We start from the raw sequence: 243,793 nt of genomic DNA on the forward strand, positions 1-243,793 counted from the left end.
CCTGAGGGAAGAAATGTCAGAACTGCACACCTGTCCCAGATTGCTCCAGGCCTTGAAACCCATGCTGAAAGGCTGGGCTTAATGCTTGGGTGTCACCAAGGCCTTTCTTGGGTTCATGTTCTAATACAAGCCCAGGGTTAAGTACAGAGCCTGAACTGAATCAAAGCCTGCTCAGGCCCAGGTGGTCTCAGCAAGAGCCTGTGCTAAGAGGTGACAAAGGTCTGACAAATAGTAGGGAAAAAAAAAAAAAAAGAAGAGGAAATGTGACAAAAGACATACCAAACATTTTGCTAGTAAAACTGACCACTGTGGACACAGAGGTATGATTGTTTTGAGGAATGGGATGCTCGGGACACTTCTAGGAATGTGTCATTTTAACAGGGACAAATGACCACTAGCTGACTGCTGCATACAGCACACAGACTCGTACAGAAGGTGACATCATGGCTTAAAGTGAGAAAATCCCAGACTCCTCTAGTTCTAAGGAAACCGAAAACAGCAAGGAACCACAGAAAGCTCAAGCCCTCCTGGAATCGGCTGCATGGCCAAATGGAATGGAGACACTGTCTCTCTCGTTATTGGGCTGAGCATGTTTTCATGTCAACATAATAGACCATGTACCAAAATCTAGACCTCAAAAGTCCTCTTCTAATAGAACTAGACAGTTTGTGCCTGTGCCAGCTGCTCTTGCACCTAGCAAGACTATTAAATTGAAGTCAGTTAAACTGCACTGGTAAAACATGCCAAGATAAGCTTTAATTCTTCCAATTACAGAAAAACATCCTCTGAAATGTTTCCTGAAGAATGCAAGCTTTAAGCTCTTTTCTATGACTCAGAATATTCAACAGTATTTACCCACACACAAATCTAAACAGGTTTGCCTACAGGCTACCCCTTTCCTGTCTGTGTTAGTTGATAGCAAGGCTGCCCACGATCTCAAAACCATGATCTTGTCTGTGTGGTGCTTAGACCACAGTGAGCAAAAATATATAAATAATATATATATTATTATATATAAATAATTGTGTATCCTAGTTTCATATCTGTGTTTGTGATAATTTATCCTGGGGAGGGGAAAGAGCAACTTACAGAAGAAAGGAAATTATTTCAATTTACAATTCCAGGTTGTGGGAAAGTCAAAGCTAGAACTTCAAATAACTAAATGACGGTATACTTGCTTGCTTGTATGTGCTCAGCTTGTTTGATTGCTTTTTCCACTTTTATGCGGGTCAGAACCCACTGCCTAGGCAATGGTGCTACCCATAGTGGGCTTAATTTTCATACATCAATTAATCTAATTAAGACAATTCCTCCCAGACATGCCCACAGGCCAACTCTATGTAGACTGTCTCTCCTCGAGACTTTCTTTACAGGCGATTTAAGGTTGTGTCAAGTTAAAAATGAAAACTAATGTCAGCAGTAAAAACAAACATCATGTAACAGAAAGAGGTTAAAACAATTTCTCGTTAATTAAGAGAAGCTAAAATTTAACAGCTGATGCTTCTGAAAATATTCCCCGTGCTTCAATGTTCTCTGTGTCCCTTTTCTTCATTTTTTTTTTTTTTTTTTTTTTGTCTGCTTCTACTCCCTGGATCTTCTCAACGTTTATTTCCTTTGTGTCTTGCCTGAGACCCTTCAGTTCAGTCCTCCCAGCCTGAGGTTGGCTGTCCCTGAGGTCTCCGACCTATGACTAAGCTAAATCTGGTTAGGCCTACTCAGGAGGACAAAGCCAATCTGCATAAAGCCTAGCTTAGATTTTATCAGAACTGACCTCTCTGCTCCCGGGTATTGACTTCCTGGAAGTGGCTAGAAGGAACATTCTATGGGAAAACCCAGGAGCAGATAGAATAGCAGCTACACCCCGTCCTTTTTAAGCACCCAGGCTCCATCTTGCAGGAAAGTGTTGATTTATTTGCTCTGGAGGCAATTTGATCTGGTATCCTCTCAACTAGGACGTAATGGTCCTTCCTGAAAGTTCCCACTGGAAAACCCTCAGTTCACATCTCATGAGAGGATCCAAGAACTAACGTATGAGCAGTTCAATTAAGTTCTAGATCAGAACAAAAAATCTTTTAAATTTTGGCTTCATCTCTGTGTTCTAGGTTAGTTTAGATATGTTTTTCATCTGAGATCAGGCCCTCAGATCTTCTGACTCTGTGTTCTACATTTCCTGGAGAAAAAAATTAACAGTAAATGTATTATTTATTTTATTCAATGTTGCAGGAAAATACCTAATAAAAATGCTTTAAGAAGGGAAAGATTTCACAGAGGAGGACATTGCAGCCAGTCTTGAAAAGATCTGATAAGCTAGAGTCAGATGGAAGGGGAGGAGGACTGCCCCTATTAGTGGACTGAGAGAGCTACAAGGAGGAGAGAAGGAAAGGAGGGTGGGCTTGGGAGGGAGGGAGGGAGGGAGGGAGGGGGCTACAGATGGGTTACAAAGTAAATAAACTGTAATTAATATAAAAAATAAAATTTTAATTAAAAAAAGGAAAGATTTATCATTGTTCATAGCTTGAGGGTGCAATCCATTATGGTAGGAACAGCATAGGGGCTGGAATGCCAGGCAGCTTGTCCCAGGTGACCATAGTCAGGAAACAGATGAATACTTAGCTCTCTTTCTCCTTTTTAGTCAGCCTGGGACCTCGCCCCATCTGTGATTCGGCCACATTCAGTATAAATCTCCTCTTTTTTGTTAAACTTTTCCAGAAACAATCGCATAGACACACCTAAAGGTGTTGCCATGGAGATTCTGGGTCCAGTCAAGGTGACAGTGCAGATTGACCAGCACAATCAGTTAAGAAGATAATTTGTACTAACATCTGTGCAGACAGCACCTTACTTAATCTTTACTACAGCCCAATGAGGGGGCTAGTCATAACCTCATGTTAGAGATAGAAAATTTAAAACTGAGAGAAGTGAACTCACTTGGTAAAAGTCACACCACTAGAAAAATGATGTATCTGGAACCAGAACTCAGCTCAGTATGATATAAAAGTCTTTGCCCATCTATCTGGCAGCTCAGTTCTCAGTATTGGCAAGTGCAGCTGTATGACTAACGTTATAGTTACTTTTCTGTTAATGAAATGGCCAAAAGCAGTTTTGGGAAGAGAGGGTTCATTTGGCTTTCTTACACTTTGTACTGGGTGTTTTCATTTCAACTTGACACAAGCTAAAGCCATCTGAGAGAAGAGAGCCTTGACTGAGAAAATGCCTCCATAAGATTGGGTTGTAGGCAAGCCTGGAGGGCACTTTCTTAATTAGTGATTGATCAGGGGGTGTCTGGCCCATTAGAGGTGAGGCCACCCTTGGACCAGTGGTCCTGGGTTCTATAAGACGGAAGGCTGAGCAAGCCATGTGGATTGAGCCAGAAATCAGCATCCTCCATGGCCTCTGCATCAGCTCCTACGTCCAGGGTCCTGCTCTTACTTCCTTTGGTCAAAAATGGTGATGTGGAATTGTAAGCAAAATAAACCCTTTCCTCCCCAATTTGCTTTTGGTCTTGGTGTTTATCACAGCAATGGTAAGACTAAGACAAACTTCCAAGTCACAATACATCATTGAAGTAAGTTTCAGCAGGACCTCAAGCCTGAAGTGAAGCAGAAAGCACAGAGAAATGCTGATTTCTGCCTTGCTATCTCTGTTAGCTTTATGACATAACTCATGCATGATACCACCCACAGTGTTGCAGGGTATATTTTATCCCATTGTGAACCTTGAATTTGTGAACCTCAAAAACCTGTTTCTAGTTGAGGAGTGGCTCAGCCCTAGCACACACCTTTAATTCAAGAATTTTCTGTTTATTGTAAACAGGTGATTATGGTGTGGCTCAGCCCTGGCATACCCTTTTAATCCAAAAGCTTCCTGTTAAAAGGATTAAATAAAATCAACCCTAGGTCAAGAGGCAGAGCAAGTTGACAGATATTAAACAGAAAGAAGGGACACCGAGAGAAGAGAATTTAAGACACCGTGGAGAAGAAAGGGCTTTTGGCTTTTTCCTTCTTGGACGTCAGCTGAGTAGGAAGGTCAGCTGGGTGCTTTTTCTACCTCTGTGAGATGACAGGTTTTCACTCCAGCATCTGGCTCCTGAGTCTTTATTGGTAACACTGAACCTTTGGGATTTTCTGGCATTATAACAACAGAGCTAGTCCCTCCTACATCAATTAACAATCCAGAAAATGACCCCTACTGAGACTCACCCACCAGCCAGTCTGACAGAGGAACTCTTACTCGAGGTTCCCTCTGTAGATGGGTCAGGTTGATGATAAAAAATTAAAACGAACAAGTAGAACTCCTCTCCATCCTTTAGATGCAAGACTTTTCCTACCTTCCACTTGTCCTCCCAACCCCAACTACATGGCTTAGTCTTAACAACCAATATTCAGGAACATTTATGTCACACGTTCATATGTATGTATGCATGTGGGAGGCAGACATCAGGAGCAGGTGTCTTTCTCAATCAGAATTCACCTTATTTTTTGAGACCAGGTCTCTCATTGAACCTGAAGATCACCAATTTGGCCCACTGACCAATAAATCCTAGGGCTCCGGTGTCTCAGCCTCCCTGGCCCTGAAATTACAGATATGCTTGGCTTTCTTATGTGGATGCTGGGGATTGAGCTCAGATCCTCACACTGGCATGACAAGCACTTTGCTGACTGAGACATCTTCCCAGTCCCATATCCAAGTTTAATCATCACATTTATTCAGTGTTGCTATCATCCCTCAGGGGTAAGAATGAAAATGGTACAGAGGGGAAAGAAGAAGAGGAGAGATGGGACAGAATGGGAGGAAAAACATCTGCATAAACCCTTTTCAATGTGTAAGCATTCATATTTTCACACCTGGGGTCTGTTTCCCCCAAATCCACCCGACACAGACCCTTAAAGGACCAGCCTGGGCTTTACCTGCTCTTAACCCTGTTTTCCGGGAAAACAAGGTGAGTAACCAACCACATTTTACTATGTTGTCAATAGATCTCATCAGTATAATAGAATTGATGTCTCATGAATCTGTAGATCTCTTATACTCAGAACACCATATAGAATGAATTAATAAATGATTGAATGAATAAACCATGCATTTATAGTGCTCACAGCTACTATGAAGCAGTTTTGTTTGTTTGTTTGTTTGTTTGTTTAGCTCTATCTTTTGTTTGTTTCATTAGTTCTTTCATAAACAGGGTCTCAAGTACGCTAATCTGGTCTCAAACTCACTGTATAGCTCAGGATGATCTAGAATTCCTGATTCTCCTGCCTCAGTTTCTCTGGGGCTGAGATTACAGGCATGCTGCACCACACCTGGCATCTTAGCTCTATTTGGCTAATAAGGACACCAAGACTTGAGAGATAAGTGACTTTCCCAGGGTCACACTGGCTGTCTCCATGGTCTGAATGTTCTGACTGTGCCTCCCCGAATTCACTGTGCCTTTACAGAGTCCCTCAAGGGAGATTTTCTGGATTTTACTTTTTATTCCACACATGAAGAAGTGTTGCCCCCTGAAGATGATGACTTGGTCAGTCAGAGAAGTATCACAGTTCATGTTAGTTCTCAAAACTGACCTCCTGGAAGACATGAGATTAAAGACAGGGATTTTTTTTTTTTTAAGTTAGACTGTGTTTTACATTATAAGGTTAACAAGAGATATAAGGGACAAGGCATAGAAACCAGTGATTTAAAAGTGGTGTGTGTGTGTGTGTAGTTGATACAGTTGGGGATATGGCACTGGTTAGTTGGTTTTTTTTCTTGTCAGTTTTATATAACCTAGAGTCATCTGGGGCAGGGGAAAGATGCCCAGTGAGGAATTCTCTAGCTTGGGCTGGGCTGTGGGAATGTCTGAGGGGTTTTGTCTTGATGGAGAAATAGCTAGCCCACTGTGTTAACTGATGTAGAACTCCTGGCCCAATGTGGTTAGCGCCATTTCCTGGCAGCAGTCCCTGACCTGTGTAACAGTGAAAGAGGCTAGCTGAGAAGCAAGTGACAAGGATGTGTTTGTTTCTCTTTGCTCTTGAATGTGATGTGACTCCCTGCTTTGGCGTCCCCACAGTGATGAACTCTGTTCCAAGGACTCTTTCTTCCCTAAGATCTTTTTGTTTGGGGTACTTTATCACAGAAACAGAAATTAAACTGTAACACCAGCCCAAGTCCCCATACCTCATAAGCGTTCACTTCATATGGTAGGGACCAGTTTATACGTAGGGCTCAAGGCCATGGGCAATTACAGTGCTCATGACCATCAGAATCAACTGTCAAATTAAGCCTCAGATCTTCCAGCAGTGTCTTTTCTTAGCTTTCAAGTGGTTTGAATTTACCAGAGAGAAAGGGGAAAAAAAATAAAAGAAAAACAGTTAAAATTATGTGTCATGAGCATTTTCCCCTTCCTTTGGAATTTTTAAATTTTCCATCTATTTAAGGGTAATTCAATACATGCATCCACACAGATTAAACACGTCAAAAATGAAGGCAGTAGAAACTGGTTATTTCCAAGACTTTTTGCTAAAATCTTCCTTTCTCCTCTCCAGAGAGGCAGAACTGAGATGTCTATTCCTGTTCAGTGTTTAGGTGACACTTGATAAATTTGGCATCTTATTTTCATTGAATTATTGTGCCTGAGAGCTGCCCAAAAAAATCTCAGGAGCACAGTTCTATCCTAAAACTTAAGGACACAAAATAAAGAAACAAAATACATATACATCTGCATGATGAGAGTTTTACAAATTGCTATGTTTCAAACCTACTGAAGTCATTTTTCTTTGAAATGTTCAAATAGTCCCATCTTTGGTGGTGGAATCCCCTGAGCTATTTTGCTGTTCCCCAGTTGTCCTTGAGAGTTTCCTTGCTAGGTAAACTGTACGACCTTGGTTCTCCTTGTAAGTTCTTAACCCCAATCTGCTCCTGCTTTTTCTCCACAGACACTTCATTTCTTATGCATGCTTCATTATCTATGGTTTCAATTTCCCTATCCTCCATCACACTTCAACCAGGCCTGGGGAGACAGCTGGATAGGTAAGAGCATTTAGTATACATGCATGAAGGCTTGAGTTCAAAACCCCGGCATCCCCATTAAAAACAAAAACAAGCAAACAAACAAACCACCATTGTTTTGCATGAAATAGTCTAAAAAGCCAAGGATAAAAGGTTTCTTTCTTTTCTTTTTCTTTTTTCATCTACAAAGTGGCTGTTTATTTTACTTTATTTCATTTATGTTATTTTATTTAACTTTACTTTTGCCTGTTTGATGCATGTGTGAAACAATGTCCAACAATGAATCAAAATTTTATTAACAAAGGCATAAACTAAAAATAAACTGCCAGTCATGACCACGCATGCCCATGTGTGACCCCAGAACTGTGGGAAAGAGAGGGTCATCAGGGTTTGTAATCACTGGCCTAACTTCAGACTCACTAAGAGATTCTCATGAGAATAAGATAGAGAACGACAGGACGGGCCACTGATGTCCTGTGTAGTAGCCCACATGCCTGTGTGTATCATATATGCAAAACATATACACACAGAGACAACATACATATACACACAAAGAAAGGAAAGAAAAAGAAATACAGACAGACCCCAGACTGCTCTGGTTTCTCCCTTTACAGCAGACCTGTATATTTAACAGTTACTGGGCACCATCATCTGTATACCCAGAGGACACATCCTAAGTTCTTCTCCCCAAATCCTGGTCTTTACTCCGCCCTCTGTGGGTATTAGGACTTGGAATAAGTCACAGCCAGACTGTTAGAAACACCTGGAATTTAACCATCCCATCATGAAAAGGTCTTCTGTGTGTTTGGTCTGGCTGGACAATCCTTCCATCGTGACAGCGTCCTGTTGGGCTTTAAAACATCGTTAAAATGTTGAAGACTCTGAAATAGATGCCCCGCTGCAACCCTCCATTTGAATGAGCCTGTGAGAAAGCTCTGCCTGGCGGAGTAAAACCAATGGAGAAAACTGTTTTCTGAAGTATGAGGCTGAGCCTGCTCATATATTTTGATACCAAGCCTGGACGAAGAAGCTAGATTGCACTGAACAGTATGGGCGATAACCTTTCATCATCCAGACAACTCAGAGATGCCCGGCTGAGAGTAGACCTCTCACTGAGAAGTCACGGGAGCCCTCATAGCACAGGCTCACTGTGGTGAACTTGGACTCTCTTGGGGCAGGATCCTGAGGCACACCAGATACCAAAGCAACCCTTCCTCTTGTTGTTCAAGCCCCTGCTCTCAGCACCTGCTTCCCCTGCTGCACCTCAGCAACGGCAGCATGTCGATCATCCTAACTGCCCAGTGCCTCACAGGCCCTGCTCCATCCTCAGCTAAGAACCATTTTCCAGGATAAAGGCACTGCTCCCACCTGACTTTGCTTCCTGCCCCTTCCAGCTCTCTTCTGTTACAAACTACAAATATTGAGGGGGAAAATAAAACCAGATTCTTTGGATCTGGAGTTGTGGGTACTTGCGAGCTTCCTAAATGTGGATGCTGAGAACTGAACTCAGGTCCTCTGGAAGAGCGACAAGGGCTCTTAACCACCGAGCCGTCTATCCAGCCCCTGCAAACATTTTTATTTGCCCCCTAATACAAATGTCAAAAGTAAAAATCCAAATACATTTTAGAATATTTTAAAAATGTTCCCATGAACCAAAAACTACGTACATTTTAGAAAATACACACACACACACAAATGAAAAACTAAGCAGACAGATTCAGGAATCCTCTCTAATCAATTATCTTAGCAACCCCACCTGAAGCCTTTGAAGTTCCTGAAAGAGGCTTGACCTGGGTACACCACTGATGTTTTCTTTAGGCCAGGCTAGACCACTTAACTCTTAAAGGAAGTCTTAATTACCTAAAAACTATGCTTAGGAATGAAAGTAAGGGGTAAATAATAAATAAAAATAAACAACATTTTGATTGTCATCTTTGACCACAGCAAGTAGAGACAAACACGCTTATTTTCCTAGCTGAATCTGTTTTGTATATAACTAAGCTATATTTTTCCTTCTGGGTTTTTCATTTCCCATTCAGCATTGGGATAAAACACAGACCTGGATGATCATGTGATCAACAGGTGCTGCTTAGACAGTAACTCTTTAAATCAAATGTGGGCGTCAGAAGTACAGAATCAAATACCAGAGGGTTTTATCCTCGTGGCGAGGACCCTGGTGCAGGCTACCCCTGACTGTTGAACAGCAGCGATGGTGTTGACTGTTTCAAGTTCTTGCAGGTGAAAAGTGTGATGATTAATACTGTCAGTTTGCAGGACTGCCTCTGGGCATGTCCTGGGGCAGGGGCGAGGATAGTCTAGATGAAGCTATTTGAGCTGGGAAGACCCACTCTGAATGGAGGCAGCATTATTCTTCAAGTGAGACTACAAAGCAGAATAAGCCAGCTGAGAACACGCCTCACCGGCTGCCTCCTGACTACTGATGCACTTTGAGCAGTCACCTGGTGCCCCGGCCACCCTGCCTCTCTGCCGTGCACCGTGAGTCAGAACAAATTCTTCCTCTCTTCTCATGCTTTGGTCATAGCATTGAGAAAAATAATGAATACAAAAACAGCTTTTAAAAAGTCAACTTTCATCAGGACCCCTTGGCATAGGTCATTAATCCCAGGTATTGGATGTCATGTTCAAAGTGTACATGAGCTACAGAGTGAGTTCAAGGCCAGTCCGGGCAACTCGATGAGACCCTGCCTCTGTTTTCTAAAAAGAGTTGGGACTACACCTCAATGGTAGATGTGCTGCCTAACATCCCTTATACCAACACAACCTTCACCCTGTATGATCCCTGCAGTCAGGAAGGAAAGGCAGGAAGGTTACAAATTCAACAGCTTCTTGGAGCTAACTAGTGAGACCCTCTCACTAAAATAATATATATATTATTATTATTATATTACATATATATTAAAAGAAATAAAATAAAAAGGTTATCCTCAGGGCTAGTTCTGAAATAAATCCACCAAGTTGGTCTGAGACTCCTGCCTGTTTTTTGCTTTTTTTTTTTTCCTGGTTTCCCATCAAAGCAAATTAGCCTTAGAAATAGCATTCCACATGACCAAAGGTTAGAAAAATTGTCCTGCAAATGCTTTGAATTCTTTGTCACCCCTAAGTACAGTGCATTGGGGAAGTGAGTGGGGAAGGAGCTCGTAGCTTAAAGGGTAAAACAAAATGGATCCCTCAACACAATCCCCACCGACACACGCGCACACACAGACACACACACACACACACTGCCCCGATCCCTTGAAATTAACTGGTCGTGGGGTATTTTTTTGTAGTTGGTGGCGACTGTGGTTTGTGTTTTTGTTTCATTTCTGTTTGCTTTGTGAGTCTCTGAGAGGCAGGCTCTGAAGCCGCTGATTTGCATGCAGCTCCGGGAGGCAGAGGTGAGCTGAGGACACGGGCTCTGTCTGGCGTGGCAGAAGCCGGAAGTCAGCCACAAGAAGCCACTGCCTCTCTACCCGAAGTGGCTTTTCTTTCCCTCTCTCCTTTTTTTTTTTTTCTCTTGTCATTCATTTTTCGAGAAAACCTGTTTGCTTTTCAAACACAAAAACTTAGACGTGGGTAAAAGACAAGCCAAAGACCCTGTTCCCTTTTCTCTCATTTAGAAATTCTTGAAACATCCATTGGAAAGGTGTTAGAGGCCAGTTGCAAAGGAAGGGTGGGGAGAGGCTGCTTGGGAGGACTAACAGGCAGGCGGTGCTCCCAGCACACTTTTCCATGCAGGTGAACTCATGAAAGTCCCGTAGAGGAGTCTCTGTAGCCACGTCACAAAACCAAAGCCCAGTCACTTTGTCCCTTTGTGGCCGGCCACGCGCATTCCATGGTCATTCCTGCGCTAGGTGCAGTCTGAGCCTCTACTGACAGGAATGCCTCCTCAGGTCAAAGCAAGGAGCTCCTCTCTCGGTGGCATCCAGAGGGGATTCCAGTCGCTCCAACTACCTCGACTGGATTGCAATCTCTTCCTCAGACAGCCTTTGTACAGCTAGGTGGACTGCAGCAGCTGTCTGGTACCCAAGATCCCGCGTCAAACGTGTCCAGACATAAAGGATTAGTGACTGCTCTACAACAGGTAGCAGGGAGGCAGCAAAGTAAACTATTGTTTGGCTTCTGGCCAAGATTTTCATGTCACCTGTGAAAGAGGAAGCCAAAAAAAAAAAAAAAGAAGAAGAAGCACGTGTATCTAACAAGGAGTATTTATATGCTGCCTTATTCTGAGAAATAAGACCTGCTGGGAAATTACAGTAGCAATAAAGAATGTGATGACATCCATATGCATATCTCTAGTTCACATATCAACTTCACTTTTATGAGGTTCTTTCATCACTTTTATAACCACCTGAATATTTCCCCCCGATCCAGGTGCAATGGACCTTGAGCACTGGGAAAGTCCTAAACATGAAGAGAACTCCAAAGGATTGGATAAGGATTTGAAATTCTCAGGTCTTCCCGCAGTCATGTGACCACAGACTCATGGCTCCTATAAATATCCGCACCTGGCGATGTAATTGTGTTTTCTAATTTCACTATTATTTTCTCCTATACCAAACAGCTTACCTGTTTTAAAAAGAAACATTAATCGCCCAATGGGCTCTAGAACTTTTTTTATAGCTCTAATCCCCTCACCGTCTCCCCATCAGCTAAACATCTCATCCCAAATGTCAGTTGCAAGAGCAAACACAGTGTGGCCTGGTGTGGAATTTGAAGCTGCTCCTGTGCAAAAGGAAATGGCTATCCATTATGAAATGTTGGCGTTGGTTTGAAGGTCAGTTTCAAGATACTTGCTTCCATCGAGGAGCCAAGAGTACCTGCCCAGTTAGATAGTTGCAATGGTTCATTTTGTGTGTGTGCACGCATGTGCATGTATGCGTGTGTGAGTGCATGTGTATATGTGATAGCTTGTCTTCATGGTCAACTTAACCACATTTAGAATCGCCTAGGAAATACACGTTGAGCTGTGTTGATGAGACATTTTCAGAGAGATTTAACTGGGGAAGAAGGATCATCTGAATGTGAGTAGCACTGTCCCATGGACTAAAGTCCCAGACAAGTCAGAAAACATCAGCCAAGAACCAACATTCACCTCTCTCTGCTTCCTGACTGCCAATGCAGGAAACCCCATTGCCTCAGGCTCCTGTCTCTGTGCCTGCCCTGCCAGGAGGGACTGAATTCTCAGCCAGCCTAGGTGAACCAAGCCTTCCTCAGGTTGCTCTGTCAGACATTTTGTCACAGCAATGAGCCAAATAACTAACACAGCAGAAGAACATGCTTACAATTCAGCTGTCTGGAAGACTATTCTGAAACACATTGCCCACCTGGCCTTTGGCTGTGTAGCAGGAAGATCTAGGAAAGATGTGATCAGTGAGGAATATGTACTTGAGCAATTAGAATAAGCCTATATAGCAAGGTTTCTCAGAGCCATGAACATTTAAAGCGTAGTGTTCTTTTTGTTCCTCTGGGCTTTTAAAGCAAATTTTAGAGGCCAGGGTAAATCACAACAGGTTGTACCCAAAGTCCCTTACATTAAAGATCATGAAATGAAATTTTTCATAAAATATGCCTTGTGTCTGGGCAATTGAAATTCATTGGCTGGGGTGGATTCTGAATTTGTTTGTCACCGGACATAAAAGCCATTACAAAACCAGCCTAGTGAAGCAGTTTGGTACATAGGTTGCTTTGGAATCACATAGAAACATTCAAATCTTGTTCTTCATTTATCTCTGGGACTTTATGCAAATTTTCTAATTTTAGTCTTGTGTCTTTATTCCTTCTCTTCTTCTTTCTCCTCCTTCTCCCCCTCCCCTCCTCCTCCATCTTTTTTAACTAGTGGATGTTATGCCCTGAACATAGTCTGTAGCACTTTTGTACCTTATGTTTATGGAGGCCAGGAAAGAGCATCTGGAGTTAGAAACTGGAGTTAGAAACAATTGTAAGCTGCCATGTGGGTGCTGATAATTGGACCCAGCCCCTCTAAAAGATCAGCCAGTGTTCTCAACTGCTGAGCCATCACTCCAGCCCCTTAATTTCATTTCTTAATTCATGGAATTGCAAAAACAATATTTGTAGGGCTGTTATGAAGATTACCTATTTAAATCAGAGTGTCTAAAAAATGAATAAAGAGAAATCAGAAGCAAACTATGTGTAGATTTCCAGTTCTGCCCACAGTCATGTGTCCATAAACTAATGGTTCCTATGAACTGTCCCCATCCAATGATGACATTATCTTTTCTAATTTCATTAATATTTTCTTCCATATCAAACTACTTACTTATTTTTAAAAGATAAATATTTTATCTTTTTTTAATTGAAGGATGATAGTTAAGGAGTGAAATAAGAGAAGGGACTGGAGAAGCAAAAGAAAACAATTGACACATCAGATGGATGGATATTTCTCTTACATCTTGGAGCATTTCATTACTATGTAAACGTCATAGAATATACTTACATAAATCTAGATTGTACATGACAATCACTCAGTGTAACCCTTTAAATGAAATTAAAGACATAATAAACATGAAGTGCATAAGGCTGCTGCCATGTTACATGGCTCACTGTTTACATAAAACTTATGTAAGTATAATAAGTACACTCTAAAATAATGATTAAAGAACAGAGAAAGCTTGAGTATAATCCAGCTCTTAGATGGTGAAGACAGAAAGCCAGCCTGGACTATGCAGTGATCTGGAGCAACTTAGGGAAACCATATCAGAGAAGGAAGAGGAAGAGGAGGAGGAGAGGAAGAAAGAGGAGGAGGAGAGAGAAAAGGGAACAGGAACAATAGGAAGAAGAGATGGAGAAGGAAGAAGAGGAGGAGGAAGGGGGGAAGGAGAAGAAGGAGGATGAAGAGGAAAAAGAGGATAAATATATAAACCATTATGGATTACTGATCTTTATTTTCAACCTAGATGTAGACTCAAGTAAGCTACAGTTTTCTAGGTGGGCCTGTGAGGTGAGCCTTTTAGAAGGAGTTAATTGAGGGGAGAAAACCCTCCCAAAGAGTAGGCTGCAGCATCCTACAATAGCCAAACTATAAAGAGGTCTGAGAACTAAGAAGTCTCACCCACTTTCATGCCTTCTCTTCCTGCTTGTGAGCACATCTAACCTGATGATAATGCTGGAGCCCCTTGCTGAGAGTCTTGCTTTTCCAGCCTTCCAATGTGGCCTAAAGACCAGAGACATTCCAGGAATCTTCCAGGCCTTCATCACCAGTATGACCCTACTGAGGCATCTGGCTTCGGACACTCAGATTCTCTGGCATGAAGTTTAGCATTGTTTGATTTTCTAGCATTAACAGTTTTAAATCAACCTAGAAAACCTCATTTATTATATATATGCATAAGTATGTATATTATGTACATATATATTATACAACATGTCTACTGGTTCTGCTGCTCTAGAGAATTCTTCCCAATACAATCAACAATATTATCATTTTTTTTCAAATACTGGTGCAATAAATTGCACTAATTATAATTGCACATGTTGTGACACACAGCAAGCTTGTCACACTGACATCACCAGGAGTAACTGATGCTGCGTTTTGCTTTAATGTCACAGTGTCACTACATGACAGGAATTTCACAGTTCCATGTTATGGAAGTACCATTCTGTCTTTGCAGTCTATCACTGACCAAACTATCATGACATAATTCATGTCTGCAGGTAAATAGAGGGATAGAGGAATAAATATATAAATAAACGCACAAATGAATGGATGGATAAATAAGATAGAAAGCTAAGAAGGATGGATGGTTGATTGATAGATGATGTATATACACATAGGTAAATAAATACACAGAAACTCAGATATTCTAGGAGCAAATACGGGTTTACTTCCTTAGAAAGTCTTCTAAGGGGAAATTACCCAATGATCCAAATGATCAAATAACTAGGTCTTCTGGCTGGAGAGCTGGCTCAGTGATTAAGAGTACTTGCCACTTTTTCAGAGAACCCAAGTTCCACTCCCACCACTCCACACTGAGCAGCTAACAACCACCTATAATTCCAGATCTAAGGATCCAGTGTCTTCTTCTGGCCCCTATGAATACACACCCATGTGGGACATTCTCTCATACAGACTATGAACACACATATACACACAATTTTTTAAATTTGTTTTTATTAACCAGGGCTCAGTGTTTTACACTATAAATCATTATGGACCACCATACCCAATGTGATCATCTGTAAGTAAGAGACCCATTCATCAGTTTTTTCCCCCTTTATTGTTCTTCACCATACCTTGACCTGTCCACAATCCAGTATCCTTTTAGGAAGTTATATCTGGAGGAGACAATAAATTTTATTCCCCATCTGCTGCTTAGCTTCGCTGTGTCACTCAGCACACTGGCCCACACTTAGGGTGTAATGATGGGAAGTATCTGTCTAACTTGTTGGGGCAACGGTAAAGATTAATTAGGTAACTTTTGGACAAGGCTGTGGCCTCCTTCAAATGAAAGATGTTTCTTTTACGGCATGACTGTTATCATTTAACCCTCAGGGCATGGCATGGCATGTTTGAGTCTATACTCCCCTACTCCCTTCCTGTAGCCCAGTGTTTATCATGAAACCAGACTGTACCTGTTTTTGCCCTGATCAATGAAGAAAGGGTCATTACATATGGGGTGTGGCACTGAATAATTTGGGGCAAATCTCCTGATCCCTTATCAATTTCACAGAGTTTCATGGTGAAGGTTATGAAAAAAAAATGGACAGTGGACTAAACAAATTAGATAACATTTTAAAGTGATCTACAACCTCTCAGGTGACTGGATTTGAGCTGGATCCTCCAAACCCACATAAAAATGCCAAGCATGATGTTGCATGCCTGTCATCCTAGTGCTGGAGAGAGACAGGAGTTCCCTCGCCAGCCAGCCAGTCTAGTCTAATAAGTGAACTTCACGCCTTTGATAAACCCTGTCTCAAAGGAAGTGTGTGGCCTTCTTAAGAGTAACACCAACATTCAACCAAGGACCATGTATGGATATAACCTAGAACCTCCACTCAGATGTAGCCTGTGGTAGCTCAGTAACCAATTGGTTTCCCAAAGTGAGGGGAACAGGGACTATTTCTAACAGGAACTCGATGACTGGCTCTTTGGTCTCCCCACCCCCGAAGGGAGGAGCAGTCCTGTTAGGCCACAGAGGAGGGCTTTGCAGCCAGTCCTGAAGATACCTGATAAAACAGGATCAGATGAATGGGGAGGAGGTCCCCCCCATCAGTGGACTTGGAAAGGGGCACGGTGGAGATGAGGGAGGGAGGGAGGGAGGGACTGGGAGGGAATGAGGGATCGGGACACGGCTGGGATACAGAGTTAATAAAATGTAACTGATAAAAAAAAATAAAAAAAAATAAAAAAAAAAAAGTAACACCAGATGTTGTCCTTTGGTCACCACACATATACACATATATCCATGTGCCCCTATACACACACACAGGAACACACACATTAAATAAGTGCCTATGTGCTAGAGAGATAGTTCAGTCAGAAAACTGCACACATCTCAACAGACACCAGATCCTCAACTTAATGCCAACAGAGATCATAGTAACCCGTCCTAGTCCAAGAACGTGGGTGGTAGATTCTTTCCTACCCAAATGCCAAGTTTTAGAAGTATTTGCTAAGCATGTAGGAAGTTCTCACATGTTCAGAAAAACGTTGACTATTCTCAAACCAGTTCCTTAATTTTTTCCATGTCTGGATCAACTGGAGCATATCCAGGAAATGAAAGTTAACAATAACCTCCAAAGTGTACTGAAAGAAAGATGGAGAGGGAGAGAGGGGAGAAGACTGAAGAGAGGCAGAATTAAACAGGGACGAGGAGGGGGAGGAAGAAGGGAGGGAGGGAGAAGGAAAAGAGTGAATCCAATCTGGGGTGTGTGTGTGTGTGTGTGTGTGTTGTGCGTGGTAGTTGACACTTTTTTACCTTATACTGGTAGCTCATCTTTTTTTTCTTATTGTTTGAAATGTTTGTATATGCCTACTAAGTGTTTTGATCAAGGGCACCTCCCATTCCCTCTGCCCCAATTCCTCCCCCATCCCCACCACTAGTCTCCCCCAAATTACAGACCAATTCCTCTAATGACCACATACACAAAGAATCTCAACAAAATACTTGTAAACAGAAATCAGGAACAAATAAGAAAGATTATCTACCATGATCAAGTTGCTTCATCCAGAGGTACAGGGATGGTCAACATACACAAATCAATAAATGAAATCCACCACTTTGACTCTTGCAGAGACACTACATGAGTCTCTCATTAGATGCAAAATCCGTTATCCATTCATGATAAAACACCTGGAGAATCCAGGAAAACAGGGGACATATCTCAAAACAATAAAGGCAATACACAACAAGGCCACAGCCAACATAATTCTAAAAGGAGAAAACCTCAAAACATTTCCACTAAAATCATGAACAAGACAAAAATGTCTACTCTCTCCTCCGCCCCTGTTCAATATAATGCTGGAAATCTTAACTAAAGTAATAAAACAGGTGAGGGTGATAAATGGAATACAAATAGGAAATGAAGAAGTCAATGTATTTTTATTTGTAGGTGGTATGACTTTATACATAAATGGTATGATTTTATACATAATGAATCCACCAGAAAAACTCTACAGCCAATAAACACTCTCAGCAAACCAGTAGAATAGAATACAAAATTAACACACAAAACTCAGCAGCCTTCCTGTATACCAACAACAAACATAAAGAGAAAGAAATCAAGAAAACAATTCCATTTATATTAACCTTTAAAAAAAATAGCTCTGAATGAATCTAACCAAGGAAGTGAAAGACTTGTACAATGAAAATGTGAACATACCAGAAAAAGAAATTTAAGATACAAAAGATGGGAAAGCCTGCTGCACTCATCTCTCTTAGGTGGATTTTAGTTCATTCTTTTAGTTGCTGGCATAAAATCCAAAATCAGATGGCTAACAAAAAAAAATCTAGATTACTATATAAACACAAGTAGGCAGAAATACGAAAAACCTTCTTTCAAGGTGTACTATAGTCCTAGCTGCTGTCTCCACTCAGAGACATCACAATTGGTTGGTTTGGTTTGGTTTTTCTCTCTTTCTCCTGTTCAGCACTCTCATGCAAGGAAGATTAGGGAAGGTGAATTTAGTAAGGCTCCAGATGGACCCAAGCCATCTTTGGATGTACCCCAAATCACAGATCATCTGCAGGGGTCCACATGTCGGAACTTCTGGTTGTCAATGCCTGCCTTGTGCTCCTTGGTCTCCAGAAGACATTTATATTTAGGCATCAGAAGATTTTTATATTTAGATACCAACATCATTTAAGTGCCCACAACTTTGGTTAAGAAGGAAAAACAAGCTAATTTGCTGAAATTGAAGGCTGACCTGCCAGATCTGGTGTGGGCTTGTCTCATTTCTTGGGTTATATTTTTGTTTTGTTTTGTTTTGTTTTGTTTTGTTTACTGGTTTACACCCTTCACTTGAGCAATCTCATGTGTTCCTGTGGCTTCCATAACATCATTCTGTCCTCTCACATTCCCCTGGAATGTTGCCCCTGGGAACGTCCTTTTAAACTCCAGACTTGTGTCTGCAACCTCCCATTTGACATCAAATCTATCACAACCATCTCAAAGGTGCTGTGTCTCAGCTTGAACATTTGAACTCTACTGCTTGTTTGTCCCCTACTCCCAGCACTTGCCACTGCAATTAGTGGCAATTTTATTTTTAAGTATGTATGTATGTATAGATGTGTGTGTATATATATATATATATATATATATATATATATATATATGCATTTATTTCTTTATATAGGGTCTAATAGAGCTCAGGCTGGCCTCAAACCCACAATGACTTTAAACTCCTGAACCTCCTGCCATGGCCTCCATAGCACTGAAATTATAGGTGGGCACTACCACCCAGTATATGTGGTGCTAGGGAATCAAACCCCAGACCTCTTTCATGCTAGGCAAGTAGTCTACCTTCTAGGCTACAACCCAGTCCAACCAATGACAGCCTCCTTCTCTCCTTGCTCATGGAGCCCAATGCTCAACTCTTTATCTTTCTTGTCTCCTCTTCTAGCTTATCATCAAACCACCACAACAAGAACGGAGGACCTTTTTGCTTCTACTCATGACTGTGTTCCGTTCTAAGCCAGCCTGGTCTCTTCCTGAGGCTATGAGAAAAACCAGAGAGCTGGCCTCTCCCTCACTCGGCTTCCAATTCTTCCCTTTTCTCTTCCCCAATATACTTTTTGTTTTATTGTGGTAAAATATACATTGTGTAATATTCCCTTCTGTGTGAGAGAGTGACTTCTGGATACATATGCACAGCAAAGATCAACCTCAGATAACATCCCTCAGGCACAGTACACCTTGTATTTTGAAACAGACAATCTCTGTCTCTGGCCTGGACACACCTGGTAGGCTAGGCTGGATGGCCAGTGAGCCTCAGGGATCAGCCATCCCTATCTGTCCAGCCTGGCATTTCAAGCATGGGTTTACACAAGGTTTTACAATTGGCATTTTTAAGTTTATAGCTGAGTAGTCCTGAGTACATTCATTTTGTGTAGCCCACATCGCTATCCATCTTCAGAACCTCCTCGTCTTACAAAACTGGATTTCTGTACCTGTTAAACAATAACTGCTCATGCTCTTCTCCCGCAGCTCCCAGAAATTAACTCGTATCAGTGAAGTTACAAAACACCTGTCCTTTCCTGTGGGGCTTATTTCACTTAGCATGATGTCCTCAAGGCTTATTCATGTTGTAACCTGGATCAACATCTCTCTTTTGCTCAAGCTGATTATACTTATGCACCACATTTTCCTTGGTCTGTTAATCTTCCAATGAACTCTTGGGTTGATTCCACGTTTGTTTGTTTTGTTGTTGTTGTTGTTGTTGTTTTTTCAATGCAGTTTATTCAGGAACCTTGAACAATCATCTGACCCTGGGGAAAGCCAACCCCAGCGTGCCACGTGGGCAATGCAGATAGGTCCACATACATGGAAGCAAGCCAGATCCTCAACCTTAGCCAAATGTGGAATTGTTCGTGACAGAGAGCACTCACCATCGGGAAGGTGGAAGGCGGAAACCAGCTCCATCTTTAAGGCATAGCATTCCGCAGCTCTCTACAGTTCCCCCTTTTTGTTTTAGACGCATCAGGCAAGAGTAGAGGTCTGATCTCTGATATTAGAAATAAATTGGGACTTTGTACCGATGTTCATTTAGGTGTCATCCACCCAAAGAGCATCAGACCCGTCCGATACCTTTTTCTCAGAGGCGGGACCTGGGGCATCAGCCCGCATGCAATCAGACATGCTCTTCTCTGGGTCCAAAGCGGCTGACCCTGAGTGCAGTGCTTAGCCTCGCATCCTGAGCGTATCATTTTAGCTTTTTATGGTAGCCAACCATGCTTGGGGAGACTGTCCTGCTTCAATGGCTGTAAAGGCCTGAATGATCATGGCTGCATTACGCTGTTGTGAGACTCTAATCTTGCATATATACCACAGGCAAACCAAGGAGACCAACACCAGAAGGCCTGCTAACGCTCCCATGCCCGCCCATTCCTTCAGATGATTCATGGCTGCAGCAATCCATGATGATAATCCTGTGGCTAGTCCTGCGTCCACTCTGGTAGAATTTACTGTGACAATGGCCACTCTCAGCTGCTCCATCGTAGTATCGAATTCTCCAGTCCAATTACCTAAAATATAGCTCGACAATTGTTTAGACAGATTTGCAGCACAGGAAAAATTCTCATGTTATATGCTAGTGACTCAAAGTCCAGCATATTTTCATTGACAGCCAAGTTGAGCGATTAAAAAAAAAGGGAAAAAAATAATTTAAGAACCTTAAATGACTTTCAAAAGTCGAGGAAAACATGGAGTTAGTCAATTGGCATGGAGCACGTCTCGCCCCTGGGGGCAATGGTCTCCTGAACCTACTCAGACCTCGGACACCACCACTGCTAGTTCTAGAACTGATGCAGGATGTTCCAACGAGGGGGTTAAGGCTTCTCATAATATTTCCTATAAGCCCACACCTGTTTGTTTATATCCTCCATTTTTATTCATTATTAGCCAGATAGAGCCAAGTAATTGTGGTAATGATACTTGCTTTTTTGTCCAATGCTGGAATGCTAGTAAATTTAGGTATGCCCTGGTTACTCGCATGCCTCGCTGGGTGCCTGTGCCCGTTGATGCCCCTCACGCTATGACTCTCTTCAGACAGAAAAGGGATCTTGGAACTACAGCCACCATTGTTACTGCCATTTCATTGGCAGCTGTTGGAGCTACCACTGGGCATTAGCCATGAGTCATACTGGGCAGACTGCTCAGACCCTGAATAATCATTTAGCCAATGTAGCTCATGCCTTAGTTGTACAAAAAGGAATTAATGCTCAACTAAAAGGAAGCTTGATGGTGTTCAATCAGAGGATTGACCTTGTGCAGGAGCAAATTGATACCCTATGGCAAATCGCTCAACTTGATTCCACGTTTTGTCTATTGCTGCGATGAACTGTAGATACCTGTTTGAGCCCATACTTTTCATTCTTTGAGGTATACTCCCACTGGTGTGTTCCCTAGATCATATGGATATTGCATGTTTAAGTTTTGGAGAGACCATAACAAACTTTTCTTTCAAACCCTTTGGTGACCTACGAGCAGGTAAGTAGGTGGGGAGATTCTCTCTGATCCTCCATCATTTTTATGCATTTCCCTAATTCACTCAGCTCCTTCCAGCCTTGCCAAGCCTTTTCCCAGCATCAAAAATCAATGTTCTTTCCTGTTGCTTCAACACCTTCCCACAGGCATTGCCTATAGCTTAGAACTTCCTTTCTTCTACACTGTATTCTCTTCCAGGTCTGTTTAAAAGACCTGGAATCTCTTTCTGGGATTGCCCAGGAAAGACTGACCTAATTCTATCCCCTTCTAAATCTGATGTCCTGGAATAGCCTTGTGTTCCCGTGGACTGGGACCCTTCTGGATGGACCCTCTCACTGTCACGCACAGCATGGAAGAAGGACCACAGAGGTCTGCTCAGTGATAAATGGTAGCTGATGTTCTTGTGTCTGAGGTGGTTCAGACACATTGTGGTTTGTTTGTTGTTTTCCGTTTTTTGTTTTTTTTCCCCTGTGGCTGTTCTCTTTCACCTGGTTTCAGTAATCCATCATTCTCTGGCTACAGTGATCCTAACAAGAACTCAAGATGGAGGGCCACCGTCATGGAAAGAATGCAATAAAATCTCTTCCCTACAACACTGGATAGACCTATCGCTCCGAGTGTTGCCATCTGGACAGTTGTACTCTGTTCACAGTGTGCAAGCTGGCTATGGCATACTCCACCAAGCCTACTGTTTTCCATTCCCTACTACATTTCTACGCCATTTGGCCTTTTCTCAAGAGCCAAAGGGCACACTCGGTTCCAGATCAAATACAGCATCCAAGCCTGGAGATGTTCTGGAAACTTGCATAAAGGTCAGGCAATGACGAGAGAAAAGGAAAAGTGAGGTGCACATATGAGGGTGGTAGGTAGGAGTCTCAAGTCAGAATAGGATGTGGGGCAAAATCAGGTTGGCGAGATGGCTCAGTGGTAATATACCCTTCGTGTTCTTATAGAGGATCAAGGTTCAGTTCCCATCATCCACACCAGGCAGGAATCCAAAGCTCTCTAGCCTCCGTGTGTGTGTGTGTGTGTGTGTGTGTGTGTGTGTGTGTGTATACATATGTTTCTATATAGTATATACATACATAGTATATGCTATATGTAGATACACACATATATAATCACCTATTCAAAGGGCTTTGTTGTTATTTTGAGACAGGGTGCTGTGTATTCCAGGCTGGCCCTGAACTACGAATCCATCTGTCTCTTCTCCCAAGAGCTGGGGCTACAAATATGCACCACCACCACACCTAACTTACACAGCACAGGGACATTGAACCCAGGGCTTCATACATGTTAAGCAAGCATTCTACCAACAAAGCAATAACTCCAACCCAACAAGTTTGTAATAAGTGTTAACAGCTACCTCCGTGTCACTGTAATAAACCTCAAGGACATCATCATATGAGCAAATGGTAATGGAGGGTTTGAGGTAACATTTCAGATCCTTGAAGCCTCCTCACCTATGGTGAGCATTCTACCAACTGTCTCCTCTTCCTGGGCACCCAATTATGATGAACTTGCTAGAGATCAGAGAGGAAGAGAGAAAATGAAATAGAGGAAGCAAACGCAAAAAGAAAACAAGGGTTTCATTTGTTCAATGGCTTTGCTGCTGCTGTGATGAACCGGCACAGGGGCTTCTCTCCTGGCTGAAACTTAAGAAGCCCATCCTGCAGAGAGCTAGCCTTTGGGAAGTTCAACATGAGCAAGAGCAGTCACCTGGATATTTAGATGCCCTTGTGAGTGCTACTTTTCATGGTGACTTTTTGTAACATTAGGGAAAACAGAAAAAGACATATGTCTGCTATAATGCCTTTACAGAAAAGTTAGAAGTAAAATGAAATTTTCCTAGTTTCTTATATTTTACTGGAATAAGAAAAACTATCCTATCATATCTGCAAGGGTTCTGAGCACATACAAGCTATTAGCTGAACTTTCTAAACTTTGAGGCATTTAATAGCATTTAACAGTATGAATGCATGCATTCATTTATATTTTCCAGATATATAATTGCAAAGCCTGCTTTGCTTGAATATGAATTAGTGTACACCCCAAAGATTCAAAATAAAATAAATTTATCAAATTTTGCCTCAGTTACCTCCCTATTGTTTTGGAAGGATTTTTCCTAGGAAAGTTTTCTCTTCTTTTTCTATTTTCCATTCATCTGTGTTTGGTTTTAACCAAATGTAACCAAGAACAGGCATGTGGGAATGTCTGTAAAACTTCTGCCCAGCACGGAGGTCTTTGTCTGGCCCTCCCTGAGGGAGCACAGGCAGCACATTCTTGGTGAAAAGCCCTTTTCACAGAGAGAGTGCATTCAAGGAGAAAATCGTGCTTGAATTGCTGTGTCTAAGGGCAAGTTTGAAAGACAAATGGAAGGACTGGATTCCATGGGAAAGGACAGGAAGGAAGAAAGGAGCTGGGTGACTTGCCAGAGGAGAGCTGGCTGCAAAGGAGAGTCCTTTCAATGCTGCCAGGAACCTTGGGAGTAATACACTTTTCTCCACTGGAAGAGACCCGGGCAAAAATGACAGTGCAATGACCGGAAATGCTTTTCTCAAACGCGGACCCACCAAGAAAGCATTCAAAAGCTTGGCGAAAGCCCCTTTCTCCTTATGGAAGCAACTGTAAGGCCTAGAAAAAGATGCATAAGCACAGAGATGCTCTTGACATGGAATCTCTGAACCTCCACGAGGCCCCTGAAGGAGTTCTGGGGGTCAGACTAACACTGATGCTGAGTTCCAGTCACATTCAGGAGGGCTGCAATAAAACACTGGTTTGATCATAGTTAGAAGGCATCTAATTTAATAATCATTGTTCTGTGTGTACATTGTATTCTACGCTAATGCAAGTACAGGTGAAAAGTACCCAGTACATTTTTTAGATACTTATTCTTTCTTGATATTTAGGGTAACTAATCTTTCTTGCTATTTGGAAATGTCTGGTCTATGTTAAAAAGGGTGTAGTGCCCATTCTTGTATCACACCCCTTTAATCCCAGAGCTCTGGAAGAAGAAAGCAGGGAGATCTCTGTGAGTTTGAGGCCAGCCTGATCTACATAGCACATTCTGAGCCAGAAAAGGCTTCATAGTGAAAACTTATCTAAAAGAAGAAGGAGAAGGAGGGAAGGAGGGAGAGAGGAAAGAAAGGAAGGAAGGAAAGAAGAGAAGGAAGGAGAGAAATGGAAGGAAGAAAGGAAGGAGGGAGGGAGGAAAGGAAGAAAGGAAAGAAAGATAATAGTTAGTCAACGTATTTTTTTAAGTACCGTTTTATTCAAATCCAGATGGAACCTTGCCTTTGGACAAGAGGCCTTGCTGCCTCTTCAGGCAAGTCATGGTACATTTGTGCTCTGCTTTGAGGCAAAGTCTTTGTGTGCAACGTAATTATAGTGAGCTGAGATTAATTGACACAGCATAGGTCTGCTCTTGTCCTTTTTTTCTCTGCACAGAGTGGGTAGGCAAGACTTTATTTTATAGTGTCAAGTTCTCCCAAATACTAGAAAGGCGATTCTGCTGGGTGTAGAGTGGCTGAGCTTCAGGTCCTAGCTGAGAAATCCAGTTCTCCCAGATAACTATATGTGCACAACCTGGGTTAAAAATCAAAGCACATATAATCCCAGCACTTGAGAAGCTAAAACAGGAGGACTGAAAGTTTGAGGGCAGCCTGAGCTGCATATTGGGGACCTACCTCAAAAGACAAATACCAAAAAGAGCAGAGAATACAAAATAATGCATCCTCTTGAGATTTTATTTTGATTGTTGTTGTTGATGATGCATTCAAATGGTTATCTCTAGACAATGGGATTGTGAAACTTGACATCTTATGGTACGGAGATTGAATGAAAAAGGTTGTATTCTCATAAGTTATTAGACAAATGCAAAGTTCCTAATCATTTTTCTGTATTGGCATTTTATCTAATACTAGTGTCTCTGTAGAGAATAGATAATTCTTTTTTTTTTTTTTTCAATGCAGTTTATTCAGGAACATTGAACAATCCTCGGACCCCGGGGAAAGCCAGCCCACAGCTTAAATAGCCTCTGGGTAGCCAACCCAGGCGTGCCACGGGGGCAATGCAGATAGGTCCACATACATGGAAGCAAGCCAGATCCTCGGCCTTAGCCAAATGTGGAATTGTTCGTGACAGAGAGCACTCACCATCGGGAAGGTGGAAGGCGGAAACCAGCTCCATCTTTAAGGCATAGCATTCCGCAGCTCTCTACAGTTCCCCCTTTTTGTTTTAGACGCATCAGGCAAGAGTAGAGGTCTGATCTCTGATATTAGAAATAAATTGGGACTTTGTACCGATGTTCATTTAGGTGTCATCCACCCAAAGAGCATCAGACCCATCCGATACCTTTTTCTCAGAGGCGGGACCTGGGGCATCAGCCCGCATGCAATCAGACATGCTCTTCTCTGGGTCCAAAGCGGCTGACCCTGAGTGCAGTGCTTAGCCTCGCATCCTGAGCGTACCTTTTTCTCAGAGGCGGGACCGAATAGATAATTCTTAAATGTCCAAGCGTAATAAAAGGAGAGGTCAGGGCTGGGAAGATGACTCAGTTGGTAAAATGTACACCTTGCAAACATAATAACCTGAGTTTCATCACCAAAATGCGTTAAACAAACAAACAAACAAAACAGGTGAAATGGTGAGCTCTTACAGCCTCAGCACTAGGAGGCAGATATAGGAAGTTCTCTGGAGCTCACTGGCTGATCAGCCTGGCTTATATGCAAGTGCCAGGTGAGAGGGAAAGATCCTACTTCAGCAAGTGAGAATGACTGAGGAGGACACCTGAGACTGAACTTTAGGGACACCCACCCACATACTGTAAAACAACATTTACAAATGTTTTCTCATTGGTTTATAGGGTCGCTGCCTTCTGAAACTGACTGTTACGGTCTTACCTCTCAGGTGGGCCTCCTTTTTGGGTGAAAGGATGGAGGAATGAGAAGAGGTAGGGGAATGGAGTTCCCCTTTAAGCATCTTCCAGGCTGGCCCTCAAACTTACTATCTAGCCAAGAGTGACCTTGAACTACCAATCCTCCTGCCTCTACCTCTTGGGTGCTAGGATTACAGGTGTGTGCCACCCTACCCAATTTATGCAGTGCAGGGGCGGGGGGGGGTGGAAACCAAGAGATTCATGAATGCTGAGTAAGTGTTCTGCCCACTGAGCTTTATCCTCAGCCTACATGTCTCTACTATGAATCAGACTAACAACCTCTGCATTTTTCTCTCCTGTTACCTATTATAGTTTAGGAATGCTTAAACTTGAGGCAGGGCAGGATTAATCTTGATGGATGTCTGCTTGTGTTGAGCTGTCACGGGTGGCTCAGGAACCAACTTCTCTTTATTCAGGGGGGGCATGATGATAGCAACAGTGTTGCCACAACCTCAGAGGGCTGCAAACCATCAATTCCCACTTGGGTCAGAAGCTTCAGGGGTACCTTCCTTAGATCTCAGGAATAATAGATGAAAGCGGGTAAGGGCTCATCGTGGAGAATCTTTCTACTGTACTGAAAAACCGAGTTTTGTTAGGAAGGAAGTGGTGGCAAGCCACTGAAGCTTTTGAAGCAGAGAAGTGTCCAGGTCAGACCTACTGTTTAGAAAGATTATGCTACCAACAATGATAGGCTAAGATGGAGGCAAAGAAAATCAGTGGAGATTATAGTGGGAGAGAAAAAAAAAATGATGAGCAAAGGAGCTGAAGTCAGTAAGAACTGGAATGAAGAAAACATTATGGATCTGAGAGATGGCAATTTGATAACTAATAAGATGACAACAAGTAGGAGGAAGGGCAATGGACAGAGAGGAGTAAGATAGACTAGAAATTCTATAAAAGAGCCAGCAAATATCCCTGCTTAGAAAACTACCTCTGTTCCTGACAATTTACCTCCCCTCAAAGTAAAGGGACTCAGACCATTCTTTCTGCCTGCCTCCTGCTGACCCAAACCATACCCCATTCTACAAGCCATGAACTTCCCAGAAACCACAGCTTTGTCTCATTCACCATTAACCCAACATGTCTCTGGAAGACAGACTTATTTTAAAAAAAAATTAAGTTGTCACACAGAGTAATGGGATTTATAGAATATAGGCATTTAACACATTTATTGATCTGAATAGGGATGGGTGAAATGTTTTATCCTTATTTCTTGAAGATGAGAAAGCCAAACTGACTGATAAAAACAGAAACCGTGTAGAACGTGCCAAAGAGAAAGCAAATATACCAAGAAAGTTCATTTATAAGGAATCACCAGCACATTGGACTGCCTCTTACTTCATTTACTACTGAAATCAATTGCCCAGCATCTAGAGTACATGGGGCATGTGTCAGTTATTTTTCTTGTTGCTATAACAAAATGGCTGATGAGAGACAACTTAAGGAAGAGAGGGTTTATTTTGGCTTAGAGTTCAAGAGGAGACAGTCCTTCGAGGCAGGGACAACAGTGGTCACAGACAGGAAGCAAAGAGAAATGGATGCTGGTATCAGGCTTGCTTTCTCCTTTTTATTTACCCCAGGCTCTTAGCCCACGGAATGGCACCACCCACATCTGGAGGGCATCTTCTCACCTAAATTAACCTTATCTAGACACCCCCCCCATGGTCATGCCTACACGTCTGTTTCCAAGGCTATTCTGAATCTTAGCAAGCTAACGTCAAAATCAGCTCTCATGGGGTTTAAAAATATCTGATAAAAGATATTCCTTCCATGAATGTTGCTCAAGTATATACTAAGTGTCTAACATTATTCTAGACACTGTTTTAGGCTATGAGAAAACTGAGTCTTGGAGCTTGCAAGATTGCTTAGCAGGTAAAGACTTGCTGCCAAGCTTGGTAATCTGGTAAAGTTTGGTCTTATCGCTGTTGCCCATATGGAGGAAGGAGAGAGCTGACTCCCAAGTTGTCCTCTGAACCCCATGCATATGTCATGGCATATGCACACATGCACACACGAAAATACATTAAAACATAGTAAAAAGAAGACAAAGTGTGGTCTCAACCAGCAAAAGGACAGACTGCAGGCCAGAGCACCAGGATGAAAAGCAAGCACCAGGCAGTTTTGGAAAGTCTTACTTGTTCCTCAGGCTTCCCCAGTCCCAGCCGTGTTTTTAAGTAACACATTCCCATTGCTGTGAAGAAAGAGCTTGTGTGGTGGCCCAAGGTCACAGTCCTCTGGATGGACTGTCTGCCTGGAATAATATTCTTTCCATTTACACAGATTTCCAGAAACCTCCCAAACTTTTTTTTTTTTATGTTCTTCATCACTGATGCTCCTGGCACTTACCCACAGGATGAAATGACAAGTTCTGAGAAACCACAGCAGACAACAGTAAGTGGTTGGTCATAAGCATGAAAGGAGCATCACTGTGTCAAGACAAAACATAGTGGGAATTCTGGTGGGAATGTGACCGTCTGTGGGCCTGTAGAATGAACGCAGAGTCCAGCGCCAAGCATGGGCAGAGCCCTTCATGAGGGAGGAAAGCATGAGCCCTGTCATTATACCCGTCCATACCCTGGATTTCAAGAGATGAAATGAGAATGTCCTGGAAGCTCAAGGCCATGATGGCATAACTACCTACAAGGGACAGCCAGTGTTGGTTTGAACAGCTTCCCTTCTGTCTGTTGTGAACACTGCCCTGAGCATGCCGTCACAGTTCAGGAAGCCAACAAATGCAGCCTGAAGCACCTCAGCTCAGATGCTGCCCACTGTGTGCTACAAATTGTAGTGGTTTTACATACATGCAAGGTTTTCAGCTTTTATAGAAATATAATGGTTTAATTGTTTAATTAACATAAAGACTTTAAATCTTTTACTGTCATTCTTTGGCATTTACGTATCAAATTATATATGTGAAATGTATTGTATTAAAAAGTTTATTTTCTCTTTTTATCAAACATTTATTTTTAACTATGTGCATGTATGAACACAGTGCCTGCAGAGGCCTGAAGAGGGCACTGGCTCTCCTGGAACTGGAGTTACAGGAGGTTGTGAGCTCCCTGACTTTGGTGCTGAAAACTGAACTCAGGTCCTGTCCAAGTGCTCTCAACCACTGAGCCATTTCTTAAGCCTCCAAATATCCAATTTTCAAAATTATTATTTGAATTGCTGACTTGAGTGTTTGGATTTTTTTAAATCACTAAATAAATTTGACTTGGTATTGGGACAGACCTTTTGAACAATTTCTAAAATGGTACTAAATACACCACTGTCTTGAACCACATATCTGTGAACAGTGACGTTCTCAATCTTCGTGCTTATAAAATCCAGATACCTATTAAAAATAAGAAATAAAAAATCATCAGGTGTGGTGGCACAAGCCTGTAATCCCAGCACTGTTCAAGGCCAGCCTGGTCTACAAATCAAGTCCAGAACAGCCCGGGCTCTGTTACACAAAGAAACCCTGTCTTGACAAAACTAAACAAACAAATATATAAAATCAAAGGTCAGGCATGGTGGTACTTTAATCCTAGCACTTGGGAGACACAGACAGGTGGATCTCTGTGAGTCTGAGGCCAGCCTGGTCTACACAATGACCAAGACTGCCAGAGCTACATAATAGAAAGAGCTATCTCAAAAAAAAAAAAGACAGTCATTGACTCTGAAAATGTTGATGATGCTGTGTGCTGCAGTATGCAATATTCAGCAGAGATTTAGTGTTCCATGCAGAATGAGCAAACACATCCATCTTGTCAGTGTTCAGTCTCATTTACCCTTAATAAATAGTGAAATTACATATGCAGCAAAGAACTGTTTTAAAATAAATTTATGATTTATTATGGGTAAATGTTTGGTCAGCATATCATATGTATGAATATACAATATGTACTAGATGATATAGATACATATATGTAATATAGGTGCATGTTTGATGTGATATACATATTTACAGATGTATGGCACACACACATACACCAGGATTGTGTAAATTTTTCTTAGCAAATGGAAGGGGTCCTGGGTGAGTGAAAAAAAGAAGCCATGATCTAAGTGATTGTCATGAGCACCCGCTGCTTCTGTGGCAGTGATTTGCCTCAGAGCCTTAACACCCTCAGAGCCACTGAATGTCATCCTCTGCCACACATAGGCCACAGTACACAAGCCCCTGTGCCCATGTCTCTGAGTAAACACAGACACTTTTAATAAAAATTAAAATTTGATAAGAAATAACAATGTAAGATATCTTTTCAGACTGTCACATTATTTTTCAACTTTTTTAGTATACTTCATAAATATAAACCTTGTAAATCAAGCTTTAGGCATAACACAAAGCAAATGTGACTTACTGCCTCAGGCATGTTTAGAACCTCCTAGAAGCTATGCTCTTGAGCATTTCACAAAGGAGTGTTTTAATAAATACCTGTAGCATGGCTGGTGCTCTGTGAGACCCCAAGTATAGACAGTCAATAAAAAGTTGTGCCTCGCGTTGAGAAACTTTACAGTTTGGGGACTATCTGGGTTTCCTGCGCACCCTCTAACAAAACTTCCTGTTGGTGACTGACTGGCGATTCCCTCTGTTAAAAGAACTTATTCTGATTCAGGTGTTTGAGCCCCATTTCCGCTTCCGGAGATGAGTCATGGGGAAAGGAAGTCAGAGCAAATCCGTCCCAGCCACTGTTTAGTCTAAAAACATTCAAACAGTTGGGATTGCCCAAAGCTATTGAAGAGAGCAACTGTTGGGAAGTATTTGTAGCCTTCTCTTCATAATGACGGAGCAAAAAGGACTCTTGTCTCGGCCCTTTTCCTTCCTGCTTGCCTCTCTCATCTGAGCCCGTGATGCTTGGAGTTGCGGCACCTCTCATTACCTGTGACGGCAAAATGGCCTACACACTCAAGATGACGGAGAAGAGCGAAGGGAAGTCGCTGGGGCAGGACTCCTCCTGAAAGGACTCCTCCACAGCAGAGTGTTTATTACAGGGTGGTAACCAACACATAAAAACTTTCCTGTCAGCCTCCAACCGGCATGCTATCACTCTCCCCTTTGACCCAGCAGTCACATTTGTCATAAGGATATAGCTAAGTGTTTGCTCAGTGACTCAGTTGTACCATAGGTGTTCTCAATAGTAAAGATAAATTCTAAACCAACTCAAATATCCAATAATAGAATGTAGGTTAAATTACACAACTGCACAGAATACATGTCATGTATTTAACATAATGGTGTAGACAGCATATGATGCCATGGAATGAAGCCAAGCAGACATTGTTAGGTACACAAATCACAAAACAGGATACAAGTGTAGTCCCCAGCACATAAAGGAAGAGATAAAAAAAAAAAAATCTGAACAAAACAAAAAAACCAAACGCATGTACAACCTCATAATAGCAATTATCAGTGGACTTTTTACATTTTATTTCCATTTTTTTATAGATTCTAATTTTTCTGCATGTGCTTCCTTCCTTGTATTTTCCACAGACCTTAGAATAATGCTGGACTTGGGTCAATATTCAGTTAATCCAGAGTTAATAGGATGGGGCTGCAGGAGAGATCATATTGGTCTGGGTTGGGCTGGAAAGATGGCTAGCAGTTAAGTACACTGACTGCTTTTCCACAGGACCAAGGTTTGATTCCCTGCACCCACAATCCAGGGGATCTGATGTCTGTTTCTAGACTTTGTGGGTACTGCATGTATGTGGTCCACAGATATACATGCAGGCAAAACATCTACACACATTAGATAGATAGATAGATAGATAGATAGATAGATAGATAGATAGATAGATAGATAGATAAGATAGATAGATAGATGGATAGATAGATCCTTTTAAAATGAAAACTAGAAGTCTGGGTTGCAGAAGCCACCTTCTGCCCCTGCCTGCTTTGTCTGCTACCACCTTGGCATAGAGGTGCTTGTTGGTGTCTGGAAGCAGCAAGGAAAGGGCAGAGCCAAGCAGGGAATTTTGAGTTGCTGATGCAAGGGAACAGGAAGAAAAGTTTTCTAAGGGATAATCTTCAATCCAAGCCCAACTTAGTAGCTGCTAAATCCATATCAGTTTTCCTCCAGTCCAAGAGTGATTATTTAAGAGCTCAGGAAATGGTTCAGGGTTAAGAGCACTTTCTGCTCTTCTAGATAACCTGAATTCAGTCCCCAACATGTCTGGCAGCTCATAATCTTCTGTAACGCCAACTCTGGGGAACCAGGCACTTTCTCTGGACTCCACAGGCATCTGCACTCACCTGCACACAATTATTCCCTGTCTCTGTCTCTGTCTCTGTCTCTGTCTCTGTCTCTGTCTGTCTGTCTCTCTCTCTCTCTCTCTCTCACACACACACACACACACACGCACACACACCTTAATTTAAAAAAAGAAAAGAGGATTCAAAATTGGACAGCTGGGGTAGAGGAGGGCTGAATCTGGGAAGAGTTGGAAGAAGGGTGTGAATATTATAAGAGTACATTGTAGAACTTGGCGATTGAGAGGAAGGAGGATCAGAAGTTCAAGACTATCCTCTGCTGTGCAACAAGCTCCATGCCAGCTAGACCTAGATTCTTTTTCAAAAACTAGAAAGAGGAGCTGGCCAAGTGGCTTGGGGAGTGGAGAGGGAAGCACTTGCTGTACAAACTTGATGACCTGAGTTCAATCCCCAAATTCCACACACACAGAAAAAACAGATTTGGTGGCTCGAAACTAATCTCAGCAACCCTGGGAAATGGAAGACACTGACATTATGACAGCTTTAGGCTCCCAGGCCAGCTTGTGTAGCCTATATGGTGTGGCAGAAACAAGAGACACCCTGTCCCCACAAGGTGGAAGCAGCAAACCAGTTCCTGAAAACACGCTTTATTATTCCCATATGCATACCATGGTACATGTGTGCCTGTGTGTGTGTACATGTGCACACACATACACACACACAAATAGTAAATATAATTTTTTAAATATAAAGAGAAAACCCCCAAAAAGCAGAAGCTTGTATTAGCAAGCAAATAAAAATGTGCTCATTTCAAACCTACCTGTGTCATGACTCATCCCAAATCACAATTGTCTAAAATTTATGTCAATAAAGTAGATTTTATTTTTCCAGGACATGCACTCCTTTGTTGGCACTGTTTAAAATATCAGGATCCAACTTCAGCCTACGTTGTAGTTCTCTGTGCGCCATCTGTTATATTCACCCCAGCAGGCTCCGGCCACACGCCTGGCCTGCCAATCTCCTCATCTCCTCATATCAGATAAGATATGAGCTGAGATAGAAGGGCTGTGGTAGAAGATGAGGGCAGATGCACAGGGTCTGGGTGAAAACAACCTAGAAGGAATTTATATTTTATTTTATCGAACGGTAAGGATCCTTCATCTCCATCTGCTGTTCTTACGGAAAACTTCAACCTGCTTCTCCATGAAGGAAAGCTCTGGGCCTTTCCATTTCCCTCCCAGGCTGTGATAAAAAGCAATGAACGGCCACAGAGGCCAAGGTGGAGCAAAGCCCAAGTTGCTGCAGGCCAGCTCTGTTGTCTTTTTGCATTTGTTCTGTCTGTTTCTCATAAATGAGGTCTTCCTTAAGCCCTTGCTGACAGGAAGATGAGGTTCCTGCTGCTGATTCAGGTCTGCTTCAGGTCTCAAGTAGCTACTTTCAAACCTTATAAGGAGAGATGCAGAGAAGGGTCAAGGTTCCAGCCCAGAAGCACCTGATAGCAACAGTTCCAGGAGACATTAATGATACCGTTACCACCCACTGTCATGTGTCTGCCCTTTACCCAGAATTCCTACAATTATTATCTATAGCACTTCACTGGTGGGGATTCCTTAGGGAATCTGAGTACTTCTTGTACAGAGTAATCAAGAAGAGGGCCTTGCCTTAGGGACAAGTGAACAGAAAGAAGTACTTGGGCATGGTGGTGGGTGCCTCTAATACAGTCAGCCGGGAAGCAGAGGCTTCAGGCCAGCCTGGGTCACATAACAGGCCAGTGTATACATTCTTGCTCTACCGCCATGCCTTCCCATGATGGCAGACTGTAGCCTGTGGGCCAAAACAAGCCTTCTGTCCCTGGGGTTGCTGGCTGCCAGCCTGGCTCCAGATTCAGCCAAAGACCCTGTCAAAAAGGAATAAGGTTGAAAATGTTAGAGGAGGACAGCTGCCATCTTCCCTAGGCCTATACCTGGGTGCACCAGCAGACACACACACACACACACACACACACACACACATATAGATAAATATGTGAACACACTCTCACACCGACAAATAAATGAGAACACTTTATACCGGGACTTCAAGATACATTTGCTTATTTCTGTTAAAATTATGTGATAAAACCAGTCCATCTCCTACATATGTCACGAGACCGGCTCCATGGTCTTTAATGTCTTATCAAAAAAAAAAAAAAAGCCTTTAAATATTTAGCAAAACAAAATTACACCCTGAGCTCCTCTGTCTGCCCCCTCACCCCCATTTCAGGGACCGGTGCCTCCATGTACATTCTGGCCTCTTCCCCAGTCCTGGTTGTGTAGAAAAAAAATGGCTTAGGGATCTCCCATCTTTCATTCATAAATATTCATTAGAATACTTTCATCACACCTCCTTTAAAATGTCACACTCCTGGGGCCATCAAGATGGCTGCACAGGTTAAAACACCTGTCCTAAGAGCCTAGTCCTGGCCTGGTGGCCTGAGTTTGACCTCTGGGTCCCACATAAAAGTGGAAAGAGAAAATCGGCTCCACAAAGTTCTCCTTTGGGCATTCAGGAAGGCAGAGGCAGGTGGGTCTCTATAAGTTCAAGGCCAGCCTGGTCTACAAAGCAAATCCAGGACAGCCAAGGCTACGCAGAGAAACCCTGTCTTGAAAAACAACAAAAAGTTATCCTTTGGCTCCACACAATCTTTGGCACACATTCACATAATAATAGTGTTTTGATTTAAATGATTTTAATTTTAAAATTAAAAATGAATATTCTTATTACCAATCATTCGTAGCTAAAAGTAAAAATCTGGTTGTTTCTCAACTTGAAATTGTAGATAAATGTGTAGAGTTGAAGTTCTGTTTTCCTACCAACCTTTTCACATTATAGTTGGGAGTTTATCTTGGGTCTCTCTGTTGGTGGTCATACCCAAACCCATATTCACATTTTATTTTCGCTTTAGTACTTTCTTAAAGAAACTAGGTCTTTGGTCCTGTGTGTTTTCCTATAACCTGGGTTTTATTGTCATGTTTCCACATCTTATTTCTCTGGCCTACGTATTGTTCATAAATCGCTGGTTCCGTTTTGTCTCTTTTTGGCAGGACTAGTTCATAGGGCTGGCTGCTCTGCCTAGTCAGTGATGCTTACGACATGGTCTTCCTGGAGAGTCCAGAAACAAGAAACTTTTACACCCACCAAGACTACAAAGATGGCAGCCACAGCCAGATCTACATCTACACGCTGATGTGTGTGTGCAGGTGTGTGGACAGTCGTGACTAAATGTGGGCATAACAGAGTAACATGGGTTCCCAGTAAATGGGACGTTTAGAATCATGAGCAATTATAGATCATCTTTCTTTTTTCGAAGAAGATCTCAGGCTGGCCTCAAACCCATAGTGAGCACCACCACGCCTGGCTCTCCACCACACTGAGGTGCATTCACAGGGCTGATTTGTAGGCATTTTTTTCAACTTTCAGAGAGAGGTGAGAGGGTTATGTTTGAATTACAGCATTCCAACCAAACAATGAAGCTCTCTTTTCCATGTCTTTTTCTGTTTGTGAGTCTGCCAGACTGTGACACGGACAGGAGCACTTTCATATGCTCCTTTCATATAAAGACACATTTAAACTCCACACTGCAGCACCATATTATAGTAACCATCATGATAAAGATCTAAGTTCCCCAGTTACTGTTCCATACCAATAGCTTGGTTATTCTACACCCAACTCCAGGACCTCATGGAAGACATGTATGTCCTTGTCTTTGGACAGTCACTGGGACACACTGTCCTCCACAGGGCCCTGGCGAGAAAACTCCTTGGGAGAAGTCCTGAAAAATAATCATCACACTGAATAGAGGCTGTGTGGTGGGTGCAGGCACGATTTTTCCTTGATCCTCTTACTCAAAGCTGAAGTTATGAATGAGGGAGACATTTTAATGTTTTGTGTAGTACGGTTAGATTTTAGAAAAGCACATCGGTTCCTAAAGTCGGTCTGAGTTGATTGATGGGCATCGAGCGTATCGTTACTTCCATCCCCTGCCTGACCCATAAGCTCACCAAGAAGATGAAAATCTGCCCCTGGGCAGCTGCCTAAAAGTCTAAATACTCCCAAACACTCTCCCTGTGTAAATAACCAAATTCCAGGCCAACATTCAGCAAATATTTCCCAACACATCTCTTCGAGGCAAGGAAACATCAAAGCCAGATGATGTCTTGAATGTTTGCTTTGATTGATGGGCACAGGGACAGGACCTAAAGCCCTCCAGCTGGTCTGCCCAACCCATGCCTACAGACCACATTCACCTCGAATAACTATGGATGTAACCCAGCACAAAATCTTAAAGTTATTTAAAACATTATGAGATATTTTGTGATGTTTTATTTTTTAAATATGTATGGGTATTTTGCCAGAATGTTTATCTGTGTACCAACTGCATGACTTGTGCCCACAGAAGCCAGAAGATGATATCAAATCCCCTGGAAATGGAGGAACTGATGTTTGTGAGTGCTAGAAATTGAACGAGGTCCTTTGGAAGAGGAACCAGTGCTCTTCAATACTGATCCATCTCCCCATCCCTCAGCGATTTATTTTGCAATCCAACTGCACAGTTCTTAAGAGCAAACTCTGTAGATGACCAATGTCTCAAGGTCAAAAGATTAAACATACCTAGTAGTACATATTAAAAATAGACACAAAATCAAAAACCCTGGAACTCTCACCCACAACCGGCAGATCATCAGAATATGAGGTCATACAAAACAAAGGTAACAAAACTTTGTCTTATCCCTACCGAACCTGACTGAAACTGTAGCACTTGAGTGGCCCAGGCAGGAACATTCCAAGATTGATGTTAGCCTGTGCTACTTAGAGCCTTGTCTCCAAAAACAACTAAACAAAAAAAGGCATCGATGTTGACACCAGAGCTATATAAAAAAGAAATGCAACCTTGGACTATGTGAGCACATTTAAAGTCGCAGGCAGATTTGTCTAGAATTTGAATTACCCATGTGATAGGGAAAGACTCATTTGGATATTTAAATTTAAAGCTGTTGGGGTTGGTAGCCCTCCCAGGAAACAGAAACAAATGTTCTCTGGAGAAACACCCTTGAACCAGCCCTTGAACCGACTCTGCAAACAGTCACTATGGCAATGTGCACCTCCCAGAGACAGGGTCTCTAAGCAGAGTGGAAGGCAGAGCCCTGTGTGTTACAGTCCGTGCAAATAGCAGACAGCACAGTCTGTCTTACACAGGGGTCATTTAAAAATCTTTACTTTGCTAAAAGAAATTAGTGAGAAGCTTGAAAATATGAGCAAAGAACAGGAGACTGAAAGGAATGACCAATCATGTTTCAAAAGCAACAGATTCTGCAAATGTGAAAATAGCTTATGGTGGTGCACACCCACAATACCAGCGCTCAGGAGGCAGAGGCGAGACGACTGGGAGCTCAAGGTTACCGTTGCCCCAAGCATATGGAGAGCCTTTATGCAATACAAATGCTTTGTTTTTCAACAGCCATCCTCCCATTACCCTAATTTTAAAAAAAAAAATCTGGAGTAAATATGCTTAAAGTATATTATATTCTTGAAAAAATGGCTATGCAAACCCCTTTATAACATATAATATGATAGCAACCTCCCTTGTTCAGCATGGTGGCAAACGCCTATAACCTCAGCTCACGGGAGGCAGATTTGAAGGCAAAGTTGAAAGGCACGGTGGAACACATGTAAAACCCCAGCGCTGAGGAAGTGGAGACATGTGTGTCGCTGGGGGTCACTGGGGACCAGCCTAGCCAAATCAATTACTTCCAGACCAATGGGATACCCCGACTCAAAACTCAGCGTGGATGGCGCCTGATGGAAGACACTGCAGACGTTGGGTTTTATCAACACGCTGAAGCACTGACCCGGAGGCTTGGGTTCCAGGCTTGTTCACTCCTCTGCTATCATGGGTGTGTCACTGCGTCACAGCATCTATCTTGAGCAAAGATTGTTTATAAGGAAGACACTCAACAGGCATATAAACCAAATTATTTTCCAATAGCCTGATTTTTTTCTTCAGAATATCAAATTTGACTTTCTTGACTCAAAAGCCAAGAAAAGCACATTTAATACCCTTAAGGGGAGAGAAGGGGCTTTACAGATTTGGGAGGAAATCACATACATTAGCTTTGCATAAAGAAAATGCATGTGTTGAAATAGCATACTGAACTGAATTAATATGCACAATTAATACATGCGAATCAAAAATATATATGTGTAGATAATAACCTCTCTATCTCTGACCCCAGACGTAGATACAGTAGAGTGATAATCCATCCCTAAACTGTGTCATGAGACTTGGGGTCGGGAGTTAATCACACCACTGAGAATAATAAAGCAAGTGTTCATGGCTCAGTTCTCTGGAACAAGGTGAACTCAGGCTCCTGATATGTAATCACAACAAAGGGGGTGAACTGGAACCTTGGCTTCTCTTATCTAGATAGAGGGACTCAGATAAGGCTGAACACACTTCCCTCTTCTCTGGCCTCCAGTGTGTGTAGCAGTCCCAGAGCCAACCTTGGCCTGAGCTGCTCCCAGGGTGAGGGTGACAACTGGAGACTTACCACCCAACCGGGTCACGTACTCACCAACAATTACAACTCGTTCAAGCCTTCCAAAGAGAAGAAAAAGGAACGTTTCTTACTCCCTCTGCTCTCGTGCTGGATAAACAGCCTGAAAGCCCAGATTAGCACCATTCTATTCAAAGCAAGGGCTAGTCACTTGAAGAAATGGTATATTTCCTTAAAGCACTTAATGCAAATTAATGTCGGTATTTTTAGGAAGTGTTTAAGTTTCAACGTTTTCTAGGGACATGTCTCAAACGATGGAAGACTGCACTGACCTGTACCTACAATACAGGTAAGGAAAAGAGTCTTTGTTCAAAGGAGTTGTTTCTTTCTCTTTGAGTGTGTGTGCGCCTGCACATCTGTATGCAGGGGCCTGCACAGACCAGAAGAGGCATCAGATGCTCTGGACCTGGAATTGCTCACAGCTGTGAGTCATTCAGTAAGCGTGATGAAAACCGAATTTCAGACCTCTGCCAAGAGCAGCAAGCGCTCTTAACCATGAGCCATCTTTACAACCCCAGGAAATGAAACTCAATCAAGTCCCCTAAGCAGCTAGGGGCCAGTCTAGATGTCCTGTATATGTGCACGCGTAGTGGGTAGAAGGCTTCGCAATCTGGCGGTGCATTCACACGTCTTCAAGCTATTTCCCTGAATGAGAGTGATTGCCAGCTCATCATTCCACTGAGATAAGCAAAAGCCCTGTTCCTGGCTGCTTCCTTCCAGTCAATGCCTTTCTACAACTATAAAAAGAGGCTTAGAGCAAACATGTCCTTGTTGACACACCCACGTGATCCTCTTGAGTCCGGCAACTTGTGGTTCCCATGCCCAGTGCAATAATCCAAATCTTCAGCAAGATGGTAGGAAGCTTGGAAGGGCTAGGGCTCTATCTCAGAGGCTGGGCACTTGTCAAGTGTACATGAGGCCCTGTGTTCCGGCCCCAGCAGCTGAAGATAGTGGTTTTACTGTAAGACCAGCCTGCATGGTGCAACACCAAGTTGGTTTCCCCAGCAGTCTTGTCTTTCTGGGATGTTGCCAGAAAAGAGGAGAACAAAATCCTCTTGTGTCTGAGACCTAGAGATTACTTATTGTTAATATTTTATTAGCTGGAAATGCTGGTCCATGCCTTTTTATGCCAGCATTTGGGAAGCAGAGGCAGACAGAGCTCTGTGAGTTCAAGGTCAGCCTCACAGCAAGTTCCAGGCCAGCTAAAGCTCCACAAGACCCTGTTTCAAGAACCCAAATATATATGTATATTTTACTGGTATTTGCTAATTATACAAAATAACCAGTTGCATTGTGCTATTTTTTTGTATCTGACTATAGTATATTTTGCTCATATTAACCCCTGGTTACCCTCACTTGCCCCTTCTCTCTAGCTAATTCCCTCCCTCTTCCATTCTATTCTTCTTCTGTTTTGGTTTTGGTGGCCCAGTGAATGGGTTTTATCATGGATTAGGGTTGTTTAAGGCAGCATGCATCTGTACTCCACTGAAGAAAATGTCTCCCCTCCATAAACGCTTAACTTTGCATAACTCTCGGCCTCCATAAGCCCTCCCATCACGCACAAGCATGAGGGTACTGGGAGTCCAGTCTTGTGCATGCAGTCACAGGCACTGTGAGTCTGAGAGTGTGGTGGCCACGTCATGCCTGAAAACCAGAGCTGTACAGCCTCCCCAACCCCTTCTGCCACCCTTCTTCTTCAACGCTCCTTAGTGTTTGGAGGGTGATATAATGAGACATTCCCAGCTTTCTGTCCCTTTCTTAATCCTGAAAGATTATCTTTCTCCCAAGGGACAACATCTTCCCTCTTCTACCTACAGTACAATTCCCTCTCTGAGCCAAGACTTCCAGAGAGCACAGACAGGATAGAGTCCATAAGGAAGAAATCAACACCAGGAGGTGATCAGACTCAGTGGAGCTTAAACTTGATCCCCATTCTGTATCATGAGACTGGTTTTGCTTAAACTGAGACTGAGGGATTCTGCAAGGCTGTTAATAAGAAAGCAGCATGGGGGACAAGGGCCACAGCTCAGTGTAAAGCATTCACCTAACATGCCCAAGACCCTGGGTTCAGTCCCTGCTGTGAAGAAGCAGAAGGACCAGGAGGAGAAGAAAAGAGAAGTAGAAGGAGATGTGAGACTCAGCTTTCTGCTACTTTGGGGGCCTCTTTCAACCCTAGGTGAGTTGAGAGATGAGTTGCTTTATGGGTAACCAGGGTTGGCGCTGCAAGGTAATACTTGCTGATAAACGATTCACATAGGTGGAGAAAGAGCATTTGCTTGAGAACACTGAGGTGAGGTTTGCTGATAAATCTAAACGTGACCTTCCCAGGTCTCTAGAATCTACCATTTTGTCAATGAACATAAGTATTTATTGAATACCTATTATGTACCAGGCACTGTAGCAAATGATAGACGTAAGGACTGGAAGAGTTCTCAGTCTCGTGAACAAAAGCAGAAAGTTTCATTGTGTATCTTGAATGCATTCAGTGAGATGGGAAGGAAATGTAAGTATTAGACTGTGCCAAACAGATTGTATGTCACAGAGGGAGGTAAACAAGGAACAACCAAACCTTGAGAACCAGTTAAGTGCCAACCCACAGTGCTAAGTTCAACTACAGTAAGAATCCTGAAAGGCAGAAAATATTACACGTTATCTTCATATTCAGCCTTAGTGAGACTAAAGTCAGGTGTGTGTGTGTGGTGTGTGTGTGTGTGTGTGTGTGTGTGTGTGTGTTGCCTGCATATATGTCTGTACCATGTGCATGCCTGATGCCAGCGGTAGCCAGAAAAAGGTGTCACATTCCCTGGAGCAGTCTCTGGGGTTCTAGGACTATAAGCGTTCACCACTGTGCCCAGCATCCACTTCTCCAGGCTTGCTCTTTTGTAAATTTTGCTCTTAGTCTTAGTCAAGGACAGACTAAGCTTCTTTGGAGAGAAATGCCCCAATGACCTAAGGACCCCTCTCTGTGTAGGTTTCTCCTCCTAAAGGGCCTATCACTTCCCTGAAGCAGGACACTGGGGATCAAGTGTCTACCCATGAACCATTGAGACACACACACAAACAGTATCTGAACCACAGCAGCCACAAGCCAGGTACCTTAATCAACATACTCCCAGGACTCCTTGCCCTGGGCCTGGGAATGGTTTAGAAATGTGTCAATCTCTTTGCTGAGTAGTAAAGGAAGGAAAACAGGAAATGGTTAGGAATTCTAATCCAAGCAAGAATCAAGAATCTGGACAACTGGGGATAGAAAGATGGCTCAGTTGTTAGGAGTACTTTCTGCTCTTCCAAGAAGACCTGGTTTGGTTCCCAGCAACCACATCTAGTGGTTCAAGACTCCCTGTAACTCAAACTCCAGAAAGACCTAGCACCCTCTTCTGGCTGCTGTGGGTATTGCACACACATATACAGACACCACACACAAATATACATAATTACAAATAAAATATTTTTTTGAGACAGGATTTTTATCTGTGGCTCTGGCTGTCCCATCATGTACCCTGTAGACCAGGCTGGCCTCGAACTCACAGAGATCTACCTGCCTCTGCCTCCAGAGTACTGGGATTATAGGCCTGTGCCACTACCACTAGACATAAAATCTTTCTTAGTAGTAGTCTTATGGTCTGGGAGAGATGGTTCAGTGCATAAGAGAACTGGATGTTCTTCCAAAAGACCTGGGTTCAATTTCCAACACCCAAGTGGCAGCTCACAACCATCTGTAACTACAGTTTTAGGGGATCTGACAACCTCACATAGACTCAAATATGCACAGAAAAAAAATAAAAACTAATAAAAACAAAAAGATAGTCTTAGCTGGTTATGGTGGTACGTGCCATTGATCCCAACACTCAGGAACTGAGGCAGGTGGATTTCTATGAGTTTGAGGCCAGCCTTGTGTACATAGCAAGTTCTAGGCCAGACGAAGCTACATAGTGAGACCCTGTCACAAACAAACAAAAACAACGAAAAGGTAGTCTTATGCAGCTGGGTGAACTTTGAGAAGCCACAGTGGGAAGTGCCTGCTTCAGAAGCAGGATTGGAAAAAAAGGAAAAGTTTGAGGTCAGCAAATGATCTTTCTGTATTTCCCCAGACAGATACAAGCTAATAATAGACCTCTGTGAAATATAAAGTCCATAGAGAGATTCAAGTTCACTTCTAACAATCTATGACTCATTTTATATTGACTCAGCTACCACACCTCCACGGAGGTCCATGAGAAAACTCTGCACGTGCCAGTGAGTCACGGGTTATCTGTGGAAATGCCAGCCTCCTTGATCGCTTGAGTCACAACTGAAAGTCCTAGTCAATGCAGAAAGGGCAGGGGTATAGAAATATGAATTTAAATCTTACCTGCCTGTGAGTAGACGAGAGCAAGAGCTACCTCAAACACCAGAAGCACCGTAGTCATCGAGAAAAGAAAATAGTGTTGCTGAGGCTGTAAGGTGGCTCACTGGGTGAGGTGCTTGCCGGGCAGGCATGAGGTCTTGAGGTCAAGCCAGGCATGGTGGGTTTCACTTATAACCCCACAAACGGGGAGGAAGAGACTGGATCCCTGTGCTCCGATAGCCCGACAGCCTAGCCTCGCTGGAAAGTTCCAGTGTGAAGTAGCCACAATGAAACCTCTCTTTGATGTCACATCCCATTCTGATGCTCAGTGGCATCCTCCTGCAGTGGAACTGCTCCTTGTACTTGGGTCAAAGTGCCTCATGGATGCGCCCTTCACAGTTTTTGCTGCCCTGCTCCAAGTTTAGGGACAGGTAACGTGTTCCTGGTTCTCCCGGGACTTGCACAAAATCATGTCCCGCACAAAAGGTCCCTCCCTCCTGTCCAAAACAGATGCACAGTGACAAAGAGAAGGCACTGGCTCACAATCCCAACACACACAGAAACTGGGAATCTCAACTGAGACACAAGGAGACGCTTTTTCCCAAAGGACCTGGGTTCAATCCCCAACACCCACGTGTCATTTCACACTGTCAGTAATTCCAGTTGCAAGAGATCCAGTGCCCTTTGAAGGCACCAGGCACACACATGACATACAGACATATTTGCAGGCAAAACTCTCACATACACAAAAAATAAATAAATAAATTTTAAACGGTGTTTTAAAAAAAGAAAAATTTCACTGTACATAAATGAAGAATAATGGAGAAGAAATAAATGCAGGTAAAGAAAATCTTTTATTTTTCTTATCTATGATGCTGATGGACCAAGAAAGTAAGCAACAGTGGCATTATAAGGCATGGGAGACAGAAACTTGGAATTCTCTGAGGATAAAGTACTTGTACTACCTGCAAAACGGTATGATGCTATTTTAAGGTAAACTTAAACGTATAGCGTAATCTCAAAGGCAATCCCTTACTTTACGGTGTCTTTATTATTACATTGGGTGCATAATAACGGGTTTCATTATGACGCTTTCCTGCATATGTCGTCTACTCTGATCAAATTTACTCCGCGTTATCCAGTTGTGTCCCCTTGTCTTCCTCCTCTTCTCAGCCAGCCTCCCTTCCTCTCTTCACATCCTTGTGTGAGCTGCCCAACCAAGGTGGTCTGCTAGGGTCAGTTGTTTAGGATGTGTGGGTGCGGGTGGGTGGACGGGTAGGTGGTGTGATGTGTGTGCCTGCAGAAGCTAGAAGGATGCATTGGATCCCCAGAAGCTGGAATTACAGGTGGTTTGACTCACCTGACACGAACTGAACTGCAGACTGCCACAAGAACACAAGTTCTCGTGACCACTAAATTGCCTCTCTAGGCCCAGGGCCACTCACTTTTAAAGAAAAAAAATTTAAGTGTAATTGAGATTCTGAGAGGAGAAAGCGGTCTTACATAACATTGTCAATTGCAGAGAGAGAGTAGAAAAGGGGAGGGGACAAGATATTGAGTAGAAAACAATTGCCATGTGACAGAAGTTAATCAATAGTAAGGTCACTTTAAACGTGCATAGTCTAAATGTATCAATTATAAGACAAAGACTGTCAGAGTAGGTGAAAAACAAGACACAACAATATGCTGAATAATTGGAAGCCAAGATAAATGTTTTGAAAGAGCCAAATGTGGTGACAGGTGCCTTTTTAATCCCAGCACTTGGGAGGCAGTGGCAAGTAGATCTCTGTTAATTTTGGCCAGCCTGATCTACACACTGACTTCCAAGCCAGCAAAAGCTACCTAGTGACACTGTGTCTCCATAAATAAATAAGCAAGCAAACAAACAAATCAATCAATCAATCAAAAATGTTAAAGTTTAATAGTTTAAAAGCAAAGAAATAGAGGCTAGAGAGATGGCTTGGTGATTAAGTGCACTGGTTTCTTTTCCAGAGGACTCAGGTTCAAATCCCGGTACCCACATGGTAGCTCACAACCATCTGTAACTCCAGCCCCAGGGAATCTGACACCCTCTTCTGGCCTCTGTGATGCACAGACACACGTGCAGGCAAAACACCCATCCACACAAAAATAAATAGGTAAATAATTTTTAAAAGAACTCTTTTAAAAAGCAAGTGCAGAGATGGTCGGCCAGTGAATAGACATGGCATGGCATCTGCATACAGAACACAGACTTCCAGTTTCTCAAAAGAAAAGCACCATATTATCATAAGATCCAGTAATTTCACTTCTGGGTTTATTACCCGAAACTGAAAGTGAAGGCAGGAACTCAAACTAACACTTCTGTACTATAATTCAGAGCGTTGTTCACAATCGCCTTAAAGGAGAAACAGCCCAAATGCCTGGCAATGGCTGAGGAGATAAATAAAATGTGGCACATATGTACAATAAGACATTATTCAATTAAAATAAAATAAATTAAATGAGTGCTGCTAGCTAGGGTTTCTATTACTCTGATAAAACAGCATGTCTAAGGAAACTTTTTTTCCTGAGGCAGTGAATTTCTGTGCATCCCTGGCTGTCCTGGAGCTCTCTGTAGACTAGGCTGGCCTCAGACTCACAGAGATCCACCTGGCTCTGCCTCCTGAGTGCTGAGATTAAAAGCATGTGCTACTATCACCTGGCAGCCAGGGGAACTTAGAAAGAATTGGGCTTATGGTTTCAGAGTGGCAGAGTCCATAATTGTGGAGCAGAGGCATGACAGCAGGAGTATCTGAGAGCTCATGTTTCAAAACCACAAAAAGGAGGCAGGAAGCACACTGGGAACATCAAAGTCCATGCTCGGTTACACTTCCTCCAGAAAGGACACACCTCTACTACTTCCCAAACAGATCCAACAACTGAGGACCAATATTCGAACACATGTGCCTATAGGGAGCTATTATGAAGTGTATGGCAGAGATTCTGTTCTGGTTCTGGAAATGGGTAATGGTGATAGTGGTCAAAGGCCATGAATTATTTAACGCTTCTTAATTTTAGACATTAAAAGTTGTTATAATGGGATGGGCGCTAGAGCGATGTCTCAGTGGTAAGATCACTTGATGTCCTTGCAGAGGACCTGGGCTCAGTTCCCATCACTTAGGTGGTGGCACACAACCGTTCATACCTTCAGTTCTAGGGGAGCCAATACCAGTGATCTTCTAATTTGTATAGGTACCAGGCATGCACATGGTGCACATACATTCATGAGGCATGGCACTCAGACACATAAAATCAATAAGTAAATACTCAAAACAAGTGCCTGTACTGGGAAATGTTAAGTCACATGTCATTTATCATAATGAAAAATGAGGAGTAAGTGGATAAGAGAGATAATACATGCTAACACAAATCTGAAGAAAGTTATATTATAGACTGGAAGACATAGAATATTATCAGAGATAAAGAGAATTGCATCAACAAAGGGGTCAGTCCTTTAAAACCAAACATTTAGGGAATGAATGATGCCAATTTTTTATTATCTGTTCCTAAAAACAGAAGCAGACAGAACTTGTAATTCATCCTATGACGACAATGCTGCCCTAGTACCAAAACCAAAGACATTATAAGAAAGGAAAACAACAGAACAATATCCGTAATGAAACTCCTCAACAAAATGTCAGCTAATGACTAATCCAGCATGGTAGAGGGAAACCCAAGTATACGCCACGGTCTTGTAAGATTCACCTCATGACATATTCAAAATTTGGAAACCAATGAATACATTCCATTCTATCTAAAAACAAAAGACAAAAAGGCCTACTCTTTTAGATTCATATCTTCTGTTTCAGGTCACATACAGTTAGTGTAAGTAAACTCAGCCCTGGGGGACATCATATCTAGCATGTTCTATACTTTGAGGTTCATGTTCTGGGAAAGGATAATAAGACAAGCAGGTGGAAAGGAATACAGTATTCCATTTGGTCTCTGGTGTCAGTCACACTGGCCATTCACCAAATGTCTGATCCCTGCTAGCACTCTGCCTCTGGGGAATCCCACTAGTGGAGTCCCCTTCAGTAACTTCCCTGTGTCCAAGCCATTTCCAAGTACACAGGAGTCACTCTGCTACTTCTGAATAAATGGACCACAAGACTCTCCCAGAAGCTACTCGGTTTTCATCACCAGGAAGGATTACCCAAGACCAGAGTTTACAGAAGGACAGAGGGAGATTTGCTGTGGCTTACTATCTGATGGTTAATCTTCATTCCCAGTTTGGTCATATTTGGAGCCATTCAGGATTTACACTTCTTAGAATGTCTCTGATATCATTTCCAGAAAGGTTCAACTGAGGAAGGAAAACCCACCCTGAATGTAACTAGCACAAAACCAGGGGCTTAAGCCCCTGAAAGAATAAAAAAGACGGGATGATAAATCCAGAGAAGCACCACCTGTCCCCTTTCTCTGCTTCCTGATCCTCCAAGACCTGAGCAGTTCCAGTCAGATGCTTCTGCTGCTGTGAGTTCCACCGTGTCTTTCCCACCATGATGGATTCCAGCCTCTGAAACATGAGCCAAAATAAATCCTCCATCTCTTAAGCTGTGCCTCTCCTCATGTATTTTTCCACACCAATGAGAAAAGTATCTAACACACACTGTTTCAGAAGTTTCATTCCATAGCCATTTGGCTCCGACAGAGTGAAAGAGAAAGAAAGCATCATAGCAGACAAGCAGACAGAGGAAATCTGATCACCTCCTAGTGACTACCCAGAAAGCAGAGAGACAAGAGAGGGATCCCAAAGATAAGATCCACCTCTGACAGCACTCAGCCAGTAACCCAGTTCCTCCAACAAGCCCTGCCCCCTCACACACACACACTTGATGGTTCATTCAGCAATGGATGGCTAATGAGTTAACCTCTAACCATCCCACCACCTGATGGTCCATTCAGCTATAAATGTATAATGGATTAACCCACTGATAAAGAGATTCTCATGTCCCACTAGCTAAGTAAGTCCCTAACTCATGAGCTCCTGGGGGACTTTTAGTCAAACTGTAAGACCTCTCGGCAGCTTCTAACCAGCCCAATCACTGTACGCATACTTTCTCTCTTGAGAGTTAACTGTACCTCATTTATTTCCTGCGTATCCCTTTTTCCTTTTGTTTTGTTTTTTCCTCCAGCCAACAGATTGTTTTGCAATGAGTAGGCATTAAGTAGAGGCAGGCAGCGGCCTTCATCATGTCCTGCCTCCTTGGTGTTCCCACAAGGACATGGGCTTTGAAAAGTAAAGCTAAAGAAACTTTTATTCTGTTTTGCGTCGTGCTCTATCACCCCCCACACACATACACACAGCTCCTACATCGATAGGCACAGAATAGCATTCAAGAAGAATGAGTGCTGCAGGAGGAGAATGTGGAGCAGGGGGAAGTGAGGGCTAAACTTCCTAGTCATGCAAAAGCTGCCAATACCAAATAAAGACGCTTAAGTCTGGCGCTGATCAAATGGATCCAGGGCTGAGGAGGTAGCTCAGACCACAGAAGGCTCGTCTTGCAAGCATGGGGATCTAAGACTGATCCCCAGAATCTATTTAAAAAAAGACTGGTGCTCCATACTTGTAACCCCAGTGAGTGAAAACTAGAGATATATGAGCCCCTGGGGCCCACTGACAAACTTGCCTGCTTGATGGGTTCCAGGCCAGTAAAAGACACTCGCTGCCAAACCCCTGAAAAAATAAGGTTCCAGGGAGATGACTCAACAGCTAAGAGCACCTGATGCTTTTGCAAAGAACCTATGCTCCGTTCCCAGCACCCACATGGCAACTCACAACTATCTATAACTCCAGTTTCAGGAGATCAGAGTTCCTCCTCTGGCATTTGTGGATACTGCACATGTGATCACATGTATGAATCACACATACATTCACCTAGGCAAAATGTTAGCACACATACATATATATTTTTTAAAGTGGATAGCATCTGAAGAATGATACCCAAAGTTGGTGCACACACACACACACACACACACACACACACACACACAGAGTCAAGAGAGCATGCATTCTTGCACTATACATATACTAAAACATAAACAAAAGACCAAAAGGAAATATTTTCCAAGTACACAGGCAGCTAGCCCACAAGGGTAAGAGGCTACTTGCTCAAGGATACTTGCCTGACCCACGTCTGGTTCAGGGACTGACATCAGCTCCATTGATAAGCGTCTGTAATCAGTATTTTCTTTGTTGCAAAACTCATCTCTTCTATATGTAAACGCTACAGTTGCCCTGGCAGAGACACGCCTTCAATTCTGTATAGCCCCCATCTCCCTGACTGCAAGCTGTCTGCTGGTCCCTCATGAACTCTCTTACTTGGAGAGCTGGTGTCTACCATTTATTTTGATTGAAAGTTAAAAATCTCAGGTTTGAGGGGCTGGAGGGAAGATTCCACTGGTAAAGCACTTAAGAACCTGAGTTCTATCTCTAGAACCGAGATGAAAAACCAGGAATGATGGGCCACATGTAATCCCAGCACTGGGAGGCAGAGACAGGCGATTCCTGAATGCTAGGTGGGGCATTCAGGCAGTAAAGCTAACCTGGCATACTTAATAAAGTTCTGGACCAACGAGAGACCCTATCTTGAGCAAAACTGTGTAAAGCTCCTGAGAAAGACATCCTGTGGCATACACACACATACACGAACACACTCATATACATTCAGACATAGAAAATTGGAATATTTTATACTCACATAATTGAACCAAGCCTGTAAGTTTTTAACAACAGATAAGACATGATTTTGCCAAGTCATTTGCTTACTTTAGGATTTTTTTTTTAATTTCTCCCCCTTTGAGTGGATGCCTGAGTTGATCAGAGTTCACTTCACATTTTTATGTTCCTGAAAGAGATAGAAGTTATAAAATCCTGATAATGTTATGTGAGAGAAAAAAAAGACACATAGAGAACAACCTTGGGTCCTTGCTGGTGTTTCCTGGCATGCCTTCCCCACCACGGTGGACCACAGCCTTGAACCATGAGCTAAAATGACCCCATCCTTCCTTACTTTGCTTTTGTCAAGTATTATATCACAGTAACCAAAACAAAAGTGACCAATACACAATCCAACTGTCCACTCAACTTCTCCTAGAGGCTTGCCTTCCCTACCTGCAGGCAAGCGAAGGTGGCAAACACCTGTTGATCAGTCTTCCACCAACCAGGGACCACACACATTCTCTAGGGATGAAACATGAGCTATCAGTCCCACCAGGTGATGGGTATAAGCCTCTGACAGGAATCTATGATGGTTGGCAACTTGACAGAATCTAGACTAACACAAGAGACAGACCTTCATCTGAGCACAGCTGGTCTACTGTGCTTTCCGAGCAGTGATTCTGACCTCTTCTGTCTGTGACCGTCCCCTCCCTACAGTCTTTTCTGCTCTGGGAGCCAGTGGAGAAGGAGTTGAGACTTAATGCTTAGCAAGTTGTTCTAGAGTGACTAGGAGCGATACAGATACATTCGATCTGCCAGGAATCAATGCTATAGTCACAGTTCTTTGGGTTTTTTGTTTTGTTTCTTTTTTTTTTTTTTTTTTTTTTTTTTGGTTTTTCGAGACAGGTTTCTCTGTGTAGCCTTGGCTGTCCTGAACTCACTGTGTAAACCAGGCTGACCTCAGACTCACAGCAGCGATCTGCCTGCCTCTGCTTCCCTGAGCACTGGGATTAAAGCCCTGCACCACCACAACCAGTCGCCGTGGTTACAATTAACACAACGGATATGAGAACGTACTCTAAATTGTACAGCCAGAAAAGGAACGTTCCAGATTTACCACAGGTGTAGAAAATGGAATAATTCTGCTTGGCAGAATTTAGAAAGTTACTATGGAGGAGGAGACAGCAGAGGTGGGTCTCAGCCGCCGGCCGAGTGGGACGTCTTTGGAGTGGGGTGATTCAGACACCAGAGGCAGCAAAGAAACCACAGCTTGAAGTAAATTAGTCAGATGCAGCTACCATGTGAGCAACTGGGTGACGGTGGGCCATGCGGGAAGGCCCGGAACACTTTGTCTGCGATAGGTTGTTACAGCTGCTTTTGCACCCATCTGCAAAGCCAACATTCCTCCAAGAGGCAGTCCTTCTCAGCCTTCTCAGCATACACTCATCCTCTGCCTCAGGGTCAGGCAAGATGTCTAATCTTTAAAAAATAATCCAGCACAGCACCGTCCAGAGCCTCCCTTGAAGAGCTGCCCTGCGATGTCACAGCTGAGGGCTTCATTTAAGCAACTGCTAAATATCACAGGACCTGTCAAACAGCTGGAAACTTTGCTCACCCCCTGCCACCACGGAGTTGGTTAATGGTTAGTTTCTAATTGCTGCCTCATGCGGCCGGGTAGGAGGTTCTCTGTGACTCAGAGCTCTAATGACATTCCAGGAGGTCATTGAAGAGACATTCCCCACACCCCAACTCCAACATGACCCTAGGCATGCAGGCCAGCAAGCAAGGGGAAAGAGAGCCTCCCTCCTTGCCTCTCTTCCTCCCTCCCTCACCTCCTTTCCAATCAATCTTTTGGGGGAAATGAATCAGAGTCCTATTGCCAAAATAGAGTACTAGGAACAGGAAAAAATAAACTCTGCTAAGCCCATTGTTTAAAAACAGATGCCATTTTCTGAGACTGATGGAGACACCCGAATGGCTGTGCAGAAAGGGATATTTCAGTCCTTCTAAATTTTTAATAGTTTGAAATGCAAATATCACATGTATATGCATGCATTTGAGGCAGTTCAACATTAAACTAGAATTATCATTATTTTTAAAAGAAGGCATATCAGAATGTTAAATGTGGGCTGGGGATGCAGCATAGCTTAGAATACCTGCCTTCCATACACAAGCCCTGGATTTGATCCCCAGCATTACATGACCTTGGTAAAATGGAGTGGGGGAGGAGCAAGAAGATCAAAAGTTCAAGGTCACCCTTGTTACACAGTGAGGCTGGGGTCAGCCGAGATTATATAAGGCTGTCTCAAAAGAGAGGGAGAGAGAAAATGAAAAAGAAATGGTGGCTGTTCACATATACATGAATACAAAATTCAAATACACATAAACACGAATTTTATAGTGGTGCATACATCTTTAGTTGAAGGGAAAAGTACTTCAGAATAAAAGCAGTAGGAGCTGGGGTGGTGAGTCGGTGAGTAAAGTGCTTGCTGCACAGAATGAGGACCTGAGTTCAGATTCCCAACATCCACATCAAAACAAGGTGTGGCAGTGCGCCCCCAGCTTTGGGGATGGCGGAGGTGGATCCTTTGGGGCTTGCTGGAAAGCCAGTCTAGCTCCGGGTTCAAAGAGAGACCCTGCCCCAAAGACTCAGCTGGAGAACAACTGAGGAAGACACCTGATGTAACCTCAGGCACACAGAAGCACACATACATGTGCACCCATGTGCACATGGCACCACACAAGACAGAAATAAGTAAATTTAAAAATGTTTAAGAATACACAATTTATTGGCTACCCTCTTATTACCACACGAGGCACATTAGGGCTCTCTAATAGCAGTAGTGACAGAAGTGAATTACTGATTGCTAATGACAGGCTGCACTGAGAGCTGGGCACACTGGCTCCTTTAATGCAAACAGCCCTGGAAGAGGAGTTTTGCTATTCACTTCATTTGACCGATGAGGACTTTTTCAGAACAGGCCTGCCTTGGATCTCACAGATAGTCAGGCCTCGGGTTCCAGTCTATCTGAGTTAGGAAACTGATTTTAGCTGTAGCATCTCCTGGAATGGTGTCTGTGTGTCCACTCCTTCAAACCTGTCCTCAATCTCTTCGTAAAAACTCTATGCTAACTAAGCACTCACTAACTAAGGGACAACAATGCTCTCTGCCCTCAGTAAACCTTTGGTCTGCAGGTCAATAAGCAACATTATCTTTTGAATTGCCATGTAGATAACAATTTTATTCATAATTAGCCTCAAACTGGAGTTCACACAAATGTCCCTCAGAGTACAAGTGATTAAAACAAACTGGCACACACTTAGAGAACACTTCCTACTCACCAGCTTAAAAAACAAACTACAACTGTATGCAACAACTTGGATGGGTCTCAAAAAGAAGACTGCTCTTCCTTTCTTCTCTTAAGATGCCATACTGTGTGATGCCATTTAGGTCAACATTGTAGAGCTGGGGGAGCAAAATTTCGACTGCCAGGAGCTTGGGACAAGAGGAGCAGTGGCTGGGAGGAACCATGAGTGAGTCTTACAGGGATACAGAAGCTCGGGGCTTTGGTCTGGAAGTTGCCACAAACATCTATATGTAGGCATAGTTACATAGAATTAATTACACATGTATACACCATAAAACATATACATCATATACATATACATATATACATACATCATATACATATACTACATATGCATCACATACATAGACATATACAACAAGGTCAGTCTCCTAGTTGCAGGATATCTGTCACCTTCTTCTGGCCTCTATGGTTACTGCATGTATGCGGTACACATGTAGACAAGCAAGCGCACACACACATACAGATAATTGAAAGTAAACAAGCTAAAACTGTATTTTAAATTAATAATAATTGTACTCGTATTTTTACTAATGTGCAACCATTTAGCCGTGTCAGTGGCTACAACTTCTCAGCTAAGGCTGTTGCCCTGAAAAAGCCAAGATTTCATCAGCATTTGGCAGAAGTCAAGTGAGATGATCATAGCTGCTGTCTACAGTTAACTTGCTACTGTCCTACTAGACTGTCAAGTAGCAGTCCCTAAGGTGAAAATGAAATCTGGGTCCTGCACACATGCTAGGCAAGTGTTCTACCACACAGCTTCACTGCCATCCTTGGGGGGCTTAGAGATGTTTGGGGGTTTTGTTGGTGGTGATAGTTTTGTTTTTTGCTGTTTGTTTGAGATCGCATCTCACTGTGTAGTACTGCTTGGCTTTAACTCTTTGTAGACCGGGCTGGCCTTGAACTCACAGAGACCTTGCCCCTGACTGCATCTAGAAAGAGCCAGGATTAAAGGCATGCACCTTGCCAGCACTTGTGTTTTTAGGAACAAATATCATTTCATTACCTTATCTCAGGCTGGCCTTGAATTTGGCATTTAGCCCAGGCTGGCCTCAAATGCTCAATCCACTCATCGCTGCCTCAGGAATGCTGGATTAAAGGTATACACCATTATATCCAGGTAGAGTTTGTCTCTGTCCATTTGTTGCTTAAAGTATAGCATTTTCATTAAGCAAATCTTCTCTAAATTACACCTCAGTTATACTTCTGACCCATGCGTACAAATAAATTGCATCCCTTCCACTCCTGTGCTATTTCTTTTTGAAGAGTCATTCGTTTGTTTGTTTGTTTGTTTGTCTAACTACCCAGCCATGGCTAGCCTGGAACTTGCTAGGTGGTACAGGCTGGCTTTTAATTTACAGAGATCTGCCAACCTCTGCCTCCCAAGCACTGGGATTATAGATTTGCACCACCACGCTTGCCCATCCATTTGTTAGGTTATTTAAATGACATGCCATCCACAATCCTGATCCAAAGGCCAAAGCTGCAGAAAGCAAAGGTACCATTTGCCTGGTGGTGTTCTCTAAGTGACCAAAGACTTCTCTTGCTTTGGTCCCGTTCTTACTCGCTGGGCAGCTGTTTGGTAGCTCGCTGGGTTGAGAAACCACACTTCATTTGTTGTTGTTGTTTTGTTTTGTTTTGTTTTGTTTTTTGAGACAGGATTTCTCTGTGTAGCATTGGCTTGGGATCACAAGTGTGTACCGCTGTGCCCAACTGTAACTTCATTTCTTTAAAGGACAGGATCCTCCCATGTACCATAAAGAAAATATTTTCCTCTATGCTGATATAATCCCTCCATTCAAAACACAAGACCTAAAACAAAGGCTTCTCTCACCATCCAAGGGCACCGTAAGGGACTGCATGCGGAATGAGAAGACTGTGTGGCTGCTCTATTCAAAGATGAGCTCATGGGAAAATTCCCAGAGACCAGCACTTGGGTGACCCTGTACAAGCAGAGCCCAGCTGATCTGAGTCACTGATCATCCATCACAAGGCATAGGATGCGGTTCCTGCAAGCGATCATCAGCCACTTCCTGTCCCTGTCCGTAGCCAATCCAGGAAGGCTTGGCTGAGTCATGCGGCTGGCCGGATCAACTGCTTCTCGCCACCCCTCTCAATACTCCTTCGCTGAGTCACAGGCATGCTATGCAGAGAAATCAGGAGCAGCAAGACACGCTGGTCCACAGGGCACTGAAAGGTGGAACTTCCGGAATCCAGATCGGCTTGTTACTGAAACAGAGGATGCAGAGAAGAGGGTGGTGACAGTGTGTCCCAGCCCTAGCTTGAGGGACCCAGCTGAAAGGTTAGGAGGCCCTAGGCAAGAAAAACCAGGCACCAGCCTCGTGGAGGAAATCAACCCAGAAAGACTAATGACAGATCTCCAAAGGCTCTTAAACACATCGCAGTGCAGAATGGGGTAGAATTCTGTTTGCTTCTACCTATGGCTTGTACACTCTAATTACGAATGCAGGCACCATTCTTTGGCAGCATCTAAGACTGTCGCTAACAAGATCCTAACGTGATCTGCTCACATTATGTTTATGACCTTAAAATGCCACTCACTCTCTGCTTTGCCTTGAAGTTACAGTTATCATTAGAACTTGCTGCATCTTTGTATTTAATGACGTACTCACATAGCACCATTTTCCTACCTGCAAATGACTGTGCGTGTATTTGGGATCATTAATTTTTTTCAACAAATGTCCTTTCCCTCTTAATACAGCATGTAATCCATTACACTTTATACATTTTCCCTTTTCTTTTGTAGGTGCATGTGCATGCCTTTGTGGATGCATGTATGTGTACCCCCCAGCTTTGTAAAATATGGGTTCTAGGGATCAAGCTCGGGTCCTCATGCTTGCAGTGCAAGCACGCTCCTGGCTAAGCTCTCTCCCTGTTCCTATGTTATGTGTTTTCAGTCCAGATCAGTTGCACTCCTATCCCAGCACTTGAAAGGCAGAAGTGAGTGAATCTCTGTGAGTTTGAGGCCAGCCTGAGATATATGTGTGTGTGTGTGTGTGTGTGTGTGTGTGTGTGTGTGTATGTATGTATGTATGTATATGGTTAGGGTTAGGGTGTGTGTAGGGTGTGTGTGTATGTGTATGTATATTATGTTACCCATACAATGACTTTTCCAAGTTCTGACAGTTTGGTTTCCAATGCATATTTTGAAAGAGGAAGCAATTCATCCCATAATGTACTCTAATCTGTTCTCCATAATTTCTTTATGAGCAGCCTCATGCTCTAAGTGGCTGATAGAATTGAGAATTGCCTGTATCCTGTGTCCGGATTGGAAATGCTTTATAAATTGCAAAAGGCCTCATAGTGATGCTCCAACATTATAGAGAAATTTTGAGTGACTCTCCAGGTAGCTAGCTATCTGTCAGTTCTCTAGTTTGGAGAATCGAAGCTGCTTCCCTGCCCTTTCTGCATACTCTGATAATATTTGCTGCTTCTCAAGTCTCTAATGGGGTTGAAGACTAAATAGTTGTAGTCTCACATTCAGCTTAAGTTGTTTAGGATTTAAGAGGATGTTTTTAGATCTAGAAGAAATTTTAGGTTGTCAAATACAAGTTGTGCTAAAAAATGATTTAGGTTCAGTACTCTGAACTCACCAAGATAGGCTAGATAGTAGAATACTTTCTCCTAAGTTGCCAAATCCGAATGTACTGGACATTGTGAATGTAATTATTACATGATAGCTTTTATTTATTTCATATTTGTTCTTATTGTATATTAGTTTATTACTATAAGAGAAAGAGCCTTTTTTATTTAGACAAAAAAGGGAATAGTTGGGGGTTGGTCTGGTGCTATGTATTATAATGCTAATTACTGACCCTCAAGATCTGGTCGCAGTCAAGATGAGTATTCCTCGTGTACACCAGTCTTTGTTGTGTAAGCCTTGCTCTATCTAATTTAAAGTTGATTGATCAATCCAGTGGTAGGATTGATCCTCCAGCATCATGTCCTGCCGGTATGAGTCCATACTTCCTGCCATGATGATAATGGACTAAACCTCTGAACTGTAAGTAAGCCCTAATTAACTGCTTTCTTTTATAAGAGTTGCCTTGGTCATGGTGTCTCTTTACGGCAATAGAATGCTAAGACAGTGTCATTCCTCAGGAATTGTCCAACTTCTTTTTTTTTAATATTTACTTATTTATTTTATGTGAATGAGTGCTCTATCTGCATGTACATCTGCATGCCAGAAGAGGCATCAGTTCACATTGTAGATGGTTGTGAGCTACCATGTGGTTGCCAGGAATTGAACTCAGGACCTCTGGAATTGTAGACAGCGCTCTTACCTGATGAGCCATCTATCCAGGCCCCGACTTGTTTCTTGATGTAGGGTGTCTCACTGGCCTGGAGCTCGCTCAGTAGGCAAGGCTGGCTAGCCAGAGAGCCTCGGGGATCTTCCTGTCTCCACCTCCTAGCCCTGGGATTACAAGTAGGCGTCACCTTTGTAAATGGGCACTGGCGATAAATCTCAGGTTCTCCGGCATGTGCTGCAAGCACTTTATCAACCAAGGTACCTTTCTATCCCTTATTATTACAGCCATTATAGTTACCTATAACTTGCATATAGGGTGGCAGGTAGAGGGACACTGTAAATCCAATGGTGGTCACCAAAAAGAAGAAAAGAGTGCAATCTTTTCTTCCCTTACTACACTGAAGACATGAATACATTAAGAAGATGAAAACATTTTCTTGTTCCGTATTTTACCGTGACTCTGTCTGATCAAACTTGACCTCAGGCCTAGTCTCCAGATCTGAAATCTAGTCTTCTCCGTATGACCTGCTGCTCACTAAAGAGCTGATATGAAATCTTTCCACACAGCCGCCGGCACACACAGGATAAGAAACAAGTCGGGTGGAAACGAGCCCAAGCACGGAACTCTGGAGCCCAAGCAGGCCTATTTCCATGTACTGGCTGCAATCCATAAATGTGACGTGTTCTTCAGGGTTCAATTAACCTCGGTGTTCCAACAGAATAATGAGCCGATTAGAATGACAGCCTCCACCAGAGAGCCAGAGAGGAAGGGACGGGGGAGACTAATTTCTGCAGGTCTCGGAGTGACATGAAGAACATGTATCATCTCAGCACCTGCCTCTGCTGGCCGGCTGCCAAATCAGATCAGCTGTAGCTGCCCATTCCACACAGTGAGGGCTCTTTGTGCCTCTTCACAGTGCACTGACCTCTGGTACTCTTGGCTTCCTATCTGTCTCCTCTGCTGGGTCACAGCCTGTATGAGGGCACAGGCTCTTGTCTATGTTGCATTCTCTGTTCTACAGATTCCCACCTGTTGTAGAGACTAGTACATAAATCCTAAACAAACAAATGAATGAACTCCTCCCCCACCTCCACACCCACCTCTGTGATATTTCCCTTTTATGCTCCTTCCTCCCCCTTAAACTTGCCATAGTTCGCTTGAACTTAACTTTCAGTATATACATGGATGTGGGAGCAGAGAGCACACAACACCCATAGGTGACCCCAACAAGGGACAGCCCCTCCCCACCCACTAGAGAAGGCCCTGGGGCTATTTGGAGTAATAGTATTCCAGCAACCTTTACTGATCATTCTTTTTTTTTAATTAAAAAAATTAAATTAATTAAAGGTTTTATATTCACTGACTCATTTACTGTGAACAATAACCTTATTTAGAGACACTGGGCTTAGAACGTTGAACATCTTGTTCAAGTCACACAGTTAGAGGGGACTGAACCAGGAATGGAGCTCAAATACATCTGAATGAAATATTGTGTTCAAACAGCTCACTGTCCTATCTGCTTGGAAAAGGCTTTGAAAGAACTCTTGGCTTCCCAGTCCTCCTTCAAGCACTGTGACCATGCTGTCCACCCTGCTATTTAGCAGCCACATCTAAAGTCTGACTCTTGCCTCTTGGCTCCCAGGCTCTCAGAAAGCTGCCCTCAGAGTCTTTCAGTGGCTGAAGGGACAGAGTCCAAGCTCTCTGCCAACCACCGACCATGCAACACACAAGGAAATAAACTAACATTTAAATGCATTTTCAGCCTTCCACCTCGCCTTACCTAAGATGCAAGAGACAAAACTGACCCTTGGTTTGGATGGCTCCAAAGTTTCGTTGGCACTGATGTTTCTAGAAGAACCCAAACACATTTTCTCTTGGCACTTGAAACTAGGTTCCAGATGGTAGAAGTGGATGAATACTAATTACTCTTAGCCAAGGACGTTTGAAGATCATCTCCCAGCCTCTACCCCCACCCCCGCCAAACCCCACAATCTCAATCATCTGTTTCTGAATTCAACTCTCTCTGAGCCTAGAAAATAGCTAATAGATGGGCAAAATACACAGTGAGGGCAAAATTGATAAGATTTCTTTTCTACTTTTTGTTTATCTGACAATTATTTATTGGATGTTTACTATCCCAGGCTAGATGCTCTGGAGTGATGGATCACAGATGGCATAGCTTCTCCCTCGAGGTGTTCAAGCCTAGTGAGAGAGTGGGAAAGGATGGAATGCTTTTACCGATGATGGCACAACCACAACCCTGAGACTCTAGACATTCGAGCAAAAGGTTCTGTTGGGGATTGGCCTGATACTTGTCTTTTGATGCTAATTACTGGCCCTCGGGATCTAGTTACTGCCTTATCTTTGTTGTGGAAATCTGCTAAGACATTATTCCTGATTGCTTAATTAAGAGGCCTAAAAGCTGGATAAGGCAGAACAGGGTAGGTGTGTCTAAGGCTCCCGGGCTTTGGGAACAGGAGAATCACAGGAAACCAACAGAGAGATGGGAAGAGAGGAGGAAGGAGGTCTCCATGATGGGTTAGCATGGAAAAGGAACCACATGGCCTGGGAAGAAGAAATACAAGGATGGCGTGGATGGAGAAAACATCAAGATGAAAATTATAAGCAAGTATTTATAAGATAATGGATGGAAGGCAGCCCAGAGAGAAATGGTTAAGGTGGATGGCATGGGATTCGGGCTGGGAGGTTATTGAGGTAGCATAGGTGGAAATATCTGCCTGGCCTAAGGTAAATAAGGCAATTATAAAATCTGACAGATGTCTGTGTCGTATTAATTGTGGTAGAGGGTTAAACAACACCTTCATAATAACAGTTAGGGCTAAAAATAAACATTATTACCCCCACATCATTTTATTTTCAACAATGGATTCAATGAGCATGCTCATGGTGTCTAACGTGGGTGTGAGGTTGGAAAGACTCTCCTAGTGCCATGACAGTGGATGTATCAGGCCCACATGGGCAGAGAGGAAATGGGGATGCTTTTCAGACGTGAGAACACCAACTACAAAGATGCTACAAGTGATGACAAGAACGGGGGGTACAAGAAAATCCACACAGGCCAGAAATGGCAACATATGCTTATAACCCCAGCACTTGGGAAGCAGAGGGAGAAGCAGAGACATAAATTCAGAAGCCAGACTGGTCCACATAGTGAGAGCCCCTCTCAAGAAAAAAGAAAGAACAAGGAGGTGAGGAAGAAAGAAAAGAAGAAAAGAAAGAAATAAACAAATAAGCAAAGAAGATAGAAACAAAAATAGAAACAAAGAAAGAGAGGAAAGGAGAAGAAAAAAGGGAGGGAGGGAGGGAGGAAGGGAGGGAGGAAAGTAAGGAAGAGAAAGTCACTATGCCTGGAGGAGCTCATTGTGAGTTGAGGCTGGAGAGGCAGGTGAGGGCTGGACTCAGCTTAGGGGTTTTATCAAGAAACCCAAGCATAACAGGAACAAGGGCTTTAAACACCGAGATGACACTATCAGCTATCTCAAACCTCCAAGTTTCATACAAGTATTTAAGAGCTAACTGTACCTTTCATGTGAAATGGGAAGTAGGCAGTATTCCCTCCACCTATGAGAAGCAACTTGTCACACATGATAACGTCAGAGAGACAGGACAGGATTCTTGTTCTGTATTTTGAAATCTCTTAACCTCTATATAATTTTAAAAAAAAAAAATTTATTCCGAAGACCAAAAAGGAAAGCTGTGAAACAGAACTGTTGAAGATTTGAGGAGGACATCTATTTGCCCTTCAGGACCTCGGCCAGGTTTGCTTTTTATTTGAAACCATAACCCAGGCTTCCTGAAATAGACCTATCACTGCAATCTTCTGTAATCTCATTGGACCTTCCTGACGTCTCCCTTAGCCTGATGTGCCCTGAACATTCTCGAGATTCCAAGAATTCAGCAAACTGTGACAAAACAGAACTTCATAAAGCCCTCACCATATTCTCAGGACAAACATGGCAGTATCGTGTCAGTAAGTAGAACCACTCTGTTTTATTGGATATGTGATTCATAAGATGAAGATGGGACTAGAATGGAACCTATCTGCTATCACAAGATTTACCCCAACCGTAACTATCATAGCTACCAGAATAAAGACTTGTCTCAAACACAGCTTGTTATGTAAAAGCTCTTCTTCTCATTAAAATAATCCATAAACAAATACAATGCATTTAAAGTGTTCTTTAAGATGAGAACAATTGCCAGGTGGTGGTGGTAGTGCTCTGCGTTATTCCTAGCATTTGGGAGGCAGAGGAGGGTGGATCTCTAGGTTTGAGGCCAGCCTGAGCTATAGAGAGTTCCAGAACAGCCAGGGCTACACAGAGAAACTCTATCTAAAAAAAATAAATAAATAAAATAAAAGTTTAAAAAATAAAAATAAAAACAATTGTTAGGGTAGGGGCAGGGGAGATGTCCCAGTCAGTAAAAAGCTTGACTTGCCTTTTTCTCAGAGGCGGGACCTGGGGCATCAACCCGCATGCAATCAGACATGCTCTTCTCTGGGTCCAAAGCGGCTGACCCTGAGTGCAGTGCTTAGCCTCGCATCCTGAGCGTATCATTTTAGTTTTTTATGGTATCCAACCATGCTTGGGGAGAATGTCCTGCTTCAATGGCTGTAAAGGCCTGAATGATCATGGCTGCATCACACTGTTGTGAGACTCTAATCTTGCATATATACCACAGGCAAACCAAGGAGACCAACACCAGAAGGCCTGCTAACACTCCCATGCCCGCCCATTCCTTCAGATGATTCATGGCTGCAGCAATCCATGTTGATAATCCTGTGGTTAGTCCTGCGTCCACTCCGGTAGAATTTACTGTGACAATGGCCACTCTCAGCTGCTCCATCGTAGTATCGAATTCTCCAGTCCAATTACCTAAAATATAGCTCGACAATTGTTTAGACAGATTTGCAGCGCAGGAAAAATTCTCATGTTGTATGCTAGTGACACAAAGTCCAGCATACTTTCATTGACAGCCAGGAAAAAGGTATCAGACGGGTCTGATGCTCTTTGGGTGGATGACACCTAAATGAACATCTGTACAAAGTACCAATTTATTTCTAATATCAGAGATCAGACCTCTACTCTTGCCTGATGCATCTAAAACAAAAAGGGGGAACTGTAGAGAGCTGCGGAATGCTATGCCTTAAAGATGGAGCTGGTTTCCGCCTTCCACCTTCCCGATGGTGAGTGCTCTCTGTCACGAACAACTCCACATTTGGCTAAGGCCAAGGATCTGGCTTGCTTCCATGTATGTGGACCTATCTGCATTGCCCCCGTGGCACGCCTGGGTTGGCTACCCAGAGGCTATTTAAGCTGTGGGCTGGCTTTCCCCGGGGTCCGAGGATTGTTCAATGTTCCTGAATAAACTGCATTGAAAAAAAAAAAAAAAAAAGCTTGACTTGCAAGCATAAGGACTCAAACACCTAGAACACACTTTTAAGAAGACAGGTAAGATAGCAGCTACTATGAGTCTCAGCATCTGCTTTACTACCCTACTGGGTAGAGTCTTTAGAGGCCCTCTGTGGTAGATGCCTGTCCTGTTCCCTGTTTTCCTCCTCTTCAGATGTCCATCCAGTTTGCCTTTCTGAGTGAGGATTGACATCTTACTCAGGGTCCTCCTCCTTTCTTAGCTTCTGTAGGTGTACACGGTATAGTACGTTTATCCTATATTATATGTCTAATATCCACATATAAGTGAGTATATACCATGTGTGTCTTTCTGGTTCTGATATACCTCACTCAGGATGATCTTTTCTAGATCCCACCATTTGCCTGCAAATTTCATGATCTCCTCGTTTTTAATTGCTGAGTAATATTCCATTGTATAAATGTACCACAATTTCTGTATCTGTTCCTCAACTGAGGGACATCTGGGTTGTTTCCAGATTCTGGCTATTACAAATAAAGCTGCTACAAACATGGTTGAACAAATGTCCTTGTTGTATACTTGATCATATTTTGAATATATACGTAGGAGTGGTATAGCTGGATCTTGAGGTAGCACTATCACTAATTGTCTGAGAAAGCACCAGATTGATTTCCAAAGTGTTTGTAACTGGGCAGAGTGAAGGGAATCTTATGAAAGCAGGGGAGACAGAAAGACCTGGAGGGAACAGGAACTCCACAAGGAGAACAATGGAACCAAAAAGTCTGGGCACAGGGATCTTTTCTGAGACTAATACTCCAACCAAGGTCCATTCATGGAGATGACCTAGAACCCCTGCAGTGTAGCCCATGCCAGCTCAGTGTCCAAGTGGGTACCCTAGTAAGGCGAACAGGGACTGTCTCTAACATGAACTAAGTGGCTGGCTCTCTGATCACTTCCCCCTGATGGAGCAGCCTTACCAGGCCACAGAGGAAGACAATGCAGAGAGTCCTGATGAAACCTGATAAGCAAGGGTCAGATGAGGGAGGAGGATGTCCCCTATAAGTGGACTTGGAGAGGGGCATGGGAGGAGAAGAAGGAAGGAGGGAGGGACTGGGAGAGGGTGAAGGAAGTGGCTACAGCTGGGATACAAAGTGAATAAATAGTAATTTTAAAAAAAAAAAGATGGCACATACTTATAATCCCTGCACTGGAAAGCAGAAAGGGAAAATCCCTGGGGCCCATTGCCCAACCAACCTGTCTACTGCATAAGCTCCAAGCCAATGAGAGACCCTGTCTTAAAAAACAACGTTGTCCTCTGGCTTCCACATACATGTGAATACAAACCTGCATACATTCATACACACTCCAAAAAAAAAGTAAGAGTCACAGCAGAAGGGCCTTGACTCTTACGCATTCTGACATGCATATGTTGTGTGCTTGTGTGTCCAACTATGATACCTTAGCCAGTGGCCAGGCATACAGCTCACTTAACATCTGCCCCCAGGGATGGCTTAGTCTTACCACCTCCTCTCTCCACACATTAAAACTCTCCTTCCATTTCTCAACATTCAAGTCCTTCCCAACTTCTACAATGGCTTTGTATGGCTTTCCTATGGCAATAAGCATAGTTTAGGCACTGTACTGTCATCAGGACCTTATCATAACATAAACAATCAAACAGACCAGAGAGTCTAAAATGAAGAATCACAGCAGTTTTGACTGTTTTGTTGATGTTTTTATTAGAGAGGATTGTCTTTGTCTTTGTCTTCGTCTTAGTCTTCATCTTCATCTTTGTCTTTGTTTTCAGACAGAGCCTCCATATATAGGCCAAGTTGGCCTTGAAAACAAAATCTTCCTGCCTCTAGCTTTGCAGTGCTGGGATTACAGGCCTGTACCACCATGCCCAGCTATAGTTTAGTCAGATTTCTGTCACTTCTCCCTATAAAGAGTAAAGGTCTTTGCATTTTTGTTTTTATACATGCTTCAGAAAATATACATTAGAGACAATATATTGCTGTTGCAAATAAGCAAGGGAATTTTCACTGCAAAAAATGAGAGCTTTGGAGCCTGGGAGATGGCACAGTAGGCAAAGTACCTGCTGCACAAGCATGATGATCTGAGTTCAGGTCTCTAGTGCTCATGGAAAACCCTGGGTGTAGAGGCCCATACCTATAATCCCAAGGCTGGGAAGCAAAGACAGGAACACATTAGGGGCTCAGTAGCCAGCCAGTCTATCTAACCACTGAGCACAAGCTTCAATGAGAAACTCTGTATCAAAAAAAAACAAAAAAACAAAATAAGGTGGATGTGCCAGGTGGTACTGGCTCATATCTTTAATCCCAGCACTTGAGAGGCAGAGGCAGGTGGGTCTCTGTGAGTTTGAGGCCAGCCTAGTCTACACAGGGAGTTCTAGGACAGCCAAGGCTACACAGAGAAACCCTGTCTCTAAAAACAAAAAAAAAATGAATGAATGAATAAATAAAATGGTGGACAATGGTAAAGAAATAGACCTTGACCTTTAACCTCTACATGTGTCAGACCCTTACACACACAGCATACACCATATACATGCATGCATACATACATACATATACACACATAGATGATTAGATAGATGATAGAGTGATAGACCAATTAATAAAACATTTTCATATCTTTGTTTTTGTTTTTGTTTTTGTTTTCAAAGAGAACTGTCCTAATTTCCTTTTCCACTGCTGTGATAAAATACAATGACCAAGAGCAGCTTGAGGAGAAAGGGGTTTGTTTCATCTAACAATTCTCTGGTCTCACTTCATCACTGAGGGAGGTCAGGTTAGGAACTCAAGGCAGGAACTGAAGCAGAAGCCATGGAGGAATGCTGCTTCCTGGCTTGTTCCCCTTGGCTTGTTCAACCTGCTTTCTTATATAACCCAGGCCTTTTTATCCAGAAGCGGCACCACTCACAGGAGGCGGGGCCTTTTCACATCAATCACTAATCAAGAAAAAGCCCCATAGACGTGCCTACTTGCTAATGTAGTGGAAGCATTTCCTCAGTCGAGGTTCCATCTTGACCATGGCTCTAGCTCGTATCAAGTTGGCACAAAAACTAGCCACCACAGGACTAATTAGAGTGAAGACGGGAAAGAGTAAACACACACAATGGGAAAAATGAAACCTTGAGCAGGCTATCGCAGTTATCATCAGTGAGAGCCAGATAGGCACTGTGTACCTTCAGATGTGAGTCCCCAAGAGATATATTACTTATAAAACACTCAAACTAGGATGCTTAAACAAAATCTAATCATGAGATAGATAAGACAAAGCCCAAATGGACAAACATTTAGTGAGATAACTGGCCTGTACCTCTTCAAAATTTTCAGTATAATAAAAGCAAAGACATCTTAAGAAACTGTGCTATATAATGAATATTAACACAAAATAACAGCACAATATGTATCCTGAACTTGCACTGCCAGGGAATGAACTATAGAGGATAAGATTAAAACACTCAGGGCAGGGCTCATTCAGCAAGATGGTTCAGCAGATAAGGGCACTTACCAGCCTGAAACCCTAAGTCCAATCCTCGAGACCCACATGGTGAGAGTACAGAAGCAGCTCCTTGAATGTGTCCTCTGACCTCCACATGTGTGTCATGCCTACACACATACACTAAATGAATGAATGAATAAATAAATAAAACAATGATGAAACACTTGTGACATTCAATGTTAAATTGCATTACATAAAATCTTCTATTGAGATTACATTTCCTGCCTTCAATCATTGTGGTATGCCTGCATGAAAGAATCTCTTTGGTCTTGGAAATTTTACACTGAAATACCATGAAGTAAAGTGACCTTATCTATGCCATCTGTTCTCAATTGGTTGAGGAAAAATAGACACTTGAAAGTAATATATACACACACAGATATGGTGAAAACCATAGACGCTAACTAACAGAATGGGAAATTTTCTTTCTTTATATAAGTGCTCCATTTGGAGTCAAGGAAGAGAGGGCTTAAACATACTGTTATACTCTTCTTTAAGGCTGAAATTGTTTCATGTTAAAAATAAAATGCATGGGCCAGGCTTTGGTGGATCACGCCTTTAAGCCCATCCCTCAGAAGTGGCAATTGGCTCTCTTAGTTTGAGGCCAGCCTGGTCTACAAATCAAGTTCTAGGACAGCCAAGGCTATACAGAGAAACCCTTTCTCAAAAAAAATAATGATAAATAATAAATAAAACGGAATGCATGAGGCTAGAGAGATGGCTCAGCAGTAAAGAGTACTTGTTCTTTCAAAGAGAACTCACGTTTGACTCCCAGCACCTATATGATGCTCATAGCCATCTGTAACTCCAGTTACAGGGGATGTGATGACCTCTTCCGGCCTCTGCATGCTCTACACACACATGACAGACACATTCAGGCAAAACACCCATACATATAAGAAAAAAATAACAAATCTTGAAAAAAATGAAGAAAAGAAAACATGATAAAGTAGGTATCACGTTTTGTGATAGATTTGTGAACAGAAGATAAACAGTAAATGAAATTATAGAAAGCTAAAAAGAAACACATTCATGGATTGAAAAATACAATATTATGAGGATTTCATTTCTTCCCAGTTATCGGTAGAATCAATGCCACCTAAGTAAAAATGCTTGCAAGATTTTAATGGAAACTAGAGATTTGTTATAGACTAGAAGAAAACGCAATGAACCAAAAATGACTGATCCTATCTTTAATAAGAGTAAGAGAATGATTTACTCTACCAGATGATAAACTCATTTTAACACAACATCGATTGGGGTAGTGTGGCGTTGGAGCAAGCTTAAACACTTAAGTCAGTGGAACACAATAAGAAATGCAGAAACAGAACCTGTAGCTAATGACAAGGACAGTGCTGGCGATCAGGAAGGAAAGACAAGGTTGTACCTCCTACACCCTGTGATTCTAGAGCTGGGCCTCTTAATTCATCCCATGATAGTTGAGTCCCTGCTAAGTTCTTCAGTGTGAGTGTAAAGAGACTGGAAGATGAGAAGAGTGAAGAAGGCATTGGTTTCCCGTTTTGATTATTCTCTAAGAATCTCCCAAGCAACTGCCTGCACCTTGATGGCATTTTGCTTCGCGTGTGGAAACATTATCACCACAGTCCCACAGAACCGTGAGCACCAGTTAGACAATACCTCGCAGCATGTGAGAGAAAGAATTTGAGGGACTAGAGAGATGGCTCAGCAGTTGAGAGCACTGGCTGCTCTTGCAGAGGACCCAGGTTCAATTCCCAGCATGCACATGGCAGCTACTAGCCACCTATGATTTGAGTTCCAAGGCCTCTGATGCCCTCTTCTGACTTCCATGGATACCAGACACAAATGTGGTAAACATACACACAGGCAAAACATCCATACATAAAGAATAATTAAAAATAAAAAGAATATGACATAAAGGCTTATATATGATGGATGGATGGATGGATGTGGGATGGGTAGATGAATATGTGGATGAGTATAGGATAAATAGATGACTTAAAATGAATGGAAGGACAGATGATATAGGAGGAATGGGCAGATGATATTATAGGATGACTAGATGGAGTGAAATAAATGGAGTTTATGTGCTGCTGATCTTTCAGTTGTACTATTGTAGACATATCTGCCACTTGATTTCCTTTGCCCAGAACTTAACATGGCTTTATTTCCATCCTCAAATTAACAAGGAAGTTGGAGACCATTTTTGAAGACCTTTCAATATTCTTTTCTAGTTGACTATAGATGAAAAAATTGTCATCTCTGATTCCTAGCTCCAAGTAAAAGAAGAGAACTTCATTTCACCTAAAAATGTAATGTCCTGCCGTGTGTACCAATTCCGACGTCAGACAAAACATGAGAGTGCGTTCTCCACCCAGACAGCCCCCTACAGAGAACAGAGGAGGCACTAACAAACATCTAATGGTTTTTCTTTCAGCAGGAAGAGGAGGCACAGGCTAGCAGCGTGTTTTCCTAAAGTAGCCTGAAACGACAGCCAGCCATCCGGAATGGAGCTGGAGAAGCCGCAACTTCCAGTCCAGGATTACATCTAATTGCAGACTTCATCATTTTGTCCACTCAAGGGAAACATCATTAAGTTCACCCAGCAGTTGCCATGGTCCACTCAGTATGGCCTGTCTAGGTTTTAGGACCAGTGGCAAAGAAGTACGTCAGCTACCCAGGCACATTGTCATGTCACATGGCAGGGGCCACGTGCATTCCTTTTCACTCCAGTTATAAAAACCCTTTTCCCCAAACCTTCCTTAACCCCTCCTGTGATAACACAATTAGTATTGGGGTCCTTTTCCTTTCAGACCCTCTTTTCTTTTACAAGCACACAAGCACATATACACATTTCTCGTTTTTTTTTTAAAGAAAGAAAGAAAGAAAACAAGATCAAACTCAGCAAGACTCTTTATTTTTTGATCAGTGCTCAGAGAGAACTTTCCATGGGGCTAGGGAAGTGACTCCATGAGGAGGGTGCTGGCTGTGAGCGTGCATGAGGACCTCAGTTCAGAACCTTGGGAACAACATAAAATCTAGACGTGACAATGCCGGCCTGGGTGTGGCAGAGACAATTGCATTCATTAAGATCACTGGCCAGACAGCCTAAGTGAAATGACAAGCTCCAGGTTCACTGAGAGACACTGTCTCAAAATAATAATAATAATAATAATGCAGAAAAGTGATTAAAGAAGACATCTTGACATCAACTTTTGTCTTCCACACGCACCTGCGCATGCACACCCACACACACACACACACACACACTATGATCATTCTCAGAGCCTTAGTTCATACTTTTCCATGGTTATATGGTAAGAGCCTCTGCCCTGTCCCTCTACCCACCTATCATCTCAATATGTCCTTCTAAGACTCGCGTGTATCATTTCTGAGCTGTGTCTACCCACAGCTCTTTCAAGACCTGCCCTTGGGCCTCTGGCACCAGTATTCTGAAAGCACCGAGACCTAGGAATGCCTGGAAGATTAGGAAACCCAGATCCTGGTCTCTAGTTGACGCAGCTTCTACTCCTGAGGCCCCAAAGAGATCAGACAGATGTCAAGACTTTATCTCAACGACACACCCTGGCTTGCTTCTTCTGCCTCCATGTCCTGCATCCCTACACCTTCACTAGGTTGTCTTAGGAACTCTTCCATTATAAGCACATACACAGAAATTCTCACAGCAGGTGTGTCTGGGGAGATGACCTAAGATGTGTAACATTCCATGGTACAGAACATGCAGGACATTCCGAACTGGCATCCCATGAATGGTTAATTTGCTTGTTTCTGGCTCTTCCAACCCTGGAGCATGCTGGGCACACATCTGCACACGGTCCTATAAACGAGTCCTTAATTGCACCTCCCTCCCTCCCCCAGCCCGGCCCCTCTAATGAGTTGTATGGTCAAGTCATGCCTGGCTTTCTGCTGTCATAGTTTCAAAATAAAAATGTAAACATGGCTGCGAGGAGCCCACTACCTTTATTAGCCATGGGGAAGATAAATGACTCAGTGCGCTTTGTTTATTTTTCCTGGAGTTAAGATCAAAAAGCCCAACCCACACACTTCCCCAACCAGCCTGGTCTCAGATTCCTGGGTAATCAATGGTTATCACACACTCTAGACTCAACAGACTAGATCCTGCCGGGGTGGGTTGGGATATATGTGCCAGGACACACATGCACATGTATGTCATAATTGGCAGCCAGAAGACAGCTCCGGGTGTCTTTCCTAGGCACCGTCCATCGTGTACCTTTTTGTTACATCTGTGTCGGAATTTCTCAGTGACATTGGGTTTACCAACTAAGCTAGGCTGGCCAGCCAGTGAGCCCAAGAGGTTCTGCTGTCTCCTCCCCAATACTGGGATTACGAGAGAGGCAAACACTTGCCGATTTAGCCATCTTTAAAACCCTGAAAAGATTCAGTGTTTATTTTTTGAACGAAGAGTGGAGATGTGTAAAAACCAATTGAGAACCAAGAAGCCTCTGAAAACTATGGTTTCCCTTTGCCCCTTTGTCTGTTTCTGTCTTGCCACCAGACTTCCTGCTCATGGGTCTCTTTGCACGGAACCTAAAGCAGTAAATTGACTTTGTACTTCCCTTCATATGGGTAGACAAGTGTGAGAAGCCCTCTCTGGCTACAGACTCTTCACTCACCGAATAGTTTCTAAGTGAAGTTTCACGACTGCAGCAGCTCCACTGAATTAAATGTACCTGGGAGGAGCGCCGCCTCCTTGAGGCTTTCCTTTACAGGGCAGCGGATGCAGTCAGTCCAGGTACAACGCACAGCATCCCGTGATGGAAGAGGTGTGACGTATTGCCATCGCTGACTCACAAGGCAGCGTATCTGAGAGACAGACAATGAGAACAAGCGACAAACCCGATGGAAATGCTGCAACCCCGGGCCCAGCTGGAGACGGAGGAGACAGAATGCCCTCTGTGTGTTACAAACAACTTTTCTCTTCTCCAGTCGGGGATGGCAAAGATTAAAACGGGTTGACTGACCTGCATGTCTCATGGTCTCTTAAGGTTTCATTCCTTCCTAAAATAAAAAGAGCGAAGGTTTGATTAGTTCCCCAGGTTTCATGTCCTTTAGTTTAAGTGAAATTGGGTCACGCCATCCTGCAAAAGAATCAAATTCTGCCCGGAGGAGTATTACAGGGATATGTATGTGTGTTCGTGTGTGTGTGTGTGTCATCTGTACAGGAAGGCCTCCACCTCAACTGGGCTGGCCAGACTGCATGACAGTCATCTCCAGGGTCATCTCTGTCTCTCTAATCTGATTTATAAGCACCTACCCCCCTTGCCCAGCACGTTCATGTTGGTTCTAGAGATCACATTCAGGCCTTTGTGCTTACAAGAGAAGCACTTCGCAGGCTGAGCTCCATCCCCAGCCCCAGCCTCCAGCACAGCAGTCTTGGTACTGAGAATATGAGTTAAACTGAGTCCAAAGGTCATACATAGACACTGAACTCTGAAATTCAGAAGAGAGCCTGAGACTGAATCATGATGAAGGGTGGTGAAGGACCAGAAATTTTTCTAAGCTTACGTGGTTCATGCCAAACCAGCTCATTACTAGCAAACCTGCTTCTCTTACTTCTGGCCTGGGGCTCTTTCCACTGAAACACCACAGCCAATGTTATTAGAAACGCACGGAGAGCACAGGAGACAACAGTCTAAATGTCAAGCCCGCCCTGCCGTCCTTGACAGCACCTTTTTTAGTTATGCTGCTGCTGATGATGATTGACTGCTATGGTCCGATTTTCAAGCCTCGAGATCTTTAAGAACAAGCAGAGACATTGTCACGTTGTGTTAGCGTCACAGCAACTGAAACCATCACTCTGGGAGCATGACCGATGTAAAGAACAGAGAGTTCTCCACTCCCAAAGGTACATCCCTACTGGCTCAGGGCAAGGCCTGTCCCATCAATCACCTCTGTAACAGCGCTGGCAGGAGTTAGAGCATGAGACATGTGCCTCTCCCGTCAGGTATCAGGCTGCTGAAACAATGGACTCCAAGAACTTGGGGTTCATGGTACAGCAAAGAACATCCCAGGACCTGGGACCAGCCACAGAGGGAGATTGTCACCCAGAAAGAGATCTCACAGTCCTGACAACTTGTCAAAACACCTTGCAGGAGAGACCAGGAGCCACAATAATGATGGGTCCATAACAGGCAGAACCACACCTTGGCCAGAACTCCCTGGACAGTTATACATGCTTTTACCCACTGTTGGGACCCAAACTTCATGTCAGGACTCCAAGCCTGGACTCCAGGGATCATTATATTTGTTCTTCTTTCCAGTTAGGTCAACTGAATAAATCTATTTTCTCCGCTTTTTGGTCATGTTTAATTGGCCCACCAGGAATGGGTGGTTAAGCCCAGCCTGTTAGGGTTAACAATTGTTAGCCACTAACAATTCTGGTAGCTATCTTATGTTTGGCCTGTCCAAGTTCTGTATGTTTAACTGAGCAAAGAATTACTATTTGGGGGCTGGGGGCATGGTGACTCACTGTCAAGTACTCACTGTACATGCTGAATTCAATCCCACCACACACCTAAAAAGCTGGGAGGAGGCACCTGCCTGCACTGCCGGTGCTAGTAAGCAGAGAGAGGTGGATCTCTGGACAGCCTGGCTATTCCACAGACTGCCTTCCCTATCCCCCTCTCCCCTCACAGGCTGGCTGACACCAGCATGTGGCCTGGATCCAATCCAGCCCCCTAAGGGTACCATATCCTGCTGTCCATGCTGATGAGACTATTGACCTTAACAAAATGTGTACCTCACTAGATACCCAGTACCACCAAGAGCAACTGCCTAACTAGCAATGCTTTCTAAGACCACCTTGGTCTTCTCAAAAAGAGAGCAAATATAGATAGAAACCTGAAGTTGGAGTCTCATTCAAAAGATTAAATATTTTATGATTTTAAATTATGCAATAGATATAAATGTCCATACTGTAAAAGATCCTGAGAAATTTATAGAAAACATGAAGGGCATCTGGCTGAGGAGTTGTTGGTAGTTGGTGGCTGCTGGAGGTGTGGTAAAGAGACATTTTTCTTCAGGGGAATGTTGTCCATAAGTCAGTAAACTACCTCGCACCCTGCATGTGCAAACAATTCTAAGTAAACTCAGTGGATTATAAAAAGGAGAAAAAAAAAGACATGAAAGTAGGAAGAGGGGAAACTTTTTGGATAGAAAAAGATTCAAATCCCAAAGAGAGTAGGATGAAGCTAAGAGGGGGGGAATGGTCATAAATGTGATCAAAGTATATTAGGCCCATGTTGAAAATACATAAAATTATCTTAAAGCTCAAAGATCTGGTGTTAAAATGGCCAACTTCTGCAAAACTAAATGCCCTCTGTTAACACCTACACTATGTGCCTTTCTAGTCTTTTTTCTGTGCCTTGTAAAAGAGATAGAAAGATGGAACCCTACTACACAACAATGTGTACTTCAGATAATTTCAGATTTCCACACGTGTGTCTATTTCACTGTTTATAGCAACAATATAAATTTCCATACTATAATCACATTTTTTTCAAGTACTAGGAAAAAAATATTGAAAGCCTCCTGCCTCCTGTCACCCAAGGACTAGAATTACAAACATAAACCACCACAGCTAGCCATATTATTTTGTCTGTTTTTGAGACAGAGTCTCACTATGTAGCCCTAACTGTCCTGGAACTTATGCTGGGATTAATGGCTTGAGCCACCACACCTGGCCTTGAGTAACACATCAAGGCACCGTTGGAATTGTTTCAAATATATCGATACTGTATTTCTAAACCCAGCCCTCAGGAGGAGCTCTGAAAGTTTGAGGCCAGTCTTGACTGTACAGCATGATTCTGTCTCTATAAACAAGAACTCAAAACAAGGCTGGCTGGAGGGATGGGCTCAGCAGTGAAGAGCACTGGGTTCATTTCCAGCCACCTGCATGACAGCTCACAACTATTTGTAATTCCGGTTCTGAGGGACCCAACACTTCACAGGCACCAGATACTCCTATGGTGCATAGATATGCATGTAGGCAAGACACCTATACATGTGGAATAAATAAAATGTTTTTTACTTAAAAAAATTAAAGTAATTTAGGATTTGTGGATTCAGATAACTCCAGAGAGACAGTGAAGGGCATTCTTGGAGGTAATGCCCAGTGGGAAAAGTGGAAATGCCCAAGCTCAAAGAATGCTTTTCCCTCAGTTGCACTCTGTGCGATAAAAATCTCCTCACCCTCTGCCTGCCCTGAAGTCTCCTTACACTGACTCAACTTATATAATATTAGTACTGGAAGATAGTTTAGGTTACCTCGGGTCAATGGTTCTCAACCTTCGTTGCATATTAAAATCATCTAGGGAAGTCTAAAAATACCTGTGAAGCCTGAGCAAAGGATCATCAGGACCAGCTGGACAGACTATGAGTAAGGCTCAAACTCTGGAAAGATTGCAGTTGACTCTCGAGTGTGACCAAATTTAAGAACTCCTGTTGGCTCACTCATGCCATCCCTCAGGCCACTTGTAGATTCCCCCATCACCTCCACCGCGTGAAGCACAATGCTTTCCAGGTAGCTGGTATCCAGTAAATGGTGTTAATTCAGCCCCAGAGTCAGGGTTCAAGTACTCTGTAACAGACAGGAAATAATTTGTTGTTGTTGCTGCTGCTGGGTTTGTTGTTTTATTTTTGTTGTTTGCTTTGTTTCCTTTGTTGCTTGTTTTGTTTGTTTCTTTGTTTGTTGTTTTATTTTGTTGAGACAGAGTCTCTGCTGCTCTGGTTGTCCTTGAACTCTCTGTGTAGACCAAGCTGGCCTTGAACTCACAAAGATATATCTACTTCTGCCTCTCATTGCTGATAGTAAAGGCACACAACTACTATGTCCAGCTGAAATATACATACATATATATATATATTAAAAAGCTACAAGTTCTGTACATCAAGAAAAGAAGAGAAATCCAGTGTAACTGCACATGCTTGCAGTCCCAGCAAGGAGACAGGAAGATTGCCAGGAGTTCAAGGCTAGGCTACAGACTAAGACTGTCTCAAAAAAGTAATTAAAAATGGTAAATAAGTATACAACATAAAAGGAGAGAATAGTATTTCTGAGCCAGAAAAGTTATGTCACACTTTTACATTGCACCAGAATGTAAACTAGAAATTCCCAGAGAAATAGTGAGAGAAGGAAGATTCAGCCAGAGAGGGACAGCAGACACAGAAAAGATAGTGGAGGAGAGGGACAAGGAAGAATGCAGATGTACAAAAATGCCACAATGAAGCCCACTATTTTATTTGCTAACCTAATTTTTTTAAATCAATAAATAAGCTGAGGATATAGCTCATTTGCTGGAGTACTTGCCTAGTGTCGCAAAGCTCTGGATTCCAGCAGCAGCAGCAGCAGCTCTAAACCAGGGATGGAGATGCATGTCTCTAACCCCATCACTGGGGAGTGGAGGCAGAAGAATCAGATGTTCAAGGTCATCCTTGGCCACGTAATGAATGAAGGCAGCCTGGGGTACAGGTGACCCTGCCTCTACAACAATAATCAGTCGATAAGCCAAAAAAAGGACAGTCTCCCCATCTCACTAGACTCTACTCCCCAAGATTGCTTTTCTGAGAACTTAGACTAATGAAATCAGATCCAGCAAAACAAGGAAGGCCTTGGCTTCCCCTGGTAGCTATGGTTACACAATTTGTTTGCTGATGAGATTGAGATAACCTATGTGATCAGAAGCAACATTCTTTAAATCCCTAAGCCTAAGTTTTGTCATATCTTAGATACAACAGGCTTGGGCAAGGGAGATTGTTAGCTCGTAAGGTTTCAGGGAAGGTGGAACGCAGTGTTCTGAGACTAGAATATCTAGCTGGCAGCCAAATATGTATTATCATTCTTTTTCATTCTTTGGAACCTTTTCTTCCAACATTCACTGATAGGAAAGGCAAGGCAAGGTCACGTGAGGTGCCTCCAGTATAAAGGGAGTCTTGGGATTCAGTCTTGAGTGAAACATCGCAGTAGTGAGGTGGAGAGGACTGGAACACAAGAGGAAAACTACCACAAGCAAGTCTTTTCTCTTACTGCCGGAGAGCTGAACTCTTGAACCAACTGGATGTGTTTGCCTTTGTTTTGCCTTGGCCTGGGCTAGCCAAAAAGCTGTGGGCGGATGGATGTTCCAGCCTATTTCCTCCCTGTTGTTTTTATAGAGCAGCATTTTAGAGGGCTAATTGTTGGAGTCCTTGTCTCTCTTCCCCACAAGAAGAGGGCTTTGTTATGTAGTTAAAATCAGCCTGCCTGACAGATGGAGTCTTCTCATGTGGGGTCATGATCTGCCTCTGAAAGGAAAGGAGAGATTGCTTCTTTTTAAATTCGCTGACAGTGGTTCCTCACTCAGACCTGAACTAAAGTTTTCTATCGAACACAAATGTTGGCCATCACGATCTGTGCCAGCATCCAAACACCAGGAGGTAAGAACCTTTTTAGAAAAGCACAGAAGGGAGATTTGGTAGATCTTAGCATGGAGCAGGAAGGAAGAGAAAGGAGGGACAAAGAGAGGAGTAGAGGGGGTAAAAGATGGATTGTCCTTCAGGAGAGAGCTTCATTAAGATAATTGACACTACAGGTAGATAGACAGCGCTGTGCTCTAACACACACAGCTGTTTTGATGTTTCCTATGGTGTGTCTCTATATTTGTCTCACACACCCCCCCCCCCGTCTACTGTGGGCCTATGACATTTCCGTGTCTGTGCAACCAGATGGGCATCAGCCCTTGGATTTCATCTGCAAATTGTTGCCTTCCCAGCAGTTGGCACCCAACTCACAAAACTGACACATTTCTTTGATGAGCTGCTGTCGAAATTGATTGTGCTAGGATTAAAGGATTGTGTTCTGTGGTTTTCATTAGAACATAAACTGCTTTAGACTTTTCTTTGGGAAAAACAGCCAAGGTCCCTTCACTAACGTACCATGGCAAACTCACTCTGTATTTATTTATTTTTTAAGTCCCCTGAGGTGGAGCAATGTTCTGGGAAGTACTCCAATACAGGTCAATGTGTGGAATGGATACAACAAGCTCCTTGTCCCATTTTCCTGTCCAAAAGCATTTAGTGTGGTCTGAAGGATGGAGCTCAGCAAGTAGAGTCCTTGGTTATCATCCAGGAAGCCTTGTGTTCAACTCCCAGCACAACATGAGCCCAGTGTGATGGCTCATGTCTGTAATCCTTGCACTTAGAGGTACAAACAGAATGGTCAGAAGCTCAAAATCATCTTCAGACAGTGAGTTGGAGGTCAGCCTGTGCTACATGAGACACAATCTGAAAAAATATATATATGTATTATTCTTGGGTAATAGATGGTTCTGACTGATATTAAACCAATGAGAACAAGTATTGTCTTAGGGTTACTATTGGTGTAATGAAATATTATGACCAAAGCAGCTCAGGAGGAGGTTTATTTGGATTATACTTCTACATTACTGTTTATCACTGAAGGAAGTCGGGGCAGGAACTCAAAAGGTCAGGGACCTAGAGACAGGAGCTGAGCAGAAGCAGTAGAGGAGTGCCGGTTACCAGCTTGCTCATCATGGATTGCTCAGCCTGTTTTCTTAATAGAGCCCAGGAGTGGCAGCACCAAAAATGGGCTGGACCCTTCCCCATCAATCACTAATTACAAAATGTCCTATAGCCGGATCTTATGAAGGCAATTTTCTCGATTGAAGTTCCCTCCTTTCAGGTGACTCCAACTTGTGTCAAGTTGACATAAAACTAGACAGCACAGGTATTAGAGCTGATCTTAGCCAAAAGCCAGGAAGCAGTTGCATGTTTACTCCTTAAAAGAGAGACTCTGAGCTAGGCGTGGTGGTATATGCCTTTGATCCCAGCCCTTGGGGGGCAGAGGCAGGTGGATCTCTGTGACTTTGAGGCTTGTCAACAACGTGAGTCCAGGACAGCCAGGGCTATTACACAGAGAAGCCCTGTCTTTAAAAACCAAAAGAGAGAGAGGGAGAGAAAGAAGAGAGGGGAGAGAGAGAGAGATTGTGAGCAAGTCTGGGCCTTGACAGACACCATGGAAAAGCAACCCTCACTGGAGCCAAAGGAGAGAAAAAGGAGGCCGCTAGAATGTTCATGGAGAGTCTGTGAGAAGCAATCCCAGAAGTGGGAGTTGGCTCCTCAGCCAGCAGCAGTTGCTGCATGTGACAGTGTATAGCTTCAGACACGTGGTGGGATGCTGTTTCCAGGGAAGTCTCTCAAAGAAAAGGGAGAGATGCAGAGTTGTCATTCAGTGCCAGCTGCATACCTGACGTGTTTCTTTGTGAGCCCTGGCTTCTCATCAGCAAGCAGAGCTTTTTGATGGGCTCATTTCCAGCCATCTGAGCATCTAGGAGTAGGCGGCTCCTCTTGTGTGTGTTTCTTTTTGTTTAGATTTGATACTTTTCTTCAAACATCCTTTGGATGATAAGCCCAACAGTAAACCCCATGTGGATTGCTCTAATTCTACTCTTCAAAATCACATAGAAAAATTGTAGCCTTTTTGTATGTAGAATGAAGTAAGATGTTTCAAAAATAAAAATAACCCTAAGTAATTTAATCTCGTGTAATATTTTATTTAAATTCACCATCTTGTCTTTCTTGAATCACAAGCATCAGTTTTAAAGGCTTGCTTTAATTATAATATACAAACAAAATAAATGTATCAGGTATCACTGAAAAGAGAGTGAGTGAATACTTTGTTTCCTCTCACTCAGTTTTGGGAGGAGTCTCATGTAGCCCAGATGACCTTGAATTTCTGATTCTCCTGCTTCTACCTTCTAAGGGCTACCATTGTGGGCATATGACTCTATATCTGTTTTTATGTGGTTATGGAGATCAAACCCATGCTGGGCAAGCCCTCTACATCTCCAGCCCCTCTCTCTCGTCACTTGCCAAAGTCCTTATTACCTAGCACAGTCGTGGACAATAGCAGGATCTTCATAAATCCTGAATGAGTGGATAAGTGGACCGGAGGTAACCAGCCCTTCTGACGTCTTTTTGTTGTTGCTGTTTGGTTGGTTGGTTTTTGTGACAAGTCTTCTCTGTGTAACAGCCCTGGCTGTCCTGGAACTCACTCTGTAAAACAGGCTGGACTTGAATTTAAAAATCTGCCTGCCTCTGCCTCTCAAATCCTGGGATTAAAAGCATGTACCACCACCTCTTCTAGCTTCTTGACGGCACCACTTCTGAGTGGTGATGGCATCTTTCCTAGTCTCCATGCCTTTGCTTGGATTGTCCTCTGCATCTTCTTGTTTGATCCTAGTCGTTCAGGAGCTCCATTTAAAAGACCAAGAATTACTTGTCCAGATGTGATCTGTCTTAATTTATACCTGTGTGAGAAAAAAGTTCCTGACTGGACTGAAGTACGCTTTAGGGTCCAGCCTGACTCAGAACACCTGCTTTCGTTCATCCTTTCCTTGCTCTGTGCCTAGCTGCAGGCCTGGTCAGAATTGAAATAGGGCTAACGTCTCTCTGAAAATGAGTGAGACATTAAGAGCGCTGACTTCCCTTCCAGAGGACCCAGGTTAGTTCCTAGCATCCGCAGCTAGAAACTCTCTATAACTCTAGCTCTAAGGGATCCAGAGCCCTGTCTAGCAGCCTCATGGGCACTACATGCATACCTACATATACATGGTGCACAGACATACATGCAGGCAAAACATTCAGACACGTAAAATAAAAATAAAATGAGTACGTCGTGAAATCGGTTCAGAAAGACCGGCATGTCCGCTGACATTCCCATGCACATTGGCCAAACTCCTATTCCTGCAGCCTGTGGTAGACACCTTGATCCTCACTGAAGGTTCTAGTGTTTGCTGTGTAGAGTGGTCCCACAGTCCCCCCAGAAGAGCTACTATCTGCTCTTCATTCCACACCGGGAGCCTGGAATGGCACGAACAGTTGAAAGAGACCCCCCTTTCCCTTTCACAGCTGAGCATGAAAGAAATAAACAGGGGCTGGAGAGAAGGCTCAGAGGTTAAGAGCACCAGCTGCTCTTCCAGAGGTCCTGAGTTCAATTCCCAGCAACCACATGGTGGTTCACAACCATCTATTATAAGATCTGGTGCCCTCTTCTGGCATGCAGGTGTGCAGAACATTGTGTACATAATAAATAAATAAATCTTTAAAAAGAAAGAAACATTAAGCTTCCAAAGTTATAAAACAATAGAATAGTGATTTTTCTCACCACTTATTCCCTAGTCCATTTGAAACCTACAAAGCAAACCATAGAGAGGAGGAGGAGGAAGCAGGCCCCAGCAGAAGCCTCAGCCCCAAGGGGAAACATCAAAGACACACCTGCCTCCCGCTGATGCTGTTTCAGAGACAATGTGTCCCTGAAGCTGCTACCACCGGTTTTACGCTTACTGTTTCTCTCTATATACTTGTCCCGACTAATTTCATCCACTGATGCATTATGGAATTTAATAACAAAGTGAAGAAAGTCTTGGATTCTGTTACCCCAAATCTTGGAACTGTACCAAAGATGCTAAATTTGTTGTCTCAATAAATACAAGCTGCAAAGAACTAAGACAGCTCCATCTCTAATCAAGAAGTGTTTTGTACAAAGTATCAACTTGTGTCAGACAAAAAGCTTTTTGTGTTTGTTTGTTTGTTTTCTCTCTGCAGAGCTGGACTTTGAACCCAAGGCCTTCCACAGGCTAAACAAGCTCTGAGCTACATCTCCCACCCTTTATATTGTGCCTTTTAAAGAGACCTACTTTTTGTTTTCCCTTACTGAGACTGTGAAGTTCTTGCTTTCTTCACATAGCTGTCTTGGTTGTTGACTTGAACATTTGGAGTGAGTCAGCTAGATGCCTGCTTCTGACAAGGAATTGCCAAGTCCCCACACATTTTCTGCCTCTAATTCTTTGCACAATGACTTGCATGTCACAGGCATTCCAGAAATACTTCAGGTGGGGATAGCCTCCCAAGTCTCACTGGAATAACTAGAATTCACTCCTAGGCTGGCAGTAATTGAATCTGCTATGTAGTGGAGGCAGGAGTTGTTTTTGGTTGTTTGAGACAAGGGTCTCACTATGTGACCCTCTGACTATCCTGCCACAGCCTCTTCTGTAATGAGATTTCAGAGCTTGATGTTTTGTCACCATTGGTTTAAGATTTACTTACTTCATGTGAGTGTGTTGTCAGCATGTATGTATGTGCACAGGGTGTATGCAATGCTCGTGGACCATTTGGGAACTGGGAATTAAACTCCAGGGTCCTCTGGAAGAGTCCAAGTAAGTAGTCTTAACAGCTGAGCCATCTCTCCAGCTTATTGTCGCTCCAAACAACTGTTTTGCATTTTAGTGGGACTGTTTTACACCACCAGGACACCTCAATATCCAAGAGTGTCATGATAGTTAAGGATAGACGAAAGGTAAGATTGAGGGTATTGTTGGTCTGTATGGGTGGCGGGGGAGGGGACTAAGACAGCTACTTTCACTCTGAGAGGCGACCAGGTCCGCAGAGGGCTATCTTTTGTGAGACCAAAACAGGAAAAATATGACTTGCTGGTTAAGAGTTCGGTGTACAGTTAAGAATAAGTTCCTGTTTGTCCGATGTCTGAGACATCTGCATCAGGTGTGCTTGATCACAGGTGAGCAGGAAATACATCAGGATATACGATTGCTCCTGATTGGACCTGATGGGAATCAACGATGACCTTGTGCAGTTACCTTTCGTGGCCACTTCCTGGGACACAAAGGTGGACCTGGCCAGAGAGTGCATCAATTTGGCCACTATTTAATTAAAGCTTGCTTCAAATTTGGTTTTAAACTGTGGTAATGGTCTTATTCTCGACCAGTGGGATTACTATTTCCCACCAGCAAATAGAAAGATGAGAAGATTTCCCTAAGAAGAACTGCAAGCAATAAATGTAAAAGAGAAAAAGAAGACAGAAGCCACTCAGAATGCCACAGAAAGACGGTTCCTCCTTCCTGCTGCAGAAGCATTGCTTACCAACACTAAGTTGGAGGGTGAGATTTCAGGAAGGACAGGATAGCTGGACATTATCAAAGAACTCTTCTCTAAAATACTTATGTGTGACCTTGGTGGTTTTGAAATATATCCTCAGAGCCAGGCTGGTGGACATCTGTAATCCCAGCACTTGGGATGTGTGCGCAGCAGTTCCAGGAGTTTCGAGGCCAGCCTTGACTACATAGTGAGCTTGAGGCTAGTCTAAGCTGCCTAAAACCCAGTCTCAAAAAAAGAGTGAATAAAAGACACGCACACATTTCTTGCTACTGCTGTTTTCAGTCTTCGGAAGGTAGAGTCAGTTATTTTCTCCTTGATAAGAAACTGAACTACATACGATTCATTTCTAAAGAATTAAAGATTGGTGGGGGAAAAATGTTCTTTATAATAACAAAAGATGGATAAAAATAATGAAAGTTCTTATTGACAACGAGGAGTTTGTCCCCTCAATATACTGCCCTAAGATGACACATCTCTGTGGCATTCTCCTCGCCAAATCCATACAACACTGTTTTGTCTGGACTCGAGAAACTACGAGAAGAAAACTTGAATTGAGAAACAATACACAAAATGCCTCACTGTTCTTCGGAGCATCAGGGTCATGAAAGGTAAGAATGATTGAGAAATTGTCACATTTCTCAGAAGGTTTATGAAAAGACGGGACAGTTTGGTTCTGAAACAGAAAAAGAAGTTAAGAGAAAAAGCAATGAAATCCAAATAAAGGTACAGTTTTGGTAACAGGATTGCAGTAATGATAACTTGACAGTAATGATAACATGATAGTTTTGCTGGCCCCTTTCTATAATTTTTTTACATTAAGTGCAGCAGGGGGGCGGGAAAGGAGAACTCTTACTTGCTTTAGAACTCTTCTGCATGACTAAAGTGATTTTATTTTTTTTTCCTCTATTTTTTCTCTAATGTGATTTCAAAATAAGGTTTTTAAATACCTAACTAGTCTGCTGCTACCTTTTACATACAAAAAAAGCAACAATGAACTTGCCAGTCTGCAGCACATACTAAGTTGCTACTCTGTCTCAAAACAAAAGAAGCAAACAGCAATTGGTTCAGTCTGAGTATAAGGTCAAGAAGAAATATTTATAATTCTAAAAAAAAAAACAACAAAAAACAACTCAGCATAATTCTCCTCTTCCAACTATCTCCAGGAGACTGGATCTTCCTGTTACATTTCAGCCCCATCATTTATCACGGTGCATAGAATACAGAATCATGTGAGAATCCAACAGGGAAGGAATTATAACTGTGTCCATGCTACTTTTTCCCTACACATTTCTCTTTAGAGAAACATGGTTATTTGCACAAGAATGTTATTTGTAACAAATGAGCTTATTCTTATTTTCAAATAAAAATTAAGCAGATTTAAATTTTTTTGCCATTTTAATTTCATATGCACTAAATGTAGATAGAGACAACCCACTTTTATTTCTTTAATATCTTTAATAATCCTTAAGAGTGCAAGAGACAGGGTAAAAGCTCAGTGGGTAAGGTGCCTACTCTGTAAGCATTAGGACCTGCGATCTGAGCCCTAGCTCCAGATAAGAGATAGGTGAGAGACACATATTTGTAAACTCAGTGCTGAGGAGCAGAGACAGGAGGATTCCTGGAGCTCCTGTCTAGTGAGGCAGCCAGTCTAGCCAAACATCAGTGGACGATTCTGCCTTGAAGCATAAGACAGAAAGCTGGGTATAGTGGTGCATGTCTTTAATCCCAGTGCTCAGAGAGAGGCAGGCAGATCTCTGTGATTTCCAGGGCAGCTACACAGAGAGATCCTGTCTCAAAAATAAATAAATAAATAAACAAGCAGAGAGAGGGAGGAGAGAGAGAGCTACTGAGGAAGACATCTGACTCGACACATGTGCAACATTCGTTTGAACACATACACACAACACGCGGTGTAAAGAGTCTCGCACAGAAAGATCTAAGAATTGAGGTTTACTGTTTCCATTGCTCTAAATTAAACCATCCCCTCTGTCTTTAACAAAGAAGTGAAAACAAAAGTCCCTGGGTTTGTAATAATGTTGGAATAAATAATGAAAGCTGTGTCTCGGGGGGATTCCCTTGCTGGGAACCATTCACTGTAGTTGGTACCTCTGAGGTGAGCGTGAGGTTTGCATTTTTAAAAATCAAATTTCTATTACACTTCTATATTTGTGTGTGTGTGTCTGCATGTGTATGAGAGACAGACAGACAGAGAAGAAAGAGTCTTGTGTGGAGACCAGAGAACACCTGCACAATCCCTTCTCTCTCATGTGTCCTTGGGATCGAATTCAGATCATCAGGTTGGGTGGCACACCCCTTTACCTGCTGAGCCTTTTTCTATTTTTTATTTTTGAAAATAAAAGACTTCTCAAATGTGGTTAAAATTGCCAGCCTGATTTAAGAAGGGGTGACTAAAAAATATGAGGATATTCTTATACAGATGAACCCCTGAAAAACATCCTAGAAATCCCAAGCTTTGCTTGGGAGTTTCAGAGACGAGAAAAGACATGAAACAGAAGGCAAACCCTTTAGCTCTGCCTATTAGCTCCTTGCTTTATGACTGGGTTGAGCCGTCAAGTGGCTAAGCTCTCTGCTTATGTCGACAGTACAGCGATGAACCAGCCAGACCTCAATTGCTTCAGGTGTTTTCCTGGAACGTAGAGGTTATTTCTGTCTGTCTCAAACCGTTGAAACTATCTGTCCTTTGCTGAGGCCTGTACGAGTGTCCCGTGGGTGACCTTCTGCTGGTAGAAAACCAAAACTGCACCCTCATCACAGACTAGTGCTGACGATTTCTGGTCAGGCGTCCCATGAAGCTTGATTGCACAGGCCACCAACTGCCTGCCTTCTCTTCCTGTGCAAGCGCCTCTCTCGTACCTCAGAACCCTATTTCTTCACCACATCAGTGTTCCTCCGAGCAGACATGGTGACCGCTCTCATCACCACATTCTTTTCCACCTTAAGAACAGATTCCTTCTGTTTCGCAAAGCTCACCATGCCAATGGGTGGCATACTGCGAGGGGCAGAAGGGACTTGGTTCTGTAACATGCGCAAACACTGAGAACAGAAATCTGGTCTCTAAGGTTATATGAGTGTACTGAATTTATACCTTTTAAAATTATTCCTTTTAAAAAATGTGTTGTTCACTTAATGCTGATAGACATCTCCACAGCACCCACTACCACCGCAAAAGCCTGTTGCTAAACAATATGCAACACAGCTCCCATGCCTGTGGTCTGGTGACTCATTAAGTGCTGCCTCCCTGGCTGGATTTGCCTGGAAATACATCGACCAGTCAGACCTGGGATTTACTGCCAGATATGGCTAAGCCAAATAAACCATGATCACAAATTCCATGTAGCTTCAACTGATGTCTCTCAAGGGATAATTGCCTACCTTGGATAGAAGGCACTTGGTACATATGATCGGGTTCTAAATTACCATTTCATTGTCACCATCTGCAAGGAGATGGCCAAGAGACTTTCATTCATGAGACTCAAGTCCTCTCTCTAAGCCTGAAAAATGACTTTGACATTACTTCATTCTGTGTGTGTGTGTGTGTGTGTGTGTGTACATACACGCATATGAGTTTGTGCACTCGTATTTGGGAAGTTTTGGACCTGGACTTTGAAGGTGTCTCTAATTTAGTGATATTTAAGTGGAGATGAAAATGAAGTGTTGCAGGGAGTCCTTGGATATCTTGGGAGAACTTCAGGACAGAAAGAACTTTAATACAATGGCCCTGAGCTTTGTTCAAGCCAACGTTGGCAAGAGCAGAGCAGTAAAGGAGGGTGAGAGGATCTGGGATTGACACCGCATAGAAACAAAGCCACGTGGAGGGACTCAAGAAGGCCAGGGAAATTCTCCTGTAGCCTCTGTCCTGAGTAAGACACAGTGAGCAATGTCACATTCTAGATCATTTCTGGCTACTATGTTAATCACAGACATTTTTGTGGGCTACCCACCAGAGGAGACTACCCAGATGCAGGTATAAGCCACTAGAAAGTCTTTATTAACCAGCCAGTGACTACACTGAGTGTTCAGGATCCCAGTATAGTCCTAAGCCTTTCTCAGAGTGACCTTTTAATCACAAAAACTGTGTCCTGGGTTGACATTCTTCAGTTAACAAGAACAGAGAGCCAGAAGTGGAACTACAGAAGTAAAAATGCAAGGCTAGTACATTTAGAGACTTTTCCAGAACTATGGACTTTGATGGATTAGGTCTTTGTTTTCATTTTGGCAGGTGGTGCTGTCTATGTGCTGAGCCTTACAGCCTGAATGGTACTTCTATCATGGAGTCAGTTGTGCTAAGGTCTGGGGCCTGTTACACAGACTGCACATCAGGTGTGCCACCCTAGTTGCTGTAGTGGAGCCAGAGCAGGGGGCTGCTGAGATGTACTGTTCCTTCTAATTGGCACCTCTAACCCAGTGACCTTGAATATCTAATCCTCCTGCCTCTGCTTCCTATAGGCTGGCACTCCGTGCTGCACCACCATGCCTGGCTTGATTTAAGCAACTGTGAAGGTTAATTGCCGGCAAGACAGGATCTAGAATAACCTAAGAGTTGAGCCTCCAGGGCATGTCTGGAGGAGCTATGTTGATTACATTAATTGCCTCAAGGAGATCTTCATGGCTGTGGGTAGCACCACTCCTTGAACAGAAGACCCTGGGCTATTTAAAGAAGAAAAGGTGAACTGAGCTGTAAGCATGCACATTTCTTTATTCTGTTTTCTGGACATTGATGTGATATGACCAGTTTGCTTCAAGCCCCTGCTGCCCCTTAGTTTCCTATGAACCTTGAGCAAGGAGCTAGAGTAAATCTGTTTCCCCTTAAGTTGCTTTGTCAGGGCATTTTATCACAGCAACAAAAAAGTAACTAACACAACAGCCTTAATAAACATGGAGCAGAACTAAAAACTACGATATTGAAGAATATTCCCAAATTCCTGCCACTGACTGAAACAAAGCTGATGGAGTCTCAGTGGAGGTTGATTATTTATATAATCAACTCAATTTTCAGTGAAAAAATATACATATATTTCAGTCAAAAAGAATACATATATGCATATATATTTCTAGTATTATTTCCTCCGAGTTCACTGAATTCTGAGCCTTTTCAATAGTGATTAAGCCTCTGTATGAAACACGGGAGTTTCTGCCCAGGAAATTCAAAACTGCTCAAAAAAAAAAAAAAAGGCAAATTAAAGAAAAAGATGAGAAGTAGAAAAAGTAGAATAGTGACAAAGGCTTGTAGTTTCACATACTCAGAAGGCTGAGGCAGGGGCATTGCTAGAACTTAAAAGTCTGGGAAGAACCTAAGACACCTAGAGAGACTGGGTAGAGGAACTGGGGAGGGCTTTGTGCTTTGTGCTGCTTCAGCTTTCCATCTTCTGGAAAAACACCTCCGAGCACCTGACTTCAAGATGTGTGTGATAAGGACTCAGACACCGGAGGAAGGATGAGGTCAAGCTGTGTGGAAAGAAGAGTCACACTGGCCTCATAAAGAACAATGTCCGCACAGTGATGAGCTCCTCTTGTGGAAGGCTGTGTCCAGTCGGGGGAGGGCTGTCTTTCACCCTGGGCTCACTGCACAACATTCATTAGCAACAGAATCTGGTGGGTGTTTACCAAATAGTTGTATGTGTGTGTGTGTGTGTGTGTGTGTGTGTGTACGATGTAGGTGTTTGCACGCTTGTGCTGTGGGTGGCATCAGCTGTCTTCTCAGCCTCCACCTTGTTTTTTTTGACAGGGAATCTGTTATTGAACCTGGAGTTCACTGGTTCAGCTTACACTGACTGGCTGTTGGATTCTGGGGGTCTGGATCTGGGGAGCACTGGGGACATGAACCCAGGCTTCTTATATAGACACTGGGGGGTCCAAGCTCCTGCTGTCATGCTTGCACAATCAGCATGTTACCAAATGAGTTTCTCTCCAGCCCAGGGGCCCCCCATTTTGTGTATGTCTCAGTGGGTTCTTTAAAAGAAGTTTTATTGGATAATTTATCTATATATACCTGCACAAAAGTTATCTGGCTATGGTTGTGCATGCCTACAACCCCAACACGTAGGGGGCTGAAGCAGGAGGATCTCAAATTTGAGGCCAGTCCAGGTTATATAAGGAAATTCTATCCACCCACCAAAAAAGTACGCACACATTCATGTACCGTTACCCTAACTGAGGTCCTAAGGTCCGATGGCCTCCACAAACTTCCTCGTGTTTCTGTTGGGGGGATTTTGTAGGAGGTCCTGTTTGTTTAGATTTTTGTACCTCTGTTAAGACATTCACTTGAAATCTATCTTCTTAACGAATTCTGAAGTACACAAAGTGGAGCTGGAGAGACGGCCTAGTGGTTAAAAGCGCTGGATGCTCTCCCAGAGGACCCAGGTCTGATTCCCAGCATCCACACCCCCGTTCCTTAGTGTCCAAAACCTCTTCTGACCTTTTCAGGCTGCTGTATACCCACGTGCACAGACAGACACTCAGGCCTACACATACATGTGAAATAAATAAATATGTTTTTCAAAAATAAAGTACACAATACTGTATTATTGGCTTCGGGGACATCTTATACAGCAAATCTCGGGAAATTTTCTGCAATTGAAACATTGTTCGACTTCCATAGCTCCCTCACCCTAGTTCCTGGCCATCATCATTCTGTTCTATGACCCTAATCACACTAGATACCTCATGTGGGTGGATACGCTCACACTCTCCATTACCTATAATGTTCATTCTGGACCAGTGATTCCCCATTAATCTCTCTCAAAATCCCACAGGAGACTACAACCCCTCCTCCAATGCAGAATGCTTTGGGTATTCACATCATAAGTCTCAACAGTGATTGGAGAGGTGGCTCAGTGGGTAAAAGTGCTTGGTGCACTTGACCTGAGTTCAAAACCCCAGGCCCACACGAGAAGGCAGAGCATGGAGACATGCACCCTGTAATCACAACAGTGTATAAGGCAAGGACAGGAGACTCATGGGGGCTTGGTGGCTGCTACCTTCCTGCCAGGTTAAATGAGAGACTCTAGCTCAAGGAAGTAAAGCAGAGTGATGCTGCAAGACACCCACTTTGATCCTCTGACTTCTGTGCACACGTACATAACACCACACAGACTCACAAAAATAAATCCATACAGAAATCACAACCTCCCAGGGTGAGATCTTGCTAGGCAACTGTGTTGTGCAACTGATTAAAAAACGGCTGAATTCAAACCGATGAGCTGTGGCAGCTAACCACTCAGACATAATCCAGTTTGGCTGGGATCCCAGCAGAGAGGTCAAAAAGGCTGATCAGTGAGGATTGGCATAGTCAGGGCTGTCCCCAAGCAAGGCCCCATTAGCTATGTGGTGAAGCACATTGTTCAAGAGGACAAGGCATACATCACTAGGGCCAAATGGACAATGAAAACACTCACTCCCAAAGGCAGAGACTGGTGTCTGTAGCCAGGAGCTTTGGCTAGCAGAATAAGATGTACAGGCGTCCATGAGTCAGATGGAGGAAGAGTGTGGAGTAAGCTGGCTACTAGAAATGTTCATTGTAGGAAAATGACCTAAAGAAAATGAAATTTGGAGTATCTATCTTACCAGGAACTGAAGTCAAGTGCCTCCTGCCCCAGGCTCAGGAAACACCTCAAGCAAGACTGATGCTTCAATTGGCTTTCAGCCTCTCTTCCAGATCTTCAACAAGCACAGCTGAGACTATCTTTACTTAAAATTATTTAAAGAACCATACTGGAAAGCTTGGTCAACTATTTAGGGTAGCGGAGAGAATCGACTAGTCATAGTATCATACAACACATATGTTTGTGGGTTGTTGTTTGTTTGGTTTTTTTTAATGAGACTATTGTTTGTTTTTTATTGTATTATTTTTTTTAATATTTTAATTTACGTGTATTCATAGTACATGGTCCTGGGTTTCACAATGGCATTTTCATTTAAACATATATTATACTTGGAGCACATTTTTTTTCTTTTACCCCCGTTAGCTGCTCCCCATTTTAAAGCCCTTTCCTTCCCATTAGTTTTCTTTGTTTCCTTAGACAGTGTGACAGTGAGTATTGTCTCGAATTGATGACATCTAGACTCACCTGGGAGATGATCCTCTGGGCATGACTGTTAGGGATTATCTTTATCATGTGGGAAGATTTAATTGTGGGAGGGACCATTCCTGGGCAAGAGACCCTCTACTAGGTAAAATGAAGAAAGCACAAAGCAAGCACCTGACTCCTGCTCTTGACTACAGATGCCATGTGACCAGCTCCCTCAAGCTCTTGCCTCTGTAACATCCTGCCATGATGGACTGGTTCCTCCTTTGTTTTCTATTGCTATGAGAAAACACCATGACAAAAAGCAGCTTGGGGAGAAAAGGGTTTATTTCAGGTTATAGTTTATGGTTTAGAAATTACTAGGGAATTTGGAGCAGGAACCTGGAGGCAGGAACTGAAGCAGAGACCATCAATGAATGTTGCTTGCTCCTCATGGCTCCTTCAGCCTATATATATATGGAATATATATATGGAATATATATATGTGGAATATATATATATGGAATATATATATATATTCCAGAATCACCTGGTCCTACCTCCCATAGCTAGGCCCTCCCACATCAGTCATTAATTAAGAAAATGTGCCACAGACTTGCCTGTCTAAGACCCACAAGCTAGACAAAACAACAATGTCTGGGGCTAACTTAATTCACCTGGTATGATTCTATTTAGCTGTGTCTATTTTCCTGCAAACAATATAACTTTGGTCTTTATGGCTGAAAAAAAAATGTCATTGTGTCTACAAACCACATTATTTTTAATCCATAACTCTGGGGTAGGGAGTTGTTAATTCATTTTATTTGTCAGACTCTCACTGTATAGGCCAGGCTGGCCTCAAATTTATGAGCCTTCTGCCTGTGATTACAAGTGGTTAGGTTTCAGATCAAAGCAGAGGCTAGCCATCAGGTTCTCCAAGCACTCCTCAGTCCCTACCTGTTACAGGGTCCACCTGACTTGCATACCCCCTGCCTGAAACCCTTCCAGCCCAGTGACTGGGCTACCCTTCCCATAGATGCCCTTTTCTGTGTAATGCTTATCTTGCTCTCTTTTGGGCCTCCTGGTTGAAGTACCCGGTTCCCTTCTTTTCCCTCTCCTATTTCCTTACCTGGCTCAGGGTTAGGTCTACTCTGGGCTCTCCCAGATGCCCCTGCCTCTGGCTGTGCTCTCCCACATGTCTGTAATAAACCTTCTCCACCATACCTAGGAGCAGCCATGTCCTTTCTATTTTTCTTCCTTTTTTTTTTTTTTCCATCTGGTACCAAAACCCCAGGAGTGGCTTAAATGAGTTCCCTCCCCAAAACATAGCTGTATGCCATCACACTTAGCTTCCTTTTTCTCTTTCTTTCTTTCTTTCTTTCTTTCTTTCTTTCTTTCTTTTCTTTCTTTCTTTCTTTCTTCTTTCTCTCTCTCTCTCTCTATTTGCTTGTTTGTTTCTTTCTTTTTTTTTTATGTCAACCTTCATTTAATTTGAGAAAGAAGCATGCTAAATAAAGATCAAACTCAGGGCCTTGCAGAAGCGAAGCAAGTGTTCTATCCATAGTCCTAGTAGTCTTTTCACTCTCTTGGAAGATAAACTGAAAGATGGGACCAGATTGCAAAGTCCTGTTCCCTATATTCAACATCCAGTGAGCAGCTTGGAAGGGAGGGAGCATGGAAGTCTACAGCTAACTCTGTCCCATTGCAGGTTCCAGATGACAACACCAGGAGTCACTTCAGCATGGAGATGCCCCAAGGCTGCTCTCTCCTTTGCTAGGATTAGAAGAGTGAAAGGAATTTAAATATCTGGAGTGTGTAAGGTTCAAAAGTTGATATACATTCTCACCCAGGCTTCAACTTTCTTCAATCCATAGAAATGAAGACCTTGATTCTTGGGAGTGGAAAAAAACCAACCAAACAAACAAAAAACCAAAAACAAAGAAAACAAGCTCTTAACTTGTGGATATCAATAGGGAGAAAGAAATTGCTGAAGTTTGAAAAATCATTTGTTTGGGGAAAGGGGTTTATGGTGCAGGCATGCTCATTCAGCATGTGTGGAAGCCAGAGGGTAATGTGATAAGAGCTAGTTTTCTTCCACCATCTAGTTCATCAGGCTTAGTGAAAAATATCAGTAGTACAGCACTCACCTAACATTTGTGAGTCTGTAAATTCAATCTCCAGAAAGTGGAAGGGCCTGAGCAGGCTCCCTGAATAAAACACCTGCTGTGTGCTAGTTTAACAACCTGAGTTCAGATTCCCAAGACCTACACAAAGCAGAATCTCAGGGCTCCCATCAGGTGAGATGAGAAGTCAGGGGTGAGAAGGGTGGGTTGGAATCCTCTGGTTGTGGACTAGCTGGCCTAGCACATTCAGCAGCAATCAAGAGACTTTGCCTCAAGCAAACTGGAAGACAAGAATTAATACCTGGAGTTGTCCTCTGATCTCTACATATATGCTAGGGCACACTCACACCTGCAAGCATACAGAAAAAAATTTTTTGTTTTGAATGAAGTCTAGGCTGGGTGTGGTACTGTATGCATATAATCCAGCACTTGGGAGATGAGACAGGATGATCACAAGTTTCAGCCTAGAATACACACACACACACACATACACTGTATTACCCTGTCTCAAAAAAAAGAAAGGAAAAAAAAAAGCCAGTAGTGATGGCACACATCTTTAATCCCAGCACTTTGGAGGCAGACGCAGGCAGATCTTTTCAGTTTGAGGCCAGCCAGCCTGGTCTACAGAGTGAGTTCCAGGACATCCAAGACTACACAGAGAAACCCTGCTTAAAAGACAGAGAGAGAAATTAAAGAGAAAAAGAAGAGAAACCAACAAAAGTTTATTAATTTAAAATTAACACATTTTATTATTTCCCAAATATACAAACTTGACAATCTGTTGTGTCTTGTTTAAAGGAAGGTAACACAGGGTTCTGTGAGGAGCAGAGAGGTGTACTGGTCATAAGTATCAATTTAAAGACTGTGGCCTGGCAAGATCAAAGACTCATCAAGGCACTGACCAGCCTGATGACCTATGTTCAGTCTCTGGAGGCTGGAAGAAATGGACTCCTGCCAAGTTTTCCTCTGACCTCCACACTCTCCTGCATGTGCACACACACACTCAGACTAAATGCTTAAAAAAGAAACTGACACTTGTGCCCGTAAAGGCTCAGAAATGAGTTTTGTCGGTATATCTCAACCAAGTTTTTATTGTTCTAGCAACTGCAAAATATACAAATTTCTGAAAGGCTTAAAAGCTTGCATAGCTTCTTCCAGGTCATTGACAGAGACAATTACACAGACCACGAAGAAGTCATCAGCCATACATTGAAAGGCCCCAAACCAATGAGCAATTAAACCCAATCTGTACAGCTTTCTAGTTTTAGGCTCCCTTATACATATTAAATAAATAAATAGCACATCTGCTATCAAAATAATAAAAAAATAAATTTCAAGTATTACAATTGAAAATATCATTGGTGTGGTTCCAACAGTTTTTCTTCTCCCCCATCAAAGAAGGGTATTGCCCATGGTTGAAGGAAAGGGGAGAAATTTACCCTCAAAACAAATATGCAACGTTAAAAACATTGGTCCCCATTTCATTCTGTTGTCTTTGGGTGGGACAGCGGAAGTTCTGGGTGCCACCCACCCCAGCAAGTCACGGGCTTTCAAATGAAGCCATGTTCCACCCTCTTCAAGATCTCCTGAGCCCCATCTTATTCACAGGCCTCAGAGAAGGTGAAATCACGCCGGGCAAAGCTTTCTCTTTTAGTCACACATGACCCACTGCTACCTGTGTCAGCCTTGAGAGTCTCCATGCTCTAAGAGTTGGCTCTGTAACTGCAGAGTAGATGTGGTCCGAAGGGAGCATCTAAGAAACCACCTCCAAGTACAAAGCCACACTCCCAGGCATGGTGGCTCCTGCTTATGACCCTAATGCTAACTTTCAGGAGGCTGAGACAGGAGGATTGCCACTCATTCGGGCTACACTTATAATCCTGTCCCCCTCCCAAAGCAACACTTCGGACCTCCAGGTCTAAAAGTACTATGAGCCTGCACACACCTCCGCACGGGTCTACACTGCACATATCTTTGTCAAGAATCAAGCCACTCAGAGAAAACAGTCCAAGTCTTCAGAAGCGTATATAGCCCTCTCTCTGGTGAACCACAGATTTAAAGGATAGTGGGCTGGGCTGAGCACTTGAGTGGTTAGCTGTGGAAATAAAGCATCTGAAGCATGCCCTTATGTCACCCCTGGACTCCCAAGGTGAAAGCAGAAAGTGACCTTTGGCACCAGCTATGGGGCAGCGTTATAAAGGGCCATTTGGGCTAAAATCACTGAGCTTCCAAATGGTTTCTTCCCAGCTAAGGCTGTCCTCTCCTTTCCTGGAACTTGGGTGGATAAAGGAGGAGGAGAAACAGGCAGACAGAAACAACCGGTAGTTATGGCAGCACTGCTTTCAACCCATGCGAAAATGTCACAGACGTTGGGAAGCTGACAAGGACAACTGTCTACTCTTGGGAACTCCTTGAGATGCCTGGCTTGGTGGTATCGGGCATACAGCAGCAGACACTTGGCCAAAACATGAGGACAATTCTGTGAGCCAGCAGCCTGGAATGGGCCACCGTCCCTTCTTGAGAAATGTGAGTTGAAGGCTCTGAGCCTCCCCATCTCACAGACACTCCAACTCCCCCCATTCAGCAGCTCCAAGCCTCCAAGAGCCAAAACCCTGCCATCCAAGTTCCTTCATCATACCTCTGCCCAAAAAAGAAAAAAGAAGTTAAGGAAGGAACAAAAGAAGGAAGGGAGGAAGGAAAGAAGGAAGGAAGGAAGGAAGGAAGGAAGGAAGGAAGGAAGGAAGGAAGGAAGGAAGGAAGGAAAGTGCAAAACAGCTAGCCACAGGGTTTGCTCAGGTGCCTCCAGGCCCAGGTTGAAAAACAGAAGGCCTCAGAGCCCCTGGGAAGAAGGGCCCTGGTTTGTTTGTTTGTTTGTTTCCAGCAAAATGCTTCTTTCCAATGGTGCAACTAGTCTGTCCCTTAATGTGGGCCCTAGAAGGCATGTGAACATGAGGAAGAGCAGGACATGCTATTGCTCAGCTGACCAGTGGACCTCAGCACAGAGACTCCTCAGAAAAAGAAACCCCACACCCAATGCAGCATGTGCCCAAGTCCCTTATCTCGAGGCCTCCTCCCAGGCCAAGATGCATAAAAGCCACACGAGTCTCTGAACGTCCCTGAGCCTCTGGCAACCGGGGTCTAATGCACTCTGAATTTCAGAAGTCTCTGCCAGTCTTATCTTCTAGCAATCAACATGCCAGGCCAGGATTCAAAGAAACAAAACAGCACGGTGGCGTCCAGTGCCTCCACTTAGGGGTCTGATCCCACCCTCTCTGTTACCATAGTCCTCCCCAAGCTTCGGAAGGGCCTGTGGTCAGACACCCCTGGAAGTTGCAAGAGAACAAAGGGCAGGGAGGTATGCAGCTTTGCCACAGGAAGCTGGGATCTGTCCAGCTTCCCAGTTGTCTTTGCCACCCCAACATCTTGGGGGAGGGGGGGTGCTGCTACTCTTCAATCAGCAGATCTCCATTCTCCCCAGTAGGGAAGTCCTTGGGATCACTTGGCCTCGGGTAGATGAGCGGGCACAAGGCAGGCTGTGGAGAAGTGGAATGGAGCCCATATTTCAGCTTTAATACTTCTGGGAAGAGTCGGTGCCTCTCCAGGGGCTCTTCATGTTCTGTTTTCAGGAGAGAGGGGAAGGGAGAGTCAGAGCCTGGTACGATTGTATTTCTCAAGCAGAAGGTTCAAAGCCATGCCACAAGACACCTCCTCCCTCCACTCCCCAAAAGAACACACCTCTAGCAGAGGATGATCACAAAACATGTGGAAGAGCCCAAGTAGGACTCAGAACATGACAGAAAATGCTGCAGGTTACAGAAGAAGCTAGAGATATAGGTCAGGACTCTGCTTAGCACTGGGCTAGATTCCAGCCAGATGGGTATGGACAGGGACTGGCGTGTGACAATGGAGCCTGCTGCTCCAGGGGTCAGACAATGCTGCTTAGAGGGGACAAGGGACCGTGAGGCACAGATAGGAAAGTCATGCTCCCTCCCCTTCAGGAACGGAGGGCTACTCTCCATGCTACACAGAACCCTGGTCACGGGCAGGTCAAAATCAGCTAGGACTCTCTGGAGCATCACAGCCCTTCTCTGGAGTCAGCTACCAGAGCCTTGCACTCAGCTGTGGGGATGGGGTGTGGTCACAGAGCTCCACAGAGTGAAGGAGACAAGTAGGATGGCTAACCACACAAGGGAGACCCAGGGGAGGTTGTGTCTCTAAAGTCTGTTGGGTCCTGACCCATGTACCCCTAGAGATAAGTCTCACAAGCTTTAGCTGACATCAAGTTCCTTTTAAAACATTCTGGAATCACTTGGCTTGAATATTACCATTGACCAGCAGGCTTCTCTCCCTAAAACACCCATAGCAAATCCTTCACAAAAGAAACGTCTAATAAAACTATTCTGTCTGGGACCCCCAAAACTGTCCTTCCAGGGTCAGGATCATGCAGAGATGGAGTCCAGTGAGGCAGAAGTGCAAGCACTACTCTCAGGCCAAAAAACAGAGAAGCCTAGCTGTGGATGTCCAGAGAAGGGACACTTGCTGCCCTGGGGTCATCATTCACATCTGAGTGAGACTCAAGGATCCAAGCAACTGTGTCCTCTCTGAAATAGGGGGACTTCTAATAATGCCCTAGATCGTATGTGTAGAGAGAGAGCCCCAGCCATGTTGTGGGGTCAAAGAGGGAAAGGTTACCACTTCCCCTTCCACACCTCAGGCCCAAGGCCTCCAACATTCACACATGACGACAATGCAACAGTAACAGTAACAGTGAAGAGCCACATGGCTGAGTCATGTCCGCATCATTCCCTGAGCGGCCCGTGGCTCGGAACACACAGTGGCAGAGACAGATGGGAAAGGACCCCACATCAGTGGCACTGCTTGAAAGACCACCCAGCATGGACACATGAGCCATGTACTCCACAACAGCCAATCTGTACACAAACTAAGACACCTTTCAGCTGAGATGCAACAACTCACACACAGGAGGAAACAGGGGCACATGCACCAGCTGTTACCTTTCCCAGGTTAGTAAGGAGAAAACTTTGAAAAAATGTGACACACAGTTCGTCTTTCAAGCATAGCAGGGAAGGAAAAAAAAAAACAGGTTGGAAAAGAAGAAAACAAAACCAATTTCAGCATTTTCTGTTTAGTTTTGAGATAGGGCCTCAAACTTTCTATGTAGTATAAATGACCTTGATTTTCTGATTCTCCTGCCTCATCCAGAGTGCTGGGATTATAGACACATTCCACCATGCCTGCTTTATGCAGTGCTGGGGAATCGAACTCAGGGCCTCTTGCATGTTAGGCAATCCCTCTGCCAATGGAACTACACTGATGGCCTTAGTGGTACGCCCATTTTAGTGTGCATCTGTAATTCTAAAATGAAGACACTGAGAATGGCAGGTAGCCCATTATCCCAAGCACACCAACAGCCCCCAGGAAGATACTACAGACAGAGGGCTGTGTCTGAGCATCACTCAGTTTTATCAGGAGACCAAGATGATGGGCATCAGGCCTTTGGGGCTTCTCAGCTCAAGTGTGAGTACTCCAGTGGCATAGGGCAGAGGGACCAAAGGGCTGTCAGTATGAATACTTCAGCTGGAGAGGCCAGAAGTGGCAACACACCCACCAGCAGGCCCCTCCTATGTGCCACATATTTGTCATGAGTTATAAGCATATTTTCATCCTCAAAGCTCCCCATGGAGTTGAAACCCCCACTTACGGATGAGGAGATTCACGTCTTAAGATTGGTTTAACTTGCCTACCATTCCAAGGACAAAGTTGCCAAGTTATTTGGTCTGGCTTTTAAAATAAATTCGAGACGCCAGGTAAGGTGTATGCATACCTGTAACTTGAGCATTCAGAGGGTGAGACAGGAGGATTACTGAGTTTGAGGCCTGGGCTACATAAGGGCTAAATAGGACAACTAAGAGGATACTGTTTCAATAAAACCATAACTAATTAATTTTGGTCACAGGATCAGGGTTGATTTCTAGATTCGGACACAGGTAATGGCCTGGGACATGAGGCCACACTCTCAGGCTGAGCTGGATGCTGGGTCTCCAGCAGAGAATGTGACCATAGTCAGGGGTTATGAGACTATAGGATGCATTTTGCTTAAAGAATTTTAGCCAAAAGCACTATTAGATTCACCTTGGAAATGGACAAGCTGAACTTTTCTATTTTCAAGGTCAATGTAATAGTGTAGGGGTGGTGGGTGTGAATGGCCTTTACCCAGTGGGAAATTACCTTCTAAAGGATATACACAGATGTAAAACCACAAGCTTCCAAACCAAAGGCCGTGCAAAGAGAACCTTTGGTCCTCAAGCCGTCCAGACACTGGATGGTGAGCACATCATCCCTTTTTGAGAGGAAAGTTAACAGCCCAAAGCCTGTCCTCTCTCCTGGGAAGTAGATGCAAGGGAGCTTCAGGAGCTAACCCACAGACCAGCAGCTGTTCAAGACTCCCCTCAGGCTCCAGGAATTAGAGGCAAAAGAACAGAACAAAAACAAAAGCAAACAAACAAACAAAAAAAACCAAGCTTCTTTTCCAAGAAGCTTGCAGGGAGGAGTCAACTAGCTATCTGGGGCACAAAGTCTGTTTGAGGCTGGCTCTACTGCCACCCAGTTGGTGGGTGTGCAGGGCAGTTGGCCTTTCTTGTTAAACAGGATGAGGACTGCCCTGCCCATCTCTTGTTTTAGGATGACCCATCCCATTCTCTGTGAGTGACGCAGCTTTCCTAACTGCCAGACCACTCCTTTTCCATGCTTGTCACAGCTACAGTTGGGTCTGTGAGCATAGTGGAGTTGGAACCCCAGCTATAACTCCAACCGTAGGGCAAAAAACCCTACGGTGGATGACCATGGAGTGTGCTGAACATGTTAGTTTGGCCACAATACATCCCCTTTCTGCATCCCTTCTCTATAAACTTTGGAAAGTCTCTCTCTCCTCCCATTTCCTTCTCTTCTATGGACAACCTTAGACTCTAGCCAAACTGTCCTCCTCCTAAATATTTTGACAGGCAGGAGACCAAGCTGGCAAACAAGCAAGCGTGAGCGCAAGCAACAGAATTATTGAGAAGGAAATACTTACAAACAGGCTTTCCCTAGCAAAGGCTGCAGGGAGACAAGGTAAGGAGAGAGAAAAAGTCAGTCAGGAGGCCAGATGGCAGCTGGTGAGAAAAGCCCCCCACGCCTCCCATGTCTGACCCGGCCAATAGATCTCAGACATCTGTTCCTAGGGATTTGGCAATCCTGAAGGGCTGTCCTGATAAAATCAGAGGCATTTACGAACTGGGGACAAGACTGGGCTCTTGCCAGTGTCCTCCATGACCAGATCAGTGTAGCTCTGGATGCCACCTCCCCCTGGCCCAAGTTAATCCTCGAGCTTTCCACAATGCACCAGGATAGAATAAGATGGAGATGCCATTTCTCAGCTCTGCTCGGCTAAAATTAGGAAACTCTCAGACCTGAAGGAATATCTACTGGAGTCTTCCCACGGGTTCTGTGTCCATTTCCAAAGCTAACAAGAATGAGCCTGGCCATTAAAATCTTATACTTGTCAGGCATAGCAGGGCATTGGGGAGGAGGAAGGAGCATCAGGAGTTCAAATTATCCTCAACTACACAGTGAGTTTGAGGCCAATCTCTATGCATGGTGAGACACTACACTTAGAAGGCAGAGAGGGCACCATAAATTCAAGACTGCAGAAAAGACAGCCTGAACTATATACTAAGAACTTGTAGGTAACAGAGGGGAAAAACAAAACAGACAAACAAACAAACAAAAAACTTTACACTCATGTTGGGATTGAGCTAAAATCAAAGCCAGGTCTCCTAGCTCCCAGGGAATCTGTCATCTCACTGGACTCAACCCTTACTTTGTGCCAGACCCTAAGTTGTATGTACAGAACAAACCACCTTGTCCGAGCCACTGTTTGCAAGGCATGTTACTCCCCAATTCCAAAGATTAGGAAACCGAGGCCCGGGGCAGTTAAATGAGCTATGGAGGCTTCAATGTTCTCTCCATACCTCATACCAGACTTCAGGAAGAGGCTTCAGGGACAGCAGGAACCAGTTGGCAGAAGATGCAGCCTGAATTGGCCTCGCATTGAGTTGAGGAATGGGGTGAGGTCTACTATTTCATGTGTCTACAAAAGTTCTTGGCTATCTTTGAAGAACTGCTTTTCTGAAAACAAATTTTAATGCTCAATAGCCAAACTCTTCCAGCCTTTGATCTTTCAAGCTGGTGAAATAGTGAATCCTGCTGGGTTCTGTATATTTTCACTCTTGGTAATCTAGAAATATGTCGATTCTTACTCTGATAATCTTGCCCCAAAAAGTGGCTGCCTTGACTGCCTGATCCTGTGCATGTGTGTACACACATACCATGCATGCATGCATTCATATGTAGGGGTGCAGGTAGACACAAGCATCCCATGGGTGGGCGTAAAAGGACAACCTCAGGTGTCAATCCTCAGGAGCCTTCCACCTTCTGTTTAAAAGGAGGTCTCTTATCATCCTGGGATTTCACTGTGTTGATCAGGTTAGCCGGCCTGTGAGCTATCTAGGAATCCATCTGTTTCTGCCTCCCATCTCACCTTCAGTGACTTATCTTACAGGCATGTCCCTTTATACTCTGCTTGTTGCATGGGTTCTGGGGATCTGAACATAAGGTCTCCACAGTTGCATGGGAGCTTTCTGAACCCAGCTGCCTCTATAGCTCTGTACTGTTTCTAAGGGGGTAGGGCTATGCTGGCTCTAGAGACAGGGTAGGCTTTCCTGTGGGACCTCAGCATTTTTCTGTCACAAAGATGACAGCAAAGGAGTTACTATGGGGTAGGAAAGACAAGACAACACTCCCACAGTATGTACAGACTCCTGATTGAAAAGTACTAGAATGTAGACTGTTGTAGGAGTTACTATTCATAGATGTGCATGGAATGGGGGCATTTTACAATTTCTTCAGCTCTGCCTGATTCTGCTCAATAGAGAATAAAGACCATAAGCTCAGGAAGACAAAACAAAACAAAACAAAACAAAACAGGCAGTTACTGTCGACAAGGGAAATTTTCAGAGAGGACATCGTATGTTCTGCCCGATGCACATACACACACTACACAGCCACAAACATCATCCACTGCACATCTCATACCGCTCACCCTGAACACAGGCACGCAGTCCTCACTGGCAGACACAGACACTGAGCCCCAGGTCTGGGGGTCATCTCCCCTGTAGGTAATAATTAAAGCAGAGTCACTGACTTGTCCAGGCAGCTGCGTGGGCACTTCCGGGGGCAGGCAGCTTGGCAGGGCAGCAGAAGTGGAAGCCACATGCTCCTCAAAGCTGTTGATGCGAGGCTTTTTGGTGGGCTCGGGGCTGGCTAGTGGGGTGACACTATTGCGTCTCATGAGCGGGTTAGGTCCCTTCTTTGCATCCTAAGCAGACAAAGACAAAAGAGAGAAGGTGACAGTTACAAGGAGTGGGGAAGGAGGTAGAGAAGCCACACACAAACATACACACTCCTCTTGTGACTTGTAAGGGTACAACCACAGGAACACCCAGGTGAGGGGCCTTGACCCTGAGCTGCTGCTGGCACAGAACTTCTCGCTATGTGCAAAGCAGGGGAGGAAAAAAAAATAATTACAACCACAGCAGAGAAGGGGGTCAAGAGAAAAGAACCTTAACTTCCCAGCCACTCCACCCACAGAGGGCCCAGGAGAGACAGTTGGCTCTGAGATCACAGGAATGGGAGAGCAAGGGTGTCAGCACTGACTCCCTTCCACCTGGGTCTGCAGCACACTCAAGCAACCACGGAATACTCTGTGCTCGCCCAAACAGTACCCAGCCTTAGTCTAGGAGGCAGAGCAAGGGATCAAAGGTGCAGAATACAGGCAGCAGTCTGTCAACCAGGACAAGATGTCAACTTTCCAATCAGAGGATGACAAGACAGGAGAGTGGGCTCCTGTCCAACACATGGCCCAGCACCTCAGAGGCTGGGCAGCTTCAGCCCCAGCATTCAGCAAGTAAGTATCCTGAGATCCCTGGAGCCCATCTCATGTCTAAACCCAGGTTCAGGGCTGTCCTCATTCAGCTAAGTGAGCAGGTGCCCTGGTTCAGAGGGGCGGGGCCAGGGACAGTCTTCTTCCAGTGCAGTCCACAGTGCAAGCTGGGCAGTAAACTGGCTGACACCCCATGTCCTACCAAAGTCTGACGGCCAAGCTCCTTGGGAATGGGTAAGTCACCTGTTTTGCGGACTCCACAGACAGAAAGTCAAGTTCGGTGTAAGAGGAAGGTCTGACTACACTGGCAAAGTGTTGTATTTTGACAGCCTGCATAAAGCAAATTTAAACCCACTTTCACAACACAGGCCTGGACAGATATACAATCTGCCCAGTAAGGAATTCAACGACCACACACACCCTCCCCGACAAAAATCTCAAACCTCCCTGAGGTGGAAGATAATGACAGCCAGGTACTGGGTCTCCACAGACCTTTCCTTGGCTGGCCCTTAGGATGGCCATCCTCTAGCCTTCTTCCTACCTCAGATCTTTGCCAACTATGAACTTAAGGGCACACAGATGATGCTGCTGGCAAGCTAATCCTGTCTGAGCCAGGCTCCTGGTGCTTTTGAGGAAGGCACTGCTTTTGCTGCCTGAAGTGGCAACAGCTACTGTGCTAGGGTTGTGATTGACAGAAGGAATCAACTTCCTGTTCAGTTCACTCTTCCCAATCAAGTTTAAATGAAGGGAGAGAAAGAGGGAGAAAAGGGGGGAGGGTAGGGAAAGAATGGACAAAAAGAAAAGCAACAGATCCCAGGATGCCATAAGAAAGATGGGCTAAGAGCAGGTAAGAACAGCAGTGTGGAGCATGGTACCTGGCCAGGGGACACCAAAGATCCTCAGTGAGACCCCTCCAGAAGAAAACCAGACCCAGGGTTTCCCAAGGGTCCCAGGGCATCTGAACCTAACTCACCTCCGATCTCTCCCGGTGTGTGCTCACTGATTCCACATTCAAGTAGATAGACTCCACACGGCACCCTGAAGGTGAAGGATGGAGAAGCCAACTTCTGTTAAAGAGATTGTCCTCATCTGCAGCCCTGCAGCCCCTAGGAAACCCCAGGGACAGGACCCAGCACAGGCCGCCACTCACCATACGCCACAGGTGTCAGTTTCAGGACGGTGTGAAGGGGACATTTCAGGTACGGCATCTCTTCTGAAATGAGACATGTGTTATGATAGGTAAGAGACTCAAAGCAAAGGGAGATAACTCAGAGGCATCCCTGGGCTCACTGTGAGAGCCTCACGCCTAGCCTAGAGGACCTTGGCCACATGGAGGCTTGATGGGCCACATGGAGGCTTGACGAAGCCCACTACGCTTCACACTCCTCAATAAGGAGCAAGTACAGACCCCTCAGAAGTCTGTGAGGCAGAACCACATTGATACAAAGCAGAGTGAAAAAAGATGGGTCCTCTGCCACTTGTACTCAAGGGCCCATTTCCTTAACTCCTTCGTAGGCGCGGCCGGCCCTCAATACCTGCACTCTTGTCAAGGAAGTAGGCTAGTAGGCAGCGTAGGACAGCCTGGTGACAGATGACCAACACATTCTCCTGGCGCTCTAGTTCCATGATCACGGGCTCTAGGCGCTGGACAAGGTCCTGGTAGGACTGAGCAAAGAGATAAGACAGCACGTTAGGAGAAGACAGGCAGGGAAGAGCCCTGCAATCCCTTGCAGCCTTCATCAGAGAACAGCTCACAGGCCTTCCCCCAACACACACACACATGCACATGTCCATCCTTCTAAGTGTTCAGCTCTGCATTTGATGAAATACTTCTAGGGAACACGAGAAAAGCCTGCAATCCTGTCTATCTGAATTCCTTCCTCTACTTCCTCCTCCTCCTTTTGAGTGTTGGAGAGAGCTCAGACTCTACCACGGACTGTTACTCAGGCCATTAAAAGAAATAAAAGTCCTGACACATGTCACAACATGGGAGGACTGCAAAAATTTGTATGTCAAGTGGAAGACAGTAAGCCTCACTGCCTACATATACCCTTCTGTAGGCCATCTAAAACAGGCGACTCTAGAGACAAGGAAATGTGGTTGCCAGGGCTAGGAGCTAGGAGACGCTAGGCTGACTGCTAACAGGTCTGCAGTTTTGTCAGCCAGGTATGGTGGTGCACATCTGTAACGCCAGCCCTGGGGAGGCTAAGGCAGCTCTGAGCCACACAATGAGCACAAGGCTGCAACATAAAAGGTCCTCTTTAGGCTGAATCTTCTGTGCTTTGCATTAGTCTCCTCCCAACTGGAGTCCCAGTGATCTGGCCAGAGTGATGCCAGAGGACAGCATGGTGGCCCACCAGGAATGGGAACTATGACAAAGGCTCAGAAGGACACCCACTAGGTGTCAACACAGCTGCCTGGCTGAGCTCCCAGAGTACCGCATGGCTCAGCATACTCTATTCCAACTGGAGAGCAGCTGCCAGTTCAGCCATTCCCTCTACCAAAATCAGCCTAGCCCTAGTGCAAGCCACCCAACATGACAGACATCCTCACAGCTAGCCTGTCTTCCATGTCACCTGCCAGCCAGGTGAAAGCTTTGGTCTGGAGCGAACCACCAGCGATCCTCCTTGCTCTTTCCCATGTCAACACACATCATTAGAGACAGACACATAAGCTTCTCGTTGTTCTATGTGGGGAATACAGAGCACTTCCCCTGAGGCTTTTTACAAGGTTCCCTTTAGTGAGATTTAAGATCAACGCCGTAGTAGAGATGAGCTTGCACAACTGGTGAAGATGTGGGGTGGGCTGTAGAGGGTATGTAGGGACTCCCTGGTCCTGCTGGGGACCCGAAGGCCTTCCGTCAGCTCCTGACCATTCTAAACAAAGACCAGCAAACAAGAGAAGAGGACCTATGCTCACCTCGCCTGTGGGATATCGGTAGTAGTATTTGTCCTGCTCACGCAGTGCGTACTCCTCGGGGTAGGTGTCTCTGATCTCCTCGTAGGTTAGTTCCTCACACACACCCTGTCAGGAAGACCAATATCAGTCTAGGGAACTTGCCCACAGGGCCACCACAAATAAGAGGGGTCTAAAGAAGCCACCAGGATTCCAGAGGACCCACGAGGGAACTCTCCACTCCCTGCCAAGCCTCCCCACAGCCACACGGGTCCGGGACTCACAGCATCAATCTCATTGAGCGCCTTCCACTGCTCGTAGGGAAGCTTCAGGGCCTCTGCGGTCTGGATGGTGCTCTTCAGCTGGCTCGTCCACACACGGAGGTCCTTCAGATTCTGTTCCTCCACGAACTTGCTCAGGGCATTGGCGAACTAAGGAAAGGCGGGAGACAGAGGTCACCCAACCCTAGCTCCTTCCATAGGCTATATTATGTTGTTACTTGGCAGCCGCCAAGGCCATCCAAACTTCTGATGCCACTTAAACCTTAGCAGAGTCTAAAAGGCCTGATTCTTACTTCTCCTTTCAAGTCCACGCCAGTATCCATACAAACACATGCAAATACACACACACCATAGTAAGGCAAAAACAGCAAGAAATACACAACCCCCTACCCTCCCAAGGACCCTCCACTCTACCACAAGGTGGGAACCAGTCACCCTCTGGCATCCAGTCAGCCCCTAGCCCATGTCGTCTTCTCTCCTCTACCTTCTTGCCTCTGCCGGACAGGCCTGAGTCACCTCCAATCTTGCCCTGCAAGTTGTACTCGTTCTCGCCATGCCGGCACAGGTAGATGGTACGGGGCTGCACGTGGATGTTCATCAGGTAGTACACGATGCGGCTCTGGATGTGGTCCTGCACCCTGTTCACCAAGAACCTCCGGCCCACGTCAATCACTTTGATGAGTGACAAGTCCCTGCAAAGAAACAGCATTGAGGAGCACCGTTCAGGCCCCCCAGCCCCTCAGACAGCACCCCGGGCCTAGCCAGCTTCTAGAACGTTTCCTTCCTGGGGGCCCTGTAACAGTGACGGATGTGAGTCTTCTCCTGGAGTCAGAGAGTACGCAAGTCAACAATTCCCTCAGCCTGGCTGGTCAGGCCAGAGAGTGCAGCAGGAGAGATGGCTCATTCAGTGATATACAAGCATAAAGCTCAGGCAGGGTACAGCATGGTCTGGAGAAGCAGAGATGGGTGGAGCTCACTGGCCAGTCAGCCACGTCAAAAATCAGTGAGCTGCAGGGTCAGTGAGAGACTGTCTCCACAAGTAAGGTGGGGGGACTAGTGTGACGGCTCAGAATGAAAGTGTTTGCCACCAAGTCTGATGGCCTGGCTTTGATCCCCTGGCCTCACAAGGTGGAGGAAGAGAAAAGGGGTTCCCAAAAGTTGGCCTCCTGCCTACACATGTCTTCTGTTGAGTATATGTATGCAAGCACAGGAATAGGCAGACACAAAGCACAAACACAAGCAAGTAAATAAATGTAAAAATGTTGGGGGGGATCTCTACCAGGGCATGGTAGAGCACACCTTTAATCCCCACACTGAGGAGGCAGAGGCAGTCGGAGCTGTGAATCTACATAACTAATTCCAGCCTAGCCAGGGCTATACTGAGACCTGGCCAAAACAAAAATCCTAGTAAATATTTTCTCAAGGTAAAGAGTAATTGAGAAAGACATTTTGATACATTTATACATTATTTCAAGACTTGTTTTTATTATTTTTAAGTGTGTGTGTGTGTGTGTGTGTGTCCACACTCATGCCAGCATGCGAACACATCAAGTGCAGGAACCTGTGGAGGTCAGAGGTATGCAATGCCCCAGCAGCTCAATTTACAATTAGTTGTGAGCTGCCAGGTGTGTTTGCTGGGAACTGAACTCCCATCATCAGGAAATGCAGTATATGCTCTTAAGTGCTGAGCCATCCTTCACTTGAACCAACCCATTCACTACTATCTCCCTTTAACTGCCCCCGAATCTCCCTCCTAATTTCATGTGTTTTATTATTAATAACCCCTTGAGACCAATTAGTGCAGCCCTTTATGAGTGGATGTGAGTAGTCATGTCCCCAAAAGAGAAGGATGCTTTCTCCCTCAGCAGCCATCAGTTGCCAATTCACCCCCCACAATGGGTGGGCTCATTTTCAAAGGGTTTATTTTGGAGCTGTTTTGTGGAAACATTCAGAAGACATTTTGAGTCCTTGTGGGGATAATTTGGGGTGGCATCCTCTGAGAATCACCTGTCATACTTATCAGGGTCCAGAGGCTGGTAGCTGGCTTCATAGCAACTGATTCTCTTCATGAAGTCGTCCATGGCTTCTGCCGAGTTGCAGTCTTTGTAATCCGGGCTGGAGATTTTCACTTCCTGTAACAGCACAAAGAGCGGCTGATGAATCACACCAGAAGGCTTTCTGCTTAGATTAAGCAGGATTTGGGCTTTCAAATGGGGAAAGTCCAGAAAGGCTTGGAATAAAGATTATCCTACCCAGCATCTAAGAGGGGAAAAAAAGAACGGGGACAGGGAAGTTTGACTCATGATTACACAGGGAGGATGCTCACGAAGGGCAGACACAGGAAACCCATCAGGACCCTATAAGGAACACATCTGAACCATACACCAAGGCAGGTCAGCCCAACGGCTGAGTCAGCCTGGCCATCAGCCCAGCAGAACCCCACAGAAGCTCACCCAAGTGCGGGCCTTTGCTTACACATCAAGGGCTGCTTAGAAATGCCCCTGCTCCTGGGTAGGGTGTCTCCATCTGCTCCAGCAGATGTGCCGGTCTGGGCGAAGACATCTAGCTAGACCCAGTGCCTACAGCTCTCAGAGCTACCCTTCTGGGGGGAGGAGTCTCCTATAACTGGACAATTCTGCCAAGAAACTCAGGTAGATTTTTAGGGAAGCTCAGACTGATTTGGGTCTTTCAAGGCAGAGGCTCACCATCTAGCCCTGGCTGGGCTGAGACTTGCTACGTAGATCCGGATGGCCTCAACCGTGACTAAAACCTCCTTCACCTCTCTCTGCTCCATAAGTGCTGGAATCATTAGGCAGGCACCATCATGCCTGCCCTCAGAATTTTGGTAATCTTATGCTCCACAGCCACAAGACAGACAGGAAGATGGAAAGGCCCGGAGATGGATGGCAGATGATGCGCAACTTTTTTTTTTTACTTTTTGCTTTTGTTTTGTTTGCCTGCATTGAGATAGGCTCTCATGTGTCCCCCAGGTTTTCCTTAAGCCAATACATGATCTTGAATTTCTGATCCTCATGCCTCCACCTCCCAAGTGCATTTACTACTACACCCAATTTATGCAGTGCAGGGATTGAGCCCACAGCTTCGTGCATGCCAGACAGGCACTTTACCACACAGCCACATCACAAGCATGCTTGCCCCAGAGCCCCAGTGTACTTAATGCTGCAGAACTGCTCACTGAAAACAGATGTAAAGGTCAGAGGTACATTATGTGAATTGTACCATAAAAAATATTGGTCACAAATCCCAGGGCCTAATCTGCAAAAACCCGATTTTAGGTTTAATCAGAGAAAGCTCTGAACACAGGATCAAGGCCAAGAGCTAACTATAGGAGTGAATGGAAAGCTACTGCCAGACAAACTCCTCACTAAGCATGGGCGTGACCATTCAACGGGGAAGAGGATTTCACCGATGCACCGTGCTTCATCACCAAGTGGAACGGAGAAAATAAAATCGAAAAAACAGCAAAGCCCTGTGTGAGTACAGCACTTCTGTTCCCTCACTCTGAGCCTCCACCTTTGGACCCGTCCACTCTTCCTAAAGTATGGGCTTGTTGCTTAGAAATGACTTGCAAATATCCCCACAGTCTTGGAGGAAAAGGCCAACGAATGAAGCTACAAATGTTTAGACTCCCTTTAAAGGTGTATTTTGGAGCCAGGTGTAGTGGTGCATGCCTGTAATTCCAGCACTCAGGGAGCAGAGGAGGGAGCAGGGTGCCTTGAGTTCAAGGACAGCCTGGGTTACTCAGTGAGACCTTGTCCCCAAATAATAAACAAGCAAACATGTTTGTGTGTGCAACACTGCCTGCATCCCCTACCTACGAAAAGCTGATATCCGTTATAAACATGTCCTGTTCCAAAATGATTAAACTGGAAACCAGGAGTGATGTTCACACCCATCATCCCAGGACCAGCGCAGGGGCCTTGCCTCAAATTCAAGGTCAGCCTGGCTATACAGCGTTCCTGGACAGTCTGGGCTATCGTGTGAGAATCCTGCCTCAAAAATAGACCAACAAAGCTGAAAAGATAATGATTTAAAAACATGAGAAGCTGCAGGCTGGTGAGATGGCTCAGTAGAGCAAGAGGTTTGCCACACCCAATGATCTGAACTCACATGTTGGAAAGAACTGACTCCACATGCTATCTTCTCACTGTGACACATGTGCCCACCCTACCTCACACACACATACCCACACACAGACTGGCTTGTGAAAACATCTTTATAAGACTCATTTCTGTGTGTCACCTATAGTTATCAAGTAATAAAATAAAGGCTTAATCAAATAAGGTTGCTGTTGACCTTGACTTATCTTGAGCCTTGAAGGCTTTGGTTTACATAAAAGCATTCTTACCTACCAGGGACCTGAAAAGTAAAAATGAATGGTCGGATGGCCTCCTGTGTACGAACAGATGGGCTGTCAATCATCCCTGGGCTCTCCAGCACCACACAGCCTTCAAGCTTCTGTCACTGGGTGGAACCACATCCTATCTGTCCCCAATATCTACCATGTCCCAACCAAGACTGTACACTGCCGTTTGTCCTTAAAGACCCCGGAAAGGACCTGGATATCACTTAAGAGCATGTCTAGGTCACAGGCATGTGGTAAATTAATATCCTCGCGTACTCCTGCAGTCCCAGGATCCACCTGAAGATGTTCAACCACTCATGAGGCATCTGACCTGGGCTGCCATCAGGACTGCAAATGACCTCACAGTATAAGTAGCCATATACAAATAGGGCTTCCCAATCGTCTTACCATGATGTTGGAGGCCACAACCGTAGGGTCATCACATACAGACTCAATAAAAAACACCTGGAGGAAGGAAACAAGGCAGAAGTGTAAAAACAACCCACGAGAGGGCAACTTTGATGTTACTGTGATACAAGGAAGGAAACTAGCTGAAAAAAGATGGGACTGGAAATATGTAAAGCAAGCTAAAATCAGACAGACACTACATGCTTCCTCATATATGCAAAATCTAGATTTAAATGTGGGAGGGGGTATTACGGCAGAGGAGGGAGAAGGTTGGGGAATGAATTAATGGAATACACGTATCACAAAAGCGGATTCACAGAGACTATTTGAGGAGCAGATAAGGACCAGTAAGTCAGGGGAAGGGAAGGCCAGACAAGATAGGAGGGCAAATAGGAGCAAAATACAACGATACACTTGCATGAAGATGTACCAATAAAACCCCCTTTTTATACTTTAGAACTAGAAGCACTTGTCCCTATTTGCTAATCAAGTATTGATAAGGTAACCACCCCCCCCAAAAAAAAAGGAACTGGAAAAGTATTACTCTATAAAACACCAACTTTCCATGGCCACAGTCTTCCCCCTCAAGGAAGGCATGCTCAATAGTCCCCAGGCGTCTTGCCACAAGGAAAACCATGTTTTAAGGCAGCAAAATGCGGTCAACTAACCATAAGTGGAGGCTCACATTTGCAATCCCAACACTTCGCAGGCTAAGGCAGAGGGATTGCTGCAAGTCTGAAGCCAGCCTGGGCTACATAGTGAGTTCCAACCAAGCTGGGCTGCAGAGTGAGGCCCTGACTTAACAACTTGAGACACCAAGAGGCTGACACCAGAGCTAGGCAATCAGTTACTCCAAAGGCGTTTCCCTCCCCGAACTTGCTGGTAGAGGCAGATTTGGCTCACCTTGAAGTCATTTTCTTTGGCAAAATTAAGGATCATGTGTCTCCTCTCTCTCGTAGTATTGGTGGCATCAAAAACCTGAGAAGGGGGAAGAAGGCTCAGAGAAGCTGGTAATAGTACGTACCCAAACCACCAGGAATTCAGTCTGTTGTTTCCAGAAATAAGCCCTGAATTCCTCCTTCTAGAGTGTGCCCTGTCCCCTAACCTCTCCAGGGTGGCCCCAGGCTCCCCTCCCCTCCCTCCGCCTACAGTGCTTAGGCACAGCAGAGAAACAGGGGTACTAGCATGCAGTAAAATACAATGACCAAGGAATAGCCCCTGGCTCTGGTGGCTGGCAGCAACAAAGAAGAGGTGGTGCCCAGATGCCCACTGCACAGGTGGGTAACAAGGCTGTGTCCCAGCGTCCATCCCAAGATGTATTCCTGAATCACGAGCTGCTTTGGGCCACTTGTTCCCTCAGCCCTTAAGGCAGTGCATTTGTCCCTGTTCTTACTGCCACCGAGGACAGATGTGCCTTGTGTCCCCAGACTTACTGCAATCTGTCCTCCTTCCTTTGTCAGGTAACTTTTGACGTCTCTCAGGGCAGCTAAGGCACACTGTCTGCAAACACACAAGAGGGAAAGTGTGAGATGACAGGCATGAGTTAACCATGCATGGTCTTCCTTTTTAAGTTTTTAATCTATTGTTGTCTTTCTTTTGTGGTACTGGGAATTGAAACCAAGGCCTGGAACGTGCTGAGCAAGCGCTTTACCACTAAACAGCACAGCCCCCGCCCCTTTTAATTTGAGATAGGGTCTCACTAAGTTCTCCAGGCTGGCCTTGAACCTACTCTGTAGCTGAGGCTGGCCTAGAACTTTCAGTCTTCCTGTCTTAGCCTCCAGGATTCAGGGATTATGGAAACAGTGCACCAAGCACAAATTAAAAATTAAACCAGGCAAGCTTTTTAAGAACTGATGCCAAGCAAGGGCAAGGGATACAGCTCACTTGGTGGAGTGCTTGGCTAACATGCATAAAGCCATAGGTTCGGTCCTCAGCACTATATAAAACTAGGGATTGTGTACTGTCTATACTTCTCATACTTAGGGGTTGGAGGGGATGGAAGACACAGGATGAGAGGTTCAACCTCAGCTACATAGAAAGTTCAAAGCCAGCCTCAGCTACATAAGACCCTATCTCAAAAACAAAAAATAAAAATAAAACCACCTTGTGCTAGGCAGACAGGCTAGCAAATGCCCATCTAATATCTGGATTAACGAAGCTAAGGCAGAAGACAGATCTGAAAGTGAGGCCAACCAGAGCTCAGCACAGGGTTATAGAATAAGACCCTAACTTAAAACATAACAAAACTGCCAGGCGGTGGTAGCACACGCCTTTAATACCAGTAGAGGCGGGCAGATCTCTGTGAGTTTGAGGCCAACCTGATCTACAAACTGAGTTCCAGGACAGCTAGAGTTACACAGAGAAACCTCATCTCAAACAAAACAAACTAACAAAAAAAAAAAAAAAAAAAAAAAAACCTAATAACTAATACTAATAAAGTAATAATGGCCATCCGGAGAGTCTCCTTGGACAGGCCTGGGGCTGTGCCTGGCATTGGGATCCCTTCCCACACCCAGCTGATTCCAGCACCATGCAGAGCTGAAGGGCACCACCTGTCACCCGGCGCTCAGGAACTGTTTGCAAATGCGACTGATGATTTCCAATGAAAAGGACTTTGTTCACTCCCGGTGTGTGGCTGCTGTTGAACTGTCTCAGGTGGCTCAGTTTGTACTTCTGGGAGCAGATCAAAGCGGCCAGTCACAGAGAGGCCAAGAGACTTGTCTTAATACTAGGCTCCGTCTGATGGCCACCAGCAAAGAGCCAGCATGCAGGCTGGCCTTTTCTTCCTCTTACAGAACCTGGCTTCCAAACAAAGGAAGCCACAGGGTGGGAAGATAGCTCAGCCCAAAGTAAAGCATTTGCCTTGCAAGTACAGCAACCTGAGCTGGAGTCTCAGAACCTACATGGAAGAGGAGGAGGAAGAGAAGAAAGAAGAAGAGGAGGAGGAAGAGAAAGAGAGGAGGGAGAGGAGGAGGAGAGGAGGAAAAGAGGAGAAAGAGAAGGATGAGGAGGAGAAGAGGAGGAAGAAGAAGAAGAGGCAGAATCAAAGGAGGTGGAAGAAGAGGAGGAAAAGGAAGAAGAAAAAGAAGAGAAGCAGCAGCAGCAGCAGCTGGATTTGATGATATTCACTTGCAGACAGGCAGAACCCCAGCAGCAAGCCCATCTAACCTACTTGTTAAGTTCCAGAGCAGTGACAGACCCTACCTCTAAAAGAAGGCCCGAAGAGTGGGTTCAATTTTGGTAGAGCACCTGCCACATGCATGAGGACATGAGTTTGCATCTCTAGCACTCACCAAAATGCCAGGCATTGGGGTTTTAGAGACGGGCAGATCCCCAGATCTTACAGGCAACCAATCTAGTTCCAGGTTCATCAACAGACCCTGTCTAAGGGCTGGAGAGATGGCTGAGCAGGTAAGAGCACTTGTTGCTCTTCCAGGACCTGGGCCTGATTCCCTGGTAGATCACAACCCCCTATAACTCCAGTACCAGGGGATCCAATGCCCTCTTCTGGCCTCCCTAGGCACCAGGCACTAACATACATGCAAGCAAAAAAACAAAAACAACAAACAAAAAACTCCATACACATAACTTTTTAAAGAGTCACTGTCCCCAAAAAATAAAGCAGGGAAGCAACAGAGGAACATACCTGGTGTTCTCAGGCTTCCACACACTTGCACTCATACCTACTCACATTCACCTATACATGCACAGTGTTCAAGGAACATGCAAGGTTCTTCTCAGGTCTCCACACAAGTGTAGAGATACCCACGCACACACACATAAAACCAAGGCACCTCAGCTTACTTTCGGACTCTCATGGCTTCCTCATTGTCAGGGCGGAAGAAGTTGTAAGAGCTGTACTGCTTCACGGCCTCACGTCGATACTCTCCCACATTGAACACTGGACAGGAAAGGAAAGGACAGCCCTGGATGAGCCATCAGGAACAAGAGGCTTTCCAACAAATGCCTATCTGAACAAGGAATCACATGTCTTCCCAGGCCAGGCTTGTCAACCCCAGGTCACAGTCTGGGAAACAGGGTCCAGACCAAAGGACAGTACCCGTCACTCTTGCTATACCTTGAAGTTGTCTTCTAGGAACCAGATCCCAACCCGGGGCCTCCCAATGTCATCAACCAGAAACAGACTGTGAGGAACAGCCAGAGTCTAGCAAATAAAAAGTTACAATGTAGGAGTAAGGTTGTCACTCGGTGGTAAAGAGTGATAGATAGGATAGAGTTAGCTAAGAGTTAGTTAAGAGCTCTTGCTGCTCTTGCAGAGGATCAGGGCTCAATTTCCAGCATCCACGTGTGGCTCACAGTCAGCTCTAACTCCAGTTCCAAGGGATCTGACTCCCTCTTCTGGCAATGGAGGGCATGAGGTACACGTGTGGAACCTATAGATATATGCAGGCAAAACACTTACGCATATAAAATAACAAAATAAAGACATTTTTCGATAAATAAATAAAAAATAAGTGGATCTCACTGACCAGCCAGCCTAGCCTGTTTCTTGAGCTAATTCTGAATTACCCTGGCCATGTCTAAATTAACTGTGCTCCTGCTGACCCAACCCTCTATGGTGATGAGGTCACATTTAACAGTAACGGCCTAGTGCCAAGCACCAGGGAAGGGATGCTAGTTCCTGTCCTCAAGACACTTTCCATTTAACTGGTAAGACAGGGAAAAGGTGTATAAAGAGGTCACCAATACCATGCAGCATGCTGAGGATAGCTACTAAAGGAAGGCTACAGTTATGCGCGGTGAGGGGATTTTCAGAGAAAAAAGACACGTGGGTAATGAGGTCACCGCAGGGGGGCTTGATGAAAATGAAGGTTAGGTAAGGCATCTGGGAGGCAAGGTCAGACTCCGTAACCCAGGACAGTTGCTGTGAGTGGCCCTGCCTGAGGTGACTGCTATTAGCCTCCTGACCCGGCTTACCTTTCGTTGGAACACCTATCCAGTTGAGGTAGCGAGTCAGCTTCTTGGAGATGTAAGTTTTACCCCGGGCTGGGAGGCCCACCATCACAATCACCGTCGGGGAGTTGGTCAGCTTCGGCCCACAGGCTGGAAAGACCAAGAAAGGGGCCATCAATCAAAGAGCAAAACTTAATGGCCTGAGTACTAGGCCTGAGGAGAGACTTTGGAGTATAGGACCAAAATTGGGCATTGGTGGCCCATGTCAGGAATCCCAGTCCTTAGCAGACAGAGCCAGGAGGACTGAGTGCTCAAGATGACCCTGTGCTACATAGCTGAGTTCCAAGCCAGCTTGGGCTACAGAGACAGTTACTTCCAGGCCAGCCTGGGTAACGAGAAACTGTCTCAAAGCAACATAAAAGAATGACACTAAAGTTATGATGTCATTCCACATCCCAAAGCCCCTGCCATCTGATGACCCATTGGGATTACACACGTCACCCCATCTTCACCTAATGACCACACTCCTTGACCTTGTACTTCAGTCTCACTTTCCAAATAGTGACCATGGCAGTTCCAAACGCAAAAGCACCATCAGATACGGAGGAACTGAGCCCCAGACAAGGATTCTAGTTTTTAGTGGAAGGACATTTCATGGGAGTACAAAGATGGGGTTCTAATGCCAGGGAGGGTAAAATTAGCACTAGAGAAAGATGATTCCCCGATTCAGTATGTAAACTGAACAAACAGGTAGGAAACAGACATAGGTGAGCCAAGAAAACCAAGAGACATGACATTTTCCAAGCTCCACAGAGATGTTCTTGAAAAAAAAAAAAAATACTTAAGTAGTAAGAGCTTATCGTGTAAAAGTAGGTCAAGGGCCCAGAATACTGGGTCCCTGGCTGGGCACCAGGCCGCTGCCTCTCATGCCCTTCCTGACCGCCCCCCCTGCATCCCTCAATTCTACTGCCAGGATCTGATGGATGCCTGGTTCAAAGAGACGCTTGAGTCTGCCAAGGTAATAGCCAGCCAGAGGGTCCTAAGTAAGCTAAGGCCCAGGCAGGCTTCCCAGAGACACTCTTGCTTGTGATGAATGAGTGCCCCATATATCCTTAGAAGCACACTGACACAAACACCAGGGACAGAGGTTTTCAGAAAGCAGCCAAAGGACTCCTGCTAGACAAACTAAAGTTCCAACATTTCCTTGGCTGTCTCTTTGCCACCGAGACTCTCAGGCGACTCCTGCATCCTGACGACAAGCCAAAGAGGCTGCCTGCCAACCCAAGCCCAGCTGGCCTTCTCCCGTCCCAGACACAAGGCCGCACAGCCTGCAGGAAAAGAGATGAGGGTTGTACCAGCAACCCAGCCAGAGGTCAGCTTTAGATAGAGGCTTATGGGAAGTCTAAGCATAGGTGGGACACCCAACATGGGTAGTCTGCTCCTGGACCCACAGGCGAGGGTCTGAGCAGAAGCATGCATGACAAGCAGGGGTGTGTGTTCTCTTTGATAAACGGGACCTGGGAGAGAAGTGTGAGGCCATCTAGACAAGAGAATTCAGAGGCCAAAGACAGCCCTGCGGGACATTCCCCAGGAATGCATTCCTGAGGCGCTGGAAAGAACAGGTTCCTAGAAGACAGAAGCTTCCATTCCCCCAGCCTCCTTCTCCCTACTGAGCCATTGCTACTGAAAGCATCCAGAGATGCCTGGAGACAGGCACCCATACTCGCATGTGTGCATGGACTGTTTCTGTTGGAACTGTGTCAGGGATGCAGAGGCAGAGGCTGACTGAGTTATCAGGTCAAGGATTATGTCGATCTACTAATCATAAGAATAAATCTCCTCTGGCAGTAGACTCTTTGGAAGGGGGAAAAATACCATAGACTCAGCAGAATTCTGCTAGATTCCAAGCGCACATAAACCTAGGACCACTCCCTTAGTTGACAAAGCAAAAGCCATTCATTCTTCCCATCTGCTCAAAGCCGAGGAGCTCAGAGCAGCTGCAAACCATGGGTAGCTTCCCCTCACCCAGACTTCCCAGCATGGGAGGATGCACAAATCCTTCCAGATAATTGAGTTCAACATGAGATTTTTTTTAAGACAAATACAATGGCTCCTTTCCTTTTATATAGTGAGCCTTCCTGGATTGAGCCACCTCAGTCTACTTCCATCAAGCAAGGGCAAAACTGAACTGTACAGAAGACCTACTTTGAGCTTATAGGTAAACTACCACACTAAGATCTCTCTGAAAATGGGCTTAACCTGCCTGGCCCTCGGAACATTATAAATGCCAGCAACAGAAGGCAATGCACACCACATGGCTGTCCACTAGATGAAAGTGATTCTCCCAGCATCATCAGATGGGTCTGCAGCACTCTCCAAGTCTGATAAAGAGAGCTTGCCTCAGTAGAATGGACTTGGGGACATGGGGAGCAGGGAGAACACAGCTAAGAGATTCGTCTTTTAAAAGCCCTTTTTCATAGTTACAGTGTACATGCATTGCTTACCATGTATCTTTTGTCTCCCAAATCTAATTAATTTGATGCCCAATGAACGGCCTTCACAACCCCATATGTCGGCCACACACAGTAACGGAGTATCTTACTGGCTCCCTAATAACTTTGAGAAGTAATAGCAGTGCTCAGCAGGGAGCACCTAAAGTCCAGGACAGGATTCAATGCCAGGCCTCACCAACCCTTGGATCTTGGACACGTTCATCTCTTAGTGTCTTCCTTTCCTTTTCTCTACAACAGTAGACTGCTTAAGACACTGATTGTGACAATGACCTGACACATAAGTCACCTGAAATGAATGCTCTAAACATGCCTGCTTGGGCATCAACAAGTTAGAATTCTGTAGAATTTTTGAGTACTATGCCCAACTTCCTTCATACCCAGTCTATTCTAAATCCTAATGAAGAAAAATCGGTGTCTTACTCCCATGTATTCAGGAAAAATAAAAAGTCGAAGGCTGGCAAGATGGCTCTGTGAGTAAAGGTGCTTGCCTCACAAGCCTGCAAACTTAAGTCCAAATTAGAACCCACTCAAGAAAACCAACGCCACAGAGCTTCCAACCTCCTCATGTTCTCCGTGGCATGTCAAACTTCTCCCATAATAATAATTAACTTTTTAAGATTTTTTTTTTTGGTAGCTGCCACTTAACGCAACTCTGTACCAGCCAGTTTCAATATCCCTTTGCCCCAAGAAGGTCGGGGTTGGGATCTTTGTACCTGCTGTCTATTCTTTTCCAAACCTTCCATCATGCTGCCCAGGGCTGGGACGGCTTATGGCCCAGGTACATCAAATATGCAAAATCATAACCTACTTGAAACTCTGAGGTAACTGGAGTTCCAAGTGCATGACAACATCCAACTAAGTGGCAGGCTGTAGATTTTTAGTGCGGTAACAGAAGAGCCAACTCTTGGTAGAGAACTGAAGATCAGTTAGGCTCATTTGCAAATATAGTAAAAGTCTCCCTAAATGGTGGCTTAAACTGATGGACGCGTCCAGTTTTTCAAGAAGCATTTATCTCAATGTTAGTAAAGAAACCTGACTCTCAATTACTATGCTTCACAGGCAAACATATCATCCAGTGTAGTTTTTTTGGGGGGTGGGGGGAGGGAAATTTGTTTGCTTTTAATTTTGAGACAAGCTATGGAGATCAAGCTGGCCTTGAACTTAAGAGCTATGCCAGCCTAAACCTCACTCTTGAGTGCTAGGATTAAAAGTGGCCACCACTACTCCTGGCCTTTGGGATTTGTTTGTTGTTTATGATTATCCCTTTAGTTTTATCTGGATAATTTTCTCCATGCCCTCTAGTGATAAGCCTTCAGAGTTGGCTGCCAATCTCTGATGTAGAGACCACATGCAAAGACGCTAAGAGGGCTGGCTGGAGCTGTATGTGGCACAGTTGGGAGCATTCTTGCCCGCAGTCACAAAGCCCTGGGTTCAATGTCCAGCCCAAGTCATCTAGACATGGTGGTGCACACATTTAATCCCAGCATTTGGAAACAGAAGGCAGTAGGACCAGAAGTTCATGGTCATCTCCACAGCATAGTGAATTCAAGTCTGATCATGTCTGAAAAAAGCATATATATAAAAAAGATTTAGGTGAATAAAAATCTACAAAATAGGATAGGTGTGGTAGCATACATATATATATATACATACATACATATATGTATGTGGGCCACCCAGGACCACAGAGAGACATTGTTCCTTCCTCCCCCCCCAAAAAAGAAAGAAAGAAAGAAAGAAAGAAAGAAAGAAAGAAAGAAAGAAAACTCACAAGATTCCTGGTGTCAGTACCACAATGTCTTACTCCATTGCAGAAAGAAACAAATTGGGTACAGGGGAGATATAACTTAAAATACGGATATGCACTAAAAAAAACCCTGGCTGAAGATATTGTATGTGAAGGGATCTGTCTAGGGCTACACCCCAGCATCACACACAAGATTCCAAAAGTGGGTGAGCAGGCCATCTTAATCTGTCAGCTTTAGGTACATTACATACACCTTAAGCTCTGAATGGTTCTGGCAGCAAATCTCAGCTCCGTGACGGACGTGCCAGCTCATGGAATCTAATGATCGGGTTCTGAAGCCTGGAGGAGGGGCACACAGCTGCTCTGTGATGTCCCTCAATATTACTACTGAGCCAGCTGAACTTAGGGTCCTTGCAAAAGCTGCCATGGTTCCTGCAGACCCAAACAAGGGAGGCATGTATTCGTGCAACCAGTCGCCTTTACACATACATAAAAACCAGTTCTTACCTTGTATGACCAATTTCAGTTAAAACAAACAAGCAAACAACAACAAAAAAAAAACCCTGTAATTTTCCTGATTAAAAAGTCCAGAAGGGGCAGGCAGTCTAAAATTGGCCTTGACCAGCTTTCCTTGTTCTGTTGTTATTGTTGTTTGTTTATTTATTTTTTGGACAGAGTCTCACTGAGTCGTCCAGGTTCGTGATTCTCTTACCTCTGCCTTCTCAGCTGCCCGGCTACAGTGTGATGAGATTATAAATGTGCCACCAGGCTTGGCTTTTCCCTGGGGCATTTTTGTAAAGGCGTCCCCAGTGTTTAAACGTGTCTGACAGGGCTTGGGGAGACCTGCCAAGACCTCTCCCCTGACTTCCTTGTCCAAAAAAAAAAAAAAGAAGCCGTGTCTTAGGGACAGAGTTCCATCAAAGCCGTCAGATAAGGAGAGGTCTCTCACACTGCACCACAGAGAGGCTGGGGTCCGGTCAGCAGTGACTCAGACCTACAGCAGACCTGTCATGTCCTGTGATGGCCATCCTGAGAAACGTGGCAGCGGAGAAGCCTACTGTGCAACCGGGTGCCCCGGGGTGACAGGAAACCACCTCCCGGGTTTGCCGGTGGATTACGTAGTTACATCTAAAGCTACAAACCTGGTCCGAGCAAACGTGCTCGCTGGTCAGCTCACTGCTGTTTAACCCCACCGGCTCCTGGGCACGCTGCCGGGAAGACAGCAATTCCATCAGCCCTTCCCAGAGGCTAGGGATGGAACTGAAGGAAACCTTCCCAAATCGTTTACCAACGGCAACAGGTGAGGCACAAAGGCAAACTGCCAGCAAATTCCGTCCGGGTAAACGACTGCGCCTGTGAAGCACCACCAGCGTGCAGTCACAAACCCATAAACCATCCCTAAAGCCAAGAGCCTGCAGTCACCGGAGGGAGGGTGAAGAGGGAAACCCACAGAGGTGCAGAGAGATCCGAGGGAGGGAGAGGGCGGGGGGCTGTGAACCCGAGGAGACCCAAAGAAAAAGGGCTTTGGCGTTGGCAGCCGCGCCCCTGCTGTAGTGGGCCCGGCGTGGCTGGAGCCGGGCGCCGCCGGGTCTCTCCGGGCTCAGGGAGGCGCTGTCTCGGCGATCTCAGGCGGGGCCGGGCACGCCGGAGATTTCCGGAGCCACAGCGCCCCTGTAGCCCATGCGGGGAGACACAGCCCGCCGCCACCCCCGCCTCGCCCGGCCGGCCGGCACGAGTGCGCTTCCCGCAGAGGGGAACCGGCACAAAGCCGCCGCGCCGCGCACACAATGGCCGAGCTCAGCACGCGGCGCCGTCCGCAGCCAAGCCCCCCGCGCAGCTGCACTCACATCTGGGCAACGAGGGTCGGTGGTCGACGGGCACCCAGATCTTCTGCACCCGGCTCTGAGTCAGCTCCAAAGGCATCTTCTTTGCTGCGCTCGGCTACCCGCCACCCCAGGGAGGAGAGACTCGGACTTGGGGGGAAGAGCAGCGGCAGATGCCCCCGGAACAAAGGACAGGAAGGGTGCGTCCGCCTGCACGCGGCTGGGCGCTCCCTTGCGCTGCTTTGGAAAAAAAAAAAAAAAAAAAAAAAAAATGTGCTTTGTGCGAAGTCTCGGAGGGTCGCCTGAACGGAGACACGAGACCGAGGAGATCGGCGCGGACTTGCGGCTGCGTGCTCTGCTGGCTGGGTCGGCTCTTTTCAGAAGCTAGCTCGGGGATGCTCCAGCGCAGTGACAGGCACGCTCCCGCCAACCAGCAACGCCACTTGCTCGTCTTCTCTTCTATCGGGATGCCACACGCACTGCCCAGCCTTTTAAGATCTGACCGGTAGCGCGGCGCGTCAGCTTCGGGGCGGGCCACATTCTTTGCGTCCCAGCCCCCTTTCACGTGGAGAGAAGGGTGGGCAAGGCCAGGAGACAGCGTGCTGCCGCCCTCTGCGGGCAGGCGAGGGCAGCGCTTGCTGCTCCTGCAGCTCAGTCCGGCTCTTTCATCCTCTTTTCCTTCCCTAAACCTATTCCTTACCGGCGTCGGGCGCGTAGTCCCCAATAATTCTAGTTGCTTTCCTCAACTGTGCTCGGAAGGGAGCAGACCTGATAACTTCCAATGCGGTCCGTTGACAGCCCTTCCCCTTTCCTCCCCTCCCCCACAGCCGGCTCTGTGTAAAAGCATCTTCCCAATTCAGCCTTTCAAGCAGTGGAGCCCCAGCACCGTGCATCAATCAGTTACTTGCTTTTGGAGCTGGCACAGTGCAAGTGAAGACGCAGGGTCAGAGCTGCGTCCTGGTGACACCTGTACTTCATCACCCACTCTGTCCCCTGCCACTGCTGGCACTGCCACCTTCGGGCTCAGGCACATATTTTTCCTGAAACCCTGGAAACCAGTGCTTATGCTGAAAGCTGGCTACCCCTCACCCAGTCCTGCGGAGCTAGGCGCTCGGAGGGAGTAGAGAAGTAAAGGAACTTCAATAGAAAAGGAACTCCGGGGTGGAGGGGAGCCGTTGTATCTTCATTTTCCTTTTCAACATGGACCATATTTCATAGACCCGTCTCTGCAAGCAGAGAATTAAAAGTAGAGCCCATTCCCACCTCCATCACCGAACTATAATCCCGGACGTAACTATCGAGGGACGGCCAGATCCTAAATTCATGTCACTTCTCCCTCCCACCCCCACCCCACACATCCTGCCACTTTTTGTTTGATGTGAACGTGTCCTTGCTTCCTTTCCCGATTTTCGCGCTTTGCACAGGCTGGCGCTAAAATGACAGGCATGCAGTGAACTGCCACAAGCCATTTATTCAGCAACAACCTAGGGATATTTGGGGCGAGGACCGCTGCCCGGGCGACCGTGGAGGCAGGACACTTGAAATGTGACTTTAGCGAGTGAAGTCTCAGCGCAGAAGCGCTGCCCTGCCCTGCCTGGAGGCGAGCTGCACACGTCGCGTCGAAGCTGGGCTGTGATTGGAGGCGCCCGCGGAACCCCACACTGCAGTGGAAAAGTCTGCGCAGAGGCTGCCACACGTCGCTCACGTCCTGCATGCTCCGCTGGGAGGGCGCCGGCTCCCCGGCGGCGGCGGCGGGCGCAGCTGCTCTGCTCCCAACCCAGCCTGCCCCGCCTGGGGCCTCCGCCTTCTCCAGCAGGCCGGCTATCCCGGGAGACCTGGAGCTCAGAGAGTCGCCCAGCTGGCTAGGAGCCCCTGGAAACCTCCGGGCTCTGACCCCCATTCCTGCACTCTACTTTCCCTCACCACCCTCCTCACAACCTGCCCCAACCCCAGGACAGGTTTGCTGACCGCCTGGTTTCTGGGCTCGGGGCAGCTGTTCAGAAACCCGGTGCATTGCATTTGAACTTGTTTTTCTGCAAATGCCAGAGGTGACACCCTAGAATGCCCAAGGGAGAGTTCCGCTCCACTCCTGAAATACGAGTGGACTGACTCGACAAGGAAAACATCCAGTATTCGTGTCTCCAGGAAGGTTCCCCTCACTGGCGTTTGCAGGGTGAGACAGGTGGGGGCGGCTAGAGCGTAAGGGTGCATCCTGCCAGGAGACACCCCCACCCTTTCTGGCTTCCCAGCAACCACGGTGCACCTGGACGCTTGTTAAGTTTCTACTAGGTTTTCTGTTTGTTTTGCTTTGTCTGAGTCAGGGGTTTCCTATGTAGCCCAGGCGGGCCTCAAGCGTGCTCTTTTCTCAGCCTGGTACCCCAGGCTTGTGCCATGCTCCCAGCTGCCCGCTTGAGATTTTGCACACACCTAACGAGCCAAGCGAGTGGCCACATGTCATTCCTGCACCTCAAAGCTTAGAATCAGGTTCCCGGGAGCAGTTCAGGGGGAACGCGGTGGGAATGGTACCAGTGGAGACCAGTTTTTACCTTTTATCATATGTTTAAATCTCTTGATTTAAGGTCAGCCCTCTAGGCAGGAGGCCACTGAGCTTTCTCAGATGGGGCGCTTTCCCTGCCGGAGTGTCAACAGGGTAGTGGGCCTCCAGAACAAAGACTAAGTCTCCAATCACTTCTGCTAACAGATAGGCAAGGGGAAGTGAACTTAAGCCCTCAGGGTTCCAGATAGCTAGGCACACACGGAATGTGGGGCAGACAGCCGAATTCCTACTTTGTGGGGTGTGTGGGGGGGGTATCTTTTGAAGCTGTCAGCTTGCAGCCACAGGTAAACAAGAAGGAAAAATGGATTTAATGCCACGCTGCTTAGAAACAACTCGGTTGCAACAACATCCAAAACGCAGCTCCTTAGGTGTGATGTTTAGACTTCCTCCCGACTCCTTCCCTAGTTCTGCTACTGCACCCTTATCCTCACCTCAGATGAGGCCCCCTAGGATACTCAGGTCCCCAAGGTGGGTATTACGAACTCAGCCTTTTAGAAGACACTGCCAAGAGTTTGAACATTCTTTAGGGCGATGGTCTTATTGCCAGGCGACTCCCATTGGTAGGGCTAGTTGACAATTTCCCATAGAGTCTGAGTTACAATCTGTTAAAGCCAAAAGAAAGTACTGAACAATCTAGTCCACATTCCACATCCCTCTACCCCTTATCTGCAGGAGGGAGTAAAGGGAAGATTGGAGATTAGAAAGGTCAAAGAATCAATCATAGACCAAGGAAGGAAGCAGTTAGGGAGAAAGTTTGCTTGTGGGTGATATGTTTTGTTTTAGTAATGGGGTCTCACAAACTCAGGCTGGCCTTGAACTCCTTATTTCGCCAAGAGTTTACAAACATGAGCCATCATGCCTGGCTTATATGGTGCTGAGGACTGAACCCAGGGTTTCACAAATTCTAGGCCAGCACTCCATCACCTGACATCCCCACCCTGTGTGAGTGTGTGTGTGTTGGTGGGGGGAGTGTATGTGTGTGTATGAGTGTGGTGTATGTGTGTGTATGTGTCCATGTGTGTGTGTTAAGGTGATCACATACTTGACACAAGCAGCAGATAGCTGTCCCCTCCCAGGTCTGTCAATTATACATCCACCCCAACCCAGCATAGGACCCTAAGCAAGGGAAGATCGGACTGTTATTCAGTCATTTCACCTGGGACAGTTAAGCTGTTTAGTAGGAAAGAGAAAGGCCTCATTGTGTAAATAAACATTAGCACGGCAATTAGCTAAAATGACGTCCTCATATTCACAACCCAGCAAACACCTGCTAAAGTACCTGTTGGGTGAATTCATTGAGCTGGGTCTAGCCTTAGCAAAAAGGTCATGGAAGTGTTTTCCCTCCATAACCTTTGTTCTCTAGCCAGTGTCACCTAACCCTGACCAGTGCTGCCAGGATATACTTATCAGCAACAGCAATAAGCAACTCCATCTCCTTGCTCTTCCAGCAGCTGCTTAAATGCTGAAACCACACTGGTGCCTACACCTCCTCCCCAGGGAAAACGGGACAGAGGGAACAAGCTGTGGCAGGCTGCGAGCAATCTCATGCTGCTAATTAGACCCAAAGTGTCATTATTTACTTTCTGTGAAGATCCCACATAGGAGAGGGTGAAGAAAGACACCAAGTAATCAGCAGAACTAAACCTTTGTGATGACCATCACAACCCATCATCCAAAGGTGACTTTTATTAATAAAATATTTGCAACTTGTATATGAATGGAAATTGAGACTTGAAGCTAGCTGCCCAGATGACATAGAAGGTTCCTAAAACCAGTTCATAGATTATAGGGTTATTTATATTTCTTCAAAATGTAGACATTTCCAGGAATGAGAGACCACTACTGGCAGCCCAGAACTCTAAGGAGTGGGGACTAGGAGGACCAGAAAGTTTTCCTAGCAGCACTTGGTGGCACAGGTCTGCAATCCTAGCACTTGGGATGTAGAGGAAAGTGGATCTCTGTGAGTTCGAGGCCAGCCTGGTCAGTTCCAGGAAAGCCAGGGCTGTGTAGAAAGATCATGGCTCAAAACAAAAACCAACAAACAAGAAAAGAAAAGAAAACAAAAATTAAAGTCTCCTTACGCTATACAGAAGGCCAGAATGGGCTATATGAGGGTCTACGGCAAAGTGGGGGTGGGGAGGAGGGAGAGTGGCGTATACACTAAGATCTCAACCTAGAGAGAAAGAGGTGGGTGGGCACTGAGGATTCATCTTTTCATGAACCTAAAACTGCACTCACACAAGGAAAATCTGTTTGTTTTAAAAAAAGGAATTCCTTATTTTTCTGCATGTCATTACTTATTTCTCGCATCGGAGTGAAATGTCTCCCAGTCAAACAGTGAAGAAGGTCCACCGAGGTCACATGCTGGCTCCATATGAATCAACTCAGATTGGGCAATTTACAGGGTTAGGGTGCATCTCAGTGGCTGAATGCTTGCCTAACGTGTGTGTGTGTGTGTGTGTGTGTGTGTGTGTGTGTGTGTGTGTGTATGTGTGTGTGTGTAAAGGGGAAAATCGAGTCATAAGACCCTTCAACAAATTTCTTTGCCCAGTCAATCTTCTCCTGTTTTTATTGTTATGGGGGAAGGGAGGACTGGATTGTGGTTGGGGGGGGGTGTTTGTTTTTGTTATTTTGAGAATTCTGTTGTGTTGTTGTTTGTAACAGGATCTTACTTTGTAGTAAGACCCAGGCTGATCCTCCTGCCTCAGTTTACCAAGTATTGTTGGAATTATAAGAGCCTCTATGTCTGGCTTTTGCTGGGTTGTTATTTATATTTATTTTGTTTAGGTGGTGGTTTTTATTTTTTTGTTTCGTTTTGTTTTTCTAAAAGTTTTTAGATTTAGTTATTTCATCCATATGGGTTGCCTGGATGTCTGTATGCATGCATGTATGTGCACCATGTGTGTTCCCGGTGCCCTTGAAGGTTAGAAGAACACTCTGGATCCCCTGCAACTAGAGTTAGAGATGGTTCTGGGACACCCTGTGACTTCTGAAAATTGAGCCTAGGTCCTCTGCAAGAACAACAAGTGCTCCTAACCTGTAGGCCAACTCTCCAGCCTAAATTTTTTGATTCTGTGAGACTGTATCTGACTAGTAGCCTAAGTGAGCATGAAACTCTCAGCTCTCCTGTTTCGACTTCCTGGGTGCTGGGCGGCAGGGCGATGCTGCCGCGTGCTGCTCTCTGCCATACTGCCCTCCGTTCAGTTACTCGGTGTTCTAGAAAAAGCCTCATATTGTAAACTGAGTGATCCCTGAACTCGCTATCCTCCCTGAGGATTACACTGAACTCTCATTTTTTTTTTTAAATTCTCGTTTTATTTTACTTTTTTTTCACTTTACATCCCAATCATTGCCCCCTCTCTCGTGTTTTTTTAACCTTTATGTGTATGGGTATTTTGCCAGCGTGTATGTCTGTGCATCATATATGTGCAGTGCCCACAGAGTCAAAAGAGGGTGACAGATCTCCTGGAACTAGAGTTATGGATGGCTGGTAGCCACATCTGGGAAAACTAGAAATCGATGCCAGGTCCTCTGAAAGAGCAGCCAGTGCTCCTAACCACTGAGCCATCTCTCCAGCCCTGCAACAGAACTCTTGGCTCTACCACCTCTACCTACTATATATGAGGGTTACGGGCACGTGCCTCCATGTCTAGCTTATATGGTGCTGGGGACTGAACCCAGCATGTCAAGCACAATCAACACTCTACCAACAGAGCTGCACCCCCAGGCCTCAGGTAATGCCTTACATTTTGAAATTAGTTCATGAGACGCAACACAGATAGGCATTGAATTCAAGATCCTGCCTCAGCCTCCTGAGTTGTTGGGATTATAGGTGCATCCTTCCATGCCAGGCAGGGCCAAGTCTTTTATTATTATTATTTTTTAATGACACTCTGCTCAGGTCCATGGGACTAAAGCGTTCTGTGGGTGTTTTATGTAATGCATCACACATCACTCTACTCTGAGAAGGCTTTTAAGTCCTCTGTCAACTTCTTGACCCCATCAAGACACAGAGTATTCTTGTTGATAAAGGTTGGAGGGGCGTGATGGGGCATGTCTTTAAAGCCTTTAAGTACCCAGGAGGCAGAGGCACTTAGATCTCTGAGTTCAAAGCCAGCCTGGTCTACAAAGCAAGTTCCAGAAGAGCCACAGCTACACAGAGAAACCCTGCCTTTGAGAAACCAAAACAAACAAACAAAAACAAGTGTTATACTATGCCTTCAGAAATCCTGCTTTTTTTTTTTTTATATGTATACGCAAAGTCCAATATTGTATAGTTCAGTTAGTAGCGCTGGACCAATGTCAGTTTCATCTTGATAGTTTACCAGAGGAAGCTGAGCAAAAAGGTCATGGTGATATTCCATGTGCTATTTTGCAAATTCTTTTGAGTCTACAGTTATTTCAAAACAAAGAGATAATTTTTGGTTGTTTTGTTTTGTTGACAGGAATTCACCATGTAGGCCTAGGTGGCCAGTATTCACTATGTAGACCAGGCCGGCCTGGAGCTCTAACCTACCTCTGCCTCCTGAATGCTGGGATCCAAGGTATGCACTACCATGCCTGGCTAACAGCTACAATTTTTTTTAATGTTTATAAATGAGTGATAACTCAGTTTGTTCAAATCCTGGGAATTTGCACTTAGTGTAGATTCTGAGGCTGAGGGCCTGGGCTTGACAAAATGATAGTGAAGAGCTTGGGTGGTGCCAGGGGTAGTGGCACACATCTGTAATGTCAGCACTCCAGAGTGAAAGCAAGAGGACCAGGAGTTGAAGGTTATTCATCTTGGGCCACATAGATCCTGCCTCATGTTGAAATTCATGTGACACTATGATAGTGATTATATGTATTGACCTCAGCATGGCTTTTGTAAATGAAATTTACGTACATGTTCGGATAGATGAAATTTGCATTGATGTCTATGCTACTGGGGAAACCCAGGCATTGTGTAACAGTTTCCGCCAAGATTAAAACATTCAGTCCTTCTGGGGAGTTCATTAAGCAGGGGCTTCAAGAACTCCCTGAAGCTGATCAGATTCACTCCACCCCTGACTCCACAGCTCATCCCCAGTAAGCAGAGCCTAGCTGCAATGAAGACTCTTAGACAGACAAGCTGAGTTGCAAAACAGATTCGGAGAGGAGAAAAGCAGCCTGGAAGAAGCAGAAGCCAGTCAGACTTCCTGCAAGAGATTTAGACCACCTGGAAAGGACACTCTCCAGCCTGTTGAGTTGCCTGCAGGCTCTCAACAGCATGCTCCAGGTTCCCAGCTTTGTGAGTTGTCACCCAAGCTGGTAAAAGCTTTAAGGATGCAGCTGTCTCTGAGTTGTTTCTGTTCCTGTAACCCTTCTGCATAGTCCTGTAAGTAACCCCAATATAACTCATTGGTTCACCAAGTTGAACTTTGATAGGTAGTAACCGTACATTGATTTGCCTTGGGGAAGTTCTCTATCTGGTGTGAGTAGATGTGTATATTATGTATCCCCAGGAAAAGTTTGGTCACCCAATACCAGGATAAGAGCAGAGGGTGGGCATTAATTGAGGAGGATGATGGTTGACTGTATCTAAGTTTGAGGTAGATCTTTGGAGATAATCAGTATCTCTATAGTCTTCACCTCTAAGAACAAGATTAAAAAAGGGTGGCCCTAGGAGACAGACGCTAGAACATGGCTCACCAGTGGGCAATGGAGGCTGGGGGTTGTGGCTCAGCTGGTAGAGTGCTTATCTAGCATGCACAAAGCCCTAGGTTCAATGCCAGCGCCATATAAAGCAGATGTTGTGCACATGCCTGTAATCTCGGCACTGGGGAGATGAGGGCAGGAGGATCAGGAATTCAAGGCCATCCTTACCTACACAGTAAGTTTGAAGCTACTCTGGGATACAGGAGACCCTGCTGTGAAATGACAACACTGATATATGGGCATGATGGTGAATGTCTGTAATCCCAGCACTCAGGAGTCTGAGACAAGGAGAATAATGAATTCAAAGCCAGGATGAACTACACTGCCAGACTCTGGGGGGAAAAATGTCCAGGCACAGGCACACACCTGTAATTCCAGTACTTGGAGAATACAGCATCAGGAGGTCAGTGACTGGTTTGAATAAGAATGGCCCAAAAGGCTCAAATGTTTGAATGCTTAGTCATCAGAGAGTGGTACTGCTTGAGAAGGATTAGGAGATACGGCCTTACTGGAGGAAGTGTGTCATTGGGGGTGGGCTTTGTGGTTCCAAAAGACCAAACCCAGCCCAGTGACACTCTCTCCTTGCTGCCTGTGGATGCAGAGATAGAACTCTCAGCTCCTTCTCCAGCACCATATCTGATTGCATGTCTCCTTACTTCCCACCATGATGATAATGGACTAAACTCTGAAACTGTAAGCCAGCCCCAGTAAATGCTCTCTCTTCTAAGAGTTGCTGTGGTCATGGTCTCTTCACAGTAACAGAACACTAACCAAGACAAATCCACATAGTGGATTTGAGGCCACACTGCACTACGCTAGACCCTGTCTCAAAAACAATAACAACAAAAACTTCCTGCAACAAAAAGCAATTTTAGGCAGGTATGATGGCTTATTATGCTTGTAGTCTCATAATTTGAGAGGCAGAGGCAGGAGGATCATTGCGAGTTTCTGGCCAGCCCAAGCTACAATGGGACTCTGTCTTCAAAAAGAAGAGAAAAAGAAAAGAAAGAAGGAGGAGGAAGAAGGAGATTACAATGAAAAGGGGGAAGCAATTCCAGAGACCCTCTAAATCTCATAGGCTGAGATAGTCTGCTATTATAATTCAGCCTTAGCCCATCCCCAAAGCTTGCCCAACAGGAATGGAAGGGCAGAGAAGAAACTATGGTACCAGGCTGGTAGATGGCTCAGCCAGCAGGCAAAAGCACTGGCCCTGAATCTATGCTGGAAGAAGAGAACCGACTCTGACTCCACACCCACACATACACACACATATACACTCTTTGTGCATGAGTGCACAGACTCAGGGATACGGGTAGTCAAAGTCTGCCTGCCCTAGACAGAACCCAGGGCTGGGCAGAGCACAAACTGCAAAACAGCCCATCTTCTGCTGAGTATGGAAAAGTGAGCCCTGGCGCTGTTCACGGGTATCAGCATTGAGAAAGTAGGGGAGGGCGCTGTGTTGCAAGGCTTGCCTGTGCCTGTGGTGCAAACACGTGCCGTGCTGTGGAGCAACTCCCAGCTGACAAACAGGGCTGGCCGGCGTCCTTCCCCTCCTCTTCCCCTTGTACAATTCTTGACTTCTCTCAGTGGAAAACAGCCTAAAAATAGAGCTGGATCTTGAAAAAAAAAAAAAAAAATGAATGCGGGTTTTGGAAAGCAATGCTAACTAGATGTGGAAGACCTGCTCCAGCTGGGCTGTGTTAATGTGTACTGTTCAGATTAGAGAATGGGACAGTCTGGAATAGCCAGAGATAAGAAAGAGCCTGTTTGATTCTGCGTGATGCCTTTTAAAGAGAGTGTAAAGAAATCAAGGTATCTCCAGAGAAGAGCTATCAGGTTGTTCCCTGAAAGAAGCAGATAAAAAACTAGATGAAAGACAGAGAACATATGGCTCAGTTGGTAGAGTGCTTGCCTAGTATGCACAAGGCCCTGGTGTTCGTTCCAAGCACTGCAGAAGCTGGACATGATGGTACATGCTTGTAATCAGAGCATTGGGGATGTGGGTGCAAGAGAATCAGAAGTTCAATGTCTTCTTTAGCTCCATAACAAGCTTGGTAACTCACAACTATAATCTTATCACTTAGAAGGATCTCCATCAGTTTGGGATCAGCCTGGGCTACATAGCGAGTTTCAGGTTAGCCTGGGCTGCAGAGTAATACCCTATCTCAACACATCACTTCCTCAAAAGAGTAAGATTATAGCTAAATAGCATCCACTTACAAACTTACAAGGACTTTTCTTTTGCATGTGGAGGTCAGAGAGCAATGTTTGGAAGTGCGCTTTCTCCTTCCGCCACAGATTTCAGGGACTGGTCTGAGGCCATCAGTCTTGGGTGGCAAAAGCTTTTACCTGCTGACCCCTATTACCAGCCCCAGGGAGCTGCCCCAGTGACCAGACATAAGGTTCTAGCTGGAAGGTGTAAAGAGAGGTTTCCTTTGGGGATGAGCAGCAGTGGGCTAGAGAGATGTCAAGCATTTACCCTATTACCCTCCCCACAGTACCCAGATCACAAATATGACATCTGGAAATCAAAGCAGCAGGTCTCCAAGCAGCCCTGCAAATGAGGGAATCTATGATTTCTTGGGTGGCCCACATCCTTATCCTACATCAACTTCTCACTAGTTTTATGACCTACACAAGAGAAGACTCTGCTTTCAAGGATTCTTTTCTGTCTTTGGGTCTGTGAGTACAATCCAGAGTCTGAGCATATAAAACCGCTGACTGAGCATGTAGTGGCTGCATAGATCACTTTGCATCTCTGCAACAAAAGCTGACAGAAACAACATAAAGGGAGAAGGACTTATTTTGACTCATGGTTCCAGAGATTTTAGGCTACGATCGGCTAGGGCCGTTGGATTGCTCCTAAAATGAGACAGAGCATTATGAGTACAAGGATGTTGGAATAGGACTGTTCCCCCATGACAGACTGAAAGGAGACAAGCAGAGACATAGAGATCAGAAACTCAGAGCTACAGTGGGGATTGAGAACAAGACATACCCTTCTACGACATTGCCTGTTGATTTTTCCTCCTAGCAGACTCCACCTCCTAATTTCCATCACATCCCTCTAATGGATTCTGAATCTATTATTGGATTTATTCCGTTGATGATGTCAGAGCCCTCAGGATCCAATCGTCTGGAAAAAGTCTTTAACACAGGAGTCTTAGTGAAAAACTGTAGATTCAGACACAACAGTAACACAATTGACTACCTTGATAGTCAAGGGAATAGAAGCCCTTCCTTTGACAATCTCCTTTAAAAGTAATGGCTTTGAAGCCATCCTTGCTGGTAGGAATTCACAAAGAGAGATTTGGGGTTCACACCCCAAGCAGAAATAGTACATTTTTTACTTCTAATTTTTAAAATGTATTTGTTTTAGTGTTTTGAGACAAAATCTCATATAGGTTGGCCTTGAACACCAGATTGTTTTGCCTCCACCTTCTGAGTGCCAGGATTATAGTCTCTGAAAAGGCTGTTTTTCTGTGGCCAAATAAGATAATGTGACAAAAGCAAGTTAAGTGAGAAAGGTTTATTCTGGCCCATGGTCCATGAGTACATAGTCTGTCATGCAGAGAAGTCACAGCAGCACTTTAATGAAACTGATCATATTCTGTTCACATCCAGGAAGAAAAGGGCAGTGAGTTCAGAAGCTCTATGCAATTTGTTTCCTCCACTTACATAACAGTGCAAGGGCTCATCCCGAGAACGGAGTCACCACAGTGGCTATCAAGGTGAGACCCACAGACATGTCCAAAGGTCCACTTCCGAGGTGATTCCATGTCCTGTCAAGCTGTCAAGTGGGCAGTTAACACTAACTATCATAGATTATTTTCAATCACACACAACAAAAAAGAGGAGGTGAGATGTGCTTGGTGATGTAGCACTTACCTAGTACATACACAACCCTTGATTTGATCCCAAGAGGTGGGAGGGAGGGAAGGAGTGATCGAGGCTGGGAGAAAGAGATGTTTCCTATTTGTACATTCATATTCAAAGCACCACTACACAGCTCTTACATATGAATAGGAAGAAGGCAGAAGGAACTCGTATTCACTGAAAGATGAATAAACAAGTAAGGTGTGATATATGGAGATAGTAGGATATTGCTCAGCCCACAAAAGGATAGAGCTTAGAGAAGGCTCCAGAACATTATGCTAAGCAAAACAGGCCCATCCCAAGTATGTGAGATTCCACTTGTCTGAGCTACTTAAGGAGGCAAAAGGTAGAGATGAATGATGGATGCCAAGATCTGAGAGAGGACGGAAAAATGAGGGGAGAGTTTCAGTCTTGCAAGATGAGAACATTCTAGAGCTCTCTTGCACAATGAAGCAAATATACTTATGCCCACTGACCTGAACACTTGCAAATATTAAATGGGACAATTCTGTGTCACTTGTTTTCACCACAATATAAAGATTCTGAAATTGCTTTTTAGCATGAATGCCAATACTCTTTTAACATACCAAGGGTGTTGAGACACAGAAGAGAGGAAAAACAGTTCTACAAGAAGACATGACTCTTCCTGTAAACCTGTGGTCCTGGATAAAAAAAAAAAAAAAAAAAAAAAAAAAACCACATCTGCTGAAATGTGTTTTTCTTCGATAAATACTGAACAATGGTGGGAAATTGGAGAGTTCAGTAAAGTCTACCTGTGAGATAAGCGTTCTGGACCAAACTCATTTCCTGCTTTTTATCTGTGTTCTTTGTTTTTGTCTGGTTTCACTTTTGGTTTTAGTTTTGGTTTTTGGTTTTGGTTTTGGTTTTAGTTTTATGAGACTGGATTTTACTATGTAGCTATCCTGGAACTCAGTACATATATCAGACTGGCATTGAACAATCTTTTTCAGTCTTCAAAATCCAAGTGGTAGGATTTCAGGTGTGAGCTACCTTGTTCAGCCTTCTCCTTGATTTGTGTTCTGAAGTGTTTAGAGGCAGAGAGATAGGTATATGGGTGGTCAGATGGCTAGACAGAAAGACAGACATCAATTACAAAGTAAGAGTAGCATATTAACTGTTTGTAGACTCTGGGTAATGGCTATCGGAAATGCTTTGCCCTATTTTGCAATATTTCAGTGAATCTGAAGTTATTACAAAATAGGAAATTAAAACTTGAGAATGTTAAAGTTCATGTGGAACACAAACTGTCAACAACTCTGAACGTTCCCCTCAGAAGACTCTTCCCCGCCTTTAGATACTATTGATCTGATCAGAATTTTTATGTCTTAAATGATCAATGAACAGAGACACCTGTAGTCTCAGTCATACGGCTGTAAATATCAGTACTCAGTAGGCTGGGGCATGAAGATTACTATGAGTTTGTGCTAGTTATTTGTAACTGTCAAATTGATATAACTTAGATTCATCTGGGAAGAAAGTCTTAGGATTTTCTTCTAGATCAGGCTTGCCCATTGGTATGTCTCAGGGGACTGTCTGATTATTAATTGATACAGGAAGATGCAGTTTGTGGGTGACACCAATCCATACGCAGAGGGTCCAGAACAATGTAAGACAAGAGCAATCCAGCTGAGAGCAAGCAAGGATCCATTCATTTATTCTCCCTCTGCTCTGTTACTGTGGATATGATACTTTAATTCTTGACTTAGGATAATTAACTGTAACCTAAAATATAAGTCAAATAAGCCCTTCCTTATTTAAATTGCTTTTTGTCCAGATATTTTATTGCAACAACAGAAATGCAAGTAGAACAGAGTTAAAGTTCAGCCTGGGCTAAATAGTAAATTCCAAGCTAGCCATGTCTACATCAAAACAAACAGGTATTTCAGTTGTTAATGCTTTAATGCATACACAAAGCCCCAGGAGTCCATTTCCAGCACTTCACAGTGTAGTACTCAGGAGCTAAGGATTAATAATAATCAGGAGGTCAAGGTTAGTCTGGGTTACGTGAGACCCTGTTTCAAAAAAAAAAAAAAAAAAAAAAGCGAAGCAAGGCATGGCGGTGCACACCTTTAATCCCACCACTTGAGAAGCAGAGGCAGGTGGATCTCTGTGAGTTCAAGACCAGCTTGGTCTATGTAGCAAGTCCAGGACAGCCAGAGATGCACAGAGAAACCCTATCTCGAAAAACAAAAACAAAACAAAAAACACCAAAAAACAAACAAACAAAAAATAGAACAGAACAAATCAAAACAAATTAATCTATAGCTCAATGTTAGAGCATCTGGCTGACTGGCAAGCCCAAGGCCCTGGGATTCAATTCATAACACTAAAAACAAAATGTGACAGATAATAATACATTTAATTGGTCTTGCATTTGCTGGCAACAATAATTAAAAGACCTTCGATGAGTGAAACCCGTGACATCTACTTCCACCACAGTGGCAGAGGACTTGCCACTCACCATTCACTGAATATTTTGTAGCACCATCTAAGCTGGGGTGGCATATGCCACAGTGCTTCTGGCCGTCAGGAGGAGCAGAAAAAGACAACTCTTTCCAAATCCATGCAACACTTTCACTTTCCTGGCCAGGCTGTCACAGCCCACACCTATGTGCAAATAAAAGGACAAAATTTGCCCCCTAGCTACCTCACTGCTCAGAATTCTTCTACTGGGAAAGAGGAAGAAAATGGATTCTGGGTGAATGCTAGCAGTCTCTTCCAGTATCACTTTCCTATAAGAAAGTATTTAACAAACAAACACACACACACACACACACACACACACACACAAAAACTGTTTTTAAGGCCCACTCTGTTAGATCACAAGTCAATGTGTTAGCCCACTCCCAGGTTGCTTAGGCACCTGATATATCATCATTGGCCACTGTCCACAGGGGCCCCAGGATAAAAAGACCCCCTGCCTCTTCACTCTCTTGCTCTCTCCCCTTCTCTCCCTCCCTCTCTCTCTTTCTTTCTCTGCTTCCCTCTCTCCATCTCCATCCAATAGACTTTTTCATATTATAGTTGTTGTATATGTGTGACATCATTTTAAAATACTAACACACTAAATGAGATGGAATGTACACCAGACCTTGATAAAGTGGCAAAGAACCTGATACTAGATCATGGGCTTAGGGGAAAATCTTATGCTATTACTCTGCTAAAGACACAGCAATAAATGTTGTGCTTCAGACCCAGGACAAGCAGATGAGGTACCTTTTTAACCAAAGTGGATCTGGCTCCCAGCTTCTCCCAGCATCCCTCAGGCCCTACATGTTATAGAGTGTGGCTGACATATCCTCACCCTCTACCCTGAACTTTCCAGCCCAGGGGTGCGGGGGGGGGGGGTTTCCCTTCCCCAGAGGATCTTCACCCACCAAGAGCTGCTCCCAATAAACCTGCATTTATAAACTTTAACTTGGCTTGAATTGGCTCATTTCATTAGGTGGAAGAATGCTACTGATAAATTGCTATACCCTTAGATCACACTGCCTCACTCAACTCTCATCAGACAAGCTTCTTACAGTGCATGGGAACTAACACAGAAACCCACAACTGGAAAATTCGAAGAGACTGGGAGATTTTGGAATACTCAGTCCTAAATGGGATGTCTTCATCAGAGCCCTCCCCTCAGGGTTCATGGACCTGTGCAGAAAAGAAGATGGAAGAACCAGAGGTGATGAATGACTCCACTCCAAAGAAGCCATGTCTTCCAGACACAACAGGGCCGACAAACATATGAACTCACAAAGACTGTGACAGCTTGCACAAGGTCTGCACAGGTCTAGATCGATGGGGTCCCGGGACCGGGAAGGGGGTGGATTCCCACCCCTAACCAAGAAACTATACAATTGATACCCACTGGCAAAGGAAAAATCAGTTTCCTCCAATGGAGTTTTGCTCGCTATATGAGGCATACTTTAGGGCAGGAGTAGCTGGCCAACACAAAATAAACTCAGTGACGTGGGCAGTGGTGGTGTACTCCTTTAATCCCAGTGCTTGGGAGGCAGAGGCAGGTGGATCTGCTCTACAGAGTAAATTCTAGGACAGCTTTTTATTTGGTTGGTTTTGGGAACTAAAACTGAGTTGACCTTCCATGAGAAGACTAGACATATTGTTAGGGTACTAAGTTCCTTGGGAGTTTCCAGAGAAATTCCCCTCTGCTAGACCCACTGGAAGTTCCCAGGAGGAAGAGTAGGTATAGCCGGGAAGGACATAATCTCCTAAACCAAGGGGTTGTCTGAGCATGTCTGACATATATGTGTGTGTGTACATATATGTCTCTGTGCATGTACATATATATATGTATATATATATATATGTATATATATATATGTATACACACACACAGGTTCTCTGCAATTCCACATTCTGACACATCCTGCACACATTGCTATCAGCAGCATAGAAGGAAGGCCATTCAACTTTTCCCGTACTTCCCTTGAGTCTGCCAGTGTTTGGTTGAGGATTATGGAGACAGATTCCTATGGGTCCGTAAGAATCCACAGCACACTGACTGCACCTGCTATGAAGCAAGTGGGGTCCCTGGAGACTTGGGAAAGACATAGCACCAGCTCTACCCTCTGCCCTCCTACCCTGGCCCCAGACTTCTGACCTGGCAGCAGACTTCACTCCCATTTGGGCATGATCCAGCTGAGTCGGACTGACATCCCTCCCCCACACCAAGGCTCTCACTTTTGGCTTGTGGCAGCAAAAACAACGGAGGAACAAGGCCCCCAGGCTGGACAATGTCTTGCCTCACTCAACCAAAGGCTGAGTTTCTGGGCTCCACACTGGCAATGGCTGCACTGTCTACCCACAGTGCTTCCAAGTGAAACACAGAGCCATGGCATAGTGTCCCAGTCTGTGAGAAACTGGGGAGGCAAAGGTCTGGCTTTAGGAGACTGCTAGTTATTCTTTCGGAAGCACTAAGCCAGACAGACAGACAGCTGTACCAGCATGAGATACAAAGCTTGTATTGGACTCCAATACTCATCTTCCATTTTGCTGTGATTCTTGTGTTGTTATGAGAGAATATACAGGCATAACATTAATTATTATAATGTCTTTAAACACACAGCCCAGTGGGGTTGAGTATAGTCACATTTTTCTGCTACAACCACCTCCACCACCTATCTCCGGAACTTTTCCCATTTCCCAATTGAAACTGTGTCCCCTGTGCAACTCTACAACCCCACCCCCTGCCTTGACCCCTGCCCCTTCCAGCCCTGCTGTGATGGTTAAGCTCATTATCAGTTTGACTGGCTTTGGAATCACCATAGAGACGCTGTGAGGATGTTTCCCTGTTAAAAGGTTTAACAGGGGACAGAAACCATCCTGAGTGTGAGCGGCTCCATCTCTAGGGTCCTGAGCTGAATAAAAGAAGCAAAGCTAGCCAATAACTAGCATCCAGCTCTCTCTCTCTGTCTCTGCTTTCTGGCTCACACACCTTCAGCTATGGCCTTCAATCCTCCAAAGGTGAGCCAGAATAAACCCTTTTGCTCATATTGCTTTTGATACTTATCACATCATTGAGAAAAAGCAACTAGTAACACTTAGGAATTCAAGTCTGGCCTCCTGCCTCCTTCCCAAGGGCCCGGATCAAAGACAAACATTCCCCACCATTCCAATGCAATTGTTTTTAAAAGCTAAGTAATGGAAATGGTTTGAATGTTAAGAAGCTGAACCCCCCACCCCACCCCCAGTTCTAGCAATGGAACCCAGGGCCTCCAGAAAGCATCCCCCAGAATTCTTTGCCAGCTGAATTACATATCTTGTTCTCAAGATGGCCACATGTCTAGCTGTCCCTCCAGTCATGTAACAGTCATCTCAGGACTTATAAAGCTAGAACTGACACTGGGGTTGAGCCCCCCACCCCTGAAGCAGATACCTTTGGATTGGCCCTGAGCTTCAGTGGAAAGAATTCTGAGCCTCTCTGTTCTGGTAGCCTGCAGTGTGTGTGTGTTTACACCTTTCAGAGCTGACTTTCTGATAATCCTACCTCTACTTCCTCAGTGGTGACAAGTGTGTGTCACTATGCCCAGTTCATGGAGTTCTCAGTATTGAACTTGAGCCTTCATGTATGCTAGGCAAGCACTCTACCAACTGAGCTACATTACCAGCCCTACTGACTTGCTTTCTACATGCTCAGAAAACACTATCTCTCTCTGTCTCTCTCAGCGGCTTTTGCTCCTTTGACTGCCTCTGCAGGGTGCAGACTGCATGTCTGGGGATGGGTTCTTTCTCTTGTCCCTCTTATGTCCTCACAGCAGCTCCTTAATTGTCCCCATGGATGGTAACATTTCTCTCTGGGTACTTACTAGGGAATTTCCAGCAATCCTTGCCCTTAGTTTCATCTCTTATAGACATGAGTCTTTCAGCATAGAACAAATCTAACTGATGCACATCAGAAAGTTGGGTTTTCTTTCTTTCTTTCTTTCTTTCTTTCTTTCTTTCTCTCTCTCTCTCTCTCTCTCTCTCTTTCTTTCTTTCTTTTTTAAAGAAAAGATCAGGCTGGCCCTGACCTCCTACAGATCTTTCTGTCAACACTCCAAATTGCTAAGTTATTAGGTATATTTTTTACATCCTTAAAATAAGATGATGCCAACGGCACTGCAATTCCCTACACTTGAGTTGAGTTCCTGCATTAAATCCTTAGTTCCCTCTCCACTGCAACCATTCCTGGCACCTCTAGGCACATGGGATGTTGGAATAGCATCTGGAAGTAACTGAAATTATTACAATGAAGAAGGGGTCATCATGGCATATGGATGCAGCATGGCTGAGAAAGTCATGCACAAATGTAATCCTGAACTTGGGAGGCTGAGGGAGAAGGTCTGCTATAAGCTCCAGACCAGCCTGAGCCATAGGGTGAAATCCTGTCTAAGCCTGATCTACAATATAAAACCCATATCTGGCAATGATATCGGGTCAAGGAACCAGCAGCTCAACAGGTCACAGGCCCCAAAGATAAACCTACTGCTGTTGTTGTAAATGAGCATAGCATTAAACTGACTCCTAGTTAGGTATCCTTATACTCATAGATCAGTATATCTCTCGATGCTCATCACAGAAGCTTCTTTCTGTAGCAGATTAACACAGACACATGATTTGTCAAGGTTAAGAGAATAAGAGACAGTAGACTGCTGACCCTTGAAAGGACATCTAAGTCACCCACCCCCGCCCAAGGTTTGGGGATAATTGCAGAAGAGGGTTCAGAAGGACTGTGTGAGCTAGAGGCAGCAGGTGACTACAAGGAAACAGTGTTGCAGGACACAGCAGGACAACATACAAATCCACAGTGGTTGAGACAGCTTGCATAAGACTTGCACAACCTCCAGCCAGACCAAATCGCAGCATAGAGAAGAAATGTGGGCAGGAAATCCCACCCCTAAAGAGCTATTAGGTAATTGGTAGCTATAGGGAAAGGGAAAGTCTGTTTCCTTAAAGAGTAAGGCTCCCACTAGGTCAACCATATTCTAGTGAAAGGCTACTCATGCAAGAGAGCATGGGCAGCACCACATGTACTCACTGTATTTGGGAGAAAAACAAAAGAGGACACACAGAGTTGGATGAGGAGAGAGGTAAGGGTGGATCTGAGAGGAGTAAGGGAGGGTGAATATGATCAAAATACATTGTGTGCATGAAATTATCAAAACCTAATGAAGAATGAGAAAACAGAAACTTGCTAAACTAGAAACAAAGGAGAGAGAGAGAGGAAGAGAGAGAAAGAGAGAAGGCTGGGGAATGAAATATCTCAATTTCCCAGGAATTATCACCATATGAAGAGCAGCTTGTATTTCTCTCCTCTCTAGAAATGTACATTACACCTGGGAACCAGAGAGATGCAGCTGGTATGTGCACGGAACACACCAAGATGTTGTGCCCAGGCTGTCCCTAAATTACTAATTAATTCTTCTGCAGGGCATACACCTTCATGCCCTGCTCTGCTTCTTTCTAGCCATTTCTTTGTTATCATTTGGTGTTATCCTGGTTTGTTGTTTTGGAAGAAATTGAGACAGACACTCACTTTGTAGCACAGACTGGCCTCAAACTCAACAGCAATCCTCCCTGCTTGAGGCTTCCAAGTGTTGGGATCACGGGCCTGAGCCACCATATCCAGCTTCAGGCTCTTTCTCTCGTTTCCGTCAGCAGGACACCCAAGATCTTAGGTTGGAAAACAAACCCAACAAGGCAAAGGCCTTGGCTGGCAAGCTGCAGATATCTCTAGGCCAATGGGCCTGGGAGATGAGCCAGCTGTGGAATCCCTCACCCAGCAGAACTTGAGCTGCATGCCCCATGTACCCTGCCTGCCTGATGTGATGTCCTCTACCAGGTGCAGCCAGCATTGTAAGGCAGAGGGAAATGGAACTTGTTTATTGTTTACTAGTGGTGATTTTTCTAAGAACGCTGAAGCTGGATTAAGAAACAAGTTAAGGGGAGAGAAGGAGGGTCAGCCAAGTGTTAGTTTCTTCTTGTAAACAGGCCTATGTCAGTACAAGAATCTGACTAGAGATATGTTAGACCAGCATGAACCACATGAAGCCTCACTTTTCAAATGAGACTATTAGGATCGCAGGGGTCTCCAGAAAAAAAAAAAACAAACAACAGGAGCTTTGGAGAAAGGTCAACCTGGTCAAGTCTGAGATTAACTTTTTTGGTAACTTCCTTTAAGTCACCCAATCTTAGCTCCCAGGTTTCTTTTATAAATTATCTATTATTTTGCTGTCTCCACACTGATTGTTTTATTTAAATAAGGCCTCCCTTTGAAGCTCAGGCTAGATTTCAACTCACAATCATTCCACCTTAGATTCTCAGATGTCCACTCAGACCTTAAGTCTGAAAGCCTATCCTAGCCCCATGTTTGCCACCACTTTCCTGATGGCCTCTCCAGTCTGTCTCTGTGCACAAAGTCTAAGCCAGGAAAAGACCATTTTTGGTCATCTCCTCTCCTTCCCTTCCCTTGGAAACTACCATTGGCTCCCTATTGCCTCCAAGACCAATGTGAAACTTCAGTGCTCATCAAATGGCCTCCACAAGGGAAGCTTGGGCCTGCTCTCCTCCCCTCCCTCTCCCCTGTTTTATTTCACTTTATTCTGAGACAGAATCTCCCAGTGTAATTTCCACTGAGGATGCTCCTCTACCTAAGTACTCGGGGAAGGCTCCCTGGGGGACGTACTGTGAGGTGAGTTGGGAAAGAGAGCAAGTGGAAGCATGGGAAGAACAGGATAGAGGGGATGTACCCAACAAACAACAAAGGTCGTATCAGGGTGCATGCGAATAGCTGCAGTGGGTGAGGATTGGTGGACAGAAAGTGTCTCAGTGAGACTGAACAGGTCAGAAAGGTACGGGAGCTGGCCTGTTTCAGAGAGAGACCAGATAGATGTGCCCCAGCATCCTACTCACATCATGGGGCTCTATTCAACATCAGTTGCTCCATTCCCAACACCTTTGCCCCTTCTTTCTTTCTTTCTTTCTTTCTTTCTTTCTTTCTTTCTTTCTTTCTTTCTTTCTTTCATGGCCTCACTATTCCAGACTGGCTTTCAACTCATTATGATGACTGTGGTCGTTTGAAAAACAATGCCCCCCATAGGCTCCAATATGTGAATGCTTAGACACTAGGGAGTGGCACTGTTTGAAGAAGGATTAGGAGGATTAGGCCTTGTTGGAGGAAGTGTGTCACTGGGGGTGGGCTTTGAAGTTTCAAAAGCCCGTGCCAGGCCCAGAGTCTGTCTATCTCTCTGTCTGTCTCTGTCTCTCTCTTTCTCTGCTTGTGGATCAGGATGTAACTCTCTCAGCTACTGCTCCAGCTCCATGTGTACCACCATGCGCACTGCCATGATAATAAACTAAATCAATTAAATTCTTTTTAAAATAAATAAGAGCTGCTTTGGTCATGGTGTCTCCTCATAGCAATGGAACAGCGACTAAGACAATGGCCTTACATTTTGATCTTCCTGCCTTCACTTTCCAAGTGCTGAGGTCATACGCATGTTTATTCAGTGCTGGGGATGGAATTCACAGCTATGTACTAGACAGATATCAAGTGAGTTCCATCTCCTCCAGTCCCCATCTCAGGTTTTTGGGATGAATGTTTTCATCCTGTTTCCCACAGGTCACAGGAGACTTTAAGAAACAAACAAACAAACAAAAAAACCCTGCCTATGTTTTGATATCTAAAGAGGTGATGTAACCACTCTGATCCCTGTACTTTTTTTGCTCCAAGTCAGTGTGCTGGAAATTGGGTTTCTCCGGGCTCGACCAAATCAATCCATTCCCGTGGATTCCTGGCTCTTGAGGAAGCTGAGGAACCTGTTGGTGGAGGAACTATCAGGTGACAGGGCATGCCACCGGGGCATTCTGGTGTTTACTGGGGAATTCCTTCGTCTGAATGATGTAAAACAAAGAAAGGGAGAATCGCCTTTCCTACATTCCGGATGTGCCAAACTAGATAATCCAGGGATCTTCAGGGGATGAAAGTAATGACTGAGATTTTCTTAGCGCTTTGTCAGGTTTGCCAGAATTCTTCTAGCCCTGTGCGGAAGCCACACGGAGATTAGACAGTTTATCAGTAAAATCCCTTGGAACTTCACAAGTTTCTCATTATCTTAAGGGTCATCGGGGCGTCAGTGTGCCTTTCCAGGCCAGAAAGACAGCAGAGGAGAAAGGCCTGAGGCCCTGTGGTAGGTCAGAGGTATGAATGAAGGGAAGATCTCCTCAAAGCTAACTCCAACTACTACCAGTCCCCCTCCCCATACACACACTTTGTTTTTGTTTTAATGGGAAAACAGTGTCTCATGTAGCCAAGTTGTCCTCAGACTCATTATGAGGATGAAGATGGCCCTGAACGTCTTACTGCCTCTATATCCTGACTCTGGGATACAGTCCTCAGCCACTTTGCCTACTTTACATGCTGGGAAAAGAACCTAAAGCTTCATACTTGTAAACTATATCTCCAGCCCTGGTTTTGTTGACATTTTTGGTTTTTATTTGTGGATCTTACTATGTAGCACTGGTTGGCCTGGAACTTGCCAAACTGGCCTTATAGAGGTCCATCTGCCTCTGCCTCCCAAATGCTGGGAATAAAGTCATGCCCACACTAGCTTTGACTTCAATGTGAAACCAAACCTGTCTCTACTTCCTAACTGCTGAGATTACTCAGCTGGGAGTACCAGCCCTGGAGCAGCCAGTATCCTGCTCTATTCTTCTACACCTTATTACTGGGAAACAGGTCTCTAACTGAAAGTGGAGATAGAATGGCGGCTAGCAAGCCTAGGCAACCCTCTGTCTCCATTCTTCACAGCACTGAAGGTACTGATGAACGCAAGACTCACTGACTCTTTCTGCAGATTTTAGAGCTTTGAACTCTGTCCCTCATGCTTGTGCCCACAGAGCCATCTGCCAGCTCCACCTGCCTTTTTTTTTTTTTAAAGGTACAGATTTGGGAAGGCCAATACCCAAATCTAAAGATACCCCTTCACAAGCTCCACACCCAAAAGATTATCACCTCTTGGACCCACCCCTTCAAGGGGTGGGCCATCCCTAAACCCCAGACTTGATTGGCTCAGGCCGTATTAACATACGGTTGCTGCTCCTCTGAGACATTTTTGACTCTGAGAAGAATAAGGTCCATCAGAGCTTTTGTGTTTTACGTATTTAAAGATAGTTAATAATTGTATCCATAAATGGTCTAAATACTGTAATCAAAAGACATAAATTTAAACAAGACATGGGGGTGTGAGCCTGTAATCCTAGCAGTCAGAGCCTTACACAGAAGGAATGATGCATTCAAGGCCAGCCTGTGCTACATTCGGGGTTCCTAATTACAACCTAATTACATTACAAAAAAGACTCTATCTCCAAACAAACCCAAAAGACCATAGTTTTAATAACAAGTCTAACTATATAAAGCATACTTTAGGTGTGAAGACATAGTGAAAAAGTGAAAAAGATGAAGGAAAAAAAAAAAACACATAACACTAAACAACAGAAAAAGAAGCTGCTACGTAAATAGGAAAGAGAAGGCCAGAAGACTATCTGTGAGTCCAAAGAGGGACACTTTGTGATAAATGGCCATTTGGAACTTCATCTCTGTTACTGTGGTAAAACACTCAGACCAAAAGCAACTGAGGGGAGAAAAGGATTTACTTGGCTTGGACTTCCGGGTGACAGCCCATCACTGAGAAACGGAAACCATGGAGAAGACGGCCTGATGGCTTGCCCACAAGCTCATGCTCAGCTACCTTTCTTACAGCACAGGATCACCAACCCAGGGAATGGTGCTGCCCACAGTGGGCTGGGCCCTCTTCTCTTAATTAACTCAAGACAATTTCCCACAGACATTTCCACAAGTTGGTCTGATCAATGTCTCAATTGAGACCCCTTTCTCAGATGACTCTAGGCTGTGTCAAGTTGATAGTCAAGGCATGAGAAGACCTAACAAGTCACTAGCATAAGGAATTGAAATTTTCTTTATTCTATTTCAGATATATTATCATTTCTGTTTTGGTTTTACTGAGCTATGTTTGATGTTTACATTGACTCTCTGAGGAGTAGCACCCTCCCCCTCTTTGTCAATTCGCCTGACAGGGCTCAGCTTGGACACTCTCACGCTGCCTGGAAGAAGCAGAATCCAGCCTAGCGGCCTGGAGATTTAGACCAACCAAGGCACCTGGAGAGGACATTCTCTAGCCTCTTGAGTTGCTTGCGGGCTGGGCAGTGTGCTTCAGGTTTCTCAGCCTTTGTGAGCTCCCTCCCCAGGCCGGGGGGGTGGGGGGACTCTGGTGATGAGGTTGTCCTTTAGTAATTTCTGCTTTTCTAAGTCGCCCCTCAGCCATACTCCTGTAATAATACAATTCCTGGCTCACCACGCTGGACTAGGGTGGTATCCGTATTTTGATCTGTCATGGGTCCCCTTTCTGGGGTGGGTAGACTAGGGAAAAGTTTAGTCACTCAACACTCTTCTGTCACTGATCAGCGGTTAGCTAAGTCACTTAAGCATTCAGTGTCTTAGTATCATTTGAAAAGATGTGACAAAGAACCCTTGCTTCTTGGATTCGAAGAAACAGTGCTTACACATACTCCAAATGTGGGTGTCTTAGAAAGCAAGTGGGCTTTCTACTATTTTCTCACAGGCTCTATTATTATTATTAATATTATAACTTTTTATCCCAGTTGTAGTCCCCTCCCCCATTTCCTCCAAGTCCCACCCTCCCTATCTCTTTGTCCCCTATCCCTCTTCCCTAGTCCATTGATAGGGAAAGTCTTCCTCCCCTACTGTCTGACCCTAGCATACTGGGTGCCGTCAGGGCTGCCTGGATCCTTGTCCTCTGTGGACTGCCTAGGTTGGCCCCACCAGGGAGAAGTGATCAAGGATCAGGCAACCGAGTTCATGTCAGACTATCTCTTCTCCTCTCACTAGGGAACCACCTGGAGACTGAGCTGTGTATGGGCTACATCTTAGCAGGGGTGTAGGTTCTCTCTATGTATTGTCTTTGATTGATGCATCAGTCTCTGCAGTCCCACTGGGCCCTGCGTTTTTGTTGGTCTCCTTGTGTGGCTCTGATCCCCTCCTGGTCCTTTTATATCCCCCTTCTTCCATAAGACTCCCTATGCACAGGCTCTTGATGATTCTGCAGCAAGGAGGGAGAGCAAGTCAGTCATGACAGCCCAGCACAGACAGGTCAGGGGAAAAGTCATTTTGTTCCTCACTTCCTCATGCCCACCTTCTTCTCCTCCCTGCAGCAGAGTTCGATTCCTTTCGGCTACACCAGACCCTTTCCCTCTGCTGAAGTGGGCTACGGAAGCCATCTGGAGCACGATGCAAAGCAGCACTGGGAACACTGATGGTTCCACTGAGTGAGTAAGCAGGGACTTCCTTGCAGTCTCAAACACAGGACCACGGTGTTCCGGCAGACATCACAGCATCTGTCCCTGACACCCGGTGGTTTTCGGGTTTCCCTCCGTGACTCACACATGGCAAAAGAGACAAAGGCACCCAACTCACGCTTTCTGAGTCAGCCTTCCAACTACAGAACTCTGGCCTCCAGCCAGACCTAAGGAACAAGAATTTGCTGTTGGAATCATCGACAAATGATTCCCAAGCATACCACCACAGGAAGCGCTGGCTTGCTCTCTGATATCTCATTCCTGCTTTGTACAGGAGCCTCTAATCTTTGCTAGCAATAAATTACTACCTCCAAGAAGATGCTTTGTTATGCATGTGTATGGTACTGCTCTGAGGGACTGTGTGTATGAGAAACCTCACATTTGAAAAAGAACAAACTTAGTGAGTTTGTTAAGGATAATGAGTTAAGGATAATGCTGGCACATTCATTTCCATAATGTCAGAACTCAGGGGCTGTGGCAAATAAATTATGAGTGTTAGGACAGCTGGGGTTACATATCTAATTGCATGACATCCAGGGGTACATAAAGAGACACTGTGTCAAAAACGAATAAGCAAAAAACAAAACAAAAAAGCCAGCAGGCTGTGGTGGCACATGCCTTTAATCCCAGCACTTGGGAGGCAGAGGCAAGACAGATCCCTAAGTTTGAGGCCAGCCTGGTCTACAGAGCAAGTTCTAGACTGCCAGGGCTACACAGAGAAACCCTATCTCAAAAAACCAAAAGCAATAAATAAATAACATAAAGCAACAACAACAAAAAGGTATTGTGACAGCCTGCATGTAACTCTAGCTCTGGAGGAGCTGCTGCACACACACACACACACACACACACACACACACACAGAGAGAGAGAGAGAGAAAGAGAGAGAGAGAGAGAGAGAGAGAGAGAGAGATTGCAGGATATTTGATCACACTGTAAACCCTGAGATTGTGTTATTTGTTGGAAAAACCTGTTTTTAGTTGTGGTGGGACTCAGCATACACATTTAATCCAAGAGTTTGCTGCTTGAATATTGTAAACAAGATTAAATAAAATCAACCATAGGTCAAGAGGCAGAGCAAGCAACCAACTGACAGGAAGTGAAGTTTATTAGAAAAAACCCATAGAGAGTAGGAAGATGGATAGAGAGATGTTCTGGAAGAAGGGAGGGACATTCTGTTTGAGGGAGGTTTGAGATAGTGTGGGAGAAGGTGGCAATGCTTCTGGGACATCGGATGAGGAGGAAGATCAACTGAGTGCTTTCTCTGCCTATCTGAGCTAGCAGGCTCTAACCCCAGCAGACTCCCAGACTTTATTGGTAAAATCAGACCATTGAGATTTTGTTACAAACAACAGACACACACATAAAAGTTTTTTGTTGTTTCTTTGTTTTTAGACAGGGTCTTTCTATGTAGCCCTGACTGTCCATAGAACTCAAATGTAGACCAGGCTGACCTTAAATTGGAGAGATCTGCCAGCTACTGTATCCTGAGTGCTGGGATCAAAGGAATATGCCACAATGCCCAGCTACAATTTTTAAAAAGAAAGAAAATAAACATACAAGAAAAAAAAATGCTGAGGCAGGAGCACTGATAAGAGTTTGAAATAGTGAGCTCCAAACTAGTCTGTGCTACATGAGACCTGTCTCAAAAAACCATCCACCCCACCAGACAAACAAAAACACAACAAAGGAACAGGAGGGAAAGCACTTCGAAGGTGGCTAGCTTTAGCTGCTTTATGATAGACCACCAAGCAGTCTAATAAACAGCTCATGAGAAAGTGACAAGGGAGTTACAGCCATATTCTAATTGCCTTAGGGAATGCCACACACCATCTTGAGACTAAGTATCTATTTCTGGAGCTCTGGTAAACAAGGCTCTTTTCTTAAGAGCAAAAGCAAATAGCAAAGTGCAGTCACCTTTTGTTAATCCTAGCATTCCTGAAGCTGAAGCAGGAAGGTCACAGGGACTGTGAGATTGTCTGGAATCACAGTGCAAGGCTACCTTGGAAGACACAGAAAGACCCTGTCGCAAACACAACAACAAAACTTTCAATCTCAGCATTCTAGAACTGGAACCTGAAAGAGACTGGGAAAGCCTTAAGGAAACACACATTCAAAGGGGGGAAAAATCCAACCTTATAAAAATGTTCACAGGAGGTGGGGGGCTGGAGAGCTGGCTCAGAGGTTAAGAACACTGGCTGTTCATCCAGAGGTCCTGAGTTTAATTCCCAGCAACCACATGGTGTCTCATAACCATCTATAGTGCCCTCTTCTGGTGCACAGGCATACATACAAGCAGAATGCTGTATAAGTAATGAATGAATAAATCTTTAAAAAAAATGTAAACATCCACTTTGGAGGCAGGCAGGGACAGTCTCTCTTTTGGTCTTTGGTCGCTGATCCTCCTATCAGTTCTGTAGACAGAGCCCAGCATCTGAGGTTTTTCTTAAACATGAACATTGAGAGGTGCCAAATGTTCTAGGTGACTTTTTTTTTGTTTGTTTGCTTTTGTTTTTTGTTTTGTTTTGTTTGAGACAAGGTCTCACTGTATAACTCTGGCTGGCCTGGAGCTCACTTTGTAGACCAGAATGGCCTTAAAATCATAGATATCCACCTGTGTCTGCCTCCCTAGTGCTAAGATTAAAGGTAGGTATGTGTCACTACACATAGCTGTTTGTTTCTAAAACAGGGTCTCATTCCCCTCTGGCTGGCCTCAACACCTGAACACCAGATCGGCAGAGTGCTGAGGTTATAGGCATGTATCACCACTCCCAGGTCATGTAGTGCTAGTGATGTAGCCCAGGGCTTCATGCATTCAAGTATTCCACTAGCTGAGCTACATCCCCAACAGGGTTCCATATAATCTGTAAGCCAGCAGTTCCCTCCTCCTTTCTCCTCACCACAACTCCAAGCAACCAGTCAGCAGTTTCACCCACCTCACCCCCATTAAAATCAAGCCTCTCAAGCAAGGAAGGTCTACTTTTTATTCAATGATGACACCAGCCTCCTACACTTCAAATGACTCATTTAGCTGCCTAGACCCTTTTGAGATAAGGAGTGTTAGGAACCACAGGGATAACAGGAGCAGGACTGCCACTCACTAAGATTCTGTTCTACTTGTAACCATGAAGAACCATTACACTCTTACAGGCCCAAGAGTAAGAATGAAGATGATCTCCCCAAGGCCCAGCTAATGCCCAACAGGTCAACATTATTTCTGGGGCTCTAAAATAAAACAAAACAAAACAAAACTCAGTGCAGAGAAGCAACAAGGTATGAATGCTGCCTCATGTAGAGAGAATATCTTATATATTATATGGATGCATCGCCTGTCAATTAAAAAACCTATGGTCTATAAGAAAAGGTAGAATAGAAGGTGGCAGAAAGGATTATGGGATAGAGCCAGGCACAGAAAGATTCATCTGGGAAGATGTGAGGAAGACAGATGCATGGTACCTGAGCAGAGGGAATGCGGCAGAATATAGATAAGTATAAATGTATTGTTTAAAGTTATGAGCTAGTCAGAGAAGAGCCTAGCTATATGGCCTAGGTATTTGTAAATATATTTTGAGTTTCATGAGTCATTATTCCTGGAGCTTGAGGCCAGGAGGAAAAACATGACACCCCCCCCTCCCCGGCAGGCTCAGGTAAATCCTTCTAAGCAAAAGAGAAACAAACAAAAACCACCAAACAAACAAAAGTTTGGTATTTTTAGAATGGGTTCTTAGTTGTTTAAAACTCTGAGATATATGAGACTCTGTCTCAAAAACAAAGACAAAGAAGGAAACCTTTATCTAAAACATTTTGCACCTGTAAAGGTTCATACTTCATTCTGTACCTCAGGCTGGCCTGGAATTCCCACTCTGTAACCCAGAGAGTCCTCAACTCATGGCACTCGTCCTGTTTCTGCCTTTTGAGATAAGGAGTGTTAGGAACCACAGGGATAACAGGAGCAGGACTGAGCCTGTTCATGTATATGTGTATGTTTTCTTTGTAAGACAAGGTCTCCTACGGCCCAGGCTGCTCTCTAACTTGCTATGAAGCTAAGACTGGCCTTCAACTCCTGATCTTCCTGACTACATGCTAAGATTACACATGCATGCCATCATCTCTTCAAGTCTGAAATACCACAACTTAGGGACCACAGGGATGAATCTAACTAGCATCTCTCTCCTGACTTCTTAGGGCACTGGATTTGGTTATCTTCCAGATAACATGTACTCGGGTCAGAGTCATTCCTTCAGTCCCGTCTCTTCCAGATCTAATCAGCTGTGTGCAGGGGAGGCTTTAGAAGTCTAGGGGGAAGTGAAAACAATGAACAGCTGTTGATATCATGATCCCATTGTGTTTATTAAACCCATAGTCAGGATCATTCAGTAAGTGTATGGGCAATGGATCTGAGAAAGCACCACAGAGGGCTGTTGGTGAGGTAGAGATGGGGCATCCTTTCCCAGAGATGGGCATCAGTTTTCCACAGGTACATGAATCAGCAACACAGGTGATTTCTGTCTAAAGTGATAAATCAACGCAGAAACCCTTCCAGAAATAACACTTTTTGAAAGATCATTTGTCTATAAAAATACATATTCTATGAAAACACAAAGATTTGGAGTATGGAAGGTGAAAACTGAGTCTTGGCCACTCATGATACCTCGTTCGGCCAGGTTCCAGGACAGAACCCTATACCTTTTCCGTAACAGACCTCAAATTTGCCTCCTGTAAGTTTAGGTCCCCCGAGACAAAAACAAGACCAGTGTAATCTTCTGTTTACACAGGCTTCCAAAAGGATGAAAGTCACGTGCCTCCCCTAGCCTGCCCAGAGTAAAGCATCCCCAGTGTTTACAAGGAAGCCTCACATGACATTCCCAACGATCACCAGCTCAACAACTCTTCCTGTCCCCTTAAGTGTTGTGTGTAATCACTAACGCAATGCATGGACCAAGGCTTAGGGGCAGCTTCGGAGGTTCCCAGAGCTGACGCCCTAAGCCTGAGGATAGCTTTGGCCTCGTCCCCACAGTGGCTTCCGTGGGTTATTTACACAAAGGTCCTGCAGAACATAGCGTCCGTGATCGGGGTGGGGGGAGGGGGGTTGGCACGCCCTGCTGCCAAGCAATTGTACTATTGTAGAAGATTAAAAACATTCTGTGCTCTTAGGCAATCGCCCAAGTTCAAGATTTCAAAATTTAAAAAGGATAGGGGAAAATAGATTTTTTTTTTTTTTTAAAGACCTCTCCTGGTAACTGTTTTCTTCTTGTGGAGTTTGCACGCCCACCCCGGCCGCACCCAGCTCCAGGACACCTCTGCAGTTATTTACAAAGCGCAGCCACTCCCTGGGCTTCTTGGAAAATTCGCTTTGCCAGGAAAGGGACCCAGCCAGCCAGCAGCAGCGGGAAGCCCGGGGGCTGCAGGCTCTCCATCCATCCCCGCAGCGCGCACACTCGTGCATCAGACATCTGGGAAGCACCGAGGCGCACGTGAACTCAGCGTGCGGCCCTGCCCCGGAGGGGAGGAGCATGCGCTGACCAGCTCGTGGGCCGTGCGCCGGAGCCAATCCAGGTGGACGCGCCTCTAGGCCACGCCCCTTCGCTGCCAGCAGCTAGGAGTCCCGGGCTGACCTCTCCAGGATGCTGGGGTTGGTGCTGTTCTCTGCCTAGGCTGCGCGTAGGTACTGCGCTTTTCTGGACGCGAATACTTTGGAGGATGTGGTCCTTGTCTCTTCGTATGGGATCTCTGAGGTTCCTCCCCTACCACAGGCTAGGGCGTCTAATTCTCCTGGGTCCTCTTCCTCTGGTAACCATTTCAGGACATAAGCCTACATTCTTCATCGCCCCTGCCCCATATCTACTCCCAGAAAGCATAGGCAAATAAAAATGTGCCAAGTGTTGACTTTCAATCTACAGAGATGTTTATTTGTTTATTTTGTTTTTGCCTTCTGGATTACTTTGGAATTGACAGGCCTTTAATCCCAACACTCTAGAGGCGGAAGCAGGTGGATTTCAAGCAATGTGAAGCCACCCTGATCTACATAGGAAGGCTCCAGGCAAGCCAGAGTTCGGTAGAGAGACCGTATCTCAAAATGAGTGAGTGAGTGAATGAAACTGAGTGAAATTAGGTTTTGGAAGACAACTGTGAGCCCAGCACTTGGGAGGTGGAGGATGAAGATCAGAAGTTCGGGGTCATAGTATAGTGATTAGAAGGCAGTCTAGGCTACATGAGATTTCATCTCAGAAACCGTTTTTTTTATTAGGTTTTTTAAAAAATATCATTTTTAATGAACATACAAAATAACGGGCTTCATCGTAATATTTTCATACAAATATGTCATTGTACCTTGCTATTATTATTTTCACGAGAGTGAGGTGGGGGAGCAAGATAGGATCTTGTAGATGAGGCTGGCCTCAAAACCAGGCTCCCCTGCTTTAGCCTCCGTGGTGCTGGATTATAGATGTGCACCAAAATAAAATACAACAAAATAAAATAAAATGCTTTTATTGTTTTAAAAAGTAGTCTATGCTGTTTGAGCAATAGTGGAAAGAACATCAAATATTCGTGGTGGTATTTCCTTCTCAAATTGCCTATCTGTGCAGATCGTTTATAAGGCCCCAGGAGCTCTGGTATTTGACCTCACTGATTGCCCTTTACAAAATGCCATTGCTTGTGGGAGTCAAATCATATATTAGCATTAACATTTTTATCGTCCTAATTAAAATAGCCAGAAGCTGTTCGTGGTGGCCAGTCTGGCCTTGAACATATAAATTATCCTCCTGCCTCAAACTCTCAAGATCTGGGATTACATGAATTAGCCACCATGAGATAGGCAAGTTTGAAAGGAGATACCTTGGAATACCTTGAAAGGAATATTTGTTGTTCACCTAAAATCGTTGTTTGGAAGACATCTCTAGTAGATGCTGGATGCAATCTCATAGGCTTGAACCTACAGCTAACCACAGTTAGTGAGACCCAGCAGTTCCACAGAAATGCACGCCATTGGCCAGCAAAAATTATATTCACCTGGAAACTGGTATGTAGCCCAGTCAGGCTTTGAAATCACAGAAATCCTCCTGCCTCATCTTCTTGAGTGCTGAGATTACAAGCATGGGCTACCCTACCCAGATCACACAGCATGGTTTTTAATTCTTTGAGTATTTCATATGATGGTCATTCTGAACATTTTCACTTTCAGCTCCTCCAAACGTGTAGGGTGGCATGGAACTTGTGACGCTCTTCTGCTTCTGCATCTGGCAAGCACCATCCAAACTGGGGAGGTGTTTGTTTGCTTGTTTCTGTTTTTAACTTTTATTTATGTGTGGGGGCATGGGGCCTGTGCCTAAAGGAGGCACACAGGGAGGTCAGAGGACAACTTTGTAGAGTCCTTTCTCTCCTACTATGTGTGTGTCTGGGATCCAACTCAGCTCATCAGGCTTAGCACCAGTGCCTTTTCCCACAGATCTGCACCACTGGCCTACAGCCTGGGTTTTAAAAAGGTCTTGTCAGTCATTGGTTATTTCTGACAGAAGCCAGGAAGAAATATACAGCCACAGAACTTAAAAGGGACTCTCTCCTTGCTCAGTAAAATTACTCATTTCCTAATGCTAAAATGAAGCAGCACTATGCTATGCTTATGGGCATTTACTCTGAAGTGAGTGCTTGGGAATTTTATAAGGTTAGAGAATAAATTAGTTTCCTGTAAAGCAATAGAAACCTCATGACCTATTGCTCAGTCAAACCAATTAATGAAAAAATTTTCATATAGACCAGATCTAACAAACACATGATCTCAGGTAGAAATGGATTCGTTCTGACACTCACCAGTGACATCTAATCTACAGGAAATAACATAGCAGCTGGGCATGGTGGCACACGCCTGTAATCCCAGCACTCGGGGGAAGCAGAGGCAGCATATCTCTGTGAGTTCACAGCCTAGGCTACACACAGAAACCTTGTCTAGAAAAATGACAACAAAACAAACAAGCAAACAAAGAGACTGACCTAACAAGTAGACTCTTGGTAGAGTGCACACTGGCTTGTGTTTAAGAGGATTGTTTTGCCATCACTGTTGTTTGAAGCAGGTTCTCACTGGGTAGCTCTGGATGGCCTAGAACTCCCTATGTAGGCCAGACTGGTCTTGAACTCCTACAGATCGGTCTTTAAAGACACATGATGCCATGCCCAGCCACTATTAAAAGGGGATCATGGGGCAACAAATAGATAAAAATCCTCTTTTGACCTTGTTGTTTATTTCTGTATTTGTTTGTGTATGTTCAGTCGCATGTACCAAGGCCAAAGAAGGACATCAGGTGTCTGCTTTGTCACTCTCTACCTTGTTTCCTTAGAAAGGGCTGTCTTTGAACATGGAGGTCTGCTAGCAGCCAGTCTCTTGTGTCTGTCCTCCACGGAGTGACGAGAGCCCATGACCACATTCTGCTCTTTATGGGGATGCTTCGGATTCTAGAAAAGCTCCCCATACTTGTGTGGTCAGCATGCTCACCCACTAAACCATCTCCCTTGTCACTATTCTGATTTCCTTCTATGAAGTCTGTCTAGAGGGAAAGGATTTTTTTTTTTAATCTTCTGTCATTTTGATCCTACAACCCAAAGCCAGAAATCTAAGTTAGACTCTTCCTTTTCGTTGTTCAAACACGAAGGTTTCAAAATCCATTTCTCTAGGATGAAGCCATCTAGGTGGACCATGTGGGTTAGCTGGATGGAAGCTGCAGTTACTTGCTTCTGGCTTGCTTGGGAATGAAAGTTTGATGAAACTTACAGCTTCTGGGAGGAGGGGAATTCATGAGAATGAGTTGGTCACTCAGTTTGGAGGTCAACTTGACCAGCTGGTGCCTGGGTTGAGCTGGTGCAGAAATCCCAATTTTGGGTTGCACCCTTCTTACAGTGGAGCCTTTCACAATTTATGCAAATGCAGGAAAGGACTAGCAATTGGAGATGGACTACTACATACTCGGAAATACTCAGAAAACTGGAACCCTGCTAACTGCTTTTCTCCTTGCTTGCAAAATGGCATTTGTAGTATGTGTAAGTGTGCCATGCTTTCTGAAGACTTGTCTAAAACTCTGCAATGTGTAGCAATGATCCTCAGCCCCTAGCCTGGAAAGTAGGTTCTTCTCTTTCCTTTTTCTTCAGCACCTGACAACACTGGACCCCATGGAGCATGCCAGTTTTTTATTTTGTTTCCTTAAAGATAATTTTTTTTGTGGGGGTGGGGTGGGAGGTTATGTTTTTTGAGAACCAGGACCTCACACAAGTTAGACAACACCAGAGCTCATCTCCAGCACTCCTGCTAGCTTTTTCTTTTCAAGACACAATCTCACTGTGTGGTCCTAGAAGTGGTGATCCTCCTGTCTCAGCCTCCCAACTGATGAATGCTGAGGAGCTCTAAATTCTGGGATTAGAAGCCCAGTTTCTTCTTGTTTGTTAAGATAGGATTTCAAAACTTTAGTCTTGGTGGCCTGAAAACTTGCTGTATTGCCCAACCTGGCCTCAAACTCATAGAAAACTTCCTGCTGTTGGAGGTGCCCTGCTGGTTGAGGTTGCAGTTCTTGCCATTAAGAGCTTGTCGCTAAAGGCAGAACTCCCTTCCCTCAGCGGGGTCCCCTGCTCTCTGCCTGACTTCATCTGGAGAGTGTCTTTAGACACAGACTCCCCTAGCCTCTGACACAGCTCCCTGCCAGCTCTCCCCTCCCTGTGCCTATATGTTAATTAGGTACTGACATTCTGTCCTTATGATAGGAGCATGCTGTATAATGCAAAACAATCATCTTTGAAGTGCCTAGTTCCAACCAGTTCTGTACACCTGTTCTTGGAGCCCCACCCATTCTCTCCTAGAGGCATATAATCTTTGTTCCCTGGAATTAAAGTTGAACTAGCCATCTGCTGTTCCAGGGGTGTGTGATCCCTGTACGGTTCTCACCCGCCATTCCCGGCACACTTCTCTTCTCCTGCTCCTCCTGACTTTGTGGGGCTGCTGAGAGGCAGCCCCAGGCAGGAAGAGAATCAACACCTGCCTCAAACCTCTTGAGTAATACAATTACAGGTCTGAGCTATCATGCTTTTGCTGTTTTTTTTTTTTTTTTGACATAGAATCTTGAATACCCAAGGCTAGTTTTGAGTTCACAACGGTTGAGAATGACCTTGAACTCTTCATCTTCCTAGCTCTTTCCAAGTGCTAGGCTTACAGGCATGTACCACCATATCCAGTTGGTTTCTTCTTAAAGAGGAGCTTGTGAGGGGCTGGAGAGATGACTCAGAGGTTTAAGAGCACTGGCTGCTCTTCCAGAGGTTCTGAGTTCAACTTTCAGCAACCACATGATGGCTCACAACCATCTATAATGAGATCTGGTGCCCTCTTCTGATGTGCAGGTATACATGCAGACAAAACATTGTACACATAATAAATAAATAAGTCTTAAAAAACAAAAACAAATAAGGCGCTTGGGACCTAGTGCGGTAGTCAGTGGTTAAAGCACTCACTGCATATGCAAGAGGAGGATTGTTCAGACATTCAGCACCCATATGAATCCGTGGAGCGCATGGTAGCGTGTCTATAATTCCAGGCTTAAAAGGCTGACACAAAAGATTCCCAAAGCAAATTGGCCATTGTGGCTAGCATTACCAGAGAGCTCTGGGTTTAACTGAGAGACCCTGCCTCAATGATCAAGGAAAATTCCTGACATCACCCTTAGGCCTCCACAGGTATGCTTGCAGACATGCATACCCGCCTGCACACACGTGCACCAACACATATGAACACATGCATATATATACATATACATATGTACACGCACCCCACACATTTATACATGAAAAGAATAAAAAGACAACAACCACAAAAGGAGTCTACAGGGCAATTGACTCAAAGTCTTCTCTCTAGAAGGCTATTTGCTAAATTTCAGTCCCTTTGAGCCACAAGCTGAAACTGAATTGCTGCTCAGGCAGGTTATACTGACCTCGTGTGGGCTACTCAAGCATCTATCAAAGACCAGACCTCAGAGACACAGCTGCTCAGGGAGGTGCAGATGACCTCAGACAGGTGACTCAAGGCAGCCCCAAAGATGTCCTCAGAGAGCAGGTGCCTGTTTGTCATGAAGACTTCACTCAGCACGCTGCAGTCCGCCACCTCAACTCCAGTGCAGCTGCCAAAGAAAACAGTCAGTGTCCCCAGCATCTCCACAGCTCAGGAAGGAGGCAGCTGTGGGAGGCACTGGGTGATTCACTCTCTCGCGCCCACATCAGATCCATTGACAAGTGCTGCCATCTCTGGCCTGAGCCACCATCTGCCTACCTGCATTGTGCCCGAAACTCCCACCTGATTGAACCGCTTCACCCTCTGACTCTATGTTTCCTTCTCAAAAAAGTGTCTACAGCCTGAATCGCCAAGTGAATCCTGCTGTCTTAGATGCTCTATTGCTATGATGAGACACCATGACCAAGGCAACTCTTACAAGGAAAGAAAGCGTTTAGCTGGGGGCTTGCTTACAGTTTCAGAAAGGCATGGCACTGGAGCAGTAGCTAGGAGCTTTACATCATGACCCACAGGCAGTAGGCAGAGAGAGAGACAGATGGACAGACCCTGGGCCTGAGGTGGGCTTTTGAAACTTCAAAGCCAACCCCCACGTACATGCTTCCTCCAACAAGGCCACAGTTCCCAATCCTACTCAGTTTATCTACTGGAGACTAAGCATGCAAAATTATGAGTTTATGGAGGCCATTTTCATTTCAACCACCACACATGCTTTCATTAAAACCATCCAAGGCCTCCACATCTCCCTGTGCACAAAAGACGAAGGTTTCACTGCAATTGTGGAGAACCTATGTGAGCTGACTACTGCCTTCTGAGGCCACCTCTGCTTTGCTCCCATACCCACTCTGCAGCAATGTACCTCACCAGTGCTCAGCTGCCCACTCCAGCTGCAAAGCCTTTGCCTTCCCTATGGGGCACATAGGCTGGGTGACCTGGGAAAACAGGCATGGAGCTAGAATGAGGTAGGAGGTATGTCCAAACCCCGAAAATCCCAAACTTGAGACCAAAAATCTCATCCCGAGATAGGCAGGAGTAGGATGTAACCCTCCCTGCTTCCACACCTGCATGCCCAGGCACACAGCCTGGCGACCCCCAGCCCCACAATTCTTAAGGTAGTCACAGATAGTCAAATAGCCAAGCACCAACCAAAGAGGCAAACCCACCCTGAAAATCCCTTCCCACTTCCCAAGGTTCAGATAGTGCTAGTTCACCCCGGAATAAAGACATGTATAAGCTGTTTCACTAAATGTCATCTGAGAGTTGCTGTTTCATTAAAGTCCTTGGAGGTCTTCACCTCGCCCTAAGCACCCTCAGCTGGTCCCGGATCCTTCAGGTCCCACAGGGTCCAGACTCTGCTTTACCCTTCCAGGCTCAGTGTCCGGCAGCCCTGCATACCCTAGAGGATGGAGCAGAACTCGGAACCACACTTCCTCATTTATAACACCCCCTAGTCTTTAGCATGACCCCATCCTTCCCTCCATGTCTCTGTCCCCATGCCACTCAGCAGCCCTCCTCACATTGCTCCCTCTCCCTGCTTTATGTTTCTCTCTAGCACTTACACCTGTTGCACACACTCAGCATTCACTTTCTTATCTGTTTTTTTTTTTTTCCCTGGGGGTCTTGCCTCTACTCCAACTATGTCTTGTCTGCCCAACAGGTATGTCTGCTTGTATGTCACTGTTGCATCCTCAGCATTTACCAAAAATTCAGTATATCAGTCAACTTTCCATCTCTGTGACAAAGTGCGTTGGTCAGTCAACTTATGAGTGTATTATAAATTCATTTTAAACATATTTATGTCTATGAATGTGTGTGTGAATGTATGAATGCCATACGTATATGGAGGCCAGAAGAGGGTGTGATATCTCTCCTGGAGCTGGAGTTACAGGTAGTTGTCAGCTACCTGAAATGGATACAGGGAATGAAACTCTGGTCTTCTGGAAGAGCAAAAAGTGCTCTGAATTGCTAACCCTTTTCTCTAACCCTTACCCCATATTATACCTCCATAAGGAGAAATGGCTTATTTTGGTTTCAGATCATAAGTAGTTGCTTTCTTGCTTGTAATGGCACAATCAAAGCCTCATGACTCACCTCATGGTGGCCAGAAAGCAAAGACAAGCGGCAGAAGAAGCTGAGGTTCCAATATTCCCTCTAAGTGTGTGACCTCAGTGACTTAACTTCCTGCCATTAAGACCCACACCTTTGTACCACATTTCACTAGCACCACAAGGGGGTGGGACCAAGCCTTCAAAATATGGGCATTGGGAGGACATTTACTTTGGGCCACCAGAAGTCTCCACAGTACCTAAGCCATACCCAGAACTTTAGCTGCAAGGGAGCCAAGAAGAGATAACACTCCTAACCTCTGCAGATAAGCTGGAGCAAAATGATGAACGGTAGATCAATGTGTTCTTGGAGTCAATCTTAAAAGCTTTGCAGTAGGCTCAGGAGTACAGAGTGTGCACAGCTCTTCCAGAGGATCCATTGTTCAGTGCTCAATGCCCACATCAAGGTGCTTACTGCTACCTGTAACTCCAGCTCCAGGGATCTAATGCCCTCTTGTGGCCTCCTGGTGTACTTTTAACCATATGTACATACCCCCACACAGACAAATAATTTTTTTTAAAGCCTAGTGTGGTGGCACTCTCATAATCCCAGCACTTGGAAGGCAGAGGCAGGAGGATTTCTGTGAGTTAGAGGCCAGCCTAGTGTACATAGCTAATGAGTTCTAGGTCAGCCAAGGTGACACAGTGAGACCCTATCTCAAAACAATAAATTAAGAGCCTACAATGTCATCTCATTAGTGAAGAGCATCGGCTTCCCATAAGGGAGCTAACAGCCATCGGTAACTCTGGTCTCAGGGGGTCCAATGTCCTTTACTGACCTCCACAGGCAATGCACTCATGTGGTGCACAGGCATAAAAATAAAATGTTTAAAAGTTCTAAAATTTAAATTGCAAGGGCACAGAGGTGGCTCCGTGAGTAAGAACACTGGCTGATCTTTCAGAGGACCCAGGTTTGAGTCCCAGAACCCACACAGCAGCTCAACATTGTAACTCCAGTTTCAGTAGACTCTGACATCTCAGCTGGGGTCTTTGGACTCTCCTGGCACATTGTGCACAGATGTATATGTAGGAAAAAACACCCATAAAATAAAAATAAATAGTATCGTAATAAAAATTTTTAAGCCATATTGCTGGGCATGATGGCACGAGTCTTTAAGATCCCAGCACTTGGAAGGCAAAGGCAGGCAAGTTTCTGTGAGTTCAAGGTCAGCCGGGTCTACACAGTGAGTTCCAGAACAGACAGGGCTATGTAGGGAGACCCTGTTTAGCATGACTGAGGGCCTGGACTTTATCCCCAGTAGCACTGAGAGATGGGGGAAGGAGGAAGGGAAGGAGGGAGGGAGAGGAGGAGGGAAAGGAAAAGGAAAGAAAAGTTCCTCAGTAAAATTGGGTATGGCGACACGTGTCTCTGACCTTAGCACTTGGGGAGGTGGAGGCAGGAGGGCCAGCCTTGGCTACATATTGAGCTGTGACCAACCCGGGCTACATATGACCCTACCTTAAATAAACAAAACAAAATTAATTCTAAAGTGCAACTAAACCGGAAGCATCAGGAGTACAGTTTTGCCCTTTGGCTAGTAATGCTTCAGCACCCACTGATCTAAGCTGGCATCCGGCTCCCAACAGGCACAGATCTCAGCACAAAGGGCAGCCTTGCCCTAGAACCTATCTGTATCTTTCTCAAGCCCATGTCAGAGCTTCACTTTCTCTCTTCCGGTTTCAAAGTCCACACTTCCTTTGAGTTATCTCCCCAACTTCCTCCTTGCCTCCCACTAACTCATTAGCCCTTTGTATCTGTGCAATTGGATGAACCCCTAGGATGGCTGAAGTGGCCTCAGAGAGTGAAGTTACAGAATCCAAAGCCCCATACCAGTGCTACCGTGGGACAGAGCATTTGGTAGCTCAGTGTCCCCGTCCGTCAACAGCAACCAAGCCTCTGGAAAAATCCTCCTAGGGACAGGGGAACAAGACAATCATCCTGACAACAACAGAGATGGAGGCTGTTTGCTGAGCCATCCCTAAGGATGCCTTCTAAAGCTCTGGGAGTGGGCAAGACAGCCCTAAACCCGGCTACTCTTCTGAGATACTTTGACTGCCTCTGCTAAGGCTTGCCACACCCTGGAGGCAAGCCTCCTCACTCAGTCCCCAAGACATAGGCCACCGGGGGTTGTACACACAGTTATAGGGCAACAGGAAGAGGGACAGTGCTCTACAGACCAGAGACTCGGACCCTTCTCACTGTTGCCCCCTCCCCAGTCCATTTTTAGGGAAAGAAGGAGTCAGCTTCTTGGGTTTTGAGATAGGGTGTCATGCAGCCCAGGTTAATCTCAAATTCTCTATGTGGTATCTGGGAATGGTGTTGCACCCCTTTAATCTCAGAATGTGGGAGGCAGATTTCTGTGAGTTCAAATCCAGGCTCATCCACAGAGTGAGCTCCTGGACAGCAGGGGCTACATAGAAAGACCGTCTCAAATGGTAATAAATAAATAAATAAATAAATACCCTCTGTATGCGGCTGAGGATCACCGAGAATTCCTCCTGCACCCTCCCTGAAGTGCTGGGATAAATGTGCACCACCACTTTCAGATCGAACCCTGAATTTTGTCCACACTACACAATCACTCTAACAACTGAGCTGCATTCTAACAGGAAACCTTAAGCAATCGATATCTTTGCAGGACATGAAACGGGGAGCAGTTTTATCTTTTTTCTCATTTTTTTGTAGATTTCAAGTTGCCTGCCATTGGACATATACAGAAAATACAAGGGCCCCTAACTTCTCCCTTAGGCAACAATAAAAATGCACAGTCATTCTCCCTAGACTGCAGAAGGGACTTGTAAAGACTTTAGACTGTTCGAAGCCTATCAAATGTGCTTTGTCCTGAAGCCACCTGAAGCAATAACAGACCTGTACTTTGGACAGCCTGTCCTGAGAGATAGAGTTGCAGGCAGGCTCCATGAAGGGAAAAAATATATTCACAATACAAATTTCAGTGCTCAAGTCAAAGCCGAAGGAATACAAAGACCAGAGTCCAGGCTTTTCATATGTGACTTGCCTGAGAACTCAGCTGAGTTCACAGACGCTGAGAGACACCCAGCACAGTCTTTGGAGGACAAAAATGCAGACAGAATCTCTCTCCATCCCCCACCCACCTCAAGTAGCTCAGCCAGACTTTGAACTCTCTTTTAGCCAAGGATAACCTTGAACTCCTGATCCTCATGCTTTTGGTTTCCAAGTGTTGGGGTTTATAGATGTGCACCAACACACTTGGTACTATGGAGCAAGCTCAGGGCTCTGTGCGTGCTAGGCATGCTAAACAACTGAGCTACCTTTCCCACCAAGTCCCTCCTTTCTTTTCTTACATTCAATTTAGCTGTGAAGACCAAATACTTGGTGTATGCATGTGACAAGCACCCAAGCAGCTGGAAGACACTGCCCTCAGAATCAGAGCTGAGGGAACATTAGCTCACCCCCTTCTTTGACAGATAGGTAATGGATTCCAGTGACCTTAGCAGCTTCCTTGAGTTCACAGTACCTGATGCAGTGACCTGTCCGATCTTGTTTCCTAGCTCCTTAGTCACCCCACTGCCTCTTCATCCTAAGACACTCCCTGAACCATCTCACAGGAGCACGATGACTGAGGCATATTTACAGACTGACTGGTCTATGAATATGACCATTGGCCAATGGAGTAAGTGGTTCCTGCGTGTGGTCACTCAGGAGCCCTTCTGTCAGAGGGCTGGCATGGCAGATGTTCCTCGGACCACATAGCTCCTGCAGCATGCTGGACAAGAGAAGAGTATTCACCTGCCTACTGCTCTTCTTGTATGACATCTGTGATTATTTGTGATTCCTCTTCCTGCTGCTGCTGTTGTTATTTTGGCAGTGTCTCGTGTATTCCAGGCTGGTCTTCAACTTGCTATGTAGTCAAGGATAACATTGAACTACTGGCTGGCTAGTGGTAGTGCAGGCGTTTAATCCCAGCACTCGAAAGACAGAGGTAGGCAGATCTCTGTGAGTTCTAAGCTGGCCTGCTCTACAGAGCGAGCTCCAGGACAGCTGGGGCTACACAGAGAAACCCTGTCTTAAAAACCACTCTCCCCCAAAAAACAAAACAAAACACAGAACTTCTGATTCTCCTGCTTCCACTTCCTGAGTACTGGTATTCGAGGCACTGGTTTACGTGGTCTGGGGATTGAACTGAGGCTTTTGTACATGCTAGATGAGCACCATACAAACTGAACTACATCCCCAGCTCCATGATACACATGTGCAAGTTGGAGGACACATTGCAGGAGCCAGTTCTCTTCACGTGGATCAACATCAGGCTGTCAGGTTTGGTGGCAAGTAGTATTACCCACTGAGCCATCTCACCATCCCCCATAAATACTGATAAGGCCAGAAAGATACGGTGAGGGATGTCTGCAGCAGATACTGAGGCAGTGGAGAGGCCATGAGTGTCTGTGGGAAGTGCTGGGATGCAAAGGAGGAAAGGGCGCTGCCCTCTGATAGTCCCAGTGGCTTGGGACAGTGAAGGGAAGACTCAATTCACAGCAGCTTAGAAATTTTAGAGGCCCAGAATTCTTCAGGACTTATGAATACTTGGTATTTTAACTCTCTCCAAAAAGAAAAACTACCTGAGGGAGTTCTAAGATCTAGGTGTATCCAACCTGTGGCCCACAGCCCACATACAGCCAGGAATATATGAATGTGGCTGAACACAGAACCATAAACTGTGGTTCTGTGTAAAGCACTGTGAGATTTCTTTGTTTTCATACCTTGATTGTATGGCTTTTAAGTGTGGACTTTGTAGATGACAGTATCATGTCAGGTCCTTCCACCGATTATGTCATTCTTTGCTCCCCTTCTCTGGGGGAAGCATGTCAAAGCTGGTGTCAGAGAGTCTCTGAAATTGGTTAGAGAGGTGCTAGAGGAATGGTTTCAAGCATGAGGACCTATGTTTGATTCCCCCCCCAAAAAAAAAAACATTTTAAAAAAATTAACAATCCCATGCTCATGGCTTGGCAGGATTAACATAGTAAAAATGGCCATCTTACCAAAAGCAATCTACAGATTCAATGCAATGCCCATCAAATTACCAACACAATTCTTTACAGACCTGGAAAGAAAAATTCTCAACTTCATATGGAATAACATGAAACCCAGAATTGCTAAAACAATCCTCTACAATAAAAGAGCTTCTGGAGGTATCTCCACCCCTGATCTCAAGTTGTACTATATAACAACAGTAATAAAAACTGCATGGTACTGGCATAGAAATAGAATGGTGGATCAATGGAACTGAACAGAAGACCCAGAAATAAACCCACACACTTATGGACACCTGATCTTTGACAAAGATGCCAAAACCATACAATAGAAAAAAGATAGCATCTTCAACAAATGGTGCTGGTCTAACTGGATATCTACATGTAGAAAAATGCAAATAGATCCATACTTATCACCCTGCACAAAACTAAAGTCCAAGTGGATCAAAGACCTCAACATAAAACCAGAAACATTAAATCATTTAGAAGAAAAAGTGGGGAAGACACTAGAACTCATTGGTACAGGAGACAACTTCCTGAACAGAACACCAACAACACAGGCTCTAAGAGCAACAATCAATAAATGGGACCTCATGAAACTGAAAAGCTTCTGTAAAGCAATGGACACTGTCATCAAAACAAAACGACTGCCTACAGATTGGGAAAGAATCTTCACCAACCCTTTATCTGACAGAGGACTAATATCCAGTATATATAAAGAACTAAAGAAGCTGAAAAGCAACAAACCAACTAATCCAATTAAAAAATGGGGAACAGAGCTAAACAGAGAATTCTTGATAGAGGAATATCGAATGGCAGAGAAACACTTAAAGAAATACTCAACCTCTTTAGCCATCAGGGAAATGCAAATCAAAATGACTCTGAGATTTCACCTTACACCCATCAGAATGGCCAAGATCAAAAACCCAAGTGACAACACATGCTGGAGAGGTTGTGGAGAAAGGGAAACCCTCCTCCACTGCTGGTGGGAATATAAACTTGTACAACCACTCTGGAAATCAATCTGGCACTTTCTCAGACAACTAGGAATAGTGCTTCCTCAAGATCCAGCCATACCGCTCCTAGGCATATATCCAAAAGAGGCTCAAGTACACAGTAAGTACATTTGCTCAACCATGCTTGTAGCAGCTTTATTTGTAGTAGCCAGAAGCTGGAAACAACCCAGATGCCCCTCAACTGAAGAATGGATACAGAAATTGTGGTACATCTACACAATGTAATATTACTCAGCAATGAAAAATAAGGAAATCATGAAATTTGCAGGTAAATGGTGGGAACTGGAAAGGATCATCTTGAGTGAGCTGCCCCAGAAGCAGAAAGACACACACGGTATATACTCACTCATATAGACATATAATATAGGATAAACATACTAAAATCTGCACATCTAAAGAAACTAATCAAGAGGGAGGACCCTGACTAAAATGCTCAATCCCCATCCTGAAAGGCAAAGAGGATGGACATCAGAAGAAGAAGAAAACAGGAAACAAGTTAGGAACCTGCCACAGATGGCCTCTGAAAGGCTCTGCCCTGCAGACTATCAAAGCAGATGCTGAGACTTATAGCCAACTGTTGGGCAGAGTACATGGAATCTTATGAAAGAAGTGGGAAATAGTAAGATCTGGAGAGGACAGGAACTCCACAAGGAGAGCAACAGAACCAGAAAATTTGAACACAGGGGTCTTCCCAGAGACTCATATTCCAACCAAGGACCATGCATAGAGATAACCTTGAACCCCCGCACAGATGTAGACCATGGCAGTTCAGTGTCTAAGTGGCTTCCATAGTAATGGGAAGAGGGATTGCCTCTGACATGAACTGATTGGCCTGCTCTTTAATCACCTCCCCCTGAATGGGGAGCATCCTTACCAGGCCACAGAAGATGACAATGCAGCCACTCCTGATGAGATCTGATAGACTAAGATCAGAAGGAAGGAGAGGGGGACCTCCCCTATCAGTGGACTTGGGGAAAGGCATGTGTGAAGAAGGCGGGAGAAAGGTGGGGTTCGGAGGGGAGGAGGGAGGGGTTTATGGGGGGATACAAAGTGAATAAAGTGTAATTAATAAAAGTTAAAAATATTAACAAAAAGCTGCTGCTGCTGCTACATAATATGATCATAGCACTGGGGAAGCAGAGACAGGCAGATTTCTGGAGCTTACTGGCCAACAAGACTAGCATACTCGGAGAGTTCTAGGCTAGTGAGAGACCATCTCAAAAATCAAGATGGTCAGAACCTGAGGAAGGACACTGAGCAGGTTCTCTGGCCTTCACACAAACATCTGCACACAAATACACACACACACACACACACACACACACACTTAGGGCACTCAATTCATGCCCAGAAAGCTCACCAAAGAGGAGAGTTCTCTGAATGTACCCTGGGAGGAGCCTGAAGTGGAGGGCAGTACCTGCCACTTCACTGGATCCAGGATTAGAAGAGAGAATCAGTGGGTAATACAGCTCCCTCCTTTAAATGGTCTCTGGATATGCTCTTAGATCCCAGCACTTGGAAAGAAGCTGGGAGAGGTTAGAGTTTTTGTGTGTTTGTTTTCTCCTTGGTTTTGTTTGCTCTGTATTTGATTTGGGGAAGATTTGGACTTGATTATATTTGTGGTTTTAAAAAAATCTACTTCTTTGCTTCTTTTTGTTTGTTTGGTTAGTTGGTTTTGGTTTTGAACTTTGTGAAAAAGTGTGTTAATGGCCCAGAATACAACAAGATATGCAGCTGAGCTCCTTGACCTCCTATGGCCCATCTCAGCCTCTTGACTATTGGGCTACAGATGTGACACACAGGTCCAGCCTTTGCTTCTGTTTAGAGGATGGTCACAGTTCTTTCTGTTGTTGTTTGTTCCTCTTCCTCCTTCTCTTCTTTTTTGAGACAAGGTCTTTCTGGAGCCCTGGATCTCTGGTTGTCCAGGAACTCACTATGTAGACCAGGCTGGCTTCCAACTCACAGAGACCTACCTTCCTTTGTCTCCCTACATGCATCAACATGTCTTGTGAAGTTCTAATTTGTCTTAGAATCTACTTAGTGTGCTTGCCTGTGTCAGTCTATGTGCAGGAGCACATAGAGGCCAGGGGAGGGTGTCAGAGCCACCCAGAACTCAAGTTACACTGTGGGTGGTAGGAGCTGAACCTAAGTCCATTGCAAGAGGAATAAATGTTCTTAAATGACCCAGCCATTTCTCCAGCCCTTAACTCAACTCTAATTAGTGTGTGTGTTCACCTCCATGTGTGTGTATCTTTCTGCGTGTATGTGTGTGTTCTGTGTGTAGTGTGTATGTGTGGTATGAGTATGGAGAATAAAGGACAACATTCTGAAGTCATTTTTCTCTTTCCACCTATGTACATGGCTTCTGGAGATCAAACTCAGGCCCCCAGGCTTGTATGGCAAGGACCCCTACTCACTGAGCCATCTCCTTGGCCCTGGTGTTTGTTTGTTTGTTGTTTGCTTGTTTGTTTTTTTGCCATTCCCTCAATCTCTCCTCTATCTTAATCCCTAAACTTCTTGAAGAAAAGACAAATTTTAGGTCAAAGGTTTTATGGGTGGGTTGGTGTGGCGCACCCTCCACTGGAAGCACCACCTGGCTACAGGAAGAGGAGACTTCAGGCTCCTGAACACTCTGCTGCCAGCACTCTCAGTTAGGGTCATCACCTTAGACCCCCGGGAGCCTTCTGTGTCCCGGAGATGCCCCCCACAAATATTTCTGTTCTCTCTCCCAATCACACCCCTCTCCCCACACCTGATCTCCATCCCTGTTACCCTCTCCCCTTCTCCTACCCAGTTCCTTCCCTTTATCTACTTCAGATGTCTATTTTATTTCCTCTTTGAGTGAGATTCAAGCATTGTTCCCTTGGACCTTCCTTGGCTTCTTTGGGTCCATGGATTGTAGCATGATTATCCTGTATTTTATGGCTAATGTTCACTTTTAGGTGAGTACATATCATGCGTGTCTTTCTGGGTCTGGGTTACCTCACTCGGGATGATTTTTTTTCTAGTTCCATTAATTTGTCTGAAAATATCATGATGTCTTCATTTTTAATAGCTGAGTAGTATTCCATTGTGTAAATGTACCACATTTTCTTTATCCATTCTTCAGTTGAGAGACATCTAGGTTGTTTCCACTTTATGGTTGTTATGGATAAAGCTGCTATGAACATAGCTGAGCAAGTATTCTTGTGGCATGGTATAGCATCTTTTGAGTATATGTCCAGCTTGGTCTTGAGGTTTATCTATTTCCAATTTTCTAAGAAACCTCCAGATTGAGTTCTACAGTGGCTGTGTAAGTTTGCACTCTGGCCAGCAATGGAGGAGGGTTCCCCTTTCTTCACATCCTTGCCGGCATGTGCTGTCACTTGAGCTTTCCATCTTAGCCATTCTGATGGCTGTAAAATGGAATCCCAGAGTCATTTTGATTTGCATTTCCCTGATGACTAAGGATGTTGAGCATTTATTTAAGTGCCTCTCAGACATTAGTCTTCTGTTGAGAATTCTCTCTTCAGTTCTGTACCCCATTTTTAATTGTGTTATTTGGTGGGGTTTGTTTTAAAATAAGGGAGGTTGTTTTTATTTGTTTTATTTTGTTTGGGCAGAGTCTCTTATGCTGTAGCTTAGGCTGGCTTGAACCTTACTAGTTAGCACTCACTGGCCTCAAGCTCTTCAACAATCCTCCAGCCAGCTGATGTCTCTTGTGTGGTGGAGACACAGGTGTGAGCTGCTGTGCCCAGTGTCTCTGTCCTGTTTCTGTGGCACTGGGGATCTAGCCCCAGCCCCTGGCATACTAGTTGAGCATTGTACCAGTGCGCTACTCCCCCAGCCCAGCATTACTCCTGGAACTTTCACCTGCTATTTGTTGCCCCTTCTGATGATGAACCCATGCAAGAACACTTGAAATTCTACTGTTTGGAGGCCATTAGGCCTAAAAGGATCCTCAGTAATTTAGTCAAGAGCCCAGGCTCTAGACTAAGCCGAACCCTGTCATCTATGAGGCTCAGATACTTTTCTCCCCCTCCCCTATTTCTCCTTCTCTGTGATGTTGAGGATTGGAACCCCAGAACCAAGAGCTTTCGCATGTGAGACAAGCACTCTCCTCCTGAGCTATATAACCACCTTCCCCATCCCGAAAGATGCAGTCATTACGGTGTCAAGTTACTGCACAAGTGCCATCTCAACCTCCTTCCCGACACAACCACGACTTTCATGACTTCCTCCCTGTGTCTAGCTGACATGTTTCCTGTCCCCCTTTTTGTTCTCTCAAATCTCATGTTTCCTAACTTCTCCTTATTCAAGCCAACCTCAAAAACCAGTTTCTTCAGTCCTGCTTTCGTCAGCCCTAGGCCTGAAAAATCTTCCCCCACCACAGCCTCAGTCACCCTGGAGACCAGTCAGGAGACAAGATGCCTAGCCAATGCTGGCATCCTGCTTCTCCTGACTGTCATTTCTCGCCTGAGCCTCAGAGTGTATGAAGCGGTATGGCCCTTCACCACTCACTCCACCCATATTACAGAAGGCCATTCCGCTGGGGTCTGCATTAGAAAGGTGGGATGCCCAGCTATAAGTCCCTTACTACCACCACAAAACCAATCCCTCGAGAAACTGTGTCTTCATCACAGCTAGCTCGACTACATCGCTCTCCATCCAGAGTCTAGTTTCTTTAGAGGGGATGGGTAGGGAGCTTTTATCCTTAAAAAACAAAAAACAAAAACAACAACAACAACAACAAAACACTTGCTCTCTGCTCCAACTATTTATTTTGTTCACTTGACTTCTTTTTTAAACATTAAAGTTAGTATTAAAGAGAGTAGTGTTGCTTTTTTGTTTATCTGTTTGTTTGTTTGTTTGCTTAGAGACCAGGTCTCATGTAATCAAGGCTGGGATGGTATTGTGCACATGGTTTTGATTTTATGAGAGAGGGTCTTGCTATGTAACCTAGGCAGAGTTCATAAAGATTTGCCAGCCTCAGTGTCCTGAGTATTGGGATTATGGACATGTCTCAACACATACTTCGATTTGGGTCAAGAGTTCTGCTCTATTTCCTCCTCTTCCTTGGGGGTCTCAGGTAGCTCAGGCTGGCCTTGAACTTGCTATGTAGGCAAGGATGATCCTATACAATGCCACCACCTCCCTAGTGTGGGGACTACAGGTGTGGACCACCACAGTACATCTCCAGGTGTGTACCATCTCCAGTGCTGGAGATCGGACCAGGGGCCTTGTGTGTGATCTGCATGAACTCTGCCACAGATTCACAGCCCGGTGCCAACTTCTGACCTTCCCCTCTTGGCACTTGCTGGAAAGCATAGGAGGTGATCTTCAGGGAGGGAACCCTATGTCTATCTGTTTACCTAGTATGTGTAAACTGTTGGCACACAGTTTCAAAGATGAATGGATGACTTGGCAGGCAATCGCTCAACTTTGACCTAATAAAATTCAGGAGATGTTACTGAGAGCTTTTTGCAGGTGAGGCATAAAACCAGGACTTATGGTTGATATCTGTGGTTCCAACAAATCCATGGTCCACCGCAGGTCAAATCTGCCCTGCACTGTAGCCAGGCAGGGTGACATGTGTGGACAGTACCATCAGGCTCCTATTTCCACAGCTGCTAATGCCATGGGAACAGAAATAGAGATAGAGTCGATCAGCTTCCTCTTTGCAGCCCAGCAGCTGCCTGCATCCTCCACAAGAGGTCAGGACTCCAGTCAGACAGCCCCTCTGCCCTTCAGCATCTTGGGTTAGAGGCAGATACATAGCATTCTCACTAACCACTGGGGTTTTCCTAAACCCTACCCAATCTTTACGGAACTTCTCAGCTTGCCTGATACATGTTTCCTCCAGGCCCCTGATCCTGCTGCTCCTGGGTCTTACGATTGATTGTCAAGACATAAAAGGGGGGGAGGGGGCTGGGAATATGGCTCAGCAGGTAAAGACGCCTGCCACTTGAGCTAAATACCTGGAACCCACAGGAGAAGGAAAGCCGACTCCAAAAGTTGTCCTCTGGCCTGTGTATGCACTCATGCTCCTGCACACACATCACACACACATAGTAATAAGTAACTAAATATTAAAGGCACAGAAATATAGCAAAGATGGGCTTAGCAACTATCCCCTTCTGACCTCTGGCTCACTAAGAGGCCTCCTCCATCTGGTCCACCGAAGAAGCCTCCTCCACCTAATTGCACTTGGTTTGGGGTGGAAAAACAGCAAAGACATGTTTGTGTGTTTGTTTGTTATGTTTTTGGAGATGGGGTTTCTCTGTGTAGCCCTGGCTGTCGTGGAACTCACTCTGTAAACCAGCCTGGCCTCGAACTTATAGAAATACACCTCTTCCTGCCTCCCAAGTGCTGGAATTAAAGGCATGCACCACGACTGCCTGGCTTGTCATAATTTTTTAAAATTGTACCCTGAATAGTTAATATGTTCAAATGGCTCAAAATTAAAAAATACAGAGACTATGTATACGCAAATGCTTCTCCTACCTCTGCCTTGGGTTAGAATGGGCTAGTGATCCCTTTCATAACTGACCATGTCACCCGCAGGCAGGTTCAGAGCATAGCTAATCAGGACACCAACATAAATCACACCCCGGCTCCCAGAAATTCCTACTTGCTGTGTTACCTTACTGCTAAAAGTTTACAACCCAGCACCAGCGAGATGGCTCAGTGGGTAAAGACGCTTGCAGCTAAACTTGATGACCTGAGTTCAATCCCCAGGCCTGGCATGGTGGAAGGAAAGACCTGATTTCTAAAATGATTTCTACAGGCTTGCCATGGTGTGTGTGTGTGTGTGTGTGTGTGTGTGTGTGTGTGTACGTACATTCTCTCACACATACACACAAATAAATAAATAAATAAATAAATAAATAAGTAAATTTGAGTTTGCAACTTTACATGCAAGGAAGTTCTGCCTCAGATTCAAAGCCCGCCAGAGTCTATGCCTTGGCTCAAATCAAAACATCGCCTCCAAGCAGTTTCTCACAAACTGGGACCTTCAGAAAGTAACCATGGCATGGGAAAACGATACTTTCCTCACAGCTCGGCAATGTTTCTTCAGATTAAAACAAGAAACAAAAGTAGAGTCTAACTTGGTTGGTAGCTGTCAAATATAATCTTTACAATCTAATAACGCACTAAGTTAACTCTTAAAAAAGAAAAACTGCTAGCTGGGGTTGACTTCAAGGTAGGGGGATTAGGAGTTCATGGCCAGCTTCTGAGGTACATCCGGTGTGAAGCCAGCCCGAACTACATGCTATCCTGTCTTTATCCTCTCTTATTCTGAACTCCCGAGCATCCCATATCCACCTCCCAAATGCTAGCACCAAGAGCATGTGCCACCACAGCAAGCAACAGAGCAAAAACCTTGTTCAAAAATGGCTGAGAGTCGGCTGGCTGTGGTGGCACTTACCTTTAACCCTAGTGCTTGGGAGGCAGAAGCAGGTAGATCTGTGTGAGTCTAGTCTACATATTGAGTTCCTGATCAGCCAGGACTATATAGGGAGACCCTGTCTCAACCCAAGCCACTCCCTTAAAAACCCCTACTTGAACAGCCTAATTATTTCAGATCTTAATTAGTAAAGCTATTCCCTAAGCCCTGGGATGGCTAACAGACATCTTTGCCTGCTTTCAGTTTGCCCACCAGAGACCACAAGGTCAAAAGTGAGTATGTGGGGGGAGGGGAGGAGACAGAGAAAGACAGAGAGAGGGGTGAGATGAAGACTATGACACCCTCAAGACAGACTTTCCAGGGACAAAGTGGCAACGTTATGCATGGGACAGCAGGACCCCGAGGCTGCGGGCTTAACCATCACCAGATGAGAGAAATTATCAGCCCTGCTCTTTGAATGATGCCTTTCCACATCTCCAGCAGCACAGCCCTCTTCACAGCCTGGAGCTAGAAACTGGTACCTTAACATTCTGTGCTTACGAGGGACAAAGGCCACTATAGCCTCCCAGCAACCACAGCAATAACCTCTCCATTCACCTGAATTATGAAAGAAGAGAAGCTTGGCAAGAAAGGTGGGTGGAGGAGCTGGGAAAGCCAGACTCCAGAGTACCCGCACCTGGAGAGCCAGGCTTTTCTTTCCGTCTACCCACGAGTCCCAAGGTCCAGTGGGAGAGCCTTGGGCAGTTCTTGCTTGTCTTGAGACAAGGTCTCTTGTAGCCAGGGAGGGTGGGAGGACCTCCCACTTACATTATAGTTTAGGAAGGCCTTAAACTTCTCATTTTCCTGCCTTCATCTCCCCCCCATCCGCCCAAGCACTGAGATTACAGGCACCTGCTACCTGCTGAGCTAGGGACTTCCATGATATTCCTCTCAACACACACACACACACACACACACACACACAGAGCAGAGGTCAGATAGTCCCGGTGTGAGAGTCCCCCCGTCACTCTACAGGTCTGCAGTTCCCACTTCCATTCCAAGGCTTTGGCCAGAGTATCACAGCACGGAGTCCAGCCCAGCTCTAAGCAGTGGCTTCAAGAGTCACGGGGCCTCCATAACCCAGCCTATAACATGGGACCAAATACTCTGGCGACCCCCGCAGGGAGCCATGGGAATGGGAATCCACCGGCCGGTAGGGCCGAATGCCAAGGTGAATGAGCTCAGAGACTGCAGTGGCAGTGAGCGGAGGCTGCAAAGCCTAGACGGGCACTGCGTGAGGCTGCCCGGCCAACCTCAGAGGGGCACCACTTTGCTTCTTTATACGGTCTGCCGGTCCTCCCCCAGCCGGCTCTCTTCCTGTGCCCATTTTGCCGAGGAGGAAACTGAAACCGCGGGGTAAAAAAAAATGACTTCCCCGGGGTGGCAATGCGGAGGCAGCGCCGGCCTGGGATCTGCCTCGCAGGCGACGCGGCCTCCGCCCCTTCTGCGGTCTCCCTCCTAACGGCTCCAGGCTGCCGAGGTCCGGCAGTGAGAGCGGCCCAAGTTTCCCCAGAAAGAACCCTTAGGGCTCCGCGTTCCGTCTGCATCCCGGGGTTGGCTAGGAGTACCGCGGCTGGCGCTGCGCTCTCCGCCTCCCGGCACAGCTGGGGTTCCCGCATCCACGTGGTGTAGCCGCGGACCCGGCTGAGGCTGCCGGGGACGGTGCACGGGGCTGCGGGGGCAGAGCGAGAGGGGCGTAACGGGGCGGGCGGGAGGAGGCAGCGCGGAAGCCCCGAGGGGACGGGGGTCTCCGCCCGCGGGCAGAACCCGGGACGCCCTACCTTTCCTGAAGGGCATCGCGCCGGGGACGCTGCGCGGGGCGCCGGCCCGCCACACCCCAGCAGGCGGACGTCCGAGCGGCAGCCCCGAGGCTCGGCTCGGGGCGGCCTGCGGGCGATGGGGCCGGCGAGGGAGGGGAAAGGGACATATTTGGTCACAGCCCTGGCACGTCACGGCGCGGAGGAGGCTCCGCCGCCGAGCAGGAAGCGCGGGAGTCGCGTCACCCGTGAGCTCTGGGCGCCTGAAGGCGGCGGCTGCGAGGCTGGGGTGGGCGACCTGGTCCCGCCCTGAGCCCAGAGCCCGGGAGGTGCTGCCCGCCTACCCGCCTGGGCAGAGGCCAAGCATGGACGACAGCTACCTGGAAGGGGATGAAAATGAGCCCATCCATAAGCTCCTTCAGGCTGCGTGGTGAAGGAAGGGACTTGGAGGAATTTTATCATTTTTTGCCTTAATGAAGTTGGGGCCTTCAAATGGCTGGTAGCCTCGTATGTATAGACACTAAATAAAAGAAAGCTGTTCGGGCTAAGCTAGTTTAGCACCCTTTCTGCTCCAGGGTCCTGCCCCAGCACCTACACCCGACATACCTGATCAAAGTGTTCCTCTGTAAGATCACAGGCATGAACGGTTTGTTTCTGCAGAGTCTGAAACGTTCCTCACCCACAGTTTGATCATCTGTCAAAGTGTCGCTTAGGGAAAGAGAAGAACGAGGAGGCAGCTTTATTCAGGACATTTTTGCCTTTGTGACAGTGAGGCTAATGCCTCTGATAGTTGACTGACCCAAACGTCCCAAGGCAGGATTCTCTTTTAAGTTAATTAAGGCTTTCACCAACTAACCAAGCTGGGTATGGTGTCTTCAAGCCCGTCATTAAACCCAGTATTTGAAGGCTGGAGGCAGGACCCCTGCCCCTTCTAGGGGCACTGACAAGGGGCTGTCTCTCCATGCAATGAATACACCAGCCAGCTCGGTGAGTAGAACTGGAACGAGTATGCAGAGGGTGTTCTCTCTCTCTCTCTCTCTCTCTCTCTCTCTCTCTCTTCTTTTCTTTCTTCTTAAAAATAATTTATTTTATGCGCATTACTGTGAAGGTACCTTTTTTAATATTAGAATCTATGTCTTAGTCTGCTATGTTTTGTGGATTCTGGTTCGAACACCATCCTTCGTTTTGAAGGAAGACGATACCACAGAGAAGGAGGTAACTGGCCTGAGACAGCATCTCACTGCCCTGTTAGCTAAGTGAATCGGGGTTAAATTCTTATACTAATGTACCCTCCAAGTGTCCTGTCCTATTCTTTTCCAACTAAACCTGTTACAATAAAAGCTGTGCACACCCAGAGGCTTTACTGTTTGTCGCTTTTATGTCCCCATTTTATTGCTTTTTCAAAAAAAATTATTTATTTTATGTGTGTGGGTGTTTGGTGTCATGTTATGTCTGTGCGCCGTGAATGTACTTGGTGCCCTTGGAGGCCAGAAGAAGGTATCAGATCTGCCAGAACTAGAGTTATTGTTTTCTAGCCTGTGGGTGCTGGGTATCAGAACTAGGACTGTCAGAAGAGCAGCAGCGCTCTTGACCACCGTGCCACCTCTCCAGTCCCCATTTTATGCTCAGCTAAGACGGCACCCCCAATGTCTTCCGTCTTTGCTTCTTGAACAGGGACCTTAAACAGAGCATGCTCAAGACTGGAACCCATAAGTGAGCATGCTCAGAAATGTGCTTGCCCTGACAGAGTGCTTTCCTGTAAGAGTGTGTAGACTACTCAGCCCCAGGTCCCCAGGGTTCCTTTGTTCAAGGAGGGCACGGCCTTAGAAAGGACTCCCAAGTGTTCTTTATCTGCTACAGGTAAGGGATCTTTCCCGCCCGCCCTCTTGCTCTCTTGGGGCTTTGTTCTGTATTCCTGTTCGGGATCAGAGGGCTCCGCTCCCTAGTTGGCTCCCTTTGATACAGTCTAGATGTCCTGTGAAGAGCCTTGGATTACCGTAGTTATATCCAGAAAGAAATGTTGAATTTTTTTTACTGAATAGCAGAGCCAAATACTTTTAATTTGTTTTGTTTTGCTTTTATCAAGACAGGGTTTCTCTGTGTAACAGCCATGGCTGTCCTGGACTCGCTCTGTAGACCAGGATGGCCTTGATTTCACAGAAATCCACCTGCCTCTGCCTCCCAAGGGTTGAGATCAAGGTGCACCACCGCCTGGCTTTTAATTTTTTAAGTTAAAGTATAATTATTGCATAACTTCCCCTCTTCCCTTCCCCCCCAGTCCCTCCCCTGCAACCCCCTCCCTCAGCCACATGCTCTTTTTCAGATGTTTTATTACTTTTTAAGAATGTTATACAATATAGTTTAGTTGTTTTCTTCTCTCCTTTAACTCTTCACAGACTGTCTCCCAACCACCTACCTAACTTCATGTTCTTTTTCTCTTAAAGGAAACCAAAACAGAAAAAAAGCACACACACACACACACACACACACACACACACACACACACACCTCAAACAAACAACAAGAACAAAAACCATGAAGTTCAATTTTGTTGGGGTCTGCCTAGGGTGTGCTTGGTATACGCAGTGTCATTCTTTTGATGAAAACAGAGTGTCCTTTTCCCAGCTGCTCTCCACCAATTGCAAATAGCTTCTTGGCTAGGGGTGGGGCTTTGTGCTCACTTCTCCATGCTGGGATTTTTATTTAGTGTGAGCATGTGCTGTCCATTTCTGTGAATGCATGTACTCATCTGTCCTGTTGCACTTCCTTGAAGTCATCCATCACCTTTGGCTTGTTTTGATGGGAGGGGGTGCTCTCACTGTGTGCCCTTGGCTGGAATCACTTTGTCGGTCATACTAGTTTCAAACCCACAGCAGTGCACCACCAAGATCAGTTCATGCAAAGCTGGAACTTGAACCCAGGCTTTCATGCACTCTCATCCCCTAAAACATTTCTATATATTCCCAAGCGTCCATTACCCTCTTAGGAATGGATCTATTACAGTAAGAGCAGGCTCCCAATCTCCCAAAGAAAAACGCCCATCTAGTAGGTAAACACTACAATGCCAGGCTAGGCTGTCATCTGATTTTAAACACATTGCCAGACACTTAGCCTAGTCATTCTCTGCAGCTTGTATGTTAGATGAGATAGTTTCTAATGCAGGATTGCCTGGAGCTAGTAATTCAGACACACTCGGCCAAAAGGCCCTTCTTGGTATGCTGCCAAGAGCAGTTCCATAGCTAACGGCAAATGTCAAGCTGGTTGTGCACTATCAGACAGAATTTCTGTCCAGCTGGGATAACAGATCTGACTTTGGCTCTAGAATTAAGGAAAGAGAGGGCAACAACCATTTATACATGGCGTATACATGGCGCATCTGGAAAGAAGCAGATTTTCCTAGCTCCATCAGAAAGAAATTAATTAAGGAAAAGAGGTCCTTAGACTGCTCCAGAAAGTAAATAGCCATGGAAGTACCAGTTGGACACCGCAGGGGCATCAGAGAAGAGACTCAAAATTGTAAGAGAAGAAGCCCATGATTTGGGGACATTGAGGAAAAGGGGGTGGAAAGAATGTAAGCATAAAGGATGGGAAGAGCACTGTGAAATGCTGCCTTCAGGACACACCATGGCTGTTAGACCCAGGAACAGCAGCTGTGGTTACCTGCACCAGACCCGCCCAAGGTCGAGCCAGCCCAAATCCCAGCACAGCCGGTGTAGATGAGATCATATCCAGGCCCCACTCTTTAGCGAGGAGTTACTGGCAGCTGATAGTTGCTAGGGGAGGGAGAGCCATCCTATCTGGGGGATGTGTCACTGGTAGGTTCCCAGGCTTCGGGGGGGGGGGTAGTCCTACACCTATGCAAGGGCAGCCCTAGCTGGACTTCGTGGGTTATCAGAAAAAGAAACGACATGAACTGGGAGGACTGTAGAGGGGATGAAGGGGGACTTGGAGGATGGCTATAACACTAGATGTGATCATATTTCATTGTTCAAGATTAAAGAAAAGTGTGATTAATTAGAGACCATGCCGCTAAGCATACAGCTTGGGCTGGAAAAATTCGCCAGCTGCCTTGGACGCACCTCTGTCTCTCTGTAAGTTTGCTGCACCCCATACAGAGGAAGATAGAGTGGAGGCAAAAAGAGCAAGATAAGCTAGAAACGTTGGCCTGATTTGCTTATAGTTCAATTTTATAGAAAGGACACACTGTATAGCCAGTTTCTTGGAGTAATAAAGACTCCACATTTAAAGAGGAGCAGAGTGAATCTCACACATCCAAACTGTTAGAACAGTAACATCAGGGAGGCCACCTGTGCCCATGGTAAAGCCAACGCAAGCCAAAGGCGTGCTGCCTGGAAAGAACTTGACAAATGGTGTTTTCAGTCACGCCAGCTGTCCCAGGAAGATTTAACATATCTTCCTATCCGTGGATTCTTTTTCTTTTTCAGATGGGATCTCCAGCCTAGGCTAGCCTATGTGACAGAGGGTAATCTTGAACCTCTGACCTCTTGCCTCCACCTCCCAAGTGTTGGAATTATAGGTAGGTCCTATATGTCCTATCATGCCTAGCTTACGTCATGCTAGATATCAAGCCCAGGGCCTTCTACATGTATGTGTCAAGCGCTTTACCAATTGAGCCACCTCCCCAGCCCATGTGGGTAGATAGAAGCAGAACACACACACACACAAAGAGTTAAAGATGAACTTTAAAACACAGCAGACCCAGTTTTATTTCAAAGACTGTGTGTTGGATTTTCCAGATGCCGGGAGTAAAATGGAGGTGACATACAACGTGGGAACCTTAGTCATCCAGCAAAACTGAGAGAGCCAACTGTACACTTAAGGTTACAGTGGCCAAACTGTGCCAAAAAGCTCATGAAATCTGATTAAACTGTTTATCTCTTACTCTTGCCTGCATGAAAGCTACCCCCAAAGAGAAACTCGAGCTCAGGCCCTCTAAAATATCTTATGGAAGGTCCTTCCCCAGGGAACTTGATCTAAAGCACATGCTGATATGGAAACTGAGGCAGCAATAAAGCATAATAAACTTAGGGCAGAGATGGTTCCTGGGGTAAAGGCACTTGCTGCCAAGCCTGACGACCTGAGTTCAACCCCAGGACCCACATTCCAGAAGGAGAAAATAAACTCCCAAAAGCTGTCCTCTGACTTTGGTTTCATCCCCAAACAGAAATATCATAAGAATGTGTTTCCATTTTGATCGCAGGTGTGGGGATATGGGTCTGCTTTACAACAGGTGACTGTGGCTTGCCTTGTGCTCTAGTAGTCGCGTGATTTTGCCAGCTGCAGATAGTTTCTTGGACTCTGTGAGGTTTGGAATTTTGGGAACTTTTCAGAGGTTGTATAAATACGAGGGCCCTGATAGTTGGCTGGTTGGTGGTTGGATGGGGTTGGTTGTGGTTTGTTAAGTAGTCATGTGCAAAAAAGAAACAAGGAAAAGAAGAAATTAGATATCCTGACAGCAAAGATCAAACGTGCCCCCCAGGATCTCAATAGCCCTAATCAGCAGGAAGTAGTCTAAAAATAACAATGCCCTCTTTCCCCTAGATCCTTTTTTCTCTTCTATCTCATGTTAGGGGGTTAAAACAGTGGAAGAAAGAAGAGTGCACAATGTAGAAAATGCTGACTACAGGTAATGATTCTTTCTCTGCTCTCTCCCCCCCCCGCCCCCGGTTTACCTGGCTTTAACCCATTGCATTCAGTTATAGAGCTTTCTGAACAAAGAGGATGTTGCCTGCGCAGGTGATGAGCTCTCACACCACTGTTGTAACATGGATTCCAGCCTGTCTCGAGAGTAGGGAGCTGACGTTTATGGGAAGAGATTCAGAGTCCGTGCTATGAGTGATTGTCTGTTCCTCTGACCTTTACCCTTTGTGATTATGATGAGAAGTGGATGTGGACTCAGCCTCATGGACTTGGTTGTCATTGAAGACAACTTCATCTAAGGCTAATTGATCCAGATAAAAAAGTATGCCAAGGGTCAGCAAGATGACACCGTGAGTAAATGCACCGGCTGCCAATCCTGACTACCCGGTTGGATCTCTGCCACATAAAGATGTGGAACCTCCACAGGCATGGGCAACTCAAATCAGAAAGTTCTAGATGGGAAAAGGAGAGAACCGACTCCTTTGCATGAGCACACGCGCGTGCGCACACACACAATGTTTTTAAAAAGAGTATGTCAGACAGACTGTTGTGGGGTATCCGCCAGAGATGAGTCCTTAGACATGGGTTTAAGCCAATAGAAAATCTTCATTAGCCAGCCAGTGACTACACTGGGTGTTCAGGATCCCAGTATAGTCCTAAGCCTTTCTCAGAGTGACCTTTTAATCACAAAAACTGTGTCCTGGGTTGACATTCTTCAGTTAACAAGAACAGAGAGCCAGAAGTGGAACTACAGAAGTAAAAATGCAAGGCTAGTACATTTAGAGACTTTTCCAGAACTATGGACTTTGATGGATTAGGTCTTTGTTTTCATTTTGGCAGGTGGTGCTGTCTATGTGCTGAGTCTTACAGCCTGAATGGTACTTCTATCATGGAGTCAGTTGTGCTAAGGTCTGGGGCCTGTTACACAGACTGCACATTAGGTGTGCCACCCTAGTTGCTGTAGTGGAGCCAGAGCAGGGGGCTGCTGAGATGTACTGTTTCTTCTAATTGGCACCTCCAATCTAGTGACCTCATTCATTCATAGGATACACTGCTACAGTAAAAGACCTTTTACAATAAAAGACCTTTGGTCTTTTATTCAGCTTCTTAGCCTACAGTTTCAGACTAATGATGGTAATTTCTATGCCAATGAAATGGCTGGGGAGTGAGGCTCCAAACTAAAAGCTGGTGGCTGGAAAGACTAAGACATTAGGGGTTTGGTACCCTCAAATAAGGCCCCTGGACCAGTGGGGAGAGCAGAGTTGGTCATTCACCCATGATGAATGATTTAATCAACCATTGCTATGCATGGAAACGTCCACTTAAACACCTTAGGATGGAATTCATTTTGCTTCTCATTTGGTAAGCCAAGAGGATGAAGAAACTCCTTGGCCCACCCACACTTGGCTATCCTTATACATCTCTGTCTGGCCACTCTTGACTCAAACCTTTCATAATAAAAAGCTGTAATACAAGCCTGGTGGCACAGGCCTGTATTCCCAGCACTCAGGGAGGTAGAAGCAGGCAGATCTTTGTGAGTTCAGGGCCAGCATGACCTACATATCAAGTCCAGGACAGCCAAGGCTACACAGGGAAACCCTGTCTCGAAAAAACCAAAAGAATAAAAAACAAACAAAAAGAAAAAAAAAAGGTTGGATACCAAGTAAATGGCCATCTCTAGTTCTGTGAGTTATTCTAGTAATCAAACATGAAATGAAGGCCGACTTTTAGGACAAGCCAGGCATGGTGGCACACATCTTTAATCCCAGAATTCAGGGAGGGAAAGGCAGGCAGATCTCTGTGAGTTCGAGGCCAGCCTGGTCTACAAAGTGAGTGAGGACAGCCAAGGCTACACAAAGAAATATTGTCTGGAAAAAAAGTCTTAGACACTAGATATTTCTAGCCACATTGGACAGAAGGATGAACAAGTTAGGTACTCGACCCTTTTCTTTCCTTCCTTTTTACATTTATTTTACTGGTGTTAGTGTGCATGTGTGTGGGCGAACACATTTCACAGACGTTTGGAGGTCAGAGGACAGCTTGTGGGAGTTGGTTCTCTTTTTTCACCATGTGGGGTCCAGGGATCAAATTCAAGTCATCAGGCTAGAGTAGCAAGTGCCTTTACCCTCTGAGTCATCTTCCCAATGCCCCGACTACTTTAAAGTTGTATTATTTTATATGTATGGTGGGTATGTCTATGTACCACATCTGCACAGTGTCCACATAGGCCAGTAGAGGAACATTAGTTATCCAGGGATTGACATTGCAGGCTGGTTGTGAGCTACCATGTAGATTTTGGTAGTTGAACACCAGTCCTCTTGAAGAGCAGCCAATGCTCTTAACCTCTGAGCCACCTCTCCAGCCACCTACCTTTCCAGCTACCCCCTTTCCCTAGTACTTCTTGGGTCCTATGGGACTGAGCCCTTTAGACGGTGACTAACAGAATTGGATGGGATCATAAGATGCCCAGTGGGCATCTGGAGGGTTGGAGACTGAGTTTGTTAGAGAAGGGAAACCCCACATAATTAGTATCAGAAGTCTGACTTACAAGTCAGACTGACACATTCTAGTCTCTCTGTTTTGGTTGTTTAATTGGGAACAGAAGACAGAGGACACTGCAGCTGCCTGCTTTGTTCCATTCCATGTTCAAATAACAGACAGCACCCTTAGACTTTAGCTGTTGTTTAATGATCATGAAAACATGTAGTCACTAGTTTTAAACTCTATGTTATTTGGGGTTTCTTATGCCTTTTCTTTCCTACTCCAATGCCTCCAACACCCCAATACCAGTTAGGAGAGAAAGGTTTGTGGGGAGAGAGGACAGAGTTCTCTTTAGCTACCTCCTGCTGGTTAGGGCCATTGGGTTCTTTGGGGCAATTCCAATCTTCATTTCAGGATATCTCCAACTTCTTCTCATTAAACTGCATCAGTAACAACCAGGAGCAACAGCCTCCTTCTCTTTTCTTGGAGCCCCCTTTCTCTCTCTGGGCTCTGGATTTATCCCCTCTCCAGAGGCCTCAGAATTAAACTAACTAGCTGGCAAAGAGCCCCTCTCAGAGCCAGAATGAGGCAGATAGTTTGCTGCTGTGAACAATCTGAATCAGCCCCATAAAACAAAAGCCTGTTTACAGAACTGAGTTTTTATATTTTTTTAAAGATTTATCTATTATGTATACAGTATCCTGCCTTCATGTGCCCCTGCAGACCAGAAGAGGGCAGCAGATCCCACTATAGATGGTTGTGAGCCACATGTGGTTGCTGGGAACTGAACTCAGGACCCTTGGAAGAGCAGCCAGTGCTCTCAACATCTGAGCCATCTCCCTAGCCCCAGAACTGAGTCTTTAAAGACGCCAAAACTTTCCACTACAAAATAACATTTGTTCTTTTGCTACCAATTGGAATTGTCTGATGAAGATTATTGGCAGTGTCTAATAACTCAAAGAGTGCTTCTGGTGTGTCCTTGAAGAAAGTATCAAGACACCTGCTGGGACAGGCTGGCTCGTAAAACACTTGGAGATGGCTGGGATAGAACTCTATTGGCAGAGTGCTTGCCTTGTACACACAAAACTGGGGGTTGAATTGCTAGCTCACTAAACAAACAAAACAAAACAAACAAACAAAAATAACAAGTGGTGCCTATAATCTCAGCCCTCCACAATCAGAAGAGGAAGATCAGAAGGTCGTTCTTGGCTACACAGTGAGTTCAAGGCCAACTTGGGTTATATGAGACTGAGCCAGAAACAGACACAGACAGAGGAAGGAGGAGGGAAGAAAAGAGAGGAAAGGAGGAAAGGAGGGAGAAAAACTCCCAATGATGGGACAGGCCAAGAAGGGGTGAGTCTATTGAACCATCCAGGGCTGGAGAACCAGCTCAGCACGGCCAGTCCTGGAGGAAGTCAGCAGGGGTATGGAACTTAGCCTCTGACAATTTTTTTTTTTTTTTTCAGAACGGGAGAACAGATTTGAAGCAATTTTTAATTGAGACTGTATTCTTGGGCCTATTGGCAATATAGTATGAGTCAGAGAATGTAATTTCATCATTACTCACCGAGCTTTCAATTGTGCAGCTGCCACATTTGCCCTGTCTAATGCATATCGATCAGAAGATTGAGCTGCACCTTGACTCATCACAGCAGCGTTTTAAAATCTAAATAGCTAGGGATCATGAGGAGACAAGACTGGGCTGCAGGCCTCCTCCACCCTTCTATCACTGCAGAATTGTCACCTTTGGCGAAATAATTTTGTGCTCTGACATCTGTAAAGTTCTGTTTTGTTTTGAGGCAGGGTCTCAAATACTTCATGCTTCTCTAACTTGCTATATAGCAAGGATGATCTTGAATTTCTAATTAGCTTGCCTCCACCCCTTGAACCACACTTAGGACCCTTAGGATAAAGGGTTGCAATCAGGGTGGACATTTATATTACCTCCCTAAAGCGCCCTTAAACAGGTACACAGGTAGCTAGCTGGATCTCCCTCTAGGAATCTGCATTCCTGGCCTTCCAACACGGTTTTAGCTTATGACATGGCTGTTTCTAGGCCACACCGAGAAACTGAAGGAAACCCATGGGTTCATGATCCTCACTTGGGTGGACTTATCCACACAACAGATCCTAGCCCTGAGATTTGCTTGGCCAAATGTGAACAAAAGTAGAGAGCCCCTCATTTCCCTTAACCTTCTTTTTCCTTGCTAGCATCCCAACACCACCGTGGAAGTTGTGTTGCTTGCCACGTAGAATTTTGGTGGCAAGGGATAGGTGTAGAAGTCATCCAGTGTTTCACACTTTGAATTCTAGAGAAAATTTGCTTTAAGGGAAGCAGCATTCCCCTCAACTTTTTTTCTTTCTTTCTTTTGAGATGGCATCTCTAGCCCAGGCTGGCCTCCAACTCATTTCTACTTCCTGTACCAAGGTTGACTTCGTATCTTCTTGCCTCTACCTCCCAAGTGCTGAGATTACAGGTGTGGACAATTATGCCTACCTTATGCTGTGCTGGGGCGGGAACCCAGGGCTTTGTGCATGCTAGGCAAGCACTCTACCAACTGAGCTACATCCCCAGTCTACTGTCAGACATTGTTTTTCTCTTATCTCACTAGCCTACAGCCTCAGACAATCATAAAGTCAATTGCTTAGTACCTTAATTACATCTTCACGATTCTTTAGATTAGCTGATTTGGGTAACTGTATGCAAGAGCTGGGAATGTGACGATCATTAGAATTCTACCGTCTTCTGATAGTGATTCATTAAAAAAAAAAATCAGCTGTCAGTTGGCAGCTGGTTTACTTTGGGAAGGAGTGGGCCTTATGCACTGACTGCTTGTAGGCTTTTCTATGTCTTCAGTCAGCCTGAGCTGGCCTAACAATGCTTCACAGAGAGCATATCCTTTTTCTATCAAATCCTCCTGTGTAACTCAAACCCTGAGCCAGGTGCTGTAGCCCAGCCATACCTGTAACAACAGCATTCAGGAGGCGAGGTAGGAGGCTCATGAATTTGAGAGCAGCAAGTTCAAGGTCTGATTGATGCATTTTAAGACTCTGTCTCAGTAAATCAATTCATCCTCATTATAGCCATCCATCCATCCATCCATCCATCCATCCATCCATCCAATCAACTTTTATATACATTTCTGACTGGTGGAAGGTGATTAATGATCCTGTCACTTCCCGCCTCCTCCCTCTGCTGAAATTTAAGAAGTTAGGATTTAGTCTCTAGAGACAGGCTTTTTTTATTATTATTATTCACTTATATGCATGGTGTGTGTCCACTATGACTTAATGTGCATGCAGGGAGCCTGTGGAAGCAGGTGTAGTCTGCATGGTGTTATGTGCTGGTGGGAATGTGTGCCCCTGACCAGCACCCTTGCTTCAGAAAGAAAGAGCACGTACAGAAGGCTCTTGAGAACTCTGTACAGGGCTCTGTGGCACCTCTGACCTTCACAAACCAAAGGATGGAGCACTGTAAAGATGGAGCCCCTGAGAGGAGTAGAGCATACAAGACTCACACTGCACTCCATCTATTCCTAGGAAACCCGCCTTAGTCAGAATGTAACCAAGTTTTCTCTTTTTCATCCTTATTCATGAATTAACATTTAACTGAGACATAAAAACTGCATGTATTAATGGGATCACCTGACGTTTTGACCCACACAGACAGTGTGTGATGCTTACCTCAGGTTTAACATGAACGTCTCCTTTCCCATTTGCCTGTTCCTTGGGGCTTTGTTTTCCTTTTTTGGAGAATATGTTTCACTATGTAGCCAAAGCTATCTTGAAATACCTGGTAATCCTTCTGCCTTGGCATTCCGAGTGCTAGGATTACAGACATACACCTCCGCATTTGGTTACTCCTTTTCCTTTTCTTTCTCCTCCCCCTCTTCCTCCTCCTTCTTTCCTTTCTTTCTTTGGGGTTCCACTAGCACTGTGGGCTGGCCTGGAACTCACTTTGTAGAACAGGCTGACCTTGAGTTCACAGAGATCTATCTGCCCCTGCCTTCCTGCTGGGATTAAAGGCATGGGCTTGTGTGCCCAGCCACTTACCATTTCTTAGTGATGAAAACTTTCTTCTAGCATTATGGGAAGTACATCACTGTCACTGCACTGGTCTGATTGCAGCCCAGACCCCCTTGCTTCTAACTATTATTTTCCTGTTGATGTGCTTTTCCCATCTCTTCACTTAGGTCTAAGAAGTATTCAGCTGTAGAATGTACCACATGCTTGTTACCAGTTCATCAGTTGACAAGCTATTTCCACCTAATGTCTACAGGAGATGGGACCGCAGAGAACCCAGGAGTGTGAGAGCGGCTATCTCTTCTACATACCTAAGAGTGGAAAAGATGGCTCTGTGGTTAAGAGTGTTTGCTGTTCCTCCAGAGGACCCAAGTTCAATTCCTAGCATCCACATGACAGCTTGCAACCGTCTGTAACTTATAGATGCAGGCAAACAATATACAAAAAATAAAATGAATAGTTCTTTACAAAATTAAAACATTCCTTTCAACTAGCTGTAGTGACATGTGCCTGTAACCACAGCACTGAAGGTGGAGGCAGGAGAATAAAAAGTTCAAGGCTGTCCTTGGCTGCCTATTGAGTCCAAGGCTAGTCTGTGCTACACGAGACCCTGTCTCAAAATAACAGTACTAAGATCCAGGTGTGTTAGTACATGCCTTTAATCCTAGCACTTGGGAGGCAGACACAGATGGGTCTTTGTGAGTTTAAGACCAACCTGGTCTATGTAATGAATTCCAGACCAGCCAGGGCTACAGAGTGGGACTCTGTCCAAAACAACAACAAAAAATCACCAACAACAGAAAACAACATCAAAAGTAATACTGATTTCAACAGGGTACAGTACACATGTGATCCCAACACTCTGAAAGTTGATGCAGAAAGATCAGGAGGAGTGTGGGGTTAGCCTGGACTGTGTAGGGAGTTCCAGGCCAGTTTGGACTTCATAGTGTAAGTGTCTCAAAATAAATATAACTTTGCTTGTCTAGCTTACAAGATCTTGAGTTTGAACCCGAAAAATACCACATAAATGGAACATGGTAGCACCTGCTTGTACTCAACATTTGGGAGGTAGAGGCAGGAGGATCAGAAGTTCCAAGTCATCTTCAACTACATAAGGAATTTGAGGCCGGGCTGGGCTACATGAATCCCCCCCTGTCTAAAACAGCGACAGCAACAACAAATAAAATAATGTGTGGTGCATAGAGACTGCTTTCATTTTCATAGACCTGGCAGTGGGAATAGTGGATCAAATAGTTCTACTCTTAGTTTTTAAGGACCCTCTACACTCTTTGCCATAAAGGCTGACACATCATTCCACTAACAGCACACAGGGTTTTCTTTTCTCTGTGTCTTCACTGGCACATATTGTTCATTTCTGGTAATAGCCACTCAGACTGGGGTGAGATGGTGCCTCCTAGTGGCTTTGAATTTCATCTCCCTAAGGTGATAAACATACTGCATCTACTTGAGCACCATCTGTATGTTCTCTTTTGAGAAGTGTTTATTTAGCTCTATTATCCAGTGTTGGTTGATTGACTATTTGCTTGCTTGTTTTTGCTGTTGAATTTTTGGAGCTCCTTATATATTCAGATACCTACTTCCTGATGAGACGCCATTTGCACATACTTCCTCTCATTGCATAGCCTCTCTTTTGGCTGTTTTCTTTGTTGTGCAAAGTTGCAGAGAGACTTCATAGAGTTTCTCTCATAGAATTCCAACAACTTACAATTATTATTGTTTTTGTTGTTGGTGGTGGTGGTTGTGGTGTGTGTGTGTGTGTGTGTGTGTGTGTGTATTTGTGTGTGTCCCAAGGCGCTGAGGACCCCAGGGACTGGACAAGGGCTCTCCCACTGAGCTGCAGCGCTAGAATACATCCTCTACGTTCTTTTCCTTTTTAAATTCTGAGGCAGAGACTTGATAAGTCACTCAAGCAGGCTTTGTACTCCTGGTCCTCTGTCTCTCCTATTTTCACTTACAACAGAGCTGGCCCCTGCTAGAGGAGTGACCTGAAGATTCAGCCAGACAAGGGCAGAGCAGAGTCCCACATGTAGGTCTCTTTGTTTGCTGTTACCACAGCATCCGGGGCACTTTGTCCTCTCCTCCAGCCACATGCTAAGATACAGACGTCATAGTCCTTTGGGGTTAGTTCACCTGGGAACCCAGAGCCTTCAACCTTAGCAAATTGAGTCTTAATGACCTATTTACAGCTAAGGAACCCAACTGCCCTTTTCCCAGAATCAGGCTCACCATCTCTGGGGTGGAGTGGCTGCTCCTCTCCGCTGCATGGCTTCCTAGAACGTGATGCCACCCTCACGGGAGACTTCACATTATCACCGTATCACTTCCATAAGGAAAAGACAATTCTTCATGATAAAGTTTCACTCCACCTGTGATAAAGATACTTCAGTGACCAAACTAAGTCACAGATGAAAACTAGAACAGCCTGGCATGTGGCTTATGTCTGTAATCCCAGCACTCAGTAAGTAGAATCAGGAGGATCAGGGGTTCAAGGTCAGCCTGGGCTACACGAGACCATTTCAAAACAAAACAGAAAGAAAACAAAAGAACCAAAGGGGTGTGTGTGTGCTGTAACCAAGCCCATTCTGGTGACAAGACCAGTATAACCTAGGGCAGCAGTTCTCAACCTGTGGGTCACTAACTCTTTGAGGTCCAACAACCATTCACAGGGGTTGCCCAACCATCAGAAAACATAGATATTTACATTGTGATTCATAACAGTAGCAAAAGTACAGTTTTAAAGTAGCAACAAAATTAATTTTATGGTTGGGGTCACCACAACTTGTATAAGGAAGCGTATTAAAGGATCTCATCAATAGGAAGGTTGAGAACTACTGCTTTAGGGGTACTGCTGGAACCACTGCTGTGGTCACTTCTTCCTAAGTTTACTGGCGTTTTCTTCCTTGTCAGATGCAGAGAGCATTTGTCACTGGCCACCTGTCATGAGCAGGTTATTTTTAAAACACTAAAATAGGTCAACTTACAATTTTCATTATAATGGAGGGTGGCTTTTATGTAGACAAGATTGCTCAGGATTACTTCCATCCAATTAACATTCATCTTATTCAAATTCAATGCAGTATTATTTTAAGCCTTTACATTTGACTTAGATTCCATGTTTCTATCTATAACTTGACTAGAAAACAGGGAGAATTTTAGGGTTAAGGGATATCACTCAGAGGCTTAGTAAGCATGTGTGAGGCCTGGGGTTCAATTCCCAGGACATTAAAATCAACTTTAAGAGTCACTGTTAAGAGAAAAATTAGTGACTAGTCCTATTCACAAATGTAGTTATTTAGTCCTGTGTGGTTGTAGTGCATGCCTGAGGTTTCACCTTGTGGAAAAGGACAGCAGGACGATCAGGAGTTCAAGGTCATCTTCTGCTACACAGCAAGTTCAGATCAGCCTGGGCAGCAGGAGACCCCATCACAAAAGCAAGAAAAGAAAAAGGAGGGAAGTAGGGAGAGATAAAGAGAGAGAGAGCGCCTCAGCACTCAGGAGGTAGAGGCAGGGGGATCAGGAGTTCAAGTTCAGCCTTAGCTACAAAGCAAGTTCATATGAGTCTGGGCTACATGGGAAGATAGATAGATAGATAGATAGATAGATAGATAGATAGATAGACAGACAGACAGACAACTAGATGACTAGTCAACAAGCTTCCTTTAAAATTTTAATCCACATTTATAAACTTGATTTTTCAAAATATTTCTTCTCAAAGCATTCTTAAATATTTACAGGGAAGTCTAACTCCTTATTTTTCCACACTGTTGATCAGAACTTTCCAGCTTTATTGAGAATCTACATCAGTTACAAGGCCCCTTCCATTGCATACTAAAATTCTCTCTCTCTCAAATAAGGTCTCACTCTGTAGCCCATGCTGGCATCAAATCTATGGCAATCCTCCTGCCTCAACCTCCTAATTACCAGGATTACAAGTATGAACAAATATGCCTGGCTAAAATTACAACCTCTTAAAATGCTAAACACAGACACAGAGGGGGGATATTTAAATTTAGCCCCCAAATATCAAAACTATGAATTTCCAGCTGGGTGTGGCGGTGCACACATTTAATCTCAGCACTTGGGAGGCAGAGGCAGGTGGATCTCTGTGAGTTTGAGGCCAGTCTGGTCTATAAACTGAGTCTAAGACAGCCAGGGCTCTGTTACACAGAAAAAAACCCTGTTTTGAGAAACCAAACCAACCAAACAAAAACAAAAACAACAACAACAACAAAATAAACCCCAAACCTGTGAGTTTCCTTCACATTCAATAGCAACTCCTGACCCAATAAAGAAACATCTGAAATAGAGATGTAGCTCACTGGTAGAACCTGTGGCTAGAATGTGCTAGGCCCTGGATTCAATCTTCATTCAGTACATTAAAAGGAGGAGGAGGAGGAGGAGGAGGAGGAGGAGGAGGAGGAGGAGGAGGAGGAGGAGCAGGAGGAGGAGGAAGAGGAGGAGGAGGAGGAGGAGGAGGAGGAGCAGGAGGAGGAGGAAGAGGAGGAGGAGGAGGAGGAAGAGGAGGAGGAGGAGGAGGAGGAGGAGGAGGAGGAGGAGGAGGAGGAGGAGGAGGAGGAGGAGGAGGAGGAGGAAAAAGAACAACAAGAAGAAAAGCAGGTGTGGTGCCACTTGGCAGCATTCTGGAGGTACAGGCAAGTCACCCTACATACTGAGAGTTCAAGGCCATCTGGGACTATCTAGGAATCTGCCTCAGTACAATAAAAAAAAGAATGGAAAGAATCCTATCGTAACATGGAAGCTAGGGGGTTCTGTCTCAGGGCTGTTTCAGGGCTGTTTCTTACAAATTAGAAGACCCTGGATCAAGCCATTTAAGGAGTTGTTGCTGCAGAAAACCCCAGCTGCCTCCAGACCTCCTGCCCTTCATCCATGTCCTGAGGCGGGCTGACTTCACCAGGCACTAGGTCAGGTCTGAGCCAGTGTGGGCTGTGTCAGGCTATAAGCGATGAACTGTTGACAGCAACTCTCTGGAGAGCACAGAAGGCTCACATTGAACCCTGCTTGCCACGGCTATTTCAGTTGGTGCTCATCAAAAAACCCAATCACTTTTCTCCAGGAGCCACAGACCTGTGATAAAGTCTGGCATAATTAAGACACTGCCAAAATTCTAGGCAAGCTGAGTTCTGTCTAAATATTCTTGTGTTTTAATCAGGAATTAGGAGAGTACCCTTCCCCACTAACTGTACTGTAAAGGCGCTTAAGCTTTCCCACTCACAACCCCTTTTCACCTGAGAAATCTTCACACAACTGCAACTATACAGGTGTATAAAAAAATGGACATTAAATCAAATATTTACTGATAATAAATCACAAGAGATTTATTTTAAAACACTTATAAAACACTATATATAATTCCATCATTTATTTTAAAAATGAGAGTAAATTTACATACCAATGAGACCATTGTGCTAGTTTCAACTTAATTTCACATGAAGACCGAAATATTATCTGAACATTTTATACTGTAGGAAGCAGGGCATCCTCAAAGGCTCTTAGAGTTAAAATTCTGACTTGATAATTAGACATGTTAAGAAAACTACTTTGCATGATGTGTAGTACAAAAGGTCAGAAGAAAGCTTAGGGCCATTTCAGAAATGGTTAGAGGGCTGGGAGAGGAGGCTCAGAGATCAAGAGTACTGTCTGCTCCTGTAGATGACCCAGTTGCAATGTAGCGATTATGTTACTTTAAGAGCTGGAATTTTCCCATGTACAGTAAACACCACAATTTATAACATACAACAGTCTCTAAGCTACAGTGTTTGAGGCAGCCTTGGCTGGCTCGCATGGTGTCAGGGCATATGCTGTGCAAACTGAGCACACTGTGTGTTCAGAATCAAGCCTGCAGCACAGCTGTGTGGCACCAGTGAGCCTGCTAGAAGCCCGTTGGATTCCTTACAAGTTTGACTTTGAATAAATTTTTGGTTGTTGCATGTTCAGCAGCCATTTATCTCCGATATTTTTTGCACTTCTTACATTCAGTTACACAAGGCCTTGTATGCCTACAGTGTAAGAAGACAGGGGTTAGGCAGTAAAAGGAGATGATGTTAAGCATGAAGACTAGAGCTATGAAGTGTGCAAGGGACTGCATGAGTGCCCTTCATACCTCTTGTAATCTTGAAATTCATGATCTAGGCCAAGAAACTGGCTTTTTTCCTCCAAAAAAACAGTAGGTTTAGCAGGAAAAAAAGAAAGAAAAGAAAAAGAGAAAAGAGTAAAGAAATAAGACATCTCCCCCACCCTCCTGTACAGTATCAGGTGCTAGAACATTCCTTCTCGGCCAAAGTGGCTATGTAGTACCCACAAGTTCCTCCAGCAAGATGTAGGGTTCCTGCCTGCCATCTTCCTGTCCCTCCTCACCAGCCAGCTGCACTTCCTATAGCAGTGGTCTTAAACTCTCAGTAGCTAGTGGTTTGGCACTGTGGTGGGCTAGACCATTGCCAAGCCCCTGCACCAGCTCTGGTCTGCTTGCCTTGAACTTACTGATTTCCAGACAGCGTCTCACTGTGTTGTTGCCCAGACTGCCCTTGAACATGTCACCTTGTATCTCAGGCTCCTAAATAGCTGGGACTACAGGCATGCACCACCACGCCCAGTTTGGACTTCCTGTGCAAGAAAAACAACCTCCTTTTTGTTAGGTAACAGGAAACCGGGGATTTGGTTACCTCCTTAGCTGGTAATAGAACTCCAGTATCGAAAAAGGAGTGGAGGCCTATGGGTTGGTAGAGGTGCTTGCCAACCAAGCCTGATTACCCGAGTTCAATCCTCAGGATGCATATGGTGGAAGAAAAGACTCACTCAGGCTGTCCTTGACCTCCACATGCACACCACAGCACACAGGTATACACAATGCAAAAAAAGCAAAATGAATACATGTAGTCAAGGAGTGGCTCCAGAGAACAGACCCTAAAGTGTGGAATTGACTTTGTAGAGGAGGTAGAGTGGAGGCAGTCAACGGGAAAATTGGGGACCCTGCAAACTCGATGGTAAACAATTACTTATATTATCACCTCCTAAAAGACCAGGACATCTAAGGCATTACAGTTTTCCTATAAAAATAGGAAAAATGTACATGAATGGTTATTTCATTACTTATTTTGGAGACAGGGCCTTGCAATATAGCCCAGGCTAGCCTTCAATGCACAGCAATCCTACATCAGCTCCCATGTGCTGGCATCCGGTTGTGCACCACCAAGCTTCCTGGTTGATTCAGTTAGTATTTGCTGGTGGTCTGCGATCTAACTGATATGGAGACTTGCAAGTAGTGAGAAAAGCCACTTGAAATGTCCTATAGGGAGCCAGTTGAGCAGAGCGGATGATAGATCATCATTCTCTATTTGTTGTGATGGGGACAGACAGCCTCTCACCTGTGACTTGCTGGATCGTGAGTGCTTATAGGAGAAGCTGGCACAGACCCTGGACAGGCAGGATTTTGAGTGGAAGCATGTGCTGAGACTTTTTAAAACTGTGTATGGATGCATGGCTGATACCCAAGGAGGCCAGAAGAGAATGCTGGGCCCCTGGAACTGGAGCTGTAGAAAGTTAGGAGCCTCAATGTGAGTGCTGGGACTTGAACCTGGCTCCTTCAGAAGAACAGCCAGTGCTTTTAACAAGCTGAGCCATCTCTCTAGGCCCTGGATTCTTTTTTTTCACACTGGGAGAAACAATGTTCTATACCAAGAGGTAGATAGAGACACGGTTGTAAAACATCCAACTCAATTCTCTTTCTAAACTCATTTCTTCAATTTTACTTTTTTGCCTTTTTTGTTCTTTTGTTTTTGCATTGTTTATTGGTATTTTGAGAAAATTTTATATAACCTAGGCTGGCCTTAAACTCACTATATAATTGAGGATGACCTTGAACTCCTCATTTCAGACAGGCTGAGGACACCATCCGTCTGTCTGTCTGTGTGGTGTATGTGCCTGCGCACATTCAACTGTCCCATCTGTCACTCTCCACCCTCTTCCCTTGGGTCCCTCACTGAAGCTAAAGCTAGACTGGCAGGTGGCAGGACCTAGTGTTCATCCCTCTACCTTCCCTGTCAGGGTTATAGGTGTTCACACATGTGTGGGCTTGCCAGGCTTTTTACTTGGGTGCTAGGGATTCAAACTCAGGACCTCATGATTTTATAGCAAGTGCTTCTACTCACTGTGCACCAAAATTATAGTCTTTGGCTTCTCTTTTTGTTTTTCCTCCCCCTTCCTAAAGTTTTGAACCCAGGACTACATACATGCTAGGCAGGAATTCTACAATTGAAATATGTCCTCAGTTCTGCATCTGCTAACATTAGATAAAGCAAATTACAAGACCCAATATTTTCAAGTTTGTTTAAAAACTGATTTGATGTCTTATGGCAACTTCTTCTTCCCCTTTGTATCCTGCAAAGATGAAATATTTCAGCATACCTAAGCTTGCTCTGGGCCCTTAACACAGCAAATGTGGTGATACTGCTCAATTAGAAATGCTATTTCAGTCTTTGGATGCAAGATCTGGGTTGCCCTGAAGGCTGTCATTAGCAAGAATAAATGCTAATGCTGTGCAGAATAAGAGGCTAAATAAGAGGCTGTGTGGGTGACTGGTGGGAAGCCTGAAAGGACGTGAGGATGAAGACTTACTTCGGTTTAAAATGTGTGCTTTGTCCAAGTGTTCAGTGGGAAGTGTCGCCTCTTGCCTGCAGTCATTGTTATAGAAATAGTATGGCTGGTAAACTGTAGTGACAGTGCAAATCACACAGCACGTGAACTGAGCATCACAAGCATCTCTCCAGAATGAGGACCACAGGGAACCTGAGACCCTTCTTATGGGAGGAGTTGAGACAGGGTCTCATGACTATCCCAGGCTAACCTTGAGCTCAAGGCCCTCTGGTCTCTGCGTCGAGTGCTGAGACACCACCTGAAACTCTTAAAAAAAAATTATTTATCTCTTTAAGTAAATCCATTATGATAGTATATATGTATAATCACAGATAACAGAGTCTGAGTCAGGAGGATCACAAGTTCAAAGTCAACTTGGACTATGTATTGAAATTTAAAAATTAAACAAAGGTGTATTGCTGAGTGGAGGCATGCTCCTGCAGTCCAGGTTTCTACAGGTGCTGAGGAAGAGGTTTCAATGCTTGAACTGTCATCAGTTTACTTCTGAAATGATTTTTAATGTCATCATGATTTTGTTTCCTGGTTCCTGACTCTGCCCGTGGGATTGCAAGTTACTATGAAGTATGTCTTTGTAGTTTAGTTTTCTTCCAGGGAAAAGGGGCAAGTATCAGAACTTAATTACATTTGTTCCTTTGTTTTCTGAGAGAAAGCAGCAATGCACATAGCTTACAGATCCAGTCTTAATAGCTTAATTCTCAGGTAAGATCAGGTTTTGGCAAGCCACGGACCCAGGAAGCTTTACCACAGACCTATCTTAGAGAGGTGGATACTATCTTAGCTTTTCAGAAACTTTAAATCGGCATATGTTCTTTGTTTCGAAAGGAAACTTAAGTATCTGAGACAAACACAATAGGACAAGAACAGGAAAACAGAATTTATTAAGAGGTATTCCAAACACTGTGTAAGAACAGAAAAAAGAGGGGGAAAAACCTATCAAATCCAGAAGTTCCTGTACTCTAAAAACATATTAAAAGTATCACAGCTCATGTAACTTTTAAAAGGATGTATAATAGTCTTTCAGTTATAATAAGCATGACTCTGAGGCAGCAGGCCCCAGGGAAAGGAGGGGAAGGGAAAGTGGGTCATTTCCTTTAGCCTGCAGCAAATTTCTTTTCCCTTTATACCACAAAGACAAAGGGGATTGGAGGCCCACCCTGATTGGTACCAAACCCAACCAACCAGTAGCTGTTTGCGCTCATGCACCAAGATGGGGGCTGTATCAGCAGCTAAACAGCCACAGTCAGGGGGCACAATCCTCGTGCCAGAGGGGGTCAGAACACCTTTGGACCAGTAGGTCATCAGGAGTGGGAACTTAAACCCAAGAAAAACCCAGATCCCCCATTACAGTCAGTAGATTTGAAGTCTGGGGCCCTCCTGGCTCAAGGAGTTTTTGTATCCCTTGCTTTGCCTTCCGGCCTGCCTTTTGGCTCTATAATTAATAAAGGAAAAGAACTCTGACCACAACAAACCTAAGGCATCGTACACACAAAATATTTCTCTAATCTTTCCCTTCTCTGGTTAAAACAAATTTTAGGTTATATCACTAGCAGGGCTCACAGCTCCAAAGCACATAGGCAGTTGCCTGAGCTTTTTTTTTTTTTTAAACAAAACAAAACAAAAAACAGGGTCTTAGTATGTAGCCTTGGCTGGCCTGGAATTCACTGTCAGACCAAGCTGGCCTGAAACTCAAGGAGATCCTCCTGCCTCTGAGTGCTAGGATTAATGCCACCACACCCAACCTGAAGAGCTCTTTTCTTTTCCAGGCAAAACTTAGGTTTGTGGCAAAGAAATGAATTTCAGAATGAGGCCAATATGAAGCCAAGTTAGGTTTACTGAAAAAAAGGTGCTCTAACAGAGAGTAAAACCACCTGACAGGATAAAAGGAATCATAGCTAGGTTTCCTTAGGTGGGTACATATGGGCTGTTGGGGGCGCTTATCTCTCTAAAGGCTAAGAAATCACCTCCCTTCCATCCAACCTGGTCCAAAAAATGTATTTATTTATTTATTGGGTTTTGTGAGACGTCCTGAAACTCACTATTGTAGACCAGGCTGACTTCAAACTCAAAAGATCTGCCTGCCTCTGACAAGGAGTCTTTATGTGTTTGATTTATGTGTTTGAATGTTTTGACTACATGCATGTATGTGCACTACCCGTATCTGTGTTGCTTGTGTATGTCAATAGAGGGTGCTGGATTACCTAGAACTGGAGTTACATATGGTTGTGAGCCACTGTGTGGCTGCCAGTAGGAACTGAACCTGGGACCTCTGCAAGAACAAGTATTTTTAACCACTGGCTCCTCTCCAGCTCAAGAATATAATTTGTAACAAGGTTTAAAAAAAAAAAAAAGAAAGGTGAAAGGCTTTAGATGCTGGGAAAGCAGTGGGGAGTGTTCAAGGAGAATACCAGGCAGATTGTTGGGAGTAAGATTGCTGGAGGTAAATTTATTGAAGCTTTGCTAATCAGTGGGGTATGGTAGCACACACCTTTAATCTCAGCATTTAGGAAGCAGAGGCACTTGGATCTAAGTTCCAGGCCAGCCAGAGCTACAAAGTGAGATCCTGTCTCAAATAAGTTATTAACACCATGGACAGACAGAGCATGGGGCCCTACGAGGAAAGGAGTCAGGGCACCAAGGCAGAAGTAGGTGTTATGGCACAAGCCTACAGACAGGCTGATTCCCTGCAGCAGGCAGGTGAGGGGGTAGGGAGGTAGGTGATCACCAATACCCACTTGGATGTAAATTCACTTCCCAATGAGACATGTTGGCACTGCAAAGTCTGAGCCAGGGACTCAGGAACGTGTGCTGTGATTCTCTATGAAAGGGGAAAGACTGATACAGACATGGCCCGAGCAGCAGCTAGAGTGTAACACTACTCTCTTGGGAAAAGTAAAGCATTTTCCAGGTAAAACTCAAGAGAGGTGGTCCAAGAGGGGGGAGGGGCTGCCATGAACTTAAGTTTAGATATCATTTTGTTCCCAAGTAAACAGAACTCACTGTGCTTGACATCCTAGATGGGCGTTCTCTGGGAAGGCATCATCTGGCTCCAAATAGCACAATTTATTTATTTCCTTTCACAGGGCATCTTGGAAAACACATTGTCTCTGTTGTGGATCATGAAATCTCCTGCCTTTCTCTGCCTAGGGCTCTACTGGAACTTTCTACCGGGTAGTTTTGAGTACCCAATTTGATGTTTTGCTGTCTGCTTTCTCTCTGCTACTTGTCATTTATTCTTTTACTTTGGCCTAGCAGATACTTAACAAATTCACTAATTCAAAAAGTTCAGCCCTCATAGATCATTTTCTGGAATGAACAAATTAACTTGGTCATAATGCTGGGGATTACCTTTTCTATTTCTTGAGTCAATGTCGTTTCTGGATTTACTTTGGGCTGTAGCAGGTGGAAGCATGAATAAAAATGAAGGACTGAGTGCAGACTGATCTTCTGAGACAAATGGGATAAAGGCGGGGGGCAGTTAGGAAGATTCCTAGGTTTCTCAGAAGTGTGGGATGCTTTCCTCTAAATTAGAGTTTATTCGAAAGCTTATAAAGAAGACGCTTAGCCAAGTGCGAGGCATGAATGAAGTATACAGTTAATAAGGGGTTGAGGTCTACTATGCAATGAGACCTTTTGTAGGGAGGACTGGATAAATGAGTCTGAAGGTTAGGAGAGTAGGTCCAAGCACTGGAAAGGGGGTGAATGGTAACACACACAGTAACAGGAATAGAGGTCACCTCAAGGGAGGAGTAGTCAAGAGTATCAATCACCAAAAACTGTCTGAAGTGAATGGGCTCCATTAGACAGGGGTCATCATAATTTTCAACAGCAATTCAGGGGGCCTAGGAGAAGAGTTAATTTGTAATTGAATACAACAGAAGAGCAATAAAAAAAAAAATGAAGAGACAGGGAATAGATGATTGAGAAAACACACACACACAAAAAGCAAAAAATTCAAGAGTTTCCTCCTAAATGAGTATGTTAACATACCTGTAAAAACAGATAAAGAGAACCAGTCTTAACTACACTGCCTGACAACCACAGCCCTAAAAACCTACAGCTTTTGCTAACTGCCAACAACTAGAAATAATCAAAATGTCTTTCAACAGGTGAAAGGCTACAGAAAGGAATATTGCTCATGATAAATTAGCTCTGGGCATGGAAACAACTCCTGTCTGGGTTACATTAGACTGTCACAAACAAGCTATCAAGCCACAAAAGACATGGATGAATCTTTACAAACAGAATCTCACTACATAGTCCAGGCTGTTCTTAAATGCAGTGATGGGATTACTGGCATGCGCCAAGCCCTTACAATGCTAAGAAACTAGTCTGAAAAAAAAAAAAAAAGTATATGCTATATGATTCCAATTATATGATACCCTGGAAAATGCAAAACTGTTAATGGCAAAGCCCTCAGTCATTACCAGGATTGAACAAGTAGGTGAAGTAGAGACATTTTTAGGGTACTGAAATGATTCTATGTATTATGATGAATACACAAGATTAAACATTTGTTGGTACCCATTAAATCTTCACAGGACATCCAATGCACTTCAATGTGAGTAAATGAAGGCTGGAGAATCCCAAGATGGAAGGGAGAATGTGACAGACAAATGTTAATATTTTACACATGTGGGAAGAAGCCACTGATGAAGAAAGTGTGGGGGGAAGGGGCACAGATAACAAACCGTCCTTATATTCCAATGTCTAGAACTATGAGGAAAAAAAAACAACCTTTACAAATTGTTAGAACAGATTACTGTAATACATCATTTACTGAATTTTCCTAATAATTTTAAATGGACACCACTATCATTTCCATTTTCAGGTAAGGCAGATTTGAACCCGGCAGTTCAACACACACCAACATTCTATTCTCATTTCCCCAACACCACTGTTCTCAACTCGAATTAAGTTTGGCTAAATGTTTTACCAAGTAACTGGAGTCACCAGATTTTCAGTGTTGGAAGGCACTAGTGCACAAGATAAGCACTCAAGACTGGAGTTTGCAGACTGGCAGTGGTGGTGGGAGACAGAGGCAGGTGGATCTCTGTTAAGTTTGAGGTCAGCCTGGTCTACAGAGCAAGCTCCAGGGCAGGCAAGGCTACACAGAGAAACCCTGTCTCAAAAACCAAAGCAGACTGGAGTGTGTACCTCCCACACATTAGAGCTAGCCATCCTTCAGCAGCTAGGTACTTGGAGGCTTCAGAGCTGTTTACATTAATATTCATCTGCCTGATTCCACAGGGAAAGCTGGCATAAACTTCACAGCTGCTCACTTACTACCTTATAAAATGTCCCAAATACAAAATTCTTTCACTCTATATATACTTATATAGTATATACTCTGATCATAAAACTCATCTTAGTTCAGTTTTTTACTTTGTATACATTATTACATCCACTTGTGTGTGCACTAATGTGCACATAGTTGTAGAAGCCAAAGGTTGACTCAGTGTCTTCCTCACTTACTCTCTGTCACATGTTTGAGATTGTATCTCTCAAGGAACCTGGAGCTCATTGATAAGGCTACACTGGCTAGCCAGTGAGCCCCACAGATCCTCTTGTCTCCACTCCCCCAGGCTGGGATTAGAGGGGCACATAAATCTAGGCTTTTTATATATGTTTTACATATGCAACCCAGGTCTTCACGCTTGCCAGCAAGCACTTTACTGACTGAACCATCTCCCCACACCTTAATTTACTTTTTTAAATGAACTACTCTAAAACATAAAATTCCATTCTACAAGAAAAAAAAAATTTTAAAACAGATCCTTATGTGTTCCCATGGATATTATATATATATGTATGTTTATATAGTGTGTGTGTGTGTGTGTGTGCAGACGAGTTATTTCCTCCCAGGTCATAATCTGAAGACAGAACACAGGTTCATGTCCTTTAGGTATTACCCTGAAAGAACTCAGACATAAGTACATCCTTGACAATGAACTCAGTACTAAACATGTTTGTTTTCTTTTTCTTGTAGTCCAGCTAATGCTTTCTAAGCAACTTACACTACTGTACTTCAAGACTATAATTTCCAACAATTCCACAATTACATTAATTGGCAATATAGTTAAAGTAGCTAACACTTGCTAAATCTTGTGAATTTTAAGACTACACATACGAGCGCTAACAGTTTCAGATTTTTGTCAGTATACATAACTCCAAGGAGCAGCCAGCTATTCCCAAACATAGCTGGGCACACACTTATAAAGCACCTTCTAGGCTTTAAGTTAACCTGACATTTCTAATCCACCCTAAACAATTTCTATACCCATATACTCCATAAACCCATCACAACCCTTGCAGTCTGGCTTAGCTTAAATACCAGGTAACTCAATCCATCAAATCACATGAGCTCTCGATTCCTCAATCTTAATACAGGCTAAACGTTTATTATGTATGTATAAAGCTACAGCTCCATAACTGGAAGGCTTTATTAAGGAAGGAGGAAAAGGATGACTTACTCTTCTGTGTCTGACTCATTGCATGGCACGAAATCCCAGCAGAATCAATCAACAGAGGCAGTAGTGAGAAAACAACCAGAGAAGCACACAAAATTTTTTGAAGGATTTTTATACTATATTAAAAAAAAAACCACAAAATAAAAAAGGGATCCGTCAACATATATCTCAGAAGTCCATCCAAGAGTCTCAGTGTCCAACAGCCATGGAGGCTGATCTCTGTTTCATTGCTCAGTCTGCAGCTCATGTAAGGATCAAGGAGGTGACTTTAGGTTATAATCAAACTTGTTCTGCCAGATCCAGGACCCTGAATTTATCCAAATTGTAGAAACATGCTTTAACCACCCGTCCACCAAAATACCGCCCGTTCAGATCAACAACAGCTAAAAAGCAAACAAAAAGACAGTTAATACAGGTGTCTTGAAAGACATCCAAACAAACAGTAACTTTAATATTTGTTAAATTCTTTAATAGTACAGCATACCTTTAATTGCTGACTCAACTCTCTCAAATTCTAAAAATATCCGTACTGCTTCATCATCAGGGGCACCAGGAATCTAAAATGGCAAGAAACGTATAAGTAAAGTCTATGTCTGTGCACATACTCTAATTATAATCATACACATATATTTGCGTGTGCACATACATATGACAAAAGTGGCCAACCGTCAAGGAAATAAATATAAATTACTAATGGTTTTTGATGGAACTATGTTGGGGTTGGAAACATATAACTAAAGCTAAGCAATGCAGTCTTGCTCGGAGGAAGCTGCCCATGGCAACTAGCATGCAATCAAGTGATTATACAGTTAGCTAACAACAGGATAAAGGGGCAGCAGCAGCAGGAACAGCTGTGAAAGCAGAACCAGCTACATGCTCCTACTCCAGTTGTCTTCACATCGGTCTGCATTTTGACTAGCTTTGTTTAGCAGTCTGTCCAAACCTTCCACAATATAGCTTCATGTAACGTATGCAAAGCACAACTCCAACTTCTAAGGAGTCCTCACTCAGTCTAAATATCCTTCCTCTGCCACTCCCTATGCAAAGCTCAGTTCACATGTGACACTGTCATAAGGCCTTCTTCATTTGTTTATGCTGACATCTTTCTCAAGACCTCACAGCCAACACTATAGGCCTTCTATTTTATACTTCCTGGTTCTTGATGTGCTGTCTCTTCAACTGAACATATCCCTGAAAACAAACGTTGCTGATACCTTAAATGTTCAATACAGAACGGGTTCCATAAGAGGCACTAAATACTTGCAAAATAATGTAATAGAACATTTGTATTATATTACCAAATAACATCTACTTTTGTTTTTACATTTAAAACTAACACTCAGCACTGCGTGCAGTGGTGCACACCTGTAATCCCAGCACTCGGGGAGACGGAGGCAGGCACATCTCTGAGTTTGAGGCCAGTGGGGTCTACAAAGCAAGTCCAGGACAGCCAAGGCTACAGAGAAACCCTGTCTTCCGATAAAAAACAAAAAACAGAACAACAACAACAACAACAAAAAAAACCCAAAAACCTCCTAACACAAAGCTGGGAGTGAATATTCATGCCTTTAATCCTGACATTTGGGAAGCAAGTGCTGGCAGATCTCTATTCACTCAAGGCCAGCCTGTTTACAAAGTGAGACCTTGTCTTAAACAAACAAAACCCATTACATAACAACAACCTAGCACATATGAGAAGTGTAACTAACATGCATTGGTGCCTATAGTAAGACAATGTTACTGGATCAATGCCAATGCTACCTATGGAGGGGGATTTATAATCTGCCAACTAAAAATTATATCAAAAGAAAATCTTCTTACCTCAAATATCACACACTTTCCAACTTTGCCATATTTTTCACATTCTTCCTTGGTTTCAACTTCCAAGTCTTCATCGACCTCTCCTGCACCCACCATGTTCTATACAGGGAAACAATTAAGCACCAAGCATAATTTCAAATGTGTAAGGGTTTCAGAATATTATTTTCTTTCATAATGACAAACATTCTCTCCCCTCAATCCCACCAGTACTAGACCCTTGCACACACTAGGAAGTGCTCCAATACTGAGCCACATCTCAGACGTGGAATGTGTTCTAATTCCAAGACACAGTAGTTTCTGTAAACATATAGGAAACTTTGAATAGTGTTACAACACCTAAGATGTTCCAGAAATTTCCAACTTAGTCACTGCGGTCTCAATGTAACACTTCACTGAGAGTAAAGTAAAACCCTTCTGTAAGCATCTACCCAAAGGAATTATTGCAAAAGTGTCATTTTCACTATTCTTTAAAAAAAAAAAAAGTATTGATTTTTTTGTATGTAGGAATGTTTTGCTTGAATATAGGGACTGTGTACCATTTGAGTGCCTAGTGCCCTCAGGGGCTAGAAGAGGGCGGCTCCCCTGAACCGCAGTTATAGAGGGTTGTGAACCATCATGTGGATGCTGTGAAACGAACCTGGTCCTCTACAACAGCATCCCATGCTCCTAACCACTGGACCATTGCTCCAGCCCATATTTTTAGTATTCTTAACTTTGAGGATATCAGTGAGTCTTTGTAAAAGCCTCAGAAATAGGTAGATTGGGGTGACACAGAATCAAGGGCACAGGTTTTACTTCTTACCCTCAGCAGGACCACTTTAGTAGGACACTTAAGTATTTCAGTTAATGGATTTGAATCCGACTTCTTGGATGCATCTGTATCAAAACATATCAGACACTGCGATGGTTAGTTTTAACTGTCACAATTAAATCCAGACACAATCTAGAACCACCTAGACAGGTCTCTGAGACTGTCTGTGAGATATTATCTTAGTTACATAATGGAAATGGGAGGACCCCTGCAATCTGGAGGCCTAGACTATACAAGGTTGGGGAAAGTTAACTAAGAACTAGTTATCATGCATTCATTCACTTTCTCTGCTCCCTACTACACGTTACCTGATGAGCTGCTTCAAGTTCCTTCTGCCCTGACTGCCCCTCAGTATTGGACTGTACCTGGAATTGAGCCAAATAAAGCCTTCCTCTCATGAGTTGCTTTTGTCAGCAACAGGAAATGAAAGCAAGACAGAAGTGTTATAGACCTGAGCACCACCACATGCCTAATTCAATTACAATAGCAATGTCATCGTTTGTGTCCTAGAGGCATCTGTAAAACCAGTCCCTGAAATAAAAACATGTTTTTCTTTGATACATGATTTTATGGTACTTTTTGAAAGTTTCTCGCTTCCACCATTACCTACCATCTTTTGCTCATTTCATTTCCTGAAGGGCTGGCAGAGCATACAGTTTATAACATTAACTGATGATCCTTGTCTTGGAATGACAGTTTAAGTTGCTGGCCCAGACAATTAATTGTCTAGCCACTAGTTAAGTTACTTTAAATACGACTGTAAACCAGGAAAACTGCTAATTGTTTCTGTAACCAGCACTTAGCATTCAGGCAGCTGGCTGTTGCTGAGACTGTGCATTAATAGGGAGGGCTGACAGTTGAGTTGTTAAAGTAATTCAGGGAAGGGAATTCAGATAAGCTGACTTACAATTAAACCATTTTTTTTTCTATTTAAAAGGTTAAGATATGCTTCATTCCTATTTCCCCTACATACAGAACAGGTTATAAAAATCAAATGAAAATAAAATAGCAACCAGGCACTACAGAGCAGCACTAGACCTCACCAATTGATCAGTAAATGAACCAAAATCCTCATCTATACTGAAAGGGCAAAAAAACCCTGAGAGACCCACTGAAGGTGTGGATAAAGCAGACATAATCACTAGATATTTTACCAAGTTATGAAGATTCTTTGCCTAATCAAAGCAGTTGAAAAATTTTGGCTCCTACAAGCATATTTTATCTGTCTTGGTTCTAGAAAAAGAAAATGAGTCTCAAAGCTCCCTGGTTTCATAAGACAGAAGTAGAAAACATGTCATCACTAGAAATTACTGCTTCCAGAAAGGAGGGTGCACCTTCCTTCTGGGCTAAACATCCACAATGCTCTGTGAACTTACCCTGAGACTCGCCCTTCTCCGTCGCGTCACCCACAATGATTTTGCCGCCCCGCTTGCTGGTCTTCTCTACTGACAATGCAGTACTCAGCCCTTGCTCATGCTTCCCCAGTCCCTGTCCTTCCCGGAAGCCATACTTCTGCATGATCTTATGAGCCACTGTGCCACTAGGAGGAAAGAGAAAGGATCCTTACAGTTGATGCCATTGATATCAGAACACACTGGATCTATGGAGCAATGCCTGGTCACAGCATAAGTCCTAATGAAGACAAGTAATTAATAGATGCTTCTAGATGGAAGCTTTGAGGATGCACAGGATAGAAGAAATATAAAAAGTTGATAACAACTGGGTGGTGGGGGCATATACCTTTAATTCCAACACCTGGGAGACAAAGGGAGGTGGATCTCTGGGTTCAATGCCAGCCTAGTCTATGATTGAGTTTCAGGACAGCCAAGGCTAAATAGAGAAACCCTGTCTCAACCCCCGCCCCCCCCCAAAAAATTGTTGGTAACTGCAACCCAAGATAGCCTGAGTATTTCTGTGGGGAATGACAGCTCCTTCTTTTTTTGCTGTTTTGGGTTTTCGAGAGAGAGTTTCTCTGTGCAGCCCTGGCTGTCCTGGAACTCGTTATGTAGTGCAGGCTGGCCTTAAACTCATAGAGGTCCACCTGCCTCTGCCTTCCAGGTGCTAGGAGTAAAGGCATGTGGCTTCACCATTCAGTGAATGGCAGCTTTTTTGATGACACCTTTGTTGTATAAGAGGAAAAAACAAACAAACAAACAAACAAACAACTTCCTCTGTTAGCTCCCTATCTGCACCACTACCTGGGTTAAGACCAGCTGGAAATGGCGGCCTGTCAAATTCTAAGTATGAGGTTTCAGATAATAAAGACTGTATTTTTCTCATGGCATAGCAGAAACTCAATGAAAAAAAACCTCAGGAAGCACCTATCAACAGATGGGAAGTAAAACAAGGTTGATATGGGAAGTAAAACAAGGTTGATATTGGATGGCTAGCTTAAGGGTAATTGCAAAACAAGAAAACATTTGTAACACCTTTTTTCAGGTATTAAGGGCACAAATGGAATTGGATTCTTAGTCTGCTACTTTCTGCAAGAAGGCATCAATTCCCTCCTGGTGTCTAAGGATCTCAAGAGTGCCCCTAGTGACACCATCTGCTTGGCTTTGGATTACAAAGCCCAGCTTCCACTATAGCTGTACCTTCTCATGTTCTGTAATTCCTCTCATATTTTCTTTTGAACAAGCTATTTCAGGGCAAAGCAAAGTACTACAAAGACTGAACTAAACCATGTTGGATCCTTCTTAAGTGAAGTTAAAAATCCAATTCTTGTTTAAGTGAAAACCAAACAAAGCGATGATTTTTATGGTAAGCAGGAAGGACAAGAATGAGAAGCGCTTCAGTGAATCACCCTCCAGCACTGTGCTGTCTAGTGTCTGGGTAGACAGTGGTGCTGGAAATGCCCTAACTGTGGTCTCCATCACAGCATGTGGTCAACAGCAGTTTAGACTAGTGCGACTGAAGAATTTTCAGTATTTGAGAAGTCCTGCTATGCAGGAGGCCAGCTATCTACTCCAGCTCTTCCATTAGTACTTCCTAAGGGCCCTCAGAACTAGATGGTTACACACACAATGGCCACTTACCTGCTGTCTCACTAGCAGCATTTCTACTGCAAACAGCATACCATTTAACAGCATGGAACAAAACATTTAAGGCAATGCCACTTGAGCAGCCTTTCACAGCATCAGCGCAAAGATAAAATACAGTGACACACACCTGCAATCCTAACTTCAGCACCCTAGAAACTGAGGCAGGTAGCAGGAGAATGGTGAGTCTGAGGCCCCGCTGGGCTCTAAGGAGATACTATCTCAGAACAAACAAATAAAACCCACCAGTCTTACTCAAATGTCAATCTTAAAATTGTTTTTTTCCATTCTATGATAAATACTCATCTCTATAGTTAGAATGACAAGAGGTGCTTTTTGTTTTGAGAGGAGTGGTTAGGTACAAAGCTCAGGGCTAGTGCATCACAGACAAGCCTTCCACTACTGAGCTGCCTCCCCAGCATAAGCAGCTTCTTAACACCAAAGGTGTACGACCACAATCTAAGACAAATGACACATTTCTTCAGGAATATCCAGTCCCTCACCCTTTGGAGATAACCTGAACCATGTCTAATTCCTATGAGCCATTCAACTTGCATGCTATAAAAAACAATGTAATTGCTAGAGAGATGGCTCAGTGGTTAAGAGCACTGACTGTTCTTCCAGAGGACCCAGGTTCAATTCCCAGCACTCACATGGCAGCTCACAACTATCTCTAACTCCAGGATCTGACATCCACAGTCACACATGCAGGCAAAACACCAATGCACATAAAATAAAAATAAAGAAATAAAAAAAAAGAACCCCCCCAAAGAGCTTTAAAAACAAAAAACAACAAAAATGATGTAATTATCAGAAACGTCTTCTATGTAAAGAAATGTGTCTAAATCATCCATGACTTGCACTAGATGGATGCTTTTTACAAACCTTCAGTGGATAGGAAAAAAATTCAACCTGATTTGAACACTAATCCTTTATAGAGGAACATGTGATCAAATACAAGTATTTCTCTAGAAAATTCAAGTGGCTTTACTTTCAAATGAGTTCCGCTTATGGAAAGAAAAAACAGCAAGCACTTCACACTGTATTTCGGTCTCACTCTGTAGCCCAGGCTAGCCTGAAACTCAGATCCTTCTGCCTCTACCTTCAAAGTCCTGGGAGTGCAGGACTGAGCCACACCCCCAAACAGAGTCTTAAGCCACCTCGATGTTTTTCTTAGCTTGATAGGAAAATTGAAGCATTACCCCATGTTAGCAAGGAAGGAGTTGCTGGGGCCCGTTGGAGATCTTGGTCTATCCGGCTCCTCATACACTGGGGGAGGAATAGCAGCTTTGGAAGACTGTGATCGAGGTCTTGAGTCCTCTTCATAAGGAAAATCTCGGGGTACTGTTGGAGAAAGGTAAAGTAGGCTCACCACAGGTCTATACAAAATACCAGAGGCCTCACTAGCTTTAACTGTCAACTTTGAACTGACTGAACCTACTTTTTTGTTATGTTCTTTTTTCCCTAAAAAGCATTGTCCCTATTTCAGCAGTCTTCACAAGGCTGTATAAATTGTTGAGATTACTTTTTTAGAATCATTCATTTATCTTATGTGTATGCCAGAGTGTATGCATGGGCAGGTGGCTGATGCTGGGAACCTACTAACCCATGGCCTCTGGGAAGTAGGAAGCACTCTTAACTGGTAAGCCATCCATCTCTTCACACTTAAATAATAAAAATTATATAATTAGCATTCAGAACAGTGGGCTACATTATTCGTATACACGGGCTTTGGTACTCTTCTGTCCTTCTAATGTTTTTGGTTTACAGGATCTGTGTAGATTTTTAAAAACTAGAAGTGGAAGGGCACTGCTCAAATCCCCCCAGGTGCCTTTTTTACATCTTATTGAAATGCTGCTCACCATTAAATGACACTCTTGCTTGACTAAGACTTTTGTGTGCTGCAAGATGAGCTGTAACTCCCAAGAGTCCTACAACATCAGAGCACCTGCTCTAGACTCTAACTTAACTAGCTGCATGGACCATTAAAAATTTTTTTCTTGCGATCAGGACCATATGTAGTTGCACATTAGTATCAACAGGAAGCTCTAAAGATATCAGATACATGGCCCCTCCTCTCAGAAACTGGTCTTCATTGGATTTTATTGTTTATCAGGTGTTTTGTCTAAACAATATATATCTAATCATCTTCCTAAATTATCTTCCTTTAAAACATAATAAATAGTGTAATGCATATTAAAGACTATTGGGGCTGGAATGGTGGCTCAGTGGTTAAGAGCACTGGTTGCCTTACAGAGGGCCCAGGTTTGTTCCCCAGCATTACATGGTGGCTTACAACCTTTAAATCTCCAGTTCCAGGGGACACAATACCCTATTCTAACCACCACAGGTGCCAGGTATAATGCAAAACACTCATATACTTAAAATTAGAATAAATAATACTGTTAAAAGATTACTGACAACTTTTAAATTTTTATTTTTATGTTATGAGTGTTTGGCCTGCATGTATCCCTGTATACTATGTGCATGCATGTCTGACGCCCATGAAGGACAGAAGAAAGTGTCAGATGCCCTGGAAATGGAGCTACAGATGACTATTTGCTACTAGTGTGAGTGCTAGGAATTGAACCTGGGTCCTCTGAAATAGCAGCCAGTACTCATAAGTGCTGAGCCATTGCTGTAGGCCTGGCTATTATTTTTACTAGTAAGTTTAGGCATGGCTCAGCACAAAGCATGGGACAAAACCCAACCACAACTTCCAGACTCCAGGAGAGAATCACCAGTGGGTGGTTATGTTTTAGAATGTAAGTAGACAAACACTGCTCAGTAACAAAAATTTTAGCCAAGAAAGGCCTTCTTGTGAAAGGTCACAAAATACAACAGGCTCTAAACCCCTGAGTTACAAAATCTGTTAGCTATTTCAGATTTTTGAGGCAGGCAAAACATACATATAAAATTAGAACACTAAATATTTTTAAAAGATTATTGATAGCTTTTAATTTTGTTTCATTTATCTTATTTCTGTCTTATATGTATGGATGTTTACCCTGCATGTATTCCTACAGTACAAGCTAGCCTGGAAACTCACTATATAGCACACGCTAGCTTTGAATTTGAGTACTTCCTGCCTTTGTCTTTCATGCTAGTTAAGGGGCATGAGCTACTGCTGCTTTATTAACTACAAATGAACCTAACACAAACATGAAATCTTGATAAAAATAACAACACAAATCAATTCATCTTCCTGTATAAAAACATCCACTTCAGGCTGGGCACTTAATCCCAGCCTCCAGAAGGCAAAGGCAGGCAGACCTCTGAGTTCAAGGCCAGCTTGCTCTACAAAGTGAGTACCAGGACAGCCAGGGTTACACAGAAAGCCCCCTCTCCCCAAGAAGGAAATCTCTATACTTCTGAGCCTGGTATTAAAAACTCCCAAGTGTAGGGTTGGACATGGTGGTACATGTTTTTAATCTCAGCATTTAGAAGGCAGAGGCAAGTCAACAGCCAGTACTATGGAGTTAAGACCTTGTTACAAAACAAACAAGACAAAGAAAAGCACCCCAAGTGTGGCAGGTAGCAAGGGCCACTATGATTTCAGGGGTGAGAACCAGGTTTATTTGCTCTAAACTCAGAAAACTAGAGATTCAAGCGTAGGATCTCCTAAATAGCTGTATGAAAATAAGATATTAAAAGAAGAAAGAGATGTACATACACTCCTTGTCTTTCTCTACAAGAGAAGTAGGTGGGGCGATGGCAGCTCCTCCCATACCTGTAAAAACACAAGCACCGTGATTAAAAGACAACACACTCACAAGGACTGCTGTTCCATACTTGCCAATCTGTTGTATCTCTACAAAAACAACAGCAAATCCAAAAACAAAGACAAACACACACACACACACACACACACACACACACACACACACACACACACACCCCTTAACCCTTAAAGCAATTACAAGCAATTACAAATTTAAAGCTAATATCAAAATGTAAAAAAGTAGGGGCTCACGAGCTCCAACCCGACTGAGTAGCTATTAACAACTGACAGCTGAGTGTTTCTCTCTCTGTCCCTCTCCTTTTGTGTGTGTGTGTGTGTATGTGTGTGTGTGTGTGTGTGTGTGTGTGTCTGTGTTTTGAAAACAGGGTTTCTCTGTAACTTTGTAGCCTTGGCTGTCCTGGAACTCACTCTGTAGATCAGGCTGGCCTCAAACCCACAGAGATCCACCTGCCTCTGCCTTCCCAGTGCTGGGATTAAAGGCATGCACCACCACCGACCAGCTAAGAGAATGTTTTAAGAATATGACTCTGGTAGGTCGTCCATATGCCACTGGGAGGGCTTATATACTGTATGGACAGTATATATTGGACTTCATGGGTTATCTTCTCTTTTTTTTTTTAAAGGAGGACATGCCAAAGTTGGAAGAGGGTAGGAAAGTAGGGGTTAATCTGGAAGAAGCAAATATGACCAAATTACATTGTATTCATGTATGAAATTCTCAAAGAATGAACATATATTAGAAAATATAGACAATACCTAAGCAAAATTATTTTTCATAGAAGGCATTTAAGGGCTACAGAATATAGTTACCAAGTACATTTTGAGAAAAAAAGCAAAAGCTGGGTGCAGTGCTCATGCCTGTAATCCCAGCACTTAGGGAGACAGGTGGATCTCTGTGAGGCCAGCCTGGTCTATAAAGCAAGTCTAGGACAGCCAAGGCTACACAGAGAAACCTCATCTTGATGGGAGGAGGTGGGGGAGAAGAAGAAAGCAAAAACCCTTAGAATCAGCACACCAACTTGGCACCTGTGTATTTATGGCCTTAGCCTGGCTTCATAAACCTTTAAAAGTGATTACAGCTTCCTGTTTCCAAATGAGAAAACAATCAGAATAAATCTGAAGAAAATGGAATAAATCCAGTTTCCTGTGATGCCAAAGCCATTGCCCCACCAAGCATGCTCCTGACATCTCCTGGGAGCATGAATCCCAGCTCTTAGGAACCTGTCAGGCAGCACCACCACTCCTGCTTGTGTCTGCTGGACAATGTGGACACCGACCAAAAGAAAAAATAACTGGGATACTGCAAATAGAGACTGTAAGAAATTCATTATATAAATCCCAAAATAACAGTGTCCTGGCCATATCTCTAGCATTAGTACTCTGGAAGGTTGGAGAGACTGTGACTTTCAGTGCCAGAAGGACACCCTGTCTCAAGCCCCCATCCAGATATATTGTAACTTCATTAGTAAAATAGTAAGAATAACAAAAGAGCAAGTGAAATTGGTTACAAAAGCCAGTAGAGAGATGCATTATGATTAACAGACTAGGTAACATAATTAACAAGAAATATGAGCCCACATAAAAACCTTTAATTTCTTAAGAGATTTTTAGACATTTTTAAAAATCACTTTCTGTTTTGTTTGTCCAGACTGGCCTTGAGCCTGTGCTCTTGTTTCCACTTACAAAGTGCTGTGATTACAGGCATGCACCACTGTGCCCACTGATGAGAGTCTACTTTATAAATACAGTAAGAGAATGACAACAATCATTAACAATATACCAATAAAAACTGAATGTGGCTTGTCTCAGAATATTCTATTGGACTATTCCATATTTTCAGATTTTAGTAGACTGTAGGCAAGGGAAACATTGAAAAGTTTAAAGCCACTGAGAGAAGGTGGAATTACTGTGTACATCACAGACAGAATGCTGTTATTTCTCTGTCATCTCCAAGTCTAAATGCAAACCTTCTCACTGGAAGTTGCATAGTTCCTGTTATTATTTAAGAAAGGGAATTTTCTTAATATACAGAAATTCTACCTTATAAAAAGATAGCAGTCACTTTATGGGTGGAAAGATAAGACTTACAAGTATTCAACACACAAAACATGTTAATAAAAATGAAACAGTGGTTGATACTGAGTATCAAGTGCACAACACTACCAGACACAAGGTGCACTCAATAAACATTAACATTATTCTAAGTAAGAAAAGCAACTGAACTGCAGTAGTGAGTATTTATAATCTTAGCACTCTGGGGGCTGAGGCAGGAGGGTGGTTCTGGGTTTAAGGTATAACTGGGTCACAGTTTCAGCAATCTATAGTAAGATTGTCTCAAACACTACCACTACCAATTCCACCACCAAACTCAAAACCACAAAACCAAAAACCAATACTACTATATTTAACTCACACATCCATCTAAATACTAAAAATTTTAAATCATAAACTTGTTATTTTCCACTTAGCAGGTATTTTAAAAATTTGAATTATACCCTACAACAGGCTTCAGCATATATCTAGGAAGATCACTCCTGTCATAAAATTACATATACAGAAGTTATCAAGTATCATGACACATAATCTTTAGGTCTTGTGTTCAGGACAGCAAATTACAATGAGGGCTTCAGGCAAATAAAAATGAAAGGTTAAGACCAAAAGTGGGCTTACAATATCCAGAATGTACTGAGCCCCCCAAGACTCAACTCAGAACCGGCGTAGAGTTGTGAAGGACTGAGACGCTAAAGCAGTACCTGACAAATAAGAGATCTGCCAACTAAGCCAGCCAAATAAAAGTCCAGCAAGCACACCACCATGAAGTCAAAAGACTACTCTGTATTCTGTTCTTTCAAGTGCCATTAGCAAATGCTTATAACTGCTGCTAAGAATTTATTTTAAACACAAATAAGCCTCTTCTCACAAAACTGTAGATAGAAGGAGTGGTCCAAAGACGCAGTACAGGTTTTCATCTCCCTGCTCTCTCAGGAAGCAGGTGACCATGCAAAGAAGCATGATGGACTTTCCAATCCAGTCGAGTCAGTGACAAATGTGCTTTAGATATGGTGTCTTCCTCTCCACCCTGTGCTGACTGGAAATGCACTAGGTTTGAGAGGAGGCAAAAGATGACCTCACAAGGCAAATAAGGAAAAGCGCACAAGTAAAACTAATGCTATTTTCAAAATGTACAAGAGATGTCTCCAAGTGTTTAGAAAGTTCAGAGCGGAGTATATAAGCAAACAACATTACCCAAAGCTGCTATGAATGTGGACTGGCGGAACCTAGAGAACTGCCCCCATTACCTAACCCAACATGAACAAACTACGTCTCGATGAAAGGAAAAGTCTGGGAAAGTGCTGAGTCTAAAGCATACTTTAACTCTGATTATGCCTTACTTCTTTTTCTCCGCTCTCGCTCATAATCTTCATCTTCATCAGAATCTGGGTCTGGTCGTCTTGAAAACCCACTGGCTTCATGCCTGTCTTTACGCCTCCTGTAATGACAAGGCAGTGAATGCTCATCACAGATAAATTAATATAGAACATGAAGCTTAAATGTCAGTGTGACTTCCTCTTAGCAAAACAAAACAAAAAGAAAAATGTTCTTTTGAGTATAAAGTTAATTTGTATACACAAACACATGCTGGGGACAGATACAGCAAACTCAAAAGAAAAAGTGAACAAGTTTAACAGATACATGGTGTAATCCATAGAAAAAAAAATTGTGACATCTAACTTTTGATTTTAAGGCATATGATTTCAGGGACTGGGAGGGAAGGAGGGGAAAAAACTGCAGTCAGGATGTAATATATGAGAGAAGAATAAATCAAAATAAAAAATTAAGAAATAAATTCTATCACCTATAGTTTTAAGAAGTAAATGGAAAAATGCAAATTTCACCTGGCTTAAAAATAGGAAAAGAAGCCAAGCTCAGTGGTACACACCTTTGATCCCAGCACTCCGGAGGCAGAGGCAGACAGATCTCTGTGAGTTCAAGGCCAACCTGGTCTACACTGTGAGTTCCAGCAAAGCCAGAGCTACACAGAGAAATCCTGTCTTAACAAAAATCAAAACAAACAACAACAACAAAACAGTAAAAGTAAATACTGTATATAGTTGTTATTCTAGCAGTCACTACCCTGACAAAGATTTCAGCATGGGTCTCTGTTGTGTTTTAGTTTTCAGACAGGGCTGCCCTTGAACACTATGTATGTAGGATTACAGGCATGTACCACACTTGCTACAAATTGGGTTTCTAAGTTATTTTTCTAATTTGTGCAAGTCCGTACTTAACATTTTCAGAGTCTATAAATAAATTTTCTTAAGTGTGCTATCACAGTGGGTTGGAACAATTATAAATTCTTAGAAATAAGTAAACTCCTGTTGATTGAAACCATAACTGCAAGACATTTATTCCCAAATCAAGATGAAGCTTACTTTTCTCTTTCTTCTATTTCCTTCTGTCTTTCCAGCTCCCGCTGCCTCTGTCGCTCTTCTCTCTGACGCTTCACTACTTTCTCATAATCATTAGGAAACATAGGATCGTATTCATCAGCTAAGGGAATCAGAACTTCCCCAGCAGAAAACCCACTGGGCACTGGGTCCTGACGAAGTAAGAACATCCAAGTGAGTCGTATCTTCATATCTTACAGGGTTATCACAGAATCAAGGTGAAAGGATGAGCTAAGAGAGGCTTTCCAGATCTATTTCCTAGGTGCATGAACAACTGCTTAGTAGGCTGAACCTCACCAGGTGGTGGCACAACCATGCAATTGAGCAAAAGCTTATTTACAGAAAAGCACTGGTGAACTTAAAGACTAAATCCATGAACACAGCATCTCTTCAGTGGAAGTTTAAACTACCACAGTCAGCATTTGAATAACATCTGTAGAAAAAAACATGTGACAATGGAGTATCATTTTCCAGACTTCCCTTGTTCCCTCTGCATTTCTGAGCCACAAACGAGACATATGTCCAAGGATGACCTGAACAACTTCTAAGACTCCTGCTTCCCTGAAGCCCTGTCCTATTAATAACAGGCAGCACTCTGCCCAACTTTTTATGTTTTATACCTTTCTCTAAAATAAGCTGCTACTAGCTAATTAGAAACAACCATATAGTTTACATTAGAAGAATTAAATTACAGGTACAAGGCAACACACTGAAACCATTAAAAATGACCATACAGGGGCTAGAGATATGCCCTTGTACTTAGCTGCACTGACTGTTCTTTCAGAGGACCAAATTTGATTCCCATCACCTACATGGTGGCTCACAACTGTTTCCAACTCCAGTCCTAGGCGATGCATCCCCACAGGCAACAGGCACACATGAAGTGCACCGACACATGCAAGCAAAAACACTCATACACATAAAAATATTTTTAAATGACCACATTTTTTGACAAAGATGGATGAACACTCACTAAACACAAACTAGAGCAGAAGGCAGAGAACACATACAAGAAAGATATTCTAAAATTATGTCATTTTTAATGTTTGGAGGGTATGACTAAAAATATACCTGCTGTTCTTTTTACCCATCTTTCATTCCTGATGTTTACATAATAAACTATTTTAGGTAATAAAGGTTTTGATGGTGATAAAGTAAAACTCGAGTTGAAAATAATACTAGCTTTTCACTGGCCTTGTGCAGGGCTGGGGATGGTCAGTAGTTAAGAGTACATTCGACCAGAGTTTGGTTCTCAGCACCCTATCAGGTAATTCACAAATGGCTAACTCCAGCCCCAAAAGATCTAATGTGCCCTTCTGGCCTCCATGGGTGCACATACACATATGCACATACACACACTAACACACACACACACACACACACACACACACACAAAGAGGACCATACAAGTAAATAAAGAAAAGTGGAAAATGCTTCAAAGCCATAGGCAGGTGTAGGCTTACCTTCAGCCCAGCTGCTACATGAGGTGGTGTGTCTACAATCTGCCGGTCATCTGAGGAGCCTCCTCGCTTCAGGTCGATGACTGGGGCGAGGACTGTACTTTGTTTTGTCCGTTGGCTCTGACATCAGAAACAAGAAAAATATACTAAAGTTCCAATTTAAAATTTATGCTACTTGCCACAAAGACACGTTTTTCTGGTCTCTGTAACAAGCCCTTGGCTGTGATAAAATCATAGTCTTAAAACAATAACACACAATCAGTGTTAAGTGTTTTCCGATGTAGGGTCTTATGTAACCCAGGCTGGTCTCCAGCTCCCTACATAGCTGATGATTAACTTGGGACTCCTGATCCTACTGCCTCCACATTGCTGAGTGTTGGTTTATCACCAGGCCTAGTTATACACAGGGGATTTAACACAGGACTTCTTAAAACCAGGCAAACACTCTATCAACTAAACTACATCTTCATCCCCTCCCTTTTTTAGGTCTTTTTAAAAGCACAGATTTCCTCCACTTTTCTCTAAAGTTTATAGTAAATGCTACCACTTTATGGCTACCTTTAAAATCACAAAGATCCACTTCTGCCTCCAGAGGAAACCCTACCCTACTTCTTTTAGTATGATCTTACCCCAACCAATTAAAAATTACTCATTTTTTTGTGTACTTGGGTGTGTACACACATGTGTATTGGCATGCAAGTACCATAGTGCCTGAACCTGAGGGACTGAGGTCTCTTTCCACCCTGGGGATCTAGAGATCAAACTCATGCCATCAGGCTGACTCATGCAGCCATCTCACCATCCTCAAAGTGCATTTTCTTTTTCTTTTTTTTTTGTTTTTTTGAGACAGGGTCTCTCTGTGTAGCCTTGGGTGTCCTGGACTTGCTTTGTAGACAAGGCTGATCCTCAAACTCATAGAGATCCACCTGCCTCTGCTTCCCCAAGTGTTGGTATTAAAGGCGTGTACCACCAGCTTCAAACTGCGTTTTAAATAGCTGGTCTTTGGTTTTTTTTTTGTTTTTAAGCAAAGACCCTGCCAGTTTCCAAAATATACTTGTCATCTGTGTCTCAAACTTTAGCAGTCCCTCTTCCTTGACACTATCACCATCTTCTTTGTTTTTCCCCTGGGACACCACTCTTACTAATGCTTATTCTACCCAAGTCTCGTTAATTTATACTTCTACATTCTACCATTTCTAAAACCTGGTCAGACTGAGGGTAAAGCTTGAAGGCAAGAATGTCTCACCATGAGCTGCTGAACTACATCAAGTTCTCAGGTTGCTAAGATGCCATGGCTGATCAATCACATGGAATGATAGTGATCATGAACGTTTAACTTCTCAGTTTTACTATTAAAAACTTTCATTCTTTTAATCTGAGCTCTCTGGACAGTGCTACAAGCAAACAACATATATTCAGGTATCAAATACAAAACCACAACATAAACCCTAAGGTTTCTACAATGGGGATTATGATAATCATTTACTTGCTCGTTTTTAAATTTAATATGAGGCCATAGCTTCATTGCAGAGAAATTTTAATTCAAAACGTGGCTGCTCTGGAAAGAGATCATATCCAAAGACATTCTAGGTCTATGTGATCCAGCGGGAATAGCCTTTAGTCCAGGAGACAGAAGCAAGCAGATCTGAGTTTAAGGCCAGCATGGTCTATAGAGCAAATATCAGGTAGAAAAGCTTAGGTACAGGCTTAGTACATGCCTTTTATCCCAAACAATGACGGCCAAGTTAGTTTGCAGAAGAAAGAACCCATGTTTGATGATGGGTGATCATCATCAAATTGTGATGTCTAATTGAGTGGTACAAAACGTGACCAATCAGAGAAAGAGTTGCTAGAATAAGATACGCCCCAACTCTCACAAGAAGACAGAGGAAAGGGAAGCTACTTAAAGGGCAAGGCAGAGAGAGGAGGCAGTTTCACCTGGACAGTTTTACGAAGAGAGGTTGATTGAGAAAACAAACTAGATATAGGGGAAAACAGACAAGCCAGAGAATGAGAAGAAGCCACAAAATTAGAGCAGATTGCTGGAGTTAGTTTGGGACCAAGCAGAGCAATATAGAGGCCAAGAGAAAAGCCAGATTGAACAAGTCAGCTAGGAGCTCAGTAAGAACAAGAAAGGGTGAACTTATTCAGCAGTAAGTCTCAGAGATGGAAAACATTCTAGGCCTAGATTAGATTGTACAGAGACTAGAAGCTTCCAGGTCTAGGCCTAGGTTAGCAGATGGAGGAAATAAGCCTTCTAGACAACAATTACATCAGGCAAATAAAAGTTCCTTTTACACTTCATCTTTCAGATACAGGTAAAATTTCCTACCAAATATTTTTACAAGTTTTTTTACAAGTTTGGTTAGTACTCTGAGAAAGTCACCAAAGAACACAAGAGAAACAATACAATGCACCTTCATGTCTTCCTAAGAAATCAACCACATAGAGAATCTTCGAAATTCATGTGAGGTTAGCACAGATGGTTTTTCTAAAGTAACGTTCTATTTTGACTGACTCAAATCTATATGCAATTTCAAGATATTTGCTAACAGCTACATTAAATATCTGGATAGCTGGGAGTGGTGGTGTACACCTTTGATCCCAGCACTTTGAAGGCAAAAATAGATGGATCCCTGAGTTCTAAGACAGCCAAGACTGGCAAAAAATGTGTGTGTATGTGTATGGGTGGAGAGATAAGAAAAAACAAAATAAGCAAAAAAAAAAAAAAAGAAAGAAAGAAAAGAAGCATAAAGACTGAGGTAGAGAGCCACCAACAGCCTAAATTTCGTAAGAAAATATTTCCTTGCTCCTAAGCAACTTTTTAAAAACTAACTTTATTTTTCACACACACACACACACACACACACACACACACACACACACGCTTATTAAAAAAGAAAAACCCTAACATTATAGTTTTTAATGTACTTATTTTTAAAAAGACTTTCTCAATTCTACTTTGTATAAGCTGGTTTAAAATGTAGTAGTGGCTAGCATGGTGGCACACACCTTTAATCCGAGCACTTGGGAGGCAGAGAAAGGAAGATCTCTATGAGTTAAGAGGACAGCCTACATTAAGAGAACGGTCTACATTAATGACCAGGAGAGCCAAGGAGATCCTAATGAGATCCTATCTAAAAAACAACAACAAACAAACAAGCCACTAAGAATGTATTAGTGTTTATAAGTTACATATAATACCAGATTTTATGACATTTCAAACATGTATATAATGTATTTCATCATATTCATCCAGCATTACAACTCCACCTTCTCCCGTTCATACCAAACCCCCTCCTCTTCCAAGCTAATATATAAGCTGGTTTCAAAGCTTTATGTCTGAACCTTCAGCTTATGAAGAGATTTATGAACTGGCCAGATATAGAAAATTACAAATTAGACATGGGTTTTAAAAACTCAGTTATACATAATCTACAAAGTTGGCTTATTTTTTGAAGGCAGGGTCTTATAGTGTAGCACAGGCTTGTCTCAAATTTCTGAGCATGCCTTCTGCCTCCAGCTCAAAAGTGCTGGGATTATAGGTACGTGTAGGTGTTTTTATCTGTTAAAGACTATTTTGGGGGAGGGGATTCTAGGGATTGAACCTGAGACTCACATAACCTAGGCAAGTACTCTACCACTGAGCTATATGTATACCTCAGCTTAGAAACAGATATATGTGTGTGTATATATACATATGATTTTAATGTTTTAGTGTTTTGCTTATATGTATGTCTATGTATCACACGCATGCCTACAGAGGTCAGAACATGTATCAGATTCCCTGGAGCTGGAGTTAGAGGTAGTTGTGAAATGTTTAATGTGGGTGCTGGGGTCTGAACTAAGGTCCTCTACAAGTACAATAAATGCTCTTAACTGATGAGCATCTCTCCAGCCACCAATGAAATCCTTGTATTAGCAACTTTTCAGTGTCTATTTCCAAAGCAGATTTTCTAATCCCCTCCCCACCCCCTTTAAAGAAAAGATCTCATGCTGTATTCCAAACTGGCCTCAAATTATGAGCAATGCTCCTGCCTCAGCCTCTCAAATGCTGAGATTACAAGGGTTGTGCTACCACGGTCAACCTTTATAATTTTCTTCTTTAAGGAGCACAGTACAGATACAGTGTGCTTCATACAAGAGCAAGACTTTTTTGTTCAATAAAAACAATACTAGTCCCATCTGAGGGCTAAAGCCTCCACTGACGACACAAACTCTAAAACCTAAGGAACATCAAACAAAAAGCAAACTATTTTCATTCTTATTACACCTTCCATACTTTCAATGTGGTGGTGGCACAGGCCTTTAATCCCAGAACTTGAGAGGCAGAGGCAGGTGGATCTCTGTGAATTTGAGGCCAGCATGGTCTACATAGCCGGCTCTAGACTACGTATTGAGTACCATCTCAAAAACAGAAACAAAGAAAAAGTTGCCATATTTCAAAGACAGTGCCCATGTCTAATGGGTATACAACACAGACGAGAGAAATTTGTACATATAACTATACATGCCGGACATATTCACAAATATTGCCATCCATACTGTGGCTCTGATTATTCTGCAAAGCTGCTTCCAAGCTTCCTAAATAAACGAGCAGGATATTACTTAGGAATGTATATCACTGGGGCCAGCCTAGAGCAGAACTAACAGAATATCAGCACTACGGCCACAAAAGCAGCATCTGAAAACAGTTGTCAGTCAGTCTCCAACATGCTGAAGTCTATAGCCAGCCTCCTGGCTAGGAGTTGAGAATAGTGCTTTTTTTTTTTCATTCCTATGCCGTGAAATGGTCCAGTTGTTCACTACAGCCAGAAGCAGTACAGTAATCTCAACTCTCCATCCCTCTTCCCACTCACTAGTTTATGTGTACCCATGAAGGAGGCAAAGGAACAAGCTTAAACGAAACTATTCTCAAGGAACCCACTTCCTTGTGGGCTTTCCCATTCCTGTTCTGGGCCTGTTCTTACCTTCGCTTGAGTGAGAGCTGCCTTCTTCACCTGAAGCTGGGACTGCAGAAGCTTGAAGTTTTTAGACCAGCCTTCAGTTTTTGAGTCACTGGTCTCCACTCCCAGGTCATCATATAGGGACATCTTTTTTAATTAAAGCTGAAAGACAAGCAAAAGCAGAGATGAAATAATGTGAAACACAAGCAAGTTTTGATCGTCTCTGTTAAATCGGCTCCAGGGACCCCTGCTGTCACAAATGCAAGGTTCTTTCTAATATGCAAAACTACACCCATGCACCATTTTAAAAACAGTTCTCTAGAATTAATTTTTCTTTTAAGACTGGTTTTCGTGTAGCTCAGGCCAGCCCTGAACTCATCACAATGATGAGGTTGACTTTGAATTTGTGATTCTCTTTCCTATCTTCCTAAGTCCTAGCATATGCCACTAGGCCCAGCCTAGAATTAACTTCTCAATCTACAAGACTGTGGTGAAGTGATTCATGAGTAAAATCCTTCAGTTCTAGAACAGACAATGAGGTAGGATGGAAGCTCTCCATTTGGGGCATTATTAACTATAAAGATCCAGTTTACTGTTCATCTCAGTGGCAGAAAGTGGAAGTCTTTTGACAGCAGCAGTTGGTAGGCTGGATCAGCACAGGCAGCTGTCCTTTGATAAAAAAACATGTAAACCCGCTGTGGGGCATGTGCTTGTTATCTCAGCTTGGGAAGTGGACACTAGACAATGTAGAGCACGAGGCCATCAAGCTACACAAGGAGTCTGAGACTGGCCTAGGACATGAGAGCCTAATTACATAACTTCACAGGAAAAAAGATGTTAAGAATGATTCTGTGGTTTTACAAAACATGACTACTGAGGGAAGAGTAATGAACGGACTGTCTGTTAAATACTCCTGTTTATTAACACTGTGGGGCTTTGAATAGAGCTCAGGTGCAGAGCATACCCGAAGCCCTGGGTCTGACTGTATGCAGCAGGAGGATCAGAAATTCATGGTCATCCTTGACTAAACAGTGAGTTCTAGGCCAGCTTGGGCTACATGAAATCCTATCTCAATATTTTTTCCTTAAAAAAGGCAAAAAGTTGAGCAATTTTGAATATATTTACCACTTGCCTTTGGTCTGCTCTCTATTGTTGTGACAATCACCATGACCTAGAACAATCTGGGAGGGTTTACTTGGCTTACATGTCCCATCATAGTCCCTCACTAAGGGAAAGTCAAGGCAGGAACTCAAGCAGGACAGAAACCTGGAGGCAGAAACTGAAGCAGAGACCATGGAGTACTACTTACTGGCTGGCTCTGCTTGCTTCGTATATAATGCAGGACCACCTGCAAAGGGTGGAACCATCCACAACAGCCTGGGCCCACCCACATCAAGAAAATGCACAGACTTGCCTACAGGCCAATTGATGGAGACAATTTTCAGTTAAGTTTCCCTCTTCCCAGATGACTCTAGCTGTGTCAAGGTGACAAAAAACAAAAACAAAAAACAACACAACTAACCATACTGCCATATAAGTGTATACTTATAAAATACCTAAAACGGTGTAACTGTGTTATGTTTGTTTACTTTACCACAGGATAAGCTCACCAGAAGGCTAAGAAACAAGAGTTCCAAGTCAGCCTGTGCTATATATAAATCTAAGAATAAAAAGTTAAACAGGTACCTAATATTAGCAAATAGTGGTGTACTGCCTTATGAAAAAGTATTAACTCTGACAGATGTATTTTCATAACCTTTAGGTTTAAAAATAAAGTCAAACTCTGAGAGAATCTCAGCTTCCAACAGAGCCCTTCCACCTGAAAATTCCTATTTAATATGCCACTTTTCTCTTGAGACAGGATCTGTGTAGCTCTAGCTGACCAAGAATTTGATTCATAGACCAAGCTGGCCTCAAACTCAGCTCCTCTGCCTCCTAAGTGCTTCGATAAAAGGTACGTACCACCACTCAAGGCTGCTGCTTAATTAATGCGGCTCTGTGAGACACTTCTGTGATTTTATTTCATTTCTAATTGAAGATGGTCAGTTGACAATTCCATGTGATCTGACTAGCTTTTTTTCTCTTGTCATCTCTCCAGCATTTGGTAGTTTTTTATAGCAGATCATGAAATCACACTTTTACACCTCAGTAGACATGTTATTAGTAAAAATGTTATTTTAATTTTCTGCTTTTCACTGACCTTTCTGTTCAAAGAACTGCATTGTATGTATATGTACATGCATGCAGAAGCCATGGACACTCTCCATCCACCTTATTTTTTTGAGACAGGGTCTTTTATCAAACACAGAACTCACTGACTTGGCAAGACTAGCTAGCTAGTATGCCCTAGAGGCCCTCCTTTCTTGACCTCCCCAGAGCTGGGGTTATAGGTATGCACCTCTGTATAGAAAGTTTTACATGGGTGTCAGGATCTCAACTTAAGGCCTTAAGGGTTTACCTGTCAGCAATCCACTAACCTAACCTCCCTCCCCCAGACCTTAGTTTATTTTTTATGGCAATGTTACCCTTTGGTCAGATCACCTAATTTTATTAGTCAGGGTTCTCTAGACTCTAGATGAATAGAACTTATAAAATTTCATATATATGTGGGGATTTATTTGAATGGCTTAGAGGCTGTGGTCCAGCTCATCTAACAATGGCTACCTACAAACAGGAGGTCCAAGAATCCAGCAGTTGTTCAGTCCACGGGGCTGGGTGTCTCCGCTGATCTTCATTATACTCTGGAATCCCCAAGAAGTAGGCTCTATGGTCAGTGAAGGCAAGGACTTGCTAACGAGAGCAAGAACAAGCAAGCAAAGAGCAAACTTCCTTCTTCCATGTCTTTTATAAAGGCTGTCAGCAGGTGTGGCCCAGATTTAAAAAGTATATTTCCAACTCTAAGATCCAAATAGAAGGAGGTCTTTCCAAAATGATAGAAAGTGGAAGGCCAGCATGGTCTACAGAGCCAAGGACAGCCAGGGCTGTTACAAAAAGAAACCTGTCTCACAGAAAAACAAAAACAATCAAACAATCTCTCACAGGTATGGCCAGCCATTTGGGTTTTGGTTAATTCTAGCTGTAGCCAAGTTGACAACCAAGAGCAGCTATAAAAAGCGTATCCCTTTGTTAGCTTGACATACAATCACATCTTATATTTGAATATAATGACATTTTTTAAGAGAATCATTTATTTCCCTCTATCTGTAGCTATGCCTTATCTGACAGCTTAAATTTCCCATCGGAATTATCAAAATACCACAGGCCTGAGCCTATCAAAAGCAAACTAAATAATTTGAAACGTGAGTATACAGCAGAGCAGGTTTCCCTACTGTTCTGAAAGACTTGTAGAATTACTACCACAGTAAGCTTTCCCTGCTGGAAGGCTGTGTGAAAAATCTATGTTCAGGGAAAACTATGTAATAACAAACCAGGGTCAATGAGGGTCCATATGGTAGAAGGAGAACACTGACTCCTACAGGCTGTCCTCTGATTTCTACATGTGGCTTGTTCTTGAATCCCGAATGTTCCTGCCTGCACCTCCCAAGTACAGGAGTGCCAGGCATATGCCACCACCCCGGGCTAGGTTACTCATGTTTGCGAACATTCGTTTGTCTTGAAAGGCTTACAGCTAATCCCAGTACGTGCGCACTGTATCGAATGATTTAAAAGAGCCTCCTGCTGCAGGGAGATTACTCTGAGCACAGCAGAATTATCTAGGAAATCATGCATTCATTCCTCATGTGCCCTTACCAAGAAGAATTTATATGTCAATGGTCCTCCCTTCTTGACTTACCAACGGATGGTCAAGATTTGATCACCCCTCTAAATCTCTCCTCATCCCTTGTCACAACGCCTTAAACTACAGAATGCCCTACGGTGCTTCGCTGCTGTTGCTTTTCCACATAATCATCAGTGCAGCATTCCCACTTCTGCGCCTCTGATGAAGTTCCTCTAAACTTAATAAACGACAGCTCCTCTTCCAGGTCTTTCCAGGTTGTACGCTGGCTCTTCAGATCAATCTGGGCCTGGATGTCCAAACCTGCTTCTTAAAGATCTAACCTCTGGAGAAATACCTCACTTAACTTGCAACACGCATTCATAACACACCTAGTCCAAGCAAAAGGAGCTCAAGAATTAGGGGATGGACATGAACGCTAAAACTCCCCTTCACACGGAGCTGAACATACTGGGGGTTACAACTGCCTCTACCTGTCCAGGTGAGACAACGCCCTCAACCCTTACTTCTGGAATCCTGGAAGGAAACAAGTTTGGGTTTTTTTTTTTTTTTTTTTGCCACTCCATCCCTGAGGCCTGACACACTCTGGGTTACCGGGATCTAGCGACAACTTGGTCTGGACATGGACCACGAACAGGAGAAAAGTACGTTCTCTACTGTCAAGGCGATCAAGACAGGTGGAGGGAAGATCTCGGTGGCCCGGTCGAGCATGGCAAGCTGAAGGGGTCCGCCGTGGAGGGTTGAGCACGCCCTTGGCAGCTCGGGGTGCCGCGCCCGCATCCCCGCGCCCCTCACGGCGCGGCCTAGAGCCGCGGCCTCGCGTTCAGCGCATCTGTGGAGGCGCGCTCACCCGAGTCCCCGTTCCGGATCTGCCCGCCTGCCCGGGACCGCCACGGCGCCACTCACCCGGACTTCCGAGACGATTCTGCCCATGGGCCACGGCGGCGGCAGCGCGGAGCCAGGCCGCCCTGCGCGGAAGCCCGCCGACAGCCCGAGCCCGCCGCGGCGACTACCCTCCGCCGAGTCCGCAGGGTGATCCGCCGCGCGGGGTGAGAGCGCGGAGGCTGCCGGGAGTACACGTCTGCGCCTGCGTGTGATCGCGGAAGCTAAGCCGCACTGCCCGGCTCGCACTGCTCCCTGCTGACGGGAGGACTGCATTGCACCTTCCCTCTGCCCGCCTCTTACTTCACCAAGAGATGGTGCCATTGGTGCAAGGTTTCGAAATCCAGTGTGGCTTTTTTTTTTTTTTTTTTTTTTTTTTAGTAGAATGGATGAGAATGCCCTACGAGGCTCTAATTATTTATTGCTAATCACTCCTTTATAAACTAGAAGCTGGAAATAAATCTCTGTAGGCGAGATGTTGCAGAATAGCATCGAAAAACACGCTGACCAGCCTGGTCTGCAAAGCGAGTGCAGGACGTCCAGTGCTACACACTCGAAACAAACAAATAAAACAACAAAACAAGGTGAGATAGGTCTTCAGAGGAAAATGTAAAAATCTAGAAATATTGCCCGCTTTAAAAAAAAAAATGAAGCTAGAGACAAAAGAAAGGTCAGAGAAACCTGGGCTTTGCATAAACGTGTTTTTCACATCTTTAGTTACGTGAAAAAAAAATTTCAAGCATACACCAACCAAGGACCATGCATGGAGAGGACCCAGGGCCCCTGCTCAGATGTAGCCGAAAGACAGCTCAGTCTCCATGTGGGTTACCTAGTAAGGGGAGCAGGGGCTGTCTCTGACATGAACTCTGTTGCCTGCTCTTCCAACACTCCCCCACCCCCCTCAACCCCCGGCTAGGCGGCCTTGCAAGTGCACAGTAAAAGAGGATGCAGACAGTCCTGAAGTCTGGGGTCAGTTGATAAGGGAGGACTTTCTGAGGACAAGGAGATGAGGATGGGGGGAAGAGGATGTGAAGGTGGGACCGGGAAGAGATGAGGGAGGGGACTAATATAAAATGAATAAATTAATAAAAATATTTCAAGCAATAGCTGAGAGGTGGTGACACACACCTTTAATCTTAACACTGGGGAGGCAGAGGCAGATAGATCTCTGCATTCCAGGCCAGGCTGGTCTACACAGTGAGTTCCAGGACAGCCAAGACTACACAGAGAAACCTTGTCTTGAAAACAAAAACAAAACAAACAAATGAGAGAGAGAGAGAGAGAGAGAGAGAGAGAGAGAGAGAGAGAGAAACAGAGACAGAGAGAAAAGAAAAATTATTTCTAGGTAATAAAACTGTGGAAGATTAAAAAAAAACTGTAGAAGATCAGATGGACCTCAGCACAAATGAACACATCAGCATTACAGTCAACTAAAATCTGATTTACAAGAAAGTGCTCAAGTAATTCTGAAAGTTTGAAAATGAAATACTGGAAAAGATGTACCAGTTTATAGCAGGTAAATATAAAGAAGTCAGATAGCAACACCATGTGCAGTTTGAATTCTGGACAAAGGTTTTACATGATATTTTATAACACATACTATTTCTAATGAAGGAGAAAATTAGGAAAATCTATGCACCAAATAGCATAATCACATTATGTATAGCAAACACTATAGAGGAACTAATAAATAAGGATAACAAATTCATACACACATACACAGATACTCTCTCTCTCTCTCTCTCTCTCTCTCTCTCACACACACACACACACACACACACTAGTTGAGATTTTGGTTTTGTGTGGCTGGACAGAGCAGTTAAGATCACTGACTGCCCTTCCAGAGAACCGTGGTTCAATATCCAGTACCCACATGGCAGCTCACAACCGTCAGCAACTCCAGTCCCAGGGGATCCAATGGCCTCTGAGAGCAACACACATACTGGTGGTGTACAGACTTACAATCAGACCAAACACCCATATGTAGCTGGTCTTTGCTACTTTGTGGGTTCTTCTTTTTTCCATCCTTTATTCCCTGGAATCACCCCTATTACTTTAGGAGAGAAAGAGGATGCAAGGGAGAAAGAGAGAGAGATCCTTGAGTCTAATTTTTTCTTTTTGTTTCTACTTTGCTTGTAGTCTTTGCTACTTTGTGAGTTCTTCTTTTTCCCACCATTTATTCCCCCAGTTTTCTTTTTTGTTGTTTTGTTTTTTTTGTTTTATATTTTTTTCAAGACAGAGTTTCTCTGTGTAGCCTTGGCTTGTCCTGGACTTACTTTGTAGACTAGGCTGGCCTAGAACTCACAGAGATTTGCCTGTCTCTGCCTCCCAGAATGCTAGGGTTACTGGTGTGAACCACTGTACTCAGCTTATTCCCCAGCTTTACCCCCATCACTAGATAGGAGAGAAAGAAGGATAAAGGGGGAAGAGACAGAGAAAGACTTTCTTTTGTTTCTTCCTTGAGCATGACTATTAACAAATCACAACCAACCCCCTGAATGACCAACAGCCACTGACCCACCTAAACAGGGCTCTAGCATTTATATACCCTCTGAAACATTTTCAGAATTCCCAACACCACACAATCACAGAAGCCATCCGCAGCCAGCAAAAGCACGTCGCCTCTGTAGAACACAAGCTACTGCGGACAGTCTGAAGCAGCCCCATGCCCCCACACCTGGGATTAAAACAGAAACACACTCTTAGAATAGTTCTGTGTTTTTAAAAGAAACCAAATTTCCAGAATTCTCACTACGCCCAAACTCATTATTAAAGGAGATTGAGGTTTTAAAATAAAGTTAATTTGGTAGATCTCTTATAAAGGCTTCCTTCTAGGGTTCTGTTGTAGCTGGTTTTTTGGGGGGGAGGGGGAGGTGCTTTTGTTGTTTTATTTTATTATTTTTTTTTGTCTTGTTTCTGTTTTTAAAGATAGGGTTTCTCTATGTAACCCTAGTCATCTCGTAACTCACTCTGTAGACCAGGCTGACCTCAAACGCAGAGATCTGCCTGCCTCTCTCTGCTTCTTGAATGCTGTAATTAAGGCATGTGCCACCACGCCTGGCGTTTTAAAATTTTTTATTTTGTTCTATTCATGCTTCTTACATAACCTCTTAGCTCAATGGACTTATTCTAAACCTTCAACGAACACAACATTTTAAAATGAGGATTTTCTTCTTCCCACTGGGAAGAGGAACGTTGTGAGACAGGAGAGCTGCAAAGCAAGCATACATAGGAATCCCAATACAAACAAGTCCTGTGAATTTATCTAGCAGTGTTCAGCCTTCTGGAGTAGGGACAGCAGAAAGCAAATGATAGCATTAATTAAAAAAAATAGGACATTAGTTAATTGGAAACAAAATATTAGCAGGACAGATGCTCCAGAAGGAAGCAAGATCAAAGGGCATTTGGGGCCAGAGGAAAATGAGTAGATCAAATGCCCTGGCGTAAAAATAAAAATGGATAGAAACTGGGGGCTGGTGTGAAGAGGGAAGGTGGTCTCAGAGGAAAGCAGTTTAGTGAAGGTGACAATCTTCATACTCGTGTAATTTGTGTATAACTGTGTGTAGTGTTTATAATGATACTTTTGTTATTGTTTTGAGACAGGGTCTCTTTATGTAGTCCTGGTTGCCCTGGAACTCACTATGTAGACCAGACTGGCCTTAACTCACAGAAATTCTCCTGCCTCTTGCCTTCCAAGGGCTGGGATTAAAGGCATGTGCCATCATGTCCAGCTAGTCATACTACTAATATTGTAAAGGGTAACATTTTTTTTTTTTTGTTTCTTGGAGTATATGATTTTTATACGTGTGGCATATTTTTATCTGTCTGCTTTTTGTGGGTTTTTTTTTTATAGGACAACTAAGACAGACTTTATTCCATTGTTTTAGGATGAGGAAAAATATAAAATAAGTCATAAGAAATGCTCCCCTTAGGGGGGATACTAAGTAAAAAAAGTGTAATTAAAATAAAATTAAATTAAAATTAAAAAAAAATAAATGCTCCCCTTCCCAGCACTCAGGGAGGCAGAGGCAGATGGATCTCACTCTGTGGACCAGGCTGGTCTCAAACTCACAGAGATACAACCTTTAAGAAGTTGCAGTCTAGCTGTCTGGCAACAACTCATTCCAAGAGTATTTTCCCAGTGCCTGGTGGTCCATATAGCAAACAGCCTTTGGAGTATCATTCCTACACACAGGACTAGTACCTGGGTTTATAAGAGCTAGTTCTATTCCCTCTCTTAATTACCGAATCTGTTCTGACAGCCCTCCAATCTCAGAATAAGCAACATTTCCTGGATCCTTGGGTGGCATATTGTAAACCAATGGCTCCACCTCTTGACAAATACCTCATAATGTTTAGTGTAGTCACACCCAAAGCAACTCTCCTTCCTGGCTTCAGCTTGCTTAGTATCAAGCTGCCTTTAACAACGTACAGCATCTCTTGGTCCATTTATTGCTTTGACAATGAAATTTTCTTCTGTTAACTGTTTGAGCACTTCACCCACAATCTGCCCAACACTTTGTAGTGTGTTATGATAGTTTTCATGCTGCTTGGTAAGTTCTAAGTGTTTCCTTAGCTCCTTAAAGACAGTCATCGATCAGCTTGTGCTCTGACAGCTTCTTGTGATAGTCCGGAAGCACCTTATCTCTAGGGTCTGCCATGAGGAGAAGCCGTGGCTCATCCTGCTTTTTATTTTGAAACAGGGTTTCCCACTGAACCTGGAGCTCATGGTTTTAACCACGCCCTACCACTATACCACTAGCCCAGGACTTGTGTATGGTATCCCTCAGTGACAGTATACCTGCTTAGTATGAGTCAGTCCCTGGATCTTATCTGAAACACTGTGAAACAAAAATGTAATTTCTGTGTATGGTTGATGGCTTTCCAGTGGTTCTTCTCCTCCTCCTCCTCCTCCTCTTATTTCTTTCCTTTTTAATTTTTTATTTATTTTTTCCCATATATCCTAACTCCAGTTTCCCCTCCTTCCACTCCTAGTCACTATCTCCCAACCTCCCCTCTTCCCCAGATTCACTCTTGTTTCCCTTCAGAAAAAAGCAGGCATCCCTGGATAACAACTGTACAGCAAGTTACAGTAAGACTGAGCACATAACCTCACATCAAGGTTGGATAAGGCCATCCAGTAGGAGAAAAAGGATCCCAAAAGCAGGCAAAAGAGTCAGAGTCAACTCCCACTGTTAGAAGTCCTGTAAGAACACCAAGCTACACAACCATAACATGTATTCCAAGGACCTAAGACTCCTAAGATGTGTACAGACTCCCTGATTGTTGCTTTAGTCTCTGTGAGCCCCTATGGGTCCTGCACAGTTGATTCTGTGCACTATCATCTTGTGGTGTCCTGGACCCTACTGGCTCTTACAACCCTTCCTCCCTGTCTTTCATGGAATTCCCCTAATATTTCCCTAATGTTTGGCTCTGGGTCTCTGCAGCTACTCCCATCAGTTGCTGGAAGAAGCCTCTCTGAAGACCATTGTGCTAGGCTTGGGCGCACAAGTACAGCAGAATATCATTAGGAACCATTTCATTGACTTTTCCCCCCAGCTGTGTTTGGTTGTATCTTTGGTCTCTGGGCCATCCAGCCTCTGGCATGGCAGTGTCAGGCATGGGCTCCCTCTTGTGGCATGGTCCTCAAGTTGGAGCAGTCATTGGTTGGTCACTCCCACAACTTCTGTGCCTCCTCTGTGGCTATTTTTAATTCCACGTTTCTGTATGCACACACATAAAGTGACATGATAAAAGTCTTTATCCTTTCAGTTGTGAGCTCCTCACACCTCAAGCAGTGAAAGAAAGAGCGTGGTCTCGGCGATGTCTTCTTGGAAAGCTGTTCGTTCTTCCCATTGTTTCCTTTAGTTCATCCCCAGAGTACATGAGCAGAAGCAAGTCTTTGATGGGGAGTACAGCTCTGAGTGGCAACCTTCATGTGGTCCCCAGGGTGTGTGATCAGGTCATCAAAGCCATGTAAGTCAAGGTGGGGCACGCTGGGAAATGAGTTTATCTGTCATCTGAGGGTTTCGAGGGATTAGTAACCCTTTCGAGTCACACTCTTCTCACTCTCTGGGGCAGAGATGATGCGAAGTGACGTGGCTCAGCACATACATTAAAACATGCTTAGGATGGTAAAAGAGGATTGCAGCTAGAAATGTTAGCATCGGCCACTGCATTTATTCCTGATCAGACAGGAATTATGCCCACTTCTCGTAATGGAAAACTGAGGCTCACAAAAGTTAGGCAATTTTCTGAGGCTATACAACTGGTGAGTTACTGAGTTGTAATGAGAACTGAGGTCTGCCTAGCAGAAGCTGTCTTTTTTTTTTTTTTTTTTTTTTTTGTACATTCAGCAGCCTTATGGGAAGACGATGTAATAAGGAGAATGATGGCTGGGAAGATACAGCACTTGCCAGGAAAGCACGGTGACCACAGTTCAAATCCCCAGCACCCATGTAAAAGTTCAGTGGGTGTGGTGGCCTAACTAAAGCCCGGCACTCAGGAGGTCACAGAGGAGCCTCTGCGACAAGCCAGATACCTTGACTATACTGATCAGCAGTCAACCCTCCACCAGGAATATTTCTGACCCTGCACGGTTTAGTTTCCAGTTTAGAGTCTTACTGAAACTCTCTCCTTATCTCCATTCTAATAAAAAATGCTGTCTAACAAGCCCCTCATACACACCAAACACCACAAGGAGTAAATTCCATATTTACTCTAATTTATTCCTTTTAAATGATATAAGCTATCTGTTACATACCCGTTTGCAAATGAAGAAATGGGAAGGGTTTTTTTTCTGCCAAAGTTCATAAATGTCTTAATGCACAGGTCCTGGATTTGGCTCCATTTTCCACCAATGAACAGCGATTTATCAGCTTTCTAACACTGTAAACAAATATCTGAGATAACAGTCTTACAAAGACAGAAGAAAGCTGGCTTTGCGTCACAGTGTTGGAGGGCTTAGTTCTGGGTTCAGTTAAAAACTCAGCCTTAATAAAGTAGGATACAATCAAATAATACACTCACTGTCAACTTCTGGCATCTGCATACACACACATGTCACCCCAATGCAATCACATGTACTCACATGCACATACATGACACACACATCCAAGCAAAACAGGAATGACTTCTTAGAATTTTACTGAATTTCATCTTAGAATTCTGAAGTCCAATTTCTTAGAAACTCAGAAATTAAGAACTTGGTTTATCATTGACTATCATATCCAAAGCTTTGCAATTATCTAAGGTGATTGTTTGCTTGTTTGTTTGTTTGTTTTTGACATAGGGTCTCTCTATGTAGTCATGGCTATTCACTATATAGACCAGGCTGGCTTTGAACTCAGAGATCCACCTGCTTCTGCCTGCCAAGTGCTGGGATTAACGGTATGCACCACCATGCCCGGATAATTATCTAGACTATTTGAAATCATAAGCCAAAATAAACTCTTTTCACATTTAAGTTGCTTCTGTCTGGTCTTTTGTCACATTGACAGGAAAGTGAACTAATGCACTCTTCCTTCCACTCTTACCTATAGGCAAGTGAGGGACCTGTTACATCCACTTCAGAAGAGGAAAAGACTTAGCTTCTTTCAGAGAAGCAAGCTTACCATATAGATGCTTGTTGGAAATAGACAGCAGAAGTATTACAGTTGCACCCAGGATGGCCTTGAAGGACAATGAAGAAAGGCCCTCAGATGGGCAGGTTGATGGAAGCTGTACTTTGTGTGGAAAGGAGGCCTGGCCTGAGGACAGAACAAATTCCTACTCATCGGTGTGGAAGGCTTGACTGGCTGGTTGGGGATATGAAAGCCATTGTATTGGAAGATGGGTGAGAGAGCTCATGGACACGAAGCACAGATACCTCTGTGGATCATGTCTTTGATTCCAGCAAGCTTCCACCACGGCAGAGGCATGAAAACGATTCAGCAGAAAATGCCATGATGAGTTAGCTGTCATCAGTCACCCATGGTTATGGATCACCAAAATGCTGGCATGTAGTCACTGAGTGAAATGTCCAGCATAGCAGACATGGAGGCTGTCCAGGAGCCCAGGGACACATATTCCCCTCTGCCTAGGCTGATCACATCTCATCCTGCACCACTTAGCAGCTCCTAGCCAAAGAGAACTAGAAGAGTTTGCCAAATACTGTCACTAAAATTCCCACTCAGAGTGAAGCTCCATAGTATTGTCTTGTGTGTGCTGCAGGGGGAAGGGGCACAGGGGCATGGCTAGCCAATTCTAGAGGCTAGACAGGGAGCTTTGGGGTTGGGTATCTGCCTATGGGTTGCAGTCTTGCTTTAGCCAACCACTCCTTGATCTACCTCATTCCTCCCTTTTCTGTGCTGTCGACTATTAGAAGCATGGCACTTCAAAATACCACATGTGTTTATTGGGTTATCATATGGAGTGTGCTTGTATAGCCATGTAGGTCAGGGATCTGCATCACGTAGCTTCCTCAGTTTCTCTTTACCTTACCCTTTAGCATGGGGTCTCTCACTTCATCGGGACCTTCCTGAGTCAGCCCGCCTGGCTGTCCCATGACCTCTAGGGATCCACCTATCTCTGCTTCCTTAGCACTGGGCTTACACATCAAAAGCTGGGGATCCAAACTCAGGTCTCCAAGCTTATATTGCAGACACTTTACTAACTGAGCCACAAACCCAGCCCCCTTCCCCAAGACTTTTTTTTTATGCCAATGGTAGAGGTTTGGGAAATATTTAGAGCTGAATGGAAGAGAGGTAGGTGCTCTTCTCTTTGCATTAGCCTCATAGTCAGATACAAGTCTTCAAATTGCTGTTTTTGTCTTGTTTCTTTTTTCACAGAAATGGTCTATGCAAATGGGCACAAGGCTCACAAAGGGCTCTGTGGGCTGCAGGAACCCCAAAGAGGTCAGATGGGTGATTGAAGTGGGTATGTATAGCACACTGAGAGGCACCAAAGCTTACACCATGCATAGCTGTAGGGATGGCCATCAGCTGCAATTTTACTTCCTTTTTTCTCAAATGAATCGATGTATAAAGATCATTAAGAACGAACATATGAACATAGGTTGTGCAAAAGTTTTGTTTTCCTCATAGTTTACATTCTGACAGCAGTTTCCCCTCTTTTTTTTTCCCAGTCCCTCCTCCTCCTCTCCTCTCCCCCAGATCCACTCTTTCTTCATCCCCCACTCCTCCTCTGTTTCCTTGATTGAACATAACTTAATCCAAATTTGTGAAACTGGCAAATTCTGGGACCGTTGTGACTAAAACTTGCCACATTCACCAATCCTGACAAAGACCTGCACATGGTTCAGGACAGACCCTTTCATCGTGGACTAGATTCCTGAAGATTCTGTCTACCTTTTCTCTCCTGATTTTCAAAGGAATGAAAGAGGAGTGTTTAGAAGAGAATCATTTGGCCCCTAGGTAAATGATAAGGCAAAGCCAATCAGGCATCAAGTTATCTTGCACTAACCTTAGACCTTTGAATCAAGCCTCATTCAGCAACAAAAATGATGGAGAGCTCATGTTAGATGGGTAGAGCATCCTCTCCCTTGGACAGATGACTTGATCTTGAGATGCCTTTCAGAAAATCCAGCCTTGCTTTCTTTCCTTTCTCATGGCCTTTATTGACACACACATCATCTTCATTGGACATGTATTCCAAGATATCTCCTAGCACTAATGACAATATTAAACATGTCTTAATTGGCCTCTCTGGGAGCTCATTTTCCACTGTGAATTTTCATTTTTGAAGGTCATTTATGTCCAAGGTTTAGAATTCTGTGTGTTGGACATGTGCGTGGTATTTAGAGTCTGACAAAAATGTCTCATGTACAACAGACTTGCTTAAGTCACCTCTTATTATTTGTCATATACCAAATTATAAATTCATCTGTGGGTCTCTGATTTATTGAGAGATTTTTGTGATCTCATTGGAATGCAGGATGAAATTTTAGGGCTTTTTTTTGTTTTTGTTTTTTGTTTTGTCTAGTTTAAGACCAAATAACCATACCTGGCAGTCCACTTTCATATTTAAAAACACATTTTCGAAAAAGGTTCCAGTTTAGGTTTAGAATAACAGTTTTTTTAAACCACATTAATTATGTATATAACAGACTTCATTATATGTTCTTATATACATATGTATATTAACCTTACTTCCTAGTCCACTCAGGCTAACACCTTTTGTCTTCCCTCCAAGCCCATTTCTATTTTCATATCCTTTTTGTGGGTGATGCAAAATGTTTCATTAGGATGCTTACAGGAGCATGGGTGAAGAGCTAGCACAGGAGCACAGACATCTTACACTACTGAAGAAAGTGCTTCTCAATTCCCCAGCAACTATAGATGCCCACGGAGGGCTCTAACTCCAAAGGCCCCTCTCCGATCCATGCCAGGATATTGTCTATCTTAAACTTACACAGGAAAACATAGCTGCTATGGGTTCAAGAATATACCAGCTAATGCCATGCCTGGAAGGCAGAATTCCACAACCCTCCACCCTTTCTTCCATCTCTTCTATTCTTCCTGACCCATTTTCTGTGATTTTTTTTTTCCTGTGCTTTAGAGAGAATGACATAGCCATTCCACTTATGGCTGGGTACCCGACAGTCACTCTCAGCACTGTTGTGGGCTGAGTCTCTGAAGTTAGCACTGCCCATTGCAGAGGGGCAACGGCTCTTTTCCGAGCAAAGCTGACATCAGCACCAGTCTGTGGGCACAAATGTAACATTTAGAAGTCAGCTTGATGTCACTTAGCAGAGAAGGAGCAGGAGCTTCCACACCAGGGTCTGTTACCTTCCTAGCCACAGGCTTTAAAGCATTTCATGAAACCAGACTGCTCCATAGCAAGAACCTGAGGATCAAGATGAAGAGCGTGGAGTCCAGATAGAAGATGTCTTAGTTTCTCTCACCGCCCCCCCCCCCCACTTTCCAGTGAAGTTTAAGGTAGGACAGAGATGCTGTGACTCACAGAACCTTCTACCCATCATGCACCAGAGAGGATGTCCTTATCAAAACATCTGTCAGTGTGACCTTCAGAGAAATAGTGAGCATGGGTAAATTTCTTGACTTTTCCCCTTAACAGACATTTTCTTTCCCCTTCTTTCCTTCCTTTCTTTCACTTCCTTTCTAATTTAGACATTTTCCTCGAACTAAAACAAATGTCATTTCTATTACAAAAAATAAGTTGAAAAATCAGAATTTAATGTTTCTGTCTCTTAGAGTATTGGTTTTCTGTGCTCCAGAGAGGAAATTTTGTTTATGTAGACATGAACATTGTTCCAGAAAGCAAATCTGAATTGTCTTCTTCACATTCCCATGGAGTCTGTCAGAAACCATGAGGCGGCTTGACTGCACCGTTGAGAATTGGGGGATGGAATGAAGCAGCCTCCACAGAGTCACAGAGTTAAGGTGGAAAGCAGCTGCAGACCCCACCATCTTAGTCAGTGTGAGATCGTTTCTATTATACCCACAGTGCTGGAACTTGGCTGTGCTGTACTTTAATGTGGTTTGTCCTCTCCAAAACTCATGTCGAAGTTTGGTTGACATTGCGGTGGAAGTGCTGGGAGATGGGAACCTTTAAGAGGTGGTTAGACCGTTAGCTGTGACTAATGTCATTCTCGTGGGAGCAGGTTGTCATGAAGTAGGTTGCCCTATTTTGTCAGCCCTTACCCTTCCATTTATCCCCATGAGTCAAAGCATTCATGAGAAGCTCAGAACACTCTGGAGCCATGGTCTTGGATTTTCCAGACTCCCAAATCATAGAGTCTAGAAAGACAGTTTTTACTATCTTCATTTTGGGCTGGTAAAGCAGGAGGTTGTTGAGATAGAGTCTCATGTAGGACAGGTTGGTCTTCTGCCTACGCCTCCTAAGTGCTAGAATAACAGGCATGCACCATGACACCTAGCTTAATCTCTATTATGTTTTCAGGTTTGGGGCTATAGCAACAGAAAATGAAAGAAGACAAGGAGGCAATTAATTTCATATCAGTCATTTCTGACTACTGAACAAGAACATGGAGATTAAAGTATCATCTATACTGGTGGTAAATCTAGATTGGCATGCACGGTGGATTTGAAGCATAAATAACTGTAGGCTTGAGACTTCTATGTGGAGAGTTGAATGGCTGGACAGAACTCTTTTGCAACTACTCTATAGAGGAAGAGGCTTGTCTCAACCACTGTTGGAGCAGAGAGCCTAGACAACCCTTTGTACACTTCAGAGAAGAACTATAGATGAATGCCTTCTAGGCTTAACTGCTTCTTCTTGGAGGAAGAGTAGGGAGAGAATAAAGAAGATGAAAATGTCTATCAAAACTCCCAGCAGCTAGGATTCAACATGCAGATGCTGTCTACAACTGGATTTATATATCTTGCTCAAAATAATTGACAGCTAGGGATATGGCTTTAAAGAATTGTGCTTAAAGAAGTTGAGATTATAAAATTGTTACAAACAATTCATCAAAAGTAGAACTAGGAGTTGTTGAGGGCTGTGGATGTGGCTCAGTGGTAGCATTGCCAAGCATTTACAAGGCCATGAGTTTCATACCCAGTTTGGGAATAGGCCCATGCTTGCAATTCTAGAATCGGAAAAGCTGAGGCAGAAGGGATCTTGAGTTTAAGATCAGCTTAGTCTTCCGCTCATGACTCTGCCTCAACCAAAGCTGGGGAGGAGCAGCCACATATTCTAATTGATTTTTCTTTTCCTCAGTATTTGGAGAGGGTTGAGAAATAGTCTCTCCAAGGAACCTGAACCTCACTATGTAAGACTAGGCTAGGTTTTATGTTGCTATGACCTTCCTGACTTGGGTGCTGGATTATGGGCATACAGAAACATGCATAGTTTCATTCTTCAAATCCAGTCTGATTTTTATGTCAATATCTTAAAAGATTATTTTATTATTTTTAATGAGTATAGGTGTTTTGCCTGCATATAAGTCTGTGTACTGTGTGTGTGCAATGCCCTTGGAGGTCATAAGAGGACTTCAGTCCCCAGGAATTAGAGCTATAGATGACTGTGATCTGCCATGTGGGTACTTGGAATTGAACCTGGGTCCTCTGGAAGAGAGGACAGCACTCTTAACCACAGAGCCAATTCTCTAGCCTCCTGACTTACACATTTTTAGTTAATTTTATTCTCTTTGTGTACTTACTCAGCCCAGAATCACAGTCCTTAAGAATTGCCTATCCCCACTGCGCGCGTGCGTACACACTCACACACACACACACACACACACACACACACACACCCCTTCCTGTAACCATAATGAGGCTATGTGACTAAGGCCCTTGGCACTTCTGGCTGCTGGAGAGGACAGTGGGCATATTCAGGATGGTATGCTGGTAGACTTGACTACATCAGAAAGTATCAGGAACGGGGCCCTGGCTTGGGGAAATTCAGATTCATTGGTTGTTTAAGGCAACCACAAGCTCATTGAGAATGGGAATGAATCAAACTGGGTCTTATGGGCAGAGTCACTGACTGTTTACTCATTAAAAGCCTCTACTTCTTTTCCTTCAACTCCTCTAAGCTACCTTAGCCCAATATTTCCTTGGTTCTTGTGGAAAACACCTATATTCTTCCACAAACTCCCCCCTCCTCTAAGTAGATTTGTGTTAGATAGAACTACATAATTTAAAATGCCCTGCTTTTGAGAAGGCTGAGTAGCTCCAATTTGTTATTTTAAAAGCCAACCATATGTTCCTCGTTACTTTCACATTCTGGTGTGTGTGTGTATGTGTGTGTCTGTGTATGTGTCTCGATGTGTATCTGTATGTGTGTGTCTCTCTGTATATATGTGTCTGTGTGTGTGTCTGTATATGTGTGAGCGTGTATATGTGTGTGTGCGTGCCTGTGGAGGCCAGAGACAATCTTATGTGTCATTCTCCGGGATGTGTCATGTACTTGTTTTTTAATACAGGGTCTCTCATTGGCCTTAGGCTCACCAAGGAGGCTAGGTTAGCTGGTCATGTGGGCTCTGGGGACCCAGCTCAGGTCCCCATGCCTGTGCAGCAAGCACGTTACTACCTGAGTTGTCTCTCTCTGCTCTCACTTCCTAATCTCAAATATCAGTGGCCAATGAAGACTTAAGCCATCCTGCCCGTGGCGAGTTCCCTCTCAAATCATCTGTATTTGAGAAATTGATGATGCCTCCGCCCTGGGTCCTGAAGATTGAGTCTGCAACTCCATGCACAAAGCTTGGTGTAAGAAGATGCTAAGGTTACCCAGAAAAGTCTAAGGGTCACCCAGGATCGAAGAACACTAGCATGCGACACATCTCGTTCCTCGGGTGTGCTCAATAACAGAAAGCCGAGGTCATTCTCGCCATGTACCTTGCCTGCCAATGACTTCAACTTAAAAAACAAAAACAACAACACAGAAACATGATGATGTGGCAATGTGCTCTCATCAGTTTCAGAAGATGCCCCACTCTGATGGGGGAGGCTGTGAATGTGTGATATATACACAGAAGATGTATGTGAAGTCTGTGCCATCTGTTCAACTTTGCTGTTCACCCAAATCTGCTCTGAAAAAGAAACTTTTTTTTTTTGAGACAGGGTTTCTCTGTGTAGTCCTGGCTGTCCCGGACTCGCTTTGTAGACCAGGCTGACTTCAGCCTCACAGAGATCCACCTGCCTCTGCCTTCCGGAGTGTTTGGATTAAAGGCCTGTGCAACTATATGATCTTTTTTTTTTTTTTTTAAAGACTGGCAAGTCCCCCAACTCCTTCCACTTTTGTTTGCATATTCTCTGTCCCACTTTAGAGCACAATGTCTCCACTGTATGCTCAAAACATACAGCATCTTCATTTAGATGCCAGCTGCTGTGACCCCAAACATTTCCCTCATCATCACACACCAGCTCCTACTCAGCTCCTGCTCAGGAAGCAGCAGCATCATTTAAAAAGCAATCGTCATGAGCTGGGGAGATAGCTTCAAAGTTAAGAGCACAGACTGCTCTTCTAAAGGACACAGATTCTACTCCCAGCACCCACTTGGCAGCTCCTAACCATCTGTAACTCTAGATCCAGGGACTCCAACAACCTCTCTGGTCTCTGAAGGCATGTGGTATAGAAACATATGTAGGCATAAGGTTATTGTGTAATTCAAATTTCTGATTTCTGTAACCCCATATCTAGTTGCAATCCTTGTTCTGAGAAGCTCCTGTCTCAAGGTTGTGTAAACACTGTTTCCCAATTGTCCCCTGATACGTCAGTAAAGCAGCTTACAACT

General features: G+C 44.2%; 2 protein-coding genes across 7 annotated transcripts; both read right to left on the reverse strand.

Moving 5' to 3' along the window:
- Positions 1 to 94,108: 94,108 nt before the first annotated feature.
- On the reverse strand, positions 94,109 to 176,686 carry Pfkfb3 (6-phosphofructo-2-kinase/fructose-2,6-biphosphatase 3). Of its 6 annotated transcripts, none has more exons than XM_021650907.2 (18): positions 176,388 to 176,686; positions 115,939 to 116,064; positions 114,805 to 114,901; positions 112,434 to 112,500; positions 111,904 to 111,978; positions 111,001 to 111,057; positions 108,234 to 108,358; positions 106,711 to 106,918; positions 106,230 to 106,376; positions 105,970 to 106,074; positions 104,586 to 104,715; positions 104,201 to 104,263; positions 104,024 to 104,088; positions 103,294 to 103,380; positions 102,313 to 102,486; positions 100,144 to 100,166; positions 98,066 to 98,118; positions 94,109 to 96,666 (listed from the first exon to the last, which is right to left on the reverse strand). In XM_021650907.2, exons 1-17 carry the CDS (start codon positions 176,401 to 176,403, stop codon positions 98,076 to 98,078), a joined length of 1,608 nt encoding a protein of 535 aa, XP_021506582.1. In that variant the 5' UTR covers positions 176,404 to 176,686; the 3' UTR covers positions 94,109 to 96,666; positions 98,066 to 98,075. The 6 variants fall into 6 exon arrangements, with proteins under 6 accessions (XP_021506582.1, XP_021506579.1, XP_021506581.1 ...); XM_021650904.2 differs by lacking the exon at positions 176,388 to 176,686 and adding an exon at positions 122,022 to 122,503; XM_021650906.2 differs by lacking the exons at positions 98,066 to 98,118; positions 176,388 to 176,686 and adding an exon at positions 122,022 to 122,503.
- Positions 176,687 to 198,072: 21,386 nt separating this feature from the next.
- On the reverse strand, positions 198,073 to 228,751 carry Rbm17 (RNA binding motif protein 17). Its single transcript, XM_021650902.2, has 12 exons — positions 228,595 to 228,751; positions 223,977 to 224,114; positions 219,010 to 219,126; positions 217,532 to 217,698; positions 216,491 to 216,588; positions 213,030 to 213,086; positions 210,559 to 210,700; positions 207,695 to 207,858; positions 206,310 to 206,383; positions 205,508 to 205,606; positions 204,171 to 204,243; positions 198,073 to 204,069 (listed from the first exon to the last, which is right to left on the reverse strand). The coding sequence occupies exons 2-12, from the start codon at positions 224,097 to 224,099 to the stop codon at positions 203,966 to 203,968; spliced, it is 1,218 nt and encodes a 405-aa protein (XP_021506577.1). The 5' UTR covers positions 224,100 to 224,114; positions 228,595 to 228,751; the 3' UTR covers positions 198,073 to 203,965.
- Positions 228,752 to 243,793: the final 15,042 nt, after the last annotated feature.

The sequence above is a fragment of the Meriones unguiculatus genome, chromosome 19 (assembly GCF_030254825.1).
Source record: "Meriones unguiculatus strain TT.TT164.6M chromosome 19, Bangor_MerUng_6.1, whole genome shotgun sequence".
Taxonomy (NCBI): Eukaryota; Metazoa; Chordata; class Mammalia; order Rodentia; family Muridae; genus Meriones; species Meriones unguiculatus.

What these genes read in the sequence shown, in the direction of transcription:
- Pfkfb3 (XM_021650904.2), bottom strand. Translation starts at nt 122,097, where the DNA reads ATGCCTTTGGAGCTGACTCAGAGCCGGGTGCAGAAGATCTGGGTGCCC. An exon ending in AGGAAGGAGGACAGATTGCA is followed by an intron (nt 111,979 to 112,433) that starts GTAAGTCTGGGG and finishes CCCCCTTCTCAG; the next exon opens with GTTTTTGATGCCACCAATAC. An exon ending in GACCCTGATAAGTATGACAG is followed by an intron (nt 106,919 to 108,233) that starts GTGATTCTCAGA and finishes GTTTCTTTGCAG; the next exon opens with GGACTTGTCACTCATCAAAG.
- Rbm17 (XM_021650902.2), bottom strand. Translation starts at nt 224,099, where the DNA reads ATGTCCCTATATGATGACCTGGGAGTGGAGACCAGTGACTCAAAAACT. An exon ending in TGTAGAGAAAGACAAGGAGT is followed by an intron (nt 210,701 to 213,029) that starts GTATGTACATCT and finishes TTTCTCCAACAG; the next exon opens with TACCCCGAGATTTTCCTTAT. An exon ending in CTAAAGTGGTCCTGCTGAGG is followed by an intron (nt 205,607 to 206,309) that starts GTAAGAAGTAAA and finishes TTCCCTGTATAG; the next exon opens with AACATGGTGGGTGCAGGAGA.